At 35.3% G+C, this 288,358-nt stretch overlaps 4 protein-coding genes across 5 annotated transcripts; 3 read left to right on the forward strand and 1 right to left on the reverse strand.

The window, feature by feature from the left end:
* The first annotated feature begins 1,288 nt into the window (after window positions 1–1,288).
* On the forward strand, window positions 1,289–128,643 carry LOC111056570 (protein CBFA2T3). The gene is made up of 11 exons (XM_039442243.1): window positions 1,289–1,321; window positions 28,277–28,384; window positions 75,918–76,013; window positions 80,024–80,157; window positions 81,088–81,234; window positions 94,761–94,891; window positions 104,630–104,867; window positions 108,250–108,454; window positions 110,861–111,006; window positions 121,472–121,579; window positions 128,036–128,643. Exons 2-11 carry the CDS (start codon window positions 28,282–28,284, stop codon window positions 128,264–128,266), a joined length of 1,539 nt encoding a protein of 512 aa, XP_039298177.1. The 5' UTR covers window positions 1,289–1,321; window positions 28,277–28,281; the 3' UTR covers window positions 128,267–128,643.
* Window positions 128,644–139,347: 10,704 nt separating this feature from the next.
* On the reverse strand, window positions 139,348–140,535 carry LOC111050020 (craniofacial development protein 2-like). Its single transcript, XM_022336254.2, has one exon. It carries the CDS (start codon window positions 140,533–140,535, stop codon window positions 139,348–139,350), a length of 1,188 nt encoding a protein of 395 aa, XP_022191946.2.
* Window positions 140,536–154,555: 14,020 nt separating this feature from the next.
* LOC111056572 (protein CASC3) lies at window positions 154,556–219,996 on the forward strand. Of its 2 annotated transcripts, XM_039442241.1 has the most exons (12): window positions 154,556–154,710; window positions 155,815–156,084; window positions 165,276–165,382; window positions 168,779–169,039; window positions 170,271–170,427; window positions 171,362–171,576; window positions 172,268–172,434; window positions 173,533–173,628; window positions 176,387–176,539; window positions 202,126–203,364; window positions 213,066–213,370; window positions 217,512–219,996. In XM_039442241.1, the coding sequence occupies exons 1-12, from the start codon at window positions 154,615–154,617 to the stop codon at window positions 217,713–217,715; spliced, it is 3,270 nt and encodes a 1,089-aa protein (XP_039298175.1). In that variant the 5' UTR covers window positions 154,556–154,614; the 3' UTR covers window positions 217,716–219,996. The 2 variants fall into 2 exon arrangements, with proteins under 2 accessions (XP_039298175.1, XP_022199642.2); XM_022343950.2 differs by lacking the exon at window positions 202,126–203,364.
* A 4,985-nt stretch (window positions 219,997–224,981) lies between these two features.
* Window positions 224,982–279,098, forward strand: LOC111056571 (serine-rich adhesin for platelets). Its single transcript, XM_022343949.2, has 13 exons — window positions 224,982–225,198; window positions 236,190–236,257; window positions 238,332–238,481; window positions 243,712–243,878; window positions 246,230–249,025; window positions 250,626–250,830; window positions 259,435–259,571; window positions 261,442–263,468; window positions 265,877–266,035; window positions 268,481–268,749; window positions 271,162–271,426; window positions 272,813–273,051; window positions 276,795–279,098. The coding sequence occupies exons 3-13, from the start codon at window positions 238,334–238,336 to the stop codon at window positions 276,890–276,892; spliced, it is 6,510 nt and encodes a 2,169-aa protein (XP_022199641.2). The 5' UTR covers window positions 224,982–225,198; window positions 236,190–236,257; window positions 238,332–238,333; the 3' UTR covers window positions 276,893–279,098.
* The last annotated feature ends 9,260 nt before the right edge of the window (window positions 279,099–288,358 follow it).

A 288,358-nucleotide genomic window follows, 5' to 3' on the forward strand; every position in this document is an offset into this window, starting at 1 on the left:
GCTAATTTATCAAGCTGATCTTAGAGCACACATTTTTTGATTGAATTATCCAAGTCGACAAGTATTAGCAAGCGCATATCGCAACTACATGCAACAGAATGCATATGATTTTAAGATAAAGGCACATGGTAATGATTCGTGCCATAAATCTAGAGTATAAAGTTAGCCTGTGATATTTTTATTGATTTCAATTATTGTTCTATTTTTATATTATATTTTTTTTTATCGCTCTATATATATTTTTTGCCTCGACTGATCTTTGCATTATTTATGTAATATATGTATGAAACTTTCATGGTGTGCAATTTATTTTTTATTCCTCAACTCTATAGTATAAGTATCATTTATATATATATTTATTATTTATTGAATTACAAGAGTTATGGAGAAGCCCATATCTAGGCCTATCAAGATTTTTTAAGACTGAATACTATTAGAAAACCACGACCTAATTATATCAAATCTCATGCTTTACCGACTGATGCCAAGCAGGAGGCTAATCGTTATTCAAATATAAAGAATAACGTGACAGTAGGTAGAGTAGTTTATAAAAAGAACACATAGTCGAGATATTTCATCTGTAGAACAGCTGTTTTGACGACTTTAAAAAAAAATCATCGAATTTCACAATCTACACAAAGGAAAAAATACTCTGAAAACAATTATTTATGCACATAATTATACAGTAGCACAGAGTAGAGAAGCACTACTATACTTACTGGTATGTTTATTCCGTGACAATAGTCTGATTGATCGTAGTTTCAAATATGTTGCCGCCAATCGTCATTATGTTATTCCCCGAAATTATTCTCGTTTAAGAATGAGGCTTACAGTTCAATGAGCAAGGAAAGTTGTGTGAGTGTACCACACCAGATTTTTGCTTGTACATTTCCTCTGAATTTCTATGATATAAACTCATATATTTTCTCAGTATTTATTTTGCATTGTAGTCAATTTGTATGACAGTGAGGAAAACAAACTTTGATGCACACGCAATATATTTTTGTAGATGACCGTCCAGACAGACATTTGGACGATCTGGTTATTGTCAAGCATCTGATGAAAACCAAACGAAGATATCATCTGTTTTATATCTGCTACAGTATTCAGAGAGCTTTCTTGGTCCACCAGCAAGCTTTGTTGATTTGAAACAGCTTGTTCCTTATCTTCCGTTTCACTCTCACATGCAAGCACACTCGTACGCGCACACACACACCAGAAAACAGCTGTTACTATTCCTCTCGAAACAGAGCATCTCAGAATAATTTGAGTGCTATTTAGGCTATCATATTGCACCGACACACATTACAAGGCAGACAAGGTATTTTCGATTTTTTCATGGCGTGAGAGAGGGAATGTAAGGGAAATTAAATGAAACGAGAAATCACCCTATAATTCTAGGGTGAATAAAACTGGTTGAACGAAGTAAAACTTCTCAAAACTGGTTGAACGAACACATTGCTTGTAAGTTGTAAGTACTTAAATGTAATTACTTGATATCACTAACTATGAGAACTGTAGGAGTTGAGCATTAGGATTATAGCATTGAACGTGCACGATCCAATCTCAGCGTAAATACTGTAAAATTCTTTCAAAAAAAATTAAGTTGAAAACGAAAATACTAGTAGTTCTGTGAACAGTAGACCTCGCGCAGTTATAAACCGCAGCCTCTTCTTATACTGTTCATCAGAGTAAATCCTGTCTGTATGTCGTGTCGGCGAGATATCGGTGTGAAAACGGCTAATGGCTGTTAGGGTTGGTGTATCAAAAATGCTAACATAAAAAGCTAATCTCCTTCAAGATATACTGGCAACAGGACAGCCCGTGTTCAATGCAGAGAAAGTTCGAGAGACAATACTATGTTATTTTAGTTATTAATTGCATGCGTTGTTGCACGCAATCAATAGTTCATTTAATAGTGCATAAAAATTGCATGCAGTGAGGCAAGCAATTAATAGTCTACACAGCTGCTGATTTTTTACCAAGTTACATTGAGATATTAAATTGCATGCGTCATGACATGCAATTTATAATCCACTCGACAGCTGATTTATGATGAATAATTCTATAGTCTGATTTTTACTCAAATATTGGCGTATGAAGCAGGCTCCTTTTTCCTTTTATATTATCCTTGAAATTCGAAATTTCCAAAAACCTTGTATATACGTCGACGCGCAATTTAAAAAGGAACATACCTGTCAAATTTCATGGAAATCTACTATCGCGTTTCGCCGTAAATGCGCAACATATAAACATAAAGAGAAATGCCAAACCGTAGACTTGAATCTAAGACCTCACTTCGCTCGGTCAACTATAGTGAGGTTCACGTTATATGATGGCAGTATTTGATTAACGTTGGTGTTGCTATCCTTGTCTATTATTCAATGAAGCAGATAGTTCTATCTTTTTCTAGCTCTGCAACGTTGCGCGATTTTTGAATTATTTATAATGAATAGCTTAGAAATAAGAAATGTGCCTAAAGTAGATATATGCATGGAATCTTCACACGATATTGGAGAAGAGCATTTAGAAAATATTTTTTCTGTAAATTAATTGATAGAGAAGGTCGTAAAGAGTAGAGCACTAACGTGTAATGCAGTAATTAATAGGGAATAATAAGAAGATTTTGGTTTATAAATAAGCAGTAACAGGTTTACATTGTGAGAATGACGTATATGTCTATGACGTATATGACGTATATGTATGTGCGAATGACAGGTTTACATTGTGATAAATAGTGTGTAAGATATGACGTAAAAAATAGGAGATCACGGTTTATAGTATCTTACGTCACATGGACGGGAAGAGGTCTTTTGCAGGCGAGAATGATGTTTCTAGCCGAGGCATTAGCCGAGACTAGAATTTCATTCGAGCACTGCAAAAGACATTCAAGTCCAAGTAACGTACACTATTTTTTGTCATAATAATCAAAATAAGAATAATTTAGAGATAGAAAACATTATCTGCTGAAGATACTACATGCATTCTATAAACATAACCTAGTTTATAAATTCCGAAACAGGAATTTTGTGGAAGTTGACAAAACTTCCACATGGAGCGCTGAAGGTGGTGTTTTTTGTAGCAGTTCTGCTGTTCCTGTTTCGGAACTAGGAAACATACTCGACTGTAATGATATCATATGGTTTCATTACAGTAGAGAATGCTGTAATGATAATTATATGTTCATTTGTTCTGCAAACAGCTGTTTACCGGATTGATTTCATGCATGGAAAACTGCTGAAATTGAATGACTATGACAGAAATAAAATAAGCATTAACAGGTCTGATAAATAGTGTATCAGATATGACGTAAAAAAGAGGAGATCACAGTTTAAATATATCATAATAAAAGAAAGGATTGGCTTATACATGTAATGGATAGGAAATTCACGAATGACGCATCATTACGTCTGAACTACTGGACAGATTAACTTGCATATAGATTCCTTATCCACCGAAGTTGGTTATAGGCCTCTTTCAAATTCTTCAAGATTTCAGTAGGTTAAGTTTTTAATCAGACCCTTTCGGAGCACGGGTTACCTTGTGTTATAATTAAATAATTTACCACATCAAATCATAGAGAAAAGATAGCATAAGAAGATATCCCATGGTATAGAGCGATTATGTTCCAAATTCCGAGCTGATTTTTGTTAACTCAAGCCGATTACTGTCGACTACTGTCTACTATAACTGTTTTGGCCGAATGAGAGTTTGAGAACGGCACAGTATGATAGACTATCAGCGTCACATAGCTTCAACAAAAACAACTAGTAGGACTAATAAATTTTTATAAACCATATAATCTCGAAAATACAAATACAGTCGATCCTCTGTATAACGAAGTCGATTATCCCGACAAAAAATTCGCTGTAGAGGTATTCGTTATCGAGAGGTTGTTCTGTCAAGAAAAATGCCACGATCTGATGGATCGTGTAATATCGTATCACGGCGGTAAATAAATGAATATGGGACATACATTTATTTCCAGAAAGCTTGATTTGTACTATTAGTTGATTTTAATCAAAGTGTCTCAGTAGCAAAATGTTTCAATTTCATTCACCAAAGTTATTTTACTAATTTTTACACTACTATTAGATTGAACACAAAATACGGTAATTTTGTCAATAACTTCACTATAATATAAATACTATTATAACTGAACTCTCCCATTCTTAATGTTTTATTTGAGAAAGTGAGTAATTTTCGATTGAATTCTGCATTTGAATAAAACATCATGGTCAATAAACTACTCACATCTATTTAAACAGTCGAACATGTTGTCTGGTACACTATTTTTCAGTTTTAATCCTTGCCTGATAATTTTGAAAGCTTCTAGAACTTCTTGATCTGACGGATTCTTCTCCAAGGGTTCGTCACAGCCATCATCATCATAGTCAGTTCAAAGAATTGAAATGTGTGACAAAAGCAAGAATGGAAAAGTCCAGTCGTTCACCTGCCTGGTCTACAAATGACAAGTTCTTGTAATTCAATTTCCGATATGTGTTTCAACCTCTATTGACTGTCTACCACCCTACCTGAATTGCCATTATTTTTAGTATATTGACCTTTCTGCTGAAACTAAAAAAATCCTTGAAAATGACCGGCTGCTTCCAATACACACTACATTTTGTATTTTGGAGTCTAGAGAAAACGTTGTTGTTTTGAGGTCCGAAATTCGTTAAATAGAGGTAAATAAGCAGCCAGAACTCTAAAATGTCATGGGACCAGGTGAAAATAGAGGATTTCGTTAAGTGGAGGTTCGTTATAGAGAGGTTCGACTGTAGCTACAATTCACCTAAAGATTAGATGATTGAATTTTATTTGCTCTGTCGATCACAGATTCTTGAGGGTAGAGTTGGGGTGCTAACAAGGAGTTATCAGGATAGAATCGCGTAATACAGACTAATGAGCTGAATATAGGGGATCAAACATGACTTGTAATGAGTCCAACCTATATTCAGAAGGAGTAGAGCCAAACATTTAAAAATCAATTAGCAATAGATTAGTGACACACGCTGCTGTAACAACTTCTAGCCTCAAACCCCTCAAATTGCCTCTGCAATTGCAGTTCCATCTCCAAACCTCTTCTTTATCACTCTCTGGCTCGCTCTCACCCATCATATTGTACTATGTTTTTCCTTGTCCTCCTCTATTTCTAGATAAATCTTAATATTATCATGTATTTCTCGACAGAAATCAATGGTAAAATGTATCATATTATGTTGAGATATAAGAAGGCATCTATAGTCCACGTTATAATGGCAGTGGAGAAAGATAGGAGAAAAACGTTGCCGATCCTCTGTCTTGTCAATGACTTCTATAAACTTTTTGAATGAATAAGACTAAGAAATTGTCAAAAAACCACAGATTTATTGATACTTAGAAAGACCGGTTTCGGTTATTACACCATTGTCAATCTCTGTGGTTTTTTGACAATTTCTTAGTCTTTTTCATTCAATATGAATAATTACCACAATATCAACTACACAAAAAGCCTTCTATAAACGGTAGCTGATACAGGTTTATTGATGTAATATTTACTGTTCATTCTCGTTTAAGATAATCAATTATATTTTACTAAGCAAGAGATTATATTTTTCAATAATTTCATTATGAATTTCCATGATTAATTTTGTTAACTAATTATTAATTCTACATTGATGAAAGACTATCTGGCAACAGGACAAAGTGAGAAAGAGATAGCGCTATCCGCTTTGTTGAATGATAGACAAGGATAGCAATACGATTGCTAATCAAACACTGCCATTATAACATAAATAATTATCAATCTTGAATGAATGATCAATCATCATTTTTCACAGTATAAAATCAAGCTTTATATAGATTATTCAAATGTCCCAGTACAGCAAAAGTAAAGTACGTCATATCAATATTATGTTTTGACTAGCATAAGTTGAAACAGTACATTTCAATGATTGATAAAATATAAAATTGAGAAACGATTTTTGGAATCAAGTCGTTTGACACAACAATATAGGCTATAGTTGCTCAATTTATTGAATGAATGCTATAGGTACTACTGTCACAATGACAATACTAAAAATATTGAAAGTATGACTGGGGGTCATGTTTATTCAATTCATGTTTATAGGATAAATGAATTAGATCATGAATGATGAACGGTCCATTATAGTTCTAAAATTAATTGAATCAATTAAAAAAAGACCAAACTTTGAATAAACTGAAAAATTTTAGGCCAAAATACCAAACACACTATAACTTACTACATCTCCAAATTACAACTTACATAAATTATGAATACATTTTATAATATTATAAATTCAAGGAATAAATAAATAAATAAATAAATAACCTTCTATTGCAGATGAATGCACTTCTCAGGACAATGTGAATTACTATAGTGAGGTGCACGTTATAAAGGCAGTGTTTGATTAGCAATGGTATTGCTATCCTTGTCTATCATTCAACAAAGTGGATAGCGCTATCTCTTTCTCGCTTTGCTCTGTTGCCAGATCATCTTTTAACAATGTAGTTAATAATTGATTAACAAAATATTTCATCTTTTTTATGCAAACTCATTATGGAATTATTGGAAAATATAATTTCTTGCTTAATAAAATATAATTGATAATTTTGAATGAGAATGAACCGGTAGTATTACATCAATAAACCTGTATCAGCTACCGTCTATAGAAGGCATTGACAATACAGAGGATCGGCAACGTTTTTCTCCTATCTCTCTCCAATATTCTCTCCGAAGAATGGACATTGATATGTCCATAGCTCCGCCAATTTATGTAGATGCATAACAATATAATTATCTATAGTTATTATATTACAAATTGCTTTTTCATATCATATACAGTTCAATAATTATTTTCTTAGTCTATATTATGTAAATTTATCTATAATTTTGCTGTATTGTAAGCTATTGTATATAAGTGTATAAATCAGTATATATTTTAATCTACATAAATAAAGTACTCAATCAATCAATCAATCAATCAATCTCCACTGCCATTATAACGTGGACCTCACTATACAAACGATTGTGTAATTCAAATTGATTTGGTTACAAAACTGTTCTACAAAACCGATTATGTTCGTTGGCGGATAGGAATTCGTTTCGGTTGCAATTGAAAACTGTTGAAGATTGTAGTTTTGAAAAAGTTCCACCAGAGCCTAAGAAGGGTGAAAAGTGAGGGGTGGTGTACGGTAGGTCAGGTGGTACGGGAAGTAACTCTGAAAACGTATTCCATCTTTCCTCCAATCCGAAGAGGAAAGTCGTAACAGAAAGGCTCTAGTCAAAAAGGGAGAAGAAAATTTAGAAAAATGAAATACCGCCACCTTTAATTGATTTGGAAGGTGGCCAGCATCTGAAGGGTGGAAGAGAGGGGTGGAGTGGCCATTAGACGACTGCTGTCCTGAGGGAAAGTTGCCTAGACCCTAGGGAGGGGTAGAAAGGAGTAGCACAGTAGTCACATCTGCTACCGCCGCGATCAAAACCCAACATATTAAAATGTAGGCCTACTCAGACTGCTCTGTCTTCGAAGTAAAATACTCTTCAAGTCGAATTGAACTGTAGAAACTAACATATTATATATCAATTATGGAATAATTCAGAATAAAAGATGTCATTGCTAAAAGTAAGTTTCCACTTCAAAAGTGTTTTCAATTCATTCATAATTTCACTCACCTCCACCATATATACAGAGTTATCATAAAAAAATGGTGCGCTTTCGAACATAGTTTAAAGAAAAACCAAATTACTTAAAGTTGATGTTGTTTATTCATCTAATTTGTCGTCTCAGGCAGTTTTTTACATAATTGATAAATTTAAATTTGTTCGCCTTTAGTCGTTCGACAAAATATCCAAACGATAATCAATTTCTCTCCAAACATTCGCTAACATTTCATTGGTTATGGTTGTCATTGCTTCATTAATCCTGTTTTTAAGTGTTTCAGGTAGATTTTTTCTTGTAAATTTACATCAAAAAACATTGTTTATTCACAAGAAATCGCGAACTGAACCACTTTAAAACAGGATTAAAGAACCAATGACAACCATAATCGAAGTAATGTTATCGAATGTTAAGAGAGAAATTTATTATCGTTTGGACATTTGTCGAGCGACTAAGGGCGCACTTATTGAAAGTTATTAATCATGTAAAAAAACTGTTTCAGACGACAAATTAGGTGAATAAAAAACATTAACTGTAAGTAATTTGGTTTTTCTTTAAACAATGTTCGAAACCGCACCATTCTTTTATGATAAACCTGTATATAGATAACCTGATAACCAGATAGATAGATAGATATGGAAAAATATTGAGAGTTTGTTCAATGTCATTGGTTAACTTTGATTTTAGTAACACATGAGATATTATTCTAATGCGTGAGTATTCTAGTGTGTGAATCTGGGCGTGAATGCAGCAATTGAAAAACTTTTCTTTCATGTAAGTTACTCCTACCTGCAAACAATTTTAATAATTAAGCTAGTAGTCCCTTTTTGACATCTTGTTAGATTAGTATACAATTTTGAATAATGTTTATTATTTATATTACAATTTAAAAAATTATGCGATGCTGTAATAGTTATTTACTGTTCATAATTGAAAAATTGTTTTGTTTCAAATTGATGTCAAAATAAAGAACCATTTGATTTGATTAGTGAGGTCCACGTTTGATTAGCAATGGTATTGCTATCCTCATCTATCATTCAACAAAGCGTATAGCTCTTTCTCTCTTTATTCTGTTGCCAGATTGTCTTTCAACAATGTAGAATCAATAATTAAGTACCAAAATATTTCATCTTAATTATTAAAATTCATTATGAAATTATTGAAATAAAAATTTCTTGCTTAATAAAATATAATTGATTATTTTAAACGAGAATGGAGAGTTAATATTACATCAATAAACCTGTATCAACTATCGTCTGTAGAAGGCATTGACAAGACAGAGGATCGCAACGTTTTTCTCCCATCTTTCTCTACTGCCATTATAACGTGGACCTCACTATAGTTAGATAGATAGCCTAGCAGCCACTGACCTCCTCTGAAAGGGGTATATGGACTTGTCAATCATTTAAATTAAATTGTGCATTTTTAAAGAAGATTGTTAAATATATACTCTTGAAGGTCTACGAAAAATCACCGTGAACTAAAGCAACTGAAAAACTCCTGAATCAAATAAAAACACTGGCCTTCCAGTTCTGTCTTCAACTGAACTCTCAGTTTTTGAAGCGTTTGACAGGTTAAATGTGTTGGCAATGCATTGAATAGATGAATACCTACGCTGTCGCTGGTTACCCCTTTCGCATATAAAGCTGTGCGATGTGTTTCATCCCTAAGTACATGTATGTGTCTTGTCTCATAGGAATGCATCATAAAACCCTTCTTAAACATCGACTCATTGGCTCATTTTTTTATAAGACAAAATAATTGCTTCTAACATATATAAACTAGGGAGTGGGAAAATTTTTAATTGTTGAAAAAAGGGTCTACAACTAGTTCTAATTGACTCTCCTACCATAACGTGGATCGCCCATTTCTGCAATTGAATCGGCCTGAGGAGAAAGGTAACATGTCAAAAATTTTCATTTTGTTATGGTTGAAATGAGTTGTTTTCTGTGGGATACATCGATTGGAGTTGAAAGGGAACATATCAGCATTCTCTTTATACGAGAAACAGATATCGTAATTTTGCTGTACTGGAATGAAAGGGAACTATAGTGAGGTCCACGTTATAATGGCAGTATTTGATCAACTTTGGTATTGCTATCCTTGTCTATCAACCAACAAAGCCGGTGGTACTATCCTTTTCGAGGTCCACAACGATGAAAATAATGTTTTTGACAGTGTAGAAATATAATTAATTAATGCAGAGAATCGGCATCGCTATTCCTTTATCTTTATCCACTGCCATTATAACGTGGACCACACTATAGTCATGACATACATGTTCCCTTTCAACATTCGAAAATTATCTGTTTGTCAGTTGTGATTTTTATGCTATTGTTAGGTTACCTTTGATTCACGCGTTGCTATGAGGTTAGATTGCTTTCGGTTGAGCTGTTTATGGTAAAAGTTGGAGAGTGATAATTTAAAATATCATCATGAGTAATAGGAAATTAACAAAAAACTCAATTTTAAGGGGTGAATCTTATATAAGTGTTTATACTGGATTAAAATTGTTGTCTTAAAAGAGTTTGCATCCTAATGACAAAAAAACAATCTTGAAATTATCAATACTTTTATCTGTATTGGGGGGCCGATGTCGAGAGCGGGTGAAATTAACAAAAAACTCAATTTTAAGGGGTGAATCAATCTTATATAAGTGCTTATACTGGATTAAAATTGTTGTCTTAAAAGAGTTTGCCCCTAATGACAAAAAAACAATCTTGAGATTATCAATACTTTTATCTGTATTGGGGGGCGATGTCGAGAGCGGGTGAAATTAACAAAAAACTCAATTTTAAGGGGTGAATCAATCTTATATAAGTGCTTATACTGGATTAAAATTGTTGTCTTAAAAGAGTTTGCACCCTAATGACAAAAAAACAATCTTGAAATTATCAATACTTTTATCTGTATTGGGGGGCCGATGTCGAGAGCGGGTGAAATTAACAAAAAACTCAATTTTAAGGGGTGAATCAATCTTATATAAGTGCTTATACTGGATTAAAATTGTTGTCTTAAAAGAGTTTGCACCCTAATGACAAAAAAACAATCTTGAGATTATCAATACTTTTATCTGTATTGGGGGGCCGATGTCGAGAGCGGGTGCTGAATTTGCAGAGGCTGGTGTTGTTTCCAAGACTGCAAAAATTCAGTGAATATCTGGAGGTGACAGACGACTTCCCATTGGTGAAGTGGTTGTTTAAGGCGAGAACTGAGCTGATTCGCCTCAACGGCTACTCATTCGTTGCTGGCAGTGGACTTTGCTCGCTGTGCAATTTGAGAAGAGAAGAAGATGTCATCCACTTCTTGGGGGAGTGCCCTGTCTTGAAGGAGTTCAGTCGGAGGTACTTTCGGAAGAGAGTGTTGTCAGCGGACGAACTGCAGCCCTACCTGAACGGCGAGAATTGGCGAGCTGTGGGAGCCTACTGCAGGCAGGCGTGGAGCTACAGATACGCACTGGTCAGTGAGTTAAACTATTGAAAATTGCCAACCTACCCAAATGTCAACAATTGACCTGGGATATAAGCCAGCGAAAAATTAAAGAGTGAAAAATGAAGGACTATGAAAAGTTATTTATTTATTGTATTTTGTTGTTATCTTTTTTCATGCATTTCCTGTATTTCTATTGCAATCAATAAAGGCGTTATTATTATTATTATTATTATTATTATTATTATTATTATTATTATATTATTATATATTATTATTATTATTATTATTATATTATTATATTATTATTATTATCATTATTATCATTATTGAAAAATATTTTTTGTCTTAATAACTAAGTAGCCGGAGATCAATTCTGATCTCAAGACTAAAATAGTTGCAATTCAAAGCAGAGACTCATTCACTCTTCTCCAGATCACAGGCTTAGAAACTTACGTACAATATTAGTTGTACCAAGGACTGCTGCTTTCTGCATAATTATCATATGCCATTTCTCCAACTGCCTGTTAGCCTCCACTGCTCTGTCAGTTGTCATACAACAATCCCAAAGAAGTCTTCCCTTTTCACCATTCAAGACCATTTCTGGCTTACACTTGTAATATGGCACCTCACTCGCTATCAACTGATATCTTTTCGCCATTGCCTGATGAACCACTTTGGCCACATTGTTGTGCCGCTGCAAATACTTTGTATTAGCTCTTATTATTATTATTATTTTATCTGTATTCAGTTTTTTCTCTCCCCTGAAAAATTCTGATTTTCGACATGTTCCCTTTCTCTTCAGACCGATTCAATTTGTAGATCTGGTTGACATCCGTAGAATGTAAACTTTGACGCTACAGTAAAGATTTGACATTTGTTGGTCCAATATCAATTACTTGTAACAGTTGATTCCAATTATCGATCGGCAATTGTTTTCTATTGCCAAAAAACACAAAAATGAACGATAAAATCATTCCAGTAACAAAAATTACTTTCTAATAGCCATCAGTAACCAGTGGCGAATGGCAATGGTATTGAAGCGTGCATCTGAACACATGTTTTCTGTCTCTATGGCTGGTTTTTTGTGTTGCTGAACTTTGCCCTCATTTCACGGCGGGGTATATTTAAGAGTAGCGGTGGGGGAGGTGTAGGGGTTCTAACAAACTACCCGAAATTGCTTTGCGTTATGGATATTTGAATTTGATTCGTACGACGTGATTTTTGCGTGAGCGTTTAGTGTATGTGCGTGGGTGTGCGATCTGATATGTCGGAAAATACATTAGACGCGCATCGCAGTCAACGTGATGTCCCTCGCGAAACGTGACACAACAATTAAACAACAATATCGAATAAAGAAAGCTGTTATGGGTGGTTGTGCACTCGTACATCGAATCAGGTGTCATGTGACATGTGTCGTCGTCCCACATTAGTGCAGTGCACCACTCTGTCTCCTTCACGTTCACATTAGTCGAAGTGGGATCTTCTTATACTGCTGCTTATCTGTAAGTCTTGTCGTGATAAATGCTTCAGTACGTTTCAATTTCCAGTGCCTTACATATTCATATAAATAGAATCTATAGAATCGATAAACCTATAGAATAAACTATACAGTACATAGATAGATAGATATATAGAATCTTTCATGTTTGAGAAATAAGCTCTATAATAAAGTTCCAAGAGGATGGTTGATAAAGAAGCCTAAAATAAAAGAACTCCATACCTGGGTGAAAGAAAACTATTTTTATTCAATTAATGATTTGGTTTGATATTGATTAATGTTGTATGAATTTAAAATTCAGGTTTATGTATCTTTAATATTATTGTTATTTCTTAGAATGCAATATTGAGTTGGTTGAATGTTAATTATTGTAAGCCTATATTATAATATTCTATATATTAATATTAATGTACAAGTGAATAAGATATTTCAAGACCACGTCGGCGTACAAGTTTTCTTTTGCTGACGTGTAGCACAAAGTTGTTTTCCTTTTTGTTGTATTCTGTATATATTTTTTGTGCAATAAAAGATTTGATTTGATTTGATTTATACAGTATAAATAAAAATATTATAAATATCTCAGTACCCTTTTAAATTATTTTGTCAAAACATTCGGACACTAATGCCATTTTAAAGTCACTGGAAAATTAGTGTCCGAAACATGTCGTGACAAAATAATTTAAAAGGGTACTGATATTTATATTTATATTAAAAGTAGCCCTAAAGAAAAAAGACAATCTATATACAGTATATGTATAGATAAACGGTTCCCTTTTTGTGTAGTTGAGAAGTTGATATTGTGGTAATTATTCATATGAAATGAAAAAGACTATGAAATTGTCAAAAAACCACAGAATTAATTCTAGTAGGCGAGTACTGCTATTGGTCAAGGGCATGAACGCCTGCCATTGGCCCAGCTAGACAGTCTCCTCCCACTCAAGGGTGTCCCAAATGTCGGGTTGAGCAACAGACTCGCCATGATAACAAAATTTACTTTCAGTACAAAATAAGAACCAAGAAAACAAGTGAAAGATAATAAAACAAATATGTAAATGGAAAAACTATTGACTGATGTATGCTTACAATGTTATGATAAAACTAAATTCTTAGTGTTGTATTGGTTGAAATGATGTAATAACCGAAACTGGTCTTTCTAAGTATCAATGAATCTGTGGTTTTTGACAATTTCTTGAGTCTTTTTCATTCAGTATTTAAAATAAACGGTTCAATAAATGTACGAAGGTCATTTAGTTTTCAACCTCTGATTGGCCATAGATAAAAGACGAATGTACGAGCGTATATAAGAATATTTTATTTAATAGTTCCCATACATATGACTCACTCTGTATAAAGTTTTATTACTGCAATTGTCATGATGTCGTAAGATTTATTTTGCACTTCTGTTATGTTTGTGCTGCAAATAATTATTGTTGTGTCCTGTTTAAAATGTTACAATCATGTATAATTTTGGCGAAATAAACTTATTCAATTCAAAAATTCATAGCCTACCAAAACACTCTTTAAAAAATTCTGACGCCCAAGTGGGCTATGGCGTTGTTTTGGAGCATCTTTGTTAGTTTGGAAGCACTGCCCTCAAGTCATGTCTTGAGTTTGGGAAGAGTATAAGTTACTAATGGCCAAGTCAGGTTTGTATGGTGGGTGATCGGAATTATCCCATTTGATTTGTTTGTGGATTAACCGTTTGGTAGCTCTAGCATTGCGAGGCTGAGTTATCATGGATCTTAACGATTCTGGAAGTCATTTCAACTGAAGTCTTCAATTTTCCGATACCATTCACGCACAATATTATCACCAAAAACGTTTCTAGTGTTAACTTGAATAATTCTTCATTGGAGGATTTATGCTCAACTATTGCTGAACCCGTCCAAAAACTAAAAAGATTTCAAACAAAATCTATACAAGCTTGATTTCAACTCTGCATTCCGATATCAAATGCAGATTACGAGTATGTTTCCGATGATGATGTGGTATTATTGAGTAGCTGAGTTTCCTATGAAAATATAGTATTTTTAGTATTATCAGGAATTCAAGCCTTGTCTGTCGTATTATTGAATTGTTACCTCCTTACTGTATATTACCAGAGGCGTATAATACGTGGTGTTAATACCATATAATAATCAAGTATTAATGGTATCTCTTCTTTATGATAGAACGTGACTGTATGCAGATTACGAGAATATTTCCGAAGATAATGTAGTATTATTGAACAGCTAAATTTCCTATAATAATATAGTATTTTTAGTATTATCACAAATTCAAGTCTTGCCTGTGATATTATTAGATAGTTCAACTGCCTCCTTACTGTGTACAGTAGAACTCCAATTATCCGAGTTAATGGGGACCGGGACCCATTCGGATAATCGGGAGCTTTTTTTTAAATTGCCATTGGAGGGAAAAAAGCTAAGTTTTGATATTGCACTATTTTTTTAATTGGATTAAATGAAAGAAACATGATATTTTCACATGTTTTAAATATAAATAAAATGTACTTATGTACAAGTTTAGAAATAAAAATAATTGGTTTTTAAACATCTCCGTCAATGTAAGCTGTTTTGCGGTCTTCATCCGTTTTCGGGCAGCCAGGTCACGCATTCGCTTGACTGTGAGCAGCTACGAGTGGTCACACTCTGGCTGACGCTCCATCCACATCAAAGCAGTCTCGAGGCCGACAAATGCTTCACTAGCTGATGGTCCAGCGTCTACCTCAACATCAGCAGAAAGTTCTTCCACTTCCACTTCAACATCTTCTTTCACACTTTCAACAATTTCATCGTCATTGAAAATTTGAAAACCAGGGTGTAATAGAATTGGACTCAACACGAGCTTTATTCGACATTAAATATGTGTCTTAGTAACAGAGATAACAGATTATAAATATTACAGCTGTTTTATCATCACAATCTTCCCCCCTTAATATCAATCGGCACTCGTGGGGTATGGGGCGAGCTGGCGAAGTGAGACTGTCGATTCTCTGCCGTCGTTGTGGCGAACAAACGCATATTCAGGGTTACTCTCGATTAATTCAACTTTTTCAACTTGCGATTCTTGTTTTGAGTTTTTTGTCATCTTCTTCAACCATACTGGTCCAGGTGTCAATAGCCAGGTTGGTAATGGTTTTCCATTACTTGAGTTTCTTGCATGTAAAAACATCCGCTCATGTGGTGTGCAGTTGGTGCTTGTGCATAATAGGGAACGAATAGAGTTAAGGGCATCGGGGAGAACTTGTTCCCAGTGACTGTTGTTCAAACCTCTCGATTTTAGGGCTAGCATCACACTTTTCCATATAACTCCATTGTACCGTTCGACTTGCCCATTACCGGCTGGATTATAGGGCGATGTTCTGCTGCTGGCAATTCCTTTTGATAGTAGGAAATTTTTCAAAGCTGATGACATAAACGATGTTCCTCTATCGGAATGTATGTAAGACGGTACACCAAAAAGAGAGAATAGTGATGTAAGGTGTTTTATTACTGTATTAGTAGTCATGTCAGGACAGGGGAAGGCAAATGGGAATCTGGAATATTCGTCTATAAGAACTAAAATATACTTGTTCCTTGAACTTGATTGTAGTGGGCCTTTGAAATCCATATTAAGACGTTCAAATGGTCGAGTTGCTTTGATAAGGCGGCCAGTTCCTTTGGCATAGCGTGGTTTCATTTCAGAACATGTAATACATTTGGAACATACTTCTTTTACATCATCTATTGAATATGGTAAATTCTTTGTTTTGGTCCAATGATGGAGTCGAGTAACTCCTGGATGACACAGGTCCTCATGAATTTTTATCAATTTCTTTATATCTGTATGGCATACAACAGTGGCACAGACTCTTGATAGTGTATCTGCTGGTATATTCTCTTTTCCAACTCTATAAATTATATTGAACTTATATTCTGACAATTCAAGGCGCCATCGTTGGATTTTGTCATTCTTAATCTTGCTGGTTTGTTTATTACTAAACATGAATGAAACTGATTTCTGGTCTGTGATAAGTGTAAATTCTCGTCCAAGTAAGTAATGTCGCCATTTCCTGATTGATTCCACAATGGCATAAGCTTCTTTTTCCACTGCAGAGTGCCTAGTTTCATATGTGGAAAGAGTTCTTGAGAAAAACGCCACTGGTCTCTCATTCTGTGTTAATACTGCTCCAATAGCGTAATCTGAGGCATCAGTTTCCAAAGTGAACGGGACTTTTTCATCAATGTGCACTAGAACTGCAGATCCTATTTCTTTCTTTAATGATTCAAATATATTTCTGCATTCTTCATTCAACGGGAAGTGAGTATTATGCACAAGTGGATGGATCTTTTTTGAAAATTCTTTTATCCATTTGGAGTAGTGTGCAAGCATTCCAAGGACACGCTTCAATTCTTTCTGATTTTTTGGAGCTGGCAAGTCAAGGAGTGGTTTCAATCGATCTGGATCGGGCTTAATCATACCCTGACCAATTTCGAATCCCAGAAAGGTTAAATTCTCCATAGATATTTTACACTTTTCTTCATTAATCGTGAGGCCATATTTTTCTGTTGCTCTCCAGAAATTTTCTAAATTTTCATCATGTTCTTCTTGGGTCCTTCCGCATACAATAATATCATCTAAATAGGCATAACATGATGTCAAATTTTCTTGTTCTATGATTTGATCAATCACTTTCTGGAAAGCAGCTACTCCATTCGTGACTCCGAACGGAATTCTTTTGAATTGATACAGTTTGTGTCCAACTTCAAATGCGGTGAAATGCCTTTCCTCAGGCAAGATTGGTATCTGGTGATAGGCAGATTTCAGGTCAATAGATGAGAATATTTTATATTGCGCTACCTTATTGACTAATTCTTCCATTAGTGGTAGTGGATAGGCATCCAAATTCGTGAATTTGTTGATGGTCTGTGAATAGTCAATCACCATACGTTTCTTTTGGTTCTCTCTTGAAGTAACAAATGCTTGAGCTCTCCAAGAAGAATGACTATTTTCTATAATATCAGCATCTTTAAGCCGTTTGACTTCATTCATCATAAACAAGTAATCCTCTTCTGAATGTCGTCTCGATTTAGTTATTATAGGCCGACAGTCCGGTTGAAGATCACGAAACAATGAGACAGGTTCTACTGTAGCTTGGGCTAGAGCACACTTTTTAATTTCATAAGTAGGCCTTCTTGCGTCATTGTCTTCATTCAGTTGTAGTGCTGCTTTAGATCCACCGAAATCAAAAGTGATGGATGAAAAGTTCTTTAGAAAATCGTGTCCCAAAATTACACTAGCGCAACATTTGTTCAATACGATCAAAGGAAAATCATTATATTCTTCGTTCTGGAAATATATTTCACTCAAAGCGCACTCAGTTGTTTTAGTGTTGCAGGCACTTGAAGCAAATGTAATCAAATTGGAATATGGCATAGTTTTCATCTTCGATTGTACTACTAGTTTCTTATCTATAAAACTTGCTGTGCTCCCAGTGTCTAATAGTGCCAATGTATCTATTCCATTAACACGTATAGGAACAAGACATTTTGAGAGGTCAGTGCTGGTATTTGCTGCTGAAATTACTGTGGCAGATACCATTTGGTTTTTTTTATCGTTTCGTGCTCTGCATACTTTTGAAAAATGGCCTATTCGATTACAAGTTAGGCATGGTTGTCCTTTTGCTGGGCATTGGCTATTATCAGTATGATTATTATAGCCACAAAATCTGCATTGAATCTTCTTTTGGTAAGAATTACGGACTAAAGTCGTTTTCTCGGTATTTTTATTCTCGTTTGCTAGGACTGTGTTAACATATTCAGAACTGGTTTCGTATTCTTTAGCAATGTTTTCAGCATTCTCTAACATTCGTGCTTGTGAGATAGCGTCTTGCAAAGTTAGCGATTTCATTTCGAAAAGATGTTGTCTGATTTTCGATGATTCTAATCCGGAGATGAACGCGTCTCGGATATATTCACTTTTGTTATCGTCAGCCGTGACTGCTTGAAAGTTACATGGTAAACTTAGCCGTTTTAGTTTATTATAGAATTGATCAATTGATTCTCCATGGGTTTGTTTTGCTTTAGATAAGCAGTAACGTGCATGTACTACATTTTGAGGTTTTATAAAGCTTTCTTCAAGAGTTGTTATAGCTTCTTCAAATGATATACAATTGCAAATACTTTCAAAAATATTCGGTGACACATAATTGATCAAAACATTCAATTCATCCTTTTTCGGGATTGAACTGTTTTTTAAGAAGTTTAAAAATGTTACCTTCCAATGTCTCCACGTTTTCGGTGCTTCATCTGAATCTTGGTCAATCGATAAAACTGTTGGTTTCAGTATTTTTCCAAGCATTTGGTTTTGCGAATCGTTTTCTCCTTCACTGACTAAATCTTGACGTTTACTCGTTTTTCTTTTCGGACCCATTTATTTTATATTTAATGTCGAATAAATTGTAATAGAATTGGACTCAACACGAGCTTTATTCGACATTAAATATGTGTCTTAGTAACAGAGATAACAGATTATAAATATTACAGCTGTTTTATCATCACACAGGGTCAGACGTGTCACAAGCCATCCACTCTCCTACATCTTCAGCACTTCTGTACAACCAGGAATTTTTACAATCATTTTTCTTATTTCCTCCAGTGGCAACGCATCTTCATCATCTTTATCCATTTTCTTGTTTCTCATTTTCTTCAGATTCGCAAACACTGGCTTCGCGGGGAAAGAATAATAGCGCACTTAGACTTTTTTTGGACAAATTTTTCCTAAAAGTGATTCGGATAATCGGCGATTTGGATAGTCGGAGTTCGGATGATTGGAATTCTAATGTATTACCAGAGGCAAATAATGCATGGTATTAATACAATATAATAATAAAATATTAATGATAGTACGTGGCTGTATTTACCCTGTACTAGACTATTGTTCTACAATACTATACTGCACTGCCGCTTTACTGTTCTACTCGCACAGAACAAGAAGAAGCACATTTTCTGTTTCTGTTGCGCCGTGAGAGGGTGTGAGGAGTGGAGGGGGTAAGTTTGAACAGAGCAGAACAGTGAAGAGCTTAACCTTCTGGCCCGTTTGGTTCCTCCAGATAAAGGGATTATATTGGACAAGGCTTAGCCATTGGCTAGCCACGAATGTGTTGGGATCTTGCCCCTTCACCGCTTCCCATCACGCACATGCTCGCACACACGCACATGCTCGCACACACGCACAATTTGTGCTCTCAATGAATCGTCTATCCAGTATTAGGCGTACCTAAAGCGAACGTAAGCAATCCAAAATTAAAAGTATCATGCAGTCATTATGCAGTCGCGCAACGATTATCCGGACATACGCTGGGTGATATAAACAAATTTAAATCCTTTAAAAACCTTCATAACCTATTCTATATTTCAAGCAGATGATTGGTCCATCGCAATCAAGTGCAGTATAATTGACGGAGCGAAGTGAGGTCTAAGATTCAAGTCGACGGTTTGGCCACAGAGTAGAGAAGCACTACTTATGGTATGTTTATTCCGTGGTTTGGCATTTCTCTTAATGATGACTTGCCTATTGACTTTGCCTATTGTTCTAAGAATTTAACGGCAATAAAATCATATTTATTTATTTATTTAATGTTTAAATGTTTGAATGTTTAAATGTTTATACGTTGCGCGTTTACGGCGGAACGCGGTAATATATTTTCATGAAATTTGACAGGTATGTTCCTTTTTTAATTGCGCGTCGACGTATATACAAGGTTTTTGGAAATTTTGCATTTCAAGGACGATATAAAAGGAAAAAGGAGCCTCCTTCATACGCCAATATTAGAGTAAAAATCAGACTATAGAATTATTCATCATAAATCAGCTGACAAGTGATTACACAGATGTGTGGAGAAGCCAGTCTATTGCTGTATTTCCATAAGGTCTATAGTTTCAATCAGGTACTTGTGGATGAGAATACTGCGTGAGGTCTACTGTTCACAGAACTACTAGTGTATAATATGATAAAATAAATTATATAAAAAATTGAAATTCTCTAAAAAATCCTCCTAAACTATTCTGTATTTCAAGCGGAAACCTATTCTTTATTTCAAGTGGATCATCGCAATACAGGTGCAGTATAATCTGTAATATAATAAAGGAAAGAACTGGCTTATACACTTATAGGATAGGAAATTTATTCATTCTATTCACAATCACAAATCATAATTAAAATATGATTGGGAGAAGACAACAGGCAAAGCCCAAAACTGTCTTCTCCCAAATTTTTACAAATAAAAGTTTCAAAAAAGAATGAGGTTAGATTTCATTTTTCACTTCAAAAAGTCCAATTTGCACTTCAAAACTAATGACTAAACTAAAAATTTTAAATTTTGATATTTTAAAACTAATTTAAAACAAAAATATTTCACTCAAACCTCTACAAATTGAAAATTTTTGAGTAATTTTACAAAATTTTGAACCAGAAAAGAAACACAACTTCACGAATGACGCATCATCACGTCCGAACTACTCAACTGATTAACTTCAAATTTTGCATATAGATTCTTAATTTACCGAGGATGGCCATAGGCCTAATTTAAATTTTTCTAGATTCCAGTAGGTTATGTTTTCAGTTTGTCAAGTTTTTAATTAGACCCTTGGTTACCTGCTAGTATGATAATAAATTAAAGATTTGAGTTATTGTAGCTTATTGAATTACATTACATGGTGTCTATTCAAACTAGAATGTGAATTCAAGATAAATATATACTAATTATATTACATACAACACGTGCTACTAAGTAATGTAGGCCAGAATGCAAAGCTTTAATTAAGTCTACACTATTAAGATCTAGGTTAAAATCGATTAACCGGTATCCGGATACTGTCATGCATCAATTAGTTCGGTGCTCTACTGTATATTAAAATAGCGTTTCAATTTTGACAATTCAATTTTAAAAGTATCGTATAAGCCTTATAATTACTATTTTTGTAGATCATACAAAATTAATTGATTCAACTTCCATCTACCGGACAAATACAATACTACGTCCAACAACTCTTCCACCAATCACAAGCGACTAGCTTCATTCTAGCACACGCCCTTCATTCCTATTGGTCGATGACAAATCACCTACTCCATTTTGTGAGAGTGAGTTAGCAATTCCAACCAACCAAAAGTGACAAGACTCAGTGATACTCTGTCTAATCAGTATATCTTTTGATGAATTAAATCATGTTTGTTAGAACAGCTACTTTTTAAGAAATAACTTGCGTGTATGGGACAATGACAGTATAGTGTCATATATTTTTGTGAGAGTAGTAAATGCTGTTCAAGTGATTTGATCAAAAAATAATGTGAAAAATGAACAAAATTGGTCTCCACCACGGGATACAATGATGAATAACATCGGGGAGTGGTGTAAGCAATCTGTAAAGCAATAAACAAACTGATTTGTTGAACTACATAATAGTACTTTACGTAACAAGTCCGGTAACGATAATTTACCGCATAAGTTTGATTGTTTCTGCCCGAAACGTAGTTGAGGGCAGAATTATCATACGAATGCGGTAAATACGTTACCGTACAATATTTTTTTTCATACTTATCTGAGAAAGAATAATATTACTGAGAAACAGGAACCATTACCTGCTGCTGCTCGAGCTACTGCATTCTATAAACATGACCTAGCCCGTAGCGCCTAGTTCATAAAAGACAGACCCTTTGAGCTCAAATAAAATATAAAGGCCTAAATTATAAGATTTCAGATGAGTTCTTATAACTTGAAACTCCTTAAATGAGTTCTTTAATTATTTGAGTTAATATATTAATTACTCAGATGTTATTAGGACTCAGTAGTCCTAACATACTCGACTGTAAAGAGAACATATGATCTCTTAACAGTATAGTATGCTGTAATAAAAATCACATGTTTTATTCTTCTGCAAACAGCTGTTTACCGGCTTGATTTAATGCATGGAAAACAGCTGCTATTGAGTAAGTATGACAAAAATAAATTGAAGAACTATTAGACAACCTATTTCGGAATATGTGTTACGTTATTTTTTAAAATATCGGGGCACCGAGGTTCGCTCGTTATTTATTTATTGATAAACAGAACACAATTCTTCAAAATGATTGCGGAAGGACAAACAGGCACAGCCCAAAACTGTTTCTTTCCCGAATTTTGATTTGTACACTATAAATGGTCCAAAAAGTAGGTTATGTCTCATACACTTGAATTGAGGTCCAATTTTCAGTCAAAATATTTAAAAACAGAAAAGTTCTAATTTAGATTGTTCACAAACCAAATTGAATAACAAAATAACACTCACTAATCACTTAAAACTGTAAAATAATGATCAACTTTGAATATTATGATATACTCTAATTTATAGTGATAAACCATGTCATGTCAACAAATCAGATTATTCTGATAGAGTCTATTAAAATTTCTAGATAATATTTCTCGCGAGATACGGTAAGCTGTTTGAATGATCTCCCACACAGGAACACGCATCTTCTGTTATCGACAGACGACGAAATCTGTTCTTCCAAGGATGAATTATCCTTTTAATATCCTTCAGAGAGTTTTTCCAGGGATGAGACTTAGTGCAATCGAATCTTTATAAATTATAAACCAACTATGTTCTGAATTTCGTGAGAATCGTTAGAGCCGTTTTCGAGATCCGGTGAAATACAAACATATAAACATCTAGTTTATTTATTATTATTTTATTTTTTGATACAATTACAAATCATATGAATTTAATCGGGATAGAGCAACAGGCATAGCCTAAAACTATTCTGTTCCCAAAATTTTGATAAATAATAAAATTTCCGAAAAAATAGGTTATGTTCTTACTGGGGAAAGTTAAAGTTCAAAGTTCTGTCCAAAAATATATATGAGATAAAATTTTTGAATCTAGAATGATCAAAATACCAAAATATGGTCGAATATTGCACTTTGAATAAATTAAGTTATTTCAGAAAATTTTGAAGCCAAAAATATGCATACAACTTTCCACTAGGCACAGCTATGTAACCACAGTAAATGAAAACATCCAAACATATAAACAGAATTTCTCGTTTAATAGTATAGGATTTGGGAGAGGCATAGCACAAGGCTGCCTTATTTTTCCTCTCCTTATCATTTCGAAAATGTACTTATTGTATAAATTAAAAAAGAATAAAGAAATATTTTAAAATAATTATTGTTCAATGAACGTTCTTAAATAATTCCAACTAGATTAGGTGACAATAAACTATTGGGCATAACTGCTCCCAAAAAAGTAAATCAGGCCCTGAAAGTAGCTTGCTGGAAGCTCCTGTTACTTGAAATTCAGTAGTATATTTCATAACCGTTGGTTATGACTCATTATTATGTGATAGGGCTTCATAAGCTTACAAGTTTCATTTCCCATCTTCCATTATTAATCCTTTAAAACTCTTCACAATTGAGATTTTATCGAGTATTTTAGTTTTTATAGCTGTTTTGAGAACGTCGTCGTCTTCTTTATAGTAATAGCTCAAGGATTGATTGAAAGTACTTGTTACGACTTCAAACATTCTATAGCCATCTTCTATTTAATTTCTATATTCCTCTCACCATCTGTTTTGTGAAGTAAGACTGTTCTTTGAATTCTTCTGTTATCCAACCTCTCAAAATTTTAAATAAAGGCAGCAAATCAATCAATGTGATCATGATCACTCCAGTTTAGCCGATTCTCTTCAAATATTTCCGGTTTAGAGAATATTTTGATCTTTTTTCTATAGTTCTTAATTGGGGTATAGAACTATACCAAGTTGGGAACGCGCCAACTAGTCTCCCCGACAACCGACAACCAAGCTCCTCGCACGAAACTATTTTTGTGAAAAATTACTATAAGGAAATTATGATTTATGTTAAAAATTAGAAATTGATTTCCTGAAAAATTTACTTTTATGGACTTAGTGGATTTTTCCTGTATGCCCATAATCATATGATTCCACTTGTCAGCTGATTGATTATGAATAATTCTATAGCAATGGTTTACAAAACATCCCATGGCGTGGGTTGCTTTTCGTGGATTAGCGTGGGTCTACTTTGCTGCGGGCCTCAGGACTCGCTGCCACACAACCCTTTACAATTCATATTAGAAGAAAATACTATATTAGAAAATCAAGATCAACTTTGACCAATCATAATTTATTAATCAAAAGAGTATAGTTACAAATTAATGAATAGTTATTCAAAAGAGAAGAGTGACAAATCAATGTAGAATTATTCCTACAATTCACATTACATGGAAAAACAGAAATATAAATATAAGAGTCTTGCCAATTCAATAAGGAACATTTCCAAGTCAGTTGAACTCGGAAAGAGAAATAGTTTATTATTTTAATTTTATGTTTCCAGTGATAGAAGTGACAACTCCAACAAGCTTTTCTTCTAATAATCGAATTCATTGAATGTGTACAACAGTATTTGTGATTGTACTACTTCCTCGCCCGCTTCAAGCTGGCTTCAATAGAGTATTAGCTGTCGGGGAGGTTAGTTGTCGGGTACGATCACGACAACCAGACCCCTCATAGGCCTATCCAGCAGGGGATTTGCTGTCGGGGACACTAGTTGTCGTGAGCGTGTGAGGAGCTTAGTTGTCGCCGACAACTAGTCTCCTTCGTTCCAGTTGGGGAGACTAGTTGACGGCAATGCTATATTTTGCCAGGGGATTTACTGACGCCTGTGATCAAAATAGCGAGGAGACTAGTTGTCGGGGAGACAGGTTGGCGGCGACCCTCTATGGTGCTGTGCCAGTCCCAGTACTTTTGAAAGCAGGAAACTCTCCGATTGGCTGATTATCAGTGTTGATTGAGTTGGCGTTCGGGAATCAGCTGATACTGAATCATGGAATGATGGAGTGTAGAATGAAAAGATGATACTTTGATGAAAAGAGAGATGTGTGTGATATTTATATGACAAATGGAAAGAATAAGGATAAGAAGAGTAAGATGAAAAATTGAAAAGGGAAAAGAAGAACACTAGAAACAAACGTTTTTATCATTTTATCATATTTGGGAGTAGAATAGTTTTGGGACAAGCCAAGATTGTTGTTTCCCAATTATATTCATAATGTCATCTTTAATTCTATCCACAAATGAATAGATAAATAATCAGCCAATTGGACAGCTTCCTGCTCTGCCGACTGGTAGATTCACACACAAACACACATACAAATTGTATTTAGGCTTAGAGTATGATGATATATGCAATAGGATCGGTGGAGGACGCTGAGAAATAGAAGCTCTTCACACTTTTCAGCTAGGATGCACGGTTGAAGAGATGAAAAATCTGAAACTTGAAATGTGAGACTTGGGGGGGAAAAATTATATAAAAAATTCAAAATTTTCAACATGTGATGTATGAAATAAGACCGCCTAAGACGCTATAAAAAGAAAGTATCTTACAATTTCGAGTTAGGATGCACGGTTAAAGGGATAAAAAATCGGAACTTGAAATTTGGGACGGAAAAAATTATCGAATTCTAAAAAAAACTATAGAATTTTTCAAAATTTTGAACATGTGATAGGCTATATGAAATAAGACCACTTTGGAGCGCTGAAGAATAAAGGTCCTCTACACTTTTGAGCCTGGAAGCACGGTTGAAAAGATAAAAAATCTTAAATTTGGTTGGGGACTTTGAAAAAAAAATTCTTATTCCAAAAATTAAAAAGTTTTGAACATGTGATACTTGAAGTAATACCACTTTGAAGCGCTGAGAAGAATGAGCCCAATTTGAACCTGATCCGATGAAGTATTGTAAAATTAGGTTGGTTTTTAGGGTGAAATTTCCGAATAAAGGGCCGCCATCTTGAAACGGGGATGAATTAAATATAAATAAAATATAAAATATAAATAAATAAAATATATACGTTTCTGCGCCTTGTTTCGAAGTACTTGAATACCAAATTTTATCCAAATCGGACCATAACTGCGGTACAAACAGACAGACAAACGCCGATTGACTTGAAACATAGAATTCACTTCCCTCATTCAACTAGTCTGAAAATACATGAAAAAATCTACATTCCATGTGGCTTGGCCCTTCAAGTAGGTAAAGCAGTTATAATGACATTGTTAGAGATATCCTTGGCATGATGTCACCTTAAGCTCTAGCGGAGTATGATGATTTTTGTAGTGACACCACCTTTGAATATAGAAGAATGTAAGAGATCGTACTATTGTAATGTATTGAGAAATCATATGTAGTAGACTGTTTATTTATCATAGCGTACCAAGCTTTCAAATCATCTTCTGGTCGCTGTTTTAGATCATAGAAATCGATTCGTTCTCTGTAAACAGAAACTCTACGTGAAAACTGGTTTCTTATAATCTCGCAAAGCTCTTGGTAGCTTTTGTTTTTTGGTAAGTCTAGTCCTACGCAGTATACTAGTACTCTCAGTACCTAGAAACGTAATTAAAACAGAAACTTTACGAACCTCCGGAATTGCGTTGACTTCAAAAAATTGTTCCAGTAGTTCTTCATAAATATTCCAATCTTCCGAGTGAATATTGAATTCGGGTAGTTTTCCCAAATTCAGGGAACGAGCTTCCGTCGAATCCTTGTCGATTCTTTGAAGTTCTTCATTCCTTTTCTTATCTTGTTTTTTCTTCTCGTCGCCATTGTTAAGTATTCGTTTATTCACCTAAATAAGACAAAATCAAAATTAACTTGATGTCATTAGGCCAGATCAAGTACTAACTATTTATTCTAAATCCCATGGTAACGTTCCAATTAAACATGTGATTTCTCAATACATTACAACTATAATGTGAGGCAATTGATTATTTCCAGGTGCTAGATGATATAATGTCATTCTTCACAAAATAATGTATTTATTTATTTATGAAAAACATGGCAGCATACAGGATTTCTCCCAAAAATTGCTTCCATAACAACACAATATTACAATAGTTCATTATACATAGTGAGAGTACAGAAAAAAAAGAATATTGAAAATTACAATGAAAGAAGAGGAAAAATAATAGAAAAAAAAAGAAATGAACAAATAAAAAATAAAAAAACAGAATCAGTACTATAGTGTAGTCCACCTTATAATGGCAGTGGATGAAGATAGAAGAACAGCGATGCCGATTCTCTGCATTAATTAATTATATTTCTACACTGTCAAAAACATAATTGTCATCGTTGTGGACCTAGAAAAGGATTTGGCTTTGTCAAATGATAGACAAGGATAGCAAAACCAAAGTTGATTAAATACTGTCATTATAACGTGGACCTCACTATAATCATACCCTCGAGCCCTCGAGGACTAGTGCAAAAGTGGATTCAAAAAACATACAACATCAACTCAACAGACAAGAGACACATTAAAACACTCGACAGTCACACTCGCAGAAGTCGCCTACAATCCCTACGGAAGCGACTGTAACCGAATGACGAAAGTCGAGATGATCCGAGAAGCAATTGAAAATGGATGATGATCTATACATGGGAGAGTTCTGATGATTTAAAGTGTTGCAATAAGGTATAAATAATCTAAAACTGGAACGACGAGGCACTGCAGAAATGTACACATTTAACTGGGAAAGCAAAAACATTGAGCTGATTCTGCAATCATTTATGTGATACTCGCAATGGTAAATGGTAATAATAATCATTTATTATTAGTGTCAGATAATGGTTGGTTTATAATTTAAACACGGTTGCAGGGCGCATGGAGGTGAAACTAATCAAAGAAGAACTAACTGAGGGTCAAGGACAACAATCACTTGCTGGCAAAGAAGCCTCTTCTCTCCCAAGGCTAAGAGCTACCAAAGGTGAGCGATTCCCAATGCTTTTCAAATAAAAATTAATTGGTAACAAAAAATTAGAATAGAACATGTTTTATAATTTTCCCTACAGAGAGATACATCTGTTCAAAATAACTTCTTCTTTAGCCAGTCATTTATTTTTTCCTCCACCTACTGTCTAAAGTACTTACTTTACTCCCTGGAACATAATACTAAAGTGTCACTTTTTCGCTCTCGGTACTAAAAAACAGAAAAACTCCCTAGGGAGGGAAAGTAACTCCATTTAAATAACATGGGAAGCATCTCTATTTTAAAAACGTACATTTGAAATAGGTTAGGTCTAAGCTCAGATGAGGAAGCATATAGAGTAGTCATTGAACCAACTAAATTCAATACCTCAACCAGACATTTGATCAATATATGAAACTTATGTTTGTATGCTAAAATTATTACAAACTTCATATCACTATACTAATAAATGAATAACATTTTTTTTATTCCATGTTATTCAAAATACCAGCCAACGAATATTCCTCATTAACTAATCAAATTTGAAACGGGAACTTCATCATAGCTGTAGTTGTGGCGGCCATTGTTGTTACAACTTTTGCCGACAATAGCGCATAGCGCTGTCGGCGGAGAACTGTGATTACAAGCCAGCTGTTTCTGTTTACTTTTTAGATTATGTTGTAACACATTGTTTGGTCAAGTACGTTTTTAAAAATTATTTTATTTGCAGTTGTTATAAAAATGTAGGTGAAGGAAAAATGTTGTGTATATATCACGAGTGAAAAATGCTTTTTCTCCCTCAGGAAAATTGTTTCCCTTGGCTTCGCCTCGGGCTTCAAACTTTTCCTTCAGGGAGAAAAAACAGTACTTTTCACTCTAGATATACAAATAACTATTTCCTTTACATATGAAAACAATTCTCACTTAGTTATAAAAACATAAATTGAAAATACAACACAACTGTAATGTAAACTCACCTGGTCATTCTAGATTAATGGATGTAATTTAGGATCATTAGATACCAATATAATGTATTCGGGCGCCTTCTTTTAGATTGAATAGTATATGTCAGTTTTAATGAATACATAATTAGATATGAGTCGATCATCAATCACTAAGATAAGATGATCCATCTACATTTTTCCGGAAGAGCCCCAAATTCAGAGGTTATGTCTCGATCTTTCGATAGTGAGGTCCACGTTATAATGGCAGTATTTGATTGGAATTGGTGTTGTTGTCCTTGTCTATCTTCCGACAAAGCAGATAGCGCTATCCTTTTCTAGCTCTGCAACGATGTCAGATTGTTTTTCAACATTAATAGACATATAATTCAATCTCAATTATGAAAATTTAACATTTTTAATGATAGGAAAAAATATTTTGTTGTCTGATAAAATATAATTGATTTATCCAAACGAGAATGAACGGTTAATATTGCATCAGATACGGGTGTCAGCTATCCTCTATAGAAGGCAGAGGCAAGGCAGAGAATCGACAATGGTGTCCTATCTTTCTGCACTGTCATTATAACGTGGACCTCACCAAAGTCAGTCTAGAATAATGGAAATAATTTGGGATCATATTATATATTTGTGCTCTGTCTTTTAGTTTGAATAATATATTCAACTTCCAATGAATACATCAATAAAAATAAGCTGATCATCCGTCTCTTTGATAAGATGATCGATCCTCCGCCTTCAATTGGTCTTACGATTGTCATACTGTAGCCGGGACAGACTTAAAACGTGCCCATCCGATAAAACGGGAGTGACCTAGCTAAAAACGTTTTGTGATAAGTGGGTTTGAAACAGTGATCTATTGATAAATATATACATCTATAGTGTGATCCTCGTTATAAGTGTTTGATTAGCAATAGTATTAATAATAATAGTAATAAAAAATTTTATTGCCAAAAACAATGCATACAAAATAATACTCAATCATCTAGAGCATAAACTAATTATAATAAAAATAATACAATTATGAATATTATATACATTTAATTGCTATCCTTTTATATCATTCAACAAAGCGGATAGCGCTATCTCTTTCTCTCTTTGCTCTGTTGCCAGATCGTCTTTTAACAAAGTAGAATTAATAATTGATTGACAAAATATTTCATATTAACTATGAAAATTCATTATGAAGTTGTTGAAAAATATGATTTATTATTTTGAAGGAGAATGAACAGTTAATATTACATCAATTCAATTCAATCCAATTTATTTCACCAAAACACAAAACACCAAACAGTACAAAGATGTGACAATCAGAAAAAAAACAATAATTATTATTCTAAATATCCATATCATTGTAAAATACGGCTGGAGGTGAAGAACTACTGGCATAAGTGAAACACTTGTTCGCCAGTAGGAGTAGAGACTTAACTATTTCTAAATCTTAAGCTAATAATTTAAAATGGAATCTTTTTATTCAAACAATGGTAAGTATATTTAGAATAAATGCTATTAATTGTGAATTAATCCTGACAATAATGAATAGTTTTAAAAGCTGAAAAAATTTTCAACTCATAGAATATTAAGATGGAAGTAATAGTTGTGAAGTATCTAGTTTTTAATATTTATTGGAACAAACTTGATAGGTACACCGATGAGCACGTTCGGAGCACAATCAATAAACCTATTAAAAACAATATGAAAACCTTGTAGTACCCTTTATTATTAAAAACTTTAAAATATTTCAACGAGTAGCTTCGACCCTAGCTTAGGTAATTTTCAAGTTGAAATGTAGAAAATAAATAAACAAATTGATATTATATAATATGAACATATGCTTATTTTCATATTATATATGTTCATATTATATAATATCAACTTGTTTATTTATTTTCTACATTTCAACTTGAAAATGACCCAAATTAGGATCGAAACTAGTCGTTGAAATATTTTAAAGTTTTTAATAATAAATGGTACTACAAGGTTTTTATTAATTTGTACAAAAGTAGTGCATGTAAGTAAAGTGTTTCTATCAATAAACCTGTATCAGCTACCGTATATAGAAGGCATTGACAAGACAGAGGATCGGCAACGTTGTTCTCGTATCTTTTCCCACTGCCATTAAAACGTGGACCTCACTGTAGGCTACTGCGCAAGATCTAGCTACTCCACTAGACCATGAATCACTCCAATCACTGTCCTATAAAGGAAAATTTAGAAATTATAGAACATATAGAAATTATCCATAAATTTTTCGATTTTTCCACAGAGTATAGAATGTACAGAGTATTAATCAAAGTATAGAATGTATGTATTACATTCTGATTCTAATCCTCAATGGCTAATTAGGTCATCTCCTTTGTCTTTCTAATGCCGTTTATGCAACAATGAAATACTTTCGATTTCTGTAATTACTCCACCTATGATTACGTCCCAAATGGGTGAATTGTGAGTTGTCGTCGGGGGGGGGGGGGAAGGCACGGGGTGTTGGAGAGGGCCCCTCATGTCAACTGAACCAAAAACTGTCAGCCGACAAGGATAGAAAATAAGAGACATGCGGGTACCATCTTATAACAGGCTACTATAGCCAGCTTACTGTTCGGTTTAGGATACGGCGGACTTGATTGTTGATTTGTATATGAGTGCAGCTGATATTTTTTGAGCAAAATAGCAAAATTTTCTCTTGCATGCATTTAAATGAATCTAGCCGTACAATGTACCGTTCCCATTTCCATTGTAGAATCATATGAGAAGAATTCCGAGGATACGAGGATAAATGATCAGGAGTTAAAAATAGGAATGTTCAGATAAATTTGGTTGATAAATTAGTAAACACATTCAAATTGATATCAAAATTATTGTCCGAGCGAAGTGAGGTCTAAAGGTGCGTACAGATATACGCGCCGCGAACATGAGCAATTCACTTTTAATCAGCTGATGCCAAGCTTTTTATATCTGTATCTTACCGTCTCTGTAAAAATACAGATATAGTCAGCTGATTAAAAGTGAATTGCTCATGTTCGCCGCGCGTATATCTGTACGCACCATAAGATTCAAGTCGACGGTTTTGCATTTCTCTTTATGTTTATATGTTTAAATGTTTATATGTTCCGCATTTACGGAGAAACGCTGCAATAGATTTTCATAAAACTTGACAGGTATGTTCTTTTTCAAATTGCGCGTCGACGTATATACAAGGTTTTTTGGAAATTTTGAATTTCAAGGATAATATAAAAGGAAAAGAAGCATCCTTCATACGCCAATATTAGAGTAAAAATCAGACTATAGAATTATTCATCATGAATCAGCTGTCGAGTGGATTATAAATTGCATGCCATGACGCATGCAATTCAATATCTCAATGTAACTTGGTAAAAAATCAGCTGCTGTGTGGACTATTAATTTTATCCATGCAATTTTTATCCACTATTAAATGAACTATTGATTGCATGCAATAACGCATGCAATTAATAACTAAAATAACATAGTATTGTCGTTCGACCTTTCTCTGCTTTGAACTCGGGCTGACCTGTTGCCAGTATGTCTTGAAGGAGATCAGCTTTTGATGTTAGCATTTTTGATACACCAACCCCAACAGCCATTAGCCGTTTTCACACCGATATCTCGCCGACACGACATACAGACAGGATTTACTCTGATGGACAGTATAAGAGTAGGTTGTGGATTATAACTGCGCGAGGTCTACTGTTTACAGAACTACTAATGCATTTTTAAGTTGAAATTAACGGTATTCCTCGGATCATATACCGGAACGGTATTGCATGTATGAAGTAAATGGAAGAAAAAGTATGGAGTGATTTGAGATGGAAAAAGATGTCTAAAAATGTATTTTGCTTAGTGTATTCATGAGGTTGTTATTATTCTTTTTTATTGTTTTATATTGAAAATGAGTACATAAGATTTTTACTTTGTAAATTGAATTTTTTTTTTGAAACATATCTTTTGTCTGTCTGTCTGTCCGTCTGACTTGAAGAATAGAGGATACACTTTTGGAAATTCAGAAATATTGAGTTTGAAATTAAATTTTGTGTTAGTTTTTCATCAGTCCTACAAAAAAACTAAACAATCAGCTCGTACAGTCGATCAGATCATCTACAGGAATCAATAGATTTCACAATGATTTAAATTTGAAGAGTAGGCTAAGCACTTCTCATTTCTTTCAGTCTGCATTGTCAGTCTCTCAGTTTGAAATGAACATTATTCAGCCGAGTATCCATGTAAAATAACTTTTAGTTGAGTTATTTTCGGTCATTTTTGGTAAATTGGATAACTTTCTCAAAAAATTGATATTTTCAGAAAATTTTTGTTTTATTAGATCAACAATACCATGAAGAATCTATCCTTAAAATCTCATTGTTTTATCTTTCACCGAACTTGAAATGTTCTGGCACAAAAATTTAAACTTTAGGCGATCATATCTCAAAAAGTAATTATCGAAAAAAAAAATGTTTTCCTGAGAAAACTTTTTAATTTTGATAGCTTGATATTATACAAATCGAAAAACTTTGAAAAATATCACCAGTAGAACGTTTAATTTCAGCCTTTGCACAGCCTTAATGAAGAGTTCAGAGTCCTGAGAATCATGAAAATAACCTCTCTTTTCACAGAAAGCACATAAATACTACATTTTAAACGTGAAAAAGACTCAATTGGAACGCTTTAAAAATAAGTTCATGTAAGGTTCAACTCACACTCACGCGACTCAGGTCGAGAAAAGAGACTCGACTCTAGTCGAGAGCATGTGTTTTCAAATGGTGACAGTCGCGGAGACTAGAATCGACTTGTCTGAGTGTCACCATTTTAAAACACATGCTCTCGACTAGAGTCGAGTCTCTTCTCGACCTGAGTAGCTTGTGTGTGAGTTGAGCCTAAATGAACGATATAAAATATAGCAAGCGCTCGTAACACAAATGTAAAATCAAAGTGAAAAAGTCAATTATATTTTGACAAAATTCCTGGTAATACTGAAACAACTAAAATTTGTCTTGGTGGTTCAGTACTTTTTATACAGATGAAAACCAATGACGGAAAAAGTAATGAATTATCAATATTTAAATAGTTTTTTATTTGTAATATTAATATCTGGGCTACATATTGAAAACTTTTTATACAGATGAAACCAATGACGGAAAAAGTAATGAATTATCAACATTTTAATAGTTTTTTATTTGTAATATCAATATCTGAGCTACATATTGAAAACATATATTTTCATTGTGATTGAAAAATGAGTGACAGCTATCTCAAATCTTCCATACTTTCAATCTTAACCCTGTGATTCTGTAAAAGGACCGAACTTGAGAATAAATGGATTCAGTATTAAGGTCGGTTTTGTGGTAGTGGTGCTGGTTGGGTTCGGGGGGGGGTCCCGTTGAAGGGTAGAGAGGGGGGTCTTCGGCAAAGTCGAAACAGATGCAGGTACCCAGGTCACAGGTGCAGGCTTTGACATGCCGGATTTAGCTTGAAACTCAACTTGAGTTCGCTCTCTCACTCCCTCAGAATTATTGTCTTCGATTCATTTATTACCTTAAACGGGATGGCCGTATTAATCCATACTTTCGGCAGCTAGGTATGCTGTAGCTCAGCCTGCCCATGAGAGAGAATTGGATATGATGTGTATCACAATATCATGGTGCGTATCACACTGTGATTATGTGTATCACAATATCATGATGCGTATCACACTCTGATTATGTGTATCACAATATCATGATGCGTATCAGATTATGTGTATCACAATATCATAATGCATATCACACTTTGATGATGTGTATCACAATTCCATGATGTATATCACTCTATGATGATGACTGTGTATCATAATATCATGATGTGTATCACATTCTGACGATGTGTATCATAATAGCATGATGTGTATCACACCTTGATAATGTGTATCATAATATCATGAGGTGTATCACACTCTGATGATGTGTATCATAATATCATAAGGCATATCACACTCTGATGATGTGTATCACAATATCATGATGCGTATCAAACTCTGACGATGTGTATCATAATATCATGAGGCATATCACACTCTGATTATGTGTATCATAATATCATGATGCGTATCACACTCTGATGAAGTTTATCACAATATCATGATGCATATCACTCTTTGATGATGACTGTGTATCATAATATCATGGTGCGTATCACACTCTGATGATGTGTATCACAATATCATGAAGCGTATCACACTCTGATTATGACTGTGTATCATTATATCATGATGTGTATCACACTCTGATGATGTGTATCATAATATCATGATGTGTATCACACTCTGACAATGTGTATCACAATATCATGATGTGTATCACACTCTGATGATGTGTATCACAATATCATGGTGCGTATCACACTCTGTTGATGTGTATCACAATATGATGAAGCGTATCACACTCTGATGATGTGTATCACACTTTGATGATGTATATCACAATATCATAATGCTTATCACACTCTGATGATGACTGTGTATCATATATCATGAAGCGTATCACACTCTGATGATTGTATCACAGTATCATGATGCGTATCATAATCTGATGATGCACATCAAAGAGTGTCATTCATATGTACCATATCTCAAATGTGCAAGGATCAGCTGATCGGGAGGATCTCAGATTTGCGAATTTTCAGTTTGCCTGGTTCTCGTTGATTTGTGAATACAGTATCATATTAATATGTGCCATATCTCAAATGTACAAGTATTTCAACTTTCCATTACTTGTTTTTATTGTCTAAAATTATCAAAACATCTATATAATAAGAGAGAGTAGGGTTGTGTTTGTTCGTGTGTTCGTTGTTTGCATCAAAACATGTCAACTTGTGGATTGCATACCGGAAAAACGGGAATGATTTAGATCTCCAAATTTTGAACATAGATTCTAAAAATATCAATCTCGTGCACCTGGAAGCCCAAATTTCAATTTTCCTCAGTAAAGTGTTTGGAAATAACCCAGAAGGCCATTATCAAGGCAGCTCTTTGTGTTCCGATCCGTTACCCCACAGAAGCGTGTTCAATTCATTTAAAGTGCTGGACCTGAGACAACTTTTTATCAAGAACCTGCTTTTGTTTGGTTTTAAAAGAAATTTCAATATGTTGCAACCTGTGAACCATGTTTATCCAACTAGATATAGAATTAATGTCGGCATAACTGTCCCCCCTATCAATAGATCTGCATCAGCATCCAACCCTCACCACCTTATCCATATTATCTACCAGAATATCCCAACAGATTTGCGTACAGTTTTACCAAGCACAAATATCTACAAAAGAATGCTTACCTCATGGCTAATTCAAACTGGTAGAGAATCTTCTAAAAATATGTTAAGGTCAGCCCACACCACTTATATTTAAAAATACATTTCATAGTTTCTCCTCCCTTCTGATATATTATCTTCAATGATCACTAATCTTATTTTTATTCTTTGTATTCTCAGTTCTATAATATTATATCTTCTCTTCAGATTTTAGATCCTATTCTACATTAATTTCCTCATTATCCTTATATTCTTATCTCTCTCTCTTCTCTCTCTCTCTCTCTCTCTCTCTCTCTCTATCTATCTATCTATGTATGTACGGTATGCATTTGTATGTGTAGGTCTATACATGCATCTGTGAACATATATGTGTATGTTTATTTTTCTTCTTAAAATAATAATAAACTATTAGACGGTGCAGTACTTGATCAAAATCCAATGCAACTCGGTCCCCGCGCACAGGCACAGCCCATGCGGGGACCTTCCTCCTATTCAACAGTTATTTGTGTTAACAGCAATAATAGTTATCAATGTTTATTAATTTAACAGTCACAGTTTTTGTTAATCATGGTCATGTATTTTAGAAATTTTATTTTATATACATTATAATATCAACATAGGCTACTAGGCTCATAGTCATGTTATAATTCTGTGTATATCTTGAGTTTTATTGCTGCTATAACATGTATTGTGTTTTTGTTTTTGAGGAATAAACAGTTTGAGTTTTGATTTCCTTCTAGATTTTTCAGAATTAATGTTCAAATTCATCTATGCTACCGTAGGCTACATGAAGTTTCATAGCCCAAAGTATGTCTGTTTATGAGCAGGTTATAAGATTTACATTTACGAACGTCTATGTAGCGCAGCGGTAAAAGGCCTGCTTACAGAGCGATGGTTCCTCGGTTTGAATCCCCGAGGTTTCCCATTTTTTTGTTCTCAATTTTTCCCTCGAAACGTATTATTATCAATTATTTTTTGAAGGAATTTGTTTCATTACTATTGAACTTGGATTTTATCAAATAATTATTTTTAATGTAAAATTTTGCCACCAGTACAAATGAATTGGACATAGTCTTCATGCTGTAGGCCTATAATTGAATTTCATAAGAAAAACATGAATAGATCACAATAAAATAAGAAATAATTTATATTCTTCAGTTATAATGTACTATCAGACACGAATTCCCAGTGAAACGAGTATTTTAGGTATTTTGTTTAGAATTGGGAAGACAAAAGGCTGCCTGATTCAAATTGAGGAGGATCCTAATCGAACTAAAATTTATTGATGTATTGGAAAAATCAATATGATTCTGTGAGGTTTCCAAGTATTATGTATTCTTCAGTTTTCTATACTATAATAAAGGAAAGAACTGGCTTATACACGTAAGGAATAGGGAATTATGTTTGACGCATCATCACGTCTGAAATATACTCAACTGATTAATTTGAAATTTTGCATATAGACTCTTCATTAACCGAGGATGGTTATAGGTCTATTTTCAAATTTCGATTTTTTATTACGTCAAGTTATCATTTTGCAGTTTTAAAATAGACCCTTGCGAAGCACGGGTTACCTACTAGTTCCAAATAATATTAAGATATTGTTATTTAAAAACCAAAACCGAACCTCCCTAACCTTTGTTTTTCCCTTTAAACCCTAGTTAAACAGAATCTTATGTTCATCTAACTTGGAGTATAACCAGAAAAATATTCCCTTCAAAGTGTGAGTGGAATTTATTCAAGTAGTAACCATTTCCGTTTTTTTATGCAATCACAATAATAGCGAGAACATTCCAATTATTGATAAATAAAAAATAGTTCTATTGTCTGAAGAGTTGAGGAACTAGGATTCTTCAATTGGTTAAAATGTTTAACAACAACTAGCTGAACTCAATGTGAAGACTAAATAGCATTTGTCAATTTGTGTATATTGTAGCTATTATATATTTATTACTTGTACTGAGCATCTTAAACGGGGTTGTTTTCGTTTCTGGTACGGTCACATTTCTCAAGATTTATTGGAATACACACCATTAGTAGTTGAAGAAACCCAAATTGATGCAAGGAGGAGAATAAATCAATCTCTATCTTTCTCTGTATGCAGTATGTCCACAGACAAGAATCCATGAGCATGAATCTGTGACTATTTCTCTCGCTCTCTCTCCCCACCCTTCTATCACTCACACACACTCCGTCCAACTCTCTCTCTCCCTCACAAGAATAGCAGAAACAAACTGAAAGATTTGGAAACTTTAAATGGTGCCTATTTTTCGCAGTAATGCTGGAGTATCTGTGTATTTGGATGGGGCAATCCAACACAAACAATACAGATTGCTCAAAAAAACTTTCCACCGACGACATACCTATAATATTTTTTGATTCATTGAGAAAGTACAAAAATAAAGCTGGTGGCTGGATAAGGGTAACAGATCCATGGGTTTTGGGATTGTATCTATGAACGATTCTCACCTCTCAGATTGAGCCTTATACCAGATTGAAACATAATCATTACAATATCAATTGATAATAACTGAAGAAAAATTTCAATAATAATAATAGGCAATTTTATGTGCAATAGAACGGCTTAAGCCTTTGTATATTTGTATGATCTAGTCGATAATATTATGTGATTTGTCATTTCGTGATTTGCATTTCTTTCTTTCATTAATTTTATGTGGTAGTGATTAACATACATTCTATTTTTCTTTTCATTGTAGGCTAAACTTGAATCAACAGACTTTTATTAAGTTTTAAAATTCAGGGTTTAATTAATTACCTTTGCAATTTTCTCATTATAAATATTGATTTATTTGTCGTGATTTATTGATAATTATTGATTAATTGAATTATTATTTTTCAGGCCTATTGATTAATTTATTGTAGTTTATTGATAATTGATTAATTGAATACAGTAATTATTGATTTCAAGTTTTCTAAAATTGTTAAAATCTTATATTTATTTCATTCTCATTCATTTGACATACTTTTGTTAGTATTTTTGATTCATTTAATTTATATTTCTTATTATTTCACTTACATTACATTTCTTGTTTTTAACATTTCTTCATACTTAATTCTTAAAATACATTTTTGGATTGTATAGTGTATGATTGTAATGTGTGAAGGAGGCAAAATGGATTTTTACCTGTTGCCTCCATGAATAAAATTATTAAAATTATATTGCAGCTGTCAATGAAAATCAATTAATGTATCAATCATATTAAAAGTGTCAAGAATCTCTTATCTGACCTCTTGCAAAAATTTTATTTTATTTTTGAATAAATTTGAATGTTCAAAGAAGTCGATTCTATTAGCCTATTGTGATACATCTTCCAAGAGGCGATGTATAACTTCTCACAAAGGTATGAAACTGATGGAAATTCCTCAAGTTGCGTGTGGTACAATTCCAACTCCATGATTGCCAACTTTCAGATGTCCAGGAAGGCATTTGTGCAGAAATATAGCATCAAGCTTCTCTCTTCGCCATTCCAGAGTTTCCAGGTCAACTTCACGACAAAACTGGCTGTAGGATAGATGCTGCATATCCGGTTGAAGGCGCTTTAACATCAGACGCACAAATCTCCTTTGAACGGATTCAATCTTTTTGGTTATGATCAGTCTTTCTCTATTCCAAATTTCAGAAGCATACTCTAAGTGACACCGAACTAGGGACATGTAAAGAGTTCTAACAGTTCTAGGGTATTGGAAGTCCCTATCCATCACAACATGCCTAGTATTTTTATTTAATTGTAATAGTGATTTTCTATAATTTTCCTCTATTTATTCAGGAATTAAACAAAAAGTTGTATATTTCCAAGCGCGTTAGCTTTAAATCGAAATTCAAATTACAATGTGTATCATATAACTGGATTAAATATCAGATACAAAAATGCATAGCAATGATACAGAATAACAAAATGGAGGATTCAAATTGAAGCCTCTATTTATTCAGGAATTAAACAAATGTCTATTTTCAAGCGCGATAACTTCAAATTGCAATTCAATCAGAATGTGTATCAGATAACTGGATTGTAAGTATCAGACACAAAGATACACAGCAATGATACAGAATAACAAAATGGAGGATTCAAATTGAAGCCTACGCTTCCTATTGGTCGACTCGTCCGAATCACCCAGCGCTTCTCATTGGATGACGAGAGCCAATCAGAAGCAAGCACCGAGCTCTATAAAAGGCAAAGACTGTGTCTGTACACCTGCAATATTTCTGACTTTAATTATTGTGAACTAGCAGGTAACCCGTGCTCCGCAACGGTCCAATTAAAAACTTGAGGTAATGAAATCTGGAAGAATTTAAAATAGGCCTACAACCATCCTCGGTGAATTGAGAATCTATATGAAAAATTTCAAGTTAATCATTCCAGTAGTTCGGATGTGTTGATGCGTCATTCGTGAATTTCCTATCCCGTACGAGTATAAGCCAGTTCTTTAATATTGAAGAGTAAATAGATAGGAGAAGGGCTCTTCATACTCATTAAACGAATTTATCCTTCAGCGAATAAGTCCTTCATCGAATTATACCAGAGACAAATGATTGATACAAGTAGCTTTAACAGTATCTTACTCCAATGTTGTACCAAAGATGAGACCAAATTCTTGTATCATAAACTTGATACTGTATATTCCAAATTTCATAAAAATCAATAGAGTCGTCGCGACATACATACAAACATAATTATCCACAAGCAAACAGAAATTGTTGGCTTTATAGAATAGGATTGGAATAGTGATTGAGTTGGAGTAATTATTATCAAATACAGATACTGGCGTAAATTCTGATCAAGACTGTCGGAATATAAATTATAATTTCGATATCACCTACATATTTGTTTTTCATGCTCCCTCTGCGCTTTCAAAAACGAAAGGTTGACTTTTTATCCTTTGAATAATTTATTTACAGTATAACTTGCTATATTTACCAAACCAACTCTTATAAAACGAAGGAAATAAATTCCAGATAAAATAAAATATTTGCCCATAGCTGCTTACGTCCATGAGCTTGTCATATCTCTAATATTTAATATCATCATATTAGGTAACATCTACTATATGTTCCCTAGCAACGTGAAAATATCATATACGAGGGTGAATCAAATGAAAACCTTAAAAGTGTTGTAAAGTTTCGAGAAGTTGTAGGATTGATCCGGTAGTTGGCAGGATGTTCGTTGGAGCTTACACAATGACTAACCGGTGCATCAGTGACCTTGATACACACAACTAGCGGTGACTTCAGTTACAATATGGCCGCCCCATTATCAATATGCACCGCGTTCGATCAGCGATCAGTCATTCGTTTCTTGAGCAGTGAAGGTGTCAAACCAATGGAAATTCATTGCAGGATGACAGTACAGTATGGTGATTCATGCTTGTCCTGAAACAAACTTTACCATCAACCAGAAGCAAAAAAGGAATGGCGTCATAGCTCATCGCCAAAATTATAAAAATTCCGAACTCAGCGATCTGCAGGAAACCTCTTGCTGACTCTCTTCTGCGATGTAAATGGAGTAATTTTGGAGCATTGCATTGACAGGGGAATGGCAGTAAACATGAATTCTTATTCAAATCTCTCAAAAAACCAACTTCGGCCAGCAATCGGTCAGCATGACAACGCCCGACCACATACAGCCAGTCTCTCGGTTCAAACTATCCAGTATATCAAATTTGAATGCCTCATTCACCCACCTTATTCTCCATACCTCGCTCCTAGTGATTTACATTTGTTCAGAAAGCTTAAAGATGCAATGGGAGGCAAGCGTTTCCAAAGTGATGAAGAAGTGAAAACCACGGTGCACAAGTGGCTACAGGCAAAACCAAAAGAATTTTTCAGACGTGGTATCCAAAGCGTCGAACACTTGCATAACACTTCAAACAGACTATGGCCCGGTTGCACAGCAGCCGGTTAAATTTTAACCGTGATTAATTCCACGAGAACCAATCATAGAAGGCCTTTCTGATAAGACGGCTTCTCTGATTGGTTCTCGAGGAATTAATCACGGTTAAAATATAACCGGCTGCTGTGCAACCGGCACTATGTCAAAAAATGATAAATGTAAGTTTCACTTAGTTGTCAAAATGAATAATATATAACACTTTCAAAGTTTTCATTTGATTCACCCTCGTATGAAGATTCGATTTTCCAGTTTAGTTCTCGCTCTAGTGTTTACACGTTTCACTTTCAGTAAATATATTTTCAATGTATTCAATAAAAGCATTTAACGAATTCCAAGTCTTATACTCAATAATAATAACAAAAGTCCCGCATTATATTGAACGTAGTCACTATAAGTTAATTGATAACTTATCAACTTATGATGTTTCAAATTAGTTACCGTGTTACCGCCAAGAACAGCTGACTCTAATGAGAATACGAAACTATTCCATGAGTCATAGTTTCCGATCAAAATTCGCATACCCTTGTTCCTGCTATGTTGATTGTTGATAATATAATAGTAGCCTATTGTGGGGAATAAGGGCAGGAGGCAGGGGCACATAGGTTAGGACAAAGATGTTTATGAAAATGTGTATTGAGTACTGAGAAGGCAGTAGAGAGCAGTAGGTGTAGTTGACACGAGTAATAGCATGTGAAAAGCGAACTGAGGAGGTAGAGGTTCGAGGTGCACCATTTCTGCAACTGACAGTCGATTCCTGTGCAACTTGGCTATTCATAATAATTGAAGCTTCTCTCTCTTACTCTCCCACATACACTCACTCATTCTCACTCTCTCTGACTCACGCTCTCTCAGCATTTGCCATCTTACACAACCTACATCATAGGTCTTTCTTTATCCATATTCATACTCTCTTTTTCTTCGTTGTTAGTCCTGACGCTGCTAAATACTCCATTCTCCATGTTTGTCAAAGTGCTTTAATTTGTGTTTACTCCTTCCTCTGAACAACTAACTCATTTATGTATTGTACTCTCAACATAATGAACAACGTGTATCTGTGAGGCTCAAAATTAACATTCACACAAATGATTTGACCATTTTAAGGCTGTGCAAAGAATAAAAATAAACTTTCTACTGGTGATATTTTTCAAAAATTTTCGATATGTATATCATCAAGCAATAAAAATTAAAGAGTTTTCTCAGGAAAACATTTTTTCCGATCATTATTTTTTGAGATATGAGCGCCCAAAGTTTAAATTTTTGGGATAGAACATTTCAAATTCGGAAAGAGATAAATCCATGAGACTTAGAAGATAAATTCTTCATGGTATTTTTGATTGAATAAAACAAAAATCTTTCGAAAATATCAATTTTTGAGAAAGTTATACAATTACCCAAAAATGACCAAAAATAATTGAACTAAAAGTTATTTTTGGTCATTTTTAGTAAATTGAATAACTTTCTCAAAAAATTGTATTCTCAAAAATTTTTTTGTTTATTTAATCAAATGTACTATGAAGAATTTATCCTCTAAATCTCATGTATTTATCTTTTAGTCAATGGTTATTGAGATATAATAATTTCTGGGATATTTGATGAAATGTACGGAATTTAGCACCTTATATCTGGGATGATCAAAATGAGCATTCACACAAAATTAACAATAATATTAAGTAAGATTTAACCATTTTAGAACATACTGATGCCACCAAAAAATTATTTAGTCAATGGTTACTGAGATATTATAATCATTTTTGGAATATTTGATGAAATGTACGGAAGTTAACACATTTTTTGAAAGTTCTCAATAACCATTGGAGACATGATCTTGAAACTGGTTACATTAGACTCCAAAATAAATTTTACATAAGATATGCTGCTATAATCACTACGGATGCAGTCATTTAGCTCAGACGGATAAGGCGTTATAACCTCTGATGAAACGATCTCCGGAGGGTTGTGGTTTCGAATCCCACTAAGCACATGGTTGTTTGCTCTTGTCATCATCTCATCTCATTACCAACTGACGAATTGAAAACTCATATCAGTATAATTCAGTTTCAGTTATCAACGCAATTATAGATTCTCAATATGTTTCAAATCGTTTACGTTTTAATCGTCGTGAACTCCAAAGAGTTGACTATCTGCTTGAGTTAGAATGTATTGAATATCAAATAGAATAGAACGATAAAATTTGTTGGATTGGAATTGATATTGTGGAATTCCTACATGATTTAAAAACTGTTTCATTTTTATCACATCCAAATTTATTATATTTGTACAAACGATAAATTTAATAAATGTGGATGTGACAAAAATAAGACTTTTCTCAAGGGAAGAATAATTTTTTTATTAAATGAGGTGGTGACGTTTGGACAGTAATGTTCATTCATCACAAAAGATTTCTTCATGATTGTAACTCTAAAGAGTTGACTATCTGCTTGAGTTAGAATGTATTGAATATCAAATAGAATATAACGATAAAATTTGTTGGTTTGGAATTGATATTGTGGAATTTCTACATGATTTAAAAACAGTTTCATTTTTATCACAAACGACAAATTTGATAAATGTGGATGTGACAAAGATAAGATTTTTTTCATGGAAAGAATGACGTTTTACTTGATGAGGTGTTGACGTTTGGACAGTAATGTTCATTCATCTCTTAATCACGAAAGATTTGTAACATAATATCTGATCAGAAGATTTCTTCAAACTTGAATCTATTGATTTTAGCGAGGATTTGGTTTAATCGTAAAGTAACTTATTTAAGAAGTACTGTCACGCGTGAGACAAGCCTCTAAGCCCTTTCTATCTGCCGGGAAATGTGTTGGAATTCATTAGAGATATTATCTGGCATACGTCTTGAGTTCCAGCTTAAGCTCAAGATTGTTATTCCGAAGAGCGTTCCTCTTACATACTTTTTGTAGGATTGCAAATAATACCCCTCCAACGAAATCTTTGAAAAACCTCGATCGCAAGATCTATTTTGTCGTTCAAGTCCTTAAAAACGCTTCATGTGTCTGAGGCTCTTGTGTGATTCCTGGTCTTGAATAGAAAGGGTGGTATTCACTTCATCACGAGTTTCAGTTGTTCACAAATCAGCTGTTTGGGGCGTATCTCAGTTTGTGGAAATCTCAGTACGTCATGTTCCCGTTGCTTCCAAAAAGTCTAGTAGATACAGTGTCATTCATCATGTATTCGAATGATATTTATGATATAGTTCGTTGCAATATCAGTTCGTGTGAATAGAAGATTACATTTACTCACATCTTGATTAATACATTTTTCTCTAGAGCACTCACTGGACAAGCACTCTAGACAAATAAAAACTGGGAAGAAATTATTTTGAGATTGATACTGTAAAAGCATGTCAGTCATGTAAAGCCTGACATTCGTGACAATTTTAAAAATTAAATTGTACAGATGAAAATATTACACTTCGTTGTAAAGTAATTGATTGCATTTTTTATTAATTTTCCGAGCTTTCAGTGCATGTTTGCATGATTGAAAGACAGATTATTTTTGGATTTTTTCGCAAAGCATTGTGCGTTTCAATTGTGTTAACTTTTCATATAAGATGACAAGTTTCTATTGGAGCTGGCGCCAAAGGCATTTTTAGTATTTTTTCATGAACAGAAAGCATTGCCAATCAAAGCGTGACAGCTTGAGAACCTCCCGTGTTTCAACAGTTTGTTTTACCTTTTGGCGACAAGCACTTTTTTGAATTCTTGCTCGATAAAAGGACAATCGATCTCATTTTTTTCAACTCAATTTAAAAACCAATTAAAAAATATTTTTATGTAGTAACTGACAAGGGTGAAGCTGTTTTCAAAGAGTTGCACCTGTCAAAGTATAAAAAAACATTACTTGTCATTTTTAAAGCGAACAGAATTTTTTAAAATGATTGTGCCTCTGGCTACAACAATAGCCCTTGTCTATCCTAGCTTATCGAAGGAACTCTGATTTTTTAAATTTTCATTCTGATTTTGTTTGATGCAAAGCAGTGTCACTGTCAAAATCATTCAACCGTCTACATTTCTTTAGTAGTGGAGCAAATGAAGATTTTCAGAAAACATTACACAATCTGACGTAACTCATAGTTGCATTTTTGAAACTTTCAAATCCAATCAAATCGAACCCAATCTAGTCTACTCACGAAAATATGAAAATAAATGGATTCTGAATTTCATTTTTTGATTACGGACTTGATCAAATTGAACCCAATCCAGTCTACTCACGAAAATATGAAAATAAATGGGTTCTGATGGATTTTGAATTTTATTTCTTGATTACGGACTTGATATAGCTATTGTTTGACGTTAATCAATGAGATTGAATGTTGTATTAGGTAAACCCACTTTTCTATATTAGGACTCCCATCTCATATTTACCTCTTTTTTGTTACATGTAACTTATTTATTTATACAGTAGAAGGTCGATAATTCGGACGTCAAAAATCCGGACCGTCAATAATCCGGTTTCGTCTCTGGCAAGAAATAACATTTTCGTACCTTCTGTCCTCGGCGCTAAGCTCCTTACTTTGGAGCGGGCGACGGGAGAATGGCGCGAAGCGATACCTTAAACTCTACCTACCAATAATTGAATACTGTATATGCAATTTTAACAGCTTTGTTTCTTGAATAATGCGTGCTGACCGTTTTTTTAACGTAATTTTGATAATCCGGATAATTTGATAATCCGGATGGGGTCCGGTCCCAATTAATCCGGATTATTGACGTTCTACTGTACATTGATACATACAATATCATTCTCAACTATGAATAGTCCGTAATCAAGAAATAATTTGGTCTTGTACAACGTGTATAGTGACTGTCACAACTTTTTTTCTTTTCCTGAGAATGATGTCCACATAATCCCTGGGCTTATGCGTGGGTTATAGGAGATTGGTGATGGTGAGATAACAATCTACAGTTGTATGTGGTTTCCGAACCACCAGGAAGTGATTATGCAGTTCTAGCATAACTAGCCTCAAGCACCGATCTAACGATAGAATCGATTTATCAAGTCCCTCATCTCAATTTTAGTGATAAGACAGAGTTCCCAGTCTTTCTTAGTCTTCCCCCTGTCATTCCACAGTCTTTAACAGTTTCCCAGTCTTTATCTTGAAGGTATGATCATATTGGATGCACGTATGTGCAAGTGCACGCGAGACCATACAACTCATGACCACGCGTGCAGATGAGAAACAAGATCTGGAAAGAGCCATAGAAACACTTTGTGATTTGTCTATAGCTGCTCATACTGAACGCCACCAGCAAATGCACACGTTCAGTGTGGGTGTCGTCTCTAGGGCTCTCTTTCCAGATTTTGTTTCTCATCTGCACGCGTGGTTATGCATGGCCTCGTCTGCACTTGCACTAGCACATACGTGCATCCAATATGATCATACCCTAACAAGGACGCTATTCAAGTTGTCGTAACTTGTAGGCCTACTAGTAGTTGATTGATTGATTGATTACTATATTTATGTAGATTACAATATACTGGCTTATACACCTATATACAATAGCTTACAATACAGCACAATTATAGATGAATTTACATAATATAGACTAAGAAAATAATTATTGAACTGTATATGATATGAAAAAGTAATTTGTAATATAATAACCATAGATATTATATTGTTATGCATCTACATAAATTGGCGGAGCTTTGGACATATCAATGTCCATTCTTCGGAAAGAATATTAAAAATAACCTCCCCACTAACTCTCTACCAAAAAAGGTCTAGTTCTGTGAACAGTAGACCTCACGCAGTTTTCTCATCCACAAGTATCTGATGTCACCTGTTCTAGTTGATTCAGTTGAATCACAATTCACAGTTGACACTTAAAAACTGTTATTTGTTTTCTCCTAGATCAAAAACTCACGTATGTTAATAAACTCGGTTCACGTTTGAATTTGTATCCCATATGATGATTTTATCCAGTTTCGTGATAATCTTTCCATCTGATAAAAATATTTCTCAACTATTTTCAAATTAATAATTTATTTCAATCAAGAATATTTTAATTTCTTCGGCATTATTCAGTTAATTTAATCATTTTTTATTTTATTTTCAATCACCTATTAAATTTGTTTTTCATATGTGAGAATATTGATACTGATGGGCAAGCATCAAAAAAATAATATTGAAACCCTACTTTCTAGAAATAGTCACGGTCAGACATCTGTGTAATGCATGCAATGAATAACTTATCAGCTGATTGATTTTGAATAATTCTATAGTCTGCTTGATGCTATCTCCAAAGTAGATGATATATAATATAGTGATATCAGAGTATGAAGGAATTCCTTTTCTTTTCATACTATCCTTAAAATGCAAAAATTCAAAAAACCTTGTGTATACATCGACGTGCAGTTGAAAAAGAAATATTCATGCCAAATCTCATCGAATTCTATCAACGCGTTTGGGCGTAATCGCGTTACATACAGACAGACAAAAGCAAATCAAGTTGAAACATAGTCCTCACTATGTTCAGTCTCAAATACCTGTCTGTATGAAGTCATCGTAATAGATTAGTCCTAGACTAGTAAGACTAGTCCTAGACTAGTCCAAGACTAGACCTATTTTCTAGTTTCGCCTCAATAATTTTTGAAAATTAATTTCCACCACACTAGATTATATTCATTATTTATATAGTTTACACTGAAATGCGTAGTAATTATTCAACTATTTGTAGCATGTTTTTACCTGAATAAAGTTGTTCCATTCTATTCTCCTAAAAGCTGGCCGGCCGGGTTGGTGTAGTGATAAGGAACGTTACAAACATCGGTCAGCTAACACCGCCTAGTCGTGGGCTCGAATCCCGCCGATGGCGTGGACGTTTGATCAGCTCATCGATTCACCAACTCACTTTCAATTACCTCACGCATCAATTCCTATTACAAACGTCGGTCTGCTAGCACCGCCTAGTTCGTGGGTTCGAATCCCGCCGATGGCGTGGACGTTTGATCAGCTCATCGATTCACCAACGTTCTTTCTAAGCTCATCAATTCACCAACGCACTTCCAATTATCCCACGCATCAATTCCTATTACAAACATCGGCCTGCTAGCACGGCCTAGTTCGTGGGCTCGAATCCCGCCGATGGCGTGGACGTTTGATCAGCTCATCGATTCACCAACTCACTTCCAATTATCCCACGCATCAATTCCTATTACAAACATCGGTCTGCTAGCACCGCCTAGTTCGTGGGCTCGAATCCCGCTGATGGCGTGGACGTTTGATCAGCTCATCAATACATCAATGCACCTTCAATTATCCTACACTTCAATTCCTATTACAAACATCGGTCTGCTAGCACCGCCTAGTTCTTGGGCTCGAATCCCGCCGATGGCGTGGACGTTTGATCAGCTCATCGATTTACCAACGCACTTTCAATTATCCCACGCATCAATTCCTATTACAAACATCGGTCTGCTAGCACCGCCTAGTTCGTGGGCTCGAATCCCGCCGATGGCGTGGACGTTTGATCAGCTCATCGATTCACCAACGCACTTTTAATTATACCACGCATCAATTTCTATTACAAACATTAAGCAAAACAGCTGTGCTAATAGTGAAGTTGTGTTTCTTTTTTGCCTCAAAATTTTGTAAAATTACTCAAAAATTTCCAATTTGTAGAGATTTGAGTGAAATATTTTTGTTGTAAATAATTAGTTTTAAAATATTGAAACTTTTAGTTTAGTCATTAGTTTTGAAGTGTAAATTGGACTTTTTGAAGTGAATTCACTGAGTCTCATTCATTTTTGAAACTTTTGTTTGTAAAAATTTGGGAGAATACAGTTTTGGGCTATACCTGTTGTCTTCTCCCAATCATATTTTAACTATGATTTGTAATTGTGAATAAAAAATAAATAATTAAATAAACATTGGTCTACCAGCACCGCCTAGTTCGTGGGCTCGAATCCCACCGATGGCGTGGACGTTTGATCAGCTCATCGATTCACCAACGCTCTTTCTAAGCTCATCAATTCACCAACGCATTTTCAGTTTTCCCACGCATCAATTCACCCACGGACATGTAAAAAAAGCTCATGTGGGTTTCTCATCCGCATTAAAAAAAGCGTTAAAACGTGATGGAACATCGTATATAGAATCGAGAAATCCAAGAATAGATTTTTGAGACATGCATTTGCAGCAAACTCGGCCTACGAAGTGCATGCTAAACTCCAGAACAGAACAGCAAGCAGAACAGAAAGTTGAGGAGTAAAGAGAAAATTTACAATAAAAGGCAATGATGAAGGAGGAAAAGAAGGAGAAGAGGCTGGTGGTAATGGCGAATGCCGGCTCAGAGGCATTTCAATTATGAATCGCTAAGTTGTGCAGAATTGATTGTCAGTAGCAGGTGTGTTCAGTGGCGTTGGAGGAAGCTCACAGGCTTTCCACATGTTATTACATGTCACTTACACGCCACGGTCTGTGCTAAACCCCCCCCCCCTGTACCCTCACCACCCCACCCACGCGCCATATCAGAGAGAGCATAGAGCTTCGTTTGAACTTTTAAACTACTACACTAACACTATACACTTCACACAGTGCCTTATAGTTCCACTACGCTGCAAGTAGTCTACACGGCTCCTGCCATCATTATATTATTGACCTGCTGAATTATTGAATTCGCTGCACTGTATTGTTTTGCGTGTATAATAGGAGGCACGATGAAGATGTAGATGTAGGGACTGGTGGTCCTTTCGTGGTGATTTTAAAGATCAGTGGACTTGAATCAGAAAGGGGGAACTAAGTGTTTGTTGGTGGGGGAGTCACTCATCTAATATGTGCGATTGATTCTTTATCACAAATGACAATGTATTGCAAGACCCATTGCATACTATCACTACATTATAATGGGAACAAATGAAAATTTAATCAGTACAGATAATAGATATGTTGATGAGTTGATCACTTCTAGAAACAAAGAGTAAAACTTATTTGTTGAATAATATAGAATAGAAATAAGAATACTAAGTAAATAAACTTACTCAACTTTTTCAAACAGATACACATACACACGCTCAACGAAATCCTAACACAAAAGAAAAAATTAGATTGAAGAAAAAACAAAACTAATCTTGAATGAAAAAGACTAAGAAATTGTCAAAAAACCACTGATTTATTGATAATTAGAAAGACCGGTTTCGGTTATTACACCATTGTCAATCTCTGATAAACTAAAACTAAATACAAGAGCAGCAGAATTTATACTAGTAGGCGAGTACTGCTATTGGTCGAGGGGCATGAACGCCTGCCATTGGCCTAGCAAAACAGAACAAAACAAATCATTGCCCTCCAAAAGTAATTTGAAAAGTTTCCTCTTGAAATAATAAATAAATAATATATTTATTACCATTTGATTTACAATAAGCATTGGCCATTGTCACAAGTATACAATCAACAATACAAAAGTCTACAAAGCTAAAACACAATTACATCGAAAATTAACTTCTTAAACAAGATTACAAACTAAATTCACACAGCCTAGATCATTCATACACAATAGTACCAGATTTACATAGATTGTGAAATGTTATAAAATTCAGGTACCTTGTAAAGATCAACTCTTATTAGGCCTTTTCTAACTCTATCTTTGTATTGGGTAGCATCTAGGTCTCTTACCAATGACGGAAGGGCATTATAAAAACTGAGAGATTGGGCCCTGAAGCTTTTAAATTAATGATGCGCTGGAAGAGCACCATTCGACACCTATATTACTTGCCCCTCTTGTATTGTATGTATGCCTATCAGAGTTGAGGCTAAATTTATCCTGGTTCTTTTTTATATAACACAGACATTCCAGGACATACATAGAGTCAGAATTTTATTCTCAATAAACAATGGTCTACAATGACTACGTGGCTCTTCATTGTTTAATATTCTAATGGCTCTCTTCTGTAGCAGGAAACGTTTACCAGCCAAAGGACTATTTCCCCACAAAATTATACCATAGGCTAGGCGACTGTGTATGATCGCAAAGTAAACTGTTTTCAAGACCTCTATTGTCACACTTCCAGCCAACCTTCTCAACATAAAAAGCCCTCTTAGTACTCTATTATAAATATTTCCTATATGTGTATTCCATTTAAGATTAGATTGCAAAAAAACTCCGAGGAACTGGGTAGATTCAACGTTTGGGCTGTTGGCTAGACTAAAACTTATAGTAGTGTTTTTTTATCATTTATTTATTTATTCGTGGACAGAATCACAAATCATATAAATATGATTAGGGAGGAACAGCAGGCTTGGTCCAAATCTATTCCATTCCCAAATTTTGATAAATTAATAAAATGTCCAAAAAATAGGTTATGTTTCTACTGTAAAACGTTCAAGTTCAATTTTCGTCCAAAAATATATATAAGCTAATCATTATTAGCTTACTCTTTTGCCTTTCTCCAACTGTCAATCAAAAGATCACATTGTTCTAAATTGGACTTTGCATCTGTCTGATTTTCATCGCTAATTATACGCTAAGTGAAACATAAAAAACGTCATGTTCAGGAATTGCATTCCAAAGTGTTGCAGCAGTCACCACAAACGAAGAATTGAATCTTACAGTCCGATGGATAGGAAACTGCAAGGTATACAAATGTGATCTCATGTGTTGCGATTTGGATTGCCATCAACAAGACGGATGAAATTATCTGCCAGATAAGTAGGACGATAAATGCGATTAGCATTTTTAACAATACTGTGAGCTCTGTGATCTAATGTCTAGAATAACATTTCAGATATTTGCGATTGTTGTCACTTTTGTTTTTATATTCAGTCTGATTCGTTATTATAATTGAAACTTCAAAACAAAATGGAAAATAATGATTAAAAAATAATATTTTATTGTAATTTAAATCCAGAAACTAACAAATAAAAAATTAAAATAAACCTAAAACCTACTAGAAATAAAAATCATTATGATAACTCAACAAATTTTCGAATCTCGATGACTGAAAAAACAGGCTAATGAGACATTCTGATTTCAAAGTTTATTGGACAAAATATTTATGGAAAACTAGCTTTCAACATCCCAGATGGCATGTGATAGCAATCATGATTTGAGTCTGGTTTTGTGTTTTTTTAATAGTCATAGAAATCATGTTAGAAAACTTTCATACCATAAAACATTACTATCTATCTCATTTTCAACCTTTACCTGCGAATCAAATTCAAAATTTTCTAGTTCAGATGTTTTTTTGGAATAAATAAATATCCATTTTATTGTATTCTTACACATCCACATTCATATTTTATTCCATTCGTTGAATACACTTCTCATGCGGTAATAACCATAGAAGTTGCTAGAAATCTCCGAAACCAAGGAGCTGTCTGATTGGTCAATGGGTTGACTAGTCGCCATTTTACCTTCACAGCTCACTACCAATAGAAAGTAAGCAGCTTCAGAATGTCGCATACAAGTCATTGTCCAATGAGACTGCTCGTTGAATTTGGGGCGTGGCTTAAACACTCCTACCTTTTGTTAGTTCTACCTTTCTCCGCTAGAATTTGTAAATAAGAAGAAATTGTAAACTGAATGTACCAAAAAATGGAGAATTCGATTGAATGAGATGAAGTCCATTCATATCAACTCCACAAACAAAAATATCAATAATCCAATTCGTATAAATCTAAATGGGAATGTAGTACCACACAGCAACACAGCAAAATACCTTGGAATGACTCTTGACGCCAAGTTAAAATGGAAAGAGCATATCATGATGAAAAGGAGTAAGCTGGGACTCAAATACAGTAAAATCTATTGGCTGTTGGGCAGACAATCAATCACAACTCTCATTGGACAACAAAATATTGATTTATAAACAAATTCTAAAACCTGTCTGGACGTATGGAATTCAGCTTTGGGGCTGCTCTAGAACATCTAACATCAATCAGATTCAAACATTCCAAAACAAAGTACTGCGGAACATGGTGAATGTGTTCTGGTACATAAGGAACAGCGATTTGCACCGAGATCTACACATCCCCTATGTGACCAGTGAAATAAGACGATTGGCAGCCCATCATGAGTCACGTCTTCATCAACACGACAACACCGAAGTCATCCAACTACTAGACAGCACTGAACTCACAAGGAGGTTGAAGAGAACAAAGCCCTTCGAGTTAGTGTAGTGCTAGTGAAGTGAAAAAAGTATAAAATTAAATAAATGTGTAGCGGAAGAATTTAAAGTAGAAAAAATTATAGATTAGAACTGTAGGCTTCACTGGAAGACTTAGCAATAAAAATTAATATTTTAGGATAAGAAATAAGAGAAAAAAATTAATGGTTAGTCCTAGTGACTAGTTTTAATGGAAGTAATAATAAAAAAAAAATTATTCCAAAAAAAGCCTATACAAATACTTGTACAATACAATTACCAGAGTATGCAATAACCTACAAATAGACATTGATTGTAACTTGCACAACAATAATTTTCCAACATGTAATATTTTGCACTGCCAACATAAGATTCAATCTATCATTAAGTTACTTCATGATATGGTGTTCAAGCAATTAACATGATAGGAACGTCTACTGTACTTTAAGGTGCATTTTCGTTTGTGCGTAAATTTCCGCAGTCAACGACGACAAGCATTGTTGACATTCAAATTGTCCAAATTTCAAGTGTGCTAAAACAGCTGATCAAATAACTTTTCATTATTATTGTCTTTATTATTAAAGAATTAGACATTTCTAATAAAATCAACATATTGCTATTTAAAAGTATAAAAAAGTACAAGCTCAACCTGCCCCATTAAAACATAATTGAGCATAATCTTTTAGGTTATGTAGACAAATTGAAATCTACCCAATCTGAGATTCTCTCCCTGTCGTGGTCGACGACGGCATTAACGCACAAACGAAAACCCAGCTTCAGATTTTCTAAATACGTTTTAGGAGAGTAACTCTACCCAGAGTTGGGGAGGAATAAATGTTGGGCCTAGGGGCGTAAAATTGTTGAATCCGGCTGTAGAGATCCTTCGTTTTATGAAGATTATCCTAGATCCTAGATCTCTATAAGAAGAATTGCAGCGGTGAAAATAGCATTTCCATATGTATATCAAGCAAATATCTCTCTATTTATATTCTCTGTAACAAGCTAATTTTTCGCGATCTCTTGGGATTTAGTCGATCTCCTATCTGGAACACATTGAATCATAGAGCACTACTCTACAAAAGCAATGCTTTCGGCGGAGGCTAGAATGCCTCAGGCATTAGCATATTTAACGAGTCCGAATGCATTTGCAGGGGTGGTTGGTGTGAGGATGAGGAGGAGGTGGTGCAGGAGGAAGAGGAGGAGGAGGAGGACCACCCCCACCACACAGGAGTGTAGCAGGTGTTTTGTTGATGCTGCAGATTTATTTGAGCCGAATGGTTTAAGGACACCAGATGGTACAGGAAAATGTGTTACCGGCAAAGTCTGTACAGTTGGTCACGTGTGGTAATGCGAGAGCGAGAGAGAAACAGAGAGAGAGGATCACCAATAAAAACTAGCCGAAGTTTGTCAACAGATCTAATTGCAATATTTCCAGCACCAGCTACCAATCCAAGCTGACTCCATCTGTCGTTGAATACATTTTTGCGGCCAAGCCTTGTTATCAATCAATACTATTCTATTCTATAGTGAGGTCCACGTTATAATGGCAGTGTTTGATTAGAAATGGTATCGCTAACCTTGTCTATCATTCAACAAAGCGGATAGCGCTATCTCTTTCTTTCTGTTGTCTTTTAACAATGTAGTATTGATAATTAATTAACAAAATTATTCATCTTGATTATGAAATGATTGAAAATATAATTTCTTGCTTAATAAAATATAATTGATTATTTTAAACGAGAATGAACAGTTAATATTACATCAATAAACCTGTATCAGCTACCGTCTATAGAAGGCATTGACAAGAGAGAGGTTCGACAAAGTTGTTCTCCTATCTTTCTCCACTGTCATTCTAACGTGGACCTCACTAGAGGAATCATGTATTAATCGGTCAACAGTGTTCCCAACCTAAAATTGTTTCACAGTCTTATTGGTTTTTTTAAGTTGTTCTGTTTTATAAAGTTGTAACTATGGCCAATGAATAGTTGATAAGTTTGGTTCAAGAGCATGTTCCATTGTGGGATATGCGCGACAAAAGATATCATCATCGTGATGTTCAAAGGAATCTGCGGACAAAGATTGCTGAACAAATAGGATCTGAAGGTAAATTATTGTAATGAATAACTAATTTATAGTGGATATTTGTTTATTCAATTTTCAAAATCTCAATATAATCATTGTTTATGAAAAATTTTGGTGGCTATGATAGTAGTTAATTCAATAATTGGCAACCAGTCAACTTCTGAACTAGACTGACGTAAACGGTTCCAATGGACGACCATATTCGGCCGAATTAACGGCCGGCAAATTTGTCCGATCCAACGGCCGAACGGATCGGTTGAATACGGTTCCTGTGGACGGTTACTCTTAACTGATGAATCAGTGGAATAGTTTGTACAGTCTCAAGCATAAATGTTTCCTTGAAGGAAATACTTTACCATCAAAAATGGAAAAATCACGACCTCAATTTGTGTTTTATAGAACTTAATCCTCAAAAAGCAAAGTGATGCAGGTATATAATAAGCGAACTAATTTTGTTATGTATGACAAAACACAAAGGGTGAATGTGACGAAAATAGCTCATGAAACAGTGAGAGATAATAAGTATGTTAATAAGTATTGGCATAGACGTTATTGCTATATTTATGCTGTTTCTTCTCTATGGTAATGATGAGTCAGAGTTAGAGAATCTAGGGTAGGCAGTTGAGTAAGAGCGGTTGTAAAGGATTAGGATAAATCACGAGCTCATCTTCAACTGCTTTGTTATCATTTCATCTATCACTGGTTCAGATCCCATTAAAATATGTAGGTTCATCCTACTCTTTACTACGCACAAGCCTGAAGCTAATGTGGACATCGTCCTCAGCCAATGACTAATAACAGTTCACTTTCAATAAAAAAAATAAGTGAACCGGAAGTGATAATGTAAAACCTAACACAATATTTTTGCTTTGTGGCGGAATTTATTGGAGTTAATTGTTTAAATTGTGTTTTCTGCAATTCATGAATTGAATTTGAACTATAGTGAGGTTGATCATGGAGGGCATAATTGAAGGAAGAAGCCGGCCTGGAAGAAGGAAAACATCCTGGTTAAAGAACCTGAGAGAGTGGTTCAACATTGACTCAACATCCCTGATCCGAGCTGCAGTCAGTAGAATCAAGATTGCATTGATGATCGCCAATCTCCGTCGCGGAGCCGGCATATAGAAGAAGAAAAAGAAGTGAGGTCCACGTTATAATGGCAGTGTTTGATTAGCAATGATATTTCTATCATTCAACAAAGCGGATAGCTCTATCTCTTCCTCACTGCTCTGATGCTAGATCGTCTTTTAACAATGTAGAATATTAATTAATTAACAAAATATTCCATCTTAATTATGAAAATGCATTATGAAATTATTCAAAAATATAATTGATTATTTTAAACGAGAATGAACTGTTAATATACATCAACTAGCTGGCCCGGCGAACTTCGTACCGCCAAATAGTTAATGCATCTCATGACAAACTTCAGCTGGATGCACACCTGAGTAGTTGCCATGCGGCATTTTGTATCCAGTTGCTTTGAATGGAAGCACTCACACTGAATCGGGCATGCCGTAGAACTGTGTTATAAGGCAATCTCCATAAGATCAACACTTTGTATCACTGTGTGCGTAGCCTTAGCTTAATCTGATGCACTATATTTTATTAAAATTATCTAACAATCAGTATTTACATTTATATCTTAATACGGACTTCCTAAGTACTAAAAATTAATATATAATTCTAAACACCACAAGACGTGCACAATTATTCGAAACAAAGCAATGCCTTATAGCATGCAAGTCTTTAACCTGAGGCCGCACTGCTGGATGGTTACACACAGAATAGTCATTTTGATTTTTAGTCGGGGCGTTTAGAATAAAATACATGGGCGGTTATGGAGCAGCACACACTTGTCTACTATCTACCGACAGCTGTTGGATGACGCAATGATTATAACAGCTGATTTTTATTCCTGTGTGTGGCCAGCTCACAAATCTCCTCCCATACGGAGGATTACATGTAAACTTTGAAGGAACGTAGGAAAGAGTCCTGAAGTTGGATTATAAATTTGATAGGCAATAACCTGGTCCTGAACATAACGAACACACACTAAAAAAATCATCGATTCGGTGCACCAATAAAAAAGTTATTGAATGTCAAAATTTGAGGCTCGATTTTTAATTATATAGATAAACCTGTATTATCTGTCTATAGAAGGCATTGACAAGACAGAGGATCGGCAACGTTGTTCTCCTATCTTTCTCCACTGCCATTATAACGTGGGCCTCACTATAGTTGAAGTTGTGAACAAAGCGGCGGAAAATTTCATAATCTAGTACAATAATTTAATTGAAATACAGTTGTATTGACAAAACTTACAGAATTCTCTTCATTCGAAATTGAATCTTCGAAGTGTTTAAAGTTTGAAACACTGAGGATTATATTCTATTCAGTATTCCACTGCTTGATCGTGGTGGTGTGGCTGATTTCTGAAGCACTACTCACCTGTCTAAATGGATTATTCTTGCAAACAAGTTAACCAATAACGATAACGCAAATCGCTGGAATTGAAATAGGAGATAATCCATGGCACACGAAACGCGAGATCATTTTGTCACAAAACTCCATCTCAATAAATTAGTCTGGTCCTTGTGAAATGAACTGATATATGCACCAGTAGTGCAGATAACGTCAGTCGCTATAACCAAGTTTCGAGTTAGCTCATGGATTATAATGTCATAGGCTAACTAACATCGGATCACGGATTAATATGATATGAATGTGGATTGCTGCAGGGATGCCTATCCTACCTCATTGCTTATTCAACCATTGTTATCGGGTGAGCCATATTGAATTTGAACGACGTTGTCAAAAATTAACAGGGTACCACAGTTATCATGGATTATTACCTACACGTATGTCTTGTAGTGTTGATTGACATTATTTCTTACGATGAAGGGTTGTTTACATTAGTCAAGTTCACTTGAATCAAAGTTTTCTTGACGTTTGTGTAATAGTATATTTCGCACCTAGGCCGAACATGAGACTTTTCCGGCTTGAAATCGGTTTTCAAGTCCGAGGCCGTAGGTCAAGGACTAGAAAAGATTGAGAGTCGGAAAAACATTTTTGCCCGTGGTGCGAACGCTATTTTTCGCCACACACAAAAATAAACAATATATAATATGAGAATAATTGTTTATTAAGCACTTCCGAAAGCAGAAGTAGAAGCTCATAGCTCTAGCAAATCTGAATATCAGGAAATTGTCCAAGTATTTTTATTTTTTATTCTTATTTGTCTAAAAAACCTAAAAGATTATGTTCAATTATGTGGGAGGTTGAGTTTATACTTTTTCATTCTTTCAAATGACAATGAGATGATATTATTATAAATGTTTTAATTATTGAATAATAAACACAAATAATGAAAAGTTTTTGATCAGCTGTTTTAGCACACTTGAATTTTGGCCAATCTGAATGTCAACGGAAGTTTAGGTTAGAAGTTTTATCCTACTCTGAAAATCGAATTTGAAGAGTTTATAACATATATCTCATCTGTATTTCATTCATCCAAATAAATGATAGTATATTATTGCAGAATACTTTATTCAATTCTAGAAGCATAAACTGATTCATTTCATAAACTATTTTGTAAACACCTTCACATCAAATCAGAATCAGCTGACTTCAAGGTTATTTTACAGCCCTAGGGCCGTAAAACTTTTACCGGCCTGGTCAGAAAACAATCACTTTCGGCCTCCATATGACGCACGAAAACCAGCTCATTACATCCAAGTGGGGCGAAAAATGAATGTATTTTCAAGTTTGCAAGAACAGAAACTTGAACCCACCAGTGGCGGCTCGTGCTAAGGTTGCATGGTTCCACAACCCCCTTCATTTTGATGATAATAAATTACTTATTTTCTAGGAGTAAATGAAGTGACTGAATTAATAGTGAGGTCTATTATTATCTCAATTACTGATATTAGCTTCACAATTTCATCATAATCCTATAATAAGAGCAGCAAACTGTAGAACGTCCACGCAGTTCCGCGAAATCAGACGCTGTGGTGGAACTAATAATAATAATAATATCGAGTGACCTGGCTGGCTCAGGTCTGGTGTCAGAGTTTTCAGGTCGCAACTGATCAATTTCAGGGCCTCTGACATGACCTAACGACTGCTTTTTAGGCAGCCGGGACCGACGGTGGTGGAACTGAATATTGAATAATAGCATTGGAGGTTGCAATCCTCCTGCAACCAAACTCATGTACGCGCACTATTACTATGTATATTAGTAGTGTCATATATTTTTCTACTCGAGCCCATAAGACTAATGTGGTGGCAATTCTTCTGCAACCATCCGCTTGAGGCGCTAGCAGTCCATACCACACTAGATGTGAAATTACCCCCTACCAGATTCTGATGAATGTGAAAGTCTGCTATCTGCTCTCCCATGAGTTTATAATCTTTTGATGGGACTATATTATAATATTATAAAAGCCTCATAGCATGATGTAATAATTTATCATCATGATAAAATAACATTATAATAAATAATATCATGTTCAATTGTTTTGATATTTTCGAAACAAAACAAGTAGGCCCAATAAAAAATGGACTGTCCTGAATTATTTTTGTGTCGTAATATGCAATCTCCATTTGTCCAGGAAACATGAAATATAGAATAATTATTTATAATTTTGTAAAAAATTACACTGTTTATCTTTATCAGAGTTGAAAATTGTCAGCTGCCAATTACGCCATGGTTTCACTTGGAGAATGCTTTGTTTGGATGGGCTTTCATTGCTGTGTAAAGATAGAATCACAAATTGAATAAATATTTGTTTTAATCATTAAGTTAAACTCTTACCCCCCTCCCCACACATCAGACGCGTGTCAATTAAGGTACCAGTTATTGAATATTATGTTGTAAAAACACCAACCCCCAGTATTTTCAATCACCAGCCGCCACTGGAATCCACTATACCAATGTAGACCATTCTTTAAGTTTTGCTGATTCAGATAGGTATTGAACATGGATACAATTTAAATTTTGAAGGTTCAGTATTCAACCTACAAATGGGGAAAACGAGGTAAAAAATCTGGTGTGGTAAACTCACACAACTTTCCTTTCTCATTGATCTATAAGCCTCATTCTTAAACGAGAATAAATTAGGGGAATAACATAATGACGAATGGCGGCAACATAAATTTGAAACTACGATCAGACTACTGTATTATTGTTTTCAGAGTACTTTTTTTGTGTAAATTGTGAGATACGATGATTTTTTCAAAAGTCGTCGAAACAGCTGTTCTACAGATGAAATATCTCGACTATGTGTTTTTTTTATAAACTGCTCTACCTACCTACCTCATGCACGAGAAGGAGGTTACAAAGTACATTTCTCAAGGATGGGGAGGACCCCCCATTAGTTTCCCAGGAAGAAAACTCATGCCAGCTCTTAGAGCTGATAAATAACTATACAGGGTATGAATTTGAAAAAAAATCGGTCGTCATTTTTGAGAAAATCGTGAAAAACATGGTTTTTAAGTAATTATCCGCCATTTTTCTTAAGAATATTACAGAACTCCAGCAATTTTCCCAGAAATGAGACTCATGTCAGTTGATAGGGCTTATAAGTAGCTATCCATGGTATAAATTTGAAAAAATCGTATGAGCCGTTTTCGAGAAAAACATGGTTTTTTAGTGATTATCCGCCATTTTTCTCAAGAATATTACGGAGCTCCTGCAATTTTCCCAGAAATGAGACACAAATGTCAGTTAATAGGGCTTATAAATAGCTATCCATGGTATAAATTTGAAGAAAATCGTTAGAGCCGTTTTCAAGAAAACCGTGAAAAACATGGTCATTTTATCCGTCATTTTGAATTGAATTTCTTATTGTCGGATCCTCATGCTATAAGGACCTAAGTTTAAAATTTCAAGTCAATCGGTTAATTAGGAATGGAGTTATCGTGTTCACAGACATACACACACACACATACACACACACACACACAACACACACACACACACACACACACACACACACACACACACACACACACACACACATACACACCTATGGTAATAGGGCAAGGAAAGTAATGAAACGTATAGAAAACATGAAATTAGGGTACCTTAAATTTTTTTGGAAAGCAATACTTTCCTTACCTATGGTAATAGGGCAAGGAAAGTAACGAAACGTATAGAAAACATGAAATTGGGGTACCTTAAATTTTTTTGGAAAGCAATACTTTCCTTACCTATGGTAATAGGGCAAGGAAAGTAAGAATTTGTCAGTCAATTTAGAATGCATAAAAACTAGTTATGAAGGGAGAAATGCACTCACTATTAGCAGTGTCCGTTTCGACCTGGTGTTGGAGAGCTCGTTTCTGCCAGAGACAAACGAATATTAGAAATTCTCTTCTCACTGTTTTTTTTCCCAGTCTGATGATGACCAACACCAGGTCGAAACGTAAGTGCATTTTTCACTCCATGAGTGTTTATAATGTAAGTTGAAATTGACAGTGAAACAGTATGGATATGCAACAGACATAAATCTTCAGTATTATTTTAACTGAAAAGTATTGGAATTTCTTGTATTGTGGTCAAAGTCACAAGATAGCCTAAAAATATTCAGAGTAAGGCCATTTCTTTAGGGACACTCAGTATTCAAATAGGCCGAAATAAATGATTCTACTATGTATTTTTCTACGCAAAGTGTGCTTTTAGTTTGTTTAGATTTATTGGGACAAAAATAATGGGCCATATGAAAAAAGTTCACAATTTGCTTATACTTCTAAAATAGTATTCAAATAGGCCGAAATAAATTATTCAATTATATGTTTGTTTTTCTACGCAAAGGGTGCCTTTAGTTTGTTTAGATTGCTTGGGACAAAAATAATGGGCCATATGAATAAAGTTGAGCATTTGCTTATACTTCTAAAATATGAAGCATTTTCAATGAATAAACGTGAGCAAAACCTTTTGCTCATGCTCTTAAAAAAATAGTTTGAGTATTTACTCGAAAGTAAAAGCGTATACTCAAAATTGTATGAATAAACTAGAGCATTTGCTCTAGTTTTTTGAAGCAAATGCTTCAAAAAAGGTTAGTCTAGTCTAGAGCAGTTTTTCATCTTTTGCTCATAGTAAAATGGCTCAACTAATTCGTATCAGGAAGAGGAAACTATACCAGATTTAGTTTCAACCAATAGTTGAGAGCTATAAAACTCTTTTTAGATTCAACCATGATATATATCACCATTATTCCTACAAAAGAATAAATACAAAAAATAGCTATCTGATATAAATATAGCCATCATAAAATAGGAGATAGGCGTTTAAGAAGATGAGAGTGTACACGATTATAAGAAGGCTATTCATATTATAAGATTATGCTGAAGATTATTATAAAAATTATATTTTTCACAATTCAATTATTATTTCAAAATTATAAACTCAACTAACCTAAAACTCAATGCATGAATAGAAAACATAGCAGACGACGCAAACACAAGCGGTGTCTCCTACTTGCATATTTAGCGCTTATTTATTCATAAACAATAGATACAATGCTGGTAAAACATTTATGTGAGCTATAATAACAAAGTAAGGCCACAAATTCGAATCAGCTGATGAAAAATCTTTAAAAAACGTGAGCATTTGCTCCAGAGTTCAGGAGCTTAAGGTAAAGAGTTTATTCATATAAAAATGAGCAAATGCTTATGCTTCTACCTAATGCTCATGAGCAGAACCTTATGTTCCATGCCCATGCTCATGAGCATATGCTTTGGTTTTATTCATATGGCCCATTGACTCTGTATGCCTCTGTATACAAGTGCAAATATGCACTCTGTTTGTCCTATATTCGTTTATTATCTACCATGTATTTGAAGCGTACAATTTGAACGATATCGCTAGTTAACATTGGAATCGAGTAGGCTGGATTTAGGGGGAAAGTTGTTGAATGGGGTGGGTGGAGGGTGGAGCAGAGGGGGTCAGTGGTAAGCCACAAGTACCGAATAATGGAAGAGGGGTGCTTGGGTACCTATTTCATTTGCAGCGGCGGTAGCTGAGTGTCAAAAGCAGGGAAGCACTTGTGTAGGTCTCTCTCACTCGTGAAACACAGTTGAATCCCGCGGGAAAGACAGTGATAGAAAAAAGAGAACTGCAGTACACACAGACCAGAGAGAATGAGGAGAAGTTTACTAGATAGAGAAGAATGGTGGGCCTGGTTTTGAGTTGATGTCAGCGGCAGAACTTCTCAAAGTTCGAGACTTCTTATTTCGTAGTTTCTCTTTTATTTCCCCATTGCGGGTTCTATTTTTTATTTCCGAATCAAAGCGGTGATTCGTACTGAGAGAGTTAGATGAATTTCATTTAATCTATTTCAAACGAAATGAAACTGTGGAAACAAGAAAGTGTGTTCAGGGCATAATTCAATTTCAACGTGGGAGAATAAAGGATGAAAAGTTGTGAAAGTTGAGAATTTCGATAAATATAAACAGCGTTCATTCTCAGATCTGTCAATTATTGCAATAATTGTTCGAGTTCAATAATAATTCTATCGTCAAACAACCATCGTTCAGAGTCTATCTGAAACAATATAATTTTCAATTTACTGGCGAATTTATGTTACTGAAATACCTCATGATCATAAAAGTTAGTTTCCAAGTTTAGTTTCCAAAAATTAAAAAAACAAGAGAGGAAAACAGAAATTTATCGAATATTCTATTAAGCTGCATTTACATTGGTCAAGTTTCCTTGGACTCAACTTTTTCAACGTTTGAGTTGAATGTTCGATTTTGGAAACTTGAAGCTAAATTTACTCGAATTCAGGTTTTCGTAACCTCAAAAGTATATAATTATTAAGAGAGAATCGAATAAATCTCAAAGGTTTCTTCTTCATATATCATACTTTCTTCTGTATCATATTTTTCAACTTTCCTTGCCCTATCACCATAGACATCCTATGGTATAGGGCGTTTATGTCGCAACTTTTACTGTTATCTCAAGCCGATTATTGTCGATTTTTACTGTTTTGGACGGGTGAGATTGTATGAACGGCACAATATGAGAGACTGCTAGCGTCACATAGCTTTATGGGAAAGAACTACGTGGACTATCGGCTTGAGATAACAGAAAAAGTTACGACATAAACACCCTATACAATGCGATATCTACTTATGCTATTGTTTCTCTATGCCATAGGTAAGGAAAGTATTGCTTTCAAAAAAAATTAAGGTACCCTAATTTCAAGTTTTGTATACGTTTCAAGGTCCCCTGAGTCCAAAAACATAATTTTTGGGTGTTGGTCTGTGTGTGTGTATGTCTGTGAACACGATAACTCCATTCCTAATTAACCGATTGACTTGAAATTTTAAACTTAAGGTCCTTATATCATGAGGATCCGACAATAATAGATTTAATAGAATTCAATTCAAGATGGCGGATGATTACTAAAAAACCATGTTTTTTACGGTTTTCTCGAAAACGGCTCTAAAGATTTTCTTCAAATTTATACCATGGATAGCTATTTATAAGCCCTATCAACTGACATGTGTCTCATTTCTGGGAAAATTGCAGGACCTCCGTAATATTCTTGAGAAAAATGGCGGATAATCACTAAAAAATCATGTTTTTCACGATTTTCTCAAAAATGACTTGATTTTTTTTCAAATTAAACCCAGTATAGTTATTTATCAGCTCTATCAACTGGTATGAGTCTTTTTCCTGGGAAACTAATGGGGAGTCAACCCCATCCTTGAGAAATTTACTTTGTAACCTCCTTCTCGTGCATGAGGTAGGTAGGTAGAGCAGTTTATAAAAAGAACACACATAGTCGAGATATTTCATCTGTAGAACAGCTGTTTACGACTTTTGAAAAAATCATCGAATTTCACAATTAAATTCACACAAAGGAAAAAGTACTCTGAAAACAATTATAAATACACAAATATACAGTAGTCTGATCGTAGTTTCAAATATGTTGCCGCCAATCTTTATGTGTTCTTATGTATCTATCTTTGCGCCAAATTATGGAGCCAATCGTCATTATGTTATTCCCCTAAATTATTCTCGTTTGAGAATGAGGCTTACATTTTTTTTTTGAAAAAATCATCAAATCTCACAATTTACACAAAGGAAAAAGTACTCTGAAAACAATTATAAATACACAAATATACAGTAGTCTGATCGTAGTTTCAAATATGTTGCCGCCAATCGTCATTATGTTATTCCCCTAAATTATTCTCGTTTGAGAATGAGGCTTACAGTTCAATGAGCAAGGAAAGTTGTGTGAGTGTAACACGCCAGATTTTTATTTAACGTAAGTGTTTTAGAATTTATTTTAAATTTATGTTGACGGATTGAACCAGTTGCAAGCTTTTGACCGCTTCTGACCTTTTCCACTCAATAGAATTTGAGATCCCACAACTGTTTGTTGTTTGACATTAACATGGCATGTATGCATGCTGAGCTTCTTACTTGCAATGACAATATGAATGGTGACACTTTTGCGTTGATTGTAGTAAACAGGTGACGAAGTGCTGGAGAGGAGGTGGGAGGTGGTTGTAAGGGAGGTGGGGGTTGCCTGGTCCACGTCTGAGCCTGATAAGGCATGAAAACGCTGTTTGTTTTGCAGCACACCCTTATCTGCAAAGGACAGATATCAGTAGGCTATGACTCCTACCTCATACACCGTCACTGGTTAACACCCGCTATTTTCACGTCTGGTCTGGTGCAACTCTTTTACTCTCCCACACTCTCTCTGTCAGTCTGTCTGTCTCTCTTTCCCTTTCCCTCAAACTCTCTCACACACACACACTCTCTCTCTCTCCCTCTTTCTATTTGTCTGTCTCTCTCCTCTCTCACACACACTCCCTCTCTCACACTCTTTGGTAGAGAGTTACTGGGAAGGATATTTATAATATTCTTTCCGAAGAATGGACATTGATATGTCCAAAGCTCCGCCAATTTATGTAGATGCATTACAATATTATCTTGTATAGTTATTCCAAATTGATTTCTTCATATCATTAAACAGTTCAATAATTATTATTTTCTTAGTTTATGTTATGTAAATTCATTTAAAACTATGCTGTATTGTAAGCTGTATAAGTGTATATGCCAATTTATATTGTAATCTACATAAATAAAGTACTCAATCAATCAATCAATCACACTCTCTCTCCCCCTCTCTCTTTGGTAGAGAGTTAGTGGGAAGGATATTTTGAATATTCTTTCCAAAGAATGGACATTAATCATTATGTCCAAAGCTCCGCCAATTTATGTAGATGCATTACAATATTATCTTGTATAGTTATTCCAAATTGATTCTTTTCATATCATTTTACAGTTCATAATTATTATTTTCTTAGTTTATGTTATGTAAATTCATCTAAAACTATGCTTTATTGTAAGCTATATTGTATCAAACGATGGAACTTCATAATTATTGTATTTTCTCTAGAATAATTCATACTGTTATATTTTGGAGAAAAATAATTCTAACAGAGAAAGGCAGAACAAACTCAAGCCAGATTGGCTATGCTTATGTAAGCCACGCCCCAAATTCAACGAGCAGTTTTATTGGACAATGACTTGCGTGGGACATTCTGGAGCTGCTTGCTTCCTATTGGTCGTGAGCTGTGATGGTTCAACTCATTGACCAATCAGACAGCTATTTGGTTTTGGCAGAGTGGACTGATTCAGCCACTCCGGCATCACACTACATGTTATTGCCGTGAAAAGTGTATTTAAAAATAAGAATACAATAGAAGGATTATTCATTTATTTCAAGAACACTGAACTAGAAAAGGTTTTAATTCGATTCACAGGTTTAGCTGAGAGTATAAAGAGTTTCTTTTCAACAATTTATCTGTGTGTTTCTAAAGCATTTTATACGATTTTTCAATTATACATCCATCTAAATTTAAAAAAAAACAGACTGAAATTAGTGCCAAATATGTATAAAATTTCAAGTTGATCAGTTCAGATGTGATGAGGCGGCATTCGTGAATTTCCGATTCACGAAGACTATTCTTTCCTTTATTATATTATCTATATAAATAAAAATCGAGCCTCAAATTTTGACATTCAATAACTTTTTTATGTGTGCACCGAATTTGATGATTTTTGTTCAGTTGTGTTTGTTATGTTAAGGAGCAGGTTTATGGCCTATCAAATTCATGATCAGACTTCAGGACTCTTTCCTACGGTCCTTCAAAGTATACATGTAATCCTTATGGAAGAAGATTTGTGAGCTGGCAACACACAGGAATAAAAATCAGCTGTTATAATCATTGCGTCATCCAAAAGCCGTCGGTAGATCTGTTTTTCTATTTTTTTCTTTTTACTGATTCACAAATTTTTTATTCTAATAACTATGCCGCGGTGCGAACGACGTCCAAACTTGGGTCGTAGAACTCGAAATACTGTAAATTTAGAATATGCACGGGAAAATCAGCAGCAAGGAGATATGCCATTCAATTTCCCAGCAAGCTGCATTCAACTATATCTAAAAATACAAACTGCTGTACAACTAAATAGGCACATAGGAAGTCCATATTGAGATATAAAATACTGATTGTTGGATAATTTTCATAAAAATATAGCGCATCAGATTAAGCTAAGACTAAGCACACCTGAGGAGGCGCGGCTTGGTGATACTAAGTGTTGATCTTATGGAGATTGCCTTATCACACCGTTCCATGCCATGTACGATTCAGTGTGTCTGAGTTCTTCCATTCAAACCAATATAAGCAAGAAACACCTGGATACAAAATGCCGCATCGCGCCTCCTAAGGTGTGCATTCAGCTAAAGTTTGTCATGAGATGCATTAACTATTTGGCGGTACGAAGTTCGCCGGGTCAGCTAGTTGATAATATATTTATTAATTGAGCTTCACACATTGCTAACACCCTTCCCTGATGTTATATTATCACTAAATCACATGGTCACATTTGTATGGCTAGTCCGTGAACAAAAATAATATGATTATTTATTTAGCTCACATGGTTGAGATCTCTTTGTGTTGTGGATACTACCTTTTCAGCATTCAATTATTAAAAATAGATGTTGAATGATATTTGTAGATTGGGTGCATTGCCAATAGGATGCGTGTAATAACGTGCATGTTCTCTCTCACTCACTCCGCAGCAGACAATCAAATCACGCGGAGATCCTCCCACCATACAACCACTCCCCTTCACACACAGTAACCTGAAAATCCTACAACCGATCATTCGACGAGCACCAAATGAATAATTAATTCACTCACATTCATTCATTCATTGAGCAGTGGAGTGGTACGCCCACTCGCATGAATACGAAACAATGGAAAGGAATATTGGTTTGCACGCAAGTTTGGCTATTTGCCGTAATTCCGTATTTTTTGTTGGCGGCAATTCTGTGTTTTGAGTATTTGGTATTTGATAAAGAGGGCGTGAACCAAATGGCTCAACCATTCAACATATTCCGATCAATTGTTCCATTACATTCCAACTTGTGTGCCGTGGACAATACGTTTAATAGACTTTAAATTAAATATTTCACAAGGAAACATGTATTTTCTAATCATAAAACTATTGTTTATTGTCTGTGGTAATAGTTATTTGTGCAACTAGTGCGCAAAGTGACAGTTTGCTGCACCGAAAGAAACGTTTACGCCCGAGCCGTAGGCGAGGGCGGAATGGTTTCTTGAGTGCAGCAGAGGAACTTTGCGCACGTATTTCACATTTAATTTTTCCTACAGTTACCATTGAATATGAAAAGTAAGTAATTATGGGTAAAATTTCCTGAAATCCATCAAATGTTTTTCTGTGTAATTTTATTATTAATAAATAAAATTGAATAATGTAATAGTGTTTGAATGAAGGGGCGGCTGTCACTCATGTGGTGGCTGTCCTCGAACTCGGTGTCCTTAATATTATTATAACGTGCACCACAGTCACTGTTACCAACTTAATTTTTGTTTTCGTGCACTAATCCTCCATATAACCCACCAACTATTTTGCGTTGCCATGTTGCAAATCTGGAGTGCAGAAAAAGTTTTTCCCGCACTAGAGCGGAAAAGTGATTCTTTGCGTTCTGTAATCAGTGCAGCAATGGCCACTTTTCAAGGTAACTGTAGGAAAAAATAATTTCTAGAGAAATATTTCTTAATGTAATTTGACTGCAATCTTACACTTTAGTTAATTAACAGTTCAATTCTCTCCTTAATTGAATGAGCGTGAGGTCTAAAGGAGCGTACATATTTACGCGCCGCGAACATGAGCAATTCACTTTTAATCAGCTGATGCCAAGCTTTTTATATTTGTATCTTACCGTTTATGTAAAAATACAGATATAATCAGCTGATTAAAAGTGAATTGCTCATGTTCGCGGCGCGTATATGGTATATCTGTACGCATCTTTAGATTCAAGTCGACGGTTTTGCATTTCTCTTTATGTTCCGCATTTACAGCGAAACGCAGCAATAGATTTTCATGAAATTTGACAGGTATGTTCCTTTTTTAATTTCGCGTCGACGTATACATACGGTTTTTTAGGATAATACAAAAGCAAAAGGAGTCTCCTTCGAACGCCAATATTACCGTAAAAATCAGACTTTAGAATTATTCATCATAAATCAGCTGTCTAGTGCACTATAATAATACCCGTTCAAAAACATCGAAAATCTTGAAAATGTATCTTTCCATCAACGTTAGTAGACAGTTGACTATAATACTACCCGTTCAAAAACATCGAACATCTTGAAAATGTATCTTTCCATCAACATTAGTAGACAGTTGACTATACTGTACTAGGCCTACCCGTTCAAATACATCGAACATCTTGAAAATGTATCTTTCCATCAACGTTGTAGACAGTTGCAGCCAGACCTGATAACAGCGCTCACACTCACATTCCGGGACTACACGTCAAGTTACGATAGGACAGAAAGCTCTATGTTTATTCATGATTTTTTCTAGACATTTTAAATTGATAAATTATTTATTGGTTTTTGAGAAAACATAACAACAGGTCAATGTAACTTACTGAGCGCGAGGTCTACTGTTCACAGAACTACTAGTTAATAGGTAGTTTCACACTGAAGTGGTATAGCACTCCTGCACAGTTTAATTACTGAGCAATGCCCATGCACTGTTACTTTCAGTATCACTCTGCTACATTTAAACGAGATCTGTAGGCTTCTTCCTTTTCAGTCTCCTCACTGTATTAGAGTGGTGAATGAGGTGTAGAGCTTGGATGTTCTGATGATTATGTAGAGTCTCTTCATGGTTTCTGGCAGCCTTTGTGATCATCATCACATCGACTGCTTCAAACTGCAGGTCCCTGGGGAGATCGGATTTTTTGACCAAGTATGGAGCATTGACAGCATTCCTCGAAACCTTGTTCTGGAATTTCTGGATGGTGTTGATATTACTTTTCCTTGCACAGCCCCACAGATGGATGCCATACAACCACACAGGCCGAAGAATTTGTCTTTACAATAGTAATTTATTGTAGGTTGAATTGCAAATGACAATTGCAAATGAAACGTATTTGTCTGAAACGTATTGTTCATGTTTGTAAAACTACAAAGTTTTGTTAATAATAGCGAAGAACTTTGCTTCATTTCACGATAAAACATCTTTGACAACAGAGTTGACTTCTTATTCCATCGTAATCAATTTTTTCGGCGAAACGAAACTCGAACATCGAAACTCCAGTTTTTTTCAATATTGTTCATGCTCGTAAAACTACAAAGTTTTGTTAATAATAGCGAAGAATTCGGCTCCATTTCACGATAAAACATCTTTGACAACAGTGTTGACTTTTCATTCCATAGTAATAAATAGTTCGTATGTTGAATGTATATACGTGTCTTGAGTGAATAAAACAAATTTCTATTAGAAAACAATAGAATAAAAGTGTTCATTCTGATATCTTTTCCGAAAGTAATGGAATGAACAATGCATTTCAGATCCTTTATATAAATTCTTTTTATATCCTTTTATATATATATATATATATATATATATATATATCCTTTTATGTAAATTACTAGCCGTCAGGCTCGCTTCGCTCGCCATATCCGTCTAGCCAGGGGGCTCCGCCCTCTGGACCTCCGACTGGATCGTCCAGAAATGAGATCAGCAGAGCATTTTTCATTTGAGCATGCTTCATTCCATTAGAAAGTCAAAGTACTGAGAAAACGCAGAAAAGCTGAGAAAAACGCTGATTTTGGGCGTATCTTTGATGAAATATTAAAGTCACCTCATCACATTTTTAGACCCTACCCAAACCTCTGTCTAAAATTTGGAACATTTTCTGTCTATTCCTTGATGAAAGAACTGAGAAAACGCAAAAAACACTATTTTGGGCGTATCTTTGGCGTTATTTCCAATTCCTTCTAACACAACATTATTACACCCTAGCTGAGCTTCTGTACTAAATTTGAACATTTTCTGTTCATTTGTCCTCGATAAAGCTGAGGAAGCGCTAAAAAACGCTGGAAAAATGCAGATTTTGGGCGAATCTTTGGAAATTTTTCCAAATTCGTTCTTAGTGCGCCTTTAAAGGGCCAACTGAACTACCAAATTTGAACGTTTTTGGTCCGGTAGATTTTTAGTTCTGCGAGTGAGTGAGTGAGTGAGTGAGTCAGTCAGTCAGTGAGTGAGTGCAATTTCGCTTTTATATATATATATAATATATATATATATATATATATATATAACACATAACAGAAGACACTTTAAAGTTTGGCAGTCTGCTCGGTTGAGGAAGGAGACTCAGTCTCCGAAAATTTCCCCCATTTCTAATGCAAGTTTTTAAGTGTTTTCAATCTATATCTTGTGTCTCCTGTTTTAATTTATATATATATATATATATATTATATATATATATATATATATATATAAGATAAAGAAGATAATCAATGCATTCGTCATAATGATCTCTGCCAAACGAAACTAAAGTTTTGTACGAATAAAACTACACCTTTTGTTAATAAATGTGAAGAATTTCTTTTTTTTCATAATAAAACCTAATTTTCCTCTCCATCATAATCCTGATACAGTTTCTAATTAATGCTTTCGGTGAAATGTCCATTTCCAATAAGATGCAATGACAACACAGTTGTAGCCAGTCATTTGATTGGATCGGTTATTAATGTGAAATGAGCGCTTTAGTGGCTTAGGGCCCAGGGCTCAGCTGGCGTGATGACGTCCTTATTTTATCAGACAAAGGAAAGCAGAGGAGTCGACTTATTAGACCCACTGGTGTTGTGTTATGTATTAACGAAAAACAAACAGGGGTCGGTTGGGTGGGCAGCCGATGTCCGCAGGGTGTATATTGCTGACATGGTCGCAAATGCTATCTAGCAGCCCGAGGAAAGTCGAGGCTCTCTTTGTAACGTGGTGACTGCTGCACAGTCGTGTCTTTGACATGGTCTACGTCCTGCGAATGCAACGGCAAAGCTTCTGACAGAAGGCAAAGTGCACAGATATGAGCTGGCACCAGGCCCCAGGCTGGCCAGGTCTTTTGTGCGCTTGATGCTTGATGCTCGTTCAAGGTAGGCGCACACACAACTCTGACAGACAGCCGGACAAACGCTCAATGTACGATCAAGCAGCCGAATCTTCGATCCTCTCTTTCACTGTCATCCTACTGAAATGCTCACCCACCCGATTTTGCAGCACATCTACCCTTCTACCTCCTTCTCTGACTAGTTTGTAAAATTGATACATCTATGAAAATCCTGATGCAGAAACAAAAATAGTAAGAAATAGTAGATTTGAAGATAGTGGACCACCAGTGAATATTTATTAACCTTTTTCTGTGTTGAACATGTAGGTTGATATTCCACTTTTCACACATAAAAATTTTGAAATTACATTTATTCTCTGACTAGTTTGTAAAATTGATACATCTATGAAAATACTGATGCAGATATAAAAATAGTAAGAAATAGTAGATTTGAAGATAGTGGACCACCAGTTATATTAATGAACCTTTTTCTGTGTTGAACATGTAGGTTTATATTCCACTTTTCACACATCAAAATTTTTAAATTACATTTATTCAAAATTTGAATGATTTTTGAGAATCTTTGAAGATTTTTTGAGCAGAATCTTCGATCCTCTCTTCCACTGTCATCTACTGAAATGCTCACCCACCCGATTTTGCAACAGCTACCCTTCTACCTCCTTCTCTGAATAGTTTGTAAAATTGATACATCCATGAAAATCCTGATGCTATTAAAAACAAAAATAGTAAGAAATAGTAGATTTGTGGACCACCTGTTATATTTATGAACCTTTTTCTGTGTTGAACATGTAGGTTGATATTCCACTTTTCACACATCAAAATTTGGAAATTACATTTATTCAAAAATTGAATGATTTTTTGAGGATCTTTGAAGACTTTTTGAGCATTTGAAGATTTTTTGAGCAGAATCTTCGATCATCTCTTTCTTTCACTGTCATCCTACTGAAATGCTCACCCACCCGATTTTGCAACAGCTACCCTTCTACCTCCTTCTCTGACTAGATTGTAAAATTGATACATCTATTAAAATCCTGATGCTATTAGAAACAAAAATAGTAAGAAATAGTAGATTTTTGGACCACCTGTTATATTTATGAACCTTTTTGTGTGTTGAACATGTATAGTGAGGTCCGCGTTATAATGGCAATGTTTGATTAGCAATGGTATTGCTATCCTTGTCTATCATTCAACAAAGCGAATAGCGCTATCTCTTTATACAGTTTGGGGAGTCCGGACTCACAAGGTGTCAAACTATCAAAAGATAAACCGAAAAACTTCAATAAATAACAACCAAACTCGCCTTGCTCTGTTGCCAGATCGTATTTTAACAATGTAGAATTAATAATTAATCAACAAAATATTTCATCTTAATTATAAAAATTCATTGTGGAATTATTGAAAAATATAATTTCTTTCTTAATAAAATATAATTGATTATTTTAAACGAGAAATGAACAGTTAATATTACATCAATAAACCTGTATCAGCTACCGTCTATAGATATTGCTATCGTAGCTATCGCAGCTATCGTAGGCATTGACAAGACAGAGGATCGGCAACGTTGTTCTGCTATCTTTCTCCACTGCCATTATAACGTGGACCTCACAGGTTGATTTTCCACTTCGTATAATATTTTGAAATTACATTTATTCAGAATTTGAATGATTTTTTTGAGATTTACAGTGTTTAATTTTGTTTTTTTTTTTTGTTACAGGAGCTCAGGATGCCCAAGTGAGAGGTGCCAGTTCCCCCTCTGCTCCTGCTCCCTCCCCCCCTCTTCCGCTCTACCCCCACAATGGATCTAACGTCAGTAAGTGCTGCATATTCATGTCTTTCTCACATCCTGTTTTTATCTCTTTTCAAGCGCATCACGTGTATTACCCCAAGTAGAATAAAAAACAAAGTGTCCACTTGATACGTTATTTTCTTAACGTAGAAAAACTTAAACAATATAAGTCTCACTCTTATCTTTCCAACATCTGTAAATTGTCTCATCTGTACCAATATAAGTTTTTTAGTTGACATTTATTGAGCGTTCGGATAGTCTGTGTGATTTTTCTGAGGAGGACCTTATGAATCACAAACAAGATAGTACTGTAAACATTTTTCCAAAAAATGTTCCTAAGCAGATTTATAAAGTTTCAACTAGCACGTTTGTAAATGGCAGAAGACAGATTTAATTCTACAGTTGATGAGAAAATAGATTCGAAAAGAAGATATATTGAATCTATTATTTTTTTAAATCACTCACTTATTTGATATCAAATTATGGGAGTAATCAAAGTAGACATTTTAATCCTTATTAAAAAAAAAGAATTATGATTATTAGTTCCTTATATTTTATCTCTGGTATTTTGTATGTGAACACTCTTCATATCAGATGATACCTCTTTCCACGAAGAATGCAGGCCTACTAATCGATTATCATATTAACAGTTGAATACTTACTTACGAAGCGCTACAGCCCTGCGTGGACCTTGACCTCCTCAACAATTCGCCTCCATTCATCTCTCCGATTAGCCAGTCTCCTCCAGTTCCTCACTCCAAGGCACGCCAGATCTTTCTCCACATCCTGCAGCATACAACGTGTTCTCGGGCGACCTCTTTTCCTCGTTCCTTCCATTCTCCCAACAAGCATCTGCCTCTGCATCCTATTATTCTTCTTCATTCTTTGCACATGTCCCAGCCAGCTGACTCTTCTAGACTTTATGAATCGTACTATGTCATTTCCACGCAGAATGTTACTTATCTCCGCATTGCTTCTGATTCTCCACTCTCCATTTTCGCATATGGTGCCATGAATTCTTCTCATTACTTTTTTTTCGAAAATCCTCAATGCGTTCATATTTTTGGAGTTGAGAACCCAAGTTTCACAGCCGTATGTCACTGCCGGTCTTAGAAGTGTTTGATATAGTTGAATAGAAACTTTTATTAAATGAAAGGTCTTAATATCATTCTTGACAAATGAAATATAATTGATCATTTTCAATAAGAATGAACAGTTTATATTTCATCGGCAAAGTTGTTCTCCTATTTTTCTCCTCTGCCATTATAATGTGGACGGTACTATAGATTACAAACTCACATAACACTTTCACATTTTTTAATGACTGAATTGTTGTAAATGTGTTTTTGTAATTAACACTTTATTCATTAAAAGTTTACATATTGAACAAGATAAAAATAAAATAAAACATCATCTTTGAACGAATCTCATAAAACTCTAATTAGTTATTTACTTGTAAACGTTCGTTGCCAAAACAGTCACCTTGGCAACCGTGCTCACATGATGAGTATCCATGTACGGCTAGCCTACATCAGTATTATTATTTTTCCTTGGACATTTTGTATGCATTTCCTCAATAATATTACTGTGTATTGATACTAATTTGATGATATTAACGGGTTTTTTTATTTGAGGTATTACTGTTTGAAGGTTTTTTATTCAAGTTGGCATTACTGTTCAAGATGACGACCGATATAACATTTGTTGAGTGATTCATTCTCAGTTTTGTTTGGTAATTCATCATGAATAAACTCACCCCTAAACAATGCTTGCAAATAGTGCAATTTTATTTCGAAAATAATGGTTCTATGCGGAATACGTATTGAGCCCTACATCCATCTTCGACAAAGTCGTATATCAGAGTAGTTAATTCGATTAACCATGGAACGTTTTTGCACCACGTTCACTCTTATAGATAACTTGTATCCCCAGAGACGCCGTATGGTGCGTACAGAAGAAGATATTGCTATTGCAGAACATAGCATCATAGAGAAACAGTAGCGTAAGTAGATATCCCATGGTATAGGGAATTTATGTCGCAGCTTTTACTGTTATCTCAAGCCGATTAATGTCGATTATTGTCAATTTTTACTGTTTTGTTGGGGTGATAGTGTATGAACGGCACAATTTGAGAGACTACCAGCGTCGCACAGCTGCATGGGGAAGAACTAAGTTAACTATCGGCTTGGGATAACAGTAAAAGTTGCGACATAAACGCCCTATACCATGGGATATCTACTTATGCTATCGTTTCTCTATGATAGCATTGAGGAAGACCCGAATGAGTCCATCCGCCAGCGAGCACAGGAATTGGATATGTGCCCATCCACTTTATGGAAGATTTTCTTTCCTGAATTGAACAACCATGATGTCCAGGAGCTGTGGTTCGGCGCAACATGTCACTCAGCTCGTGCCACAATTGATTTATTGAAAGACACTTTTGGTGGCCTAATTCCACGTTTTTGACCTGGAAATTGGCCTCCAAGATCTTGTGATCTAACACCACTAGATCGCTTTCTGTGGGGCTATGTAAAGTAATTGGTCGATTCGGATAAGCCACAAACGCTTGACCATTTTGGAAGGCAACATTCTCAGTGTTATTGCCGATATACGGACATAAATATTGGAAAAATACATAGAAAATTGGATGTCCAGATTGGACTTCATCCGACCCAGTCGAGGCGGTCATATGCCAGAAATCATATTCAAAATGTAATGCCACAAGATTATCTTTCGATTAAAAATAGTTATGTTAATCGAAAAATCCATTGTTGTTTAATTTCAATTTAAAGTTCTATACCTCTAAGAGCCGTTTGCACAGTGTAAGTTTAAGCTAAAGCTTAAACCAAATCTGGATTTTTTTTTGTTTAAACTAAAATTCCGTTTGCGCAGTATCAGTTTAAACTCTGTATTGAGTTTATAAACTCTGGGAAAGTTTAAACCTCCCAGGAGGTTTAAACCAAATAATTTGGATTTACTAGACATCTGTAAGCTAAAGCTTAAAACAAATCTGGATTTTTTTTTTGTTTAAACTAAAATTCCGTTTGTGTAGTATCAGTTTAAACTCTGTATTGAGTATAAACTCTGGGAAAGTTTAAACCTCTAAAACAGGAGGTTTAAACCAAATAATATGGATTAACTAGACATCTGTAAAATGTGATGGGGAAACAGCTAATAGTAAATTATTTTTCGACGTTTGTTTTTAATGCTTCTGTAGACGATAATAATTATTTAGGTTATAGTGAATCATTATTGATAGAATTGACAGGAATTGATAGAAGTTTTTAATGCGATTGATAGAGATGACTGCGAAGAAATTTTGGAACTGAGAAAAATTTGGCAAAAAACGAATCAGTTCAATTTCTGGGATGATAGAGAATTTTTTTAACGGGTTTGCTTGAGTAAAGCAAGTGCCAATTTAGTATTTGATTAAATAACCCACTTGATAGAAAATAAGACAATTTTTATCAGTGATTTTGATTAGAAAACATGTTTTTAATAACACATAACTGAGATATTTTGCTTTCGAGAGATTTCTAATAAACGAGGAAGACCGTAGTAGATTTAAGTAAATTTTCATAACAAAATAAGGTCTTAGATTCTTGATTATATTTTTTGGTGCCAACTAAATATAAGTTTGTTTCCAATAATTCTATAGCATTTCATCATTTTTTGAAGAATTTCTTGATCGCTTTTCACTTTTATCACCGTACAGCTTACAGCTCTGTGTATTTTGAACCAGGAATTAGTAGCTACATAACCTCTGATGAATTGTAAACAAATAGCAATTTTCCTGTAAAAATTACCCTTCCTGATATTATAAACGATGAAATTCTATTACCAACTTAACGCTAAACTAGTTTAACTTAAACTGGATTAGTAAATGCACTGAGAAAACCGATTCAAGTTTAAACTTTCAGATTAACTTAAGTAAATTAAGTTAATGGAGTTTAGCAATCTATACTGTGCAAACGGCCCTAAAAGAAACATCCGATACAAGGTAATACTACAGGATCATGTACATTGGATTACAGGTGTGAGCCCACCCTCTGTCAACACCCGCCAACTTGGTAAAGTTAAACGATTCTTGACCACCGTTGTGCAATTTGGACAGGACATTTCCTATGAAACGGGCGATAGAGTCAAGGCCCTAGTACTGAGCCTTGTGGTGAGTTGGACATGTTTTATCAAACACCTTCTTTTGCTTATATTAAACAGGCTTTTACATTGGTCAAGTTGTTTTCTTGACGTTTGTGTACAATGGATTTATTTTGAAAACTTGTCAAGTTTACAATAACAGAAACTTGAATCCACTATACCAATGTAGACCATAGTCTGATTTTTTAATCAGAAAAATATGGCAAGTTATGACTATTCCTTTTTATTTCTAGATATTTTAATTACTTTTCTTTCTGCTGTGTGCCCATAGGCTCGGCCCTATGAATTGGGAAATCCGGCCCTGACTACGACAAAAAATTCATGCTATCTCAGCGAATAACAGTGGTTTTCCTTGATAAGTCATTCTATAAATCCATCCACACTGATATTCATTTTTCTTATAGTCCATTAGAGATTAATAAAGGTTTAATTACTCAAACAAGTGCCACTAATAGTTAATAAAATACTGTTTGTGTTAACTAGAAGTCCCTTCACTCATTAATTCATACCACATAATCACTGCTACAAAGAAAGTTAAGTGCAAACTAGCTATGGAATACTCTTATTTTTTATCAAAACTGTTATCTTGAATACTTCAAAAATCATAAATACTTCAATACTTCAGAAATCTGACTGCTATGTCGTAATTTAAGTATTCAAAAATGATACTTAATTTTAATTTAACGTTGTGAATAATTTTGTTTTGATGTGGCAGCTGCTGAAAAACCGACGGGTTTAGCAGGACCCCACAATGTAAAAATGTTTTTCTAATGAAATTGATTGATTATTAACAAGCAGTTCGTAATAGAAAGGGACATTAAAGAGTATTATTTTTTATGTTACTTGAACTTCTCGATTATCCGACCTTCCCGCGGCAGGTTTATATAGGATAATCGGGAATTTACTGTATCCTAAACAAGCGCATATTTTGGCATTTCAGAGCAGTGCAGTATCTGTTGAAGACTTCCATCATTCCCTTCAAGAAATAACCAATTTTCCTCTTCGACCCTTTGTGATGCCATTTTTGCGAGTCTACCTGCCTCCATTTCAACGTGAAATCGCTGCACAGGCTAGGGCGCTCAAAATGGTAAGTGAACTACACATTTTCTCCAATCAAACTTCAAATTTTATTAAGAACATGATAAACTATTCGTTTACACTTCTAATTGTCGGTTGCACAAAAGCCGGTTAAATTTTAACCGTGATTAATTCCACGAAAACCAATCAGACTTGTCTTTTCAAAAAAAAACTTCTCTGATTGCCTCTCGTGAAATTAATCACGTTTAAAATTTAACCGGCTTTTGTGCAACCGGGCCTAACTCTACTGTATACAGTCATAGAGAAACGATAGCATAAGTAGATATCCCATGGTATTGGGCGTTTATGTCGCAACTTTTACTGTTATCCCAAGCCGATAGTTAACTTAGTTCTTCCCCATGCAGCTGTGTGACGCTGGTAGTCTCTCAAATTGTGCCGTTCATACACTCTCACCCCAACAAAACAGTAAAAATTTACAATAATCGACAGTAATCGGCTTGAGATAACAGTAAAAGTTGCGACATAAATTCCCTACACCATGGTTTATCTACTTACGCTATTGTTTCTCTATGATACAGTGTATCTAGTTAACAGAGCAATGGATACAGCACCAACTTGAAAATACTCTGGCATGTGCTATTAGATGTGTACCATTTAATCTAGTGACACACTCTTGGATTTTTCGTTTTAAAAGACTTCTTAATTTCCATGAGAATTGCTATTGAAATTTGTTGTGAATGTATGATAATTCATGGTAAATGGACAAATAATTTTAATTGCTATTGAAATTTGTTGTGAATGTAAATGGACAAATAATTTTAGTTTTATCGATTTTTTTCTATAATCGTTAAAATGAAATCCTTCTGGTGTGAAAGATCTTTTCCAAAAAATTGCGTCTTTGAATCGTCTGCCATGAGACTTGGTAAAGATAACAATATAGAACTTGCATGTTAACTTGAATAGATAATATTGCTGATATAGAAAGGTCTTCCATATGTACCTAGGTAGAAAAGATTATATCAACAAACCTTTTTGTTATACAGTATTTGCTATGCTTCGAAATCCAAAAGAGGTTCCAGAGGAATTTGATGTTATTAGAAAAATTAGCTTAATGTCAGTTGAGTTCATTTAGTATCTTATAATAACGAAATAGATGGATTGGTCGTTAAATAATTATTGTATGTTGATTGATTATATGATTTATCAGACAGGCAGAGGCTATAAATATTCTGATTAAATAAACTAGATATTTTTAAACACATATTTGAGACCTAGTCTTTTTGTTTAGTATGGATAACTACCATAGTACCGGGTGATTCAAAAATGACTTTACAACTTTGAAAATTCATATAAATCTTATTAAACAAGGTACAGCGCTGGTTTTGGTGTTGTTTTAAAGGAAAACACTTCAAGTTTTTTACCTTAAACTAAAGATGTTCTATGTGACTTCCGTTGGTTATCGTGCAGACATCAATCGATAATCGATATCTTCCCAGACTCGCACTAGCATTTCAGGTGTAACTTGCTCAACAGCAGCGCAAATCCTTGCTCTAAGTTCAGGTAGAGTGACAGGCAAAGGAGGTCAGCATATCTTTTATGAAACCTCACAAGAAAAAAACCAACGGAGTTAGGTCTGGGGAACGAGGGGGCCATGCAATTGGCGCATTACGGCCAATCCACTGATTTGGAAAGCGGTCATTAAGAAAATCCCGGACGTCAGTCAGATAGTGTGGTGGTGTGCCATCTTTCATTAAGAAAACATTTCGTTCTCGGTCATCCTCATCGATCTGTGGTATCAATCATTTTTGCAACATATCAAGGTATACTATGCCGTTTTTCAAACCAAAACACATAGCTAGCACGCTCAGGTCCAGTGAAGGCAGCCATCTTTGACGTAACTGCCGCTTGCGCTTGTACGGCGCTACCAGACTCCAGCGGACTACGCGAGTTTTAAACTTGGAGTGTTTTCCTTTAAAACAACACCAAAACCAGCTCTTTAATAAGATTTATATGAATTTTCAAAGTTGTAAAGTCATTTTTGAATCACCCATTCACAACTACTTAGAAAAAGTAACACTATTCAGGCTGTTCAGTTAGGATGTCCGATACTTCTGTACAGTTGAAAACCTGAACGTCAGTGGCTGTGGCTTTGACGCAAGTTCTGTAGAAAGAGCTCTTTAGGATTCTCTGTAGAGATTCCATTGAGTGGACTTGAAAGTACTAACTCCTCCAAATAAAGAACTCATTCATTTAATTCATTAGGGATCCTGGCTGCCACGTAGGTCTGCATTCGAAAACCCGCTGTGTACAGGTGAACAGAGAACATGTGGATGTACTAGTTACTAGGCTAAGTAAGGATCTATTTGTTATAAGAAATATCGTGAAATTTGTGCCATTATCGGTGTCTAAAATTGTATATTATGCTCTTTTCTACTCCCATGTTGCTTATGGTATAGAGTTGTGGGGAGGCACCGCTGATTTTCATTTCCAAAGGATTTTTAAACTGTATAGAAGAGCTGTACGATACATGGCTGGTCTTAAGTATAATGAGTCTTGTAGAGAGGCATATGTTTCTTTAATGTTCTCACCTTACCTTCTATTTACATTTACAAATTATTAATTTTCACCCATAAACATATCTCGAAACTGGTCACGAATGCAGAAGTACACGATCATGACACCAGAAGTAGAACAATATAGCTTTAAGACAGCATAGGTCGAAACTGTATGAGAAAGTACCTTCTTATATTGGTTGTAAATTATACAACAAATTGCCTGCAGAGCTGAAATCTAAGTCAATAAGCATTTTCAAAAGTAGTTTATACAGCTGTCTTGCTGCGAAGGCCTACTACAGAGTTATAGACTTCTGTGATAGCTAGTAGATATTGGCACTTACAAATTATTGTATAAATACAAGTATAAGCGCATTGTATTAACTATATCTCTATGACGATGTTCAACTGTTTATTGTATTACATATGATTAAGTGTGTTGAATAAATTAATATCTTATCTTATCTAGAAGATCTATTTGTTGGTATGACAGTCGTATCGGAAAATTTAAACGTCATAATAATAATATCGAGTGACCTGGCCGGCTCAGGTTTGGTGTCAGCTTTCAGGTCTCAATTTCAGAGCCTCTGACATGACCTAACGACTGCTTTTTAGGCAGCCGGGACCGACGGCTAAAAAAGCATCATGAAACGTCATGTTACTGGCCAGACTAGCTATGTATAGCTATGGGAGTATGTGTATGCTACTGGGAGTCAAGTGAGCAGTTTTCTGACAAAAAATCTGATTCAGAAGCATTCACTTGTTGTAAAGCCCTTTAGCTGAAGTCGCTTGGAGAATGATTTTTACGACATGTATTTATCGATTCAATTTTACAGGCGACTCAGTCACTTGCAGGCACGGCACCATTATAAAGCAAAAACAACTTTGATAGTGATAGCTTGTATTTATGTACATGTTCCAATCTATAAATTCAAGTGTGTTTGGCACATTTCAACTACACAATCAGTCGGGAATCGCAGTAATTGTACTTTGACAACTAGCTGGAGTGCTCCAGTGAAATGACCTCCCATTCCTTTGATCGTGATTGTTTCTTGTTGAGAGTGTGTGGGTCAGGTTGTATGTTGGTCTGTTCTTTACATACGTGATTGTTGTCACTGCCCTGCGTAACGTTTTATCTCCATGTACATTAATATCGATTTTGGGGTTATTCTTTGCCCATGATTAATTAATTTCAACCACAGAGCACCCAAAGCGTGTAACAAACAATCAAATTTCCACATTACTTTGAATGATGCTCAGATCAAACAATGATTTGAGTTTCATCTATATCTCATTTTAATTGACTTCTCTAATTTGAATGTCAGTTTCTGATATTTTTATTGCTAACGTTCCTGATGCTTGGAAGTCATCGTCTTATGTATTATTATACCGAATATCAGTAACCCGTGCTCCGCAAGGGTCTATTTTACAACTTGACAAACTGAAAGCTTGACCGAAAGGAAATAGGCCTAGAAACATCCTCGGTTAATTAAGAATCTATATGCAAAATTTAAAGTTTATCAGTCCAGTAGAAGAACCTGCTCTCATTTATTTATGACTTGCAGGTAACCCGTGCTCCGAAAGGGTCTATTTTAAAATTTGACAAACTGAAAACTTGACGAAATGAAATCTTGAAAAATTGAAAATAGCCTATAACCATCCTCGGTTAAATAAGAATCTATATGCAAAATTTAAAGTTAATCAGTCCAGTAGTTCAGACGTGATGATGCGTCAAACATAATTTGTCTATCCCGTACGTGTATGAGCCAGTTCGTTCTTTCATTATAGTACAGATAAGTTCTTATTAGTACTTTATTAAGTTCTTCAACTTGGTGCTAACCTAATCAAGTGACAGAAGTCAAATCTTGTTTAGAAACCTTCCTCAACTTAATGCCAACCTCACAAAATTGGACTGATTATTAATTTGGTTACCAATTTTAACCATCTGTTTCGAAGAGGTAGTCTTTCTAGATTATAGTTCTATATTAACATATGGTATGTATTCATGTCTCATAATTGTGATTTGAACATTAATTCTGAAAAATCTAGAAGGAAAATTGAAATTTGGGCTTCGAGGTGCATGAAATTGATATTTTTAGAATCTATGTGCAAAATTTGGAGATCTAAATCATTTTCGTTTTTCCGGTATGCAATCCAAAAGTTGACATGTTTTGATGCGAACAAACACAACCCTACTCTCTCTTATTATATAGATTATTATTTTTTATGCTACTTATAATTTCTGATGTATAATATTTTGATGTGCAATGGGTCTGTCTAGACCTAGCACAAAATAAAAGCAAACAATCGATTAATCTTATATTCACTGTAAAAACGAAAATGAGTTAGGATACAGTAATGAGTAATACAGAGTAATTATGCAGAGGTTATTTAAAACTAGCAGGTAACCCGTGCTCCGCAAGGGTCTAATAAAAAACTTGACCTACTTAAATCTTGAAGAATTCAAAATAGGCCTGGAACCAACCTTGGTGAATTAAGAATCGATATGCAAAATTTCAAGTTAAGGCAGTGCAAAGGCTAAAAATAAACTTTCTACTCGTGATATTTTTCAAAGTTTTTCGATTTGTACATCATTAAGCTATCAAAATGAAAAAGTTTTCTCCGGAAAACATTGTTTTTCTGATCATTACTTGTTGAGATATGAGCGCCTAAATTTTAAATTTTTGGGACAGAACATTTCAATTTCAGTAAGAGATAAATCCATGAGATTTATAGAATAGATTCTTCATGGTATTGTTGATCTATTAAAACAAAAAAAAATCTGAAAACATCAATTTTTAAGATAGTTATTCAATTTACTAAAAATAACTTTTGAGTTATTTTTGGTAAATTGAATAACTTTTTCAAAAATTGATATTTTCAGAAAATTTTTGTTCTACTAGATCAGAAATACCATGAAGAATCCATCCTCTAAATCTCATGGATTTATATCTTACCGAATTTGAAATGTTCTGTCCCAAAAATTCAAACTTCAGGCGCTCATATCTCAAAAAGTAATGATCAGAAAAAAAATGTTTTCCTGAGAAAACTTTTTCAATTTGTTAGCTTGATGATATACAAATAGAAAAACTTTGAAAAATATCACCAGTAGAAAGTTTATTCTTAGCCTTTGCACTGCCTTAATTAGTCCAGTAGTTCAGACGTGATGATGCGTCATTCGTGAATTTCCTATCCCGTACCTGTATAAGCCAATTCTTTATTATATTATAGGTAGGTAACTGTCATTCATTTATTTTTCAACCTATCTCAAACTTTATTTCTCCAATGTGCAGGTTGCATATCGTCATTCCACAAAAAACTAAGAAGATTGAAACTTGATTGATATAAAGCATCTGCTGAATCTGTTATCTATAGTCTACACTCCTGACAGATTGAAGGAGACACTAAAATTTATTGAGCTTTGATATTGTCCCGCTCAAAATTCAATTCTTCATAAATAAAATTTATGCTCTTGAATATCAAAAATGAGTAAATTTAATGCCTTTTATAATTGTTCCTCGTGGAATGCTCGAATGTAACTTCTCACAATATTCAGAGCATTAAATCGATTTAGAGGATCGCTTTTAAATTGATATCATGCTGCTTTTCTTCACAATCAATGTGTTCTTTATGTAGATCTTGGTTTATCTCTGTAATGAGAATTACAAGCATTTCAAGCTTAACATTTAAGATAGATTAAGCTTAACATTTGAAGATGTTTAGCATAACATTTAAGATTAAGCTTAACATTTGAAGATAGATTGATTGATTATTTGCCTTTATTAAGGCGGAGTTAGGACTCCAGGTCCTCTCTGCCTCACAACCCTAGATGGAGAAATTTTGGGGTGTTCCCTGGTCTCCTGATAATATAAAGAAATAAATTATGAATTTTGTTTAAAATGAAAATGACTGCCATATCAAATCATCCATATCTCCCTGCCTATACCCGTACTTTATCAGCATTTGAGTTGAGAAATTTTCTCTTGGTTTTCAGGATTTCGCTTGAAAGAAATGGGAAATTCACATCCTGCTCTTGAGCCGTACTTTCTTAATCTACTCCAGTCCTGAATAGCCTTTCGTAATAGAAGCGGGGAAATTTATGTTTCGCAAATGAAACAATTAGGGCGATTTGAATGCAAGTAGTATCTCGAGTCTAAAAATAGAGTAGATTTACTTTTCTCTGTTTATCGCACTAGGGAATTGAATTCATACTCTTTGCAATAGCTCAGGATAGCTGGTCATACTTCAATGCCAAATTGTACCAGCCGTGATCATCTATTTTGAATCATTTGATCAAAACTAATTAGTATAGAACTTGATTCCCACACATCAGTGTCAGTGATAGTTACCGGTACAGTGAAAATATTATTCCCATGAGCTGTAATGGGATAATTCATACTAGCTCGGCTGTGCTAAGTGGGAATAGTCCAATCAGAAGTCATGAAAATTTTATTTTCACTTTCACTGAAACCGACATGTATGGATCCAGATTGATTCTGATTGCAGATTTGAACTGGTTCTACTTTGCGCAATCCCTCAAAAGAGTTTTTACGTTCATTGGTAAAAATTATATTCCATTCGGTGCGATTGAGAAAGATTCGATTCTGATCATGTAATTTTCAATAAATCCTATACTATTAAACGAGCAACTTCTGTTTATATGTTTAGATGTTTGGATGTTTATATATGTTTGTATTGCACCGGATCTCGAAAACGGCTCTAACGATTCTCACGAAATTCAGAACATAGTAGGTTTATAATATAAAGATTCGATTGCACTAGGTCTCATCCCTGGAAAAATTCGCTGAAGTACATTAAAAGGATAATTATTATTCATCCTTGGGAAAACAGCTGATAATAATTATTTCGTCGTCTGTTGGTGTTGGAAGTGAGTGAGCGAGTTCATGTGTGTGGGACTGTGTCAAAATTATGATTCAGCTGTTGAACTTTTGTAATCATTCAATCAGGTACTTAGTGCCGGTTGCAAAAAAGCCGGGTTATTTTCAATCCTGATTAATTCCAGAGTGGATCCATCTTTTTGAAATGGTCTTCTCTGATTTGGTTCACGTGAAGTTAATTAGGATTAAAATTTAACCGGCTTTTGTACAACTGGGCCTTTGTGAGGGAAATTTTTGCATTCCTCTGGGAATTAATCTCAATCTACTGTGATTAGATATAACATTTCTGTATGAATGTTATGAATGTTATTATAATTTCTTCTTTCGTAATAAATTTATTATGATTTTGTACTCCAGAGCGAAGCTCGGTCCCCGATATTCATTCTTTATCTTATATAATAAGTACTCTTTTCCAAAAGAGATGGCGGAATCCTTCAAAAATATGAAAACTAAAGGTTCTTCCTCTTTTAAAAAATATGATTCCTGAAGTTGAAGGTTACATATCTGAGTGGAATGTTACAGATTAATTTTCACAGATTTTTTTCTAAGGCTTGAAATGTCAAATTACAAGTAGATATAGCTCAGGTTTTTCAAAATCTTGAAATCTCTTAAGCAGATAAAATTACAACTCGAATTTGAGGAATGTTGAATCATGAATTAATCTACTCTGAAGTTGAGAATTATTTCAAGAGAACACACTAAGGCCCGGTTGCACAAAAGCCGGTTAAACTTTAACCGTGATTAATTTCACAAGAACCAATCAGAGAAGGCCTTTTGTAAGGAGGCCTCCACCAATTATGTAACGGGGGAAAGAAACTATAACTTATGTAATATGTTTTGGTGGTTATAAGATAAAACAAAAGGTGAACAATCTACTATATAATTTAATGAATTTTTAACATATATTTACATTCAAACAAATCTAGATTACTTTATTATAAGAAAACAATATTAAAATGAAATGAATGGGCTAACTACTCGCTGCTGCTAAAGATACAATCTTTGTGGTTATGAAAAATTAAAAAAGAAAACTCAAAAAGGATAACACCTACCTTTGAAGATGGCTTCCCCCATTGGCATTCACTAGTTGAAACGCGACGTTAATTATTATTTAAAAATCAAAATAACTGATCTAGTGAAATGGGTTCAGATCCCGTCTTATTCAATAATACAATTCTCTTTAAACTGCGACAGGAAAACTGTATTATAAAACAAGAGCAAAATCTATCCTTTTCACCAGAACAACCGGACTTACTCACAGTCCTAACGAACGAACTCTGCTTCAAAAGCTAAATTTTGGGTATTAATATAAACTCAGTCAATGCCAAACATGAAAGCCATCTCAAGTACATATTCCTATCTGTCACACAAGCGCATGTTTGTTATTAAAAACAGAGAGAAGCTAACGTTAATATTGACAACAAATAAAATAAACAACCTTTCTGTCGATGACAAAGATTGATCAAAGACAAAATACTGATTATTGAACTTTTAATTTAAAAACTCTAGAATCCTGATCAATATTAGATAAATATACGATTCATATATATGTCCCATATTACCAGGTGACACACCGCCAGGTAAGACGGCTTCTCTGATTGGTTCTCGTGGGATTAATTACGATTCAAATTTAACCGGCATTTGTGCAACCGGCACTAATTCTTTTACATAATTTTAACATAAAGTTTTTCTATCCAAATTTTGGGATAGGAACAGTTTTGGGCTTCAAGCCTGTTGTTCCTTTCTCACTCATCATAGTTGAGGATGATATTTTATCTTTCAATGTATAAATAATGGCTGAACTAAGTTAGATTCCTCTATTGAATCCTATGATTCAACTGTGTTGCAGCTATTTTGTAATTTTTCACGAATATCCATGAACCGAGTAGAGTATATCCTTTTTGGAGTCAGCTAACAAAACAGCTAAGCGCCTGCAATATTCCTGTGAGCGTTTGTTCAGCTGTTGAGGTTATGTGCATACAACTCTGCACAAATACATTACTACAACAACGTCAACACCCTATCATCACTATCTAAATGCAATGCGGAGATTGATATCATAAATGAAAATATCACGTGCACTCGTATGATGAAAATATGATTCAATTGAATTACCCAAAGGTGACATGGTGCCTTGATAATAAGGAACATAAAGATGATGAAGTCTTCTTCAAACAAGTTTTATGAGTAAAAATTCGACTGAGCCATTGTCAATATTGTAGAACCGTTCCATAATTGAAAAATCTGGTGTGGTACACTCACACAACATTCCTTGCTCATATTTGAAACTACGATCAGACTTTTGTATATGTGTATATATAATTGAGTACTTTTTCCTTTGTGTAAATTGTGTAATTCGATGATTTTTTTAGTCGTCATTTTTTTAAAGTCATCAAAACAGCTGTTCTACAGATGAAATATCTCGACTATGTGTTCTTTTTATGAACTGCTCGACCTACCTACCTCATGCACGAGAAGGAGGTTACAAAGTCCATTTCTCAAGGATGGGGTGGACCCCCCATTAGTTTCCCAGAAAGGAGACTCATGCCAGTTAATAGAGCTGATAAATAACTATACAGGGTATGAATTTGAAAAAAATCGGTCAAGTTATTTTGAGAAAATCGTGAAAAACATGGTTTTTTTAGTAATTATCCGCCATTTTTCTCAAGTATATTATGGAGCTCCTGCAATTTTCTCAGAAATGAGACTCATGTCAGTTGATAGTGCTTATAAATAGTCAATATTGTCAATATTGTAGAACCGTTCCATAATTGAAAAATCAGCCATGGTATAAATTTGAAGAAAATCGTTAGAGCCGTTTTCGAGAAAACCGAGAATAACATGGTTTTTTAGTGATTATCCGCCATTTTTCACAAGAATATTACGGAGCTCCTGCAATTTTCCCAGAAATGAGACTCATGTCAGTTGATAGGGCTTATGAATAGCTATCCATGGTATAAATTTGAAGAAAATCGTTAGAGCCGTTTTCGAGAAAACCGTGAAAAACATGGGTTTTTTAGTAATTATCTGCCATTTTTTCCGCCATTTTGAATCCAATTTTATTGAATTTCTTATTGTCAGATCCTCATGGTATAAGGACCTTAAGTTTAAAATTTCAAGTCAATCGGTTGATTAGGAATGGAGTTATCGTGTTCACAGACATACACACATACACACACACACACACACACACACACACACACACACCACACACACACACACACACACACACACACCACACACACACACACACACACAGACCAACACCCAAAAATCATGTTTTTGGACTCAGGGGACCTTGAAACGTATAGAAAACTTGAAATTAGGGTACCTTAATTTTTTTTGGAAAGCAATACTTTCCTTACCTATGGTAGTAGGGCAAGGAAAGTAATAAAAACACACATATGTTGTCAAATTGTACACAGTTTTATTCGGTACACGACCATGGTTTCGTGACCACACCGGTCACATTTTCAAGTTGACTGTCAACCGAATAAAACTGTGTAGAATTTGACAACATATGTGTGTTTTTATTCAATTATAGTTTCAAGTAAATTTTATCATCCAATCAATGATAGCTCAGTTCATTTTAGTTTTTCAACTATTGATTCTTATCAATGAGAGCTCAATATTCCATTACAATATAAATTTTCCCAAAGGAATCCCATTCAAAACGACAAAATCCAATTCAACCTATGTAAAATTGAGTTGCATCTAATTATAGAGTATTAGAGTAATGAAACACAGTATTCATTCAAATACATTTACCCACTCATACATTGATATATACAATATCATTCATCATCTCAGAGTTGAGAATAAATATGAACAGAACACAAGTGATTTACACTGGCTCTTTAATAATTGAAACTAGTTAAAGAATACTTCATAATCAATCAATAATCAATAATCTTTATTCTTGTCATCGAACATTACAAATGTTATAAACAAACGTCATGTGAAGATAAAACATAGCATTGCATATACTAACAATATATCGTACCGCTAACACATATATACATAACATTAAACATGTACACATATGTATACATATATACATATACAAATATAATATAAAACAGCAGATGCTCACGTTATGACTTAGGTATTCGTCAATTGTATAAAAAGCCTGTTTTTTGAGCCATTGTGCTACTGTAGATATGAATTTTTTTGTGGTAAATTTTTTATTGTTGTCGGTAATTTATTTAATAATAAGTTTTGTTGATAATTATAGCTTTTTTGTCTGGTTGTATATTATTCTATTATGCTTCAATACTTTAAGTATCCAAAGAAATGAACGTGAGTTTCAGAGTATTAATCATTATACTCTCAGAATATCATATATTCATCACACAGGATCTAGTTAGTAAACAGCTCTTTACAGAAACACAAAACAACTGATTTCATTACATGCTATTAATATTTAACGAGGTTTTACCACACTCTGGTTTCATCTACTCACTGTAATATAATTTATAGAACGGTCAAATTTTGTGGTCTCTAGACTTTCGTTTCTATAAAGCTGGATTCTCACATATCAGTATCAGTGTACGTGTCCATTACATTGAAGATATGATACCCATAAGTTCTAATGGAACTGTTCACACCCACTCCGGCTGTGCTAGTATGAATAGTCCCATTAGAGCTCAGGGGAATAATATTTTTACTGAACTGGACAATTATATATATATATAATATATATATATATAATATATATATATATCTATATATATTGGCAGTCTTCTCGGTTGAGAAAGGAGACCCAGTCTCCGAAAATTTCCCCCATTTCTAATGTAAGTTTTTAAGTGTTTTCAATCTATTTATATCGGGTCTCCTGTTTTAATTTTTTATATATATATATATATATATAATATATATATATATATTATATATATATATATATATTTATAGCACATAACAGAAAATACTTTAAAGTTTGTAATATGAATTAAAACAGGAGACACAAGACATAAATAGATTGAAAACACTTAAAAACTTACATTAGAAACGGACATTTTCCGTGAGTGAAAACTCACTCTCTGCTCGGTTGAGAAAGGGAACACAGTTCCCGAAAATTTCCGTTTCTAGTGTAATTTTTTAAGTGTTTTCGATCTATTTATATCGTGTCTCCTGTTTTAATTTATATATATATTTATTTATTTATTTATTTATAGCACATAACAGAAAACACTTTAAAGTTTGTAATATGAATTAAAACAGGAGACACAAGACATAAATAGATTGAAAACACTTAAAAACTTACATTAGAAACAGACATTTTCCGTGAGTGAAAACTCACTCTCTGCTCGGTTGAGAAAGGGAACACAGTTCCCGAAAATTTCCGTTTCTAATGTAATTTTTTAAGTGTTTTCAATCTATTTATGTCTTGTGTCTCCTGTTTTAATTCATATATATTTATTTAGATATGTATTCTGTCTTTTTTCATTAATAAGTGATACAAAATTTGGAAGTTTACAAAGATAAAATGGGATGTGAGAAGCAACAGTGATATTCTATTTAAGAAGTTTTGATCAAAACATAAACTAACCTGTCTTATTCTTTTATTAGTAATTTGTTGCAATTCTTTGTTTTAGACTGTGACGAAAAATATCGTCCATAATTTTCTCGGGAAAGGGTTAACCGTAAATTCATAATTTCGTTCAAGAACTCCGTGATCAATAATAAGAATAAGAATAAGAATTTTATTTGCCATTAATCATATAAACATCAATGCAATAGGCTTCGTCAACAAAATATAAATTTGAAATACATATTACAATATAATATATAACATGAAAACTAATTATAGCTAACAGTCTAGCAATACTACTAATATCACAGTCTAGAAATTCTCTTAAGTTATAAAATGGATTCTTTTTCAGTCAATTCTTTACCACTAATTTAAAGCTTTTTTCTTGCAAATTTCATATTGCTATGGGGAGTTTATTAAACATTACATGCCTCTGATACATATGACTCCTATGAGTTCTAGACAATCTTACATAGGGTGTGAGAAGGTCACCGTTTTGTCTGGTATTGTAATTATGGTCTTATATTGCAATAGTCCGGTAAACAGTCCGAGGAGTTGATGCTGAGCTAATATTGATTTGATATTGATTTTGCAGCCCCTGGCACAGTATTTGAGACAGCACGAGCATGCCGTGCTTGACCCGGCTTACTCTGCCAGTGAACCCAGTGAGATATTCAGAACGCACCACAGCGAACATTCAGACAAGAGAAGATCAACAACTGACAGGTAATCAATTTCATTCAAATCATATCTTACCAGTGATCCCCAAGAGATGGAGAATTCGCCCGCCAAATGCACATTTCGAGTTGGGAACGTAGGCTGGAGACTATACCCTATTCACGTTAACTGATAGGCTATAATATATGTTGACGTGATGGTATCACTTGATGATATGTTGACGGGAAAGGAGGAAACAATCTATTTCAGTCTATTTAAACACACAATTTAAGATAAAATAGACAGGTAGTCTTTAATTCATTAAATTTAAAGTGTAATGATGATAGCAGTTCGTGATGGTATCCAAAATTAATGATGTTTTTCAGTTTATCGGATTCATAGTTTGACACCTTGTGAGACCGGACTTTCCGTGCAGTTTGTTTTACTACGGGAAAAAACTCAATAAACTGTGATTTCAATATTGATCAGATGGAAATAAATTAGAAAAATCATTTTTTCAAATGCTATATCAATAAATAATTATTATTAAACTAAAATCCTGAAAAACAGAAGTTCTGTACTTTGTTTTGCTAGTTCTTCTATTTAAGTTTTGTTAGTTGGTCTTATTAGTTTTATTAATATTTATTAGTTTTAGTTTAGCTATTAATATTTATCAGTTTTATAACATTTGTTCAAATGCTTTATCAATAAATAATAATTATTAAACGAAAATCCAAATTAAATGCTCTAAATCACCCGAAGACTTCTGCTACTGCAAATATTGAAAACAGGGTTGATAGCTAGATGTAAATTCGATGAGAGCCACTATCCAAAAATTATTTGCCAGCCCGGGAATCGAACCCGGTACCAACAGGTCGATGCTGAATATCACTTAATTATTAATGAACGAAAATCCAAAGTTAAATGCTGTAAATCACCCCGAAGACTTCTTCTACTGCAAATATTGACAACAGGGTTAAGCTAGATGGAAATTCGATGAGAGCCACTATCCAAAAATTTTTTACCAGCCCGGGAATCGAACCAGGTACCTCCTAATTTCCTTATTTCCATCTGTAGACTGGCTGGCCGCTATGGCTTCCTATAAAATGAGCGGTGCTATCCAGAGATTGTCAGTTTGGTGTAAGGGTATAAGTATTCCTGACCGGCAATTAGGAGGTACCGGGTTCGATTCCCGGGCTGGCAAATAATTTTTGGATAGTGGCTCTCATCGAATTTCCATTTAGCTATCAACCCTGTTTTCAATATTTGCAGTAGCAGAAGTCTTCGGGGTGATTTACAGCATTTAACTTTGGATTTTCGTTCAATAATAATTAAGTGATATTGAGCATCGACCTGTTGGTACCGGGTTCAATTCACGGGCTGGTAAATAACTTTTGGATAGTGGCTCTCATCGAATTTCCATCTAGCTATCAACCCTGTTTTCAATATTTGCAGTAGTAGAAGTCTTCGGAGTGATTTACAGCATTTAATTTGGATTTTCGTTCAATAATAATTAAGTGATATTCAGCATCGACCTGTTGGTACCGGGTTCGATTCCCGGGCTGGCAAATAACTTTTGGATAGTGGCTCTCATCGAATTTCCATCTAGCTGTTTACCCTGTTGTCAATATTTTCAGTAGCAGAAGTCTTCGGGGTGATCTACAGCATCCAATTAGAATTTTCGTTTAATAATAATTATTGATCAGTATTAATAAAACTAAGAAGAACTAACTAACTAAACATAGTACAGAGCTTCTGTTCTATTAACAGAACTCATTTCCCCATACCCAGACTGTGTCTTTATGGGAAATAATCACAATATTTTAATTATAACTGCAGTTGTGAATGACGATTTCAATTGCTGCTTCCCAGCAATTCAGCAGAAGGATTTATTTCATTTGATTATTGAATCATTGATTATTGAATCACTGATTATTGAATCATTGATCATTGAATCATTGATTATTGAATCATTGATTATTGAATCATTGATTATTGAATCATTGATTATTGAATCATTGATCATTGAATCATTGATTATTGAATTATTGAATCATGGAGTCCGAAGTCACAGAGCATTAATGACAATTGAATCACCCTCATGATCATGACAACTATAGTGAGTTCCACGTTATACTGGCAGTGGAGAAAGATAGGAGAACAATGTTGCCGATCCTCTGTCTTGTCAATGCCTTCTATAGACGGTATCTGATACAGGTTTATCTATGTAATATCAACTGTTCATCCTCGTTTAGAATAATCAGTTATATTTTATCAAGCAAGAAATTATATTTTTCAATAATTTCATGAGTTTTCATAATTAAGATGGAATATTTCTTAGATTAATTATCAATTATAAATTGTTAAAAGACGATCTGGTAACAGAGCAAAGCGAGAAAGAGATAGTGCTATCGGTTTTGTTGAATAGTAGGTAAGGATAGCAATATCATTGCTAATCAAACACTGCCATTATAACGTGGACCTCACTATATAAGGTGATAGATGCACACATGCTCATAAACTATGAACTAAATAAACTGGAGAAAAGTGTCTGGAGACGTAGTAAGTGATATTATTCTGCTATAGTGTGGTCCAAGTTATAATGGCAGTGTAGGATTGACAATACTGTTGCTGTCCTTTTCTATCATACAACAAAACAGATAGCGTCATCTCTCTCTAGCTTTGCAATGTTGTCTGTTTGCCAGAATATTTTATTTTTACTTTTGACAGTGACTGTACAAAAGTGGACAAACAATTCTCAGCCGCCATTTTTTTCACCATTCTATCAAAATACTCTAGTGCACAAGTCGTATAATTGATTTAAAATGTATTTTTGAAACAATTCAAGACATTACCGTATGAGAAACACAAATTGAAATACCTGAATTGACATTTTAAAAGTTGATAACTAACCATCCTAGACTTCACCCATGCTTCAGTTAGCCTACACATATAGTTTTGACCTACTCGTACCGGTATAAATAATATTGAAAGGTTATTTCAGAATTATTTCCATTGCTTGCGAAGCACTTGTTCAAATCTTGTAAAAGTAGTTTGTCAGTACAAAAGATATCATTCTTCAAAAAATTAATTTAAATAGGATTTATATTTTTCTATAATTTTAAAAAAATTTGGAATAGAATGCCTGCCAAATAACTTAATTTCTATTGTTTTGAAATTCAGATCATTTCAGAACAAAATTCTCGATCATTTCCTGATTCACAGTTTATACTATCGGAAGCGAAGAATAAATTTCGTACAAATTAGCGTAGTGTGTTTACAATATAGGAACGAGGGCAAAGTTGGGAAGTTGACAGGTTGCGTGAGAGAGTGGGTTTCACCCCAACACCCCCCGTGATGAGGAGGAGGAGGAGGAGGAGGAGGTAATACAGTTTTGATGGTTGCAGCTGTTACACCCATCAACAGCATGTGCTGTTTGCAGTCCTAGTGCTGCGCTGCCTCAGTACTGTAGCCTGAGTTGGAGACAGACGGTATGTCGCCACTCTCTCGTCCTCCTCTCCTCCTCACCACCTCCTCCTCTATTTCTTCTCAGTGCCATGTGTCGCCAAGGGGGGGAGTAGATTGAGAGTATTTCTTATTGCTGGGTGGGCGATTCTGGTTCTAATTTCGCCGTCTCTCTGCTATCCAGCTTTTCCACGATGTGAAAATATTTTATGTCAACACGAGTGTGTGTGCGTACAAACTTAAGTGTGTTTACTTCATAAATGTTCCACTGCTAGTTACTACTGTAATTAATAAACTTTCGATACTTCGGAATAAACATTAGAATGATATTGATTTTGGATATATTATGTTGTTAATTCATTGAACGGGAGCACAATTATACTGTCAAACACCTTGAAGACTTCTTCAACTGCTAAAATATTTGGGTACATGATAATAATTCATTGAACGGGAGCCCTATTAATATACTATCAAACACCCTGACTACTGTAATTAATGAACTTTGCATATTTCGGAATAAACATTAGAATGATATTGATTTTGGATATATTATGATGATAATTCATTGAACGGGAGCACAATTATACTGTCAAACACCTTGAAGACTTCTTCAACTGCTAAAATATTTGGGTACATGATAATAATTCATTGAACGGGAGCCCTATTAATATACTATCAAACACCCTGACTACTGTAATTAATGAACTTTGCATATTTCGGAATAAACATTAGAATGATATTGATTTTGGATATATTATGATGATAATTCATTGAACGGGAGCACAATTATACTGTCAAACACCTTGAAGACTTCTTCAAATGCTAAAATATTTGGGTGCATGATAATAATTCATTGAACGGGAGCCCTATTAATATACTATCAAACACCCTGACTACTGTAATTAATAAACTTTCGATATTTCGGAATAAACATTGGAATGATATTGATTTTGGATATATCATGATAATAATTCATTGAACGGGAGCCCTATTAATAAACACCCTGACTACTGTAATTAATAAACTTTTCCTATTTTGGAATAATCATAAGAATGTTATTGTTCAATTATTGATTTTGGATTTATGATAGTACGAAAACCAAATTGTAATTGACCGAGCGAAGTGAGGTCTAAGATTCAAGTCGACGGTTTGGCATTTCTCTTAATGTTTAAATGTTCAAATATTTAAATGTTTATATGTTGCGCATTTACGGCAAAACAAGGTAATAGATTTTCATGAAATTTGACAGGTATGTTCCTTTTTAAATTGCGCGTAGACGTATATACAAGGTTTTTGGAAATTTTGCATTTCAAGGATAATATAAAAGGGAAAAGGAGCCTCCCTCATACGCCAATATTAGAGTTAAAATCAGACTATAGATTTATTCATCATAAATCAGCTGTCTAGTGCACTATAATACCACCCGTTCAAAAACATCAAACATCTTGAAAATGTATCTTTCCATCAATATTAGTAGAGAGTTGACTATAATACTACCCGTTCAAAAACATCGAACATCTTGAAAATGTATCTTTCCATCAATATTAGTAGACAGTTGACTATAATACTACCCGTTGAAAAACATCGAACATCTTGAAAATGTATCTTTCCATCAACGTTAGTAGACAGTTGACTATAATACTACCCGTTCAAAAACATCGAACATCTTGAAAATGTATCTTTCCATCAACGTTAGTAGACAGTTGACTATAATACGACCCGTTCAAAAACATCGAACATCTTGAAAATGTATCTTTCCATCAACGTTAGTAGACAGTTGACTATAATACTACCCGTTGAAAAACATCGAACATCTTGAAAATGTATCTTTCCATGAAAGTTGTAGACTGTTGCAGCCAGACCTGATAACAGCGCTCACATTCACATTCCGGGACGACAAGTCACGGTACGATAGGACAGAAAGCTCTATGTTTATTTAGGATTTTTTCTAAACATTTTAAATTGATAAATTATTTATTAATTTTTGAGAAAACATAACAACAGGTCAATGTAACTTACTGAGCGCGAGGTCTACTGTTCACAGAACTACTAGTATAAAATACCTATGATACATAAAAATAATTCATTGAAGGAAAGCCCAATTGATATACTATCCAAACACCTTGTAGACTTCTTCAACTGCTAAAATATTTGGGTACATGATAATAATTCATTGAACGGGAGCCCAATTAATATACTATCAAACACCCTGACTACTGTAATCAATAAACTTTCGATATTTCGGAATAAACATGAGTATGATATTGTTCAATTATTGATTTTGGATTCATGATAATAACTCATTGGACAAAAACCAATTGTAATATAAAATGCCTTGAAGACTTTTCCAACTGCTAAAATTCTTGGATGCTAATAATAATTCATTGAACAGTCAATTCATTCTTTATTCATTCATAATATGCCCAATTAATCAACCATCATGAAGACTTCTACAAATGCAAAAATATTTGGATTCAATACTTCACTCAATTAATTCTTTATTCATTAATAACTAACCCACTTAATATACTATCAACCATCCTGAAGACTTCTTTAACTATTAAAATATTTGGATACATAATAATAATTCATTGAACGGCAGCCCAATCAATAGGCCTATATATCAAATACCTTGAAGACTTCTGCAACTGCAAAACTATTTTCAACAGATAGAATAGCTAGTCCATCACTATAATTATCAACATGATCATAATAATTATAATTCTCATGTTCATAATAAGCATAATCCGATAATAAATAAATAAATAATCATTTTATTTGTTCAAGAGCCTTGGCTCATACAAATTGGTTGTACATTTTCAATTCAAAAGTAACAAACAAATAACTCTAAATAAATATACAAATAACAACATAGTGACAATAAATCTTATATGATAAATAATATTTGATATTAGAAGGTTTAGATAGCTGGAATTTTCCACACACGCATCGCATTCATAAGAGAAACATAAATCCTCGAAATAAATAACAAATTACAACCATGAATCTTATAAGATGAATAATATTTAAGTTAACAGATGTAGACTAGATAGTTTGAATAATTCAACCCATGCAAATAGAAACATAAACTCTCGAAATAAATCAACAGTAACAACATAGCGACAATTAATCATACATAATCTTTAATATTAACAGATGTAGACTAGATAATATGGGTATTTTAACACATGCAACCATTAAAGAAGGTAAATACTGTAAAAATAATTCCCCTGTCAATCCTGTGATCTCCTTAAATACCTTAGCCTGTTGCTTCTAAATATAGTTACGCAATCTCAAAGCGTTCACCATGAATTTGTAAATGTCTCTAATTTTATTCAAGGAAAAATTTGAAAGGAGAACCATTACTCTATCGTTGTGTTCAATAATATTATTCGTATACTCTGACAATAACTGTTGCCTCAAATCAGAATACATAGGGTACCTGACTAGAAAATGAGCTGGTGTTTCCTCCTCGCGCATATTGCAGATTGAACAGTGCCTGTCACAAGCTATATAATCTGATTATATGTTGTAGCATTAGGTAGATATCCTTGTACCTGACTGTCTGAAATAGTACATAAAAACTGCGAATTCAATAAAACACAATTGGAACTGAGTTAGCAGCCATGACGAGGGGAACAGTTCCGTTCCCTGCATCACAATTCACAAGTTATACCTCAGCTTGATTTGCAGATTAACAAGTTTCTAATACCGATATTAATATCGGATGAATTATTGCTCCGAGCTCAGATTAATTAGTGAAAAGGCGCTTGTTATTATTGTGGGTGGGGAATGGCAACCTGCAAACTTCCCTGTGCTTATTACGAGAGAAAAATAATTCATGTCTTACTTTCTCTCCTCACTTTCTTTGGGTTGCATCGTCGATTCTTCCATTGCTTTCGTGCTTGTGCAACTTTCATTCCCCACCACGCAAGTATCATTTACACGTCGGCTTGTTGTTTATTACATTCTATACCACATATCTCATTTTCCCTTCGTACAATGTGTATTTGTGTATTTTTAACATGCGATAATTGTTGTCTAAGCATTGTGGAGCATACTTAGATGCATTTTTATGTAATATGGTGTTTCAAATTATATGAGGTGCTTAGAATGAAAGTGTACACTACTGGGTTCTTCACTGAAATGGGTTCTAAAAACACAAATTTGAAATTGTCAATTATTATTATAATATATACAGAACCAGGTTTCGTAGCTTTACCAGCCACATCTTCAGCTGTTTATTTACAACTACTGTCTACCCAATAGAAAAGTTTGTTGTAAACAAACAGCTTAAGATGTGGCTGGTAAAGCCACGAAACCTGGTTCTGTATATATAATAATAATAATAATATAATAATAATATCGAGTGACCTGGCTGGCTCAGGTCTGGTGTCAGAGTTTTCAGGTCTCAGCTGATCAATTTCAGGGCCTCTGACATGACCTAACGACTGCTTTTTAGGCAGCCGGGACCGACATATTATTATAATAATAATATATAATATTAAAAAGTGGTTGACAATTTCAAATTTGTGTTTTCATTATAGAAAAGTACCACAAATCACTCACAACACAACTGTAAGGTGAAATGGGTTCATTTTTAGCTCCTCTATTCAGTATGATAGTGGTCTAAGTCGATGTTCAATACAATGAAACCGTTTCAAGATTATCACCTGGATTTTCTAACAGCTTCTTTTGATAAAACGCCAATTACTCAAAACCTTGCTATAGTGACTTAGACCACTTTCATTCTAGACAGCACAATGACAAAATTTTATATAATGTGATGTTTTAAGGCTGTGCAAAGGCTAAAAATAAACTTTCTACTGGTGATATTTTTCAAAGTTTTTCGATTGTTATACTCAAGCTATCAAAATGAAAAAGTTTTCTGAGGAAAACATTTTTTTCCCCGATCATTACTTTTTGAGATATGAGCGCCTAAAGTTTAAATTTTTGGGACAGAACATTTAGGGCCGGTTTCCGAGCTCGGGATTCAGATAAGTCCTAGACTTTAAACAGCTGGAGTCAGAAAATTGGTTTTCCAAAACGGGGCGTAGTCGCAGTCATTGTCATAGTCACGTTTGAATTAAATTTCGAAAAACTAGAAAATTGAACACAAAATAAAATAAAGAGAAAATAGTGTAAAGTTTGAGCTATTTTGAATTATTTAGGAATGTCTAATTTCGTAAAGGAAAAACGTTTCCAATTATAGAAATGAGAAAATAAAAACTACGACTACTGTTATAAAAAATGAGACTAAGCCCCGTTTTGGAAAGCATATTTTCTGACTCCAGCTGTTTAAAGTCTAGGACTTAGCTAAATCCCGAGCTCGGAAACCGGCCCTTAAAGTTTGGTAAGAGATAAATCCATGAGATTTAGAGGATAGATTGATTCTTCATGGTATTGTTGATCTAATAAAACAAAAATTTTCTGAAAATATCAATTTTTGAGAAAGTTATTCAATTTACTAAAAATGACCAAAAATAACTTTCAGTTCAGTTATTTTCGCTGGAACTGTAAGTAGACGAAGTGCTTTGAATATGGTCTTACAGGAGAAAGATGGACCCCCCCCCCCCAAAATCCGAAGTGCTTTTTTCTGCGTTTTTAAGTTTGTATTCAAATGAATTCTTCCAGCCCCCCAAAATAAAATACTATGTCTAATGAGTGAAAGAAAATAACCATGGTAAACCTTTATTATCCTATAAATACCTATTACTGATAAAATATTTATAGGCTTTATTTATCTATTATTTTTTTATAAATCATACATTATATTCATATTTTTCAAATAAGTGCAATATTTCTTAAGTTTTTAATTTATTGTGATACATTCTATGATTCATTCAAAGCATTACTTTAACCTTATTCAAATAGTGCAATATTTCTTGAGTTGTTAATTTATTGTGATACATTCTGTGATTCATTCAAAGTATTACGTCAACCTTGAAAATTCAAAATTTTCAAATCATTACTCCTGGACCGAAAACCAAGTGACGAAGCAGTGTTTGATTTCATAACCTTAACCTTTGGACAAAGTTAACATTTTATCAATATTTTTGGAGAGAAACAGTACAGGCTCAGCTTAGTGTTTTATACAATAAATAAAAAAAATCTATTGTTTTCAAAATTAATGATGGTGATTAATTAATTAATTGATGGTGATGTTCCTCAGTACAGCTGATGATGCGTTGGTTAACTACGTGAAACCATAGTACTGTTTTAAAGTTTTAATAATTTTTAGTGAAATTTGACAATATCTTTGTTTTCTTATTATTGTTTTCAATTTGATATTTGAATTTTCGAATTATTATTAGTATTAATAAATTGATTGAATTTTGGCAGTTGCTTCGAGAATGGTCTGTCGGAAGAGGGTTCAGCATACATGCCCCCCGCCGCTAAGCGCCCCCATCTGCTGCCGCCTCTCCAAGAGCACCACCCCTCCACCCCCCTGCCGCTGCCAATGCCTCTCTACAATGCCACCCCTCCCGCCCCCCCAGCCACGTCGCAGCCTCCATCCACGCAGACGCAGCAGACACAGCCACGCGAACCTGTTGACGAGGAATGGAAAAACATACATGTGGTAAATCTATTCATTTTTCTAAAATGTACACTATGTGCGGTGGAATTTCTCCATATTAAGATGAAATAAAAGTGGTATTGTCAGTTCCATATACAGTAAAACTTCAATTATCCGAATTAATGGGGACCTGGACCCATTCGGATAATGAAATATTCAGATAATCTGAGTTTTTTTTTAATTGCTATTGGAGAGAAAAAAACCTACGTTTTGATGGGATATTGCACTATTTTTTTATTGAATTAAATGAAAGAAACATTATATTTTCATATGTTTTGTGTGTTTTGAATTGTAAAATTGAGTGTTTAATTGATGAATGTTTAGTGACACATAACCTAGCTACATTTGGACTGTTGTATAAATTAGAATTGGAACCGTTTTGGGCTTATAAGCCTGTGGTACTTTTCTGTAAGTTGTGTAATTCTGAATTATTAAAATAGCCTAAATAAATAAAATGTGCTTATGTACAAGTTTAGAAATAAAAATCTTTTTTAGGACTTTTATAGACTTTTTTTGGACAATTGTTTTTCTGAAAGTGATTCGGATAATCAGCGATTTGGATAGTCGGAGTTCGGATAATTGGAGTTCTACAGTAATTTATTTGAGCCAAACTATACTTTCACTGATGATGTGGATATAAGGGCGCTAATACGCGATATAAGGGCGCTTGGAGTTCGTGACTGGAGGAGGCAGGCGGAGGATCGAGACAGATGGAGAGGCTATGTGAGGGAGGCCAAGGGTTGTAAAGACCTGTTGAAGAGCTGAGGAGTAAGTAAGTAAGAGTTTCAATGCACTTCAGGCATTATGATCTGTGCTATTTCTGGCAATGGAACTATAGTTCGTGTAAATAAATTATGTGGAACTGACAATATCGATTTTATTTCACTTTTATTTATAGAGCTATTGAAATTTTTGAAACAAACAAAAATTATCAACTACCCTTCATTTTATCACAACATAACTAGTTTCAAAAATCACACTCCAAGAGTCATTTTCAAGTAATTTACACTTGAAAATGGCTCTTGAAGAAGAGAATAAATGTTATTCCACTTGCTCAAAATACAATAAATATGAAGATATATTACAAAGCAATATCATTTTGATGATGTACTTATTGTATTAATGAATAAAGAATTAAAATGTATCAACCTACATTTCAATGCATCAAGGCAAAAAACTATCATATTTACACTTGAAAATGGCTCTTGAAGAAGAGAATAAATGTTATTCCACTTGCTCAAAATACAATAAATATGAAGATATATTACAAAGCAATATCATTTTGATGATGTACTTATTGTATTAATGAATAAAGAATTAAAATGTATCAACCTACATTTCTATGCATCAAGGCAAAAAAAAAACTAGCATATATACTTCATGTTTATAAATAATAATAAGCTGTAAATTTGAAAAAAATGTGTTTATGACCACATAATCATAAAAAAATTCTCAAAAATATAAATATACACCAATTGACATAACATAATGAATTATATAAGCTTTGAACGCTCGTCATCTGATCAGAGCCCTCCATGATTGATTCCATCAAAGATTTGAAACTAGATGTGTTGTGTTAAAATAAATGGTAGATCATCATTTTTATTGCGTTTCAATGTGGTAAATCTACTGTAGTAGGATTTACGTTTTAAAGCACCTGATTAACATTGGTTTGCTATCCTTGTTTGTCTGTTTGCAGACAAAACAGATAGCTCTATCCTTTTCTTTTCGTTGCCAAATCGTTTGTTGACTTTGAAGAAACACAATGGACTACTAAAATATTTGAACCTGATAATCAATCCCATATTTGAGCCCATCTCAATTATGGAGATTTATATTAAAACTTGAGAAGGTAGTCTATATTCTTAACGAACAATATTTTCAGAGTTGATCATTATAAACAAGCATCAGCAATTTAGGGTATGATCACATTGGATGCACGTATGTGCAACTGCAAGCGAGACCATGGATAACCACGAATGCAGATGAGAAACAAAATCTGGAAAGAGCAATAAAAATACGTTGTGTCTTGCCTGTAGCTGCTCACACTGAACGCCACCAGCAAGTGCACGCGTGAAGTGTCAGTGTTCCTATTGCTTTTTCCAGATTTTGTTTCTCATCTGCACGCATGGTCATGCATAACCAAGCTTGCACTTGCACATAAATGATACACTTTTAATGTGATCACACCCTAAGACTTTCAGATGTATGCAGACTTATGAACTGTATACTAAGCCTGAATCAAATCAAAATCGTTTATTGTCATTAGAAAACAAATTTGTATAACAAGGTCAAAAACATTACAATTTTTCAAATTCATCAATAAATTGATAATTATGGTAACGTTTTTTAACACAGCAACAATAATAGAAACAAGGCAATAAACAACAATAATATTCTATACATCTAGATGCGCTATTAAGTGTCAAACACTTGAGGAACTCCTTAACACTGTAGACACAAGCTCACACAATATATCTTGTGAATCTCATGAATCTTTTAAAACTGCTCATATTCAATGCTCTGGCTTCGTTGGAAAAAGTTGTAAATTTCCCTACCAAATACATGATAACTATTCAGAGTTAGTTGTAAATTCTATGTGACTTCTATCATAGAGAAACAATAGCGTAAGTAGATATCCCATGGTATAGGGCGTTTATGTCGCAACTTTTACTGTTATCTCAAGCCGATTACTGTCGATTATTATCGATTTTTACTGTTTTGAAGGGGTAAGAGTGTATGAACGGCACAATATGAGAGACTACCAGCGTCATAAAGCTTCACGGGAAAGAACTAAGTGGACTATCGGCTTGAGATAACAGTAAAAGTTGCGACATAAACGCCCTATACCATGGGATATATATTTATGCTATTGTTTCTCTATGCTTCTATGTAACAATGTGCTCTGACGTGTGTCTAATTGTAAATATAGTTATTTGTCCGCATTTCATGCAGGTAACCTTTTACATACAACAGATAATCAAGAATAAAAAGAGATGATGCCGTAAGTAGTTTTAGCTTTCTAAACAAAGGTTAACAATGAGTTCTAAACAGTGACCATTAAGAATACCTTTGACAGCTTCTTTTTGTAGAATCATGAGTTTTTTTTATTTCAGACGAGTGTCCCCAAATATCTATCCTATATGACAAATGACTTTGATTGTGTGCTTGGTAAATTCACGGTATTTAGATGAAAACGGTAGGGGTCATGAAATGTGTGCGCAGTGGCCAGCCAGCTAGATTGCGTCATCGCCACCAACCGAGGTTTTCAACACATATTGAATTTAGACTAACTTGTAATAACTTGCACAAAGCTACATATCTTGAACTGTATTACATGTCGATACTGAATTCAGTCTTTGTAATATTTTTTTCGGAATTTCAGATGTTGAACTGTATTCTGAGCATGGTGGAGAAGACAAAGAGAGCCCTAGGCATCTTGCAGCAGCGCAGCGTGCCCGGCTGGCCGCCAAATGCCAGTGTCAACACAAATGGCCTTTCCGACGATGTCAAGAGAACAGCCGCTGACATCCTGGCGCATACCATTCGTGTCACGGAGGATCGTATAGCTGACGTCAAAAGAAAAGCCGGTCAGTCAAGGAATCTGAAAAAGACAAATTCAAATTTGCTGAAGCAGGTCATTCATTAAGCTACGTTTACACTATGAAGATGGAGAGCTATACAGCTCTGCTTTATAGCAGAGCTATATAAAATTTGAGCTACATATAGCTCTGTCAGCTACATATAGCTCTGCTAGATGTAGCTCTGCTAGATGTAGCTCTGCTAGATGTAGCTCTGCTAGATGTAGCTCTGCTAGATGTAGCTCTGCTAGATGTAGCTCTGTTACATGCCAATTTTTGTTTATAGCAGAGCTAGATGTAGTTGCTCTGTCCTTGAAGGAAGGCTGCCGCAGTTGTTTACTGTTGTTTGCAGCTGTTTAGTGCCTGCTGGGTTTACACCAGATATACTGTACTCATTTGTTGTCAGAGTGCTAGTAGTTTACTGCGCTTTGCGAGCATATCTTTTTGATTTATATATTATTGTGCAATGATGGAGAGTGAATTTGACTGGGATAGAGACAAAATTATCCAATATCTTCTTTTTCTTCTCTGTGCTGCCATTTTGATGCCATTACTTGTAGCAGAGCTACATATAGTTTGGAATAAACCAGTATTCACTGCTCAGTTCACAGCCAGATGCCGAAGAAGAAGGTAGTTCTTGCAGCAGCCGCAGCTACTGTGATATTTTCAGCACAGAGAAGAGAAAGAAGATATTGGATAAAACACTCCCTTCAAGCTAGGAAACTATACAGTGGTAGTGACTTTTTGAAAGACCTAAATGAGGATGATAGAGACGACTTGATGAAATTCGTTCGCAAAGCGCAGTAGCCTACTAGCACTCTGACAACAAATGAGTATAGTATATCTGGTGTAAACCCAGCAGGAACTAAACAGCTGCAAACAGCTGCGGCAGCGTTCCTTCAAGGACAGAGCAACTACATCTACCTCTGCTATAAACAAAAATTGACATGTAACATAGCTACATATAGCTCAGATTCTTTGATGTTTACCGAAAGTTGGATAGCTCATTTTCTGCTATATACCTGAGACAAATTCTGAAGTTGAAGGTAAGAAAAATTCTGAAGTTGAAAATGCTCTATCCAATTTCACAACTGATTCAAAAGATTGGTGCTCGGCGAATAACCTTTCATTGAATGAGGACAAAATTAGTGATATCTATTTCACGTTTAGAAAAAATGATGATTCCAGTAACTGCCCTGTGGCAATCAAGTTTCTTGGTATCTGGATTGACAGACACCTGACATGGAATCTTCATATTAACTATGTAATAAGGAACGTTTCAAAAGGTTCTTATTAGAAGGTTGAGAACATGTGTAGGAGTTGAAATATTGCTCAATGTTTATTATGCCCATGTACAGAGCCTCTTTTGTTACGGTGTTATGATCTGGGGGAATAATCCTGAGACAATTAAAATTCTCAGGTAGCAAAAAAGATAATGAGGCTCCTATGCAATGCAGAATACCGAGAAAGCTGCAAACCTTTGTTTAAAAAATGAGAGTGATGACATTCCCAGCTCTCTATATTTATTTCACAGTTGTATATGTACACTTTAACATTGAAAAATTTGATGTGAATAGACACCATCATAATTATGCAACAAGAAATGAAAATAGCTTAAGAGTTCCTAGGTATCAGCATAGTGCATCTCAAAAACTAAATCCCTATATGGCGGTGAAACTTTATAATTATTTGCCTGCCACTATAAGATCTTTATGTAAAAGTGCATATTTCAACTTTTTTCTCAAAAACTACTCACACTACATCTTCCAGACTAGTTTTATCAAATTTTTCAGATATTCTTCCATTTGAAACCAGCATAAGTTTTTCAAAAACTAGTCCCCAAACAATTTCAGCATCGGTGTATTTCACCAGAGGAACTGAATTCCGGGCGAAATCTTTCACTCTGTATAGCTCGCTAATGAAGCGTTTATGGATATATGTTTATGAGAACTTTTTTTCTTATTTTTACCTCTACTATCACGTATTAAATTATTTTACCATAATTAAGATTCACCCTGTATACAAGGATGGCAGAGTCAAGATTTGCTTCTCAACAAATAATGTCCTACAGGAAGTGAGTGGTTGCTTATGACAAGATAATCCTCAACGCTTTTTTCAGTAGCTTGTAAATAATAGTAGAAAGAGTGCTATTTCCCCACAGATCAGAGTTAGCAGAATCTTACAGGCGTTTTTTTTTTGTCATAGAATGTGTGATAAATTGTTGCAGCTTATTTGTTGTCCAATTTCAAATTAAATCGACTCATTGAATAAAATTTAGAAATTGATCAGAATTCAAAAAGTTTGTTATTAATAAAGTCCCATGACTCGCCCTTTAGAATTTAGAGATCTCTGAATTTCTACTAATCTGGTCGATTACAGGTGGATTGTTTGATTGGATTTTGAATTTGATTCCAGAAGAAGCAGTGAATGAAGTGAGGAGACAAGCAGTTGCTGAATTACAGAGAGCTGTAGCTGCCGCCTCCGCCACGGCAGACCGCCTCCGGAAGGCTCCCGCCCCAGCACCCACCCCCAGTCCTCCTTCTTCCTCTTCACAGCACAATGTGAGTTGCATCGACCAGTGTCATAAGCCTGGTTTTCATTAGTAGAGTTGGTGGTAGAGTTCCCTGGGCAAGTACTAACTATCTTGTGAACTCTCCCAATGAAAACGTTCATGGTAGTAGAGTAGAGTGGGATAGCACCGTGGGATAGTACTCTTGCTTTCCTCCACCACCTTCTCACTCTACTCTACCACTTCTATCCTAACGACCCCAGTCAGCACACCACGTATATAATACGTATTGGTAAACTATGTCAAGTATTTTAAAATACGTATAGTTTATATATATTATAGGCCTACATGAAAATTTTAAGATTGAAAACTTTATGAATTTCTGTTGGAGTTGAGCTTAAATGGCTGTGTCACTGATATTTGACAGAATTGAAGCGATTTTATGGCCTATTCGTCGATAAAATGAATTTTATACTGAAAGTAAATTATTTGCATTAAATATACTTAACAGGATAGACATATTATTTATGTATATTTACGTACAATATACATTCAAGTATTCAAAAAAAGAACTTTATGAATTCTAGTTGTAGTTGAGCTAAAAGAATTGGGCTACTAATTTTTGTTTGATCAAAAGTGATTTCATGGCCTATATTTCTCAATAAATTGAATGTATACTGGAAGTAAATAATTTACATATAATATACGTCTCATTATTGACATACAATTTATGTGAATTCACTTAAATTATAGATATGATTATTTTAAAAAGAGAACTTGATGAGTTTCAATTGTAGTAAGGCTAAAACCGCTGTGTTACTGATATTACATTATTTCATAGCGATCTTATGGCCTATTCGTCAATAAATTGAATGTATACTGGAAGTAAATCATTTACATATAATATACGTCTCATTATTGACATATAATTTATGTGAATTCACGTAAATTATAGATATGATTATTTTAAAAAGTGAACTTGATGAGTTTCAATTGTAGTAAGGCTAAAACCGCTGTGTTACTGATATTACATTGTTTCATAGCGATCTTATGGCCTATTCGTCAATAAATTGAATGTATACTGGAAGTAAATCATTTACATATAATATACGTCTCATTATTAAAATATAATTTATGTAAATTCACGTAAATTACAGATATGATTATTTTAAAAAGAGAACTTGATGAATTTCAATTGTAGTAAGGCTGCAACCGCTGTGTTACTGATTTTTTATTATTTCATAGCAATGTTATGGCCTATTAGTCAATAAATTGAATGTATACTGGAAGTAAATCATTTACTACAGTCTCGAGCTTGTAGAGTATTGACATTTTAAGGTTAGTTGTGTTCACTAGACAACACACTTTACCTACTATTCTCAATTCTAGTGAAAACAGTTACTGGACCAAGTAAGTAGAGTAGAGTTAGCTCGGTAGAGTTAGTATGCCAGTTACTCGACCACTACCTCTACTAGTGAAAACCAGGCTATAATGCTAAGGCTGGCCACCAACGGTAGAACATGCATGATACACAGTCGTCACACATTGGTGTCTCATCATAGCTGTGAACCATCAGTCTTATAATTCTGAGGCTGGACACTAACGGCATGATAAACATGCATGATACACAGTCGTCATACATTATTGTCTCATCACTGCGAAACGCTTCGAGCAAAATTTTTTGATGTTAGTTTTTTGTATCTCAGATTCTATGTTGTTTATTTTTTATTTGCTGCTCTATTTGAGGTAAATAATAATAATAAATAATACGTTGTTGGTTATCCATCTTGTTTTCACTATTATTATTACTATGATATATATTACTTCCGCAAGGAACACGCAGAAGGAACATGGACTTGGCAATTCCCAGGATGACATCAGCTGTTCAGAGGTCAGCCACATATTTAGGACCAAAAATTTTCAATAAACTGCCAATAGCTATTAAAGAAACAGTTCCAATCAATTCATTCAAATCGAAAACAAAAAATTGGCTCCTGTACAATATAATCAATCATGGAGAACAATTAGTTCTATGAAAAATTTTCCATACTGTTTCATTCTCATTTTCTTCATTATAATGATTTTTTTCCCATGAGTATTATAAATGTTTTTATGTTAAATTTTTATAAAATTTCTACATCTTAGGTTATCAATTTTCTTTTTAAATTTGTGTATAGAAATGTGGTTTTTATGAACTTCTAATGACTCGCAAAATGTATCTTTATTAGAATTTTTAACTTTTGGCATAAAATCTTAAACAATAGCAAAATGAGTGGCATCCCGACACATATTCATATATAGTGGGGCCATATTTTCTTACATCAGCAAGTAATCAACCAATTGTATAATTACTTTGTAAATAATTGTAGCTTATATGCTTTTTGTAATCATGTCTATAATTTGAATTACTATTATAATGTTGCCACATTAAAGAATGTGAGTGTTTTTTCACTTTAAAATTTTACAAAATTTAATAGAAATAATATATTATAAATAAATAAATAAGCATACATGCATATATTATTATATATTACATATTATGATAATAAATTATGTCATTATGTTATTAACTATCGTTATAATTTGTAATTATCTAGTGGTTTATTTATTATTCATATTATGTTAGAAGCCTCTTGCTGATGATGAACATGAGTAAGTATGTGCATGATAAACATGCATGCCATATTATGTTTATCATGTATGTTCTACCGTTAGTGGCCAGCCCAAAAGGGGATTATTGACAGGGAATGTAGAACTAACTAACCAAGTTCAATTTGTCATTCAACATTAAAATCAATTCACCATTCATTTAGTTCCATTCAATCAATTTCAACATAGGAATCATCAATGCAAATTCCTATAAGATTAATAAATATTATTGAAATACAAAATAATAATCAATGGAGAAAAAATAAAAAACCTAAATTATTATTAAGAATTATAAATAGAAATTAAAAATAAAAAACTGAAAAATAATACAATGTTACAAAAGAAGAAGTAGAAGCAGAAAAATAATAATAAAAAGTAAAAGAAGAGGAAGAAAGAGAAATAATAGACATTGAATTGTTTTGAGAAATAGAAGAAAAAGAAAGAAAACTCACCAAAGAACCCTGTGCTAGGTCCAGCCACCCGCACCACCCCTGATCCACCTGAAAACAGCCGCGCCAAACCGGCGAGGTTCCTTAATTCGCCTCAGCTCAACAGGCAATGAGTTCCACAATCCACAAACCGTCACAAGAAAGAACGCACTGAGCTCAATAAAAGCTCAGGCAGCTGATTGAAGCAGCAGATTTTGTCTAGAAGAAAAAAAAAACAATATTTTTGCTGCACTGTCAATTCAAATTCATCAGTTGAATTTGAATTTATTTATTCTCCAAAAACAAAATACAAAAGCTTCACAAAAAATATATATTTGCTACTTCAACAACTAATCGTGGAATTATTATGAGAGATATGAAGTGATGTGTAAAAATGGTCAGTCATCTCAGTTTTCCAAATAATACCTTTAGCTTTTATTGAGCTCTTTGAAAAATATATGATCCAAACAACTACTGCAATTATGTTGTATTCAAGTGAGCTTATAATTAGGTAGAATTGTATCCTTTAAGTTGAAGTTTATAGAAATATTCATCTAGCAATCTATCATTACTAAGAAGATCAATGTTTTTGTCACCGATTATAATTTTACAATAATCATTATTTAAATTATCTAAACTGAATCCAGATAATAGATAAAATCATTTATCTTTAGCGATGGAGACCTGTAGTGTCCTACTATAATAAGTTTTCAATATTGAATATTTATAATATATAATTATAGTACCCTTTTTCTGAAAATAATAAAATAATAAATTGATTGTATGGTATGAGATGTTGTGGTATCACCATCTAATTTAATTGAAACTAATTAACTAATTTAGTAAAACGTTTATTTGAAATTTATTTTATATCCTGAAGTAGGTGTGAACACTGAAACTAATTGTTATAATTTGTATTATTTTATTGAAAGAATAAGATGTTGATGTTGTCAATACCACTTTAATTTATTCGAAAATTAATTCATATTACAGAACCAGGTATCATGGTAACACCTACCACATCATCAGCTGATCTAATGTGTTTGTTCAAACACATTAAATTAATTTTCGAATGAATTAAAGTGGTAGGTGTATGGTAAAAATTAATTTAATTAATTAATCTCTGGTTTAAAATTAATTTTCGAATAAATTAAAGTGGTATTGACAATATCAACATCTTATTCTTTCAATAAAATAATACAAATTATAACAATTAGTTTCAGTGTTCACACCTTCTTCAGGTTATGAAATAAATTTCAAATTAACGTTTTACTAAATTAGTTAATTAGTTTCAATTAAATTAGATGGTGATACCACAACACCTCATACCATACAATCAAATTATTATTTTATTATTTTCAGAAAAAGGGTACTATAATTATATATTATAAATATTCAATATTGAAAACTTATTATAGTAGGACACTACAGATCCCCATCGCTGAAGATAAATGATTTTATCTACTATCTGGATTCATGTTTAGATAATTTAAATAATAATTATTGTAAAATTATAATCGGTGACATAAACATTGATCTTCTTAGTAATGATAGATTGCTAGATAAATATTTCTATACACTTCAACTTAAAGGATACAATCCTAACTAACAATAAGTCCACTTGAATACAAAATAATTGCAGTAGTTGTTTGGATCATATATTTTTCAAATCTTTTCACATCTTTTTCAGGTTATAAAATAAATTTCAAATAAACGTTTTACTAATTAGTTAATTAGTTTTAATTAAATTAGATGGTGAGAACACTGAAACTAGTTGTTATAATTTGTATTCTCATATTCTCAATCTATTATTTTATTATTTTCAGAAAAATTATACTATAATTCTATTTTATAAATATAAATAAGTAGCCCTAATTTCATACATTCTAAGTTTTCAATGATAAAATCAATAATAATTTAATTCTCTTCATGTAGAGGCTCTTATCTCGTTACGATTCACAGAGTTATCTAAAAGCATGATAAGACCTTCGCTTCTAGAGTATGTGGTTACCGGTATATTATTAAGCCTTTAATAGCCATCCGTCTATTATTACAAATATCTGTAATAATTTTTCAATTTGCGCTCGATATTAATAACAAGAAAACTCTTCAAAATGTCATCTTCAATTATTAGAAGTAGAACAATAATCTCCAATGTACTTGAATGAAACTAAATGTGATTAAAATTAACTTTGCAAACTTAACCTGCAAATACCAGAGATTTCATAGCTTCGATAAATCGGGAGGTGACTGCACAGCACCCGATTTACCGAAGCTATGAAGTCCACCCAACTGTAGCCTCTCGACGACGACTCAATTATCTACAGAGTTATCTAAAAACATGATAAGGATTACCGATAGGGGTCTGGTCGAGATATCGGAGGAAGTTTAGTGTCGTTCAGTCGTTGCTCTTTGTCCGTCCAAGTATGCCAACTTGTTTGCTGGAACTCGCACTTTTCCCGGCCAACTGTAATACAAGAACTCGCACTGTTCCCGGCCGATTCTAATAAAAATCTTGTAAGTCAGTCTCTGCATCATATCCGGCTTCCAATTCAACGTGTCGTGGATCACCAGGTAGTAGATAGGAGCTACAGTGCCCTGGGTAACATGTTGAGAAACAATGAAAAAGTCTTAGTAATATCTACGAGTAATGGTGTGGTCTATTACGGTGCTAGGAAGTGGGTTTTCTTCTTCACGTCGGCCAAGTGTGTAAAGTCTTGTGTTGATTCGCTTTTGTACTATATGATGAAAGCGATTTTCGGCTCTGAATGGAACGCATCATTTCTCCAACTGCGACACTTCGTGATCATGCACTGACTTCAGATTACCATTGCCTACGCCAGCTCGGAAAAATACTATTCTGTCGGAAACTTTTCATTCTCTTAGTTGAATGCGTTCAAAGCCGCTATGAGAACTGGCTGGAGGGCATCGACGAACTCCTGGCCGATTCCGTACTAGACAACCTGCAGATACCAGAGACTTTATAGCTTCCGTGAACAGGGAGGTGTCGACAGCTCCCTGATTCTAATAAAAATGACACATCTTGTAAGTCAGTCTCTGCATCATATCCGGCTTCCAATTCAACGTGTCGTAGATCACCAGGTAGTAGATAGGAGCTACAGTGCCCTGGGTAACATGTTGAGAAACAATGAAAAAGTCATAGTAATATCTACGAGTAATGGTGTGGTCTATTACGGTGCTAGGAAGTGGGTTTTCTTCTTCACGTCGGCCCAGTGTGTAAAGTCTTGTGTTGATTCGCTTTTGTACTATGATGAAAGCGGGTTTCGGCTCTGAATGAAACGCATCATTTCTCCAACTGCGACACTTCGTGATCATGCACTGACTTCAGATTACCATTGCCTACGCCAGCTCGGAAAAATACTACTCTCGTCGGAAACTTTCCATTCTCTTTGTTGAATGCGTTCAAAGCAGCTATGAGAGCTGGCTGGAGGACATCGACGAACTCCTGGCCGACTTGTACTGGACAACCTGCAGATACCAGAGACTTCATAGCTTCCGTGAACAGGGAGGTGTCGACGGCTCCCTGATTCTAATAAAAATGACACATCTTGTAAGCCAGTCTCTGCATCATATCCGGCTTCCAATTCAACGTGTCGTAGATCACCAGGTAGTAGATAGGAGCTACAGTGCCCTGGGTATCATGTTGAGAAACAATGAAAAAGTCTTAGTAATATCTACGAGTAATGGTGTGGTCTATTACGGTGCTAGGAAGTGGGTTTTCTTCTTCACGTCGGCCCAGTGTGTAAAGTCTTGTGTTGATTCGCTTTTGCACTATGATGAAAGCGATTTTCGGCTCTGAATGGAACGCATAATTTCTCCAACTGCGACACTTCGTGATCATGCACTGACTTCAGATTACCATTGCCTACGCCAGCTCGGAAAAATACTATTCTCGTCGGAAACTTTTCATTCTCTTAGTTGAATGCGTTCAAAGCCGCTATGAGAGCTGGCTGGAGGACATCGACGAACTCCTGGCCGACTCCGTACTGGACAACCTGCAGATACCAGAGACTTTATAGCTTCCGTGAACAGGGAGGTGTCGACAGCTCCCTGATTCTAATAAAAATGACACATCTTGTAAGTCAGTCTCTGCATCATATCCGGCTTCCAATTCAACGTGTCGTAGATCACCAGGTAGTAGATAGGAGCTACAGTGCCCTGGGTAACATGCTGAGAAACAATGAAAAAGTCATAATAATATCTGCGAGTAATGGTGTGGTCTATTACGGTGCCAGGAAGTGGGTTTTCTTCTTCACGTCGGCCCAGTGTGTAAAGTCTTGTGTTGATTCGCTTTTGCACTATGATGAAAGCGATTTTCGGCTCTGAATGGAACGCATCATTTCTCCAACTGCGACACTTCGTGATCATGCACTGACTTCAGATTACCATTGCCTACGCCAGCTCGGAAAAATACTATTCTGTCGGAAACTTTTCATTCTCTTAGTTGAATGCGTTCAAAGCCGCTATGAGAACTGGCTGGAGGGCATCGACGAACTCCTGGCCGATTCCGTACTAGACAACCTGCAGATACCAGAGACTTTATAGCTTCCGTGAACAGGGAGGTGTCGACAGCTCCCTGATTCTAATAAAAATGACACATCTTGTAAGTCAGTCTCTGCATCATATCCGGCTTCCAATTCAACGTGTCGTAGATCACCAGGTAGTAGATAGGAGCTACAGTGCCCTGGGTAACATGCTGAGAAACAATGAAAAAGTCATAATAATATCTGCGAGTAATGGTGTGGTCTATTACGGTGCCAGGAAGTGGGTTTTCTTCTTCACGTCGGCCCAGTGTGTAAAGTCTTGTGTTGATTCGCTTTTGCACTATGATTAAAGCGATTTTCGGCTCTGAATGGAACGCATCATTTCTCCAACTGCGACACTTCGTGATCATGCACTGACTTCAGATTACCATTGCCTACGCCAGCTCGGAAAATACTATTTTCGTCGGAAACTTTTCATTTTCTTTGTTGAATGCGTTCAAAGCAGCTATGAGAGCTGGCTGGAGGACATCGACGAACTCCTGGCCGATTCCGTACTAGACAACCTGCAGATACAAGAGACTACATAGCTTCCGTGAACAGGGAGGTGACTGGACAGCTTCCTGTTCACCGAAGCTATGAAGTCCACCCAACTGCAGCCTCTCGACGACGACTCAACTATTTACAGAGCTATCTGAAATCATGCTAAGACCACCGCTTCTAGAGTTAACAGCCATCCATTATTACAAATATCTGTTATCGACTCAACTCCGCAGATCATTGTATCTCTAAACGGAATGTTAACTCCTCACAAGGCACCTCCAAGTTTGCAATTCATCTGCAGTGCTATGTTTTTAGTTTGTTTGTTTGTTTTGTTTGTTTGTTTGTTCCCTATAGACTCGAAAACTACTTGACAGAACGGCATGAAACTTTGGGAATATGTTGTGTGAATATTGGGGATGGTTTCCGACTCAACACCGCAGATCATTGTATCTCCAAACGGAATGTTAACTACTCACAAGGCACCTCCAAGTTTGCAATTCATCTGCAGTGCTATCTTTTTAGTTTGTTTGTTTGTTCCCTATAGACTCGAAAACTACTTGACAGAACGGCATGAAACTTTGGGAATATGTTGTGTGAATATTGGGGATGGTTTCTGACCAGAAATTTCAATAGCGGGGCTGATCTCTTGAAAGCTTGAAACCGTCTCCCTGACAACTTCATCACTCGATTGTTGTTGAGTAGAGCATATTGATCCCAGAATCCAAGTTACTGCCATCTTAGCCCTGTCGCATGATAAAATACAAACTAATAATACCAGCAGTCATCTGGTTATAATAATAGGTAAGCTTTAATCTATTAGCTTGTATTTGATTCTGTAACAGTCCCCAGATTAACCTAATCTATTCTCAAATAATTTGAATTTTACAATTACAACAATAACTTTATTTTGTCTCTATTCTTATCTCTCCAGTTTGTTTCATTGAAGCCAATGATGTATTGTATTGCACACAAGTTATTAACAGCATAAGATACAAATATTTATATTGTTTAATTTTTTTTTATTTTTTACAAAGAACACTGATTGGGAGAGAAAAATTGTCTATATATAATTGTCTAGACAATTTATAGAGAGCCGCTTACTATAAAACCCGCTTGCTAGCAACAGTACAAATATTTGTACAATAGTAGGCCTATAAACCAAATATTGAGTATAATATTACAATATAAAAGTAGTATTTTTCCGTTAAGGCTACTTCTGAATATAAATGAAAATAAAAATCTAAGTACCGTTTTTAAAAATTGTTTACTCACACAATTTTTAAAAACGGTACTTAGATTTTTAGTTTTATTTTTATTTATATTCAGAAGTAGCCCTAACGAAAAATACTACTTTTATATTGTAATATTATACTCAATATTTGGTTTATAGGCCTACTATTGTACAAATATTTGTACTGTTACTAGTAAGCGGGTTTTGATGAATAAATTCTACTACGAATTTTGTGCTGTTTGACTACCTCAAACAATCAGAGAGATTCTGTATTTCTTGATCAATTACACAATTATTTTTATCGTCAATTATATAATATTATAAAATGTTTAGTCATCAGCACGAAACACAGGCTACTGTACATTGTCTTTTTGGCAACTAAGAATCATAATGTATGTTAAATTAATCAGCATTATCAATTTAAAAACTAATCGTGTAAAAAATGGTAATCTATTGGGTAAGAGAATAATATTGATGGTCTGCGCCAGGAGTTGCCAGTATTTGAAGAATTTGAGTTTTTGGAGTGGATTTTATATAACTTTTGTAGGGTGGCTTTTCAGTATTTTTATTGGGTGAATTTTTCAGTATTTTATTGGGTTGATATGCCAGTATTTATTTCATTCCATAATTACAACATCAAATTAATGATTAGTAATTTGATAATTAATGATTTTAATGTGGAAGAGAATGAACAGGATAAACCCAAAACTGTTTATCTCCTAATTTTGATAAAAATAGTCCAAATGAGGTTATTAAAACACTTATTATAATGATCACAAAAATTTACAGCCCAATATACATTTTACTAAACATTTTGTTGCTAATTTAATCAGAAAGTTGAAATAATAATGCATTAATACATTGGGAAATAGGTATTACAAAACTTGATAGATTTGAAGCAAGAAAGATCAAAAAATATATGAGGAACTTGAATTTTTATAGGATGGGCTCAGATACTATGTTCTATTAACAGGCCTATGAGAAATTCTTATGGATTTTGTGTAGTTTCATTTTTTTAATACATCATTAAATCCTGTTCTTATATCTTAGAAACTATGTTCTATTAACATACATATGAGAAATTCTTATGGATTATGTGTAGTTTCAATTTTTTTTTAATACATCATAAAATCCTATTATTTTATTGCTAACGGTTTGTTTCAGGCATGTTGGAATTGTGGCCGCAAAGCAAATGAAACATGCAGTGGTTGTAACACAGCAAGATACTGTGGAGCTTTTTGCCAGCATAAGGACTGGGACACTCACCACCAGGTTTGTGTTATTTCCTTCCTAACCTTAATTATATTCAAAATATTTCTTTCATATGCTCAACTATTCATGGAACGTTAAAATGTATTCTATCACTTCGCCTGACACTTTGAGTGCTAGGCCCTGTTGCATGAGCAAAAAACAAGCTAATATTTTTGTAATTTTCTATTCTAATAACCAGCACTGACTGCTATTATTATTAGTTTGTATTTTAACATGCAAAGGTTGTATTTTGACGTATTAGAATATTCTGTTGAGTTATATTGGGCCTACACACGTAGTTTCCAATGCTTAATTATCAATTATTGTTAAATTAACAACATTGTCAGTATAATTCCGTGTTATTCGTGCTTCACAATTGCCTAAACTTTCTTCGGTTTGTTCAGATAAGATTGGTGAAACTACTGTAAGAACTGAGGATTTTTGAAAAATTTTCCAATCTTTGCTATTGATGATCACATGAGCTCCATATTAATGTGTGGTTGATGATACTAATAATTATTATGAGAGATTAGTGAACCCACAGATATAGGTGGGTTTCGAACTACTGGAACAATAATTATAGCAACAAAATTTTTGTGTGCTGGTAGCTTACAATGTTCGCGACCAGGCTTATATCGTTTTAGTTAAGACCGGACGAAGTAACTTGCCTCAGATAGTAACTTGCCATTTTTTTAAAACAATCAAAAACTTTGTATTACTTTTTCTGTGGTGATATTCACTCTAACGCTTGTGGATCTATATTTTAGCTGGGCTCTGAACCACCGGGAAGCGATTTTAAAACTCATCAGTCATATTCAGCCCAAGTGGTAACTCTTCCAATGGAAGTAGCAGGTGCATTATTCTTATCTTATCTGAGCGATAGCTTATCAGTTCGAACACTCAGTGAAACCGCTCACAAGTCGCAAGCGTTTTATAAAAATGTAACTTTATAGACATTTCATATTTTGTCAATTCAAATATTTATTGATTGTCACTCTGATTTTGGTGTAGGTAAAGCTTCAAATTGTAATTAATCAATATTCAACTATTAATTATTGTTTAATAGTTATTATGTCATGATTTTGGTGTAGGTAAAGTTTCAAATTGTAATTGATCAATATTCAATCATTAATTATTGTTTAATCGTTATTATGTCATGACATTTAAGAGACAGTGCACTATAAATAAATAAATAAGCTTTATTTGTCATAAGGGCCATGCCCCATACAAAGAGTTGCACACTAAGAATACATAAATTACAATTACAACATCAACACAATTGATCAACTTCTCTTCGAATTCTGAAATGAAATAGTTTGATGTAGACTACTTGAAAATAACAAGAACTCAGATTTAAAACTATTAGATATCATTGATTATACGCGTATATGGGGGAGTAATTTTACATGTCACCGTGACGTATAAAACTGAACTAATTAAAGAATAGACGATCTTTCAGATATTGAATATTGACTAGACATAACAAAAACAAAAGATAAAAACAATAACCTGCTTCTCAAAAGCACCAACAACTTTTACTACAACTTTATAAACAAGCTGTAAAACAACCCTTCAGTTCCAACAATATTTGTGATTATTAATGAATAATTACAGTGATAAAAAAAATAAAAGATCATCCCGTAGTCTCTAATATGTAATTTCGCACGTTAATTGCATTAGTCATCTATTTGTAAATATATCTTACTTTATCTGGTGTTACATTTGAAAGGAGAACTAGAGCTTTATCTTCATAATTAACTATGTTTGCTATATCTATACCGTCTATACATCTATATCTAACAGTGCACCATATCTATATGGGCTTCTCTCACTGAATTAGAATTGAAGATTTATGAAACAAATCAGATAGTTTGCGTTACTCTTAATGAAACCCCACATACTTAGTTTACACTTAGTTATATACAGGGTGAATCATAATTATGGTAAAATAATTTAATACGTGATAGTAGAGGTAAAAATAAGAAAAAAAGTTCTAATAAACATATATCCATAAACGCTTCATTAGCGAGCTACACAGGGTGAAAGATTTCGCCCGGAATTCAGTTCCTCTGGTGAAATACACCGATGCTGAATTGTTTGGAGACTAGTTTTTGAAAAACTTATGCTGGATTCATATGTAAAAATATCTGAAAAATTGAATAAAACTAGTCTGGAAGCTGTAGTGTGAGTAGTTTTTGAGAGAAAAGTTGAAATATGCAAACAATCTAACTAGAAAAACACAGACTTATACGTTTGATGCCCAATAACTTTCTTTAATGTAGAGTAAGCAATTAATTTTTCGCAATAAAAATTGTAGAGAATTTAAATCTGAAAAGAATTATGTAAGCTGTGTAAACTAAATTCAAATAAAATTTGAATAAAATGTATTCTTTGCTGTTTTATGAGGAGAGAACTAATAAGTCATATGTTGTAGCTGATTGCAAATAATACATGGATTTTAATAACAGCTGATTTATTTTGTTTTGAATAAGAAAATATTTAAAAGAAATTATTACCTAAAAATTATTTTCAGAAATATTTAAGCTCACTGTTGAACAAAACAACAAACTGTGAGTTAGGCCTGATACTGTAACCGTGCTGTGTTTTTTGTTTAATCTATTAACCAGTCCTTTGTAACCATTCCACTTTGCTTTTGTGTTATGTGTTAACTTTTTAAAAAATGGCAGGTAATTTTAGACATTATACATACTCCGAATTAGCTGACATGCATTTAATGTATGGAATGGGACACTATACTTTAATAGAAGCAAGAAGTTTGTATCAAGAGAACTTTCCTAACCGATTATGTCCAAATCCAAGGTTTTTTGACACTATTCATCAACATCTGTCTGAAACAGGTTCTTTGATATCCAAAGACCACATTCATGCAGGCAGACCCCGATCTACTATGACTATTGAGTTAGAAGAACAAGTTCTTAATGAAATTTATGAACATCCAGAGAAGAGCACGAGAGAATTGTCAGTGCAGTTTAATGTCAATCAATCTATTATTTGGAGGATACTAGAAGAGCAACAATTACATCCATACCACCTCCAGAAAGTTCATACTCTATTGCCACGCAACTGTATTCCCCGTGCTGGTATTTGCCGATGGTTTTTAGTAAAATTTGTTAACCCAAACTTTTCAACAACCGTTTTATTTACTGACTAGGCACACTTTACAAGAACAGCTATCGTTAACGTCCACAACCAACATATTTGGGCAGATAAGAATCCTCATGCCATCAGTCCTAATTGTCCACAACATCAGTTTTCAGTAAACATTTGGGCAGGAATCATAGGAGATCATATACTTCTGTTCGAGCATCCTCCCAGGCTTGATGGCATAATCTACTTAAACTTTTTGAGAGAGGAGCTATTTATCTCACTTGAATATGTACCTCTTCAGTAGCACCAAAATATTTGGTTTATGCATGATGGAGCTCCAGCACACTTCAGTGTTGCTGTTTGTGAACACCTGAATCACAGCTTTCCAAATCAATGGATAGGCCGAGGTGGGCCAGTTCCATGGCCAGCTAGGTCACCAGACTTAAATCCTTTGGATTTTTATCTTTGGGGACACTTGAAAACCTTAGTATACAATACTCCGATTGATACCATTGAAGAACTCCGATTAAGGATTCTGAATGGAATAGACATTATAAAGCAGACTCCTGGAATATTTGAACGGGTCCGACAATCGATGAGAAGACGTCAGAACATATGCATTTAGAACAATAACGGAAGTCACTTTGAACATCATCTTTAGTCTTTTGGTATAAGTTTAATGTCATTTAGATATGTTACTTTCATATAAAAATAAAAATTTTCATAAAAAACCGAATATTCCATTTGCAATCAGCTACAACCTATGACTTATTAGTTCTCTCCTCATAAAACAGAAAATTTTTGTGGTGTAACGTACTACATAAGAATACATTTTATTCAAATTTTATTTGAATTTAGATTACACAGCTTACATAATTCTTCTCAGAATTAAATTCTCTACAATTTTTATTGCGAAAAATTAATTGTTTACTCCACATTAAAGAAAGTTGTTGGGCATCAAACGTATAAGTCTGTGTTTTTCTAGTTAGATTTTTTGCATATTTCAACTTTTCTCTCAAAAACTACTCACACTACAGCTTCCAGACTAGTTTTATTCAATTTTTCAGATATTTTTACATATGAATCCAGCATAAGTTTTTCAAAAACTAGTCTCCAAACAATTCAGCATCGGTGTATTTCACCAGAGGAACTGAATTCCGGGCGAAATCTTTCACTCTGTATAGCTCGCTAATGAAGCGTTTATGGATATATGTTTATTAGAACTTTTTTTCTTATTTTTACCTCTACTATCACGTATTAAATTATTTTACCATAATTATGAATCACTCTGTACAGTAAATAAAGGTTCTTGTGTTGAACAGTTCAAATTCCATGCCTAGCTCTACCAAACGAAACCTAACTAACTTATATGGCGGAGCACATATCCGACAAAATTATTCTGATGTAGGCAAAGCTGATTGTTCAAAATATTTTGTCCCGTATTACATTAAATGACTTCTTGATATTCTCAAGAGTCTTGTACAATAAAAAATAATTTGTTTTGATTTAATAGTTTGAATAGTTATATAGTCAAGTTAAATAGTTAATAGTTGAATAGTTTGAATAGTTACATAGTCAAGTTAAATAGTTAATAGTTGAATAGTTTATATTAGTTTTAATAGTTCAATAGTTTGATTTAATTTATTTTGATATAGTTTATTTCTAGGTGTGTTGCCTGAAAACCAGATCCCGTGTTACATTTAGAGACTTCTTGACGTTTTAAAGAGTCTTGTGTGATAAAAACAAATGCAATAATATATAGCCAAGGCAGATTGAGCCGATTTCTCAAATTATTATATCGTGTTACATTCAAATCAAATAGCTTTTTACTCACAAAAACATAATACAAATATTTATAAAATTCATTTGAACATTTAAAAGTGAATACTCTCCACAAAGACTTGAGTCTGTGAGTGGAGAGAGAGTGAGTTCTTTCAAGTTGATTGAGATTATGTTCTCATATTTTGTACATATTATAATTAAAACTATTGTAATCGAATCTACTAACATTCATCAGCAAATCAAGAATATAAATTGCACACAATGAAATTCTATACTGGTTATTAGTATATACAGACAAATATATAAATAGTAGCTTAAAGGCTGTACTACTCATTATAAATGGCAAATTCACTATGAGTTTAAATTTTGATTGTGAAGGCGGATTGAATCAACAGTTGCTCTGCAGCATCCCTGCCAATCTCTAATAACCAACTACTCAAATGTTGCTTGTAGGTGTTAATACTGTAATTTTCAGACTGTTTTAAATGAGTGGGAACGTTTCTATACAATATATGACAAATGTATTTACTATTATTTTTCAAGCAGTTTACTATTATTTAATCTCTATTACTATTATTTTTAAAGCATTATGTGACATCTTGACGCTCTTGAGAGTCAGTAAAAATAGTAAAGTAAATTTGTATGGCTTTTGTTGGTGGGGAGTCCCTTGCGGGAAGGTCCCACCTCGCCTGAATATATATATATAATTTAAGCCGTCAATGGGCCTTACGACTGTCATACTTCAGCCGGTACCGACAGTTTAACGTGCCCATCCGATAACACGGGAGTGATCTGTGTAAAAAACTGTTTAGATTAAAATATTCATATTCAAAATATTGTCTTTTTTCTTTAGGGCTACTTTTGAATATAAAAATGAAAATCTAAATACCCTTTTTAAAATAAATTTAAAAAGGGTACTTATATTTTTATTTTTATTCAAATTCAAAATAGTTTGAATATGATGTTTTCAGGTGTGTTGCCGTGACAACCTGATCCCGTGTTACTTAGATTGACTTCTTGACGTTCATAAGACAAGAGTCTTCTGCAGTTACAACAGTTGGTTTGGAAATAGTATCTTAAGACACAAGGACGGGAAGGGCCGTTTTGCAGGCGAGAATGATGTTTCTAGTCGAGGCTTTAGCCGAGACTAGAATTTCATTCGAGCACTGCAAAAGACATTCACGCCCAAGTAACTTACACTATTTTTTTTCATAATAATCTAGAAAAGAATAATTGAGAAACAGAAAACATTACCTGCTTGTGCTGACATTACTACATGCATTCTATAAACATAACCTAGTTTACAAGTTTCGAATCAGGAATTTCTTGATTGTAGTTGACAATCTAGTAGTAACTGGAGCGCTAAAAGACGGCTTTAGAAACAGTTTTGCTATTCCAAATTCGGAACTAGGAAACATACTCACTGTAAAGAAAACATGATTTTATTACAGTATAGTATGCTGTAATGAGAATCATATGTCTATTTGTTCTACAATCAGCTGTTTACCGGCTTGATTTCATGGATGTAAAACAGCTGAAATTGGATGACTATGACAAAAAAATAATTGGAATATTATTTTTTTTCAGGTATGTTGTCTGACAGCTAGAAGTCAGCCTACCACTGATAAAGCGCCCGCCTCTCCAGTGGCGGCATCCTCAAACTCCTCCTCACCGGCACCGCCGCCCCCACCGCCTCCACCACCACCTCCTCCTCCGCCCCCACCTCCTCCTCCTCTCCCTTCACCGCCTCAATCCTCCTCACCCTCTTCCGCTGAGTCATCTTCCAGTGCCAGTCCACTTGCCAGTGCAAGCAAGTGACCATTCAAGAGGAGGTATGGTGATAGAGGAGCTCGAGTGTCCAGATATGCCCGTCTGGCAAAGTACGCGTACGCCAGTAGAGGTATACAATTGAAACAGGTCAACTAGAAACTCATTCACTTGGATCAACGAAAAACTCTTGGCCAAAGTATGATGACTGCGCCATAAAACCCTTAACAATTTGATTTTTAATCAAATAAAATTCGTACATGCAGGAAAGCTAGCCTTGTTTTAGCGCAAACCGCATCAAAACATAATTTGATTGGATGGGAAGATATGGTGTTGTATTTCACCATAATTGAAAGAGTAAGTGCCGGTTGCACAAAAGCCGGTTAAATTTTAATTGTGGTTAATTTCACGAGAACCAATCAGAGAAGGTTAAACACGGCACAAAATCCAATCAAGTATTAATCGTGATTCATTCCACGAGAACCAACCAGAGAACCCGTCTTTTATAAAAAACCTTCTCTGATTGGTTCTCGTGAAATTAACCACGATTAAAACTTAACCGGCTTTTGTGCAACCGGGCCTAAGACGTTGTCAATACCACTATATTTGTTCGGAATCAATTTAAATGAGCTACCGGGCCTAAGACGTTGATGTTGCCAATACCACTCTATTTGTTCAAATTCAATTAAAATTACAGAACCAGGTTTTATGGCAACATCTTCAACTGAACAGAGAGTTATCTTATATCATAATAAGATAATTCTAGACTGTGTATTCCAAATTAAGGTTTAGAGCAGTTTTGGGCGAATACCTGTTGTTTTTACCTGGATTGTATTTGTATATGAATAAATGAATAAGTTCATCAGAGGTTCTCGAGGTTCAATAGCTATTCATAGAATGTTGATAAAATATATTTGAGAATGTTAATAATATAAATAAGTGGTATTGACAACATTAACGTTTTATTCTCTCAATCACGTATCAAAACAATTGAATATAGAGTAATATCTTGATTTGTGCTAGTATTTTTATAAATACTATTATCTCTTAATCCCATTTCATTCAAGTGCAAGCACATATTGTAATATACAATGATTGGGAGAGGACAACAACTACAGGCTAAGCCCACAACTGTCCTTCTCCCAAACTTCTTATAATAATCTCTCATTTTTGTCTAATCAAAGTTTCCAAAAATAGGGTATTCCTTTCCTCTTGTAGCAGTGGATGTGTTTTTTTTTTTGTAAATATGAAACTTTATTTATTGTTACGGGTACAGGGAGATCAACATGCTCTGCCAACAGCTCTGTTCTCCCAGTTAGTAAAATAGCATTTTCCAAAAATAGAGTTATGTTTTGACTTCCACGGATTAATTCTAAACTAATTCTCAGACGATAACTGAGAGTTCCTCATTTTCATGGTTGTATATAAACTGAATAAAGTTAAATGTTTCATATTGAGAAAATTGAGTGTGTGGTCAAATTCATTCACTTCATTGAGTATGTACTTCAGTTTGCACACCCTTGGTTTCATGTTAAAGCTATCACTAAAAACTAAATCGAAATAATGATGAACTTTTTCGGTTGCAACACCATTATCATTCCTTCCTCTACCTCATAAAATACTTTACCAAAAGTAATAGATAGTAAAATAGACTATAACAGGTATTCTTCAATAAGCTGAGTACAGACTTTTCGCTTTCCATCAGCGGATGCTAAGCTTATGATATCTGTTTCTTACAGTTTCTGTACAAATATATATAATCAGCTGATGAAAAGCGAAATGCACGTGTTCGTGGCTTGAAAGTCAGTATGAAGCTTTAGATATCAATATTATATTATACTAGTGACTCAATAGAGATTGATAATGGCGTAACAACCGAAACTAGTTCAGTTTTATTAATATAAAAGTAAGATTGAATGTTTCTTGAAATCCAAATGTTTGTAAAAAGTTGATGTGCATGATGACCTTTCATTCGTTTAACAATTATATTTGTATTTACAAAAAACTTTTTCAAGTTACAAAGATCTGTTATTCATTTTTGTAAAATCACTGTATATAACTCCACAAGATGTTGAAAAATTCTAGTTAAATGTTGTGTAAATATTAGCCGAATATTTTTTGCTACAACTCACAACTGTTTCACATACTCGATAGGCAGTCTTTCGGGAAAACTTCAAGTCACGAAGATCAAGTTCAAGAATGTTGGTGTTCTCAAAGTTTCTAGCTAGATATTCAATGTCATCAGTTGTCAGAGGATTATTGGATACATCAAGATAAGTCAGCTGAGAATCTCTCAAACAATCAGTGATGCACTTCAAACCAGGAAATCCTATTTTGTTCTTGGATAGTTTCAATTTTGTAATTTGAGATTGTCTCAAAGCTCCAGCCAAGTGTTGAGCACCTCCACAATCTATCCCATTGTTCCTTAATGTGAGATCCACAATTTTTGTGAATTGAAGATGTTGAGCTGGATATTGGATGCCATCATTTCCCAGTGCATTGGAAGACAGATCAATCGATTTCAACTGACAGTTCTGAATAAGAACTCCAAATAGATGTTTCACACCAATACAGGTGATCCCATTATCATCCAGATTTAATTTCGAAATTCTAGTCCTTGGGAGAGCCTGTGCCAAGTGCTTCATACATCACAAGATATTCTGTTTTCGGCTAGATTCAACTGAGGAATGTGAGTGTGTTCGAGCACCCACACAGAATTTGCACACCTTTGCAATTGATGTTGTTCTGACTTAGATCGAGTAATTCCACTTTTGAGCCTACTAAACAATGACACGGATATTCAAGGTCATCATTATTGATGCTAATAGAGCAAAGTTGAAGATCTCTAATATTAATTTCCTTAATTTTTGTGATATATTATACAGAATAACAGAACACAAATTATAACCACTCAAATTAATGTAATTGTCTTCTGATGGAATTTGAAAACAATAACTCTTGATGAAATGTTTCAAATTAATGGTTTTAGTATTATCACAGTACTTCAGGTCTAAATCAGATATTTGAGTGTTTTTCAGAACACAAGCTGAATAAAAAGCATTACAATAAATAGCATTGCCACTGAGATTGAGATCAGTAATTCTTGTCTCTGGCAGAGCAAACACAGGATTTTTCAGAGTATTGTATTTTCAGAGTATTGCATGTTAGTGAGTTGAATTGAAGATTCAAATAAGTGATTCGAGTGTTTTTCAGAGCAGAAGCCAAATACTTGATACCTTCATAGTCTAATTTGTTGTTACCCAAATCCAAATGAGTCAGTTTTGTATCCATCAGGCTTGGAGCAAACAGGTTCATATGATCACAACTTAAACTGTTACCGCCTATATGAAGATTCTCGATGTATGAACTTTTCAAAATTGGTGAAAGAAAGTATGGTCCATTTTCCAAAATTTGCTTTTTGTATTGTACATAGAGTGTAGTTCTCTCAGGATTGTTCCGACATTGGTCAAGATAATCCATATCAAGTTTGCTTGGGGGACCATCATAGTAAACATGAGAAGACAACAGAGGATCACATATTGGATCAGCCTCCACATCCAACCATTCTATTCCAGAATCTTTGAATGCATTTTGGAGATCGCTCTCATCATATTCCTGTACATGATTTGCACACAATATCAGTCTCTCCAAATTTGAGCTGTGCAAGTTCTTTGCAAAATTAATGATTGTTGGGCAGCTCAAGCCACACCATCCCAGGTTGAGTGACGTAACTGATGTATCCTTCAATGCTGGTGCCAGATATTTCAAACCAAGACTAAGTGCATCACCACTGTAATTAGAGGCATACCCCTCACTATCATCATCTCTGAGAATGAATTTTGTATAATCTTCAAAAATCTTTTCAACACTTGCATTATCATAGATTTTTCCATTTGATTCTTGTTGACTGTTGTCTGTGATCTCTGTGTTTTCTGGTGCAATCACCAGTTGTTGGCAAGTCTTTTGATATTTGACCTGTAACACACTCAGTCATTGTGACAGCATCAGCTGGTGCAGTCATTGTGACATCAGCTGGTGCTGTCATTCTGACATCAGCTGGTGCAGTCATTGTGACATCAGCTGGTTCAGTCATTGTGACAGGAACAGCTGGTGCAGTCATTGTGACATCAGCTGGTGCAGTTATTGTGACATCAGCTGGTTCAGTCATTGTGCCATCAGCTGGTGCAGTCATTGTGACATCAGCTGGTGCAGTCATTGTGACAGCATCAGCTGGTTCAGGGACTATAAAAATGTACATCCTAAAAAAATTGTATAGAATATTTTTGTTAATTACTGGACAGATTTTCTTGTGAAATAAAAATATACATCGATTACTCAGTACTCAATGAACAGAGTCTGGGGCAATGAAATCGCAACCTACTCAAAACACTAATCAATATCCTGAATACACAATAACCATTGAAAATCATGATGTTTGAACCATAAGTTTTATAATGTATGCTATATTATTAATATCTATATAACATACATTATATTGTTACATTTCTATCCTGCATTAAATTGAAATTCCGGATACAAAAACATGCGATTATGAAATTACTTTTTTTTAATATTTGCACAGGAACAATAGTCACCTAGTGTTGATCTGTATTATCTCTTTTAAATAAATGCTCAACACTGTTCAAAAATCTCCTACAATCTATTGAAACTGAACTCAAATGATAATACCACCATTTTATCATCCAGTAGTAGTATATCAGACACAACTTCTAAGTTCATACAGCAGTATATTTGGAACAATGTGATAAAGTCACGTTGAGGATAAAGTGGAGTAAAGACTCTTCCTGAACTGAATTGAGACGTTCATTCTACACAATTATTTGTCTCTACAAAGAAGAATTAAAAAAGTATTGTTTTAATTAAATTCAATCATAACATGAGGAGTGAGACATACTGGCACAAGTGAAAAGTATACTATTCTCAATAATAACTGCTATTGCTGTATTTTTTCAATAATTTTGCGTGTTATCGTTAACTACATAAGAATGTGCTCACAAGATTTAAAATTTAATATTTTCCTATTTTTCTTAATTCCACTGAATACTTACAATGCATCATTTTATCCAAGTTGAAATGTGACAGCAATTCAATTTATCAATTAAATAATAGTTACAATTGAATACTATAAAATTGTCATAAAATACAAATAATAGTGTCAAGTCTGTATGGCAGGATTATTTCTTGAGAGTTTACACCTATATATAACTATTCAGTCCATCTATATGTCTAGAGATAACTTATAATAATCTGTTAGTTTTCTCATAAAATGTGTTGTTCTCTATTCATTATTGAATTTGAAATAAAATTATTTTCTCACTATTATAATAAAAATATGCATTGATGAAAAAGGATCGTCTCCAAAAATGTCAGCACATTTTATCCAAATTTTTAACCATCTCATTATTATTTATTTGGTATATTAATTATAAGGGTGAATTTCATGAATATGAGAGTTCTATTTTGTGTATCAGTTTATTAATGTATTGTTCCAAGTATGTCAACATTTCTACCCAACAAATCAATACGCCTACCTTCAAGGTTCAAAAAATATCAAAGCCATTCACAACTTATACCAGCAAAATTATATGAAAGCAATGTTTGAACACTTAACAAATCCTCTCATACTAAATTTAAATTGTTAATGAAAGAATCAGTCATAGTGAGCCAATCACAAACTTCTCTCAGGGGATGGAATAATATAATATTCTGAATCAATGGTTATTGATTTAAAAAATAATTAGTATGATTGAATTAAGATTATTGATTTAATTCTTGCGACAAAAATGTGTTAACCAAAAAATTCACACATGATTGTGAGTCACCTTGTCTGTGAAAAAACACTGATTAACATTAAGTTTGACAAGGCATTTATGTACTAAATATATCAGCTTATATTCAGAATAATCCAAATTTTCCCGACTTGGTTTATTTTATACTTTTGTTTACGTTTTCCTTTATTTTTAATTGAATTGTTAACGAAGTATAGTTTTCAAATTCATCAAATTGAAACATCTTCACCACAAGCTCAAAGTTCTTAGCGAGATAAATGTGATTGAATGTTGATGGTGGTTATATAATTTACTTCCTAATTCCATTTTCCTCGTTTTCTTTCCACCATATGTTTTCTATTTCTATTTTGGTATAAGTTTTCTATTTGTGATAATGTTCAATCAAAATTTGAATCTAGTTGTTAGGTACCGTACTATCCTATTATGAGATTGGAGAGACCGATTTAAAGAATGTAAGATTATTATTTGATCGTAAAAGTTTGCTATGGAGAGAAATAATTCATTATTCAAAAATCTCTGTGGTACTTTAAATATATCAAGTACAAATTCTCAATAGATTTTAATGTGGTCGTTTTAAAGAAATCTCATTATAATACAGATTCATATTAACAGAATTTTATGAATAATTAAATAGTTCATTTGAAGTGTATGTTACCGTATTTATGTAAGCATAGTTTTACTAACATATTAGGTACCAATTTCGTGTCGATCACCTTTTTTTTTAAATATTGTATTATTATATTTATAGTTATCATTATTGAATCTACACGTGCAATAATAAAATCATGTAATTTTTGGTCTGAATATCTTACGATAAAATATAAATTATGAAGCTGTTCTATTAGTGAATATGGTTGGTTGTTTTATTCCCCATTACCCAATTCCTTGAAATAAATTAATTTTATTTGTGCAATATAATAGAGGAGTTGGGTGGAAAAACGACCTGAGTCAAGAAATCAAGTTTTGCGTAGATTGAGTTTGAAATATTTAGTACACATCTTCATTATTTCATCAGAATGCAATATTCTTGCAAGTATTTGAACTTCATTGATTTTTTTATACTATTTTCAATGCTATTATTCATAATTAGCCAGTAATCCAAGGCTAACTGATATTAATTGATATAAGGTGTGTTGTCTCAGGTCGTTTTTCCATAACCCTGGTTGTTACATGTTCAGAGGTTCAATAAAATGATGAAAAACCCGTATCAAGAGTAGTGATAATGATAATATATTGCTCATGATATTGGATAATTAATAAGTAGGCAAAAAAGATCTAAAAAATGTCATTTGGAAGTGAACAATTGAAGATGATATTTTCTTCTTGAACACGTTTCTTCCCATAATCAAGACTCTGGAATGATACATGGTACTGTTCTGATTTTCGGGAAATTCATACACCCCAATGTTTTCAGCATCGGATTCTTCTTCAGGAGCGTCTTCTTCATTATTTCCATCATCTAGAGGATAATTGGTTCCCTTGGATGTATTAATGATCTTTTTATACCATTCATTTGGTAGAGAGATAGTTGGGAGGATATTTTTAATATTCTTTCCAAAGAATGGACATTGATATGTCCAAAGCTCCGCCAATTTATGTTGATGCATTACAATATTATATTGTATAGTTATTCCAAATTGCTTTTTTCAAATCATATTCAGTTCAATAATTATTTTCTTAGTCTATATTATGTAAATTCATCTATAATTTTGCTGTATTGTAAGCTATTGTATATAAGTGTATAAGCCAGTATACTGTAATCTACATAAATAAAGTACTCAATCAATCAGCTTCTTCTTTTGTAATGAAACAAAATAAGGATTTCACTGGCTGTTGGCTCACAGCTTTTCAGCTGAATAATTTCAGGTTTGCCACACAAACAAAAAATGTTCACAACTCACTCATTTTTCAAGATATAACAACATTTTATGTACCAATCTGTTCAGAATTTAATGGCGGATAGAATGAAGCGTGTTGCGGAAAAACGACACGAGTGGCCTCGGGTCGTTTTTCTAACCAGCTCCTTAAATTTTAAGGAGAAGTGGAGAAACCATTTACCTCACAGCAATAAACTGGTCTCGAATTGTGGAGAATTTCATCCTCTACAAGCTCAGTTATTCTAAATCAATTTTGAAACACTGCTTTTCATCGAAAAACTTCCGAGACCGTGAAAATGTGCAGATGATCATAATGTCTCTGATTACTTAATTTTTTTACTTTCCTTGCCTTATTACCATAGGTAAGGAAAGTATTGCCTTCCGAAAAAAATTAAGGTACCCCAATTTCCAAATTTCGATACGTTTCAAGGTCCCCTGAGTCAAAAAAGTGGTTTTTAGGGGGTATTGGTCTGTATGTGTGTGTGTGTGTGTATATGAGTGTATGTGCGTCTGTGTACACGATATCTCATCTCCCAAAAGGTTGTTTGAATGGCTTCCTTCCTTGGCGTTGGAGGAGCATAGTTCGGGAGTTTGACACTCGTAGCGCTGAATGTAGTGAAGCTTGCAATGCAATCTCTCTTCTCTTTGGTAGAGAGTTAGTGGGGAGGATATTTTTAATATTCTTTCCGAAGAATGGACATTGATATGTCCAAAGCTCCGCCAATTTATGTTGATGCATTACAATATTATATTGTATAGTTATTCCAAATTGCTTTTTTCAAATCATATTCAGTTCAATAATTATTTTCTTAGTCTATATTATGTAAATTCATCTATAATTTTGCTGTATTGTAAGCTATTGTATATAAGTGTATAAGCCAGTATATATTGTAATCTACATAAATAAAGTACCCAATCAATCAATTCCCCCACTTTACCACCAGACCACTTCCCCTCGAAAAAGAAGGTATTCCAAATAGTAAGTCTTTCATGAAAGAACTCACCCCCAATGAAAAAATCTATTCACAGTTGCAGGCCTCCGAAACTAATTGATTGTTGTAGACTGGCCAAAAATGTTCTTGGCCCTTGAAGCCTCTTGAAGAGGCTAGGCAACAGTGTTGGTAGAGACGGGTGGTGGTGTCAAGAGCAAGCTTTGACCTTGAGGGACCCATTTTCGTTTGGCCAACTATAGTTGCCAATCTTGAGATTGACACTCAAAACTAAAACTGCTGCAACAGTCGTATGGGAATGCGTGAAATAGTCGAATAAATTATACATGAAATGAGAGATAATTGAATGCTCTACAATCTCGTAATTAGCACATTCTTGTTTCATCAATTATTGTTGAAATGTTATAAGACTTGAAAGAGCGAAAATATGAAAGAGAAACTGGTTTTTGGAAAATGCATCACTGTAGAACATAAATATCTCGAAAAGTATAGGATTTATCGATAACCTCTACCAAACAAGATTTGTAGGAAATTTATTAAGCTTCATTTTTATGTAGTTGATTATGTCAATAGAACACATTGTTTCCAAGATATTTGCATGTAAGTAATAAGTGGAAAAAATGTAAAGGACAAAACTTGTTGGTAATTTTGTAAGCTTCAATTTTTCATAAAATACAAATGTTTATAAGATGCATAGTTTCCGAGATATATTCGAAAAATGAAAAAAATTTACTTCTTCTTCTTCTTCTTTTCCTTCCCCTTATGCCGCTAAGCGTCGGGTGCCTCCAGCCATTTCTTATATTGCACTCTATCCTGGGCCATCCTCCTAACGTCCGTCATTGTCTTTCCCTTTCCAGCCGCGATACTCGCCACATACTCGCTCCATTCCATCCGTGGTCGTCCCCTGCCTCGACGTCCCTCCGGTCTTGCTTCCATTACCATCCTTGCTTTTCTTTCCTCCCTCATTCGTGTGACATGTCCATACCAACCTAAAGCTTTTCGTTGGACAGAAATGATCAGCTCTTCCTCCTTTAGAGTATCTCTGATCACTCCATTTCTCACTCTGTCTCTCCTTGTCTTTCCAACGACTTTTCTTAAATATCTCATTTCTGAGGAGGTAATTCTACTTTTATGTTTATCTAGGAGTGTCAGGCATTCTGTTCCATACATTAGGATGGGCTTAAAAACTGCTTGATAGATTTTCATTTTTGTTCCCTGGCTTATCTCTCTTTTCCCAAGTAGTGTCCTGCTTATTTGGTAGTATACCTGGTTAGCTTTCCTTACCCTATTATTGATTTCTTCATCAACCTTTCCATCTGTGGAGATGACCGTTCCCAAATATTCAAAGTTATTCACTCTTTCCATAGATTTTCCATTCCACTTTATTTCCATTTCTGCATTTCCCTGCATCTTAGATATCACCATTACCTTACTCTTATCTGTATTTACTATCATTCCCTTGTCTCTTATTGCACTACACCATTCCGTGACAGAATTCTGAAGGTCTCTTTTGTTTGTTGATATCAATGCAATGTCATCCGCATAGATAAGTGCTTGAACATACACAGGACGGAGCTGATGATTTCCGACTTTACTTCTACTTGTTCTTCTTTTACATATTCTCAATATTTGGTCCATCAGCACTATGAATAACAGAGGGCTGAGGCTGTCTCCCTGCTTGACGCCTTTATCCATTTTAAACTCTCCGGACACAGCACCTCCTATTCTCACAACTCCGGTTACATTCTTGTACAGGCTCTTGATCCTTTTCATTATTTCATAAGATGCCCCCGCCTCCCTCAAGGCTGACCACAGGCACTCTCTAGGAACAGTATCAAATGCTGCTTTCAAATCCAGGAAGGCCAAGTAGGTGTCACCAGCGCGGCTCAGTCTTTTGTCCATGACCTGTCTGATAGTAAATATATGATCACTGGTCTGACGATCTCTTCTAAACGCCGCCTGTTCCTCCTCCAGTCCCTCCTCCACCTCTACTCTAAGTCGTCTTTCTAGTATCCGGGAATAGATCTTCAATACTACTGATGATAAGCATATGGCTCTGTAGTTCTCACATTGAACTGAACTACCTTTTTTATGTATGGGAACAATCACATTTTTCTCCCATTCTGATGGAATTTTGGCATACTGCCAGACATCTTTACACAACTTCCATATCCAGTTAGCTACTCTTTCCCCTCCATATTTAATGAGTTCGGGTGTTATACCATCATATCCAGCTGCTTTTCCCAATTTCATGCACTCTATGGCATTTTGAACTTCTTGAAAGGATATCTGCATTTGCTCTTCTACTTGATCTTCTTCATTAGCACCATCAATAGGTCTTACCTCCTCCTGAAATGCCTTTTCATAGTAATTTCTCCACACCTGCAATACATCTTCCAGTTCTGATTTCACCCTTCCCTCCTCATCAATCACACTTCTCACACGCTTTCCATACTTTCCTCGTAGGGCTCGAACTGTGTGCCAAAATTTATTACTCATTGCTTGACTGTTTTCCTCAATTTCCCTTCCAACTCCTCCCATGACTCCAACTTAGCCTTTCTTACTTCTTGTTTGGATTCTCTTCGTCTTTGTACATATTCAGTCCAATCATCTGCATTTTTAGTTCTGAGAAACTTTTTCCATGCCTCCTTCTTCAGTCGAACCTTCTCTTTCACCAAATCGTTCCACCACTTGGTTCTTTTTACATGCTCTCCCACTACTGTCTTTCCACACACTTCCTCTGCAACTCTCAACAGCGACTTCTTCAGTAGGCACCATCTCTTCTCAATATTCTCTTCTGAGCTTCCATCAATTTCTTCCTCCTTCCTCAAGAGCTCCTCAGTTATCAGCCTTTGATATTCTCTTCTGTTCTCTGCCTTCTTCAATTCCATTATCTTTATTTTCTCATACTTGACAGATTTATACTTCTTTGGAGGTCTAATTTGTGTGTCCATAATCAATAGTTTGTGCTCTGTACTGAGCTCCGCACTCCTGTACACTCTCACATCCGTTACCGCATATCTGAAGTGCCTTGAGTATACAAAATAGTCAATTGCACTTTTGACTCCTCTGTTGGGTGATTCGAATGTGATTTTATGGATACTTTTATGGGGGAAGAAGGAATTTCCAACTAACAGATCGTTATCCACACAGAACTCCAGCATTCTCTTGCCACTACCATTCATTACCGACTCTGCTCCATGCTTTCCTAGGCATTCATGTCCTATTGTGATATCATTGCCTACCCTCGCATTCCAGTCACCCATGATTATTATGTGCTTTGCATACTGTCGGGCCTTATCAACTGTTTCCTGTAAGGCTGAGTAAAATGTCTCTTTCTCTAGTTCAGCCGAGTCATCTGTGGGAGCATATATTTGTATTAGTGACACCCTTTCAGCAAACTCTAAATCTGCAGAAATAATTCTAGAGTTTACTGCCGTCCAGCTCACCATTTTTCTTTGGCACTCATCACTTAGTATAATGCCCACTCCTTCCTTTGCTCTAGCTTTCATTTCCACCCCTGAATATAGAAATGTGTATCCCTTATCTAAAGCCATCTCACCACATCCTTTCTTTTTGGTTTCACTAATGCCCATCAATTTCAATCCATATTTCTCCATCTCCTCGACCACCTCACACTCCTTTCCAGCAATAGACGTAACGTTCCATGTTCCAAATTTCATAAAATTGCATTTCCGTTTTTTATTCCTTAAGTCCGGTCCTGTTCCGAGGCTCATTAGTCTTCTCTGAATCCGAGTTTATCCAGCGTGTGGGGGATTAGCCCAACGACGCCTTCTTTGGAGTACTTCTTTGTCTGCCTCCTACCCTTCGACCTGTCCGGCTTGGGTGGCCCTGCTGGTAGTTACACTACCGCCGGCATAGCTCTCTGGGTCACAGGAGGACACAAGCCCCTCCACCAACGACAAGGTGTTGTACTCCCCAGGAGGGGAGAAAAAAAAAAAAAAAAAAAAAAAAAAAAAAAAAAAAATTTACTCCAAACTAAATCTACTACAGGCAATTATTGACGCGCCCACCTGTTATCTGTCAAAACAGAAGTCACCCATACAATGTTCACCACAGTCAATGAATACAGAACAGTGTTCTGTATTCATTCACAGTCTGTTTATTGGACTGTGAGCTCACTGTCATTCTGCTACTGTTTTACGTTACTGTAATTACGGTGCAGAAAATTGTGTTTCAGATCACCTGATCATAAAAATTTTTCAAGATCATTTTGAAAATGATCCAAATCATTGCATTGGATTCAAAGCATAACTATTACATGTTTACATAAACAATATCGGGAACCGAGATTCGCTCTGGAGTACAAAAGCATAAAAATCTGGTGTGGCGCACTCACACAACTTTCCTTGCCATTATAAAAATTGATCAACTGACGCTAGTGTTCACGCGCATTTAAAGTCTACTATTCTAAGATCTGAGGAAGCTGGTGACTGGACAATAGCGCTGCAGACACACGGAGTCTGCTATCCCTTCATAGTGAATGACTTAATAGAATCAACAGTTGCCAACAGTTTGCAATTGAATAATCTTATTTTCTCGAATTTCGAGCTTATTTTCAATTTTAGGTGAAAATGTTACTGAACATTAATTGTAGAGATTTTCATGCTCAATCTTTTCCACTTGAAATTTTTGTTTAAATTGTATCTGATCCTGATAATTGGTAATCTAGAATCAAACTTTGCATAGATTGTGCAGTGCTCCTGAAATTTTTACAGATATGAGACTTGTGGCAGTTGATAGAGCTTATCAATGACTTTTCTAGGTATGAATTTGATCAAAATCGTTGGAGCCGTTTTTGAGAAAATCACGAAAAACCCTGTTTTTGACAACATTTTTGCCATTTTAGCCGCCATCTTGAATTGCATTTGATCGAAAATGTTCGTGTCGGATCCTTATAGTGTAAGGACCTCAAGTTCCAAATTTCAAGTCATTCCTTCAATTGGGAGATGAGATATCGTGTACACAGACGCAAATAGACTCATACACACAACGCACACACACACATACAGACCAATACCCAAAAACCACTTTTTTGGACTCAGGGGACATTGAAACTAATAGAAATTTAGAAATTGGGGTACCTTAATTTTTTTCGGAAAGCAATAGGCTACTTTCCTTACCTATGGTAATAGGGCAAGAAAAGTAAAATATGTATTACAAAAGAAGAAATTATAATAACATTTATACAGAAATGTTCTATCTAATCACAGTAAATTGAGATTAATTCCCAAAGGGAAGGCAAAAATTTCCCTCACAAAGGCCCAGTTGCACAAAAGCCGGTTAGATTTTAATCCTGATTAACTTCACGTGAACCAAATCAGAGAAGACCATTTCAAAAAGATGGATCTACTGAAATTAATCAGGATTGAAAATAACCCGGCTTTTTTTGCAACCGGCACTAAGTACCTGATTAAATATTACAAAAGTTCAACAGCTGAGTCATAATTTTGACACAGTTCACCACACATGAACTCGCTCACTCACTTCCATGACCAACAGACAACGAAATAATTATTATCAGCTGTTTTTCCAAGGATGATAATGGGTATAATTCTGTCTCTCTCCCACACAGGCACACGCATCTTCTGTTATCGAGAGACGACGTTATTATCATATGTTTTCCAAGGATGAATTATCCTTTTAATGTCCTTCAGCAAGTTTTCCAAGGGATGAGACCTAGTTCAATCCAATCTTTATATTATAAACCTACTATGTTCTGAATTTCGTGAGAATCGTTAGAGCAGCTTTCGAGATCCGGTGAAATACAAACATGAAAAGATCTAAACATCCAAACATAAAAACAGAAGTTGCTCGTTTAATAGTAGTCTATAGGATAACACGGACTTTTCTTAAAACTTAGAGAAGCCCGTATAATGCACCACAGCCTAATCTATAGCTCAAATAGGCCTATCAGTACTATATAACCAATTTTCAATAATCCTTCAGAAAGAAGTTATTTTCCATACGATTTAAACAAGCTAAGTGTTGTTGTCCAAAGAAAGTTATTCCCAACATTATTTTGTTGAGAGATTAGTTTTGAACTTATCAAGTGTTAAAAGTTCAAAGATGAAACATAGGTCCTAATAAATAACTTGATTGGTGTTATAAATGTAAATTTGCAAATTTGTATAGAACAGTTCACACCGAGCTTACTCCAGTATTTCCTAATACCAGATTATTCTACTTTATGGAAATATGAAAATAATTGAAAATTGAAAAACTTCTGTTGAAAATAACATCAACATACGTGATAATATAATCCAATTATTTTAAATACAGAGCAAACTATACAAAAATAAATAAAGAAGCATATATATGCCTACACAATTGAACCACAAATTTATATTATTCAGTGTACACACTACTCTGTTTCAGTTCTATTCACTGGGAGAATGCAAACATTTCCAACTACCAAAAAATGTAGTGTTCACATTGAATTAACAAAAGTAATAGTATAATAGAACAGTATGACATTGACAACGTTTGGCACAGTGCAATCGGTCACAAAATCAGGAAGCAAACCTGAACGAAAGAAGTCCCAAAGGTCCATTACTCCCGGCCACTCAGCCAGTCTAAGTCGAAGGAGACAGCTACCGAAACTGCCCCACTCCTACCTCCCCGATACTTTACGCACGCACGGTGTTTGCGCACGAGCCCAAGTATAAACATTGGCTTGTTCAACCAATTAACGTTTCTAAACGGATACTTATAATGAGAAACAAAAAATTACATTGGCTAGCGAGTTAAAACCCACGTATGCTAATATAAATAAAAAACTGAAAATTTCACTGTAAAACACAATAAAAAATCGATATTTTGTAAAAAACATGAATATTTTGTAATTAAGAGTAGACCACTTGAAAGAGCATATTTTGAAGATAATTGTCCTAAAGTTTCATTGCTGTGGTGTTTATTGTTTGCATTTGCAGGAAGTACGAAAAATGCTCAAAATGTACACTTCAAGGTCACACATAGGCCACAATAAATTTTTTTGAATTTTTTCAACAGCATATTCGGTTTTGACTCAATGAACTTTAAAGGTCCGAACCCACTAGAGCGTATCATACCATGACCGTGCCCGTACCGACACATGCAAAAAAATATTCTTTGCATCATTTGATATGTAATGCACCCATTAGACCGTTCCGTCACCGGCCAAGCACGGAGCGTGCCATGCACGTCCAGGTCAACATTTGTCGGCCAGTATATTTTGTCTGTGACGGAACGGTCCTTGCATGGCACGTGACGCCTGCAAACCCCGTTGTAACCGCGTATGCACCGCGTTGGTAACCAGTTCACCGCTACATTCTCTTGACGCTGACGCGTTCCCAACAACTTCTGACCGGGCATCATACGCGTATCATACGCGTATCATACCCGTATCATACGCGTACCATACGCGTAATGTACTGGCATAGACCGCTGTTGATCCGGTGTAGTGGGCATAGTTGTTATTTTACGTGCCTGGCATGGTCTGACACGGTCCGTGTCTGATACGTTCTAGTGGGTTCGAACCTTCCAACAAAAAAAAGTTGAAATTTTTTTTTTGTTCAAACAGCCTTTTAACGGAATGACTTTTAATGCCTTTTCACGGAGATTTGGAACTTAAGGTCCTTACAATATAAGGATCCGACACGAACAATTTCGATCAAATGCAATTCAAGATGGCGGCTAAAATGGCAAAAATGTTGTCAAAAACAGGGTTTTACGCGATTTTCTCGAAATTGGCTCCAACGATTTTGATCAAATTCATACCTAGCAAAGTCATTGACAAGCTCTATCAACTGCCACAAGTCTCATATCTGTAAAAATTTCAGGAGCTCCGCCCCATCTATGCAAAGTTTGATTTTAGATTCCCAATTATCAGGCTTCAGATACAATTTAAACAAAAAATGTCAAGTGGAAAAGAATGAGCATAAAAATCTCTACAATTAATGTTCAGTAGCATTTTCACCTAAAATTGAAAATAAGCTCGAAATTAGAGAAAATAAGATTATTCAATTGCAAACTGTTGGCAACTGTTGATTCTATTAAGTCATTCACTATGAAGAGATAGCAGACTTCATGTGTCTGCAGCGCTATTGTCCTGTTACCAGCTGGCTCAGATCTTAGAAAAGTAGACTTGAGATGCGCGGGAACACTAGCGTCAGTTGATCAATTTTCATAACGGCAAGGAAAGTTGTGTGAGTGCGCCACACCAGATTTTTAAATGAGCATATCGAAATATGAAAACATATTTTTTCATAAATCATTAGTTATTTTAATTATTTGATGCGGATGAAAGGGAGGATTTTGTTATACTATATTTACAAATGTAAATTTAATGCGTTGTTGGTTATCCATCCAATAGTAAATTTAATCTGTGTACTAGTATAAGCTTCCGAGATACGCGGAGTATAGGAATAGTTTGTTTAGGGAAATATGGGTTGAAATAGACTTGAAAAGAAATTTTCAAACAAATTTGATGATAGCGTACATGATTTTGAACCGCCCTCACAAGCCAAGTTAGTAGAGTGAGCTGTAGAACTAGAAGATCATTGTATCAAAAGTTATGTTTAAGTTTTGATCCTTGAGTTGTCCTTATATATTCACATCTCCGCTAGTTGCTTATTTCTAGTGTCTTCCCTACGATTCATGTATTTATTTATTTAAAATCATTACATTGCCGGTACATCAATGTTTTGGGAATAATCCCATTTGATAGGTAATTTGTCAGTACTAATACTAATACTACTAATTATTCTATACAATAAAAAAATGTCAGGTAGTGTAATCATTTTAGCCTGCTCTGTCACTGAGTGATTGTAAACTCTAAAACTCTGATTGTGTACGTTTCTCTATTAACATTTTTTTGGCTGCCTGTTTGAATGAAATGACTGATTGAATATTTCGAATGGCAGTTGGTAGCCTATTATAAAGTATCATTCCAGAATAAAATGGATTTTTTTCAAATGCTACCAGTACTGGTCACCAGAAGGTGAACTCAATTATGTCCTCCGGTGTTGGAATGTATTTTCCTCTATCTTCTTCTTTGGCTTAGCCTTATCCGAATCATATGGGGTCGGCATTTTCCTCCTTCAGCCATCTCCTCCCCGTGTCACCAACTCTTCTCCCGCAAATCAGCCTCCACTCTCCACCTCATCCTTGGCCTTCCTCGCTCTCTCCTACCACCCAGATCCAAATTCTGCACCCTCCGTCCCATATATAGGTGCGTACAGATATACGCTCCGCGAACATGAGCAATTCACTTTTAATCAGCTGATTATATCTGTTAAGTCTGATAAGATACAGATATAAAAAGCTAAACATCAGCTGATTTAAAGTGAATTGCTCATGTTCGCGGCGCCTAAATCTGTACGCACCTTAATATTCCTCACGTCTTTGCACATTTCCAAACTACTTTCATAAACAGTATGTCCTCTATTTAGTGATAATAATATCGAGTGACCTGGCTGGCTCAGGTCTGGTGTCACAGTTTTCAGGTCGCAACTGATCAATTTCAGGGCCTCTGACATGACCTAACGACTACTTTTGGCAGCCGGGACCGACGGCTTAACGTGTCCATCCGAAACACGGGAGTAGCCCGAGATGAATATTTTACCCGGTCCGGGATTTGAACCCGGGCCTCTCAATCATAAAGCCAGCATCTGATCCAATAGACTACGGCCACTCCTCTATTTGGTGTAATAATATGGTCTTCAAGAAAGAAGACTTCATGGTTTAGTGTATAACCATAGAGAAACAATAGCTTGATTAGATATCCCATGGTATAGGGCGTTTATGTCGCAACTTTTACTGTTATCTCAAGTCGATTACTATCGATTATTGTAGATGTTTACTGTTTTGTTGGGGTGAGAGTGTATGAACGGCACAATATGGGAGACTACCAGCGTCACACACCTTTTTGGGAAAGAAATACGTGGACTATCGGCTTGAGATAACAGTGAAAGTTGCGACATAAACGCCCTATACCATGGGATACTCAAGCTATTGTTTCTCTATGGTATAACTCACTCTGTACTATAGCGAAACGTCTCATATTATAGCACAACACATGTTAGGCCAACCTCTATCCATGGCCCGAATATCAACCACAACTGGGTGATTCGCATTTCTCATGAAATCAAAAATGAGGTCAAAATTTAAAATAACTCAAACTATCACAAATGATAGTACTTGACTAGAGGACCAATAATATGTCATCACATTCGCGAAATTCGCTCCTATACTTGAGTTATAAGCATTTGAATATGGGTGATTTTTGTCAATCTGAGAGTAGAGGGAAGACTTCATGTAATATTTTATGTCATGTACAAAAAAATTTGGATAAATATGATACAAACCAACACCATAATTTAAATACACGAAATAGACATAGACTTAAAATCCCGCAATATAGCCATTCCAAATAATAATAATAATAATAATTTCTCTGGATGTTGGACGACACATCCAGAGGAGTTTATTCATAAATTCATACATTACATATTTTTTTTTTCATATATTTTCAATAATATAACAATATTCAGTGTTTACAAAAATGATACCTCACTATATAATATATGTGTCGAGGTTATCATCAAATTAATACTAATTTATGCTACAACAGATAATACAAAAATTCCAAAAATCTAAAACTATATCTATTACCCTAAGCATCACCTAGTACAAAGATACTAAACCGAGGTACTATTTTCTACATATAAATTACCTTATTTAAAAAGAATACTGCTTAAATCTAAATCCTACTTACTATTAGTTCCTCACTATTTTGTATCCCAATACTGAATAACCAATGTCTAATTTTTCTTTTGAACCTATTGAAATTTTCCTCTCCTTTGATTTCTAATGGTATTCTATTAGATATTGTAGGCCCTAAATATCCTAGTGATCTTTGCCCAAACGCTGTATTCATTCTTGGTACTTCTTGATTGTAACGTTCTCTTATTCTAGTATTGTGGCTATGATTTATGATATGGTTCCTATTTTGATGTTTTTTCATATACCCTAATAACAACAATATATACAATTGCCTAACGCTGAGTACTCTATTTTCTATAAATAATTCTACAGTTGAAAACTGGATTTCCCTGTTTCCCATTATTTTCAAAATGCGTTTTTGAGTTTTAAATAATGGATCTATAAAACTGAAGTTAGCTGCACCCCAAACTAACAGACCGTACCTTAAAAGAGATTAAATCTCAGAGAAACTGGCACTACATGTCAATAAAATTATATAACTCCACACCAGACAAATTGAAGCTACTAGCATTCACTCAATTTAAAAATAAAATTAAATATGTATTAGTTAATGAATGTTTGTACACAGTAAATGATTTCTTTTCTATAAACTGGGTACCATTTATCTTATGATATAATGAGTAACTTGTGATCTATGCTTTACATTTACTTGTTAATTGTATTTTTAAGACTGACTAATGAATAATAGTGATTTTAAAAAAGATGTATTTTGACGAAGTCGATGTATTTTTTGTAAATATTGAATGACTAATAAAATTCTATTCTATTCTAGAGAAACCAGTCAGATACTCGTCAGACCAGCTCCTTTCCGATTTCCAGGTCCTGGATATCCGCCAGCTTTACTTGAAATCCATCCTCACATTTATAAAAACAAATAAAACCAATATCTTTACAAACTTACAACATGATTATCAAACCAGACACCGAATAAATTACGGATATAACTTTCCCAGATCAACCTTAACGTCACTGAACAGTAATCCCTTTCTACTTGCCCATTTGATTTATCGAAACCTCCCACAAACAATCATAGATGCAGAAGAACTTGGTGCTGCCGCCTACAAAAAGAGAGTAGGTTTTTGGCTCCGCTCAATCGGCCGGGTGGCCGCCGCGGCGCTGCTGGAGTCGCCATATAGGTGACACGAAGCAGTTGGCACATGCTCAACCACAAACCTCACTAGTTTGTGATTTTGTATTCCAAGCCCTTCATGCCTCTCTCATTTATTTTAATTATTTATATTCTACTTTTATATTGTACTTTCTATTTAAGGTTGTTAAATCGTCAGTTCAGATAGCTCACAAGAAGATGAAGTATTATTCTGAGTCGGGTACTTGTGCTGTGTGAATCATCATTCATACAGTTTGTATTTTATACATTACAGGATTTAACATATTTTTTTTTATTTATAGGTTAAGCTTGAATCAATATAAATTATTGACTGTTTTTTTGTACTTGTATTGCCTGTATAGATTGTGTACTCTTTCCCCACGCACGGATCAACAGTCCATGCGGGGAAATAATTATTCCATAATTATTATTCTGTTCTATATTGTACATTGTTTTTGTATTGGAATAAAGAAATTGAATTGAATTGAATTCTAGTGAATAACTCACCCTGTATATTGACAATAGGTCCCATATTATAGAACAACACTTGGGACAAACTCTAACCATAGCTTAAATATCAACCAAATCCAAGAGATTTTAGCATTCACCTGTGAAAAAAACGCATGAATCATGGCATCATGGATTATTGATAAAAAATTTAAATCGCTCAAACTCTCAGGAATGATAGTAGGCTACTTTATGAGAGGAACAACAATATGTCATCACATTGGCCAAATTCAGTCCTATTATTGAGTTATGAGCGTTTGAAGATGAGTGATTCTTCTGATCTGAGAGTGGAGGGAAGATTTTATGTTTCAGTGAATAACTCACCCAGTATTGTAGTGTATCATCGACTTGAGGCTTCTTTGCAGAATGTTGAATTCATGCAGTGAGCCAGCATAGATTGGGGTGCACTTGAATTTCTGGAGCCTATGTTGCGGAAGGTCAATATTTAGTCGGCTTCTGGTGTTACAATTATGATTCAACAGATTGTTCCCACTTTTTACTCGAAATGAATTGATAGATTAGAGCTCCAGGCATTTTGCATTTTTGACGAAGTGGAGCTTTTGGAAGTGATTGTCTTGCGGTTAGCTTTTTTAAATCTCATTACTAAAATTAGATAGTGAGGTACCGTAATCTCAGTACAATATTATTATTGTAGTCTAAACCTATACGGTCGCTGAAATATGCGTCACGGGACCCAATAGTTCCAATATTTCCTCAGCAGAGATTTCAAGGAGAAGGTACCAGCACTTCCTTCCACTTATCCTACCCTAATAACCTAAAGCTTGCCCCAACTTTTTCAGGATGACCCCAGTATTGTATTCATTTCAGATTTTTGGAATCCTTGACAAAATCTCAGATGACAAATATCCAAGAATTTGTATAACATAAACATATCAACGGATGATCGAAGAAATAGATATTCATTTTGAATTTGAACGACTAGATATTGTCAGATCAACTAATTTATAAACACAGTAGAAATTCGGGAATGGAATGTAGTATCCTGTTTTTTACTTTCCTTGCGCTATTACCATAGGTAAGGAAAGTATTGCTTTCCGAAAAAAATTAAGGTACCCTAATTTCAAGTTTTCTATACGTTTCAAGGTCCCCTGAGTCCAAAAACATGATTTTTGGGTGTTGGTCTGTGAACACGATAACTCAATTCCTAATTAAGCGATTGACTTGGAATTTAAAACTTAAGGTCCTTATACCATGAGGATCCGACAATAAGAAATCCAATAAAATTCAATTCAAGATGGCGGAAAAAATGGCGGATAATTACTAAAAAAACATGTTTTTCACGTTTTTCTCGAAAACGGCTCTAACGATTTTCTTCAAATTTATACCATGGGTAGCTATTTATAAGCCCTATCAACTGACATGAATCTCATTTCTGGGAAAATTGCAGGAGCTCCGTAATATTTTTGAGAACAATGGCAGATAATTACTAAAAAACCATGTTTTTCACGGTTTTCTCGAAAACGGCTCTAACAATTTTCTTCAAATTTATTCCATGGATAGCTATTTGTAAGCCCTATCAACTGACATGAGTCTCATTTCTGGGAAAATTGCAGGACCACCGTAATATTCTTGAGAAAAATGGCGGATAATTACAAAAAACCATGTTTTTCACGATTTTCTCGAAAACGGCTCTTATGATTTTCTTCAAATTTATTCCATGGATAGCTATTTGTAAGCCCTATCAACTGACATGAGTCTCATTTCTGGGAAAATTGCAGGACCTCCGTAATATTCTTGAGAAAAATGGCGGATAATTACTAAAAAACCATGTTTTTCACGGTTTTCTCGAAAACGGCTCTTATGTTTTTCTTCAAATTTATTTCATGGATAGCTATTTGTAAGCCCTATCAACTGACATGAGTCTCATTTCTGGGAAAACTGCAGGACCTCCGTAATATTCTTGAGAAAAATGGCGGATAATTACTAAAAAACCATGTTTTTCACGGTTTTCTCGAAAACGGCTCTTATGTTTTTCTTCAAATTTATTCCATGGATAGCTATTTGTAAGCCCTATCAACTGACATGAGTCTCATTTCTGGGAAAATTGCAGGACCTCCGTAATATTCTTGAGAAAAATGGCTGATAATTACTAAAAAAAACCATGTTTTTCACGGTTTACTCGAAAACGGCTCTTATGATTTTCTTCAAATTTATTCCATGGATTCCATGGATTTGTAAGCCCTATCAACTGACATGAGTCTCATTTTTGGGAAAATTGCAGGACCTCCGTAATATTCTTGAGAAAAATGGCTGATAATTACTAAAAAAAACCATGTTTTTCACGGTTTTCTCGAAAACGGCTCTAACGATTTTCTTCAAATTTATACCATGGATAGCTATTTATAAGCCCTATCAACTGACATGAGTCTCATCTCTGGGAAAATTGCAGGAGCTCCGTAATATTTTTGAGAAAAATGGCTGATAATTACTAAAAAAACCATGTTTTTCACGGTTCACTCGAAAACGGCTCTAACGATTTTCTTCAAATTTATTTCATGGATAGCTATTTGTAAGCCCTATCAACTTACATGAGTCTCATTTCTGGAAAATTGCAGGACCTCCGTAATATTCTTGAGAAAAATGGCGGATAATTACTAAAAAACCATGTTTTTCACGGTTTTCTCGAAAACGGCTCTTATGATTTTCTTCAAATTTATTCCATGGATAGCTATTTGTAAGCCCTATCAACTGACATGAGTCTCATTTTTGGGAAAATTGCAGGACCTCCGTAATATTCTTGAGAAAAATGGCTGATAATTACTAAAAAAACATGTTTTTCACGGTTTTCTCGAAAACGGCTCTAACGATTTTCTTCAAATTTATTTCATGGATAGCTATTTGTAAGCCCTATCAACTGACATGAGTCTCATTTCTGGGAAAACTGCAGGACCTCCGTAATATTCTTGAGAAAAATGGCGGATAATTACTAAAAAACCATGTTTTTCACGGTTTTCTCGAAAACGGCTCTTATGTTTTTCTTCAAATTTATTCCATGGATAGCTATTGTAAGCCCTATCAACTGACATGAGTCTCATTTCTGGGAAAATTGCAGGAGCTCCGTAATATTTTTGAGAACAATGGCAGATAATTACTAAAAAACCATGTTTTTCACGATTTTCTCAAAAATGACCTGACCGATTTTTTTAGAAATTCATACCCTGTATAGTTATTTATCAGCTCTATCAACTGGCATGAGTCTTTTTCCTGGGAAACTAATGGGGGGTCCACCCCATCCTTGAGAAATGGACTCTGTAACCTCCTTCTCGTGCATGAGGTAGGTAGAGCAGTTTATAAAAAGAGCACGTAGGCTAGTCGAGATATTTCATCTGTAGAACAGCTGTTTCGACAACTTTTGAAAAAATCATCGAATTTCACAATTTACACAAAGGAAAAATTACTCTGAAAAAAATTATATATACACATATACAGTAGTCTGACCGTAGTTTCAAATATGTTGCCACCAATATCGTCATTATGTTATTCACCTAAATCATTCTCCCCTTTAAGAATAAGGCTTACAGTTCAATGAGCAAGGAAACTTGTGTGATTGTACACCACACCAGATTTTTTCCATTTTCAATCATTTTATGATCATGAAATCCACCTGTAGCTCTATTTGTGAACATGATTAAATATGGATCAACGTCCAACTGCCATCTAATGTTTCCTTAAAATTTGCAAAGCCTAAAGAATCGGTTTGGATATATTTCACAACATAATTTCTCAACTGATAAACTACCGTACCTATAGATGTTATTTATCTCATAGATTGCTATGATCAGTTGAGTTTGAAAGAACATTGAATAAATAAAATAAATTGAATAAAAACATGAATAAATTGGAAATGCTGTAGTCTACCATGGAATTCCTATTTTTCCAAGGTTCACCAAAACTTTTCCAAGGTTTCATACTATTTTCCAAGGTCTAACACTGTTTTCCTAAGGCTTTGACTTTTTTCTGAATTCATATTTCCCACCTGCGAATTGACACATGCTTACTACATGATAAATTAAATGTAGGCATGCAAGCTAAATAATCGCGCCAAAATCCCCTTAATATTCGGGCTAAATATCCAAATAAACCCAACCGGAAGTTGGGGCCTCGCGTCGCATTGGCGCGAAATTACACCTAAACAAAGAGGTTCAATTAAGCCCGCCAGAAACGCAAACTCCAACCACCGGAATTCTGCAGCCCTGTAAAATGGTTACCTACCGAAAAATTTTACTTTGACAATGTTCAATCATCAGTTGCACGAAACAGATAGTAGAAGAGGATTGAATGAAATGGAATTATTCATCACTTGAACAAATCTCAATAGGGTAACATTCATTTCATATCGAATCAGCAGTTTAGTCTCTGTGTTTATTAACTTAATCTAAAATTATAGAAAAGTAGCATCGATGAAAATAATTATATTGTATTCTGATGTAAGATGTAATAATTTGATCAATATTAACAGTTATCGATCATTCATTTCAAATAAAATTTTCTCCAGATTGTATTCCAGGCAGTTGTTTTTAACTATTGTCATAAATTGGACTACTTAAAGCAATGGAGCTGAAATCAACAAAAAATAATGAATAGGCCTAGAATAAACAAACTCATTCCATCAGAAACTGTTGTCCAATCTGTTTATGAGGTGAAATTCTAGAGTAAACTGTTCTATAGTGAGGTCCACGTTTTAATGACAGTGTTTGATTAGCAATGGTATTGCTATCCTTGTCTATCATTCAACAAAGCGGATATAGCTATCTCTTTCTCGCTTTGCTCTGTTGCCAGATAGTCTTTAAACAATGAAGAATTAATAATTAACAAAATATTTCATCCTCATTATGAAGTTATTGAAAAATATAATTTCTCGCTTAATAAAATATAATTGATTATTTTAAATGAGAATGAACAGTTAATATTACATCAATAAACCTGTATTAGCTAGCGTCTATAGAAGGCATTGACAAGACAGAGGATCGGCAACGTTGTTCTCTTATCTTTCTCTTTTGCCATAATAGCGTGGACCTCACTAGAGAGTAGTTGACAGAATGCCCACCAATAGCTCTGTTGCTCAGTGTAGCGTCTCCTTTTGCTTCAGAAAGCAAAAGGAAATTATATTGGAAAATATAAATCATATTATATCAGCAAAAGGAAATTATATTGAAAAATTAAAATTATATTATATTAGCAAAAGGAAATTATATTGAAAAATTTCAGTCTGCTCGTGTGTGCTAGCGCTAGTTTCGACCTCTTTGTAAAAGTTTGCTTCCCGCCCGTTCTTCACTCCTTCTTCTCGACTTCTCGTCAACTCGTCATTCTTAGCTTCACTATCACAACTAAAGCATCAAATATGGCGGAAGTATCTTTAGGTGAACAAGATTCACCTAATACTATTAGCGATATTAGTGAAAAGGTGGATAAATTGGAATTAGATTCCATTGTGAAGGTAAGAGTGATATATTTCTCTAACAATATAAATCTATTTCTCAATTTCTTGTAGCTCTTCTCGAACTGCTCCAAGCGTGTGTAGGCTTGGTCATGGCGTCATGGCCTAGATACATTTACACAACTCTTTATTTCTGACGGTTCACTATTATTCGCATGTCATTCTTTGTTCTCCATTCGAAAAATAATTTTATTATTGAATTATCCAGTCCCTCAACATGTTTCTTACTTTTTCTCTTTCAAACTAGCATAACACGTGTTTGCATGTCGGGCTACCGAGTCTTCATTATCATATCTTTGATAGAAATTTCCTGAATATTAAATTGCTTTAGGTAGTGTATGTTTTTTAATTAGGTCTAAATCTACCTTGAAATTATTTATTTGCCTCAATGCTCAACTGATTTTTTCGCAATTATGATCTTTGAATGAGAATTGTTGCTGTAATGGAATTTCTTGTTTAGATTCCGGCTAGGTTTTCTGATACTTCACTGGCAAATGGTTTCAGTAAAAATTCAGTTTTTTTTAAAGAAAAAGGAATAGGAGTTTATGATTTTTTAGTTAGGAAGTGTTAGGCTATTAATTTGTTGCTGTATAAGGTTAGGATTTGTTAGGTTATAAATCGATTGTTGTAGCCTATAAGGTTTTGTTACTTCACCACAATAGGAATTAGGTTGATGTTTGATGTATTTCAGAAGTTTTATAAACATTTTCAAGACGAAGATTGAATTGATCTCGCAATTTTCGCTTGACAAATTTTTGTTGCTATTTAAGATTTGTTCCCGATTGCAAAGTTTTGACATTGTTTTAGTATTGTAAGATATTAAAGTTTCTTTCGAATTAACTATTGTCCCTTATGATTCCTTACCTTACCGTACGACAGTATAATTCGATAATTTTAATTCACTTTCAAAATTATTTACATACTGTAGTCAAGTACTTCAAAGTATAGTATCATCTAATAAAACATGAAAAATTATATTTTTCCTTTCACACAAATCTAAAAGTAGCTCAGAGCTCATTGTGACAACATCCTCTAATAGAGAGAAAAACTGTCTCTTATTGTGTTCAATGTACGATGAATAATCAACTTTTATTTGATTTTTAGGAAGTTGCATCTACTATGGAAGAAGAGTCTTCAATTCAACCAGTCCAAGAAGACTCCAAGGAGTCTTCAGCTCCATTGGAGACAACAGCTGATGATTCTGAATACGAAGAGGCCGATGATGATGATGGAGAAACGAAGCCAGTCTCCAAGCTGCGATCAAAAGATTCCGACGACGAAAGTGTCGATTCCAAGGACGCTGAAGGAAAATCTTCAGCAAGTGACGTAGAGGATGCTGATGAACGTTCAAAAGGAGACGGCGAAGAAAAGGAGGTGAGTCGGTTTTGTTAGCTTTCAACAATATTCTGCGTGATTTCTTTTGTTTCTGAGGTTGGCCACTAACGGTAGAACATTCATTTACATACACAGTCGACTTACATTGTCATCACAGCTGAACGCTTCCAGCAAAATTTTTGGAGGTTAGGTTTTTGTATTTCCAATATGTTATTTTTTCTTCGCTGCACCATTTGGGTATAAATTATTGCTCTTTCATTATAAGTTGTAATTTTTCAGTGGTTTATTTAATGTTAGAAGCCTCTCGCTGATTTAGTATATGTGCATGCACGTTTAATCGTTAGTGGCCGGCTTTAGAAACTATACAAGTCGTTTCGACTGATATAAACTTCGTAGCGTTTTAGTGTGCTCTTTCAGGTCAGGTGTACTTAACTTATTTGATATTTGTAACATGTTCATGTTCTACTTAACATGTTCATCTTACATGATACATGACATGCCTGCCGTATCGTTACTAAGTTGATCCAGACTCACTCAATATTGAAATTGAATTATGTGAATTGATAGAATTTACTTTTGTTAATCTCAAGTAGTTAGTACTTGATTTCATTACATTACTTAGTTATGTTCGTTGTGACTGTCAAAAAGAAATTACATACAGTCACATACAGACATGGAGTTATACAGCGAGTTTCCACAATATTGTTGTCTGATTCGGAGTGAAGCAATCTGATATGTTTTTATTTGAATAAGGTCAGTATTTTGTAGATGATTAGATTAAAAGGGTTTTAACTCATTTATTTATAATTTTTTAGAAATTCTAAAATTGTAATAATTTTGATGACTTAATTTACATTTAGCAAGTCTGTCAAAATTGTTACCTTTTTATGAGTAAGCTAATTGAAATTCTATAATTTAGAAGGCCTATCAAAATTACTAGGTTGTATTGTACTAAGCCATATTAAGGTGCATTATCGTTTGTGCGTAAATTTCCGCAGTCGACGACGACAAGCATTGTTGACATTCTTATTGTCCAAATTTCAAATGTGCTAAAACAGTTGATCAAATAACTTTTCATTATTTGTGTTTATTATTCAAGAATAAAACATTTCTAATAAAATTACATATTGCCATTTAAACGTATAAAAAAGTATAAACACAACCTGCCCCATTAAAACATAATTGAACCTAATATTTTAGGTTATTTAGACAAATTGAAATCTACTCAATCTGAGATCCTAACCATGTCGTAGTCGACGACGGCATTTACGCACAAACGAAAACTCAGCTTCTGTCTTGATCCGTGATTACGACAATGCAATTCGTGTAGTTTTAAGCTGGATTCCCACATATCAGGATCAGTGTCCGGTACAGTGAGAATATCATTCTCATAAGTTCCAATTGGACTACTCATACTTGGCGGTGCTCGGTGGGAATATTCTCATAGGAATTATATTCTCACAATACCGGTCACTCACTGATACTGATATGTGGTGTCACAAGTAAATTTGTGGTATACAGATATGCTCGGAATTGAGGCTGGTTGTCATTAACTCACTGATAGAATGTAAGTAGTACACACGGCTAGGCTGTGCCGGGCCTAATTGACAACCATGGAGGCTGCATCTTTCGCCCACATTTCCACCTAGCCATCTTATATGAACCGAGAACCCATCATTTGAACCTTTCGCTACCTATTCTGTCGGGACGGACCACGGTATACAAACTGTGCGCGCAACTCTAACTCGAGAACTCTATCCCCTTGGAGCCGTCCTTGGTCCACTGTCCTCTCGGGAGCATACTCTGTGATGTGTCCTCTGTTTTTTCCGGACTCAAATACTAGTCTGTCCTCTCGGGTTGTACTCTGTGCTGTCAACGTGTACTCTGTCCTTCCGTGAGCAGACTCTGAACTGCGACGTGTCATCTGTCCACTTGGGAGCAGCCACAAGTCTGTGATGTGTCCTCTGTTTTTTTTTGGACTCACACACTTGTCAGTCTTCTCGACTTGTAATCTGTCCGGTCGACGTGTTATCTGACCTTTCGTGAGCAGACTTTATACTGCGACGTGTCCTTTGTCCCCTCGGGAGCAGCCACAAGTCTGTGATGTGTCCTCTGTTTTTATTGGACTCACACACTTGTCTGTCTTCTCGACTTGTAATCTGTCCGGTCGACGTGTTCTCTGTCCTTTCATGAGCAGACTTTAAACTGCGACGTATCCTTTGTCCCCTCGGGAGCAGCCACAAGTCTGTGATGTGTCCTCTTTTTTTTGTGGACTCACACACTTGTCTGTCTTCTCGACTTGTAATCTGTCCGGTCGACGTGTTATCTGACCTTTCGTGAGCAGACTTTATACTGCGACGTGACCTTTGTCCCCTCGGGAGCAGCCACAAGTCTGTGATGTGTCCTCTGTTTTTTATGGACTCACACACTTGTCTGTCTTCTCGACTTTTAATCTGTCCGGTCGACGTGTTCTCTGTCCTTTCATGAGCAGACTTTAAACTGCGACGTATCCTTTGTCCCCTCGGGAGCAGCCACAAGTCTGTGATGTGTCCTCTTTTTTTTATGGACTCACTCACTTGTCTGTCTTCTCGACTTGTAATCAGTCCGGTCGACGTGTTATCTGTCCTTTCGTGAGCAGACTTTATACTGCGACGTGCTCTTTGTCCCCTCGGGAGCAGCCACAAGTCTGTGATGTGTCCTCTGTTTTTTATGGACTCACACACTTGTCTGTCTTCTCGACTTGTAATCAGTCCAGTCGACGTGTTATCTGTCCTTTCTTGAGCAGCCTTTATACTGCGACGTGTCCTCTGTCCCCTCGGGAGCAGCCACAAGTCTGTGATTCGTCCTCTGTTTTTTATGGACTCACACACTTGTCTGTCTTCTCGACTTGTAATCAGTCCAGTCGACGTGTTATCTGTCCTTTCGTGAGCAGACTTCCTACTGCGACGTATCCTTTGTCCCCTCGGGAGCAGCCACAAGTCTGTGATGTGTCCTCTGTTTCTATTGGACTCACACACTTGTCTGTCTTCTCGACTTGTAATCTGTCCGGTCGACGTGTTCTCTGTCCTTTCATGAGCAGACTTCAAACTGCGACGTGCCCTTTGTCCCCTCGGGAGCAGCCACAAGTCAGTGATGTGTCCTCTTTTTTTTGTGGACTCACTCACTTGTCTGTCTTCTCGACTTGTAATCAGTCCAGTCGACGTGTTATCTGTCCTTTCGTGAGCAGACTTTATACTGCGACGTGCCCTTTGTCCCCTCGGGAGCAGCCACAAGTCAGTGATGTGTCCTCTGTTTTTTATGGACTCACACACTTGTCTGTCTTCTCGACTTGTAATCTGTCCGGTCGACGTGTTATCTGTCCTTTCTTGAGCAGACTTTATACTGCGACGTGTCCTTTGTCCCCTCGGGAGCAGCCACAAGTCAGTGATGTGTCCTCTGTTTTTTATGGACTCACACACTTGTCTGTATTCTCGACTTGTAATCGCTCTTTGTCCCCTCGGGAGCAGCCACAAGTCTGTGATGTGTCCTCTGTTTTTTTTGGACTCACACACTTGTCTGTATTCTCGACTTGTAATCAGTCCGGTTGACGTGTTATCTGACCTTTCGTGAGCAGTCTTTATACTGCGACGTATCCTCTGTCCCCTCGGGAGCAGCCACAAGTCTGTGATGTGTCCTCTGTTTCTATTTGACTCACACACTTGTCTGTCTTCTTGACTTGTAATCGTCCGGTCGACGTGTTCCCTGTCCTTTCGTGAGCAGACTTCATACTGCGACGTGTCCTTGTCCCCTCGGGAGCAGCCACAAGTCTGTGATGTGTCCTCTGTTTTTTGTGGACTCACTCACTTGTCTGTCTTCTCGACTTGTAATCTGTCCGGTCGACGTGTTATCTGACCTTTCGTGAGCAGACTTTATACTGCGACGTATCCTTTGTCCCCTCGGGAGCAGCCACAAGTCTGTGATGTGTCCTCTGTTTCTATTGGACTCACACACTTGTCTGTCTTCTCGACTTGTAATCTGTCCGGTCGACGTGTTCTCTGTCCTTTCATGAGCAGACTTTAAACTGCGACGTGCCCTTTGTCCCCTCGGGAGCAGCCACAAGTCAGTGATGTGTCCTCTTTTTTTTTTGGACTCACTCACTTGTCTGTCTTCTCGACTTGTAATCAGTCCGGTCGACGTGTTATCTGTCCTTTCGTGAGCAGACTTTATACTGCGACGTGTCCTTTGTCCCCTCGGGAGCAGCCACAAGTCTGTGATGTGTCCTCTGTTTTTTATGGACTCACACACTTGTCTGTCTTCTCGACTTGTAATCAGTCCAGTCGACGTGTTATCTGTCCTTTCGTGAGCAGACTTTATACTGCGACGTGTCCTTTGTCCCCTCGGGAGCAGCCACAAGTCTGTGATGTGTCCTCTGTCCCCTCGGGAGCAGCCACAAGTCTGTGATGTGTCCTCTGTTTTTTATGGACTCACACACTTGTCTGTCTTCTCGACTTGTAATCTGTCTGGTCGACGTGTACTCTGTCCTTTCGTGAGCAGACTTTATACTGCGACGTGCTCTTTGTCCCCTCGGGAGCAGCCACAAGTCTGTGATGTGTCCTCTGTTTCTATTGGACTCACACACTTGTCTGTCTTCTCGACTTGTAATCTGTCCGGTCGACGTGTTATCTGTCCTTTCTTGAGCAGCCTTTCTACTGCGACGTATCCTTTGTCCCCTCGGGAGCAGCCACAAGTCTGTGATGTGTCCTCTGTTTTTTTTGGACTCTCACACTTGTCTGTCTTCTCGACTTGTAATCTGTCCGGTCGACGTGTTATCTGTCCTTTCTTGAGCAGACTTTATACTGCGACGTGTCCTCTGTCCCCTCGGGAGCAGTCACAAGTCTGTGATGTGTCCTCTGTCCCCTCGGGAGCAGCCACAAGTCTGTGATGTGTCCTCTGTTTCTATGGACTCACACACTTGTCTGTCTTCTCGACTTGTAATCTGTCCGGTCGACGTGTTATCTGTCCTTTCTTGAGCAGACTTTCTACTGCGACGTGTCCTTTGTCCCCTCGGGAGCAGCCACAAGTCTGTGATGTGTCCTCTGTTTTTTTTGGACTCACACACTTGTCTGTCTTCTCGACTTGTAATCTGTCCGGTCGACGTGTTATCTGTCCTTTCATGAGCAGACTTTAAACTGCGACGTGCTCTTTGTCCCCTCGGGAGCAGCCACAAGTCTCTGATGTGTCCTCTGTTTTTTATGGACTCACACACTTGTCTGTCTTCTCGACTTGTACTTTACCCTGTCGACCTTTAATCTGTCATTTCGTGAGCAGACTAGACTGCAACGTATTAGTCACAGGATACGTAGCTTTCTAGATGTTCACGAAAGGACAGAGAACACGTTGACTGGACTGATTACAAGCTGAGAAGACAGACAAGTGTGTTAGTCCAATAGAAACAGAGACCACATCACAGACTTGTGGCTGCTAACGAGGAGACAGAGGACACGTCGCAGTTTAGAGTCTGCTTACAGAAGGACAGAGTACAAATCGACTGGAGGGATTACAAGCTGAGAAGACAGACAAGTGTTTGAGACCGAAAAAAATAGAGGACACATCACAGACATCTTGCTGCTCCCGAGGGGACAGAGGACACGTCGCAGTTTAGAGTCTGCTTACAGAAGGACAGAGTACAAATCGACTCGAGGGATTACAAGTTGGGAAGAAACACAAGTGTTTGAGACCGAAAAAAATAGAGGACACATCACAGACATCTTGCTGCTCCCGAGGGGACAGAGGACACGTCGCAGTTTGGAGTAGAAGAAAACGAAGGACAGAGTACAAATCGACTGGATGGATTACAAGTTGGGAAGAAACACAAGTGAGTGAGTCCAAGAAGAAACAAAACAGAGGACACATCCCAGTCTTGTGGCTGCTCCCAAGAGGACAGGGAACTCATCGCAGTTTAGAGTCTGCTCACGGAAGGACAGAGAACTATTCAACCGGACTGATTACAAGAAAAGAAGACAGCCAAGTTTTCGAGTCAGACACGAACAGAGGACACATCACAGACTTGTGGTTGCTCATGAGAGGACAAAGGATACGTAAACAGTTTAGAGTCTGCTCACGAAAGTAGAGATAACACGTCGACCGGACAGACTACAAGTCGAGAAGACAGACAAGTGTGTGAATCCAAGAAAAAAGAGGACTTGTAATCTGTCCGGTTGAAGAGTTCTCTGTCCTTTCATGAGCAGAACCTATACTGCGACGAGTCCTTTGCCTCGTCTGGATTAGCCTCAAGTCTATTATGTATCCTCTGTTTTTTTGGACTCACACACTTGTCTGTCTTCTCGACTTGTAATCTGTCCGGTCGACGTGTTCTCTGTCCTTTCGTGAGCAGACTTTATACTGCGACGTGCTCTTTGTCCCCTCGGGAGCAGCCACAAGTCTGTGATGTGTCCTCTGTTTCTATGGACTCACACACTTGTCTGTCTTCTCGACTTGTAATCTGTCCGGTCGACGTGTTATCTGACCTTTCATGAGCAGACTTCAAACTGCGACGTGCCCTTTGTCCCCTCGGGAGCAGCCACAAGTCAGTGATGCGTCCTCTTTTTTTTGTGGACTCACTCACTTGTCTGTCTTCTCGACTTGTAATCAGTCCAGTCGACGTGTTATCTGTCCTTTCGTGAGCAGACTTCCTACTGCGACGTATCCTTTGTCCCCTCGGGAGCAGCCACAAGTCTGTGATGTGTCCTCTGTTTTGTTTCTTTTTGGACTTACTCACTTTGTTTCTTCCCAACTTGTAATCCATCCAGTCGATTTGTACTCTGTCCTTCTGTGATATGTCCTTCGTTTTCTTCTACTCCAAACTGCGACGTGTCCTCTGTCTCCTCGTGAGCAGCCACAGGTCTGTGATGTGTCCTCTGTTTCTATTGGACTCTCACACTTGTCTGTCTTCTCGACTTGTAATCAGTCCGGTCGATGTGTTCCCTTTACTGAGAGGACAAGGAACACTTCGCAGTATAAAGTCTGCTCACGAAAGGACACATAACACGTCGACTGGACTGATTACAAGTCGAGAAGACAGACAAGTGTGTGATTAAAAAAAAAACGGAGGACACATCACATACATGTGACTGCTCCCGAGAGGACAGAGGACATATCGCAGTATAAAGGCTGCTCAAGAAAGGACAGATAACACGTCGACCGGACAGATTACAAGTCGAGAAGACAGACAAGTGTGAGAGTCCAAAAAAAAACAGAGGACACATCACAGACTTGTGGCTGCTCCCGAGGGGACAAAGGATACGTCGCAGTAGGAAGTCTGCTCACGAAAGGACAGATAACCCGTCGACTGGACTGATTACAAGTCGAGAAGACAGACAAGTGTGTGAGTCCAATAGAAACAGAGGACACATCACAGACTTGTGGCTGCTCCCGAGGGGACAAAGGACACGTCGCAGTATAAAGACTGCTCAAGAAAGGACAGATAACACGTCGACCGGACAGATTACAAGTCGAGAAGACAGACAAGTGTGAGAGTCCAATAGAAACAGAGGACACATCACAGACTTGTGGCTGCTCCCGAGGGGACAAAGGATACGTCGCAGTTTAAAGTCTGCTCATGAAAGGACAGAGAGCAGCCACAAGTATTTGATGTGTCCTCTTTTTTATGGACTCACACACTTGTCTATATTCTTGACTCGTAATGAGTCCGATCGACTTGTTCTCTGTCCTTTCGTGAGCAGACTCTAAACTGCGAAGTGTCCTCTGTCCCCTCGGGAGCAGCCACAAGTCTGTGATGTGTCCTCTGTTTTTTTTTGGACTCACACACTTGTCTGTCTTCTCGACTTGTAATCTGTCTGGTCGACGTGTTATCTGTCCTTTCGTGAGCAGACTCTAAATGGTGACGTGTCCTCTGTCAGATACGTCGCACTTCAGTCTGCTCACGAAAGGACAGATTAAAAGTCGAGAAGACAGCAAGTGTGTGAGTCCGAAAAAACCAGAGGACACATCACAGACTTGTGGCTGCTCTCGAGAGGACAGAGGACATCGCAGTTTAGAGTCTGCTCACGTAAGGACAGAGTAGACGTCGACAGGAGAGAGTACATGTTGAGAAGGGAGACTAGTGTCTGAGTCCGAGAAAAAGACAGAGCTGACAAGTCTGTAATGTGTTGTCTGTTTTTTATGGACTCACACACTTGTCTGTATTCTCGACTTGTAATCTGTCCGGTCGACGTGTTATCTGTCCTTTTGTGAGTAGACTCTAAATTGCGACGTGTCCTCTGTCCTCTCGGGAGCAGCCACAAGTCTTTGATGTGTCCTCTGTTTTTTTCGGACTCACACACTTGTCTGTCTCCTCGACTTGTACTCTGTCCTGTCGTCGTGTACTCTTTCCTATCGTTAGCAGACTAGACTGCGACGTGTCCTCTGTCCTCTCGGGAGCAGCCGCAAGTCTGTGATGTGTTCTCTCTCTTTCGTCTCACACACTTGTCTGTCCTCTCGACGTGTCCTCTGTCCTCTCGGGAACAGACACCGGTCTGCCATGTCTTTACTATGTTCTCGGAACCATGCTCAAGTCTGTGATCTTTCCCCTGTTATTTTGTGAGCAGACTCTAGACTGCGACGTGTTGTCTCTTCTCTCGACAGGAGACTCTTTTTTGATGTGTCCTTTTTTCGGGAGCAGACATTAGTTGGTCCTGTCGACGTGTCCTCTGTCCTCTTGGTGATGTGTTCTCGTACCCTCGGGAGCATACATCTGTCTGATACGTGTATTTGTCCTCTCTGGAGCAGACACAAGTTTGTGATGACAGCTGTGATCAAACAAAATTTTTTTGATTGGACTCCGCTAAATTCTTATTTTAATGCTAAGTGACAGGTCGACCATTGATTGACAATTGAGAATGGTCGACTATGTCAATACAGAACAGTTATGGTGCCTAATAGCCAAAAATTCAAGATCATTCAAATTATCACGAATTAACAATGAGAATTATGCTCGATATATGCTAACGGAAAAACCTTGGATCCCCACCTCCCAGCAGTCATCACGGCGGCCATTATTTGCGATGCATAGTGGCATTGATAGTCATTTCAAACAAATAAAGATCTTTTCAATATCTCACACATAACTTGTTTTATTCAATTCTGAAGATAGGAAGTTCTTCATGATAAACTCTCTAGTCAGATACAGTGTACCCGTTCAAAACATTGCAACTTTCCAGTCCGTTACAAATCACTGCTTTGTTTACTTTCAGGAAGAAAAAGAGAAAAAATTGGACGACGATGAGGATCGAAGGAACCCTCAGTATATTCCAAAAAAGGGTGCTTTCTATGAGCACGACGACCGTACTACTGTTGAGAGGTAAGGGATTCATTACAAGTAAAAATAAGGTATTCTATTTATTGTCTCAATTTTTTAACGGTTCCGCGAGATCTATTAATAATATCAGATATATGAATTCGGAAAATAATTTTGTAATAAAAAATGAATAATTTTGTTGAAATAATTTGGAACTTTTCAAATGTTGTATCTTCATTCTGTGTCGTTGCAAATGATTTAAGGCTTCCACAGACAGACGCGACACAGGCTCGGGAAAATATCGCTAGTTTACCGAACTGAACATTCACACACGCGCTGCACGCAGACGCTCGCAATTCGGTAAAACCATCCTGTCCTGTTTCTAATCAGTGCAGTGCATTGTTCCAGGTTGATTAAAATTCTATTCTAGAAAATAAGTTTTTCCAATGGTTATGTGGAGTATATGAGTATTTCCAATCGATTAAAAAATATCGAATTAAAATTTGTATATTCATTGAAATCCCGTAATTTTTTATTTACTACTTTGCTGTTCAATAACTACTAAACGAAATTGATTTTCTTTTGGCATGCATATTCCTTGATGCTTCTTTAAACCGATGTCAAGGTTATTTTTTTCAAAAAAAATCTGTTAATGTGTAATTTCTTGGTTCAAGTTCGTGAATTTCAATTATAAAACATGAAAAGTTACTTAAATGGCTCATCATGTTCGTCCTCGTCCATAGCGAGCGACAAAAGCAATGCTTCTTCTTGTAAACACTGATCCATATTTAAAAAAATTGAACTAAATTATTAGCTACTAACTACACTGCATTCATGTGCGATAAGAAAGGTGTGCACTACTGATTCCCGCCTTGATTTCCGAGCAGTCTACCGAACAGATTCGGTAGACCGAATTACCGACGCGATCTACCGCTTGCGATAATATCGCTTTCCTTGGTATATCGCTGCTGTGTGCACGTTCTCATTTACCGCTATGTAATAACATATCGTACCGAATCGTCCCGAGCCCTGTATCGCGTCTGTCTGTGAATGCCTTAATTGAAAGTGTTCGTTCATTACTAGTGAGGCCCCATGGCTGGAGACTTGCTCTAAATGCCGCTGATGATCTGTCAGATGTTCTATTGAAAGCAGTGAAAATTCAAGATGCAATAAGTTATTAATTGCATGCATCAGCATCATAGGAATGATGATTATTATTATTATGTAAAATATATTTTCTATGTGAAATATTTATTTTATAATTCAATAAAACATTGATACTCTCGATAGGTGGAGAGTAAAATGAAGTGGACTGAGAATGTTTTCTTCAATAACAAAACTATTGAAAGTTTTGTTTTCATGGCACTCTTAAATACCATTTGTAGGCCGATACATGTGACACCACACTTGCAATTGACAGTCCTCTTGACAGCTAGTTTGTGATTAGTAATTATTAATTACCTCTCATTTTTTTCTCTCATTCTCTCTCAATGTTATCATGTTTTAAGGACGGAATGATTCAATTTCGTTGACCAACAATCTTGGTGTAATAATGCTTCAAAGAATAATATAATATATTCTGTAATCAATCAACTTCGATTTTAGTAATTGGCTACTATGAAATACAAAACAATTCAATTGTATAACAAGCTGCCTTTTAGTAAAAAACTCAGAATTTGAACGTTATTGTGGAACTACAAACCCACAAAATTCAATTCAGTTTATTTCCAAAAAACATAATACACGAATAAGAAATACAATATACAACATATTTTGGAATCCCCCTACTAGACTATCCATCTGTGTGTAGGGGGGGGAGTTCCACTTTATACATAATAAGCTTAATCTGCTCATAGAAGTAAATAATAGAGAATACACTTATATTATGGATGTATTATTAATATTCTGATTATAAAATAGATAATATATTGTGATGATGTATATTTAAGAATGAGTATGTAGGAATAAGTATACTTAATACCTTGATTGATTAAAAGAATAAAGAAGAAAAAACAATATATTTTGAAGACCGCAGTGGCAGGGATTCCAGAAATTCTCAGAAGAGAGAATGAAAAAAAAGCATAAACCAGAAAGGCAAAACAGTCAAATCGGTTATATCAATGGTAAAATAAATACCAATCAATTGTCTGGAAACCTTGAAGTCGTGTTGGTCACCAAGCATAACAAGATTGGAGTAGTTCTTCTGAAGCTTCCCAACCAATCTGGTACAGCCACAAAATGATGAGAACTCCAGCCTCAAGTCGAAAGTAGGAACTCGTTCAACTATTGCGACCGTGAATGATCGGGAGATATTTATTACCATTTCGTTGTTCAACTCCCTTAACGAACTGAACACAGGTGTGCTGTAGTTTGTGTTTTTAGGTACTGTTTTTGTTTTACTGAAAATGATACCATACGTGTTGTAACATGTTATTAACATTTTAGTAATTTTTTTATTTTTCTAGACAATATTCTAGTGTTTTATTGTAGTTTGTGTTATTCAATTAGAAAGCTCAATTCCGAGCTACACAACTGTCATAAAAGTTCTACAACATTGATATTTTAATGTATTCGAAAAATTTGATAAGGTTATTTTTATCTCTCTCCTCAAGGATTCCAGTCTCCACTCAAATTTATTATTGAACTAATTATTTTTTCCTCCACCTACTGTGTAAAGTACTTACTTCACTCCCTGAAACATGATACTAAAGTGTCACTTTTTCGCTCTCGGTACTAAAAAACAGAAAAACTCCCTAGGGAGTAAAAGTGACTCCATTTAAATAACATGGGAAGCATCTCTATTTTAAAAACGTACATTTGGAATAGGTCAGAAGGTCTAAGCTCAGATGAGGAAGCATATAGAGTAGTCATTAAACCAACTAAATTCAATACCTCAACCAGACATTCATTAAACCAACTAAATTCAATACCTCAACCAGACATTTGATCGATATATAAAATTTATGTTTGTATGCTGAAATTATCATTACAAACTTCATATCACTATACTAGAAAAAATTAATATATTCTTTCTTTTAATCCATGTTATTCAAAATACCAGCCAACGAATATTACTTATTAACTAATCAAATTTGAAACGAGAACTTCATCATAGCTGTAGTTGTGGCTGTCATTGTTGTTACAACTTTAGCCGACAGATAGTGCTGTCGGAGGAGAACTGTGATTACAAGCCAGCTGTTTCTGTTTACTTTTTAGATTATGTTGTAACACATTGTTTGGTCACATACGTTTTTAAAAATTATTTTATTTGCAGTTTTTATAAAAATGTTGTGTATATCACGAGTGAAAAATGTTTTTTCTCCCTCAGGAAAATTGTTGCCCTCGGCTTCGCCTCGGGCATCAAACTTTTCCCTCAGGGAGAAAAAACAGCACTTTACACTCTAGATATACAAATAACTATTGTATGTGGAAATCAAGGTGAGCTCTATCTTTTCTCAGTGAGGCAAACGACACGAAGGAACCTGGGGTTGACGTGGAAGCTGACGTCATTGCGAACAGGAATAACGCAAATGATGTTCCTAACAGACCAATCCGTCCAAAAAAGGTTTGGACTGACAGCACAGGTGATATGTGGTCACATGATCTGTATGTTGAAGAGGAACAGTCCCCGAAGAGTCAACGAGAATTAATTAATACTTACGGATATGACATCAGAAACGAAGAATCGCCACCAAAAGCTAGACGTAGGAGACGATACGGGTTAGTATTCTTGTGCTCATTCCACTTTCATTCAATCGCCTTATTGTTAAGGCTGTGCAAGGGCTAAAAAAAAACTTTCTACTGGTGATATTTTTCAAAGTTTTTCGATTTGTATATCATGAAGTTATCAAAATGAAAAAGTTTTTTCAGGAAAACATTTTTTTCGGATCATTACTTTTTGAGTTATGAGCGCCTAAAGTTTAAATTTTTTGGACAGAACATTTCAAATACGGTAAGAGATAAATCCATGAGATTTAGAGGATAGATTCTTCATGGTATTGTTGATCTAATAAAACAAAAATTTTCTGAAAATTGAATTTTTGGAAAATTGATTCAATTTACCAAAAATAACTCAACTAAAAGTTATTTTTTGTTATTTTTAGAAAATTGAATAACTATCTTAAAAATTGATATTTTCAGAAAATTTTTGTTTTAATAGATCAACAACACCTTGAAGAATCTATCCTCTAAATCTCATGGACTTACCGAAATTCTTACCGAATTTTAAATGTTCTGTCCAAAAAAATTAAACTTTAGGCGCTCATATCTCAAAAAGTAATGATCAGAATAAAAATGTTTTCCTGAGAAAATGTATTTATTTTGTTAGCTTGATGATATATTCAAATCAAAAAACTTTGAAAAATATCACGAGTAAAAATTTCATTTTTAGCCTTACCACAGCCTTAACGAGACAAGACTCCGAAAATAAGCCATTTTTGGCAATTGTTTTTCATGTTCTAAATTTTGTACCTAAATATTTGAGCTATCAACGAGACAAACGAAAAAAAAGCCGTTTTGGGATACTGGAACAGATAATGAATAATGAATTTATTTCCAAATACGAGAAGTATTTTTACAAATGAAAATAATCATTGAAACTACCATAGTTTTTGACGTGACTGGAAAAAGATGATTCCCAATCGTTGGTGTACTGCAAAGGATCCTTGTGTACATCTCTTCGTGACCTTAGAGGCTTTGAGTCTGATACATTTGTATCAGAATTACAGATGGAGTTGATGATAATGTATCAGAATTTATGGTGAGGTATTGATAGCGGTTGGACAAGTCAGACTTGACTAGCCGCTTATTCCAACATTAGAAACTATTCTACTAATAAGTAAGTCGATATTTCCCAATAAATAATTATTGAAACTTTATTTTTACTTCGTCAATTTGATCCCTTTCTAGGGCTGGAATACAATTGAATATAGACACTGTTTTTTTGTTGTAGACGAGGCCCGAAATCGTATACAAGAAAGTGGGATGACGAGCCCGCATATAAATCGAATAATGCAGGCAACACTTCCCGATCCGGCGGCAGTCGACGATCGTTTGTGAACAAACCTTCAGAATTTCCGGAAATTAGTCCCAATAAAAATCGAGAACAGGTGTGTTGGTATTTTTATTCCAATGATTATCAGTATAGTATTGTGGCAGCATGTATATTTTGTTAGCTTAGTTAGCTTTTGAATAGTTTGAGATTTTTTATGATTTACTGCTACCAAACATTGAAATCTTTATTCAATGCTGTGTACTCTAGTTTGTAGTATTGTGTACTACAAGTAAGTTGATAGTGATGGAAAACGTACTCAACATATCTGTGTTGTTGTAAGGTGATGTTTTAGTTATCCAAAATATTCAATCCGAAGTATGGAAATTTATTATTTAATCATTGATTTTTTACGAATGAAATATTATTAATTATTTTAAACAAGAATGAACAGTTGATTTTACATCAGATATACCGGTATCAGCTATCCTATATGGTGGCAAGGAAGAGAATTGACAACGCTGTTCTCTTATCTTTCTCCACTGCTATTCTAACTTGGATCTCACCATAGCAAGTAGTCATTTGTTCCAGCTATCGCTAAAATTCAATTGAATAATCAAATGCTAGTTCTAAGTAGAAGTAACTAGGCATTAGCTAGAAGTTTCCCTGAAATACTTGAGCAATTGCTAGGTCCATCAATTTAACAGAAATCTAGCAACTGAATCCTATCATTTGCTTGAAAATAATTTGGAATTAATGATTGCTCTAGACATTGTTTTTCTATGATTTTTTCTGATCTTCAACATCATTTTTGAATATTGTATTTGCTACTTCCTTGAATTTTTGTTTTGTAATCTCAATAATTCAACACAGCAATTTGTCACAATAATTTTGTATTGAAATATTCCATTTTTTTATCACCCAGTTCAATAAACTGCTTATTTGTTATTGGTTGTTTTTTCATCATGACTTTAGCTACCTATACATCTAAGTGGAAAATCAATAAAAATATAATATTATTCAATCGACCCAATATGTATTTTCTTATTTAGAAAAATGAGGAGACACCGCAGAAGGATGTGGACAGTTCCAGAGGCCGACGTGAAGCCTCCAAGCCAAAGATAGAAGATATTAAAACTAATTCTAATCAAAACTCTGTGATAAAAAGAAGAGAAACGAATCGACAGCGTAGCAGAAGTCGCCCTAAAACTGAAACGAATAAACCTGTAGAATCTAGTAGACAAAGTACCAACTCCATCGTGCAAAAGTAAGTATTGCAATTAATAACATTCACTAACGATTCAATCCTTATTGTCACTTGAGCCCCAAGGTGCATTTTTTCAAATCTGAAACCAGACTATCCTTGATAAAATCGTAAACAGTTTGCAACTAAAACTAAACATACTGTAATCATTAATGAACATCATGAATAAAGAACATCATGAATGACTCAGCTCCTTTGGATCACTTCAAACCTATAATAGCCTAAATTTTATTTGATTGAGAATTAGAACTATTGTGAATTTATTCATTTTAGAGCTAGTAACATTCTCTTTGAAAAGGGAAAATTTGTACCGAATATTGCAGATTGAGTAAATATTTCAAAAGTCATATGGTACTATCTAAAAAGGTTTTTAAGTTTTCAAACCCCTTAAACTAGTATTCTAAGAAGTTATCTTCACAAATTGGATGAGTGCCTTTTAAGAAACCTTTTTATAGTATTAAGGAATTTTTTGAGCAAAACGACATTGAAGAGTGTTTGAACATAATTGATTGGAATATGTAATTATTGTTATAAATAACCCGAAACCGTTTGCTGTGATATTTCTCTGTTTTAAGTGTTTAAAATGATGTTTATTTTTTTTCAGGGTTTCTATTTTGTCTGACCTTGAATCATAGCCAATGAAAGTTGGAGAAGATTATTATTCATTTGCTGTTGTTTTGTTTTTCAATTTTAGTAATAAACCGGATGATGCTCAAAAGCGAGGAGGAAGGGGACATTTCTCTGGTTATGGACCGCTACCGTGTCTGGAATTCACCCCTTCGCGAGGCAGGGGTCGAACTTTACCAGACTCCAAATTAGAAGATTATGCTTATGGTCCCTGTTATAAGCCACTCCCGAACTGTAAGTCCTTTGCTTGAATTGTAGTTTGTTTAATTGTATCTTGAGACACTATTTCTTGAGAATACTGCATTTACTGGATAATTGAGTAATGACTCAAATATACTAGAAATCAGTTGCAACATCTCGAGCTAATTGAGCTAACATAGAGAAATCATTATTTCAATTAACACATTAAAAAACCTTTGAAAGAGGAGGGCGATCCACCAGTTCCCAGACGGGAACACTGTGAAATTGCTGTTGGGCAGCATTTGATGGTAGAGCAAAAGCAGTTGGCTTTTAATTATTATTAACTAAATGATTCTTTTCGGAATTTGAAATGAAAACATTTTTATTAGGATTTATTTTATTGTAATAAATAAGTACTGTGAGAATCAAATATGAATTTTCTTACATAATTAGGTTTAATAAAATCAGTTACGCTGCATCTATTTTAATACAAAACAATAAAGGTTATGTAGTTTTGAGAATTTAATCAATTTTAAATATTAAAATAAACTTGATTTCAATGATTTTACAAAACTTTAATCAGAATTGTATTGGACTATTTTATTGTATTATTTAATCAAACAAGTTATACGACAGTTTAAAAACAGGATTCAAGACATAATTAATTTGGAATTCCTAAAAACAATACAATATGGACAAATAAATTGAATTTTGACCGATACCGTTATACAGTTGATGTCCATCCTAAGTTGCCATGGTCTGAATGGAAAACCAGGGGATGTCCAGCCACAGGTCAGGTCGGTCTGTCTCTGGAGGTAGGCGATGGAAAAGTGTGAAAACTTATTCAGAAGATAAGTGGAAAGCTTTTTCCACTAGCTGGCTGGAGGGGAAACTAGAATGCCAGCCCCACTTCTACCTCTGCTCAGCATCTTTACTCTGTCAGCTAAAACTGTAGTTTTTAAAGTTATTATTAATATTATTTCTCTTCTTAAAGAAGAAACTGATGTTTGGGGGTATGTCAAACCTTCATTACATTATTACTGGTTCGAAACGTAACAATTGTACATGATACGTCTTCTCAAAATTGAACATTGTCAAAAAATGAGGCTTCTCAGATTTACGATATTTTCAATTATTCATTGTTCATTTCAGCACAACAATTTTCTAAAGAGGAATTAGACGTGTTTCCTCTGATATCGCAAAGCAATCCTCCGATTGCCACCAATGACGAGATCGATTTACATAGCAGTGAGTATCGCCTCATCAATTATTGTATTATAAGTTCCTAGAAAAAAATGTAGGAATTGGATACTTTGTTATTAAATCACATTGGGCACGGTCTGGGAACACGAAAAATTGGTAGGCTAAATTGTTCAATCATGTGACTGGTGCATAATGTCTCATGGAACGCCATTTCAAAACCTTTGGTTCAAGCTTTTGGCGCGCACTTATGAAGTTGATTTACACCTAAATGTGTCCAAAAATAGCTGTGTTAATGAAGAAAGGCTGATTTACAAACTTACCATCTAGAAAAGTGTGAATTTCTTTCATTCCATTACTCTCAAATTTTATATAGAGTAAAATTCATTTAACGAATGCTTATCGAACATCATTTTATTGGCTATTTATTCTAAGGCTATGCTATGGTAAACAAACAAGCTATCAGCGCACAATTCAATCGACTAATGAGAGCTCCTCAAATGTGAACTGTTACAATTTACCAGGCTTCGACTGTGGGGCAGGAATTTGTTACTGGAATTAGTTTCTGGTACAGAATCTGTCAAAACACTTCCCATGGAAGTAACTTTTTACGGGATAAATTGTGAATCTGACAATTTACCACATTTCATGTTCCCAGAACGGGCCCATTAAAGGTTAAAAATATTTAAATTCGAACATAATCAATTTTAATTTTTCACGAGAAATCTTTACTGAAAAGTGCTATCTAATTTTATCCTTGTCATTCTAATACATTTTCGGCCAATAATCAGCTCGAAGTTTTTATTGATTTCTAAATTTTCACATGAAATATGTTAGCCCTGTAAATCTTAACACTCATTAAAAAAAATAGCTGAGACTAATGGAATTTTTCATTTTCCAAACATTATTCTTATTTTGATTAATTTTTTAAAATTAAAATTACATGCTTTGATCATTTTTTACTGTTTGAGATATTGTGTTTTATGAAGCTTTGTAGTTTGTTTTGTTATGTAGCTTTGATATTGGCACTGTTCTTAGTATGAATATGATTTTTTTATGATTTCATTAATATTTTTCCATTGTTTAACCGGTGTTTCAACGTACATTTGAATACTGAGTGTGCTTATTCAAATACACGTGATTTTGGGCAGGTGACAGTGACTTTCAGTATCGGAAAATCATCTGAATGTACAAACAGCTCAGATAGATGTTTAAAAGTGTTGAATAGTTCTTGTACGTTATTTTTACTTTTCTTGCCCTACTACCATAGGTAAGGAAAGTATTGCTTTCCAAAAAAAATAAGGTACCCCAATTTCAAGTTCTCTATACGTTTCAAGGTCCCCTGAGTCCAAAAACATGGTTTTTGGGTGTTGGTCTGTGTGTGTGTATGTCTGTGAACACGAAAACTTTATTCCCAATTAACCGATTGACTTGAAATTTCAAACTTGAGGTCCTTATACCATGAGGACCCGACAATAAGAAATTCAATAAAATTCAATTCAAGATGGCGGAAAAAATGGCGGATGATTACTAAAAAAAACATGTTTTTCACGATTTTCTCAAAAATGACTTGACCGATTCATTTCAAATTCATACCCTGTATAGTTATTTATCAGCTCTATCAACTGGCATGAGTCTATTACCTGGGAAACTAATGGGGTCCACCCCATCCTTGAGAAATGGACTTAGTAAACTGACCTAAGTCTTTTGTCCTTCTCGTGCATGAGGTAGGTAGGTAGAGCAGTTTATAGAAAGAACACATAGTCGAGATATTTCATCTGTAGAACAGCTGTTTTGACGACTTATAAAAATATCGAATTTCACAATTTACACAAAGGAAAAAGTACTCTGAAACAATTATATATACACTTGTACAGTAGTCTGATCGTAGTTTCAAATATGTTGCCGCCAATCGTCATTATGTTATTCCCTTAAATTATTCTCGTTTAAGAATGAGGCTTACAGTTCAATGAGCAAGGAAAGTTGTGTGAGTGTACCACACCAGATTTTTTATTATTTGATTCCGAATAGAATTGAAAGCAAATACCTCATAATATGTATACTTTGAGGATGAGCAAACTAGTCGGGACAAGTTTATGGTATCTCTATTATATTACTCTGTTCATCTATGCTATAACTTTTCATTCCATGATACAGTTGTTCAATAGAGAGACTTGCTTGGGCTGGTTTGTGCAAAAGACAACAAATCTGATACTGAATGGTCCACTTTAGTGATAAATGCGAGTGACGCACTGCAGAGAACCCCGTCGTAATGTTCAGATTGAGATTTTATTCATTTTTTTAAGATTACGTCTTGGGGACCCCAGGATGGAGTATAAGACAAGTCAATATACCATATAATATGCATAAGTAATATATATACACATATGGTTTGAATATAAATCACAGTATGTACCTAAGTGAAAAGGCTGTCATAAATGGAATGGTGTCTTTGTGACCCATCTACTAACTGGCAGCTTTCAGCTCTGCGTTACAGAGGCTCACAACTCACCGCTCACTATATAGTTGGGTCCATTTTGTAATGATTTCACGCTAGAAAAGGATAATGCTATCTGCTTTGTCGAATGATAGACTAGGATAGCAACATCAATGTTGTTCAAATACTGCCATTATAACGTGGTGGATTTCTCTATAGTTTTACAGATTCATATGTAAACGATTACAAGAGTTCGTTAACAGTACTCAGCGCAAAGGCAAATCTTGTTACCATGAGCTCTTTATTCTTAGTTTTCAGTTAATTATTTTAAGTCAAGTTTTAACGAGTTTGATTTAATTTGTATTGCAGATACGAATGAAAAAAGACCCACTGAACCGGTAAACCGCTCCAAGCGGTATTCCGCACAAAGGCAGCGATCGCTGCCGGAGACCAACATGACGTACAGTCCTCCGGTCCCTCCTCCTACGGCCCCAGCTTTCTTCCAGCCGGACCCCCACCTGGGTAAGCGGAAGTTACAAATCCATTATTTCTCTCGATCAGGCACCACTGTTTTGAAAAGAAAGCACATCTTTTACTTTTTTCAACTCTACCCAATGACAATATATATTATTTTATAGGTAAAAAATTGAAGAATCAAATTATCCTTTCTAATTTAATTCTATTTCCTACTACATGTTTCGACTTGTAATACCATTTCAAGTGAGTGAGTGAAAGTCTAGTTACATATACATGGATTTTTGGACGTATGAGTTTTTTCATCCTCAATTCCATTCTCCGAAAATCTCTAGTTGCGGCCACTTTTATGGCTCTGTATAAGTTTCTCAGACAAGTCAGGGTAACAATATCCATGAATTGGCAAACAGATGACGTGTTCATGTGTTTGACAAGCTCAGTTTATCTGGTAAATTCTATAAGGACTGAAAAAAATCGAACGTCCAAACATCGATGCTCTGTATAAGTTTCTCAGACAAGTCAGGGTAACAATATCCATGAATTGGCAAACAGATGACGTGTTCATGTGTTTGACAAGCTCCGTTTATCTGGTAAATTCTATAAGGACTGAAAAAATCGAACGTCCAATCATCGATGTGTTTGTATAACTGCCTGAAGACTTACTCATTTGGAAATAACAGACATAGAACGAAACATGATGTGAGAAATTGAAATGAAATGAAAAAATTCTTTATTAGGCGGAGTTAGGACTTTTAAGTCCTCTCTACCACTCAACCTCAAGCCTAGTTGAAAGTGTGTACTCTGATTTTTTAATTTTCACATAAATACGAGTAGCTCTTTCCAAGCAAGTAACTATTTTATTATGTTTTTTATTAAAAACAAAAAACAATAACGTTGCAAAAGAAGGATTAGCTGTGAAACTGAGGTAACTCACACGGACTTTGTTGAGATTTCTCCGAAAATCTCCAGTTGCGGCCACTTTTATGGCTCTGTATAAGTTTCTCAGACAAGTCAGGGTAACAATATAATGCAATATATGCAATTTTCACAGCTATATTCTCACTGCTGTGAGTGCTAGTTTGATTCTGGTAAGAAGATTCAAAAAAAAGTATAATCTTCCACTCATTCGACATTTTTTTACAGGATATACAGTATTTTTATTACTATTAGGACGAGAAAGACTACAGGTTTTATGCGTAAATCAGTCTTCACTACTATTTACCATCAAATTAACCATGAAACTAAAATAAATATACACTATATTCGTTGTTGGGTGATGATGACATCATTATCTTGCTACAATTCTAACTCGGTTGATGCAGTTTAGGCGCAAATAATCAGAGTTTTGACATCAATTTATTACTTAAGATAATATTTGAATACATTATTGACGATTCAGAACTGCAAAATGAGTGGACTGTTGGAAAAGTTTGAATTGAACAAGTACTGGTCAAATGTCAGCACTCAACACCCGTCAACGACTATTGAATGCTTCCTAATTTACTGATTGGCTGAAATTTAGTGAGCTACTAAAAAGATAACTATCAAAATATAGCTAAGAAGATACATTAGTTCTTGTTTTTTTATGGTTATCGGAAATTTTTCAAACTATTTTGTTAGCGCCAACAAGTTACATTAATGTAACTGTACTTCTGTAACCGATGTGCTTTCTTTCAAAACACCTTCGAACATATTAAGATGAACGCATTTATATTGCATATCATACATACTTGAACACATTATAATCGTTGCTCCCAACTGTTGTCCCTAACTAATGAATAATGTAAAAATAATATCTATTTCAAAGACATTTATCTCACATAATTTAAATATTCTTCCCTTGTATAACATGTTGAAACTCCAGCTGTCATATATGTAGAAATATTTCACTTACCCTCACACATGTTTCGTTTCAAATTTCTAAATGAATAAATAATAAATAAATGTTCATTTCCCCCCAAAAAAACTAAAACTACTACATCAATTACAGAAAATATTAGATAAATTACAATTAAATACAATAGTTACAGAAATTTCTTATGTGTCCTCTACATGTTTAGATTTTCTGTGTGGAAATTGACCTAACTCTGCTATGGCGTACCATGTTCTAGAGAAGGTTAAATTATTGTGAGAAAAGATAAAGAAAGCTATAATAAGTATATTCCATGTGCATCCAAAATAATTAATTTCGAAAATTTAGCCCTGAATATTGACATCTAAACTCAAATATATGAAATATTCGCTGTAATTATGATAAATTTAATAATTTTTATTGAATATTGTACTTATTCCCAAATAAAATCCACCATAAGAAAATTTAATAAAATAAAATTATACGCTTGATTACCAGTAGCTTGAGACTGATTGTTCTGCTTGCTTTCAGCCAATTTGCCAATCTAAACCATATTTAGTTCACCAACCATAATTTGCTATTTACGAATTGTAATGCACATGTTTTTCAATGCTTGTAGATTACATGTAAATATTACAATAAAGCTTTTTCAGAATAGATTTTTTTTAGTGAAATAAAACTTCCCAGTAAAGTTCAATTATTTTATTTTGGTTTTTGTTAGTTTGTAACTTTGTTTCCCCTGTTCTTAAAAATCCTTGGCCGTTGTTCCTCACTTACTTTTTCCTGTATTTCTTTCAAATCTTAGCAGTTGTTTCTCACTTACTTTTTCCTGTACTTTCAAAAAAATTCCAAGCAATTGTTTCTTTCTTGCTTTTCTTTCCTTAATTTATCAATTTTTAGTTTTTATCTTTTAATGAATTTCCATTAAACTCTTGTTTAACTGTGTATGTACACTTACGTTTTTTGAATTTGCATTTTTTCATAACTTTATATTTTTTAACGCATTGTATAATAATGCACTGTTTCTTATTTTCAGTTTTCATTTTTTATAATTTTATATTTTCTAATGCATTAGATTTTATAGTCCCTTACAGCTTGTGAGCAGGTTGGCAGCAGCTGGATGCATGAATAATTCATAATAATTCTTAAAAACCTAACAGGTCACCCATCATTTTCGAACGAGCTTTTATTCGCTTGAAAATGTAAGCTTCTGCTTTATATGGTACTGTATGAGCATTGCGCAAGGAATAGGGTTTGGAGTTGGGGCTTTCTAGATCAGAAACCACACATTATAGAATAACCACAGACAGTGATGCTCCATTAAGCACCAATCTTACTTATTATTTATAGTGTAATAATTAAAACAGGGATATCAGTCTTGTTAGTAATGCTGAAATGAAGTCAAATACTGAATAAAGTATCATGATTTCATGGAACTTTGAATTTTTAAATTTCTATCTGAAAGAGATAAAGAAATCTTATTTGTTAAGACTATAATCACACTGTTGTTGTCATTGTAATTGAAATTCACAAAACGCTTTAGAAAATGAGTTGGTGACATGTAAGGTTGTTTATTGGCATGTTGATATTTGTTGGTATAAATCTAGGTTAATAGATGCATAAAGTAATGTGGCTGTCTTACTAATTATGACAGATACATAACAAAAGCTGATTTTTTCAGCTTATGTGTGAATTTTGTGTGAATTTTTTAATCAATGTTCTAATAAATTAACAATACATCATTTTGTTGTTTAAACGCCGACATGCAGTCAGTCAATGATTATAGATGAAAATAAACGTCAAGCACCCATTTTCAACAGTCATGACTGTCTCATTTTTAATAGTCATGACTGTTGAAAATGGGTGCGTGACATCCGGTACTCCATTAAGTGAACTAGATCTTTTTTTTATCAATGATTGGCTGTATATCGGTGCTCAAAACAACAAAATAGTCTTCAATCATTTTCAAATTTATGAAGAATCAAGCATCTACAAATTGATAATATTACCATGCTGTATGCTGTACTTGTACAGATCGCAGCATACCACCAATAATTTCAATTACATTTTTTCAAAATACAAATATAACCTGCAAAATAGAGGAACACTAATACCAACATTTGTTTTGCCGCAAAGCGCATATAAGTTGACCCAATATGGTCTTAGCGGATGTCATTAGTTTTGAAGAAGTCTTTCAGGATATAATTATCAAATTTGTCTTATCAACAAATTCAGAATTGTATGTTTATTGAATAATAGATCTCAGGCTTACAAATATCTAACGTCATCTAATTGGAGTTGAATAGTCCATTTAGAAATGCCTAATCACCATTCTCCTTGCAATATTTATTGCATTGCAATTTCGTCAATATCAAGTAAATCGTCAAGATTCATTCAGTGTAGTTTCGTTTTGGAAAGTTAGTCAAATTTTTTACTATACTAGAAACAGTAGAAACTCGCTAATCCAACTTATCGGTTAATCTGCCTATTCCGTTGAGTCAATAGATGAAATAGAATAAACGATTGCACTCGATAATCCGACCGTTTTGATGTTCCGGCTCAGTCCCCGAGGACATCATAGCGAGGTTCTAATGATCGAGTTTTATAGAATTGCTCAACAATTTACAATTATTATTGATCAACATTTGAATAATATCCTAAATTCCAATCAATGTTAATGATGAAAATTCTTTTAACGAGGTAAAAGATTCCATTATTTCTGACATATGAATTAGTTCTACAATCTTCAATATATTCTATTCACTAGAAATTAATTAAACATTTCTTTTTTTTTATCATGGTGTATTTGTGGGACAATTTGGGTTTTTTTTTCTATCATGGTGCATTTGGGGGAATGTTTTGTTCCTGGTGATGGCTATGAAATATAATTGTGGCGGTGGGGTTGCTATGATTCTATGTTCTGGGGTTGCATCTCAACCATTCCGTTTATTAATTAAACGATAAACTGCGTTTTATCATTCTCAATTAATCTAGATAGATAAAGACTATATAATTTTGTGTTAGAAATTTGTAATAAATACTAGACTGAAGAAACAATACATTTTTACACCCAACTATTCTATGGATTAAAAATAATTTATTAGTATAGCTATAGTTGAATAGATGAAGTTTTCAATGTTAAAAATTGGTCTTAACCAATTCCAACTGGAGATTAAGTTTGTAATGTGTGAAGAATCAATGCTCTATCACTTCTCATAGTTTGGCCAATGTGCAAGGTTCGGTTTCAAAGACAAGACTAGTTAGATACCCCCATGAGTGAAAATCACTCATGGAAAGGTCTGGAGAGCGAGGAGACCAATAGATAGCTGATTCTCGAAGATAACGAGATCTGCGCCAAATTTCTGCTCATACTCATTAGGCCAGTCAAATGGTCGTTTTAAGGAAACAGCCCCGAAAGAATTTTTCTCGACGGTTCTATTTGTATTTTGGGGCGCTGAATTCGAATCTGAAATTTGTTGACACGCCAGAGGGCGGCTTCACCCCCAAAATTTCGGACTTTCTCCAATTTTCCCATTTTATCTCGTGAACCTTGAGTTTCTAAAGAAAAATCATTCTTGACAAAATTAAGGAGAATAAAATCTTCAATAAATTGAGTCGTCGCGCAGGATTCTACCATTTTTGGTTCCGGAGTTACGAATTTTCAAAAAAAGGGGTATTTTTTAAGGGGTTTTCAAAATTATGCAAACCTACCACTTCTACCCTATTCAACATGGATATTTTTCTAGTACAGATAAAAAAAACCACACATCACGTGAAAGAACAATTCAGTATGAACAGGATTCCTTAAGAATTTTTGAATTTAGTAGTTTTGGGAGGGGGATTATACTCAAAAATAGAAAATCATGTCCTACAGCCAAAATACAAATTTTTCATTATAATACATTTTCAAGGCCTTCCTAACTAAAAAATACATATTTCGGCTGAAATTATCTCACACGGGTTATTTTCTATGATAATCACCTGGGTTAGAAACATTTAATTTCAGTATTTCCTAGTGGGGGGTACGTCATAAGGATACGTCAATGATCAAAACTTTTAACACTTATAACTTTTGACAGAATGATCAGATCACCTCGGCAGTTCAAAATCATGTATCATAATTGAAATTTGATGAAAAAATAAAAAATCAACTTTTAGTGTATTTTAGCCCCTATTTAAATACACAGAAAAATTGCCAATCTCTATATTCAAAACTGTGTATCTCGGTAACCGAAAATGATAAAATATGGTACTTGGTTTCGATTTGAAGAACAGAATCTCCTCTTTCATGTGAGGTAAATGAATTTTGTAGAAATATAATCGTGAGGTAAGATATGTTTGATTCAAAAAATCAAGAAATTTGCGATATTTTCCTCAATTTATTGGACATTTTATTCTCCTTAATTTTGTCGAGAATGATTTTTCTTGAGAAACTCAAGGTTCACGAGATAAAATGGGAAAATTGAAAAAAGTCCGAAATTTTGGGGGTGAAGCCCAAGAATAGTGTATAGCAGATTGCCTTGATCAAATAAGACGCGTGGAGAACGCAGCCGGCTATGGTGTGACGTCATGCTGCGACCTCTCGGCCCGGCTTATTTTATTAACATTGAGCCCTTATAGCAAATTAACCATCAACACTACATAGAAGTTAATGACATCAAAATGTTCAGCATTTTATCCTCTTTGAAACAATATCGAAACCAATTTTCAATAAAAATCCTATAAATGTTACTGGCGAGTCTAAAACAAATTGTTTTAGCACATGATTCGATTTGATAATACCATTTCAAATACGTTTTTGTACTTTCTCTTAGTTTTTTCTGCATCGTTTTAGTTCCTTCTCTTATGCAAATTCTATTCTCATTTAGAAATTTCACCCTTATGGAGGTCTGTGGAAAGAACTAACAGCTTCTTCAGGAATTTCAGGGTATTAACGTAATTTTATCAGCAACTCCTGAAACAATGCGAACCCATCAACGGTTGCCTAGCATTATCACAAAAATAAACAGTCTAGATAAGCCCTAAGAATGTATGAACATCATTTAAACATTATAAAGATTTTTATTTATCCCAATTATGAACAAAAATAGATAATCACGACTTTCAATTACTTTAATGCTGTTATTTTATCAAGAAATGAAGCGCATTACACTACCGTACTGTGAGGTAGTTGAAACATTTCATGAATAATTTATTAATGTTATTATATTATTCAAAGTTATAACTAGTTGAAGTATTTAAATTATAATTAAGATTTATTCTTGCTTTACACAAGGGTGTTCTTTGCATTCATAAGTATCCCATGGACACATTGAAACAAAAAATAACGTTCTACCGTGAATAATATGATATTTCCTTTGTAAATTTGTGTCCCTTGAAAATAATCAATAAAATATACTAATAATTGTCAATAATAATAATAATACTGCACTGAGCAGAAACAAAAACACAATACAAGAGCTACGTGTTGGAACTACGCTTTCTAGTAGACAACTGAAATAATTATTAGTAACCAGACAGTTCAACGTTCTAAAAATAACCATGGTGAACAGGTTCATGATTTCGCTAAATTGGTTCTAAGTATTTGTCAAGAAAGTCTTGAACAAATAGTCATAAATACAAATGTTTGCAACTAGCATTCCGGGGACGATACTATCAGCTTTTCACAAACGATTGTCAAATAAGAAACAATCATTTTTAAATATAATTGGACAACCAGCATAAAATTAAATCTGTTCACTTTATTTTGTCATATTATTGTTTAAAATAAGTCGAAAACAAATAAGTTACCAGCCCTTTCACAAATATAAATCGGTTTTACCGATTGAATATAGTGATAGATTCAAGGACTTTTCGAAATAAATTAATGTTTTCAAAATACACATTGATGTGAAGCTTGTTTCTTTCTGAATTGAATCTCATATTCATATGTTTTATCAATACAGCGGTTTTTATGTGAGGAATTGATATTTGACGCGGTGTTTTGTATGTAATTCTTATGGGAAGCCGGCGATTGCCGGCTGAGAGGTCAGAGTTTGACGTAGGCTCATGCAATCTCATGCGCGTAGGTAAACGCGATCGAGGCAACCTGCTATACACTATCCTTGGGTGAAGCCGTCCTCTGGCGTGTCAGCAAATTTCAGATTCGAATTGAGCGCCCCAAAATACATATAGAACCGTCGATAAAAATTCTTTCGGGGCTGTTTCCTTAAAACGACCATTTGACTGGACTAATGAGTATGAGCAGAAATTTGGCGCAGATCTCGTTATCTTCGAGAATCAGCTATCTATTGGTCTCCTCGCTCTCCAGACCTTTCCATGAGTGATTTTCACTCATGGGGGTATCTAACTAGTCTTGTCTTTGAAACCGAACCTTGCACATTGGCCAAACTATGAGAAGTGATAGAGCATTGATTCTTCACACATTACAAACTTAATCTCCAGTTGGAATTGGTTAAGACCAATTTTTAACATTGAAAACTACATCTATTCAACTGGACTACATAGAAATATCACATTTACAAGTTTATCTTCAAGTTACAATTGATACAAACAGAAACCCTTTCGGCCTGAAAATGTATGCCATCTTGATGACATTATTTTTTGTACAACATTTTCTCGAATGTTGAGTGTTTATTTCCCCGATATGTTTTTATCCTTTAAATAACAGAGTCTCGTTTGTTTGTAAAACGTTAATATTTTAAGGTAAAGTTTGGATCTCGGCAGTCTGCAGTAACCATGAGGTTTATAAGAAAACAAAGGTTAGTGTTCATTCTTGTGCAGGTTTTATTTTTATTTTGAAAGAATGTGCAGAATATCAATTCGATCAAAAATCGAATTTTTTACTATGCTGAATTAATTCAGTTGTTTTTTTATATTTATTTGTAAATTCGTATTTGTGTTGATACAATAATAGTTAATATTTATAATTGAATCGGCCTGAAGAGAAAGGGAACATGTCAAAATTTTTCATTTTTTATGGTTGAAATGAGTTGTTTACTGTGGGATACATCGATTGGAGTTGAAAGGGAACGTGTCAGCATTCTCTTTATAAAAGAAACAGATATAGTAATTTTGCTGTACTGGAGTGAAAGGGAACTAGTCATGACACATGTTTCCTTTCAACGCCGAACATTCAAAAATCAACTGTTTGTCAGTTGTGATTTTTATGCTATCGTTAGGTTACCTTTGATTCGTGCGTTCTTTTAAGGTTAGATTGCTTTCGGTTGAGGTGTTTATTGTAAAAGTTGAAGAGTGATAATTTATAATATCATCATGAGTAAAAGGAAGTTAACAAAAAACTCAATTTCAAGGGGTGAATCTTATATAAGTGGCTTATACTGGATTAAAATAATTGTCGTCTTGAAAGAGTTTGCACCCCAATGACGAAAAACAATCTTGAAATTATCAATACTTTTATCTGTAATCAGTTTTTTTTTCTCCCCTGAAAAATTCTGATTTTTGACATGTTCCCTTTCTCTTCAGACCGATTCAATTACAGTATAATAAAATACTGTAATTTTATTACAGTAATAATTATTACAGTAATAGTTAATTAATAAAATTTATAATAATTATAAATTATTTAATATTGTCATAGATTTATAATATAATAATTTATATTTATAATATTATAATTTTATTAATGATTTAATTTATAATTATAGTGGAGGCCACTTTATAAAGGCAGTATTTGATCAAAATTGGTGTTGGTATCCTTGTTTCTTTCTATCTATCATTTGACAAAGCAGATAGCGCTGTCCTTTTCTAGCTCTGCTACTTTGACAGATCATGTTTCAACAATGTAAAAATATAATTAATTAACAAAATATCCAATCTGAATTAATTATGATTGAATCACTAATTATAATTGAATTTTTAAACAAGAACGAACAGTTAATACATTAGATAAACACGTATCAGTTATCTTATACAGAAGGCAGTGGCAGGCAGAGAATGGGCAGCGCTGTTCTCCTATTTCACTGTCAACTTTGACCTTACTATAGAAACAATGTATTTCGTATTCCAGCGGTTCTCAACCTGTAGTGGGGGGGGGGGCTCTCCTAGAAAAATAATAAATAAAAATAAAGTTGAATTGTTAATGAAAAACAGTGGCAACCCTCTGTATTATATTACACCCTCTATATTATATTATATTATACCCTCTATATTATGACACACTTATATGTTAATACACTTTCGGCTGTATGAACTTTTTTACCAACTGTTTTCACCTCGAAATAATTTGGCAACACATTGTGTACGTTCTGTGTACAGTAAATTGTTCCATCACGTGACTAGTGCAAAATGTTCCCATGGAACGCCATTTCAAAATCGTTGGTTCAAGCTTTTGGCGCGCACATATAAAGTTGATTTACACTAAAATGTGTCGTTTACTAGCTGCGTGAATGAAGAAAGGCTGTTTTACAAACCTACCGTCTAGAAAAGTGTAAATTTCTTTTATTCCATTACTCTCAAATTTGCTATCGAGAAAAATTCATTTAATGAATGGTTATCAAACATCATATTGTTGGTTATGTATTCTATGCTATGGTAAACAAACTATCAGCGCATGCGCAGAGAAGCATGTAGACTACAATAATCGACCAATGAGAGCTCAGATAGTTGGAACTGTACCAAGTCGGACAATTTACCACACTTCGACTGTGAGGCAGAAAGTTGGAGCTGGAACAGAATCTGTCAAAATTCCTCCCATGGATGTGGAACTTTTTACTCAGTAAATTGTGAATCGGACAATTTACCACATTCCATGTACACAGAACGGGCCCTTTGAGTTATGCATACTAGTATTTATTCGCTCATGAACCAATGAAGTAACACTTTGAACATAAAAACAGAACAACTCAATGAACAAAAATAACACACTGATCAAAAATAACACAGAAATGAAACGGTCACAATTATATGTTTGTACTGTCAAAATTAAAATTTCAACACTCAAACTTAACTGTTGAACTGGTTATTTTTTTATCGACTCATAATTTCAATTATTATCCTGTTTGGAATATTTGGAAATCTCGATTTTATATTCTCATTCCACAGCAACAGCTCTGGAACAAAAATCATTACATCACATGTTGAGAAATGCTTATCAGCCATGACAGGCCTCATTCCCATCACACTACCCCTGCCAAAGAAACAGTTCTGTCCCAGAACAATACCTGCAGTAACTGGAAAGCATTTGGCTCCTCAACACCTCTCTAGGTGTCATGGGCACAGGCCCCAATTCAGCAGATCTAGCACATCTGTTCCAGGATTCCAGGGACCAAAAGGTAATAAGAGTTTCCTGTGGCAGTTGACATTCTCTGTGCAGATGTTGAAAGCACAAACAGTAATCTCAATTCCTGAAGAATAGATTGCAAAGTATTACACAAGTCATAAACAAGGTCTAACACAAGTCCAAACCAAACGATCATATCCACTTTCTAGTCTTGGTATTCCTATTTTTGTAATTATCATTTGTTGCATCCTGCCCTTCAGCTGGACAAGGCATGTCCATAATGTGTCATAGCAAGACTTCTCTTCAGGCTGCTCCTTGGTTACCATGTAGAAAAGATGCTGACCCTGCCACTGTAGATCAAGAACTTTCCCTTTGACTGGTCCTTGTTCATGCAGACCTCCAAACTTTTTCCTGAAGACAGTAACAATGCCACAGGACTCTGTCAGTTGGCTAGGATATACTCCTTTAACAGGCTGAGCAAATCCTGATTCCTCTTCATGAAGAGACCTGCTCCTCTCTGATGACTCTGTAGTTAACTGTTCTCTGCAGGTTCTTTGCTTTCTTCTGCTTCCAAGGTACCCTGCTCCTGCTTTGCAATGCCAATTTTATTGCACCTTTGGTAAGGAACCAATCATTTACATTGAACAACTTTTGGCTTTCCTCTAGGTGGCTTCTTGATTCTGTAGACCACATCAATCCTTGTGATCACTTCATATGGTCTCTCCCACTGATTCTGGAGCTTGGGGGAGTATCTGCTGATCCTCCTTGAGTTGTAGAGCCATGTTTATGTTTTTGAAGGGATGTATCCAAAGATCCAAAGGTTCACAGAACCTCACACGTCAACTGAAGCTTATTGTGGGTGCCCAAGTGCTTGACCAGGATGACCTTGTCATTGCTCGTGATTTAAGTCCCTGGACCATTTAGTTATTGTATGGAAGGCAGTTGTTTTGCTTATGCTACAGCTTGGCTCTGGACCAAAGAATTGCTTACTGGAGCCCTGCTTAGCAAGCTCATTACCTCCTATGCCAACATGGCCAGGTACCCAACCAAGATGCACAGAGTTGTGTGTTGCAAGCTTGCTGAGTGTTTTGTGGCACTCCCACACCAATTTAGACTTCATTGGAGTCAAGAGCCTTGAGGGCTGTCTGACAATCTGACAGGGTTACTATATGCTTGTCGCAATAGCGTCTGGCAATGCCTATGTTGGCACAAGCCATGATGCCCCAAATCTCTACCAGAAAGATGGTACAGTGTTGTCCCAGTATCACTGTACACCCCCGTAGCCAGATTTCCTTTCAATGAGAGAATCATCCGTGTACCAGACAAGACTGCCTCTTTTGAGATAGGGCCCTTCCTCAGATTTCACTCCTCTCTGGAGCAGAATTTAACAGAGAAAGGTTTAGTGAAAACTATCTCCATACTCATGACAAATGACATCATTTCAAGCACAAGATAAACAGCCTGTGAGCAACAGCTTTGATGATTGTGCAGTGGCTTGTTCTGGACAGGCCTTCTCTCCATTGCCCTGCTACTTTCAGTGGATAGGCTGATTTTTGATCCTCTGCCATTATAAAAAAGCTCAATGGGTGTAAGTCAAGAGCTGCTGACGGGCTGCTCCTAAATGCAGTGACTAGAAGTGTGCCCATCCTTTGTAGACTTGTGAGTTTGGCTGTGGCTGTAACCTGGTTTACCTTTGTCCACCTGACTAGTGATCCATATGTTACCTGAAGCCTTACTACTGCCTTTTACAGCCACAGAGCTATGTGAGGCTTTATCCCCCTCATGGAGCCTGCAAATCTCCTGGACGTCATAAGCGCCCATTTTGCTTTATGCAGTGTATTGTTTAAATGATTGGTCCAAGTCTGTTTAGAGTCAATGACCAGCTCTAGGTATTTGACTGTACCTGATACTTCAAGCCATGTTGATCCAAGTTTCAGGTTATTCCTTGTATCTCAGTCCTTGATGATAGAGTGATATCAGTTAGAGGTACAACTTTGCCATGGCTAGATTATCTTCAATGTAAAATGGCCTCACCAATTATCAATGCCTTTGGTTCAAGCCTAACTTAGGTCCAAATTTAGTAAGAAAGTCCATTCCAATGATAACATCTTGTGTATCTGTAACATAAACCTGATGATTAAAGTCCTGTTATTAATAAGAAAGCTGGCGACAGCTGTCTCTTTATAAACCCTGACTGTGTCTTCTGTAGCAGTGCATTGTGTCCACCTTGTCAGCTTCACCTGTTCCTTCTTTGGCATTGCTCTTTCATTCTGGTAGCCCCAGTGTCAAGGAGTACCTGTATTGGTTGTTTGTTGACAATGCAAACTATGTTTGTATATAGTTCCAGTACACTGCTTCTAGTTAAAGATGGCACTCTAGCCCTAGTTGCTAGGGTCTTCTGCTATATATATATATAATATATATATATATATATATATATATATATATATATATATATTATATATATATATATATTATATATATATATATATAGCGAGTTTTTGCAACTTCAGTTATGTCGCTTCTCGCACCCCAATCGCCATCTTTCCTTATTTATCCAGTCTCCTTCAAAGAGACCTCTACTCTCCATTTGAATGTGGACATTGGATACCCATCTCTTTCGCGGTCTACCACGCCTATTTCTGTTCGCTGGTACCCAATTCCATACTTGCAAAGGAAGTCTTCCTCCATTCATTCTGCGCAGGTGTCCATACCATTTCAATTGTTTCTCTCCAATGACATCCATTATTGTGTTTTTTGCGCTCATTCTCTCTCTTATTATATCATTCCTGATTCGATCCAGCAATGTCAATCCTAAACTCCTCCTCCAGTACATCATTTCCGCTGAAAGAAGTTTTTGAGAAGTTAATTTGTCCACACACCACACTTCTGACCCATACGTCATGACTGGCTCAATCATTGCCTGGTATATATTTTTTTTGTATTTTTTGTTATGTTTTTATTCCATAGGATTGGATGTAGTGCTCTTATATCATATTTTTCCCTTCCTTATCTTCCCCATGATATCCACTCTATCCCTTCCATCATCACTAATAACAACGCCGAGGTACTTGTACTCCTTAACATTTCTAATATATCCATTTTCAGTTTCAATATCCTGTCCAGTTATTTCAATAACTGCATATATTGTGTCTTTTCTGTGTTAACCTCCAAGCCCCATTTTTTGTATTCTTCTATCAATTTTATTATCATATAGGTCATGTCCTGATGATCTATAGCCTTCTGGTCATAGCCTTATGCTTTCTCTCATCTGGTTTAACAGTACACAAAAGCTCTACTCACACACTACGCGACTCAGGTCGAGAAGAGACTCGACTCTAGTCATTTGTTTCCAAATGGTGACGTCGCGGAGACTAGAATCGACTGGTCTGAGTGTCACCATTTGGAAACACATGCTCTCCACTAGAGTCGAGTCTCTTCTCAACCTGAATCGCGTAAGTGTGAGTTGAGCCTATAAGTCCGTGTCCTCCTAACAGCAGGCCACTAGACTACAACACTACCCGTTCAAAAACATCGAACATTTTTAAAAATCTTTCCATAAGCAACAGATTCACTTTTGTATCTTCTCAAAAGCAACTTGTTGCATCCGCAAAGATATAATAATAATATAGCTTTATTTACATTCTTGAAAGAACAAAGGCCTATCTTATGAGGTATATATGTGGTTGGCAACAAATACAATTTCATATTAATTTAAATTATAACATTTTACACTTTTCAATTCAGAGTCTGTCAATATTTTTTGCCCATCTTTCCCTGTCTAGCTTTGTTCAGCCACAAATCTCCCAACTCGTTGCGAAAGTTGATCCCTCCACCGGAGTTCTGGGCGAGCGTCCCCTTCCTCTGGTCCTGTCCCGTGGTATCCATTCTGTGCATGTCCTCGCCCATCTGTCAACTTCCATCCTTGCCACGTGACCGGCCCATCTCCACCTGATTAGATGAGCTTCCCGTTGCAGATACTTCACATTGTTCATTTTCAAAATTTCCGTGTTTGTAACTCTCTGTTGCAGTCGAAGCCCGAGTATATATACATACTTCTTGACATTTTTGTCTGCTTTGTCTCTAATCTTCTGTCAAGTTCAGCTGTCAGTGTCCAAGTTTGAGCCCCATACAACAGTGATGGATAGACACATTTTCTGAGGGCTTTCGCTTTTAATTCATTCGAGAAGTCTCCTTTGAATATTTTCCTTAGGATCCAATACTTCTTCTATCCCTTGTTTATTCTCTGCTTTATTTCCTTCCCTGTTCGATTCTCAAAAGATAGAAGTTGACCAAGTTGATATCCATTTACGCATAATCCTCTGTTTTCCTAACTCAGTCTTCTAAAAACATATTTCAAACAGCAATTAAAAATGATTGGCGAGAGTGGGCACCCCTGTTTTAAACCTCTTTCCACCTTGATGAACCTTCCTTTTCGCTCAAGCTCGATATAGACCACATTATTTGCGTACAAACTTCTCAACATCTCAATATAGCCAGTCTCTATGCCCGATTCTCTCAATGCTTTCCACATTTGACCGTGGTTGATACTATCAAATGCTTTATGAAAGTCCACAAATCCAAGGTATAGGGGAATCTTATACTCTATACTTTTTTCAATGCCTTCCACATTTGACCGTGGTTGATACTATCAAATGCTTTATGAAAGTCCACAAATCCAAGGTATAGGGGAATCTTATACTCTATACTTTTTTCAATGCCTTCCACATTTGACCGTGGTTGATACTATCAAATGCTTTATGAAAGTCCACAAATCCAAGGTATAGGGGAATCTTATACTCTATACTTTTTTCAATGCCTTCCACATTTGACCGTGGTTGATACTATCAAATGCTTTATGAAAGTCCACAAATCCAAGGTATAGGGGAATCTTATACTCTATACTTTTTTCAATGCTTTCCACATTTGACCGTGGTTGATACTATCAAATGCTTTATGAAAGTCCACTAATCCAAGGTATAGGGGAATCTTATACTCTATACTTTTTTCAATGCCTTCCACATTTGACCGTGGTTGATACTATCAAATGCTTTATGAAAGTCCACAAATCCAAGGTATAGGGGAATCTTATACTCTATACTTTTTTCAATGCCTTCCACATTTGACCGTGGTTGATACTATCAAATGCTTTATGAAAGTCCACAAATCCAAGGTATAGGGGAATCTTATACTCTATACTTTTTTCAATGCCTTCCACATTGACCATGGTTGATACTATCAAATGCTTTATGAAAGTCCACAAATCCAAGGTATAGGGGAATCTTATACTCTATACTTTTTTCAATGCCTTCCACATTTGACCGTGGTTGATACTATCAAATGCTTTATGAAAGTCCACAAATCCAAGGTATAGGGGAATCTTATACTCTATACTTTTTTCAATGCTTTCCACATTTGACCGTGGTTGATACTATCAAATGCTTTATGAAAGTCCACAAATCCAAGGTATAGGGGAATCTTATACTCTATACTTTTTTCAATGCCTTCCACATTTGACCGTGGTTGATACTATCAATGCTTTATGAAAGTCCACAAATCCAAGGTATAGGGGAATCTTATACTCTATACTTTTTTCAATGCCTTCCACATTTGACCGTGGTTGATACTATCAAATGCTTTATGAAAGTCCACAAATCCAAGGTATAGGGGAATCTTATACTCTATACTTTTTTCATGCTTTCCACATTTGACCGTGGTTGATACTATCAAATGCTTTATGAAAGTCCACAAATCCAAGGTATAGGGGAATCTTATACTCTATACTTTTTTCAATGCCTTCCACATTTGACCGTGGTTGATACTATCAAATGCTTTATGAAAGTCCACAAATCCAAGGTATAGGGGAATCTTATACTCTATAATTTTTCAATGCCTTCCACATTTGACCGTGGTTGATACTATCAAATGCTTTATGAAAGTCCACTAATCCAAGGTATAGGGGAATCTTATACTCTATACTTTTTTCAATGCCTTCCACATTTGACCGTGGTTGATACTATCAAATGCTTTATGAAAGTCCACTAATCCAAGGTATAGGGGAATCTTATACTCCATACTTTTTTCAATGCCTTCCACATTTGACCGTGGTTGATACTATCAAATGCTTTATGAAATTCCACTAATCCAAGGTATAGGGGAATCTTATACTCTATACTTTTTTCAATGCCTTCCACATTTGACCGTGGTTGATACTATCAAATGCTTTATGAAAGTCCACTAATCCAAGGTATAGGGGAATCTTATACTCTATACTTTTTTCAATGAGTTCGTTGGCGGCTTATAATTGGTCAGCTGTCAAGTATCCAGGTCTAGTATCCAGCCTCTTCTGTTGGATGATTTTCGTAAATCTTGCCTATTACTCAGTTTTTTTATTACTGATATTTAATATTTTGTAGATGGTTGATGCGGAAGTGATAGGCCTGTAGTTTTTTATATCTGCACAAAAACATTTTTTGAATAGAATTGTAATTTAGAAGACGCTATCCTAGCAGACTAATATTTGATGAGATAAACTTACCAACGCTTCGCCAAACGTACATAACAAACTGAATTATATTCATTAATAAAAATACACATCTATTTACTCAACGCAATGTCACAATTTAAGACCAGCAAGTGTAAGTGCTTACAGTATAAATTTCACTGCATTGACAACCAGCAATCATCAGTTCAAGTTCCAGAGCGATAAGCTAATAAATAGGATACCAGACGATTTCATTAGGGATAAAATTACAAGTAATAAATTAAATAAAATAAGATCCTGGGTAAAAGAGAATTACTTTTTTAAAATCGAAAACTAAATTATTATAATTATGACTTGTTTTTAACACGCTCAGTTTAAACTTGGTTTTTTTTTTGATTACCTAAAAGAAAAAAAAATTTTTTTATTATTATAATTTCTATATTACCTATTTCTATTATTGGGCTTGTTGATTTTTGATTCAAGAATTGATTTTGTGTGTTTATTTATACATATTTTTGGTTTTTGGTTTACTATCTTTTAGTTTGTATTTTAGAATGTTATCACGGCAAATGTACCAATAATTTAAAGAATATTTTCGAACTCGTGGCTGGAGCTCAAGGCTTCTTTTTCCAGCCACACCAATGTATATTATTTGATGAGTGTTATTTTGTAAATTTCTAGTGAATTGGTAAATTTTATTTCTCCAATCTGTAGGCACTGTCCTCTCCACCATAATTTTATTGAAGAGTTGTTTCAATGGTCGAAGTAGCACATCGATTGCGGAAATTATAACTTCATTTGTAATACCGTCATCTCCTGGAGCCCTGTTCTTTTTCAAGCGTTTAATATCTTGTTTTATTTCTTCTTGTAATATATCTGGTACTTGATGATCGGCTATATGCTCTGTGACGTTTGTTTCCTTCTCTTGTCCTTCATATAGCTCCTCATAGAATGCTGATACCTGTTCTACTATATCTCATCTATCCGATATTGTTCCTTCTTCTGTCTCTAGTTTTGGGATCCACCTCTTCTTCACGGTACTTATGAGCTTCTGAACACTTTTAGTCGATTTTGTGCTTATGATACGTTCCTCTTACGGGCAACGGGTCTATCGAGACCTAGCACGTCATAATAAAAATCAATCAATCAATCAATCTTAATTCTTGATTTCGTCTCTTATTCGCTTTCTTACTTCCTTCCTAAGCTGTCGATGTTCATCTTTTTGTTCTACTGTCTTGTTAATTATTCTATTCAACCGCACTCTTTCTTCTATCATTCGTTTTGTTTCTTCTGATAGTTTACTTCTTATTTGTCTTTGTCCTGCGCCCTGTTGGTACACTCTGTTTGTTTTCCTTGCTGCCTCTTCAATTGAACAATTCCTTCGTAGATCTCTTCAATTGAGTTGTCCGGAATTCTCCTATTGTTCAAACTCTTCTTCATTTAGAGCCTTCTCTTTGGAAGAAGTATTTCCGCCATAAGAGCCCACTGAGCACTTACTACTCTCTTATAAAATTATTAGAGTTCTCTACCATGAAAAAATCGATTTCATGTAAATTTCCAATGGGTGACTGCCATGTCCATTTGTCTACCAGTTGACCCTCTTAGAAGGTATTCATTATTTTCAAATTATTGCACGAAGCAAACTCCAGGAGCTTATCTCCTCTCTCGTTTCTGACTCCAACTCCGTAAGGCCCGAGTGCTCTTCTCTCACCCTCACTTCTCCTTCTTATTCTGGCGTTGAAATCACCAATTACGATTACGAGTTTCTCTCCCACTCTCTTCAGTTGAATCAGTCTTAGAAGAGACAGTCTATCATTTACACCACGGAATTCTGTGACATCACTTTTAATTCGATTGTTGACGATGAAGCCCGTTCCTCTATGTCCATGAGTGGCCGCTGAATGACATAAAAGATGACCGCTATTTCTTTCTTCTATGATCTTGTAACTTCTTCGAACTTCTGCCAACCCAAGATGTCCCACTCATGCTCTGCTAAAGCTTCTTCGAGCTCTTTCATTTTACCCTCACCGCAAACGGATCTCACATTCAAAGCTCCCATATAAATTGATTTCATACATTTTTTTCTTATTCTGTTTAAATTTTTCCGAAAATTCCGACCTGTCTCCCGCCTTCGGCTGCTATGGCTCCTCTCCAATCCTCTATTCATGCAGCTCTCCAAATCTTTATTCTTTTAGCTCTCCTATCCTCTCTTCCTCTGCAGTTCCACTTTGTTTCCCTGGCTGTACACTGAGATGTTCCACACATAACACATGAGATGGTCTGTTCCAGTAGTTAGTTCTTTGCACTCCTTTCTTTGTTACAAATCTATCTAAACTATCTTTTCCTGCTGCTCTCTTTCCCCTTTTTATCGGCTGTTTGCTTTGGATGTTGTTATCGTCCTGGTTCCTAGGGGATGTCTCTTCACTCCTGCATCTCTTTGAACAAAGATATACTAAGAGCTTTTTGTTGCTATATCCTTTTATCCCAACACAGCCTATCAGCTGAAATTCGTTCATCGTGTTCTTTTAGTTTCTTGGAGAAACTAAAATATAGAATGAGGGAAGTTAGATGCTGGACCTGTGGAAAAGTTGTAAGGAGTACACGTCCCATAGCTTTGAAAAGGCAAATACGCAACGGTATGGTTCAAGGGGTAATATTCACAGCTTTGCAAAAACGTCAGGCTTTAGAGACTCTAGATCCCTAAACGGAGGAAGCTCCCTACAGAGCTTCCTTGAAGGAAGCTCCCTACACACAGAGATTCTTCATGAATGAGAGTTGCATTGCAACGTTGCAACTCTCATTCATGAAGAATCTCTGTGTGTAGGGAGCCTCCTTCAAGGAAGCTCTGTTCTAGATCCCTAAACGGAGGAAGCTCCCTACAGAGCTTCCTTGAAGGAAGCTCCCTACACACATTCTTCATGAATGAGAGTTGCATTGCAACGTTGCAACTCTCATTCATGAAGAATCTCTGTGTGTAGGGAGCCTCCTTCAAGGAAGCTCTGTAGGGAGCTTCCTCCGTTTAGGGATCTAGAGTCTGACGTTTTTGCAAAGCTTTGAATATTATCCCTTGAACCATACCGGTGCCTATTTGCCTTTTCAAAGCTATGGGACATGTACTCCTTACAACTTTTCCACAGGTCCAGCATCGAACTTCCCTCATTCTATATTTTAGTTTCTCCAAGACTTGTTCCACGATATTTTTGGATCCTGCTAGCTTCATCATTTTTAGCTTTCATTGCTCTTAAGCGGTCGTCACACCAACGTCTGCTAGCGGTAGCGAGCTCGCTCCCGCGGAGGTAGTTTTTCTGGAAGCAGTTCACACCAAAAAACGTCCGCCAGCGGTAGTTTGGTTTTGTTCTTGTTTTGATGAGGCTGGTTCTCTAGAAGTGGGGGAAGGCCGGCAACCAGAGTGCTGTACTTCGTCTCGTGCAGTACTGTACTATTGTCTAGCTCTAGACTGTCTACTATCTAGTAGCAGAAGTGTTCGACAATGGACATGACGCTCAATTTTAGCGACCAAAAATCACTTCGTAATAATGTACCGTGGTTAGAGGACAGTAGCTCCGATCCCATATTATGGGCTCACTTCTTCAATTAGGTTCTCCATTGAAGCAATAGTTGATTAAGAATAGATGAAGATTAAAGAAATATAATTGAATAATTTAAATAAAATGATGAACAACGAAAATGACAATGCAACAACGGAAGACAATGCAAATGACAATAGCTCAATTCCGACTGCAACACAAAATGTTGCGTCGCTGTAGGCATGCAAATGACTCATTGTCACGTGTGAGTCTCGGTATTCTGCGCATGCGCTACCGATGGCGAAGTTCTGGAGTTCGCTTTCCATGTTATTAGATTGGCCACGTCAGACCGAGCTCACTACCGCTAGCGGTACTCCCACTAGGATACGTTTCAAAAGTTCGCCTGGCTCGCGAAGTGAAACTACCGCCGAGGTACTACCTCCGCGGTAACGAGCTCGGTGTGACCTGCACAACTTAATAACATGGAAGGCGAGTTTTTTGACTTCGCTACCGCCGCGGACGCGAGCTCGGTGTTACCTGCCCTTTACTCGGGAATAACCCAAAACTGACAGTCCCACTGTCTCAAACTTCAAGGCTTCAATTGTTGACGTGTTTGGAAATTTGATACTTTTCATATTCTCATTCCAGCTACTGTTGAATTTTAATTAAATCAGCATCACATGCTTATCAGTCATGACAGGCCTCATTCCCATTACACAACTTAATACCATTTTATATGCATCATTTACGGATATTTTATTTTTTTAAAGTCGAAATTTTAATAAATACATTTTAGAAATATATTTTCAAAGCTTGAAATAGTGTGAGAAAAATTTAGGATTCTAAGGGGGGCGTAAAGCAAAAAAAGGTTGAGAACCCGTGCTATTCTTCTTATTATTTTCTGTCTATAATCATATTATAATGAATATAAAGAAAATAATTAAAAATCTCAGTACCCTTTTTTTAAAAATATTTTATCACGACATGTTTCGGTCAATTATGCCATTTTCAAGAGATAACTTAAATCACTTACATTATCACTTGAAAATGGCATAATTGACCGAAACATGTCGTGATAAAATATTTTTAAAAAAAGGGTACTGAGATTTTTAATTATTTTCTTTGTATTTATATTACAAGTAGCCCTATACAGGAAAGAGATAAATAAGATGGCATATTATAATGATATTTTTATTCAGTGGACAGGCTCGATTATCCGACCTTCCGTTTTATCACTACATCCTCCCAATGTGGAGAAATCATAAACTCTTTGACCCAAGTTCAAAAGTATTGTAACTATACAGGATTTGTGCACATAGGGACTAAAGTGCAACTCCTCCCTAAGGGAGAAAAACTCTTGGTTTCTAATTAGTATCATGGGACTTGCCCATAACATTTTTTCCTCCATCTACATTTATAGCAACACATAACCTTAAAATTTGGAAAATCAAGTTTCTATGTTATTCCAGATTATATCCGACTTAACGTTGCAGGTCACATAATCGAGACTTCTTTTTAATTGAACGAGCGTACTGAGTAATTAATATGGTTTATCAATTTATAATCTATTGAATGTATCAGTTGATTGATTATGGCAATCTCAAAGAACGGCTATATTATCTCCAAACTTTTGTATAAATTTCTTTTCCCATTTTGAATAACAATTATATTGACATTTTGTATATTTCTTGTTAAAAATAAAATGATCCAATTCATCGTTATTAAAAATCATTATTTACAGTCTTCAATAAATATTATATTCATTCACCTCTATAAGGATTAATGATTATTTGTATTCAAACATTGAGTTGTAATATTGTTGAATGTGGGAGAATGATTTTTAAACTCCAGTGTTTCTTTTCGGGGAAGTTTCTACATTGATCAAGTTTATATTCAGTAATTTATCACAGTAACTCATTAAGAAATAATTTTTCGACTCTAATTCCTTTGTTGCCTACCAATGCTTTTCCTTGATCTGTCTTCAAAATGTTTTATTGAAGACATTTATTGAAGACACACGTATACTCCTTTTAGCAAATCAGCTGACATTCGTTCAACATGCTCTTTCAATTGTTTGTGATATGTTGCTACTCTTTCATACATGAAGAATTTGTGTATAGTGAGCTTCGTCCATCTAGGGATCTAGGGTCTCTGAAGCCTGATGTTTTTGATAAGTCCTGAATATTACCCCACGAACTAAACCTTGCCTATTTACTGTTTCGATGTCACAGAGACAAAGCTATGGACCCATACTATAGTCGAGACCCTCTAGTAGTGCGCTTTTGTCACAAAATTCGAGTTGTCATGTAATTATAATATATTCTTACAACAAGGAGTATATAATTTGAATTGTTTCAAGCTTTCTATACGTTTCAAGGTTTCCTTAATTCACAAAAACATAATTTTTTCATGTGTTATAATTCCAAATTCCAAAAATTCATTCACAGACATTGTTGCGCAATTTAAAAAATATGGTGTGGTACACTCACACAACTTTCCTTGCTCATATTTGAAACTACGATTTAAAGTCGTCAAAACAGCTGTTCTACAGATGAAATATCTCGACTATGTGTTCTTTTTATGAACTGCGCTACCTACCTACCTCATGCACGAGAAGGAGGTTACTAAGTCCATTTCCCAAGGATGGGGTGGACCCCCCATTGGTTTCCCGGAAAGGAGACTCATGCCAGTTGATAGAGCTGATAAATAACTATACAGGGTATGAATTTGAAAAAAATCGGTCAAGTTATTTTTGAGAAAATCGTGAAAAACGTGGTTTTTCAGTAATTATCCGCCATTTTTCACGAGAATATTATGGAGCTCCTGCAATTTTCCCCCCAGGAAAAGAACTTATGTCATTTGATAGGGCTTATGAATAGCTATCCATGGTTTAAATTTGAAGAAAATCGTTAAAGCCGTTTTTGAGAAAACCGTGAAAAACATGGATTTTTAGTCATTATCCGCCATTTTTCTCAAGAATATTACGGAGCTCCTGAAATTTTCCCAGAAATGAGACTCATGCCAGTTGATAGGGCTTATAAATGGCTATCCATGGTATAAATTTGAAGAAAATCGTTAGAGCCGTTTTCGAGAAAACTGTGAAAAACATGGATTTTTAGTCATTATCCGCCATTTTTCTCAAGAATATTACGGAGCTCCTGAAATTTTCCCAGAAATGAGACTCATGTCAGTTGATAGGGCTTATAAATAGCTATCCATGGTATAAATTTGAAGAAAATCGTTAGAGCCGTTTTCGAGAAAAACGTGAAAAACATGTTTTTTTAGTAACTATCCGCCATTTTTTCCGCCATCTTGAATTGGATTTTATTGAATTTCTTATTGTCGGATCCTCATGGTATAAGGACCTTAAGTTTAAAATTTCAAGTCAATCGGTTAATTAGGAATGGAGTTATCGTGTTCACAGACATACACACACACACACCACACACACACACACACACACCACACACACACACACATATATATATATATATATATATATATATATATATATATATATATACACAGACCAACACCCAAAAATCATTTTTTTGGACTCAGGGGACCTTGAAACGTATAGAAAACATGAAATTAGGGTACCTTAATTTTTTTTGGAAAGCAATACTTTCCTTACCTATGGTAATAGGGCAAGGAAAGTAAAAAAGACACTGTCAGATCTCATGAAAGTCGATTAGTATTTGGCATGAAATCCTTCAACCATCAAAGTTGATTGATACCAGTACGCTCAGTCAATTATTATTATGTTTGGTCACTTTTCTGTTTTCTTTAAAGCTATAACATTTTTATAAATATTTAAATTTTTATAAAGTTTATATAGCTTTATATTAAATATAAGCTATTCGTATGATTATTTAAATTATAGGTGTTATGGATTTAATATGTTAAGGATAGGAAAACAATATTCATAAATTTAATGATATGTTTTAAAATAAATAATTATTTTACTGTTCACGGCCAGCGATACAAATTAAAATTTTATTTGTATTTCAATTCAATCAAATCAATCAATACCTTTATTCAATTCAACATAAAATACATAGAATTAAAAAATCCCAATCAAAAATAAGTTTCTAATAAAATACAAAAACAGGCTTCAAGAATTGTATTTGTATGGCTTGGCTGTGAACAAATAAATGACTATTATTTTATTTGAATTGGAGTTTTTTTTATTTGAGTTAGTCAATTCAATATATTTTATTTGAATTGGAGTTTTTTTTTGAGTTAGTCAATTCAATATATAAATTGTTCAATCGTTTCAATTGTTCAATCTGATTAATTTAATTCTACTCTAAACTCTCGAACTGTTGCTTCTCAATTTTCTTGGATCATAAATTTTGATTTCCTCTTGTAACGCATGATGTTTTAAATTTCTTTAGTATAGTATATTCATAGCCAGGATTCGAGGAGTGCCCAGGAGCTTCATTTCAAATTTTCATTTCTTTTATTTTCAATTTATAGGAGGCGAATCAGATACTAACATCCAGCACTTCTTTTTCTCTGTCTTGACAGGTAAATCACTTACTATCGATGAACTATTCACGCACTTCATCAAGATCGTACCACCTCAGAAAAATGTGAGTGTTCAAGTAGACAAGGCAGTTGCGGAACCAAGTAAGAACACAGATGAAGATGCAATTGGCCAAGAATTAACCGCTCCAAGTAATGTGAGCGATCTAGTAGATGAACAGGCAGTTGAACATCCAAATGTGAACACAGATAATGGTGTTGAAGTAAGCGCTCAAGGTAATGTGAGCGATAAAGTAGTTGAGGCAGTTGAACAACCAACTGTGAACACAGATGATGGTGTTGAAGTAAGCACCAAAAGTAATGTGATCAATCACATTACTGAACAACCAAGTATGTCTGGAAAAGTGACTCTTGAAGATGAAACCGACAGAAAAAAAGTCGCTATCGAAGCGCGTGTTAACAAATCGGTGTCTTTCACCTTCAAAATTTTTTCATCAGGCAGTAGAACTACTTTCACCTTGGTTAATGATAATATAACTCATGACAATAATGGACCTATAATAACTGATTTGCCTTCCGTAGAACCATCTACCAATATAAACGAAGTAGGGTTGTCAACAGCAACAGGACAACCATCTACCAGTGAGGTAAAATCTCCTATTAAAATGTATGAAAGGAACGAAGCAGGGTTGCCGTTGGAAGGACAACCATCATCCAGTGTGATGAATACTGCTGAGATGAACCTGGATGGAGCAGTGTTACCATCCGAAGAACAATCAGCGACCAATGTGGTCAATGACATGAACGAGGCATCAGGAGCGTTGCCGCTTGTGGAAGTTCAAGATTCTACTGATTCTTTTGCCAAACTTATGAAACCCTTCGAAGCAATTGCTGACGCCGTTCAGCAAAACTACCATAGATCTGATCCAAATGCATTCTCAATCCATATGCAGCCAGTAACAAATGATTTTCAAGAACCATCTCAGTCCGATTCAAACGCTAGCTCCGCCGGAACACCGTCGCCCGTGTATTTTATCAAGAAAGTAGGTGAACATCATCCGGATGGAAGTTACACGGCCGAAGTCCTTGGTTCAGGGGGCTCATTTATATTGAGTACCCAATCATCAAATGCCTATGAAATTATGGACGTTCCATTCGTGGATAACAATGGCAGACCTCAATCATGCATACTTCCAGTTATACCTAACATGGCAAGAATCAGCTCATTTTCAAGGAATAATCATCCAACTGCCACAGGACCTCCTGCCGTACATGAAAATCGTAAGGTTTTTCGTATAAAAAAAAGTCAATTTGTATATTAATTCAGATGCTTTGTAAGACAGATTGAAGTAAGATTTGCACACTATTAGACAATATTGTAGATTAGTGTGCATGTAGCAGAATGGTGCTTTTTCTACATGTCTACTGTGTGCACTTATTACCTGATCTCGTTCTACAAGCCATCTAAATTTTTTGTAGTGTTGTGCATGCGCATGTGCATATGCATGTGCATGAATGCTCTAATAAGCATAGTTTTTCTGTAGTTTGTAAACAACCCAAAACATGTTAAATAATTATCTCCCATAAAAAATCTCACATTACTCACGCCCCAAGTCTAATTTTTTGTAGTGGATAGTCAATCCATAAAAATAATTTTTAACAAGTATATAATATTATATTGAGTGTAATAATGTCATGAAAATTTGTTCTTTCCAAAGTCTATAAACGGTAAAAAATTGAGCTTATGTATACTTGTATTTAAAGTGTAATGTCTATTATGATGAACTGTTTTCGCTTTCAGTTGTTTCGCTTTCAAACTCTCTTGTAAAATTTGAAGGATCCAACCAATATTATTCAACCTTAAGGCTGTACAACAGGTTTTTGGATCAATTCACTTGTGGCAGTTTATCAGTATTTCTTTTGGATTTTATCAAGTTATAAAATTTAATAAATTCCTGCAGAACTATTTTCATTACTTTTTGAGATAAGAGCGCCAACAGTTGAAATTTTTGGTTCCTGACCAAAACTCAGTTCATATTAAAATTTATTCAATTTCTCATCTAAAATACTTTTAAGGACTTATTATCTTATTAGTATTTTTTACTTATTATTTTGTCTATGTACATGCTGTTCTTAGGGCTGTGCAAAGGCTAAAAATAAACTTTCTACTCCTGATATTTTTCCATTTTTTTTCTGATCATCACTTATTGAGAAATGAGCGCCTAAAGATTAAATTCTTGGGACAGAACATTTCAAATTCGGTAATAGATAAATCCATGATATTCAGAGGATAGATTCTTCATGGTATTGTTGATCTATTAAAACAAAAATTTTCTGAAAATATCAATTTTTAAGATAGTTATTCAATTTACTAAGAATAACTTTTAGTTGAGTTATTTTTGGTTATATTGATGATATTTATTGGTAAATTGAATAACTTTTTCAAAAATTTATATTTTCATTTGAAATGTTCTGTCCCAAGAATTCAATCTTTAGGCGCTCATATCTCAAAGTGATAATCAGAAAAAAATTTCCTGAGAATACGTTTTCATTTTGATAGCTTGATGATATACAAATCGAAAAACTTGGAAAAATATCACGAGTAGGAAGTTTATTTTCAGCCTTTGTACAGCCTTAACCACTGGTCTTATAAATTTATTTGTAAAAGATTAGGGATGGGTATCGAAAGACAAAACATCGATGTTTTTTTCACCTTAAAATCGATAAGTGATAAACATCGAACAGTAAATGAAAATAAAAAAAAAAATTTTTAGGCGGAGTTAGGACTTTTTTTTACTAGTTTTTACGGATGATACTAGGAAGACTATCATATCCTTACAGTAACTCAGATAGTGAAATCAATTTCCTTTTTCATTTACATGTAAAAGAAAGGGACAGAGCTTTTGAAAAGTAGTCAACAATATAGGAATATTATTGATTGTCAGCAGCCAAAATGAGAGTTTATAAATTGTTTGTAGTTGTAGGTAATCAGACTTGACGTTTAGCAACGGAGATTGATATTTAATCGAATGTAAAAAAGAAAATATTCTAAAATATTGTTTTATAAATTTGAATATTTGTTTCGTATAAAAGAAATTAAGACGGTATTCTTATGTCCAAATTTTGTTAAGAGAATAAAGTTGAACTAATAATATTACTTTTTTTAATGGATGATAAGAATGATAAAATAATTGGTTACGTCCGATTAGCGATTTCCGATGAGCGATTTTGGGGGTTAGCAGTCCGCTGAGCGATCCATTGTTCAGAATAACAAGAAGTATAGGCAGACGCTATGACTGGGAGGTCTTGGGTGTCATTAATCAACAGGGACAGTGACGGAGGAAGGCCACAAGCGTATGTGTATACTATATTATATTGATGATGATGATTGAATCAGTACCTACCACCTTCCATAAAAAGGAATCAGTAATTGTTAAGCTAAGATCGAATAGCTTTCATCTTTGAACAGTTCAAATTCATCTTCATTATAGCCTATAATATATTTATGTATACAAATTTACAATTCCAACAAGATCTATCAATCATCTGCATCTCTTCAAGTGCATGAGTAACACTACTGTAAATAGATAAGGTACAAAGAATCTCACAGATATCAATACGATTTAAGATCAACTTCACATCTGAAGCAATCAAAAATTCCAAGTTTATGCCAATCTACAATCGTTACACCTTATGGAGTTTTTTTACTATCACCAGTAATAGTACTCAAATCGATTTTTTTTTAAATATCACCAGTAAAATGCTAGTCAGTTGCACAGACTTTAGAGAACAGTTTGTAAATTTGATAACAGTTCATTGGATAAAATATTATTTAACAAATGATTAGTTTTTATGGAAAGTGGTGGGTTCTGAAGTTCTGATTCAATCATTATCATCAATACATCGTATTGCGAGTATTTGTTTTGTATATTTTGAATATTTGTTTTGTATAAAAGAAATTAAGACGGTATTCAATGTTTACACATGACACTAAACATTTAGCCTTTCTCTGTGACAGTCCCTGATGATTTGACACCCATGTTCTCCCATTCTTAGCGTCTGCCTATCCTTATTGTTATTCTGAACAATGGGTCGCTCAGTGGACTAGTTTTTCCCGAATCGCTCATCGGACGAAACTGAATAATTTCGAATGAATAAATACTCAAAAGACATGTCAGATACGATGGATGAATAGATTTTTATTAGTATTAATAAAGTTAAAAAGAAAGATATAATGTTCAATATATGATACTTAACACTTATTCATCTGATAAAACAGGGTGAAATCAATTTGATTGAACCCACATCGCTTCTGTTAATAAGCTTAAAGAGTATTAGTTCATTATTCTGTATAGATATAACTCAATTATCTCGGAAGTTGATTGATTTATAGGTACTGTATATATTTTTCATAAATCTCGAAATACTTGAAAATACAAAAAACAACTTCTAAAGTGACTACAATTTTATATGGAGCTATTTTTCCAATATTTTAACAGTTACTAACTGGAATTACAGCAATTTTGGACTTTTGGTATTCAAGTAACAGTCTTTCGAATAATTGAAGACTTGTGACTAGAAAGTTACGTCAACTCTAGTTCACAAGATTTGTCATCTTCATAGTTAAGTCAGAAACCTCTCGGAATAACCTCAAAGATTCTGTCTTGGAATAACATCCTAAGCTAATTTTAGCAATCATTGATACTCATATCGTATTCATTCGATACCTGATAGTTTTATTTAGGAAATGAAAATGAATGAAGTTTTTTTTATATGGATATCTACAATCCTTACAATTTGAGGACCTCTATTCCAGAGCTAAATTAATTGGTATTGAACGTATGTTGAGGAAATCACTTGTAATAAGAGAAAACTTGCTTCCTAGGAAACGAAGAATCCGACCTCTTATTCAATTCTAAATAAGTATCTAACATTGACAGGGGCCACAGAAGTTATTTAAATCTTCAAGAGTATCCAACAGTCTCACATAAAAATACAAAGAGCCTGATTGAAAAATACCTTTTAGTTGGGAAAAACATCGGATGACCGATGTCTAGGTAAAACCATCGATAAGTGAAAAACATCGAACACTAAACATCGATGTTAAAAACAACCTATGTTTGATGTTGGAACATTGATGTTTTTAAACACCGATGAATCGATACCCATCCCTATAAAAGATGAATTGTTGGTTTTAGTGTTTTTTATGAAAACACATCAACAATTTTTTCACTTAAATATTATTCATGTTCATTGTGTGTTCTTTTCATGTTTATTATTCCGTGTCAAGTTTAATACATAGAAGGAATACTCGTCAGCTGATTATTACAAACGTTTTTGTTCAGCTCGCCAAGTTTAAGTGTATAGCCATAGGTAAATTTCAACCAAATTCAAATGGCGATCCAGGAAAGTGAGTTTTCGTCGAAAATTTTAAGTGCATGGTTGCAAGGGGGCTTGGAGTAGTTAAGAACATTCCAACGACTCATTAATACTATTAAGGGCCTGGTTTCCGAGCTCGGGATTTAGCTAAGTTCTAGACTTTAACTGGCTCTAAACTCTGGAGTCATAAAATTGGCTTTCCGAGTCAGAGCGTTAACGTAGTCGAGGACTTGAATAGACTCTGGAGTTTAGAGATCACGTTAGACCCTGGAGTTTATAATTTCGCTTTCTGAAAGGGCTTATAAGTCTAAGTCGAAATTTTATTCACAATACAAACAGTTGAGGGTCCTGTCAAACCCGAAGGTTTTTCGGTGGGTGCCCAGAAGAAAAAGAACTATTCTAAACTCCAGAGTCTATCAAGTTCTCGACTTATTTGAGTACATGACTTTAACGCAGTAAACATGAGGGAAATTAACAATATTTTGCTGTTGTATTGTTGGCATTATAGCAAAACGGAAACAGCTGATTGCAGCGGGACAATTCAAATGAACATGCTCTCCAAACTATTTTGTAAAAATACATTTCGATTTCTTTGTAGGCCTATTCAAAGCAAACCCTTTGAAAGGTGAATGATGAATAAACATTTCATTTTACGTTATGCTATTATTGATCATTGATCCTAACCAGTGATTTTGGAATAAACATTTTCATTAGGCTATTGAGTTTGAAAACGTATTTGTTTTGAAAAAAAAACTGGAATAATAATTTATTATTGTTATATTATTATTAATATGTTGAATATGACATTGATCAATAACATTCAGATTGGAATATAAATTCCAAGGTAATCCTTGTATTATTTCGCTTGAACATTTTTAGGTTATGTCACAGTCGTAAAATGAGGTTGTTTTTTATGCATAATTCTACTGCGTTAGGACTCTACTTAATCTGCTCCTGGACTCAAATAAGTCGAGAACTTGATAGACTCCGGAGTTTAGAAGATAAAATCGTGACTCAGAAAGTCTATTTAGACCCGAGAGCTTATTTTAGTCCTGGACTCTGTAAGTCCAGAACTTATAGATCACGAGCTCGGAAACCGGCCCTATATCTCCAATGAATAGTTTTCAATATCCTTGTGAGACAATTATGTAACATCAATTCTTGATCAGACAAATACAATAAATTCAATAATAGTTGATCTTAAATATTATTTGTGTTTCATGGATTTCCTGGTAGATTTAAACATTAAAATCTCTCAATCCATAATATACAGGGTGTTTACGAATTCCCTACCAATACTCTAGGGCATTGTTCCTGGATAAAAAACATAATTATCTAAATATCATATTTAAATTACCGGAAGTCTTCAGTTACTCACACAGCGGCCATTTTGCTTTTTTCATTAATTTTTTTTCTGAATAATGGTTGAACATACGAAACTGAAATTTTAGCACGATCATTTATAACAACTAGACAATGCTAGAAAATAACTATGATGATTTTTCAAATTCATAAAACAAAATGGCGGCTATTTAAAATTTTGTTTCTTGAATAACTCAGAAACCAAGTTTTACAGAAACTTCACAGGAATAACGTTTTTTTAGTAAATTCAATTTCCTATCGATACTTTTTCCTATACGAATTTCCTATACGATACAATTTCCTATACGAAACTGAAATTTTAGCACGATCATTTATAACAACTAGACAATGCTAGAAAATAATTATGATGATTTTTCAAATTCATAAAACAAAATTGCGGCCATTTAAAATTTTGTTTCTTGAATAACTCAGAAACCAAGTTTTACAGAAACTTCACAGGAATAAAGTTTTTTAGTAAATTCAATTTCCTATCGATTGGTACCAGATTTTCCAAGATTGGACTAATATTAACTGAGATATGGCAGCTTTAGTGGTTGATGACCCACCTTTAGAGGGTTATGTAACGTTATTTAATTGTTTGAGATGACCTGAAATCGCTTACAATTAACATGCAATGCAAATAGAGATTGTTGTATCATTGAGGCGACTCTTATCAGCATGCCTTGATTGCACTACAACAAACTTTCAGTGGTCACCTATCACTAAGGCTGCCATATCTCAGTTAATATCAGTCCAATCTTGGAAAATCTGATACCAATCGATAGGAAATTGAATTCTCAGTTAATATTGAAACAAAATTTTAAATTACCGCAATTTTGTTTCATGAATTTGAAAAATTATTTATCATAATTATTTTCTAGCATTGTCTAGTTGTTATAAATGATCGTGCAAAAATTTTAATTTCGTATGTTTAACCATTATTTAGAAAAAAATAATAAGTGAAAAAAGCAAAATGGCCGCTGTGTGAGTAACTGAAGACTTCCGGACAATTTAAATATGATATTTAGGTATGTTTTTTACCCAGAAACAATACCCTAGACTATTGGTAGGGAATTCGTAAACACTCTGTATATTATGGTGAATAAATAAAAATTTTCACAAAGATTATTTTACCATACTTTATAATCCTATTTTCCTGATGGAGAACCGTTAGCTTTTCTTGAAGGAACTTCAAGCTACTATTTTCTTGGGTAATTTCAATAGAGATTTAGTATCGACCCCCATAAGAATACATAATGTATAAGATTACGTCAACCCTCATTGTTATTATACTTTAATCAGCTGATTATTGTGCAACCTTCTATCTATTATCCTTAGTGCCGGTTGCACAAAAGCTGGTTAAATTTTAATCGCTATTAATTTCACGAGAACCAATCAGAGAAGCGTTCTTTTCGAAAAAGCCTTATGATTGGTTCTCGTGAAATTAATCACTTGAAATTTAACCGGCTTTTGTGCAAACGGGCCTAGCTGTATTCTTTGCTTAATTATCTTGGTTTGGTCTATGGAGAGTTGATGCATGTGGTGCGTACAGATATACGCTCCAATTCACTTTTAATCAGCTGACTATATCTGTATTTTTACAGAAAAGGTAAGATACAGATATAAAAAGCTTGGCATCAGCTGATTAAAAGTGAATTGTTCATGTTCGCGGCGCGTATATCTGTACGCACCTTAGGAAATACATATCCCGGTAATTTGTCACTTATATTTTGTTCCTGGCTGAAATAGGACAGTCGTAAGATCCATTGACGAATAAAATTATATTATATAGGTGGGACCCTCCCCACAAACAAAAGTCATACGAATCTTTTTTTACTTTTGATCTCAAAATAATAAAACTTGCTTCAGTGAGTATAGAAACCAGTATAATCATAAGCAGTCTGCAGTAATTTGCGCTAATGATAGTCAAGTTGAACAGTGACTACATAGAGGATATTGGGTCTCAAGCAATCAGTCAACCAACTTCAGGTAAAATCGTTATCGCTAATACATGGGTTTATATGGGATAAGACCAATTTTCAAGAATTTTATTGATATTTCTTCTTTGAAAAAAGGTAATTTTGAAATAAAAATCCGAGGATTGGAATCTCAGTGCCCATATAGATTATATGTATTCGAAATTTAGTTTTTGTTATTGTATAATAATTATTTTAAATGTCCAATGAAAGCAATAAAGATAGAACTATTTACTTCTGCTACTGCAAATATTGACCAAATAGCAGAAGGATTTTTTTAAAATAAAACTGTCCAAAAACTGTGCCCAGAACAGTATGTAGTTCTTCGGTCAATATTTGCAGTAGCAGGAGTCCTCAGTTCTATTTATATAGCTTCCATTGGATATTTTAAATAGTTATAATACAGTAATAATATTCCAGCAGTTGGTTATCTGTCATTTATAATAAATCTTCCATTTCAACTCAGAGTCGGACCTCGCCTCCCCTCACCCATCTCTCCAGTGATCGTCTCGCAAACCTCAGCATTCCATCTCTTTTCCAACATTGTGTACGTTCTGGGAACTTGAAAAAGTGGTAAATTGTTCAATCACGTGATTAGTGCAAAATATTCCCATTGAACACCATTTCAAATCGTTGGTTCAAGCTTTTGGCGCGCACTTATGAAGTTGATTTACACTAAAATATGTCGTTCACTAGCTGCGTGAATGGAGAAAGGCTGTTTTACAAATTTACCGTCTAGAAAAGTGTGCATCTCTTTCATTCTATTACTCTCAAATTTTCTATAGAGAAAAATTCATTTAACGAATGGTCATCAAACATCATTTTGTTTGTTATGTATTCTATGGCTATGATGTGGTAACAAGCTATCAGCGCATGCACAAAGAAACAAGCAGACTACAATTCAATCGACCAATGAGAGCTCCGAAGATTTGAACTGTCATAATTTACCAGGCTCCGATTGTGGGGCATGAACTTTGAACTGGAACTAGTTTCTGGTACAGAATCTGTCAAAATTCCTCCCATGGGACGCGGAACTTTTTACCCGGTAAATTGTGAATCGGACAATTTACCACATTCAATGTTCCCAGAACGGGCGCAATGGCCATCCATATTTTCCTTGGATTCTATTCAAATCTTCCATCATTTAGTTTTTGCTTCAAGATAGCGACTGATTGCTTGTGACCAGACTGACTTCTGTATCATCATCATCACCTCATCTTCTCTTTCATGCTTGTTATCATCTCTCTCCATCACCATTTCATGTCGACTCTCATCTTTTTTTGGCTTATTACAACTCTCCAATATCAATAACTTTTCAAAGTAGTTTATTTTAACATTTAATTTTAATTATGGATTGTATTGTGTATTTCATATTGTGCATTTCAAGATGGAATTTATTATTGTTATGTTGCTTATTTGGGGCTGTTTTTTTTTTTTTTGAAACAATACGTGCCGGTTGCACAACAGCCGGTTAAATTTTAACCTTGATTAATTCCACAAGAACCAATCAGAGAAGCCGTATTTTCAAAAACGCCTTCTCTGATTGGTTCTCGTGAAATTAATCACGATTAAAATTCAACCGGCTGTTGTGCAACCGGGCCTACGTGTTTAAAGCTGGGTTTTCGTTTGTGCGTAAATGCTGTCGTCGACCACGACAGGTTGAGGATCTCAGATTGGGTGGATTTCAATTTGTCTAAATAACCTAATAGATTATGTTTTAATTGTAGAGTTTATAATTTTAAATGGCAATATGTTGATATTATTAGAAATGTTTTGATTCTTGAATAGTAAACACAAATAATGAAAAGTTATTTGATCAGCTGTTTTAGCACAAATTTGGAAAATATGAATGTCAACAATGCTTGTTACCGTCGACTGCGAAAGTTTACACAAACGAAAATGCACCTTGCCCTTGTTTATGCGTAAATTTCCGCAGTCGACGACGGCAAGCATTGTTGTCATTCATATTGTTCAAATTTCAAATGTGCTAAAACAGCTGATCAAATAACTTTTCATTATTTGTCTTTATTATCAAAGAACATTTCTAATAATATCAACATATTGCCATTCAAAAGTATAAAAATGTATAAGCTCAACCTGCCTCATTAAAACATAATTGAACATAATATTTTAGGTTATGTAGACAAATTGAAATTTACCCAATCTGAAATTGTCTCCCTGTCGTGGTCGACGACGGCATTTACGCACAAACGATAACCCAACTTAAGAGTTGTGAATGAAACACGGTATGCATGGATATTTCAGTCGCCGTACCGGACTATCCACCTCCGCAACCGCCTCCCATGCCGATGGTGGCATTCGCGCCTCCACCTTTTGCACCGCCTCCGCCTGCGCAGCCCGCCTATGCTGCTGCCTATCCGATGCCGACTGTGATCCGGACACCTCAACTTCCGCCTCCACAATTGGCGCCGCCCCAAATGCAGCCGCCTCAAATGCCGCCGCCCCAAATGCAGCCACCTCAAATGCCGCCCCAAATGCAGCCGCCTCAAATGCCGCCCCAAATGCAGCCCCAAATGGCGCCTCCTCAACTGCCGCCGCCGCATCCTCAGGTTAGTTCGCCTTGAAGAAAATATCAGCTATACTCCGTGCAAATTTACTTCAGACATGGAGGAATTTGCGACGCAGAGAAATGGAGGGAGATCAGCCAATTATAGTGATGGATAGAGTCATAGGTGGAAGCGCAGTCTGTCAATTTGTCGAATAGAGTCAGTGAGTCTGTGATTGCAGGGAGGAAACTTCCTAATTTTAACATGAGCGCTTGAATACTCACTGGAAATTAGAGTACGCTGGCCGGTACACAACGGCAACATAGCCGCCGTTGTATCCCTGCCGCTGTATGCCTTCTCTGCTGCGCATGTCCATCCCAAGTCTAAGTTAATTTGTACGGAGTATAAATAGCACAAGACTAAGGCCCGTGGATGGAAATAATAGACAAAAAACTTACTACATCCAATCCAACCCAGAGGCAAGTACGCTACCATCAAACAATATTTCAATGATCATTTGTAACTGTTTAGTATTAAGCCAGTGGTTCTGAAAATGGGCTATATGAATAAAGTTTTTCTTATACTTCTAAAATATTGAGCATATGCATCATTTTCTATGAATAAACGTGAGCAAACCCTTTTGCTCATGCTCATCAACAAAATAGTTTAAGCATTTGCTCAAAAGTAAAACTTATGCTCAAAATTGTATGAATAAACTAGAGCATTTGCGAATGCTTCAAAAAAGGCGAGTCTAGTCTAGAGCAGCTTATCACCTTTTGCTCATAGTAAAATAGCTCAACTAATTCTTTAGAGGAAGAAGAAACTATACCAGATACGATCACAACCAATACTTGAGAACTAAAAAACTCTTTTTAGATTCAACCATGATATATATCATCATTATCCTACAAAAGATACCTATCGGATGGGGCAGAGCCCTAGTTGTCATGTTACTTCTACTTTTTTGCCATCACATAATAGGAAATAAGCATTTAAAAAGATGAGAGTGAAAGATATTATAAGAAGGCTATTGAAATTATAAGATTATGCTGAAGATTATAATAGAGATGACATTTTTCACGCTATTATTTCAAAAGTCAGAACTCAACTAACCTAAAGCTCAATTCATGGATAGAGAACAGCGCAGACGATCAAACACATGCGGTGTTTACACTTGCATATTTAGCGCTTACGTGAGTAGCACATTCTAACCTTTCACTAAAAAAAAAAACAAAGTAAGACGAATCAGCTGATGAAAAATCTGTAAAATATGTGAGTAGCTTTGCTGCTAAAATCTTGAAAATATGCTACAGAGTTCAAAAGCATGAGGTAAAAGTATAAGGTGGTGAAGCTCATTCATATAAAAATTATTATTGTATTATTAATTGGAAATATTCTCTAGTGATTTTGTATTTTGGCGAAATAAAGTTTCTTTCTCTTCAAATGAGCAAATTCTTATGCTTCTACCAGCTCATGAGCAAAACCTTATGCCTCATGCTCAGTTTTTATTCACAAGGACCAATATCTAGTTGTTTTTATTCACAATTTTAGGGTAATAAATTTCTTTATGTTTAATTTATCTTGACTGAGCTTGTAAAATAATTTGTTATAGTAAACACTACTTTCTCCTATTCGTCTTTGAATGTTTTCGTTTTGTTTCTTAATTCTGATTTGATATAATAATTATGAGGAATGAGGTTAGCCAACTCGTATGCCCCATCTCATTGGCCCAACGAAGGCCAACGTCGGCCAGCGCCAATGGCCCATATGAATAAAACCAGAGCAAATGCTCATGAGCAAGAGCATGGAGCATAAGGTTTTGCTCATGAGCAAAAGGTAGAAGCATTTGCTCATTTTTATATGAATAAGCTTTACCTCATGCTCCTGAACTCTGGAGCAAATGCTCACGTATTTTAAAGATTTTTCATCAGCTGATTCGCTTTTGTAGCCTTACTTTGTTTTTATAGCTCACGGAAGCGCTAAATATGCAAGTAGGGTGCACCGCTTGTGTTTGCGTCGTCTGCTCTGTTTTCTATTTATGAATAGTTTTAGGTTAGTTGAGTTTAGAATTTTGAAATAATAGCGTGAAAAAATGTCATCTCTATAATAATCTTCAGCATATTCTTATAATATCAATAGCCTTCTTATAATCGTCCACACTCTCATCTTTTTAAATGCCTATCTCCTATTTTGTGATGACTAACTTTTGTATATATTCTGTTGTAGGGATAATGGTGATATATATATCATGGTTGAATCTAATAAGAGTTTTATATTTCTCAACTATTGGTTGTGATCGTATCTGGTATAGTTTCTGGATTAGTTGAGCCATTTTACTATGAGCAAAAGGTGATAAGCTGCTCTAGACTAGACTCACTTTTCTTGAAGCATTTGCTTCAAAAGTTGAGCAAAAGCTTTTACTTTTGAGCAAATGCTCAAACTATTTTTTATGAGCATGAGCAAAAGGTTTTGCTCACGTTTATTCATAGAAAATGAAGCAAATGCTCCATATTTTAGAAGTATAAGCAAATGCTCAACTTTATTCATATGGCCCATTGTGTATGTGGATGAGGATTTGTCATTGCTGGCCTTCATTGGCCATCGCTCCAATTTTTCCGAGTGGAGGCCAGCCCAGCGTAGGCCAACGAAGGCCAGCACTGGCAAACCAACCATCCAACCATTGCGTGTTGTTTTCTGTTTTGTCGTCTGATCTGCTGATTTCTCTGTATACTGTATAATTATTGAGTTTTGATTTTCTGTGAATTAAATGTTATCGCGTTCCTTTTTTTATTTTGTCCCTTCTAGTAATATTTTCAACCTTCAACTCCATTTTCAATTTGCAATTTTGAATGCTGCGCTCCGTGCAGCGAGCGCTTGCCAACGTTGGCTACCGCTGGTCTTGATTGAGCACGGATCACATTGCAGTGTGGATGGCAAGACCAACGCGACCAAGCTTACCAGGCTCGGCCAAAGTGTGGACTAGGCATTAGTTGTGCATCAATAAATCCGTTTAAACTAAAAGTTCAATTCGTTTCTATTCAGCATACCGATCGGTGGTTGAAGTTTAAATTCACCAAATTCTGAATTAGCATCTTGTACGGACATTTTTGTTTTTTTTTTTTACTAATTTTGCTAGTTGTTTATTCTTGTTGTAATTTAATATTACTTGTATTTTATGTATGTGTGTAAAGGAAAATAAATTGAATTGAATTGCATGCGTCATGGCATGCAATTTATAGTCAACTCGACAGCTGATTTATGATGATGATGTAAAATGCGTTTACTCTAGACAAGCATCTTCATATGTCAAAGCAAGATACATTGAACATACAGCAATATTTTTATTATAAATTAAAAAGACTAGATAATTATTGTTACTGGCTTATTTTATCAATACCAGATTCAATAGTAAACTATTACAAATTATTGATTTTATTCTCCTTTGCCAGGTCTGAAGAAACCTATAGCAAACAGCAAATTGCAGATATATATTCCAAAATCGAATCAAAAAAAAGATGATAAAACAAAATTACTTATTATGAATCACTGGAATATTGTCTAAAAATATCACGAATTTATTAAAAAGTTGAATACACTGAAGATGACACCATTACATACATGTTTCAACGCCTATTTTGTCATTATCAGTGTTTGTAACTTTTCAATAATTCGTGATATTTTTAGACGATTTTCTAGTGTTTCATGATGGATGAATAATATAACTATAATAATATTATCATAAACTAGAAGAATTATTATAATTATATCACCATATCTCACGAAAAACAGTATCTAAAACTTAATTTGTTTAGTAGTAGAATGTTTTTGAAATTGATCCAGAGACTAATATAAGAATGTAGTTTTGTGACATTTATCATAATCTAGAGTGGGAAATGACACTAATATTGATGACTAGCTGGTAACCCGTGCTCCGCAAGGGTCTATTTAAGACTTGACAAATTGAAAACTTGACGGAATGAAATCTTGAATTGAAAATAGGCCTCCATCCTAGGTTAATTAAGAATCTATATGCCAAATTTAAAGTTAATCAGTCCAGTAGTTGAGACGTGATGATGCGTCAAACATATTTTTTCTATCCTGTGCGTGTATGAGCCAGTTCTTTACTTTATTATAGTATAGATTACGATGATAGTTGCTGGTTGATAATGATGACTTAATTATCTAATTTGTCGGTGCTTTTCAGCCGGTCCAGCAGGTCCAAGAGGTGTACCAAGGGCAAAACGGCATTACCTATTACAGCCCTCAGTCGCAAGCGGCAATACCGCGGCAGACGCCGTCGCGTCGTAAAAAGGTGGCTATTCCTATTTTGCCGCCTCCGGAGGCAGCAGATATGAGTCTGCCTCCTCACCCACTAGGTCACCCGGAGCAGGCTGATGCCCAACCTTAATACATCTTTGGTTTATAATATTTTCCAGTATTTATGTTTATTCATTAATATATTATATTAATGACGACCAGTAAAATTTTTATATTTTGTGATAATATCCAGTTGCTCTGAACATTTACAAAGCCATACTTAACCTAGGTCAGCTGGTCAACAAAGAACACTGTTTATAATAAAACGTATTATTAGGCTCTCATATTTGAGCCATTACACTAGTATATATTATCAAGTAACGACTAAGAGTTCTTTATTAGAGTAAAAAATGTTTATACAATTACATACTGAAAATTATTTTATAAGAAAATGTACAGCCTCCAATATTTAGGCTGTATATATTACACTACTAGTATATATTATCAAGTAACGACTAAGAGTTCTTTATTAGAGTAAAAAATGTTTAAAAAATATTTGAGACATTACATTTAGTAAAATTTTTATATTTTGTGATAATTTCCAGTTGCTATGAACATTTACAAAGCCATACTTAACCTAGGTCAGCTGGTCAACAAAGAACACTGTTTATAATTAAACGTATCATTAGGCTCTCATATTTGAGCCATTACACTAGTATATATTATCAAGTAACGACTAAGAGTTCTTTATTAGGGTAAAAAATGTTTATACAATTACATACTGAAAATTATTTTATAAGAAAATGTACAGCCTCCAATATTTAGGCTAGTCATTAATACACTAAGTTGTAAATATGTAAAACTTAGGTGTCCCAAATGTAAAAAACATTGTAAAAATGTAATCAAGTATAAAAAAGTGTTGAGTTTGAGAAGAATTGTTTGTTACATATATTATACGTATTTTATGTAATTATAAGATCTTGGCTGATTTGAAATATTAGAGAATATTAGTAGATTTTTTATAGAGACATTTTGTCGTGCTACCAAATAGGTTTAATACAACAAATATTTAACTTTAAATACTTTAATTAAGATACTTAACCTTCCGGGACGCGCGCCTATTGTTGTAACATGAGGACGCGCGCGTTGTACTTTATATAACACTTGGTTCCTTCATTAAAATAGCTACTATATCAATTTATATGTGCAACTTTTACCATTATTTTCATTACAAGACTATTTTTGAATGTTAGTATGATATTTTTATTATGTTTTGGATTTTTAATATTAGAGGGAACTAAAAAAATGATGGTTATGAAAGAAAACTTTTAATACACATAGTAAAAACTCCGTACAGAAACATACCTCTCATTCAATGTTTCACGTTCTTTTCTATTTCTCAATTTTTGTTTGTTCAGGCCACTTCAGTTCTATTCGATTGTAAACAATCTCGCTCTCTTTTCAATTGAGGTGCTAAAGATACAATATGCTGGTTAGTGCAATATGAAATCTCATCATACATATCAAGGCTGATAACTGATAAAAATGCTTCAACTTCATCTTTTGCATTCTTAGCCACCTTCTTTGTACCAGGGAGAATTTTTATAATATTTTTATTCTTAGTCTTGCTGGTTGTTGCTACTTCAGACGTACACCAGATTGTTTCACCATCCTTTCCAAGAATAAACTCAATATCGTCATATTCGGGAGAATTTTCATCAACGAAATTACTGGTTTCTAATTCACTTCCATTGTCACCTTCTACTTCACTATCATCCGAAAATTCGTTGTATTCTATCACTTCCCCACTGTCATCTGAAAAGTCAATGTTTTGCTCATCTTCTGAACTACTTTCATTGAGGAGTCGGTCTATTCCACTTGTTCTTAGAACATCTGACATCACGAAAATTGTCAAAACTGTTTATAATTAACAAAATTAATAATAACTCATCTGAAACTAACGGTAAAATCACACTCACTTTCGAAAAATGGACTACTAGACTTCAAACTTTACAGTAAGCTAGGACGCGCGCGATGTAAAAAGTACAACATTTCTGACACCGGTCTCTTCAACACTGAATAGGGTATGACCAGTGATTGATAGTAATGCAATATTTTGTCTATGGGCGGAGCTAGATGTCGCGGAGGAATACTTAAAGGTTACCAACCTCGCGGATGTGAATTTCTCAATTAAAACATTTTAAATTTCAATTTTACAGAAAAATTTCAAGAGAACTAAAAACACTTCTACAAGCCAGCAACCATTTTTTTATGAGAGAAACGTCTGAGAGAATAAGCATACCTAGTAACCTAGAATAAGCACCAGTGATTAATAAAGATTAAAGAATGCAAGTTTCATTTATCAAGTAAAATTTATTATTAAAGTTTAAAGGTTCATTTATATTCAACTCAATAAAACTTTATTTTTCAAAGTTATTTTAAATTTATTTACCCTTTATGTTGTTTAGAATTATCTGTTAATTCAGAAATAGAACTTTGTTACAGTAGGATGTTCAACACAAGTGTATCTGATAAATTCCCGGTAAGATGTTAAGTCCGCATATCGATTACACCGATATTTGCTATCAAGTTTTATTGATATCGAATTGAAGATTCGATTTTAATTGAGAATAACAAAAAATGTAACATTACATTGTAATAAATGAAATTTAAGTTTTTTTTTAGATTTGAGTACAGGAACAATTTTTTCTACAAAAACATTACATGTCATCTATAATTGAAAATTATTATAAAAAATCATCAATAGCATTTGTTATAAATTTCCAAACAATATTTCAAAATACAGAGTATTTAAATTATTTTTGATTTAGCTTTATAATTCAAGGAAATTATCTCAACAGAAAATTTAATATATTCAAAGAATAGTTCTTGAAATTTTACATAAGTTTAGTAGATAGAAAATTTAAATGTTATTGCATAAAAATTTAGTATGTTGAACAGAATTTTTTTAATGAATTGATGAATTGTTACATTTAATTTTCATACAAAATTGCAATAAATTGAAAAATTTCCATTTCTTTCACTGTTGAAGCGGTTGATTTTTTATCGATGCGAATTTTGAAAACAGTCCGTTAAGGCACTCAGTATGAATTTCAGTTGTGACTCCAAGCGAACTTGATCTTTCGTTTGTGATGACATTAGTGTTGGGCTGATCTGGATACACGAGACATCTGTTAGCATGGCCTCATGCTTGTAGTAGACGGGTACATTCCAAGCTCACTCAAAGTCACGTAAATTGTGTGTTATACATACAGTGTACATTTCAGGCTTAAAATGACAATATAATTTTTTTGGAAAAGAGAGAGACGCTGCATACAGGATTAATTTAGGTGAGGATTAACTTAGGTAGGGTTTAGTTTTTTGATATTTTCAGCTTTCAAGGTTTAGAATTCAGCATACAGGATTAATTTAGGTGAGGATTTTTTTTAATCAGTTTCTTTTATGATACAGTGACTGTTATTTGAGTTTAAAGTTGCGAACTTGGACATGAATGGCAATTATTACCTCCAGGTAATATAGTAGTGCAGAAGTTTGAGTTGCGTAGTCAGCAATAGGCGTAGGAAATCCATTAATGAGTCACACCAGTTCGAAAATCACCCATATTTTCTTGACACTCAAATCAAATCAAACTGTTTATTCCTCAAAAACGCAATACATGTTATAGCAGCAATAAAACTCAAGATATACACAGAATTATAACATGACTATGAGCCTAGTAGCCTATGTTGATATTATAATGTATATAAAATAAAATTTCTAAAAATACATGACCATGATTAACAAAACTGTCACTGTTAAATTAATAAACATTGATAACTATTATTGCTGTTAACACAAATAACTGTTGAATAGGAGGAAGGTCCCCGCATGGGATGTGCCCATGTGTTCCTGTTTCTGTGCCTGGGGACTCTTCATGGCATTCACTTGTTTTGTAGATCTCGAGATTCATGCGATAATTATTTCGAAGTTAACGTCCACGCTGTACCTGTTATTTTAATATGCTTATAAACTAAAAAGAAAAATTTGATTAGGCTACCAATACAATCTAATGCACTTAAAAGTTATTTACAAGTATGTATAAAATAGTAAGTATAAAAATTAGATTTATTGTTAATATCTTATTATACAGTCATCAATTTCGAAATTTCTTCAAATTCAATAGAGACATTAATTACAAAAACTTTAATAAAGTATTTAATTTCATGTTCATTTATTCACTGTCCAAATGACAAAATTTAATCCATTCTTAAAAATTTAGAACATAATCAAATACTTGTTACATAAATGTTATAACACCCTGTATCATTATCAAAATTGCAAAAAACATCAGATCATCACAACAAAAAATAATTTCGATACATACTTCAACATATTCAGACAATTGGTCTTCCACTAAATATCATTTCATAATACAATATATCTGCATTTCATTATCATTCAATATAAAATTTCAAATGTAGTATTTCACATTTATGATTTATCATTCAGTATAACATTTCAAATTTGATTTATGTTTCATTTAGGATTTCAAAGTTATTTATGTAGGCAGACTTATAAAATTTTCATTTTAGTTTTATTCAAATAATTTATAAAAAGCAAATTATTTAATTATTAACCATCGTGTGTTGGATACTATAGTTTATTTCGACTTTTCAATGTTCTAAACACAAGCTACATTAAATGTAATTTTCATGACCAAACTTTACTGCTAATCATTAAACAAAAAATCATTCAAAACATCAATAATATTTTGCTTCAATGACAATCAATATTCATAAGTAATCATTTGCATCTATGGCACCCAACATAATTAATCATTATTTTGCATCTATGGCAATCAACATAAGTAATTAACACAAAAATATTATTTCATTAATGCCTCTCTAAGTCATAACCTTGTTGTTCCTTCTTTAGGCAATAATGGTTTACCATCTCAAAAAACAATAATATACCAGCAAAATTCTAATCATCAATCCCCACTAAAAATTCTACATACACCATTTCCATTTCAAATGATAATTAATCATATCAAAGTTTATAAAAAAAAACGTTTTTAAATTTAGAAAAAAAGACAATTTAATATTTAAATTTAGAAGAAATTCAAACTTAAACTTATTTCAATTAATAATATGACAAAACTTTTACATTCAATGAAATCATTATGATTCAAATTAATTTTTCATTTATCTTGAACATTTCTTATTTATGGCAACACAATTCATTAATATTTTGAAGTTTTTATTATAACAAAAGAATTTATACATCAGATTAAATTTCAACATTTTCTAAATTGAACCGTCTATTTTTCAAATAATTTCTGAATTTGAAGACTGTATAATAACTACAAACCATTTCAGGATTACAATACAAAGAAGAATAATAGGTATAATGGGTAAATAAGTTCCCTAAAAAATACATACCGTATACGAGAAAATGGGTAAATAAATTCCCTAAGTAATACAAGGAAGAGAAAGATTAATTAGAGCCTATCCTACATGTCAGTTGAAAACTTTCATAAGGAAGTATATTTAATAAAATATACTACTATGGAATTTTGTAGATTCCAAGTATGATTCTAATTTGTTATAACTGTGAGCTATCACTCCCACAGGAACAACTGGTGAAGAAAAAAACATTTTTACTATTGTGACTGGGTGGAGAGAGTTCCTAGATATGGAGAGTAAGGTAATGTGATAGCAGACTACTATCGGACCACAAAATCAAAAGTTTTACAAACGTTTGATGTTGCAGTCTTAAGGGTTTTATATCGCAAACAAGTAGGTCAGATAATCGAGTCCATCCATATGTGGTTCACGCCCACACCTCTATAAAATCACTCCTACTTGCCTACCAAAAATCCAAAGTATTGGACAGCAAAAAAAAAAATGCATAATGGGTTAAGCCCAGAAGAAAACTATAACCTAATTACATATGGCTTATGGCACGATATGCAATGAAAGATGAGGAATGGGGACATAATTTGCTCTGAAAATGCTAGTTACCTAATATAACAAAATAGACATAATTAAAATAAGTGATACATGATGGAAAAATATATCGCAAGCACACAATTATTTACACTAAAGTAGATAGATTCTATAAAATATAAGTTTTATCAACAATTTAAAGATTAGGAAAATAAGCTACAATTTCAACTTCTAATATAATTTCAGAAGAATACTTAAAATTCACAAATTTAAATGACTATGGACAAGATTGGTTAAGATATGCATCATAGAAGAAAATTACTGAATACTACACAAAGACAGGAAAGAATAGAAATTTGAAATGATACTGTTCAACGTTTTATGATGGGTTGTTGGATGTGTGAAGGCAGTCCGGACGAATTGGATAAACTAGAAGTCCGACATCCGACTATCTTGTGTCATCGACTAGACTAGACTGAAGTTGTAGAGCTAGTTGGAGCGTAAGTGGTGTTTTTAATATTGGAAATATTGTTGGATTACTAGTCTGATAGTGAATGGTGTGCTTTATATGCGATCACTCAAGTATTGTTATATGTAATACAGTATTATAGCATAACCAATCTATCGTTACTCCATGGTAATTTACAGATTTTGCGAGCCCTCTCTTGAAAAGCTTCTCTACATTGGTGATTATTTGAGCTGACACCTTATCAGTCGGTGTAATATTGAGCTGATATTTTGTCTTCTATGAATTTACCTGTATGCCTTGAAATTTTAACGCAGGTAGGTAGGCCTACTTCAGATCCTTGTTGAAGAGTAAACTAGGTACGGTATAGGCAAAAAACTTCCCTCTTACTAAATTTATTTTCCTTCAGGATCAAGAGCTACCGTACCTACCTAATTTGTTATGATATTACATCCTATTACTTATAATGTTTGTTAAAAATTGCAGACTTCACATAAAAGTGTAGATTCAAGCTCTTATAGCCTAAACTATTGATCCATAACATTTTTAATCTTCCATCGTTGAATACTTCAAGATTTGTTGATCCTTCCCTATATTATACCGAAGACCATTGTCGTCTCTAAGAACGTGAATAAGAGATTATAGTGCAAGAACCAATACCACACAGAATCTGATTTTTCTGTTGTGAAATCTCAAGCCAATAATTTCTTTATTAAAGCCTTTATTTCTTTCTGAAGTACAATGCAGATTCTTTTGAAAATTTTTGGATGTGGATTTAAGGTGTGGGAAATGATTATTTTTGTGCCAAAACTTCAAATACTCCAGTACTGTACAAATTTATTTCACTGAAAGAAAAATTCATTTTGAAATTGGTGGCAATAATTTCATATTTTCCCAATAGGATTCGCAGCACTGAGTTTCGACCAATAGTGGCTCGTTTCACTGTCAACTTGATCTCATCTGTGTAGAAGCTGCTCCCAGAAGGCTACGCATCGATTTGCGCATGTCACTTGAGGATAATGCAAATGGCGGCCGTTGTTATTGTCTCGTAGCGTTTTATCACTTTGTCCATTATTATGTCGGATTTTTCAAAGTTTATCATTGAAATGGCGTGAGTTTGTCGATGGTTATAATTTTTGTGCAAGTTGAGTGTTATATTGAAGTGTAGTGCAATGGTGTTATGTTTTGAAAGACGTATTTAATGGATACTCAAAAAACTGGTGAGTTTGATTTTTCCCGTATTTAAGTGATGACCATTTTTGATAGGTTTCGTTGCTATTATTGCTAGTCTCGATTACCCAAGTGGAACTATGCCAGACATCCAAAGTTTAGGAATATTTCTTCGCGTCAATTTTTACATCAATTATTGCGTCTAAACGATTGTAAGCGCCAGATAATAATAATATTACATCCACTTTAGCATGCTGTAGGATACACCTCCCCTCAACAAAATGGTGGTCTTCGTTTTCCTTCGGACAGCGGAAAGTATTCACCACAAATAATGCTTCCCGAAACTCAATTTATCTTTTCAAATATTTCAAAGGAATTATCTCAGAATCTATAATTATAATTTCAACAATTATTTTAACTTGAATTTGGAAGCTTCAATCTTTTGGTTATGTCAGATTTCTTGGTGGGGTAGCACTTTTCAGAACAAATACACGTTTTGTTACGATATTTTCTGAAATATGTTGCTAGATCTTCTAGATAACAGTTATCAATCCTCTATAGTTGAGAAAGGATAGATTTTTGTATAAAAATTGCGCATTTCACAAAAATTTCATGCAGCCATTTCAATCAAACAATATTGTTTTTATACCGCGGTCATCTTGGAAACTGATTACCTCAGTTATCCCAATCCTTCAATGCATGACTTATCTATTAATCATGTTTGAAATAGAATTTATGTAAATGTTTCTTATTCATGATGCTCTTCTTAATTTATAATACGTATAGTTGAAGAAACTTCATTTTTGAAAATAGAGCAATGTAGGTCAAACGATTTCAGAACATTTGATTTTCATAAAAGTCTTCCCAAATATTTTTTTCTCTCCATTTCCCGAATTCTTCCCGAAATAGGCTTGATAAAACCTAATGAATTCGGTAGAATTCATCTGATTTCCGTCGGGTTTCTTTACTTTAGAGATCAAGTATAACATATTCTAACCTTAACTATGCTCGTTGTTTCAACCGAAAATGATGATTTTCCAATATGTTCTTCTGTTAATTCCTGATTTCAATTTACTGACATAATCTTGCTAATGATGAACTTCTTAGTTCACTTCTATATTAGTGGACGTATGGTGTTTAAAATCTGCAAGTCGCCCTTTTGATTGTCGAAGTTCCAAGCCAATACATTTTTATTTCAATTTTGTTTTGAAATACTTACTACATTCGTGGATATAAGGCTATTTTTTCTTGATTGAAATTCATTGTTGTCGATGTGATATGGAAATTTGTTTATACTAACCTAGCCCAACATATTGTTCAAAAGTTTGCCATTTGCCTATCTTACTTTATTCTAGTTAGTTACTGTTCTAAGGTTCTGGTCATCCACAAATCTTTCCATTGGATCAGTTATGGCCAAAAAAGCTTAATAAATTACTGTCTTAGTATCTTACATAATATTATGTCACAGACATTCCTTCCTATAAAATATATTTGGTACCGTATTTCATTTAATTGCTATGAAATCTATTTTTAAATCTTAGTAAAGGGAGCTATAATCATAATGATGATAATACAATATATCAAATCCTAATTATGCTTTGTTGATTCTTTGTCAACCAGAAAAATTGAAGTTGTCATAACGGAAAATGACAGACTAGAGTATTTTACTGGGGGTGCTATTATGAGTTATGCTCGGTGTTGAAATTGTATTTATCGTGAGGTGCATAATTATGCTACGTTTAGTCATTTATTTATACCAGCTGTATCTGTACAATTTGCATTAGAGTTGAGAAATATTTTAGGCCTATTCTACATTAGTCCCATCATAAAGCAAGGAAAATCTATCCACACAAATCATCGCTTATTCCACTGTATTGCTCAATTTACGTTTTCAATCCTTTGGAATAGTTATACTGTACTGGCATTTCCATGATTGGAATTAGATGGTCCTTGTTGATTAACCAAGATTGTATTGATAACGCTTGATTAGGTTAGAACAATCTTAAAAGATTGACAGGTTAGGTTATGTTGCCAATATATGATAGTGTATAGGAAGACTGCAAGCATTGCCATTTAGTGAATATTATGAGAGAGGTGAATATTAATTTTAGAGCGGTGTATATAATATATTAGAGGAAAGAATCGGCTTATACCCATACAGGATAGGAAATTCACGAATGATGCATCACCACGTCTGAACGAGCCTACTGGACTGATTAACTTGAAATTTTGCATATAGGCCTAGATTATTAATTTACAAAGGATGGTTATAGTCCTTTTTCAAATTCTTCAAGATTTCAGTATTTCAAGTATTCAATTAGACCCTTAACGGAGGACGGGTTACCTACTAATGCTCAATAATTTACTATTATCACTTTGAATATACGTCTTCTATTAAGATTTTTTCTTAATATCTCAATGTATGTTCTCATCTAAAGCTTGACAGGTTAGGTTATGTTGACAGGATATACTAGTGTATATGAATGCGAATAACAGCCCTTTTTAATGTATTCACTTCCTATAAGAGCGGTTTATATTATGCTCAACAATTTACTATTATCACCTTCAATTTTTTCATTAACTTTTTTTTCTTGATAATTATGAAGAACTTTGTGATGTTGAATTGGGAACAGTTTTGGGCTATAATGCCTGTTGTTCCCATACCTGTATGTATGTATTCTTTTGTAAATAAATAAATACATTACTGATAAAAACCCATTACTGCTGTTGCTCGTGAGGATTAAATAATACAGTTTACAAGAATAAAAGTTTTTTGTTACTACCTACAGTGATTTTTTGAGCAGGTCATTCACTATCCGACTAGCTTAGTGGCCCAACATTAGATGTTGGATCGTACCGTTAATGGGGTTGTTGGATGTTTAAAGTCTACTCGGACTAGTTGGATCAACTAGAGGTCCAACACGAAGGTCCGACATCCGACTAGCCTTTGTCTTCCATCGACTAGACTGGAGTTGTGAATTATTTAAAATTTTACCCGAAATATTCTTCATTCCATGCATTTAATCATTAGAATAATTGTGAGTATGTCAACAATCAGATCCTTATTAGAATTTTGAATATTAAAATTACTGTAAATTATGTAAACATGCCTAAATATTGAAATTCACCAAGGCTGATGAAAGGAATGCCAATGAAGATGAGTTGCGATAATACAGAAATACTAAATTTATTTAGAAAAATATATTCGTATTCAGGCCGAAAAGTTCATACTCTTAGTTCTGTGTAAAGGAAATCTTCAAAACCAATAAGAAAAGTATAAAATATTACTGATAAGGGGTAAGGATTACGAATGATATTCATAGAGTATGTGCTTGGCTTTTTCACTTTCTCCTGAAGATATGTCTCAAAGTTTAGTTATTTTTTGTCAGATTGAGCGTGCTAGGATATGAAACCTCTCTCCTGCTTGGCCCTTCACGCTCATTGGACCAATTTGGGGCTTAAGTTATTTTTTATTTATTTTTATTCAATGTTTATTTATTGTGAAAAAGTATACTCTTATTAGGTAACTACAATAGTAACAGAAGATTTCCTTTATTCACTATTAGTTCTTAAAGCTGACCACTGACCAATTAAGTTTCCAGATAATGGAATATGCTTCAATTTTTAATGTTTTTCACTATTTCTGTCCAGTAGTTTCAAATGGATAAAATATGTTTCAAGCTCATGGATTTATATACTATATAAATTGTTGAAAAGTTTAAAAATTATAACTTCCCAAGTGGCTTGTTGATTACGTTTGCAAACTCTTCAATGGGCATTCCTTTCAGTTGAAAACTCTTTGTTAAACTTTACCTTGGTCAACTCTATGAAATCTTTCCTGGTTTTCCAAGTTTCCCCTTGTTTATACGGTTTTGATTAGGTATTATTAGAAGGTAAAAACATTATGGCCTTTCTAATATGAAGTACGCAGTATGGTAAAGCAAGCAGTTGAAACACGTGTTTCTTGTTCTCTCTATCGATTGGTGAGAATCTATGAGAGTATAGTAGTATTCATACAGTTATAATGACAGTATTTGATAATATTAGTGCTCATACGACAAAGCATATAGTGCCTTTTCTAGCTCTTATACATTGCCAGATTGTTTTTTAACAACATAGTATTGTAATTGATTAACAAGATATTTTATCCTTATTATGAAAATTCATTATTTTTAATCATTAACCCTTGACAAATAAAACATATCTTTTAACAAGAATGAAGAGTCAATATTTCATGAGGTACAGGTATCAGCTATCCTCTGTAAAAAGCAGTGGCAAGGCAGAGAATAGGCAACGCTGTTCTCCTATCTTTCTCCACTGCCATTATAACCTCACTTTACCGTCGCCAAAGAGACAGAGACAGGCACTCCATTGACATGCTATAGGAACAACGTGCCTACCCATTTCATTCGTACCGTTAAATAACAAAGCTTTCGGCAGGAATTTGAATTTCGCTTCATAGTTGGAATTCTATTCCTATCATACCTTATCTGTTAATTTTTTACTAGTACAGTATCACAATATTGTGGTATACACATTTCGAGTTCTTGCGTCAGCTCTATCAAATTTCGGTGAACCACAGTTGTTTAAATATGTACATCATGATTGAATGATGGTTGTCAATGTATTGATTACATGGTATTTTCTATGTTTTTACTTCCATTTGACACACATTTTTTATGATAGGTTGTTTTAAATAGTTTGTTATAATAGATTTGTAGACCTACTGTATTTAAAGATTCTGATACAGAATTGTAGGTTATGTTTTGCATGAATAGCCGCAGATATCCTTCAGCAACCAGCTGATTATTTTGTCTGAGAATACTGAACAAGTCTGTTAAGTGCTGTTCATATCTGTGTGGTCATTTTCTGGTATCTGCCAATTCTAATTACATTGAATAATACTTATCGATCGAGATTATGTATGAGAGTGTAACTCATTGTTATTATAGATAAGAATCGTAGCAACCCAGATTGTGAAAGCCTTTCGCTTCATAAATCTGCCATGACATTAGTAATCGCTCCAGTCTCGCTATCAAATCAAATTAATAATATTGTTAGAGACCCTTTCTGTTGATGGTTTTATGATTGTAATGCAAAATCGATAGTAATTCGAGTTGTATGCTGATAGTGGCGTAGTTTCCTCCATATTCATCCTATTATCTGGAAGCACCCTTTGTAGTAATAGCTACAAAAGGTTGTAAAGAATGGAATATATTATTAGTTCAGTATTAGGGCAAATGACATGCGATGGCAGGCTCTTGTCAATTCCTGGATTTGCTTCATTTCGAGAAGCTTTGTTAGACTTGTCATTTTATAGTTTTTATAATGCAGTATCTACCTACGACAATTAACTTAAGCTATTTCGTTCATTGTGTGTATTTGAAGATGTTTCAAACCAACATCAGTAACACAATAGGACATAACTCAATGAATGATGAATCTTATGGAGGTATTTGCTGTTTGTTGTATTTGTTTATCTGATCGAGGGTTCTACTGGCGCTATCGTTGAAGTCCTAGGATAACCTCTACAAAAGAAGGATTCCATGGCCATTGTTTCTATGAAACAATCTACAGTTTATTAAGGTTCATTTTGTGAGGTGTAATTAATAAAAACATCTACTAAGTGCAATACTGTATGTAGCTAACGGTATGCAGTTTGTCAAAAGTGGAAGAAATAAACTTTTCAGATATGTGAAGAAATTATAATATTCAAAGTCTAAGGCTTTTGAAAGCTGAATAAAAAATACACTAGATTATAGAATCTAGATGTATAATAGATAAATGTAGGTATGTATAATAACAAAGTCAACACTTCTTTTAAAAAGTATGCTTGGGTGAGTTAGGTTAGGTTAGATTAAATTTGCTGGGATGAAAGTAGCAGGAAGAGTTCTATGGCATTTTTCAAGTCTGTGTTGAAAACTGCATGCTATTGAGGTCAGTATCATTGAGTTTTATGTAAACAGGCTGCACTATTATGCAGTAAACATCCTTCGATCAGTTGACAATTTGCGCCACTTATGAGTCACCAAAGTAATGATATAGAAATTCGTAAAGCTTTCAGTCTTTATTCCAGTTTATAATTATAGTTTTTAGATTAGTGTGGTGTAAAGGATTAAAGTGTGTGTTTAGAGTATCGTTTAGTTTTTCATTGATTACACAGTGATCGTTGATTTTTTGGCTAAACAGCTTACAATTTCTTTCGTTTCTTCACTTAATTTTCATCCACTATTAACTATTCTCTAGGATTCTTTTTCGCTGTATGTAATGAAAACTAACGGCAATTAGGATCTAGGGTAAGTCAATTTATCATCCACAATTTTATAAATGTGTATTTTTTATTTTCTTATTATTTGCTCTGAAAATTCAGTATTCAAGAAACTTTGCTCAATCATACATATAGTAGTAGCAGTGATGCATAATATTTGTTGCCATATCTTACCTAACCCAACCCTAAGTATCGACATCTTGTAATGTGTCCCAACATTGATAAATCCTATTGAGGATATTCATAAGATTGAAGAATCAAACCTGCATTTATGATGAATGCCACATTAACATGGGAACAGAATGTAGACATTATCCTGCAATTGACTGTCAAGAGTTACATATCTGATCCACAAGCTGAGTAAAAAATATAAAAGATGTAATAACTTCAGCTAAGCTACTTGGTATCATTCTGGATACAAAATTAACATGGACATGCCACATTGACTGGTTATGTGGTCGGCTCAGCAGAGTGGTTTTTCTTATAAGACGTCTGAGAACTCTTGTTCCTCAGCAATATTTGAGGACGTCCTACTTCGGGTTTTCCAGAGTTTAATTTAATATGGGCTTATTCTATGGGGCGGAGCAGCCAATACTAGTAGGGTGCTGCTTCTTCAGAAAAAAGTAGTGAGGCTTATGGCCAATGCTGACTACCTCGCTCATTGTCGTCCAATATTTGTCTCGATTGAGGTTATGACTGTGTTCAGCCTGTACGTCATGCAACTCCTGGTCAGGGTCAGGGATGAGATGGATGTTCTTGAATGTAGGTCTAAAGGTGCGTACAGATATACGCGCCGCGAACATGAGCAATTCACTTTTAATCAGCTGATGCCAAGCTTTTTATATCTGTATCTTACCGTTTCTGTAAAAATACAGATATAGTCAGCTGATTAAAAGTGAATTGCTCATGTTCGCGGCGCGTATATCTGTACGCACCTTAAGATACACAGGCATTTCACCAGACAAGCATGTAATCTGAATGTTCCTTTTGTCAGGTTAAAAAAACTTTAAGGACATTATAGAATATTATCAATCAAGGCATTCAATAAGCTGCCTGTTAGTGTGAGAAATATGAATCAAGCCAGTTTTAAAAGTTAAAAAGCTACTAACAGAAAACCCATTATAGGATTTTATTCTTGACGACACCTAATGTACTTTAAATTGTATTTATTGGTGGATTAACGTATTCTATTCTATTCTGAGGAGTCATGTTTCTTTGGAGTACCTGGCTAGCAGGTCTATCGTCTGACGTTGCATGGTTACTGCAGACCTTGGCCTCTTCCACTGCCATATCAATTATGGTATTGAGCTTTGGGGTCATGCAGAAAATTCCTGCTCTTACAGAAGAAGGTTCTCCGGATCATCACCACGTCTCATCGGCTGGAACACTGTGCGCCAATCTTTGGGAGACTGAAGATTATGACAGTCAGTATCTGTTTAGTTCGCTTTTACTGTTGAGAAGAGACATACCTTTCAACAAAGAGGACATGTACACAGCTACAACACAAGGAGGAATGACATTGATTTGCCTCATGTCAAACTGACTCGATCACATAATAGCTTCCCTGGCCGTGTACTCAAGATTTTCAACAGACCGGTGTATTTCGGTGAGCAGGAGGAAAAGATCTTGGAAAGGACATCTTGTGAGAAGTCTGGCACTCTACTCCCTCGAGGCAATACAGTAATTTGTTTTAACTCTATGACTGACGTCCCATCTTGAGTTTATTTCTTCATAAGTTTTTACTATTTTGATGTAATCTATCCAGTAAATACTGGTCATGGATGGAGACTATTGAATACTGAAGACGTATATATATGTGGACAAATAGCACGGCCTTTTTTTCTCTTTTCACTCGACAGGATTGCATTATTATTTAAGACCTTCAACTTTGGAACCCTTCCAGTGTCACATCATTTTTGCTTAACTTCATCTTTTACCTCTGAAAAGTGTCTTTATTCATACAATTCCAGAAACGTGATTCGTTTTAATTTAAATACAAATGACTGTTGAAGTTGGGTCGTAGAATGTATTTGTTAAGTTTTGTCGCTCATTTGATGCATCCTCTATGATGACCTTGAATAGCTAAGTGAAATGAACTATCATTCGATAGTGAATATCTTATTTATTACTTTCAAGGCGCATTCATTCAGGACATTAGCAAACCCTCATTCAGACCAGGTATTGAAATACATAATTTTCAATTTAGGTTTTTCTTCTACCATTCTTCTTCGTTGGCTACGCCTATATGGGGTCGGCATTCACTCCTTCAGCCGTTTCCAACTTCTACAATATTTTAATCTTTTCATCTACAATACTTGGATTTAAATTAATTTTGAGATTAAATAGTCTGAAATGACCAAGTTTCTTTCTATTTTCGTTCTACAGTGGGAGGAAATCAGCTATTAAAAACCAAAACGTTTGGTATAAAATAGTGGTACTTTTTGACAACACCGGAATCAAATTACATTTCAGTAGGTGCGGTAGTTGACTAGGTGAAAAATTCGCTGGATGACCAATTTAGTACTGGAAAAATGCTCCACTCATAGGTTTTTTGAACATACTCTGGAGCAATTTTTGATAATTCTGTTCAATCGACCATTTTACATTTACATCTAGTATTTATTCAATTTGATGACAACTCTAGTAATAAATAATGAAAGACAGTTCACTTGTTCAACGATTTAAATCAGAGCTGTAAACATTTTTATGTGAACAGATTTATTACATTCACTCTTGAAGCTACTGTGATGGAGATTCAGTTAGAGTATTATAAATGAATTAGCAATAACGTTTTTGAATAAATCGATTTTGATCTGTATTTACAGTAGTAACTTTTCTGATACGTTGGTAAGTTATTATAAAAACACTTTTTCTATGTATTTTAACACGACATGCAGTCAATTATTAAGTAAATATTAAAAACTTTTACTTACTGACTGGAGTACTTTCAATTGCCTGGCAATCATTTTCAACAGTGACTAATAATTGACTGCATGTCGTGTTAAAATACATAGAAAAAGTGTGTTTATACAAAGCAGCTCGGAATGGATCAAGAAATCATCACCTTTATTATAAAAATTGAAACAACCATTCAAATTAATATATTGGATTAGATTCTCGATGATCTTTCTAATATTACAACTATTATGGAGTTGAGTAACGATATAAAAAATGAATTGAGAGGGAATTGATAATTTCTGATAACATCATTCAATATATAGTTTGTGAGTATGAGATATGAAGAATATTACTATCTCGTACTATTTTTCTGTTATTTTTAGTTCGCCTCCATGGTGCACATTGGGTAACGCTAAATGGACTAGCAAATAATGGCGGTCAGACTAACTTATGTTCTCCTGACCGAAAACTACACATCTCAAAGAATTTGGAAATGTACAGTTTATATCTAGACATTTGGGACTCATTAGCTATAGCCTATATTTGTTGTGTATCTGCCATACGCTAAATAAATAAATATAAATGTTGAAAATCAAATTCATTCAGTATCAGATGCTGAAGTATTTTTACTCAAATGTTATCTTATTGTTTAATTAGAAGAAAAAATAGTTTCTCATACATTAGACACGTTTAGGTGGCCAGTCAGTCAATCCCTAGGTTTACTTCAAGATAAGTTTCTCTGGTGGTAACACTAAACATTATTTATACTAGTCAAATAATATAAATTTTTCAGGATAGTAGTTTAATTTGATCAGGCTTTTTCCTCTGGAAATCTCTGTCTTTTTTCAGTTTATGTAGTCAAATAATATCAATTTTTCAGGATAGTAGTTTAATTTGATCAGGCTTTTTCCTCTGGAAATCTCTGTCTTTCTTAGTTTTTAGTTTTGTATAACATCTCTGAAATCTTGCTGAATATTGTGTATGTTCAATGCATAATATTGAATTGTGCTCAGTTCAATAAAATATTGGAGTATTTCTAGTTACTTGTAGTTTAATTTTCAAACTTACAGTACATTACTGTATCATGAAAATTATTTCCGCTTCTCCCACGTACAAAAGTAAACTATTTGTTCTATTTTCATCCAATAGACCGCAATGGAGGTGTAAGGTTCTTGATTTCCATTGCGATCAATTTCCTCGCTCATTTCCTACTCTAGATTATCAGTTTGATCAGTGTCTCTACGTGACCAAAGTACATTCGGCCTACTGGCTAAATTTATGGTATGCGTTTTTCATTGGGATCATGGAATATAATCTCCAGACCAGCAGTTGATGTACTCAGCTTACATACGTTTTGACACGCTTATTCCTGTAGATGATTATTCCCAACCAGAATCGTTTAATGTAATATATAAGTGTTTGGTTCACTTGTTGAGTCAATATTTTTAATCACCCTATTGCATTAATGCATTATTGGTGTTGGAGCGTGTTGAATCAGTCGATTGTGAAGTTGAAAATGCGTTCTTTTCACTTGACACCGTACTCCAATGCACACTAACTCCAGAAATAAGTTTAACTATAGAAAGTAACACACACACAATAATAGTGAATTTGTTGAACCAGTGTATTTAAGGTCTGATTTGAAATTTTTGCGTGTATTCTTGATTATCAAGCAAATGCGATCTCTCCCTTCAGATAAAATTATTTACAAATTCTAACTATAAAAACAAATGATCAAGTTTTTCAATCTCCGATAGTAGTAACAGTATTCGGCTCCAATCATAAACAGCAGGCTGGAGGCTTTGGCTGTTGCAGGATACGTTTATATTTTACTAAAATGTGAATATTATTCATTTATAATATTAATTTTCGCAGATATCATTGACTTTCGGATGCAGTGCTCTGGCTGGGCTCATCATTAGGGGGATGAAGCTCTTCAACTGGTGAGTTTGTTTTACAAAATATTTTCTGTTTTCTGATAATGAAAAGTACTCCAATAATCTTTGTAATTTTAATCATCATCTTCGACCATAATCCTCATCAATCAAAATCACTTTCTTTTGAAAAATACAGTAAATCGTTGTGAAATTATAGATTTACTAATCATCAACTGATATCTGCTGGATAAATATTAACTTACATGCTTCAAAGCAAATATCATACCTTCCTGTTCATGGATTTTCATATTCATAGTATTTTTTAAATTTTACTCCTATGAACGATGTATTGGTTTTAGGTAGTTTTTCATTTGCAAGAGGATATCATTCTTTGATTTATTTGTGTACTATTTAATTCGAAAGTAAATATTACAGTAAGGTATACATTTACCTTGCCAGGCCGGGAATACACTGTTATTCCATATTAATTTTACATAATTTGTAACCTAAAAACGCCAGAAATCAGCTGTTCCCTGTTTAGTGTAGTGAAAGAAATAATGAAATGTCTGCCATGACGTGGCAGCGAATCAAATTTAAAATGTGTATACCTTGAACAAATTTACAAATACATCTGAATAGTGTTGATACCATGAAATTGATATGAAAGATTATAGGCCTATAATAGCGAAGACTTTAACCTTGGAAGAGTTTATATTTCAAACTTAATTCATAGAAAAAATTCAATTCTTGAATTCTGATTTGGCAGTAGTAACAAAAATATGTTGCTATTTCTAGTTAATAGTTTGAACGTATAGCCTGCTTTCTCAAGTAAAATAATGTCCGGCCAGGATAGCCGAGTCGACTTGGGCTCAACTCACACTTATGCGACTTGGGTCGAGAAGAGACTCGACTCTAGTCGATAGCATGTGTTTTCAAATGTTGACACTCAGACCAGTCGATTCTAGCATAGAGAAACAATGGCGTAAGTAGATATCCCATGGTATAGGGCGTTTATGTCACAACTTTTACTGTTATCTCAAGCTGATTACTGTTGATTATTGTCGATTTTTACTGTCTTGTTGGGGTGAGAGTGTATGAACGGCACAATATGAGAGACTAACCAGTGTCACACAGCTTCACGGGAAAGAATTACATGAATTATCGGCTTGAGATAACAGAAAAAGTTGCGATATAAACGCCCTATACCATGGGATTTCTACTTACGCCATTATTTCTCTATGATTCTAGTCTCTGCGACGTCTCCAATTGGAAACACAAATGCTCTCGACTAGAGTCGAGTCTCTTCTCGAACTGAGTCGCGCAAGTGTGAGTTGAGGCTAAGGTGTTGCACCCTTCAGTCTGCTAGCGCTACCTGGTAGTGGGTTCGAATCCCATGGATTAGGAATGGACGTTTTTCATCTCATCAAATCATCCACACATTCTCCATTACCAAAGCACAGTCTTCTAGCGCTACCTGGTCGTGGGTTCGAATCCCGCCGGTAGGCATGGACGTTTTTCATCTCATCAAATCATCCACACATTCTCCGTTACCAAAGCACAGTCTTCTAGCGCTACCTTGTCGTGGGTTCGAATCCCATGGATTAGGAATGGACGTTTTTCATCTCATCAAATCATCCACACATTCTCCGTTACCAAAGCACAGTCTTCTAGCGCTACCTGGTCGTGGGTTCGAATCCCGCCGGTAGGCATGGACGTTTTTCATCTCATCAAATCATCCACACATTCTCCATTACCAAAGCACAGTCTTCTAGCGCTATCTGGTCGTGGGTTCGAATCCCGCCGGTAGGCATGGACGTTTTTCATCTCATCAAATCATCCACACATTCTCCATTACCAAAGCACAGTCTTCTAGCGCTACCTTGTCGTGGGTTCGAATCCCATGGATTAGGAATGGACGTTTTTCATCTCATCAAATCATCCACACATTCTCCATTACCCAAGCACAGTCTGCTAGCGCTACCTGGTCGTGGACTCGTTTGATCATCTCATCAAATCACCCTCGCTTTCTGCATCACCCTCGCTCAAGCTAAACGCTTTTAAGCTCTTGTGGATATCATCCGAAATTTAAATAACAAAGTATGCTTAGTGTGCTTAATTTATGTTGATGTTTTATTTACAGAGATGGCAGCAGATAGTGATGGAGGCGTAATACAACTGCAGCAGAATCTTGTTGAGACGGTTATAACGTGTGAAGGAGATCTCAAAGATCCGTTGTTCCCTCACAAGTTCAAGAAGATCCTTCACAAGCTGCGACTCTTACTGTGTAAAGGTAAGAAAATTGAGTTTTTCAAATCTAAGGGCCGTATGAAGATGCTCGGTTTGCACTGTGTCTAGAGTAAACACGTTCAAATTTTAGCTCCGTTTAAATCACCAAACGGTATGCTGAATAGAAACGAAATAATAGTTATTTTTGCAACTAGTGCGCAAAGTGACAGTTTGCTGCACCGAAAGAAACGTTTACGCACGAACCGTAGGCGAGTGCGGAATGATGGTTTCTTGAGTGCAGCAAACGAACTTTGCGCACACATTTCACATTAAATTTTTCCTACAGTTACCATTGAATATGAAAAGTGGGTAATTATGGGTAAAATTCCCTGAAATCCATCAAATGTTTTTCTGTGTAATTTTATTATTGATAAAAACCTTAATTTATTGTCAAATTGAATAATAATAATTGAATTATAATGATTAGTAATTCAATTGAAAATTTATGTGACTGCTTGAAGGGGGTTTATCTTATGTAAGCATTGAAATGACTATAATCAAGGCACATAATGGCAAGGCAACGCTGTTCTCCACTGCCATTATAACGTGGGCCTCACTATGAGTGTTACCAACTTAATTTTGATTTTGCTGCACTGGTGCTCCATAAAACCTACTACTAGCTATTTTGCGTTGTCATTCTGCAAATCTGGAGTACGCAAAGTTCTCACTTTGCGCACTAGTGCGGAAAAATGATTCTTTGCGGCCTGCAATCAGTGCAGAAATGGTCAATTTTCAAGGTATCTGTAGGAAAACGTTTATTTTTAAAGGCTTTATTGAAGCACAACTATGGCCCGTATTAGACTAGGTAACCAGGCTGCGTCACTTGTGACCCGACTAGTTGCTGGGCATTAGTTCTTATGGCGCTTATTACATTACAGTAACCGGTTGCGTCTCAAGCGTTTGGTGACTGACTGGCTACTCTCCACCGTAACCACACGAGTCACCGCTGGGTGACCAACATTATCACTGGGTATTGAATCAAATGACATCTGTTACACACAGTCACCACTTTTGCGTCACCATGACTGTATTTTTGTGTTCTGCGAGTTCAGTTTGTTTGATGCTAGTGTAGTGAGCGGTAGAATGTCTGAAAAATATGAAGAAAAGCTGCTTCTTGCTCTTTTGTTGAAGAAAATGAGGTGACGGGCAAGGAAAATGCACGTGCAACCGATAGAGAAACAAAAGGACTGTTTTAGACCTTTTTTTGACAAACTTTGTAATGACGAAAACAAATTTTTCAATTACATGAGAATGTCAAAATCCTACTTTTTTGAACCGCTTTCACTAATAAAGGTAGACATAACCGGAACTAACACCAGAATGAGGAAATGTATATTTCGCCAGAAGAGAAACTTGTCATTACTTTGAGGTAAGTAAAAAAAATTACTTTAAGTAAGTAAACCAGTAGGTTTACTGGTGATTGCTCACTCATGGCGACGTGGCTGGCTGCCTGTACAATAACCGGTGACACCGTCTGGTTGTCTAGTCTAATACGAGCCTATGAGTTGGCTGGCCTGATTCATCATATTATCCAATCAGAATCCACAAACAAAACGTAAACATTGATCTTATGATTTTGTGAGTATTTATAAAGTTAAAAGACCTATTGGAGAATGAATGTTTAAAGTAAAAAATTATTATTTTCAAAGCCCTTGAAAAATTTCTTTTTCAGTATTGATTGAAAGGGAGAAGTATGTATGACAGCACATTCTCTATTAGTCATAAAAGTTGGGTTATGCTCAATACTGGTTCACTGATTGCTAGTTTAAACGCCCAAATTCGGGCGTTCACTTTTGAGCCAGTTTAAACGCCGTTTACTGGCTTGAGATGGAATCAGCTTACGGATCCACTGTTTAAACTCTAGTTTAGCCATTGATGGGCTAAACGCTGTTTAAACTGAGCATCTGCATACGGACCTTATTTAAATTAAATAAAAACACACATATGTTGTCAAATTCTACACAGTTTTATTCGGTACACGACCATGGTTTCGTGACCACACCGGTCACATTTCATTTCATTTCATTTCATTTCATTTCATTTCATTTATCGTCACATTACATCAATTTTTGAGTAACACTCATTTGACTGGTGACATGTCAATACTAGAACAAACTTGAAAGTAAAATAAATAAATACACTCTATGATGTATCTCATCAAATTCACATGGAAATGAAAGTCACAAAAAGTTAAGTTACACTCTACAGCCCCTTTTCACAAATTAAAATTCGGCAGCAGAGTATAGGGCTTTCTCTACTAGCATTTTTCTGACTGTTAGTTTGAATTTGTTTATTGAATCTAGATTTCTGATGGCTGCAGGTAATTTATTAAAATAACGTATTCCAGAGTAGAATGCAGTTTTTTCTAGAGCTGTGTGCCTGTGTACTGGAAAAGCAATGAGACTACTATTACGTGTATTATACCCGTGATTATCTGTGCAGAATTGAAATTTATCTAAATTCTGTTTAACAAAAACCAACAATTGATAGATAAAAATAGATGGTAGTGTTAGAATGTTTAGGTTTTTGAAGAATGCTTTGCAAGAATCTCTTGATCTCAATCCACAAATGACTCTTATTATTTTTTCTGGATTATAAAAATTTTACCGCTATCAACAGAATTTCCCCAGAAAATGGTTCCATAGCTCAGATATGAGTAGACATATGCGTAGTAGACGTTTTCAAGTTGACTTATTTTATTTATACTCATTTACTAGGTCAAAAACCTTTTGTTCTTCTGTCAAAAGATACTGGAGAAGGAAACGAGAAATCCATCTATAGTAGTGTTTGTAAACTTCAAGGGGTTGCTAAAGGTGCGTACAGATTTACGCGTCGCGAACATGAGCAATTCACTTTTAATCAGCTGATGCCAGTATCAGCTAAATGCTAATGCTGATGCTAATCAGCTGATTATATCTGTATTTTTACTACAGAAACGGTAAGATACAGATATAAAAAGCTTGGCATCAGCTGATTCAAAGTGAATTGCTCATGTTCGCGGCGCGTTTATCTGTACGCACCTCTAGAGTTTTCCAAGAGCAGGCTATTGTGTGTCTCTATGTAGATGACGCAAATGTCATCTTCTCAGGTGATACAGTGCAAAGTATAGAAGCAACATCCGCAACTGATTTTTCTCTTATGAATCGATTTCTTAATGACAGGAACCTTCTTCTAAATGGGGGGAAGTCAGTCGTGATTCCATTTTCGACGAATCAGAGAAAGAATGAAATTTGCCCAAATGTTTTCATTGTTGTTGGAATTAGTAAACAGTACACGATTCCTGGGTTTAGAAATCGACAGTAATTTATCCTGGAATAGTCATGTTTCTCAGGTAGTGAAAAAAATCTCCCCTGGGCTGTATGCTTTAAGACAAATGTCGAATAAATGCAGTCTTCTAACTATGAAAACTCTATATCACTCATTAATACACTCCCATCTGGCCTATGGTCTATGCATTTAGGGAGCCACGACCAAGAGTAATCTTGATAGAATTCTCATTCAACAGAAGAAAGCACCAAGAATAATGATGAATCTGAAAACACTGGACTCTGTAAAACAGGTTTTTTCGCAGCTTGACATTCTTACAGTTTACGGGAAATATGTATTTGATGTTATTATGTATGTTAGGAATTACCCCGTAGAAAAACTACGAAATGAGACTCATGGCTACTATACTAGATTTGGGAGGATAACGGAAAGGCACAGGTTAGAATTTTTCAAGAAAAAGACGCACTACATGGGAAGGAAATACTTCACAATGCTGCCTTTAGAATTACAGGCAATAGAGAACATAAACAAATTAAGTATAAAACTCAAGGAGTATTTAATGTCATTGAGTCTGTACTCTCTACAAGAGTTTACAGAACACACTGTAGGTTTGTGAATGTTATTTATCACTGCTATTTCTGTAGGAGGTTTAAGTCTGTTTTACACTACTTTTTTGTCGTGTTTGTTATGTTTTATTGACGCTGTTCCTAATGTACCTGTACATGATTATGAATAAAGACATTTCAAATCAAATCAAATTCTTTGTTAGAATATCGGTTGAACACTGATTTGAAAATGTTATTTTAAAGTTCATAGTCTGAGATTTTTAAACGTAGATTTCCAGAAATAATTGATTTTCCAAAGGATTTTGCGCAAAGATTCAAATAGCCTATACAGTATAATATCGTAAGTTATATGTCTATCAACAATAACTTACTCACTTTATTTTCGACGCTCTACAGCCCTGGGTGGGCCTATCAATAATTACTCATTAATAAAAATGTTGAACAGAAGTTGCGTAATATGTTGTAACGAATAACAATATGTATATTTTCAATAATAGGCATAGACATGTCTTGGTAACTCTCAATTTTAGCCTTGTTAAAAATAACAGTAATTTACAATATAAATTGTTCAATAAGTCGCCTTCAGCGATTAGCCTCCTACATGTGAGGGCTTTATGTATTTATTTATTATTTATTCAACTTTCCAGAAAAAAAACAGTAGAAAAAATTTCATTAAATTAATATTGAATATGTGTGTGAATTGCTGAAGAAAATCGATATTTTCTCAACTGATGATTGCTTGAATTTTAGTGTTTTCGTATGCTTGACTGGTTGCCTCTTTAAGCAGGCTCTTTGTTTTACGTTTGTAGCATATTTTAAAATAGCCGTCAAGCAATTTCGATAATAACACTATCGATAAACGATAGTACAATCGATACATCGATATCTCAATTATAAATTCGATATTAAAAGTGAGCGACCTGGTAAGCAAAAGTAGTAATGAAGTTTGCCATGGCTATAGCACAAGAGCAAAGAGTTCAGCTGTATATCAGTACCCCGCTCACAGACTGACACTTTTGGATAAAGACCATATTATTCGGGACTCAAGCTCTTCAATTGTCTACCTGAAAGAATACGGTTATGTGGTAGTCATAGGGTTTTCTTGTCTTCAATTACTAATGTACTTGTGGAAGCGTGTCCCTATACAATGGAGGAATGTTGTGGTGCCTTCATAATTTGAGTTGATACAGATACATACACATTGCATAGAAAAATGTTCATGACATGTTACATGCCACTTGAGCTCTGCTCAGATTTGTGGCTTCACGTAACAAATGACAATAATAATAATACTAATAATAGTAACGTTGTACTTTGGAAGTGTATTTTGCCAAAGTGAGATATTCTTTTTAGTGGGTGACATTCATTCATTCCATTGATGTTTTCGTTGTTTGATAACAGGTAACGAAGAATCATTACGAGTGGCGAAAGTGGAGCCATGGAATTCGGTGCGAGTCACGTTCACGATTCCACGCGAGGCGGCTTCCCGGTTGCGGCAGCTTGCGCAACAGGGGGATGCAGCTCTCGCTCATCTCGGAATCCTCTCTGTACAGGTCGAAGGCGATCAGGTTAGTTCACTTACAAATACCGGGTGACCACGAGTAACATTTACATATTAAAAATAGAAAACAATATTAACTTTTCAAGACAATATTTATTCAATTTGATTAAAATAGTTGTGAGTATATGCCATTTACTCTACATAGAGAAAATTATGTCAGGAAGGTGGCGTCCTTTTTCCCTGAGGCAATTTTCTATTGCGTCCAGGAAGCTCTCCCGCACTCGTTCCAGTGTATGCTCATTGATCAACGCCACCTCAGTAAGTATCGCCGCTTTCAAGTCATCTAAAGTAGAGAGTTTATGTCGATAAACTTGATCTTTCAAATATCCCCACAAATAAAAACCATACATTTTAAGGTCCGGAGATCGAGGAGGGAAGTGCACATCTCCAAAAATCTTGAAATCAGTGAGATCTTCCTGGACAGAAAATAAAATTGCCTCAGGGAAAAATGACGTCTTCTTCCTTACATAAAGTGAATTGCATATACTAACAACTATTTTACTCAAGTTGAATAAATAGTATCTTGGAAAATTAATATTGTTTTCTAATTTATAAAATGTAAATGTTTCTCGTGGTCACCCTGTACTATCCAAGTGTTTTTCCATCTACTCAGACTCGAATATTCTTACATATTGTTTAAGGGTAACCGTCCACTGGAACCGTATTCAACCGATTCGTTCGGCCGTTGGATCGGACGAATCTGCCGGCCGTTAATTCGGCCAAATATTGTCGTCCATTGGAACCGTTTACGTCAGTCTAGTTGCCAATTATTGTATTAACTACTATCATAGCCACCAAAAGTTATCATAAACAATGATTATATTGAGATTTTGAGAATTGAATAAACAAATATCCACTAAATTAGTTATTCATTACCATAATTTCACCTTCAGATCCGATTTGTTCAGCAATCTTTGTCCACAGATTCCTTTGAACATCACGATGATGATATCTTTTGTCTCGCATATCCCACAATGGAACATGCTCTTGGACCAAACTTATAAACTTTTCATTGTCCATAGTTACAACTATATAAAATAGAAATTAAAAAAACAATAACAAACAAGACTGTGAAACAATTTTAGGTTAGGAACACTTTGTTGTCTCAGCTCGACTAGTTAGTACGGCCGGATAGAGCCGGAAAATCCCATTCAATTCGAATTGAAAAATTGATCGGCCGGAGACCGATGAACCTGTTGCAATGGACGAGCTATTCCTTTCTTTGTTGGGAGATCGTTCGGTAGTTTTCGGCCGATGCTAGTTCGGACGAAAACTGTACTAGTGGACGGCCCACCTAAGGTGATTTTTGAGGAATTGAGTAGTAGTGGTGGCTCGTGGAGGGGGGGGGCTCAGGTGATTCTAGGCAGTATTTATTTTTATATAAAACACACAAAATTTACTGGTGGTGGGGGGGGGGCTCAGGTGATTCTAGGCAGTATTTATTTTTATATAAAACACAATATTTACTGCGTTACCGCCAAATTATAACTTGTAAACATGCGAAATCGAGAATTCTAACCTAAATTCGCCCAAGAACGAACCGGCAAAACAACATGCCATTTTTTCCTCTAACTAGTCTACATCTGTGATTCCAACTTAGGTACTTCCCACCTCAACTTGAACACAAGATGATTGAGAATAAATAATGTCATATACAGTAACTAACTCCCGATAAAGAAAATTAGTTGAACATCAAAATCAAATCAAATATGATTCTTGATTACTCATAATTATTCAATTTCCATGAATGAGAATATTCATTTTCCACGCGATTATCTTCAAATTATTCATTTTCCTTCAGAGCCGGTAAAGTAGAGAGCGCTCTACCGTACAGTACTAGTACTAGTGTGTCGCTTGAATGGAGTCCAAACTAGCCATATTCTTTCCATGCAAATCATACATAGTCACCGTTTCAGCCATTGACTGACTTGATCATTGTGGAAGATAGCGCTATTCCCGGACTCACAGCCAAACGCCCCACTTTAATTTCTCTCATTTTAATAATTGAAGAGTGAAAAATTAAATAAAACTGAATTAGTACCAATTCAATTCAACTTTATTTTTACACTATAACCAGTGTCTGCTTCATGTCAAGCGCAGATCATTGATCTCATTTTCGGCCTATTGGATTCAAATACAATTTGAAAAAATATATAATACAAATGGTGCTTATTTTAATATTTTCAAAAGATTGAAGAAAATTAAAAAAATGATATTAGCGATGGGAGGGCGGCGTCCCAAGAGTCCTAATGGACGAGCCGCCACTAGAATTGAGTGATTAATTTATGTATTAGTTTCTGTAAATTTATAAGATAGTTTTTGTGGAATTGCTTATGGTAATTCATTTGTTGGTTACAGCTGATCTCATTGAGAATAGCCGGTCGCATGGGGGAAGCACAGGAGATAGTGCTGAGGACTGGAGCAGCTGGAGAAGCAAGTACAAGTGTTGCGAGTGCCAGTGCCAGCACTCCACCTCAGACCTCCTCTTCATCGTCGCATTTCTGCAGCCCAAATGTGGTTGCTCCATCCGACGGCGACCCGATTCCTCCCTTTCCTTTGAAGCCATCAACAAATCCAACCTCATCAACGTTTCCCTTCGCCAGCATGACTCATGCGGCAACTGCTATCCACAGCAGGGAATCTCAGTCACATCTACTACCACCTCCATATCCTGTTGTTGAATCTGGTGGCAGCAACGTGGGAGCAAATGTAGCGTTGAGTTCACCGCTACTGGTCAATCTGTTGCAGAATGATGGCACACCGGTGCCACAAAAACAGTCACCACCGCTACCACCACCTCAACCACCAACACCACAAGTGGCCACTGTCACCTCTGCTGCGTTGAAAGCACAACTGCTACAACAACATCAGAACAGCGCATCCGCGTTTGTTACACTGAATACTGCACGCAGTGATCCCAACTCGGTTTCATCTCAAACGCCGCAAGTGATATTGCACGGCCACGGCACACAACAGCAGATGACATCCGCTTTTACAGCGGTCAAAAGTATACAAGGAACTGTATCAACTGCTAGTGGTCCATCAATTCCTGGCGCTAGTAATCTGTATCATCCACAACATCAGCGTCCTGTCACGCCAAACCTGATAGCGACACAGTTCGCTTCAAATCGTATCATAACGGGCGCATCCCTTCGACAAGTGACACCTTCTGCAGCTGCAGTTGCTTCGACTTGCATGCAGAGGCAAGCAGGCACCACCACAACTGTCAGGTATCCCACTTCTCAGCCAGCAGCCGCTATATTCCAACAGCAAGTCAATCAAGCACAAATCATCAAGGTACAACAGCAGCAACAACAGCTGGTGAGAACAGCAGCTCTGGGTAGCAGCAATACTCAGAGAATTATGGTTGCAGGTAACACCCAACAAAACAACATTCTCACTTCCTCTCCATCTCTACTACACCAGTCTCAGCAAACTGTAGTTCAACAACATTTCACTATGGCCCGACCGCAACAGCTACCATCAGCTGTCAATGTTCCAAGTTTGGCCCCGACCAGTAATAGAAACATTTTCGTGCCAGGCGCAAGACCTATTGTTACTAATTCTATAATGGCTGGACCAGCAAGTGATTCTCATCTCCAACAGAAATGTGGTGCAGGGATGCCACAGAATGTTGCACCTCCTACTTTCAATTGTAGGGGGCCCCAAGTCAAACCTTCTCTCACACCGATTATGAGAAGTGATGGCGATGCGTCTGCAACCAGTCTTCAGACCAATTGCAACCATTTACCAACTACCGGTACAAATAGTGTGGCACCTCCCACTACTTCTATTCCACAAGGCTCAGTAACAACAGTAGCTCAACCTACCAGCTCCATTGCCAACTCAACGGTCAATTCACCTACTGACGTGAAAACCGTCGTTGACAAGTCGTCTTCGATATCGGATGACAACAAATGTAACGATAAATCACCGTCACCCCCACCAAGCTTAACATCGACTGGTAAGCGACGTCAGTATCTGATAAATCCGTTGACAGGCCATCTAGAACCGGTGCCTAGCGAAAGTGAATCTTCAGACAGTGAACACGATCCCAGTGATGCAGTACCAAATTCTTCGACACCTGGAGATGATCCATTCTTTTTACCGTCACCATCCAACGATCGGTCAAATTCGGTTTTCTCGGATGATGACGATGATGTGAGCTCGATTGTTTCACGTCGTGCGGACACAACTACCACCACAGATCAATCAGATTCTGAAGCAACAGTTCGCTCAAACAACAGTGACTCGTCAGTAGTTCGCAAGTTGATCAATCCAAACTCAGCTGCGGCTGCCGCCGAAAAGATCAAATTGAGGCTGAAACTTGAAAAGAACGAGCCTTACAAATTGGAAGCGCCTTTCTTGAATACCTGTACGACTACATCAACAACTACAACAGTTCAAACAGTGCAAAAGAAAATTGAAAAGGTGCGAATGTTTGGTCCAGTTCCTACTGATGTAACACCTGCAATCAATGCGTTGCCAATATCTGCTGCTACCTCCATGTTCAATACTGTCTGCAGCACGGGCAACAGTTTAACCACCACTGTTGCTACATGCAATTCTTCTGAACCACCTCGAGTACCTCCACTGCATATATCTTTGAGGGGACGTAATGCAGCTGTTGTTGTCAACTCAAGAAAAGATAAGAAGTGGCTATCTGCAACAGCATTGTTGAAGGAAGGTAAAAAAACTGGTATCAATAAAGTGAAGCTGAAGGTAAGAGATGATGGTAACGGTAACCTGTCAATGGTTACATCTCCAAGCTTAGTGGATGCGACGGATGTAATGAAGAAGTTTGAAAGTGAGAGTGCTTTAGCGAGCATACGTTGTTTGGACCCAACAAGGACGACGCCCACCGAGGGACCTACTCTTCCTCTCAAGTGCAAAACCTACCCTACCCCAACATCCACGGCGCGAACCGTCGGCACATCAACTCCAGCTGCTACCTCTACCAATATTGCCGAGCCGACGTTCCATCGAGAGCTTGAGGACAACTCGATCAACTCTAGGATTCTGGAGATTGGCGAGATTCCAGCAACACCACAAGTCAGAACAACATTCCCAACCGAAGCTGAGGTCGCGTCGATCCTGAGGTCCATGGTGCCGGCTGACAACCATCACAAGCTCAGCTTGAGCGGCCCTGGAAAGGTTAGTAACTTGCCTCTTATTACTGCTACTTGAACTTCGTTTATTTCACTGCATTTTTACAATAATTGGTAATACAAATACATACATTAAATTTATGTCGTACCTTCCTAAATGGGCGCTTACATTATTCAAGTTTTGTGAAAAATGAATGTATTTTTGCTTGAGTGGCCCGGAAATTTCTTTATTCACTCATTTATACAATAAGTACATTATCAAAATGATAGGGAGAATAAAAATAAGGTAACCCTGTGCTACTCCTCTCCCAAATTTAGATAACACATAGTCGGAAATAGGTTAAGTCTTGTAGTTTTTCAATTCACAAAATTTTCAGTAGATTTTCAAATATAGATGCTTCAAAACTAAACATAGAAGAAATATTTCACATTATTATACTAAAATAGGAAATATTCACATATTAAAAATATATCTGGATGAATTACCGAAAAACAAATTTAATTCTAAAAGCACAGCTGATCTTAATGTTCTTGATGTTTACTAATTACTGCTACTTGAACGGGCGCATACATTATTCGAGTTTACTTGAATTCAAGTTCTGTGTAAAATGAATGTATTTTGCAAACTTGAATTCAGGTTTACATGAACAGAAACTCGAATCCACAGTCTACCAGTGTAGTCCCTTCTTCAAATGTTGTAGATGCTGAATCTTGAAGGTGCAATCCAACCTACAAAAATGGGAAAATGAGATAAAAGCTGTTGTCATTCAATGTGGTCCATTCCACATAGCTGTTGTCAGTCTATTCCTCTGGCCTTCAATGAGGTGGAGAGGAAAAAATCACAAATAATAACCACAGTTTGGACTATTGTTATCACGTATTCCGTTGTGTAATGAAATAATATTTAAACACCGTAGAATATATCAAGTACCCTTTTATTTCATCATAAGAGCTAGTCACAACTAGTTATCCATTTATTTTTTTGTCCGCATCTGACAATTCTTGTTTTAATAGTTGATCAATGATTAAAAGAAACTTTTCTCAACCCTGATAATCCCCGATTTAGTTTTATTCGAGAGGATAAATCACATTATTCTGATTTTCTGAGAATATCAACTTAATTTTGTGTGCGCATCTAACAATATTATTGTTTTAATAGTTGATCAACGACTAAAAGAAAGTATTCTCTCAGTTCGGACCATTGTTATCACGTATACCATTGTATAATAGAATAATATTAAAACACAATAGAATATATCAAGTACCCTTTTATTTCATCATAACACGACTAGTTTCAATTTCAGTTTCAACTCTTCCAGAGTCATCTTCAAGTGTAATTCTATAGTGTTTCAATACTTTCAGTAGTCTAAAAATAAGAGTGAGTTATGAAATGATGATACTTTTTTGCCAAATAAAACAGTATGGCAAGAAATAGATTTCATAAAATTGTGTAGTCTAAAAATAGACTACACATTAAAACACATTAAAATTTCAGTAGTAAGATAATAAGAGTTAGTTATGAAATGATGATACTTTTTGGCCAAATAAAACAGTTTTTGACAAGAAATAGATTTCATAAAATTGTGTAACTTAAGACTACGTTTAAAATGAATGAATGAATTATTGTTATCGTATGTTTATATCAGGTGAAGAAGCGGGACTCGAAGAAGAAAGTGTATCCAAGAGAGCGCACTGTGGTCACTGGTGGAGGAGGAGGGGGAGTGGCTCCCCTGCTGAAAAATGCGGTGAAAACGGCGGCAAAGGAGGCACGAATGCTCACCCGACCTCCCCAAAACCCCCTGCCACAGCCGCAGTCTCAAACCCCTCAATCTCAGGATCCAAATCACTCAGGTAGGAACCACCCTCTACAATAAACTTTCTAATTTTTGGCTGTTTAATTCTCAAACAATGAAAACTTGATATATCAAATACATATAAGTATATTATTTATACTTGAATACAGTACATAAACTATTGAAAACTTGAGTGAAAAACTTTTCTCGGAGCCTTAAGGCTGTGAGATATGTATTTGAACGAATAAAGCCGGGTCCAGACGCTCAAGTACTCAAGCAAAAGACGGATCGTTTGGTTCAAGCAAAAGACGGATGTAAAATTGCGTCCACACGCATCCGTCTTATGTCGTCGGTTTTCCTATGGCTGGATATGGTTCATTGATACGGTTGACATATATCCGGTAGATGAGTAATAGTTGTATCGTATTTTTTCGCTACACTATGAATCAAAGTGTCCAAATACAGAGTAACAAGTGACAATTTTTCAGTCAACCTAGTTGACATCAAATTACAATCAGAGCAAGAATCTAAAAGCGCGGTTGCTTTAATAAATTCCCCACTAGAAGATTGAACCAAAACTTCGGCAGTAGGTAACAAGGTGACAGTTGATTGCTGTTGCAAACACAGTGACGAAGTGGAGCTCATTGTGACATGAGAGTTCTTCTGAGGCTGTTTCTGCATTGAAACAGCTTGTTTAGTTGTTTCTGCATTCTGAACCATGACGGAATTCAAGCCAGCATTCTTACCCTTCTTCTTCTTCTTCTTCTTCGATGGCGCTACAGCCCAAATCGAGCCCTGGCCTCCTCAATTCTGCGCCTCCATTCGTCACGATCTCTTGCCTTCCTTCTCCAGTTCCTGATGCGAAGGAGTTCTGCTGCATCCTTGGAAGTACCATCCGCCCATCTCAGTCTTGGCTTCCCCACCGGTCTCTTGCCTCCTGGCTGTCCCATATATATTTTCCTGGGGGCGCGAGTGTCAGGCATCCGCTCCACATGCCCTGCCCATCTTAAACGTTTCAGTCTGACATATATGGACAGGGGTGGCTCCTTATAGAGTGCAGCTAATTCGTTGTTATTTCTTATTCGCCAGACACCCTCATCACACACAGGTCCATATATTCTACGCAGCATTTTCCTTTCCCAGCGGTCTAAATTGCCTGCTGCCTTTGATGTTAATGTCCAAACTTCGCTTCCATACGTGACCACTGTACGTATTATGGACTTATATAATCTAGCCTTTATATTTCTATGGACGCTTCTAGACTTGAATATCTGCAGCATAGAGAAGAATGTTTTGTTCCCCGTATTGAGCCGCTTCTGTATTTCTTTCATCTCATCACTGTCCGCTGTTATATTAACTCCCAGGTAGGTGAAGTCTTTCACGTTCTCAAAGCTGTACTCACCCACCAATAGGTTTTGTTCTCTTCTGTTGTGCTGACGTCTGCTTTGATGTAGGAACTTGGTCTTATCACAATTCACCTTTAGACCAATCTCATTAGCTGCATTTTCCAAGTTTGTGAACATTTCTTTGACTGCTGCCACTGATCTTCCTGCTAGGTCCAGGTCATCTGCATACCCTAATATCTGCTGGGTCTTGTTTATTAATGTACCACTTGTATCTGCCAGAGTCCCTCTTATCACCCTTTCTAGTGCAAGGTTGAAGAGAACTGGTGCTAGGCCATCTCCTTGTTTCAGTCCTTGTTCCACCTCAAACTTATCTGTCATTTCCCCATCTATCTTCACCTGACAGGTGGTCTTCTTCATTGTTGCTCTGACAAGTCGTACAAGCTTTGTTGGTATGCCAAGATCAAGCATGGTTGAGTATAGCTTTTCTCTGTCGATGCTGTCGTAGGCCTGCTTGAAGTCTATGTATAGGTGGTAGACATCTATATTGAACTCCCAGAACTTTTCTGCTAACTGTCGGGCAACAAAGAGCTGATCTGTCGTTGACCTGCCTGATCTGAAACCAGCCTGATACTCTCCTAGTAATCCCTCAGCATACACATCTATTTTATCTTTGATTATTGAGGTGAAGGTTTTATATGCTGTTGATAAGAGAGATATACCTCTGTAGTTTTTGGGCTCAAGTCTATCACCCTTTTTATAGATGGGGCATATGATGCTCATGTGCCAGTCTTCAGGGAGGGTCTCTGTTTCCCACACAAACTTTATGAGATGGGCCAGTTTTGTTGTCAATTGATCTCCTCCATACTTGAGTAATTCTCCTGTAATTCCATCTATCCCTGGGGCTCTGTTATTCTTTATTTTCTTCAGTGCCTTCACAACATCATCAACCGTGGGTGGTTCAATGATTATTTCATCATCAATTACTTCTAATCTCTGGTCTGGCAGTACATTTTGGTCTAGGTTGGGGTTAAGCAACTGACTGAAGTAGGTCCTCCATCGCTCCATTATGCTATCTTTATTTCCAATTATTTTTCCATTCAGATCCTTACAAAGTGTTGTTTTTGGCTTGTATCCTTTCTTGAACAGGTTTACTCCTTTATATGCCTCTCGGGGGTCTTTCTTCTCAAAATCCTGTTGAATTTTGGTGACCTTGTTGTTGTAGTATTCTCGTTTTTTCCTTTTAATCACACTTTTAGCCTTTCTTCTAAGAATATCATAGTTTGCTTTTTTTGCTCTAGTTGGCCTTTCTATATAGTGTCTCCGGGCCTCGTTTCTTTTCTGTATGGCCTCCTCACACTCATCATCAAACCAGCTCTCCCGTCTTGTTTGGGTACTATATCCAATAGTCTCCTCTGCTGCCTGGGTAATAGCCCTCTTCAGATCCTGCCATTCCTCCTCTGTTGTTCTATTTTCCTCCTGTGCGTGTACAGGTAATTGAATGAGATTCTCCAGTGCCTCTTGATATTTCTTTCTTTCACCTTCCTCCCTCAGTTTATCTACATTCAGCTTTGGTGGCCTCTGCTGCCTTTTATTGTCTTTACTGCGAATTCGGCATCTAAAATCAATTCTCACCAGATAGTGATCAGAATCACAGTCCGCACCTCTGCAGCTCCTTATGTTTGTGATGCTTGTAGCTGCTCGTCTATCCACCAAGACATGATCAATCTGATTATGGTGCTGGCCGTCTGGTGATGTCCAGGTCCACTTGTGAATTTCTTTTCTTGGGAACTGTGTTGAGGCAACTATCATGTTTCTTGACATTGCAAAATCCAGGACCCGCATTCCATTGTCGTTGCTCTCTTCATGCAGACTATGCAATCCTGCCACTCTCTGGAATACCATCTCCTTACCAATTTTTGCGTTCATGTCTCCCAAAATCATTTTTATATCATTAGAAGGCATGCTATTGTATGTCTGTTCCAGCTTGCAGTAGAATTCATCCTTAACAGCTTCATCTTTATCTTCACTTTCGGCATGCACATTTATTAGTGAGAGGTTGAAGAATTTTGTTTTTACCCTTAGGACGCATATTCTCTCATTTACTGGCTTGAAATCTATAATATTCTCCTTCATGCTATTTTCCACCACAAATCCAACTCCAAGTTCATGCCTGTCTCCCTCCTTGCCACTGTACATCACAGTGTGAGACTGAGTGTCAAACACTCCCTTGCCTGGCCAACGCATTTCCTGTATAGCAAGTACTTTTACTCTATACTGTTTCACACATTGTAGTAATTCTTTCAAGGCACCACTTCTGTATAAGCTTCTCACATTCCATGTTCCCATAATCAAGTTCAAGTTCTTTTTCCAAAATTGTTTTCCGAGTATCCTGTCCGATTTCCGAGGCTGTTGTTGAGGTTTCGTAACAAATTGGTTTTTATGGGGTAGGGTCGTTGGCCCCACGCCCAACCCCCAACCTGGAGGACCAGGTCATTTTTTCGGGTTTCCCTCCCTAGCCTTTGGTAATCCAATACCTAACTACAAGGCAGCAGTCAATTTTCTTTCGGGGTTTTGTTCCCTTAGCCTTTGGAGATCCATTGATCTTCGTCTGCAAGGCAGCAGTCGTGTTTGCTGGTTTTGGTCCACCCCGGGTATTTGATTTCCCCGGTACCACCTATATCTAGGAGGCATTCCCCGATCCGCCACCTGGGGAGGCGCCCGATAGAAGACCAGCAACTCCCACGGGATTAAATACTTGAGTACCGTACATAAACTATTGAAACGAAAACTTGAGTGAAAAACTTTTCTCAGAGCCTTGAGGCTGTGAGATATATACTTGACAGAATAATACGTTGATGTTGTCAATATATTCAAAAATTAATTCACATTACAGAACCAGGTTTCATGGTAACACATCTTCAGTTGGATTAATGTTGTCTGTTATTGTTGAAGGAACAGGAAATTGAATTGAATTGTTACCATGAAACCTGGTTTTGTAATGTGAATTAATTTTTGAATATATTGACAACATCAACGTATTATTCTGTCAAGTATATATCTCAGAACCTTAAGGCTGTCAAGTATATATCTCAGAGCCTTAAGGCTGTGAGATATATACTTGACAGAATAATACGTTGATGTTGTCAATATATTCAAAAATTAATTCACATTACAAAACCAGGTTTCATGGTAACAATTCAATTCAATTTCCTGTTCCTTCAACAATAACAGACAACATTAGTCCAACTGAAGATGTGTTACCATGAAACCTGGTTCTGTAATGTGAATTAATTTTTGAATATATTGACAACATCAACGTATTATTCTGTCAAGTATATATCTCACAGCCTTAAGGCTCTGAGATATATACTTGACAGCCTTAAGGTTCTGAGATATATACTTGACAGAATAATACGTTGATGTTGTCAATATATTCAAAAATTAATTCACATTACAAAACCAGGTTTCATGGTAACAATTCAATTCAATTTCCTGTTCCTTCAACAATAACAGACAACATTAGTCCAACTGAAGATGTGTTACCATGAAACCTGGTTCTGTAATGTGAATTAATTTTTGAATAAATATATTGACAACATCAACCTCTTATTCTTTCAATTATTGAGAAATACGACAACATCTCATACCATACAATCAAATTATTAAGATATAATATACTTGACCCAAATATTCAGTAAGACCTTCAACAATTATCACAACTTCTAGTATGGTCTCTAGTCAAAACCTCGCTCGTGCGCAATCAAGGTTCAAAGACTCAAAAGATTATTGACTATGTCAAAATCGGACGGTGAGAATGAGCATCAAAATACAACCACAATTGGTGAAAGTAAAATGAACCGGAAGAAGAACCGAAAGAGGAAATAATGCGATTACATATAATTCGAAAGGAATATGGAGGCCTGTCTGATTTTGATGGGCTACGTTGCAAGCTATGTCCATGGATTTTGTATGTTGATTGTTTTGTTAATCACCAGGTTTTTTTTATTTTTTATCTCTCGTTTTATGCTTGTATGTTTGATTTCGGCCTGAGGACAATCCTAGTTTACTGTGACCGAGTGTAGGAAATATTACATTTCGAGCTAATTTTTGAATAAATATATTGACAACATCAACCTCTTATTCTTTCAATTATTGAGAAATACGACAACATCTCATACCATACAATCAAATTATTAAGATATAATATACTTGACCCAAATATTCAGGAAGACCTTCAACAATTATCACAACTTCTAGTATGGTCTCTAGTCAAAACCTCGCTCGTGCGCAATCAAGGTTCAAAGACTCAAAAGATTATTGACTATGTCAAAATCGGACGGTGAGAATGAGCATCAAAATACAACCACAATTGGTGAAAGTAAAATGAACCGGAAGAAGAACCGAAAGAGGAAATAATGCGATTACATATAATTCGAAAGGAATATGGAGGCCTGTCTGATTTTGATGGGCTACGTTGCAAGCTATGTCCATGGATTTTGTATGTTGATTGTTTTGTTAATCACCAGGTTTTTTTTATTTTTTATCTCTCGTTTTATGCTTGTATGTTTGATTTCGGCCTGAGGACAATCCTAGTTTACTGTGACCGAGTGTAGGAAATATTACATTTCGAGCTAATTTTTGAATAAATATATTGACAACATCAACCTCTTATTCTTTCAATTATTGAGAAATACGACAACATCTCATACCATACAATCAAATTATTAAGATATAATATACTTGACCCAAATATTCAGGAAGACCTTCAACAATTATCACAACTTCTAGTATGGTCTCTAGTCAATTGTGATTATAGGGGTCGAGTGTGATTGAGTGGACTAGTCGAGTGTGATTATAGGGGTCGCCGCCAACCTGTCACCCCGACAACTAAACTCCTCGCAATTTTGATCACAGTCATTAAATCTCCTGACAAAATATACTATTGCCGTCAACTAGTCTCCCCGACATCCAATCCCCTACTAGAGCGAAGGAGCTTAGTTGTCGGCGACAACCAAGCTCCTCACACGCTCACGACAACCAAACTTCCCGCCAGCTGATCCCCTGCTGGATATGAGGGGTCTGGTTGTCGTGATCGTACCCGACAACTAAGCTCCTCGCACGCTAACGACAACCAAGCTCACCGACAGCCGATCCCCTATTGGGCATTGAAACCAGCTTGAAGCGGGCGGGGAAGTAGTACACTCATAGACACTGTTTCACACATTCGATGAATTTGATTATTAGAAGAAAAGCTTGTTAATGTTGCAAATACCATTAAAACTGATCTCTCTAGTACAGTGGTCGCCAAACATATGAGCCTGTGAGCTAGAATAGCATTTATAAATCTTCTAGTGAGCTACCAAGGAATATTAGAATAAACAAAGTATCTTTTATTGCCTATAAAGATACATTTCTAGTGTTGAAATCTACTTATCTCACGACAAAAAGTAGAACTAAAGTTGAAATGTACATTTCAATGAGAGCAGTGGACCTCTTTTTGGCCATCAAGTATTTTCTTGATGTTTGGAGTGTACGTTGTAGCCGCCATTCTGATGCAGTTGTCCAAAAAATGTTCCTATATCGATTTTTTATAAATTTCATATTTGATAAAGATGAATCACACAAGTAGGTAGAGCTGAGCATAGTTTTCAACCTCAATGCAACTTGAATAATAAATAATAGGATATTTTTCTTTGGGGACTTGAGGCCAAATATTTCCAGTTGTAGAAAGTGATCTGAGAGACAAGATAATTATAAAAATTAACAAATTCCATTTCAACTGAAGCCTGATCTACACCAAAATGTTCTACAACACAAGCTGCAAAATCTACTGCATCGATCTCTACAAAAGGAGAGTTGACGAATTGTACAATATTCGATATGCTTTTAAAATCTTGAAATCGTTGATCAAACTGTTGTCTCAAGTATGAATTGTAACGTATTCTTGGTTATTGCTGAGGTGCTGTGAAGGACTTTTTTCGTCATTGATCTTCTTCAGACTGGAAAAATGTTTATATTCAAACTGGAGGACATTCTTTTCCCACATCTCAAGCTACTTGGAAAACGATTTTACAGTTGAAATCATTCCACCGATGTCCTTATCTTTCCCTTGAAGTTGCAGATTGAAATCATTCAACTTCTCAGTTATATCTGTGAGAAATGCAAAATTGTGTAGCCATGTTTCTCAATGCATGGTTGACAACCCAAGCATTTCTGTGAGCTACCAAAAACTACCCCACGAGCTACCGGTAGCTCGCGATCGACTGTTTGGTGACCACTGCTCTAGTACATCATATCGCTCAAAAGGGTATTTTGAACTTGCTTCACTCGCTTGTTGTTTTGAAATTTAGCTCTTGGATAAGAACATAAAAATATGAACCAATACCTAACCTCTTCATGAAATTTGAATTATCGGTTCTTGAAAAATGTGATGTAAGTCATCAAAAGCAATGACTGACTGGGAAAACCAGGCGTGATTTGAAGAAATCCATAGAGTAAGTGCATGAAATATATATGTCAGTTTACTCGCGAAAACTCCGGCACTCAGAGCGTGCGAGGAGCTTGGTTGTCGGGTTTGGTGACGACAACCAAGCTCCTTGCACGCTGGCGTTAACCAGCTCCCCGTCAGCTAAGCTTCTCTCTCAGGAGCTCAGTTGACGCCGTCAACCAAGTCTCCCCGAAAGCTAATTCCCTACTGGTAAAGAGGGGACTGGTTGTCGGGACCGTAGACGACAACCAAGCTCCTCGTACGCTCACGTCAACCAGCTCCCCGTCAGCTAAGCTCAGTTGACGCCGTCAACCAATCTCCTTGGAAGTGGTTTTTAAAGGAGCTCAGCTGACGGGGAGCTTAGTTGGCGCGTCCCCGATTACAGAATTGAAATTAGGCAAAACTGAACTAAACGTTTGTTTGATAGTGAAGTACGGTACAATGTTATGGAGAAGTGAAAAATATGAATGTTTTTTGAACGTAGAACGGATTGTATTGGTAGAAAGATTTACCAAGTACTACCAATTCGGTTGCGGGAAATATTAACGATAAAAAAGTTTAAACGAAGTTTGAAATTATTTCTAAAGGAGGAATGCTTTTATAGTCTGAAGGACTATTTTGATTACTGTAATAGAGTCAAAGACAAATAGTAATTATATACTAAATATAAATTTAATGACAAATTAATGGTGTCTCGCTTTTGCTAGCACTTTGACTTGTCTGACGCCGTTGAGGCCAACCAGACGTAATATATATCTATCTATCTATCTATTTGTTATACTATTTATAATTAACCATCAATTAATTAATCATCAATTGTTTGTTACAGGTGTACCGCAGGGTTTGATGGCGGTTACGAAGCAGACCACTCCTCACCCAAGCCCACAGCAGATGCGAGTTGTAGCGCAGGATGTTGCATCTTTCCGACACAAAGCCAATTGTGTTTCTGATCTTATCTCTAAGAAGGTATGTATTGCCGTTCAAATTTTAATAATTTCTCGATTAATAGGCCTGTAGTCTTCTTTGTTATGTAATAAATAAATTAGAGTCGCAATCTCCGTCTGCATTGTATTAATAAATTAAAACGACTTGAATGACAGACAAGGATAGTAAACCAATGTTAATCAGTTTCTGACTTTACAACCTGAATTTCATTATAGGATTTTGAGAATCTTGTCAAGGAAGCTACGCAAAATAACTCCTCTAGAATTTTCTCGAGAATTGCCTCGCAAAATAACTCTAGAGTTTCTTATAGCAATAAAAAAGTGTATGCGATGGAATAGAAATTATGTTTAGGCATTATTATAATTATAATTTATAGATAGATATAATCGCCGGCTAGATAGCCGAGTTGACTATCCCTTCAGTTCGCTAGTGCCACCTGGTCGCGGGTTCGAATCCCGCCAAACCCCATCATCGAATAGACATGGACGTTTCATCATCTCATAATCCACCCTCACACTTCCCCATTACCCACACACAAGCAAAAAGCTCATGTGGGCATCATCCGCAATAAATAAAAAAAAATAAAAATAGATAATTTAGCAGCCACTAACCTCTTCTCAAAGGGGTATATGGACTTGTCAATCATTCATGTAGGAAATATGACATTTCGAGTAGATGATTAGTTTGTTTACAGAAACGACTGGTTTATTGAAACAATTCGAGATTCTACTTTCGGTTGTTACACCATTATCAATCTCTGATAAACTTTGCATTTTCTATTAATTCTGGCAGTGTTCCTTGTTCAAGCGAAAAGTTCATGCTTAAATAGAACTTGTTACTTTGATGGCTGATTTATGCCACTTATGTTGAATTGTGCCCAGAATTCAACATAAGTTGAATTATATTAGAACTTAAGTTATATAAACTTTTTTAATAGTTCGAACTTTATTGAAATTTTATAAAAGTAGTAATTGAGTTCAGTTAGAACTTGTTACTTTGATGGTTGATTTGTGCCACTTATGTTGAATTCTGCACTCAAAAATTAAAAAGATATAAACGATTGTCTCGATTATCCTATTGAAACCAACTGAGAAAAGGCGGCAACGTTAATGAATCATACCATATTAATGTGAATTTATATTGCTAGCTTATCAGACCCGTTGCATTCAGTGCAATCACATCATTCAACTCTACAAATTGAAAGCAGCACGAAAAAACGTTTAGGGCCAGACCATATTAAGCGTTTTTTCAGGCGTTTTTAGAGTCGGCAAAGCAGGGAGTTCACTGATTGGTTGATTGTGTTGGCGTCTGAGAAAACGCTTAATGTGTTTTAAAATACATTGTCTTTTGTGATAAAGAATCAATAAATGACAAAATGACAATGTGGTCTGGCCCTTATCCTTTGAATGTATACAGAATGTATTGCTAGCTTATCAGATTCATTGAATTCAGTGCAATTACATCATTCAACTCTACAAATTGATAGCAGCAAGAGAAAAAACTTGGATTAGTACAGTCTTAATTTTAAGCTAGATACATTTTTTTGAGTAGTTGTTGAAATAGTAGTAGTTGAGCGAAATATTTATATATGCCTATTCCTACCTTAGACTCATTCTCGCACACAGGCAGTAATGCCTCTGCGAGAGTAAATATTTCTTAATATATATTTGTATATCGCTGTCATTTCTGTGGTGCTGACATTGTCTTATTTTTATTGTAAAGTGTATTCTTATTTTATGATGTAGCCTGATGTAGCCTGTTTTAGACGATATGAGAGTAAGATTGCTTTGCGATTGTGTAATATTTGAAATGATTCGAATGTAAGATTGTTTTTCGATTGTGTAATGTTTGAAATGATTCGAGTGTAAGATTGTTTTGTGATTTTGTACAGGCTCTGAACGACTTCTCAGTTGCACTGAACCGGAAAACTCCGTTGAAAGATAGTGCGCGGGGTGTGGAAGCAAAGACGGGCGGCGGAAAGCGTCCACGCAGCGACCACGACAGGACGGCCGCCGCGCTGGCAGTCACTGTGGCCAGGGCAAGTCTGCCGGTCAGCGAACTCGACATGAGCGAGAAGAAACTGAAGCAGCGCTTGCTGGAGGATGACGTCACAAGTGTGAAGCCGCACCGCGAGAACAACGTCATCAAGAACGAGAATGTGCTGGTGGTGACTGGTGGAGGAGAGTCGCCGGCCGGCGGCAGTGCTAACACTCAGGGCGAGGACTCTGGCATCGAGTCGATGGACGCATTATCGGAGAAGTCGCCCAACCAGGGAGAGAGTCCTTGTCACAAGGAGGAAGCTGCTGCCACTACGACCGCTACTAAAATTGTGCCTTCTAGCGAAGCGGCAGCTGATAGTGTCAAGGTTACTGATAACAAACTCAACAATCATGTGATCAACGAAGAGTGCTCGGATGATTCGTCGAAAAATGTGGAAAGAACAAAGTGCAATGTGAATGCCACTAACTTCATGTCGAATAGCAATCGCGATGATGATGAAGATCATAATGATAGGGCGCGTGGTAGGGATGTCAAGTACGGTGAATCTGGTTGTGTGCGAATATCGTCGACCGATACAACTGATAACAACGGTGGTAAAGGCAATGCTGCAAAGAACGACTTGGCAGCCGAGCCCTCTAGTTCCTCATCTCGCAGCTGTGCTCAAAGTGATGAGGTGTCTGGTTTGTTGACTACTTGTCCAACTGCCAGTAGCACAAATGTCTCTAAAGACACAGACAAGCCAAATCCCACTCTTACTAATGACAATACCTCGAGTGATGTTAGTAAAACAGTTGATGTGTCCAAACCAACCTCGTTGCAGATTAATAGTGTTACCATCACAAAAAATACGTCGACGGATACAAAGAAAGCGTCAACAGATGTTTCTGTTTCTGTTTCTGGTTCGGGTAGTAGTAGTGATCAAAACTCTAGAACATCAAGCAAAGCTAGCGATTCTAGCAACTTGCTGTTGAACGTGTGTAGTACGAACAATGGTACATCAAAAGACGATGTAGGTACAACCAATGTTTCGAAAAGTACAATCAGTAATACTACCAGCTCCAGTGTATCGGATAATGTTAGTGAAACAGTGAAGAAAACTGCGAAACCAACAACGGAAACTTCGAAAACAGATAAAAGCAAGCCTTCGACGTCATCCAAGTCTGTGATCAGTAGCGATAAGACTAGTAGTAGTAGTTCGGACACAGTGATTCAGAAAAGTAGTTTAAATAGTAGTAATCGTAAAAGCGAAAAGTTGAATGAGGCGAGTGTAGTATTGGATATGTTGGGGTCACCGAATCTGGACGACCCGCAACCCATCAGGATAACACCAGCGCTGTATACATACTCGAATCCGGAGAAGCATCGCGGTGATTCTCCTTCCCCCTCCCCATCTCAATCACCTTCTCCTTCCCCTCCTGCGCTGCGTCACCTCCGCACCCGCAACACTCCCATTCATCCGCGCGCTAAGAGAAAGCGGACGACTACCGCTACCGCTGCCTCTACAGCTACCTCTACCGCAACCTCTACCGCAACCTCTACCGCAACCTCTACCGCAACCTCTACCGCAACCTCTACCGCAACCTCAACCGCAACCGCTAACGCAACCACCACTAACACCACAACAACCACCACCACCACCACAACCTCCACCACAACCTCCACCTCCACCTCCACCACCACCACAACCGCAACAGCAACAGCAACCACGGAAACGGCCACCGTCACCACCGAGGCACCACAAGCCACAGCCACCTGCGAAACGGCCACAGCCACTCGCACCTCTAGATCTTCTTCCACATCTAGTGGCACCACGCAAAAGTCTCTGCTGGAACAACTGCTGATCGAGATTCCTCCCGAACCAGGTCTGGATGCCAGGCGCACCGGTATCAGCAGAAACACCAGATCTCAGCAACAGAGGTTAGTTGTTCATTATTTTGTTCAATTCTACAGATTGAGCAGTGTTGGAGATTTAAAGTTATTGATGATGGTCTATTCACCTTATGCCCAATCCATATTTCAGTATGGTATAAGGGTTTGGGGAGGTGCCTTAGACACTCATTTCAATAAAATAGGTGTGAGGCACATACTAAAAGCTGCTCTCCAAAGGCCGAGACGATATCCTAGTCACTTACTTTATGAAGAATTCCCGGTTCTGACAGTGAGACAACTCTTTATAAAACATTTAATACTTTATATCAATAGATCCAAAAATACATTCACTTCATACATTCCAGCTTACAATTCTACAATTCAAACCTACTCTAGAACATGGTACGCCATAGTGGAGTAGGTCAATTTCCACACAGAAAAAACTAAACAAGTAGAGGACACATTATAAGACATTTCTGAAACTAACTATTGTATGTAATTGATCTATTATTTTGTGTAATTGATGTTGTAGTTTTATTTTTTTTTTGGAAATAAACATTTATTTATTTATAATTTCAGATCGCCGTGTTTCCAGGACAGACCTAATACCATGCCGTAGACAGTTCCCCTATGTAGTGGATAAATTGATTAACCTGTTACCCGAAAATTTAATTTTAGATAGCATCACTAAATCAAGTACTAAAAAAATAATTGATTGGATTAAATCAACAAATGTTTTTCACCTAATTCACAAAACAATTTGATTTTTTTCTCTAATATTGCCATCAAACTTACATACATATAAATATGCGTTTTCCCCACTTTCACCTTGATTGAATTGTATAGTTATAATATTATAGTTTAGCTTACGTTGTTGAATCAAAGTTTTTCTATTGGAAGTGACTCAAACTGTGGTTTTGCTGGTTTCGCCGAATTAGTATATTAAAAAATTATACTTCTTATTCTTATTCTTTGTTTGACACGATTTTTTCAAATGTTCGTCTACATAATCTTTATTTCTCCAAAATACAATAATTTTCATCTGCTGGAAAGTGGCCTGTTTTATATGGGAATGAAAATATCCCATCTCACATAAGAAATTGAGGGCTTGAGGAGTTCAAAAAACACTCAGGGGATTCCTTATTGTATTGTGTCCGTACAAATTGGCAGACTTCATTGTTAGTTGTTTTTTGCTTAATGTATGTTGTGTGAAATATGTTGTGCTCACTCGTTTTTTGTGTTTGATAGATGAAGGATATTAGTAATATATCAGATTAAACGTTGACATGTCATATACTGCGGGAGGGTTGCTTCCTTGATGCAGTTTCATATGACGAACAAGTAAAGTACAAATTACAAGTGAATTGTTTCAACTTTAAATTAAAACACTTTTGTACCAAGGAGTTTAAAAAATAATTGTAATAGAATATATTAGAGGAGAGTTATTGAATACGAGGTATACCACAGAGTTTTTGGAAGAATTATTATACTAGTGAGTTCTAAAATAATTGCTTCGAGGAGTTTGAAATGAGAATTATACTAGAAGTTATTCTCCTGAATGAATTGTGTTTGAGAGCTATTCAATAGGAATTATTGTGCCGAAGATTGTTGACCGAGCGAAGTGAGGTCTAAGATTCAAAGATTCAAGTCGACGGTTTGGCATTTCTCTTAATGTTTAAATGTTTGTATGTTTATATGTTGCGCATTTACGGCGAAACGCGGTAATAGATTTTCACGAAATGTGACATGTATGTTCCTTTTTTAATTGCGCGTCGACGTATATACAAGGTTTTTGGAAATTTTTCATTTCAAGGATAATATAAAAGGAAAAATGAGCCTCCTTCATATTAGAGTAAAAATCAGACTATAGAATTATTCATCATAAATCAGCTGACAAGTGATTACACAGACGTGTGGAGAAGCCAGTCTATTGCTGTATTTCGTTAAGGTCTATAGTTTCAATCAGGTACTTGTGGATGAGAATACTGCGTGAGGTCTACTGTTCACAGAACTACTAGTTATACTAGTAAGTTTGAAGGGAGGATTATATTTAGGCGTTATTATGTTATAGGAATTGTGCCGGTTACACAAAAGCCAGTTAAAATTTAACCGTGATTAATTCCACGAGAACCAATCAGAGAAGCCGTCTTTTCAAAAAAGTCTTCTATGATTGGTTCTTGTGCATTTAATCGCGGTTAAAATTTAACCGGCTTTTGTGCAACCGGGCCTATGAGTTATAAGAATTATACTGAGGCGTTATTGAATAGGAACTGTATTGGATAATTATTATGTTAGTAAGTTTGGAAGAAGTATCAATTATTTATAATGATACGTTTTAAAAGTAATGATGCTGTCTTATTGATTCTAAACTCACTATTTAGTGTTAGTTTAGTGAGTGTTTGTTTTCAGATTAGGAAATCCAAGGATTGGTTTGTGATGTGCCTGTTTATTTTCAGACTAGGCAATCCAAGTCCAAGTCCCAGTGGGAACACATTGACGCCCCCTTCGCAAGGCTCCCGAGGCTCAGGTCATACGCCCGGTGCCAACAAACGACCACGTAGAGGCTCAGAAAGTTCCAATGCTTCACAATGCAATGATGAGACCCCTCCTTCCAGGTGAATAGCTCGTTCATTATTTAAAATTTCTCTTCACTTGCAATCTCTACTAAACAAATCGAAGTCATAGGTTTGTGTGTCGATGTTTTTGAACTGAACTATAGGTTGACCGGTTTTTTTAAAGACTAGATCGAACTTAGTTGCCTTACAACCAAGTACTAGCCTTTCAATTGTACTGAGGGTATGATCACATTCTATGCGTATATGTGCAAGTGCACGTCAGATCATGTATGAAAAACAAAATCTGCAATGAGTCATTGGTTGAGTTCAAAGCCACTGATCGGTGAGTGAACGATGAGATCGGTGAGTGAACGTGGCTCTGAACGAACCACTGTTTGGTCGTTGAACGATGCATAGACTCAAATGCAGCGCTACTGTACTTGGAATTGAAATCGGCCATTGAGGGGACAACCTGGAAGATTATTACATACTAAAGATCTTGAAGATTTTTGTGATTATAATATTACAAAAATATATATATATTATATAATATCTCGCGCTAAAATACCTCAATGGAAGCTTTAATTTCAAGTAAGAGCATTTCATTGGGAAGGCATAGGCATTGTACGTTTATACCTCTTCAAGGTCTTTGGTCTAACTGATAAAAAAAACGTCATATCCGGTTCGTTCACTGATCAGTTAATCGTACTTTCCACCGATGGAAAAGAACGTAAATAGAGTAGCTAAACGTAAACAGACATGGCTGAATACGAGGTTGTTTACAAATAATGGACTCCATTATAATGTATTTGGGAGCAGAGAAACGCATGATTACATAAATTCAATAACATTTAAAATATTTTACAAAGCATTTAAAACAACTCCAATCACCTGATGGTTTTTCATTTTAATTGATTACAATGAAATAGGTTAAGTTCTAGTTTTGTTTACAAAATATGATCAACAGGGGAAACATATGTCAGTCATGACTCATGAGCAACCGTTCAGCCACAGAATACACACAAAATGGAAGGTATCAATCTAACCAAGATTTGAGTGCACCAAGACCACGACACATGACTGCATCATCTTGTTAGAAATTAAAACTACTGTATTACAATGCTACACTTTCTTTCAAGATGGCGGATTATGGCGTCAAGATACTAGCCGACTTTCCATTCTGTGGTTCATCTGTGATCACTAATCTGTGATCAGGTTTTTTACTGAACATAAAAAAACCCGATGGAATTGATCAGTGGCTTTGAACTCAACCATTGAAACAAGTCTGTAGCTGCTCTCACTGAACGCAACCAACAAGTGCACGCGTTCGGTGTGAGTGTTCCTATCCTATTGATCTTTCCTGATTTTGTTTCTCATCTGCGCGATTGGTCATGAATTACCACGTGTGCACCTGCACATATACGCATCCATTGTGATCATACCCCAAGCTATATAGAATGATTGAAACCAACTCACTTGAAATTGCCAGGCATCGTCTGAGCCCCCCTAAAGAAGTATTCCATAGGACAGTAGAGGCTCGAAGTAACCATGGTAGGCAGTGACAACTGCCTCTCGGTCCAGCATACTAGAAAGCCTCGACACCAGAAAAGCTGCAGAATTTAGGGTAGCCGTCCACTGGAACCGTATTCAAACGATCCGTTAGGCCGTTGGATCGGACGAATCTGCCGGCCGTTAATTCGGCCGAATATGCTCGTCCATTGGAACCGTTTATGTCAGTCTTGTTCAGTAGTTGGCTGGTTACCAATTATTGAACTAACTACTATCATAGCCACCAAAATTTTTCATAAACGATGATTATATTGATATTTTGAAAATTGAATAACCAAATATCCACTAAATTAGTTACAATAATCTTACCTTCAGATCTTATTTATTGAGCAATCTTTGTCCACAGATTCCTTTGAACATCACGGCGATGATATCTTTTATCTCGCATATCCCACAATGGAACCAAACTTATCAATTTTTCATTGTCCATAGTTACAACTTTATAAAACAGAACAAGTTCAAAAAACAAAAACAGACAAGACTGTGAAACAATTTTGAGGTTAGGATGATGTTGTCTCAGCTCGACTTCGGCCGGTCAGAGCCGGAAAATCCCATTCAATTTGGATCGAAAACTTGATCGGCCAGAGACGGCCGTGCACGGCCGTACGAACCTGTTGCAATGGACGAGCATCTATAGCTTTCTTTGTTGGGGGATCGTTCGGACGTTTTCGGCCGATGCTAGTTCGGACGAAATCGGTTCCAGTGGACGGCTCACCTTAGTTTTATCAGGAGTGAACCAATGTGAACAGTCCATGACAAGCCCTGGTTAATATTGATTCCTTGTTATTATTTATATTGAATATGTTGAAAATTGTCTCTTTCTAATTATATTAGTTATATGATTGGTTGATGTTGTGTATTTTGTTCTAAACTGATGTAAACAATATTTAATGATTTCAATATTTTATTCAATACATTGATTGAATTTGTTTCCAGGCCTAGTAAACGAAAGTGTTCAGAGAACGCTGCCGAATTGATAAAAGTGTGCATGGGACTCGATGCTTCACACTCCTCTTCGTCTACCTCTTCGACGCACGATGCTGGCAAGAAAGAGAGCTCCGACCACAGCACAAGCAGCAATGGATTGACGCCCAATGAGCCTCGACCCAACCGTCGGGCAAGTGCCAGATCACCTAGTGCCAGTTCGGTGTCACCTGGAGCTAGTGCAAGTGCAAGCGCCGCTAACTCTAAGCTACGTACTAAAGGTTGGTACCCAACTTGGATATTACTTTAGTTGGAATAAAAACGTTTAGTACCCTTTTATTGAAAACTTTGAAAAATTGTTTAACGACTAATTTCTACCATAGGTCATTTTCAAGTTGAACATTTGTAACTTGAAGTTTTTAAGTACTAAACGTTTTTATATTGTTTTATTTGAATCAAGCAGCCCATATAAGCGAAGTGATTATACTTTAGTTGGCTATAACTTACACTACGCGTCTCGTAGCTTTGCCTCCCTGCTAGTAAAATTGTACGGTTTATAAGTTAATTATAATTGATTGGAGAGTTATATTATATTAGATTTATAAAGGATAGGCAAGAAAGTTTACTTTATAATGAACGGCAGTATGCATTTACGCAATGGCCGTTTTCATGCTTACCGATTTCTCGACAATACGAACAAAAAGTTCTCTGATTGGCTGATTGGATTAGCGTATCGAAAATCAGCCAATCAAGAAGCTTCCTGTCGTGTCGTACCGGCGAGGAATCAGTAAGTGTGAAAACTGTCATTGTTAAGAGCTTGTTCCCATGTGTTTGATTTGAAAAGTTTTTATTCATAATCATGTACGGGTACATTAGGAACAGCGTCAATAAAACATAACAAACACAACACAAAAAATAGTATAAAACAGACTTAAACCTCCTACAGAAATAACAGTGATAAATAACATTCACAAACCTACAGTGTGATCTGTAAACTCTTGTAGAGAGTACAGACAAAATGATATTAAATACTCCTTGAGTTTTATACTGTATATGTGGGACTGTCGTTCCTTGTGTTTTGTAATTATTGTCTTGGCTCCCGGTATAACCATAAGCCTCTGACAACATTCTAAATACATTGGTCGTTTTCACAATTACCGAATCCCGGACGACTTCTGTTCGTCGCGATTCTAGCCCGGTGTTGTAGGAATCGAAATAGAATGGTATCATATGGTACAGATGATTGGTTCACACTCACCAAACGATGTAAGTTCGTGTTAGGTCGTGTCGTGTCGTGTCGTGTCGGTGTCGTTGTCACTCGTGTCAGCCAACATCGCTCCGGCATCGACAATTTTGAACATGATTTTGTCTGTTTGAAATTGGGTAGTACAGTAGAATTTGTGTTCCAGTAGCAAATTGAAAGTATCAAGAAACAATTAGAATGATTATGGAGAACAAATATGACGTTCTTATTCTTATGTAATAGGGTTGTAATCAAGGTTCTAATTCATATGTGCGAAAATCACTGATTGGGAGGATTTCAGTTGTGCGACATTTCAGTTTGTCTGGATCTCGTTGCTTTTTGGATACACTATCAAAGTACAGGATGTTTGAAAAAGAACTCTCTAATTTTAGGTATAAATTTAATGTGTAAATTAATGGAAAACTTCACCAACAAGTGCAGCATACAATGAAAGAGAGAACCTTCAAGTTTTGTTTCACATCAGTACACTTCAACATGGGATCCATTTGTTGCCCTGCACACGTCGAGACGATATTCAAGTTTTCGCCATATATTCACCAACATATCAGGTGTAACTGTCCCAACCGCCGTGACGATTCTTTCCCGTAAATGGTTTATGTCTCGGATTTTTTCACTGTACACAACATTTTTTTATGTTTCCCCAAAAGAAAAAGTCTAGAGGGGTTTAGTCCGGGCTTCGTGGTGGCCAAGCAATTGGGCCAGCTCTCCCTATCCACCTTCCCGGAAAGCGAGTATCAACTGAAGGAACTGTTCCCTGGCGCCGTCTTAAGGTCAAGCAGGTCTGCCAACTGCAGGGGGACAAAACTTGGACGACAGTTGCTGAATCAAACACCACAAACTAGAATAGTGTATATCACTGATTCTATGACACATCATAACTAGGGAGTTCTTTTTTAAACACCCTGTATATTCGAATGGTCCCCTCTCATAATCTGGATTGATACTGTATCCTGAACAAAACATTTCAAACAATATTGCCATTTAAAAGCCAAAACTCAATCTTACCTTTATCTTTAAAACCAAATTAAACAGAGCCGAATTCTAATTTGCGTGGGTGTAGCTGACTAGACTCCCTTTGTATCAGCCTGCGATGCTGTGACAATGTACAAACTGAAAGGCACAACGTCCCACTTGTTTCAGTTTGTCTGGAATAGGTACTCGCAGTTCTGAAATCTCGCTGATCTGAGGCACTCCTGTAATGATATTAGTAAAAGCCCTACTGTGTGCGAAGCTTACAGAAGTCGTGTCGTTGTCGGTAAGAGTGAAAGGCTTCAACCGATGTCGTCCGGAAACCGGACGACAAAAATCGCCCCAGAATCAAACAAGTGTGAAAACGGCCTATCTCGTGATGTGCCGACTATGATTATCGCATGCTTGTGTAAGTTCTATTTTTAATGAGAATACTGTATGATAATTATTTTGTTTGCAGTAAACTCAACATCGACAATTGAACTTGATAGCTCGGACGACGAGCCGCTAATCGAGATGGCCGCCCGTGCTTCGGAGCGAGAGAGAGAACGTGTGAGATCACAGGCGAACTCCAACCCTCAGCCCAACCAACAGACCAATCACCATGGTCGACTAGCTGCAAACAACAACAACAACAACAATAATAATAACAATAACAACAACAATAACAGCATTAAAAACAGTCATAACGAAGTGGATACTCATGCGACTCATACAAATACCAAGTGAGTTCGAATTTTTGTTTGTACATAATGTTTCTTGTGTTAAAGGAATTTAGATTACAGTAATTCAGATCATAATAGTGCTGTTATCTATAATATAATAAAGGAAATAATTGGGTAAAACATGTACAGGATAGGAAATTCACGAATGACGCATCATCACGTCTCAACTACTGAACATGAAATGTTGCATATTGATTCTTAACTTACCGAGGATGGTTTTAAGGCCTATTCTAAATTCTTCAAATTTCCAGTTTGTCTAGTTTTTGATCAGATCCTTGCGGAGCACGGGTTAACTGGTAGTAGATTATAAATTATGATAAAGATCTATTCAATAAACTAAGAACTGGAGAGTTATTGAACGATTTGTTCTTTTAAAGCCCACATAAGCTTGAATTTTTGTGTAAGTTACTTGTTCGTGCATGATGGGAAGAGATGATGACATTGTAAGAACAACCGTTTTAATGGGATTTGAACTGCCAACTCTTCCTGTTAAACGGAGTTTACATTAATAGTTGCCACTCGAAGAGCGTTTGAGTGAAATGAACGATTTTTGCAAACTTTGTCAAGTTTAGTTGGACTCAAAATTCTGTCTTTGTAGTTTCAAGTTTAAACACCAGTAGCCTATAAACGAAGAGTGGATATTGTACGCTCTGTGTACAGTAAATTGTTTCAGTTCCAATCGTAAATTGTTCCAGCACGTGACTTGTGCCGATCACGTGACTTACAAAACTACTATTTCCATGGAACACCACTCTAGAACTTTGGTTCAAGTTTTTTTGCGCGCACTTTTGAAATCAATTTTCATCAAAGAGTGTCGTAGACTAACTGCGTAAATTGACAAAGGCCGCTGTAGTGTCTTATCATAATAATTATTTCATTATGTCAAAGTCATGTTTGAATTAAATTTCAAAAAACTAGAAAATTAAACACAAAATAAAATAAAGAGAAAATAGTATAAAGTTTCAGCTATTTTGAATTATTCAGAAATGTTTAATTTCGTCAAGGAAAAACGTTTCCAATTATAGAAATAAGAAAATAAAAACTGCGACTACTGTTATAAAAACTGCGACTACGCCCCGTTTTGGAAATCTAATTTTCTGACTCCAGCTGTTTAAAGTCTAGAACTTAGCTAAATCCCGAGCTCGGAAACCGGCCCTAATTGGACTAGGTCAAGTGTTATGTATATTTTATTGACGTTGCTGATGACTGTATGGTCCGATAGCAAAAGAATTAAATCTTCTAATTGTGAATCGGACAATTTACCACCTTTTATGTTCCCAGAACGGGCCCATTATGTTCCATTATCCACAATTATCATCATGTTTGTGCTTACTTTTGTTATGTATTGTTATTAAATAAATGAAAATGGAATGTATTGTGTTGCAGAGGAAACAACGCGATCGCAAGAAATGCGACGGTTGGAGCAGCTGGAACAGGGGGTGGGGGTAGTCAGACCTCGAAGGGCGCTAGACGCTCAGGCCGACAGACCAAGGCTGACCAGGGTGGTCAAGGGGCTGCAGAGGGGGGAACCACCACCCTCGTGTCCGGAGTGGGCATCGTCAGGCCAGCCAATCCCACTGAAGAGGTCAACACCAGGCGTAAAACCAGGAGTGGAGCTATTAGTGGTAAACTCTACTTTCTTTACTATATTTTGTAGACTATTTTTCGTTTAAGCCTGGTTATCATTAGTAGAGTTAGTGGTACAAGTACTAACTATCTTGTGAACTCTCCCAATGAAAACGTTCATGGTAGAGTTCTAGTTTTTAGTAGAGTAGAGTGGGATAGTACTCTACCACTTGCCTTCCCCCACCACCGCTTCTCACTCTACCAGTACTATGATAATGAAAACAGTTTAGAGCTAGTAGAGTCTAATTTCATTTTCTTCTTAATAATAATTTCTATTGCCAAAATGAATACATGTTACAATTCATAATAGATATAGTATATAATCATTCTATTAATTCCTTAGAAATAATACGATAATTGAGATCAAATTTAAACAAAACAATAGCCGTTGTTTTGCAAGCAAAAGATCAGCCGCAAATATCAATGCTTTTTGTAAAAATTTTGTGGCTGATCGGCGATAATGGCCCATATGAATAAAACCAGAGCAAATTCTCATGAGCAAGAGCATGTAGCATAAGGTTTTGCTCATGAGCAAAAGGTAGAAGCAAAAGCATTTGCTCATTTTTATATGAATAAGCTTTACCTTATACTCTTACCTTATGCTCCTGAACTCTGGAGCAAATGCTCACGTATTTTAAAGATTTTTCATCAGCTGATTTGCTTTTGTAGCCTTACTTTGTTTTTATAGCTCACGGAAGCGCTAAATATGCAAGTAGGGTGCACCGCTTGTGTTTGCGTCGTCTGCTCTGTTTTCTATTTATAAATAGAGTTTTAGGTTAGTTGAGTTTAGAATTTTGAAATAATAGCGTGAAAAATGCCATCTCTTTAATAATCTTCAGCATATTCTTATAATATCAATAGCCTTTTTATAATCGTCTACACTCTCATCTTCTTAAATGCCTATTTCCTATTTTGTGATGGCTATCTTTTGTAGGGATAAGGGTGATATATATCATGGTTGAATCTAAAAATATTTTTATAGTTCTCAACTGTTGGTTGTGATCGTATCTGGTATAGTTTCCTCTTCCTCATACGAATTAGTTGAGCCATTTTACTATGAGCAAAAGGTGATAAGCTGCTCTAGACTTTTTTGAAGCATTTGCTTCAAATGCTCTAGTTTATTCATACAATTTGGAGCAAAAGCTTTTACTTTCGAGCAAATGCTCAAACTATTTTTTTGATGAACATGAGCAAAAGGTTTTGCTCACGTTTATTCGTAGAAAATGAAGCAAATGCTTCATATTTTAGAAGTATAAGCAAATGCTCAACTTTATTCATTGAATGTTCCTTATTGACATTTTAAGGTTAGTTCTGTTCACTAGTCAACACACTTTACCTACTATTCTCAATTGTAGTGAAAACAGTTACTCGACCAAGTAAGTAGAGTAGAGTTAGTATGCCAGTTACTCGACCACTAACTCTACTAGTGAAAACCAGGCTTTATTGCAGTAATAAATCGTAAAACATCTTATTAAATATAGTCCGAAAGAGCTGCTGTTCTAAGCCTGTACAAAGTGACTTTAGTTACATTAGTTTGGTACTGTCTAGCAATGAATTGAATAGATGCTATAGTTATTTATTTTACAAGTTCACGAAGAAAACTACAGGCAAATACCAAAACAGTCTTCATTGATATCTGTAATATCAACAATTTTAATCTAATAGCGACACATCTGATAATGGGAAAAAACCAGAAACTAATCGTGTTTCAATGAAAAAAAAAACTACTATTCTATAGTCCGTGGAAACCTTAGTTTGCAGTACGGGGCTTTATGACAAATGCTATTACAATAGAACAATAGGAGAACAATGTCGCCGTTTTTATGCTGATTCTATCAAAAAGGCCTACGCTTTCTTTCTCGTTCTTTCTCTCACACAATTAGCTAACACTCTCTCTGGACTCTGTGAAATCTGGCAGCACTGTACTCCATAAGAGAGCAATGCTGCAATCTATGGTTTTCACAAACTATAGAATTGCTATAGATTTACCGTAAGAGCAATGCTAGAGTCTACGGTTTGCTCATACTATAGAATTACTATTCAATTCAATTCATTTATTGCCAATTTAGAATATTCAAGACATATAACAAACTCTTTATAATATGACTTATAATTAAAAATATAAATAACAAACATAATTATTCATACATACATAGTCTGTATAATAAGTAACCGGACTGACCTCAGGAAATTTTTTATGGGCAAAATATGTACAATTTTTCATTAGATATCTTCAAAGTAGTCCCTATTGGAGTCGATAACACGCTGATACCGGATTTTCAAATCCCTGAACGATCCCTGGAAGTCGGCAACCTCTATGCTGTCTAGAGCCCTCGTTGTAGCACGTTGGACGTTTTCCAGAGTCCGAACCGCGTCCCCTTAAGTTGTCTCTTGATCTTGGGGAACAAAAAGAAGTCCGGTGGTGCCATATCCGGGCTGTAAGGAGGATGTGGCAACGTTACCCTCAACTGTTTGGACAACTGCTCGGTGACGAGCAGGCAGGTGTGCGACGGAGCATTGTCGTGATGGAGGATCCACGAATCGGCAATCTCCGGACGGACTCGATGAACCCGGGCGGTTAGTCGACGGAGCACCTCTCTGTAGTACTGGCCGTTCACAAAGAGTTTGTGCCACCCGGCCAAACTGTAAACGACCAGTACTACAGAGAGGTGCTCCGTCAACTAACCGCCCGGGTTCATCGACTCCAATAGGGACTATTTTGAATATATCTAATGAAAAATTGTACATATTTTACCCATAAAAAATTTCCTGAGGTCAGTCCGGTTTCTTATTATACAGACCCTGTATACTTGAATAAAATAAAATTAATACATATGCTTAAAATGAAATATAAAATCTAGGCATCACCAGCAAAAAGAAACTCTTTTCCCGCTAGTGAGAGTTGCATTACAGTAAAAGAAAAACATAATATTTCAAAATAATGCAGAAAATTTATGTTCAAATTTAACTAATAATTACAGTAATATATTCTATAGTCTGTTGAAACCTTAGATTGCAGAATAATTGCTTTTGTGCAGATATCTCAGTAGTAAGAAAGTCTGTGAGTTGATTGTAAAAAAGAGAGCTTAGGTCGTTTTGAAAGAATCAGTATGAAAACGGCAATAGTGTACTCCTATTCTCGTAAGAAATAACATTGGACATGAAGCCCTGTGCTGCAAACTAAGGTTTGCAATCACTGAAGAACAGTTGAGTTCTACAAAAATTTTAGTCCGGTCAAAAAGCCACTTTTTACACTCGCCGATTCTTTGACGGCACGACAAGACAGCACAGGAAGCTCTCTGATTGACTGATTAGGTTGACGTATTGAGAATTAATTAGCCGATCGGACAGCTTCCTGTCGTGTCGTGCCGTGCCGTCAAAGAATCGGTAATTGTGTGACTGCTGTATGATATGCCCATCTGATTTTAGATTGAAAAATTAAGTTTTTAACAAATTGGTAAATGTATCTTTATAATACTGAATGAAAGTAATCATACATTTTTGAAACCTGAATAGAAGTGAACGTAAAATTTGATGTAAGATTCATTCAAGATTATTTAGTTGTGGCTGGTTTTCAATCATCATGATGGTTTGTGATTAGAAATGAACATAAATTTCAATGAATGAAACTAAACATGAATTTCAATCAACGTTTGATTCATTGAACATGAGATTTATTGAAGATTATTATTTGTTGTCGATTTGCATAATGATTGCATGATGATGGTTTGTTTTTGTGCAGTGGCTATAGTGGAGGCGGCAACTACGGCGGTGGATGGAGGCGGCAGTGGAGGCGGTAGCAGCAAGTCACGGCGCCGCGCCTCCCGCGACAGCAAATGACCCTTGCCTCCGCCCCCGGCTGCTCGGAAACCCTCCAAACCAACCACCAAAAAGAACTCGGACGAAAACAAATGTGCTACAGACACTTGTAAATTGCGTGAAAAGTTGAAAGTGGACAGTCGAGCGGAAACTCCCAAAAGAAAGCATGCTTCTTCAACCGTCGTTGGAAAGGAACATAATTCTTCCAACAACTCTGAATCACCGGCGAAGAAATCTTATATGTGTGACACTAGCAGAAGCAGTGCAAGCTGTAAAAACAGAAATACTGCACGCTCTAAAAAAGCTGCTATAACTGTAGAAGATGCTAAAGTTTCAAACTCTTCAGATCCGAATGTTAGTGTCGGAAGTAAAAACGTTGTTAAAACTCAATTCGATTCAAAAGTAATTGAGAATGCAACTAAAGCCTCGGATAATAAGAAAAACGTTGATAAAGGGACAGACGTCCCAAACATCTTTCCCCTGTTCCATTGTGAATCTTTCTCTGAAATCGATGACGAGCAGGCAAAGCTGTGTGAATCGCTTTTAAAGTGTCACGAAATATTCCCCCCGGATGATCAATCTTTCTTCGACGACGACGACAATGTTCTGAGTCATTTCAAAAAGCCGACCACTGTATCAAGTTCCAAGTCAAATTCAAATTCTCTCCCAGCCGAAAAAGTCTCTAAATCTACTAAACGGTTCAAAAACGTTTCCAAGAGTGTTAACGTTGAAGGTTCTAAAAATCGAAAATCCAACACAGAATCGGCAAAGAATGTAAAAAAATGCGCGAAAAAAGTCAGTTCGAAATCTACGGGTACCAACAGTGCAAGTCACAAAACTGCAACTGTTAAACAGGTCAATACAGATCCAATGCGGTCTAGAAACAGAGTTTTACATAGCCGCAAATCCACGTATGTTGAAAAGAGCAAGGTGAATGTGGAAACACTTGTAAATAACACGGTAGGCGTCAGCAAGTTCAATAGTTACCCCTCGAAAAATGATGCATTCTGTAAACCGCAGTGTGGATCAACTAATTTGAAATCGGAAACAACCGATAAGAAAGCATCAACAGCAGCTGCAGGTTCAGCATCCTCTTTGCTGTGGTGTGGAGCATCATGCTAATTATGAACGTCATTTCATTTGATCATTAGTTATAATCATCAATTGGGATTTTACTTTCATCCTATTATTCTTCGATGTTGTTAGACAGCTGTGTTTAATATATTAGCTTTTGGTATCGGTAAACGGTAATGTTACCAAAAACAAATATTTATTCTGTTTAATCGTCGCTTGTTTGATTAATGCAGTACAGTATTAGTTTCTCCATATTATTTTTATACATTTTCTTTGTTCACTGTAGAAATGGGTTTCTAAGTGTGAATTTCTCAATCGCAAAGTTGACGTTTCCCAGAAGAAGGGAAGAAAAGTTATTAACTATTAATTTTCTCCATTTAAAAATAATCCATCATCTGGTCTCAACTTTCAAGTCAATCTTTATTTGCTTACTTTGATTTTAACATAAAACCCCATACATTTTCATAATAAGGATTGTTTAAAAATTTGATATTTGTATAGAGTTTTATATTTGTGGGAATGATTTTATTATGACAAGTAGTGGATTCAATCATCGATTTATTCTATCAAATTTTATTTTATCATCTAATCGTTCATTCATAGATTTTTCTATCAGATTTTATTTTATCATATTTATCTCTTAATATCTCAAAGACAAAATCAAAGATTCAATATTTATTTTAACCGCTCAATCATAGAACATTTTCTATCAACGATATTATAATCATTAGATTTATGTATTTTAATATTTCATTCGTGGATCATGTTATCAAAATTTATTTTATCATACTTGGCCTTGTGTTTTCTTAAAGGCGGAATCACAGATGCGAAATTTATTTTAATCATTAGATTTATTTTAATGTCTGCTCAAGATTAATTTTTATTTTTCACGATATTTTGTTTCAAAAATTTGTACTTTCCTCCATTATACTTTGATTATAACTGTGCTTGAAAAAAGTGTTCCAATTTTCTGCTATAAGTTTCGGTATTTATGAACGATTTTCAAGATCAAACTTGGGTCAAGTTTAATTCGGTTGCATAATAACCGAATACTGCAATCTTCATGATGTATTCCTGTTACTGGTTACTGGAACCAAACCGATCTTAGTTCTTTTTAAAAAAATCGTTTATAACTACGACCTTTCAACTACTTGTTCTATCAACACCACCTAGATATTTGTAATTGTTGTATTGAATAAGAATAATAACTGGTACTTGGTGTCAACTACTCAATAATGTACGTTCTTTACCATCTACAATGAATATTTTATCACTGATTCACAACCCTTGAAGGCCATGTATCTTGTTCTAGAAAGTTTTACTGTAAATATAGTTTTCTTATCACTAAAATATTTATTCTCTTCAACCATCATCTTAGTTAGGTTCATCTTTGTTAATTCTACTCAAATTGTTATCCTACATCAGTTCTAGTTGTTGAATTTTACAAGGTGTTGTGCTTCTTCTTCGGAGAATGTAAAAAAAATAATTTGTAGATTATAGTATAACAAGTGGATATTTGTTGTGTCTGGTATAAAACAACTTATATAGATGTATTCTATGTCGTACGAATGTAATAAATGTTATCGTGCAAAAATCCCCAATATAACAAAAATTATACAGTTGATTTGCATATTACATTTTTAATAGTTTTCTAACTATCCTTTAAACTAATTAAAATAGTACATGTAAAAAGTGACGTACTGTACGAGTAATGAACCCACTTCTCATTAATTTGCTATAATCTAACGGGCATGATGATCCAATGCAGCATCATTCTTTTCCATTTTTAACGATATTTTGTACTAACATCTTTCAGTAATAAAAAATGCTTATTCTGCACAGAATAGACACTCAATATTATTTGTTGCTTATGTAAATACATTTGGATTTATTGTAAAGAGATTATTCGATATAGTTGATGTGGTTCGATTTAGACTTACGGTGTTTTAGAGAATCCTTCAATGTCTATATTTTTTCTGGATCAGATAATACTTTTTATATGCATAGAATGGATCTCAGCTACTTTATAGTGTTATTTTATTAAAATTGATGTACGAGTTGAAACCGAAGAAATAAATGGTTTATATAAACTTATGTTTTCATTTAAATAGGATAGAGACAAATAAGAAGAAGAAGAAGATTCAATTTTGTTTCGATTGAAGGAGATTTATTTGTAATCTGACACGAGGTGTGATAGCTAGCTCTGTTATGTAATTACTGTTATAAAATTTTAAGTAATAGAACTAAGAGATGTTATTCAGTATGACAGCGTTGCAATGGATGAAAAACTATACCAGAGTTGACGCTATTTTTTCATAAAAATTATTGCAAATTCATATCAACTTGTTATCGATCTTAAATCATTGAATCAGAAATAACTGAATATGGTTCATCGCAATGGTAAATATATTCTCTTGTAGCCAAACATCGCAAATTATAATATAAAATTCCAAATATGAAGCTCATTATTCTGCAAAAAAATGTTTAATTGTATGGAAAGTATATCTCAGAATGTTGGTGGAATGAAAGGAAATAACCTTTTGTTTAATGTTTCAGAAAAATAATGGTATTTAGTTATTGATCTTGAATAATAATATTCTCGATAAAGAAATTGATTATTTTTTTTCTAGTATGATTTTTATCGTGTTCTGTTCCATGATAGAAGCATGGACATGTTTCATTTTTATTGATGATAATGCAATAATTTCCTGTTTTTTTCATATTTCTACTTTGGTTCTTTGTATATATCTGTATAATGGTAAAAGTTGTCAACAAATTTATCATGATCTACTTTTGTACATGATGGGATCGGTCGTCAGTCTTTGGATGGGAAGCTATCAGAAGTGTGGCAAATCTGAATTGGCCTTAGTAGGGTAGTTTTATATCCTACTTGATAATAATTGAATTTGAAAATTACAAAATTTTAAATTTATTGACACTTGTAAGAGTAAGCACATTTGAACTCCTTAAATTAGTAAAAATATATAAACTGTAAATAATCGATTTTCCTGTAAATAATCAATGGAGTTATTATTAAAAGCCTGTTGAAGATTAGCAGATATTTTGAGCCGTAGATATAATTCATGTTGATAACGTTAAATTAGAAATTTAATAACCCTATATAATGTTGTGTACAAATTGAAAAATAATCATTGAATACGTCGAAACTTTGTGTACATATAAGGAAGTTTGAATTTTTTAATATAATGAAAAAGATTACAAACTATTATTATTTATATGCATATATATGTATGTATGTACTTGTTCATATATATATTTATATATGTCTAATCATTGTGAATATATGAATATACGATGGAGTTGTTGTAAAAGGTATTGTGTAATTATCTTACAAAAAAGTATCGTGTAATAGAAATGATTTATTGTTTTCAAAGATTTAATTTTTTTAAGTAATGTTTAAGTAAATATCTTGTTCATTTTATTATTATTATTATTATTGCTGCTGCTGCTTTACTATGTTATGCTATAGTGAAATGATGTTACGGTAGACGTGTAAACGGTGTAACTTTGTGTGTGTATTATATGGGACATTTTGAATGTGAATCACATGTGGAATTATTTATATATAAATGGATGGATATTTATATATGTAATAAACTTAATGAAGAATTAACGATGAAAGTTATTTGTTATGGAAAGTTTTGTGTTGTTTGATGAATTGAAAAGAAACTATCGGTAACATATTTTTCAATGTAGGATTTAATTCTTGATCAGGTCTCTTAAATTAATGTTCTCTTCTAAATTGACTTATAACGATTCTTCAGTTATGTACCATAAAGAATAGCAATTATATTCTTATTATTATTGCGTGACTTTCGGATCGTTGTACATCATACTTGTAGAATTTTCTGGAATTATTATTGGCACTGTATTGAAACTTAATGTAATTCATAGATTGAAAAGGATTATATTCTTCAAAGTAAGACTACCGAATTTTACTGAAGTTTTATGCTAGAATTTGCATTACAGAAAAACGTTTGATGCCTAAATTTATTTACAATAAATGCTGAAATAAAATAAAGATAAAATAAATGCCTAGTGCCTGGCTCGCTTACTGTAGGTCTGGTGTCAGAATTCTGAGTTCTTTGACATGTCTTAACTACTGCTTTGATGCGTGGTTAAAATAAATCGTTTTCTGATTAGTTTCCTCGATTATTGAATTTTAATTGTAACAAGAACATAATATTCTACCAGATTTGTAATTTTGGTGTATCAATTTTTCATTTTGCAAATGTAATTGAATATTCTACCAGATTTGTATTTTGGCTTATAAATTTTTCATTTTCAATATATTTGAAGATAGGACTAACGAAATTATATTATAAATATTTCTATTTTATTATTATTGAATAAAAAGTTCTATAAGACTGACCTCGCAGTGAATAGGAATGATTAATTGGATAGTTAGTTTATAAGCTATTGAAGCTGTGCAATTGCTAATAATAATTCCAATTGAGTGAAAAGTTAGTTATTAAATTAATGGCAAGTAATTGAGAAAATTACTTACAAATTTATTGGCTTCGAAGTATTTTGAATACTCCAGTCTAAAATTTAAAGTTTCTTGGTTTCTTCTTCAAACATCATGTATGGAAAATAAGAAAGTGTTAATTTGAGCATCAACGTTAGATGAATTTCCTTTTTCTAATACTGTGTGGTAATATTGACACTTGAAGAGTTTTAGTATGTGTAAATTATGGAAGCGATAGACATTATTTCTAAACCCTCTCAGTCGATAGTTTTGCAATTTCTTTTTGCATTTTGCAAATTTTAAAACGCTCATATTTCCTGAACGGGAGGGAATTTGGCAAATATGATTCCAGATTCGTGTTCCTCGCATCAAAGAGCGTGAGGTAACGAAGTTTGAGCGATTTCTATTATTCACAAAAAATGAGAAAATCCATGTAAACACACTGAAACAAAAAGTATCTCAGATGTGGCTGAAATTTGGTCATATCTCCTGAACGATAAGGAATTTTGCAATATTGATTCCATACTCGTGTTTCTCGCATCAAAGACCATAAGATTACGGAATTTGAGCGAATTTTATTCTTCACAAAAAATTGATGATAATTATGGACTAACCATCGTGGACTAACCACTGAGACAAACAGTATTTGGCTGAAATTTGTTCATATATCCTGAACGGTAAGGAATTTTGCAAATAGGATTCCAGATTCGTGTTTCTTGCATCAAAGACCATGATGTCACAAAGTTAGCATGGACTAACCATCGTGAACCACACTGAGACAAGAGGTATCTCACATTTGGCTGAAATTTTGTCATATCTCCTGAACAGTCAGGAATTTTGCAGATATGATTCCAGATTCGTGTTTCTCGCATCAAAGACCATGATATCAAAAAGTTTGATCGATTTTCATTTCTCACAAAAATTGATATGTAGCATGGACTAACCATCATGAACAACACTGAGACATGGAGTATCTCACATTTGACTAAAATTTTGTCATATCTCCTGAACGGTAAAGAATTTTGCAAATATGATTCCAGATTTGTGTTTCTCTCATCAGAGACCATAAGGTCACCAAGTTTGAGCGATTTCATTTTCAACAAAACATCGATTGGTAGCATGGACTAACCTTCATGAACCACACTGAGACAAGAAGTATCTCAGATTTGGCTGAAATTTGGTCATATTTCCTGAACAGTAAAGAATTTTGCAAACATGATCCTTGATTCGTGTTTCTAGCATCAAAGATCATAGGATCAAAAAGTTTGAGCGTTTTATATTTTTCACAAAAATCGATTGGTAGCATGGACTAACCTTCGTGAACCACACTGACACAAGAAGTATCTCACATTTGGCTGAAATTTGGTCATATCTCCTGACGGGTATGGAATTTTGCAAAAATGATTCCAGATTGGTGTTTCTAGCATCTAAGACCATGAGATCACAAATTTTGAGCAGTTTTTCTAGAAAATTCACTGGTAGCATGGACGATGGTTAGTAACCACACTGAGACAAGAAGTATCTCACATTTGGCTGAAATTTGGTCATATCTCCTGACCAGTAAGGAATTTTGTAAATATGATACCAGATTCGTGTTTCTCGCATCAAAGATCATAGGATCATGAATTTCAGCAATTTTCATTTTTTACAAGAAATCGATTGGTGGAATGGACTTACCATAGTGAACAGCACTGAGACAAGAAGTATCTCAGATTTGGCTGAAATTTGGTCATATATCCTGAACGGTAAGGAATTTTGCAAATAAGATTCCAGATTTGTGTTTCTTGCATCAAAGACCATGAGATCACAAAGTTTGATCAATGTTCATTTCTCACAAAAATCGATTGGTAGCATGGACTAACCATCATGAACCACACTGAGACAAGGAGTATCTCACATTTCACTGAAATTTGGTCATATCTCCTCAACAGTAAGGAAGTTAGCAAATATGATTCCAGATTCGTGTTTCTCGCATCATAGACCATAAGATCACAAAGTTTGAGCGATTTTATTTTCAACAAAAAACCGATTGGTAGCATGGACTAACCATCGTGAACCACACTGAGACAGGAAGTATCTCTCATTTGGCTGAAATTTGGTCATATCTCCTGAACAGTGAGGAATTTTGCAAATATGATCCCAGATTCGTGTTTCTAGCATCAAAGACCATTATATCACAAAGATTGACCGATTTTCATCTTACACAAAAAATGTATTGTCCGAGTAGATTTTTGCCCACATCTTCTTCTACCAGAATTCCCAATGTTGCTCTGAGCCAGCTAGACTCAGTTGGCATCTGGGTTGGCCGCAGCAGGGGACGGGAGGCTTGGTGTGGTGTCCGTCAACCACCCTCGTTAGAGTCTATTTGAAAAGAGGGGCCGTGCTTTTGCACTGCCCAACAGGGTTGGGCAGGGAGAGATGTGTCTTCCATGAGTATGGCCTCTGGTACAGGAGAAGCGTTCCCAATCGTTAGTGGATGTCCTCTTGCTATTCCTGAAGGAATCAGCAAGGTAGAAGAGCCTGGGGACTGGGCATTACGGCTGGTCACCAGGTCCCTCACCTTGAGTACCGGGTGTTTTTTTGTTATCAGAACTGGCGTCTTGGGGTCGAGAAAGGCGTTCCCAAGCCTCACTCGAGGTCCTCTTGCTATTCCAGTTGGAACCAGCTAGGTAGAAGAGCCTCAGAACTAGGCGTCACAGCTGGTCACTGGGTCCCTCACCACGGGTACTGGGTGCTTCTGGCTATCAGGACTGGCATCTCGGGGTCGAGAAAGGCGTTCCCAAGCATGACTCGAGGTCCTTTTGCTATTCCCGATGGGATTAGCAAGGTAGAAGAGCTTCTGAACTGGGCATCATGGCTGGTCACCGGGTCACTCATCATGGGTACGGGTGTTTCTGGCTATCAGGACTGGCGTCACAGGCTCGAGAAAGGCGTTCTCAAGCCTTACTTGAGGTCCTCTTGCTATTCCAGTTGGAACTAGCAAGGTAGAAGAGCCTTGGAACTTGGCGTCGCAGCTGGTCACTGGGTCCTGCACCATGAGTACTGAGTGTCTCTGACTGTCTCTACTAGACTGTTCTTCTCTGCTACTCGGCAAGCCTCCTTTGCAAGTCGAGTGGGAGGGGGTAAGAGTGCACGACATAGTTGAGCATTAGCTCAGTGCCTGTCAAGCTCATTGTACAACGAGATCTCATGATGAGATTACTGAGCATCTTAAAAACTAGCACTAAAACCAATTCTTCTCACTAGTTATGATATACATCATGACAATTGGGAGAATGAACTAACCATCATGAACCACACTGAGACAAGAAGTAACTCACATTTGGATGAAATTTGGTCATATCTCCTGAATAGTAAGGAATTTTGCAAATATGATAGTCTACCAGATTCATGTTTCTTGCATCAAAGACCATGAGATCACAAAGTTTGATCGATTTTCATTTCTTACAAAATCGATTGGTAGCATGGACTAACCATCATGAACCACACTGAGACAAGAAGTATCTCACATTTGACTGTAATCTGGTCATATCTCCTGAATGGTAAGAAATTTTACAAATATAATTTCAGATTCATGTTTATCGCATCAAAGACCAAAAGATCACAAGTTAAAGCAATTTCATTTTTCTCACCACACTGAGACAAGAAGTATCTCACATCTGACTGAAATTTGGACATATCTCCAGAACGGTAAAGAATTTTGCAAACATGATCCTTGATTCGTGTTTCTAGCATCAAAGATCATAGGATCAAAAAGTTTGAGCGTTTTATATTTTTCACAAAAAATCGATTGGTAGCATGGACTAACCTTCGTGAACCACATTGACACAAGGAGTATCTCACATTTGGCTGAAATTTGGTCATATCTCCTGACGGGTATGGAATTTTGCAAAAATGATTCCAGATTGGTGTTTCTAGCATCTAAAACCATGAGATCACAAATTTTGAGCAGTTTTTCTAGAAAATTCACTGGTAGCATGGACGATGGTTAGTAACCACACTGAGACAAGAAGTATCTCACATTTGGCTGAAATTTGGTCATATCTCCTGAACAGTAAGGAATTTTGTAAATATGATACAGATTCGTGTTTCTCGCATCAAAGATCATAGGATCATGAATTTCAGCAATTTTCATTTTTTACAAGAAATCGATTGGTGGAATGGACTTACCATAGTGAACAGCACTGAGACAAGAAGTATCTCAGATTTGGCTGAAATTTGGTCATATATCCTGAATGGTAAGGAATTTTGCAAATAAGATTCCAGATTTGTGTTTTTTGCATCAAAGACTATGAGATCACAAACTTTGATTGACGTTCATTTCTCACAAAAATCGATTGTTAGCATGGACTAACCATCATGAACCACACTGAGACAAGGAGTATCTCACATTTCACTGAAATTTGGTCATATCTCCTCAACAGTAAGGAAGTTAGCAAATATGATTCCAGATTCGTGTTTCTCGCATCATAGACCATAAGATCACAAAGTTTGAGCAATTTTATTTTCAACAAAAAACCGATTGGTAGCATGGACTAACCATCATGAACCACACTGAGACAGGAAGTATCTCTCATTTGGCTGAAGTGCCAATCACTCCTTGTGAACCCTCAAAATCTCTTGAAAAAACTGATGAAATTGATATTCCTATACATGAAACGCCTGAGGTTGGAGATGATAGGAGTAATTCTAAACAGGGGGGGCGTCCATGTAAACCCATCCATATCTGTGAGCATTGTAATCGACCATTTTTCAACAAACACCAGAACAAAGATCACAAGTTACAACACAAGTTCTAAGTACAAGAATGTTTGTGTGTAAAGTCTGTAAAATGGCCTATTCAAACGATCAGGATGTTGAAAATCACCACCCAAGTTTCCATCCTTTTGCAAGCTTAGACACTGCCAAACATAGACAATCAGATGATATAGGACAAGATTTTGCTATAGTTTCCGAGCCTCAAGTTGATAACAATCAGCAAACCAACAACACTGTCAATTTTGACATTATTGAAACAGCAGAACAAACACCACCTACCACACCTGTAAAAAGAAAACGCATGTCAAAGCAAAGTAGGCCTTCTTCCAAAAGAGTTCGAACCACTGTTGAAAAGATATCGGATAAACGTCATTCAGAAAACGTCACAGTTGCTGAGATACACACGACACCCGATGAATGCTCCAATTTACAAGATAACTCCCAAGCTCAATAGCCTACAAAAATCATAGTACTGCCCTTATATCAGCGCTGATTTCAGCTTCAACACAATCAAGTAACTCCTGTGAAAAAATGGACAGTAGTGATAACATTCAGGTTATCTCCGATGACGATATGGAAGGACATTCCATTCTTCACAACAAAGGTTCAAAAATTGAAGTGATTAAACTTATAAAAAGGATAGGTCTACGTCTAAGTGTAATTCACCAGCTACAATAACCAACGAGGACAATGTTTCCGAATTTGAGGACTTGGAACTCCAAACTGATCCCAAGACTTGTGCATCTGCATCACAAGTTATGGAAGGGAAAGAATCCGGAATCGAGAGGTCAACAAAACAACATACTACTCCAAAGACAGCATCACCTAAGGAGGAAAAAGTGTGCAAAAAGTGCAACACTTTCAAATCGAGCAGTATGAAGGAGATCTTCATACACAAGAAGAATAGCCACAAAGAAGTGCGTTGACTTCTCTGAGGATCATGCCCACATCAGCACTGGACTTGTGTGTGGATAATGGACTAGATCTTCTATGCTACTACTCAACGACACTAAACTATAAAATAAATTAAGACTTGGTCCTTCATCCGAAGAAATAACAGCATTGCCAATATTCATGTAAGATTGCGATTTTCTTAAATTTCTAATTTAGCCACATTGTATGTAGAATATCATCACCAATATTGCATTAGTGTTAGAAATGTTGCA

The sequence above is a fragment of the Nilaparvata lugens genome, chromosome X (genome assembly GCF_014356525.2).
Source record: "Nilaparvata lugens isolate BPH chromosome X, ASM1435652v1, whole genome shotgun sequence".
NCBI classification, from domain to species: domain Eukaryota; kingdom Metazoa; phylum Arthropoda; class Insecta; order Hemiptera; family Delphacidae; genus Nilaparvata; species Nilaparvata lugens.

Bases quoted from the DNA above. Each gene is read 5' to 3' on its own strand.
- LOC111056570 (XM_039442243.1), top strand. From the start codon at position 28,282: ATGGAGGTGAAACTAATCAAAGAAGAACTAACTGAGGGTCAAGGACAA. The intron at 76,014-80,023 runs GTAAGTGCTGCA...ATTGGATTACAG, and splicing joins CCACAATGGATCTAACGTCA to GTGTGAGCCCACCCTCTGTC. The intron at 81,235-94,760 runs GTAAGTGAACTA...TTGATTTTGCAG, and splicing joins AGGCTAGGGCGCTCAAAATG to CCCCTGGCACAGTATTTGAG.
- LOC111056571 (XM_022343949.2), top strand. From the start codon at position 238,334: ATGGCAGCAGATAGTGATGGAGGCGTAATACAACTGCAGCAGAATCTT. The intron at 238,482-243,711 runs GTAAGAAAATTG...GTTTGATAACAG, and splicing joins GCGACTCTTACTGTGTAAAG to GTAACGAAGAATCATTACGA. The intron at 249,026-250,625 runs GTTAGTAACTTG...TGTTTATATCAG, and splicing joins GCTTGAGCGGCCCTGGAAAG to GTGAAGAAGCGGGACTCGAA.
- LOC111050020 (XM_022336254.2), bottom strand. From the start codon at position 140,535: ATGAAATTTGGAACATGGAACGTTACGTCTATTGCTGGAAAGGAGTGT.
- LOC111056572 (XM_039442241.1), top strand. From the start codon at position 154,615: ATGGCGGAAGTATCTTTAGGTGAACAAGATTCACCTAATACTATTAGC. The intron at 156,085-165,275 runs GTGAGTCGGTTT...GTTTACTTTCAG, and splicing joins GAGACGGCGAAGAAAAGGAG to GAAGAAAAAGAGAAAAAATT. The intron at 213,371-217,511 runs GTTAGTTCGCCT...GGTGCTTTTCAG, and splicing joins TGCCGCCGCCGCATCCTCAG to CCGGTCCAGCAGGTCCAAGA.